The 228255-nt window shown below is 40.6% G+C and overlaps 3 protein-coding genes and 2 long non-coding RNA genes across 22 annotated transcripts; 2 read left to right on the forward strand and 3 right to left on the reverse strand.

Moving 5' to 3' along the window:
• Nucleotides 1-4120: 4120 nt before the first annotated feature.
• LOC119146406 lies at nucleotides 4121-17421 on the reverse strand. Its single transcript, XR_005103728.1, has 3 exons — nucleotides 17327-17421; nucleotides 11532-14141; nucleotides 4121-5934 (listed from the first exon to the last, which is right to left on the reverse strand). It is a non-coding gene; the product is annotated as an uncharacterized LOC119146406 (long non-coding RNA).
• Nucleotides 17422-19326: 1905 nt separating this feature from the next.
• Nucleotides 19327-27620, reverse strand: VIM (vimentin). Its single transcript, XM_037383983.1, has 9 exons — nucleotides 26994-27620; nucleotides 26784-26844; nucleotides 22737-22832; nucleotides 22441-22602; nucleotides 21786-21911; nucleotides 20837-21057; nucleotides 20699-20742; nucleotides 20197-20282; nucleotides 19327-19694 (listed from the first exon to the last, which is right to left on the reverse strand). Exons 1-9 carry the CDS (start codon nucleotides 27533-27535, stop codon nucleotides 19653-19655), a joined length of 1380 nt encoding a protein of 459 aa, XP_037239880.1. The 5' UTR covers nucleotides 27536-27620; the 3' UTR covers nucleotides 19327-19652.
• Nucleotides 27621-40612: 12992 nt separating this feature from the next.
• TRDMT1 (tRNA aspartic acid methyltransferase 1) lies at nucleotides 40613-70254 on the forward strand. Of its 8 annotated transcripts, none has more exons than XM_037387153.1 (11): nucleotides 40719-40847; nucleotides 49910-50019; nucleotides 51703-51779; nucleotides 52767-52838; nucleotides 56554-56619; nucleotides 58115-58184; nucleotides 59090-59173; nucleotides 59672-60042; nucleotides 63822-63879; nucleotides 64895-65024; nucleotides 69483-70254. In XM_037387153.1, exons 1-11 carry the CDS (start codon nucleotides 40784-40786, stop codon nucleotides 69581-69583), a joined length of 1203 nt encoding a protein of 400 aa, XP_037243050.1. In that variant the 5' UTR covers nucleotides 40719-40783; the 3' UTR covers nucleotides 69584-70254. The 8 variants fall into 8 exon arrangements, with proteins under 8 accessions (XP_037243055.1, XP_037243050.1, XP_037243052.1 ...); XM_037387157.1 differs by lacking the exon at nucleotides 51703-51779 and adding an exon at nucleotides 49182-49237 and having other exon boundaries at nucleotides 40777-40847; XM_037387154.1 differs by lacking the exon at nucleotides 40719-40847 and adding an exon at nucleotides 49494-49615.
• Nucleotides 70255-70311: 57 nt separating this feature from the next.
• Nucleotides 70312-225574, forward strand: CUBN (cubilin). 11 transcript variants are annotated; one of them, XM_037387144.1, is made up of 72 exons: nucleotides 70312-70715; nucleotides 71070-71245; nucleotides 73349-73516; nucleotides 74067-74203; nucleotides 75212-75460; nucleotides 75778-79127; nucleotides 79282-79411; nucleotides 79763-79855; nucleotides 80858-80896; nucleotides 81667-81768; nucleotides 82704-82807; nucleotides 86398-86524; nucleotides 87979-88147; nucleotides 88917-89048; nucleotides 90175-90270; nucleotides 90821-90942; nucleotides 93111-93297; nucleotides 95005-95123; nucleotides 96503-96737; nucleotides 98084-98265; nucleotides 99060-99222; nucleotides 99419-99609; nucleotides 103453-103609; nucleotides 104226-104404; nucleotides 104902-105064; nucleotides 105306-105522; nucleotides 106540-106670; nucleotides 115250-115436; nucleotides 116476-116636; nucleotides 117151-117332; nucleotides 117997-118153; nucleotides 120616-120803; nucleotides 133959-134118; nucleotides 143632-143813; nucleotides 150303-150477; nucleotides 152096-152277; nucleotides 158418-158574; nucleotides 160253-160369; nucleotides 162627-162740; nucleotides 164014-164142; nucleotides 164479-164611; nucleotides 166817-167022; nucleotides 168303-168484; nucleotides 170008-170197; nucleotides 171288-171485; nucleotides 171799-171945; nucleotides 172801-172991; nucleotides 174205-174388; nucleotides 175700-175874; nucleotides 176922-177100; nucleotides 178815-179024; nucleotides 179310-179450; nucleotides 181227-181408; nucleotides 182965-183136; nucleotides 184153-184359; nucleotides 187387-187536; nucleotides 188409-188530; nucleotides 190345-190570; nucleotides 192637-192824; nucleotides 195138-195294; nucleotides 196816-196965; nucleotides 204652-204852; nucleotides 207062-207191; nucleotides 208102-208319; nucleotides 218517-218722; nucleotides 219581-219743; nucleotides 220210-220418; nucleotides 221064-221211; nucleotides 221328-221509; nucleotides 222628-222793; nucleotides 224614-224849; nucleotides 225251-225574. In XM_037387144.1, the coding sequence occupies exons 6-72, from the start codon at nucleotides 79003-79005 to the stop codon at nucleotides 225356-225358; spliced, it is 10911 nt and encodes a 3636-aa protein (XP_037243041.1). In that variant the 5' UTR covers nucleotides 70312-70715; nucleotides 71070-71245; nucleotides 73349-73516; nucleotides 74067-74203; nucleotides 75212-75460; nucleotides 75778-79002; the 3' UTR covers nucleotides 225359-225574. The 11 variants fall into 11 exon arrangements, with proteins under 11 accessions (XP_037243041.1, XP_037243039.1, XP_037243042.1 ...); XM_037387142.1 differs by having other exon boundaries at nucleotides 70350-71245; nucleotides 75778-75943; nucleotides 78852-79127; XM_037387145.1 differs by having other exon boundaries at nucleotides 70350-71245; nucleotides 99422-99609.
• On the reverse strand, nucleotides 200532-211350 carry LOC119147763. Its single transcript, XR_005104142.1, has 3 exons — nucleotides 211337-211350; nucleotides 207547-207549; nucleotides 200532-200632 (listed from the first exon to the last, which is right to left on the reverse strand). It is a non-coding gene; the product is annotated as an uncharacterized LOC119147763 (long non-coding RNA).
• Nucleotides 225575-228255: the final 2681 nt, after the last annotated feature.

Genomic DNA, 228255 nt, shown 5'->3' on the forward strand with positions numbered 1-228255 from the left:
ACACAACGAGTAGGCAGATTCATATTTATTAAGCTTTTTTCCAGATTTTCATAAAGTATTTCGTAATTGGCTCTAAATTATCATGTTTGAGCAGAGCATGAAACAATCTGCAGCATGCCACTAAGCAAAGGAACTATTGCTGTTATTTTGTGGTCTTTTTTCATAAAGTCACATTACAGAATACCTTCCTATTCTGGGAATGCTGGCTCACCAGGGGAATGACCCTGGGTTACTGGGCTACTGTGCACTGGTCCAGCCATGGTAGCAGCCTGTCAGTACGCTTTCAATGTCAAGCAAATTTGTACAATACAACAAGAGCTTAACATGATGGGAGTGCATCAGCTTGGGTTTGCCGTAGACCAAGGAGTAAACTTGGTACTGCAATGTGTGATAATTGACTGACCTCACGTCCCTCTGTGAGCAGAAACTGCCCTTTGGTGGCAGGTGTTGGCAAATACTGGTTTAAGGATGAAAACTTAAGTACAAGAAGGAGTGGCATATTCATGTTGCCATCAAGTAAACAGTCAAATCTGTCTTTTTCTAAATCCTGACACTTCAGCAACACGTCAGTAGTACTGCTGTGTCTTGCCTTTTTTTCATCCCTCTCTTCTCCAGCGAGGGAGAAAACTCAGACAATTGTGTGATGGAGGTATTTAATGATCCCACCATGAATTCATGGTATCATGGCGAGAGGGCATCAAAATGGATCATGCTAATGGTTGTGACAGGATAGTCTAGTCTAAGACAATATTGCTGGTTTAAAATGCCTCATTATTCACTTCAGTCCTCGACAAGAGGAGATTCTTCACAGCAAGTCTGTAGTTCAACAACCTGTTTGGCTCCTCAGCTCCTGGCTTAGCTGTGAGGTGTGAGGTGATGCTCTAAAAACACCTCCTTCTTGGTGTATTTGTTGTTAGTGCTTGTGGTACAAGCCCGTTCTTAAATTCTTGTGGAACTGAAGTGTAACAACTGACATTTCCGCATGGTTTAGATGCACATTTTATATAGTAGCTTCATATGTATTCTCTATGTTAATATGCTTAATATTCTTTTTTTTAAGCATCTGATTAAAATGATTTTAAATATTCACTAGATTTTATGCTACCAGCATAAACTGCGGGGCAAGTTACATAATGTCACCTAAAAAAAAAAAAAAATAGTGCTACAACCAAAAATCATTTTAAGGGTATCTGGCTGATTTCTGGAAGGGTATTTTTGTTAGTCATTTGGACACTTCCTTCTTAGGTTTACCTTTCTAAGATGGGTCTAAGAGGCAACCTCTGCTTCTGATTTAGTTCAACATCTGCAAGGGAGAAGATAGGTGAACGGAGAGGTTCTGCACGGGGCTGCTCCTAAGGGAAGACAAATGCATGTTTTTTCTTTTGAGAGACTGTTCCATGTGTCAAAATGTAATTCCATAAAGTTTCCATGATAGCTTTTGCCCAGAGATTTCATTGTCTATTAAAATATGTATGGTTTGCATTCATTTCGGTTCCATTCTTTTCAATGCAATTGTTGAAGCAGAGCTTATCCCCTCTTGGAGCTGGTATAACTGTGCTCCTCCACATGCGCCAAGCTCTGTGTGAAGCTGCTAGTGTAGGCTCTGCTACTGCTGTTTCCAAAAAAAATGTCTCAAATTCTCTCAATGCTGAATTTATAATGTTTTCAAATGTGAACTTGATATTGTCTGAGTAGACTGTGTGCAGCGTAACATAGAAGTGTCTCTGCGCAGGATTTAGGAGGAGGCATGGAAAGCTCCTCAACCATGTGTGTGCTTTTATTACAGAAAACCAAGATAAATTTGTATTGTTGAGTCATCTGTTACGGCTGATTTAATTTGTACTTTGCTTTCATGTTTTAAGTGCCTAATGATTTTTTGTCAAGGAGGCAATGGTTTCACTGTTATAATGCATACTTAGAATTCTGCACTAGTTACCTGTTCTGTAATAGAATATTTTTGCAGTTTCTGTTTGGAAATAAAGACTGACTAGACATAATCATGTGGGTTTTTTCTTTGTTGAATTCCTGAGACTTCACAATCAAAAATAACGTCTTCTGAGGCACAGCAGGATAGAGAATGCATTAGTCTGATTCCTCTACAGCAGCGTTAGCAACTGACAGTAGAAACATGGACGATTCCTTAAAATTGTGCAAGGAAAAAAGCAAGTTGTGCTTAAAAACAGGTTTGGGGTGGTGGGGCACTGGGACATGTATGAATATATATTGTTTAAATAATACCGTCATGTAATTTCAGTCTTTTCTGTTTGCATATAGCAACACAATTAACCATCTTCTTTTGTTACTTCTAATTACTCGGGATATTTTTTTTAATTAAAGAAAAATCAAACAAGGAAAGGAACCAATCAAGAAACAAAAATTGTTACCCTTTTCGTCTAAAAATAGCTATTAAATTTGAAAACTATCTCTAAAAAAATAACTGAACACTTTGAAAACAGTGATTAACTGAAAATGTTAAAACAATTGATGCAAAAGTTTTTCATACAAAATACTGACCATGAGTACATGTCTAGTACATGCGTATCTAGTAGACCTCTACACATGTTTTAGTGGCTTTTGTGGGGGTTTTTTCTTAACGGAGGTTTTGGTCACATACACAGATACATGCAGTGAATGAATTTCAAACGTGAATTTCAGAGAAAGCATTTTCCTTCAGAGCATTTCCTTTCTACTTTTGGCCAGAAGAAGGCCATATAGCTTCTGTGCTGCTTACTGTGACTTCTCCCAAATAGAAGCTGACTGTCTCATCAAGTCAGGTCAAATACGTGCGTGCAGCCGCTCCGTGGCGCGGACTGTTATCCTTTAGGGCCCTCTAGGGACGGAACTGCCATTGCCAAATTTTACTGCAGCCAGAAGAGAGGATTAGAGCCGAAAGGTTTTATTTGGCCTCATGGACAACCAAGTGGCTTCTGCCCAAAGATTGACACCTGGATCTTTCTGGCCTCCCTCCTTCTTCACACTCAGCATGTGAGTCTTTCATAGCTAATCAAAACCAAAAGGTTTATTTTGTTTGCTGTGCTGACAGCTGAAATTGCATATGAGTGATGCAGGTGCAAACGTGTCCTCATAATCTGAGCTAGTTCTAAAGCAGAACTGTGATTTCTGCTGTGGAAAGTAAGTGTCTTAGGATGAATTTAGCCATCTCAAATATCTTGCTGTTGAACAGCTAAATGTTGAAAGAGCAGCGCTGCCTGGTGATTAAGACTATTTGGTCCAAGTACAGAATAAGTGAGAGCTGCCCCAGATAAAGCTTTGCCTCTTCCTCATCCCCTGCTTAGAAGGGAAGCAGTCTGGGAAAAGCTGGCTGGGCAAGAGGAGAGCAGGTGGGAAGCAATCGCGCACTGAGATTATGCCTGTCAAATAGCTGTAGTACCTCTGAATCACATCAAGCACAAACAGTTCTCCTTGGGGCCGAGCATCTCCCATGAAGGTGACCCTCCTCCTATGGGAAACACATGGACACTGGTGTTGGGAGGACTTAAGAAGGAATTTTCCCAGGAGCAACAAGATTGTGCAAGACCAGGTTAGGTTTTCCTCCTGCCTTAAAATACTATTGGCAAAAAGTGTCATGTGAAGGTGATACAACGTAAGGGCACTTGGTTAGTCCAGGAGAAGAGAATGGCAAAGTCTAGTCCACAAGCTGAAAGCCATGGTAGTGGGCTAGAGGAGCTGGGGTCATGGCTACCTCATGGCCAGCAGCTGGAAAAATACAGATACGGGCTGAGAAAAATCTATCAGCATTTTGAAAAGAGGTGGGAGATTGCCTTCTCCTTAAGGATCCCACTACGCCCATGTTCTGGTATCTGAATGTACCTACATCTTGAGATAGGTGCCTAAGTTTTAGCTTGCCTCTTCCATCCTGTACCAAGTGTCTGTGTCATTCTCAGTCTGGCCAGAGACAATTAATCGTGAACAGGAGTATTAGGATCTCACAGCCTGTGCAGACTGGTAGGTGGAACCATCTGGTTAATGGAGATACCATAATGAAAGCATTAGCTCTTAAGTATATAAATGCAGATGAAACTCTTTTATCGTGTAAGTGAAAAGAGAGAGCGCCCAGTGAGGACTGAATCTGAGCTGCTGTCTTTTTTTCTGCAGCACCAGGGAGCAAAGCTGGATTGGCCCAGGAGCTCACATTCTGCCACTTTTACTGGAAGAAGAAATGCTGGATGTGCTGGGGAAAATTATTAGAAATGGAATAACTTTCATCTTCAAAATTACTTTATTAGGTATTTTGAGAGACTTTTTGGGCAAAAATAATCTGACTGAATTCTAAGCGTAGTGCTGCTTCTGTAACTCCAAACCCGCAGGGGCACTGGTTCTTTTTGTTTAGCTTTTAATCTCCTTTGTAAGGATGAAAATTACTCTTGCATTATGTATGATGTGTGGAGTTCTAACACAGTAAAACCACTCAGCAATGCTCCCTCGGTTCAGACTGCCCCTCTAAAACAGATTCTTTTCCTCGGACAATATGAATTGTGCAAAACCTGCTGTGAGCCCAGGCAGGACCCCCAGGCAGGAGGGGGCTGCAGCCCTGTGCTTTCTCTGCCGTAGCAGAGCACAGGCACAGCTCCCGCCTGCGGGCTGGCTACCGACCCCCCCAGACCTGTCAGCAGCTGGGTGCCCAGGAGTCCTGCCAGGGACGTAGGAATGATGGGGGTGAATCACCTGTAGGAGAGGAAGGAGTTGAGCTGGGTGGCATGCTGCCGTGGTACATGTCCGAAAGCTGTATTATGATATAGAAGAGGAGCAAAAAGACTCTTACCCTAGATGGATTTGAAATTAATTTTTCCTACTTTTCCAAATACAGAGTTGTTACACTGTCACAAAAGGTTTCAAAGCTGGATCCAAAAAAGACAGCGCTGTTCTCTCAGGCATTGGAATGTGAGAGCAAGACACAAGACTTAAGATACTCTGGATATGCTCATGCATGATACATCATGGAGAAATGTTATGAAGGGGATGTGATCATTAAGTGGCAGGAGCAGTGGCCTAAATTGGGAGATTACTGTCCTCTGACATTGAATACAGTTCTCCATCAAATGCTGGTGTAAAATAACCTCCTTTTAAAAAGCCAGACATGTTGAAGCACTGGATGGGCCAGTGGGAGGCAGATCTAGCAGCTGTGACACAGGTCTGCCAGTGTCCTTGGGCACCTCACCTTGCTGCAAAACTGAGCGAGGTGGCAGAAGGAAATACCCTGAGATTCATCTCACCAACCACAGTCTCCGGTTCAAGGTAGGGTGACTTCTGTGCTAAGCTCCATGGTCCATAAACACAGGAGTCAGGGTGGCGATTTCATATCTAAATTTCTGTATCGTAAACACCTACACTTACTAGATCAGTCCTGTCATTCCTGTCCTACCCTTTCCCTATCTACATTGAATGTTTTTTTAACAGTGGCTTAATCATAGAGCTCTGAACTCTGTCGGCCCTATTCGCTCTGCTATAATAAAGAGAATCATTTCTAGGATGAAATCTCTTTTTCTGAATATATTTAACATTTTTCAGAAGAGTCTAAAATAGAAACTCTAAGAACATTAACTTAGAGCACTTTTCAAGTTCATCTTACTTGCAGTCCATTAAAGTGAAGTGACAACTGAGGTGTGACATGAAGTAATTATACTGATTGTGTTGTATGTGCTCCACAGGAGCTGAATAATTTGCTGAGGATATTAATTTCAAAAGTCAGACAGCAAGAGATCAGCTGAGATGGAAGATCACTGCAAAGTGACCTCAGGCCAGGGGAAAAGAGAAAGAAGAGGGGAGAATGTGGCCAGCGCAGGAGTTCAGTGCTGTATAGTCTAGCAGTGAACTGAACCAGGTGTGTTTTGACATCAAAGGTGTTCTCCATGTGACTGAAGGCAAGTGTCATCACTGTAGTTCAAAAACATAATTGTAGGTTCCCGTTATCGTCTGTGGAGAGAAGAGGAGAATAATTCGTTTGTGTTATTCTAGTTACCTACATTAGGATGTGATAAATCATGCCCTGGATTCCCTGGTTTGTAAAGAGTGTAGGGTGATTAGCTGGGCCATAACGTCTGTAGTTCGATGCTCCACCCTAAGGGACTACAGTGGTGGTGAAATGCAGGTACAACCCCAGACCGAGCTACCGGCTAGTCATACCTATGTATTATTCGTACCTGCTCGTGGACTTGTCTGTGGCCTGATCATTACACCTTGGCATTACACTTTGTGGCCAGGGAAAGAGTAGCCAAGTAGCAGACTGTAAACATCACTTAGAACATATAACGAGATCAGGTTGATAAGGATTCTCTGAAAGAATCTGTACCTTGGTGAATAACAAACATACTGAAATTGATTTCTGTGATATCTAAAACAATTTTCACAGTTACAAGAAGTTAATCCGAATGCAGAAGTTCTTTTTCTCTATCAAATGTTCACTGTTGAAATCAGTATTGGATTTCTGTACTTGAACTGTTGTGCAGCCCTGAATAGATACATTAGAGGTAGTTTAATCCGATCGTACTTTGGCTTTGGCTCAGCAGCCTAGCAGTGCAAGTAAAACTGCTTTCACTTAGGGATTGTCATTCTTGGATCAATTCAGTAGCAAGACATAAAGTAACTGTGAGTCTGAGGGACTTTGGGAGCCATGGGCTTGATCTTCCTGAGAGAACCAAAAGCCGGAGGTAAATAATAGCCAGTTCTAAGTGTAATACAGCATTAACGAAGGGATGTCATGGAGCTTGACTGGGCAGCATGTTCCTTGAATGTGGATAGCCACGCTCAGAGAAAGAGGTAAGCAGTAGCAAAAGCATGATTCTGTGCTAACAGGGACCTCCACACTCAACCCATTCCACACAGCTTCACCTGCCATTTGCCAGGAAAAGTGAGAAACTGGTTTCACAAAGTTTTGACTTGGCCAAGAAACAATGTTTTGGCACAACCAGACCAAAACACAATCTGTCTGTAGTCATCATGGTCATCGCTGCCACTGACTCATAGATTTCATGGAAGAACACAAGCAGTCCCTGAGCTGAAGGCGCTTGGCCCAAGGGCTCTGAGCACATGTTCCCGGATCCCTGGTCCTGGTGGTTTTGGCTGCTAAGGCTCAGCCTGTACTGAGGCGGGGACGGCCTGTACAGCCTGCCCCGAGCTCACCATCTGGGCTGGCAAAGCTGCCTTCTGTAGTCACGGACTAGTGGAAACGGGCCCTTTATCCCATCTACCACAGTGCTGTTACTCCTCCACTGACAACAGAGGGCCGACCTGAACAAGAGGTTTAGGTTTTTGACAGGCAAAGTAAGCAAAAAGGTCACCTTGCTCCATGATTTTTGTGTCCTTGCAAGGCACCATTAACTGCATCAGTACAGCAGCCTCTGCAGCGCAGGCACCATCCACAGGTCTTGTGTGATAGTGGGAAGGGATGCTAACCAATCTGTGGCCATCAGGAATCTTTTCTCTCTTTCCTTTTCAAGCACCTGGAAATGAGGCAAGACTTTGCAGGCCAGAGGGAAGGATGCCTTTGTAGGGATCTTTTCCTCTTTAATCTTCATGTAGTGAGAGTAGAGAGCAGTCCCTTGATTCCTCTATGGCCAAGCACTTCATCCCCTATTGTATCCTCTGCAAAACGGGGACAGCAACGCTTGGTCCTCTCCCAGTAGTGTTATGGGGGAAAATACATCCTGAGATCCATTTGTGTTCTCTGTGATGGGGACCATGCACGAACTGCAGACAGACAACTTCCCCTCTCTCTAGAAACCGCGGTTTATCTCTCACTGCTGTTTCACAGCTTGATCTATGCTTGGTTGGCCATGACATAAAGCAGAAATGGACAGTTTTGATGTATAGTACCATTATTATGAAATATTTATGAATAGATATTATGAAATTCAAATTAAAAAGATGAAAAACAAATCAAAGTAACAAGGAGAGAATTTAACATTTTTGATCAGCTTTTCTCCTGCACTTCCTTACTATTTAATTTAAACCAGAACTGTTTCTTTCCTCCTGTAGTAATCACCCATCTCCAAGAAGTGAAAATACACTTGCAAAACTAATAAATGAGAATCTATTTGCAAAGATATTTATTTATGCGCCTGGCACTTCAGGGTGTTTAGAGGGTAATCTCAAAGTGTGAGCTCTGCACTGTGCAAATTTAGAAGCGATTTTTCTAAATGTCAAGTATTTATTACATGAAAAAAACATTTGGAGTGTGGAGCAGGTCCCCAGTGATGTAGGGTGCATTTGGGGAAGGGCTTCTTGGATGAACAGAAATAATATTTGCAAGATGAAAGCAAATCGTCCATTTGAAATTGCTTTGTGTCTGTGGAAAGGAGATTGAACAAAGGTAGAAGGCCAGCCCAGTATTTTGCTTTGTCTCATGCACAAAATAGTGGTTTTCAAAATCTTTTATAACCAAGCTTATGCCAATCTGTCTTTCCTGGGTCCTGCAGTGCTTGTGCCACCTTTGCTTAGATTGCTGCTGTCCCCTTCTCACCCCCTTAGCAGCACCAGCAGGATCCATTCAGACTGCAGGCAAATAAATAAACCCTGCAGAATGTATTCATGTAGGATTTTAGACATATAATACCTTATCTTAATGTCAACATAGCTCAAAGTGCAAAGTTGTACAGTGCAACTCTCCAACTGGAGGCTGATGATGTGGAATATAAGGGACTCTGACCTGCTGTGAGAAGTCTGTGATGTCTGTTTTGTTTGGAAATACCAGTCAGCCTGGAAACCGCAGAACCATCACAAGCAAGAGAAGGACACAAAAAGTCTAGTGTGTGTTAAACCAGGAAACTTCTTCAGGCTAGTGGGTGCACAGAAGCTGAAGAACTTGCCACATTCAGACCCTGCTCTTGGTTTTGGTGGTCTGTAGTCCATGGTGCTATGCAAGACAAATCCCCAGCGCTTGGGGGACTATTTGTTCTGCTTTTGGGTGTCGCGACGGAGGGAAGACACAGTCGCTCAATATGAGTGATCAGCAGACTTCGTTTATTGTCTCTTACAGTCACCTTTTATGCCTTCTTATAATTAGCTCATACATATTACAAAAGTTAAGCTCATTATTGGTTAGTTGCCTAAATACCAAGCCCGCCCCTAGTTTCTCTTCTGTAGTTATCGGTTCCCACCTGCAACATTCTTTTCCCACCAAAATCTTCCTGTTATTGTGTAACAAGAACAGCCAAAGACAGTTATTTTTGCTTTACTTCAGATAAGCTGAGAGCAATGTGCATTTTTGTCCAGCCAGCTGGACTATGTCTATGTGACCCTTTTCAGCTAGTCAGTTATCCACATTTGGGGACCTTCTCAGACTTAGTATCACAGTCATGTACTTTCTTCACCACTTTCCTCAGATGTCATTAGTGAGAGTCTCCCAGGTCTTCCTTTTGGTATGCTGCTTTATGCTGGCTTCTCAGATGGTACTTGTGTTACCTCCCTTTGAAGACTGACTTCATACCTCAGCTGCTAATATTACGCAAGATCAAAATATCTAACCAAAAAGTTGGTTCTTTGTGTTCAGTCTAGGATTTAAAGTTAAGATGCTTTCTACTAGCAGTAGCTCTGTGGATGGCTGAGTCATGGCTGGCATCAGGATGCCCAGCTGCATTATAGCCAGTGCTGCTCCCCTGGCGTTGGAGGTACCAGCCACTGAAGGTGTACATGAGGGTGTCGGGCTTTGCTCACATGAAACCAGGGTTCCCACATGCCCCTGATGAGCTGAGTGCCAGGCAGCCGAGGGACAGCAGGAGGGAGGCTCTGCCCCAGCCATCCTTCCCCACCAGCCTGCCCTGCGCCCTGGCTGGGGGAGGTGGGATGGGCGCTGGACACCGAGGTCCTGCCCTGCCAGCCTGGCTGGCCAGCACCTCCAGTGCCTGTTCATCTGCTGACAGTCTAAATCCAGGTTTGTGGATAGGTGCCCTGTGTTTTATTAGTCCATCTAATAAAGCTGGGGGGAAATTGACAAGCTATCATCTGAAAGCTCTTCCTCATGTCTGAAATAAATGCCATGAAGTTCAAAGCAATTGCTCCAAGTTCAATTAGATACATAGGAGCTCCGCTACCTAAAGGAAAAGGCAGCTAGATAATTATGGGTTAAAGGAGAGAAATGCTAAGAACATATCTTGCAAAGGACAGATAGAGACAAGTAATTTACAGACTGTGTGGAAAGTGGAGAGGTTAGAAGCAAAGAGGAATCAAGCCAGGAAGGAAAAATGACCTGGAAGTCCGTTTCAATCAAGCTGAACTTCAAAAGGGAGCTTTCTTCTAAATGTGGGCAGCAATGTAAAAAAAAAAAAAAAGTTAGAAGCTAAAAGATTGAAAATGCTGACAAGCCATGAAGAGACTTTTGGAGATACTATATTAAACTGATAACTGCTTACTATCTTGCTGAGAAGCCTCTGAAAAAGAAAAAGAAACAGAAAAAGAAGAAATAAAGAAAAAAAAAGAAAAATGAAAATGAAAATGGAAAATAGAAAATAGAATATAGAACATAGAACATAAAAGAAAAAGAAAAAGAAAGAGAAAAAGAGAAAAAGAAAAAGAACCCTTACAAAAAGCTCATCTCAGTTAAAAAGGACAGTGAAGGGAACTACTAGAACTTGACAGAAGTCATGTCCAAATGGGAAAACCAGGGAAATCTGGCAAATGGACAATAGATCTCCAGTGAGATGGATCAAATACCAGTTCAAGAAGAAAGTTGCTAATAAAAAACACTTTCAAACACATCCAAACCATTATGTCTGCCAGAAATTCAGTGCAGGTTCAAGAGAGGCAGCCAAGAGTTAGAAGGGTTACTCAGCAATGATAAGACCACAGGAAAAAAGCTTCCATGGATTCAACTCATTAAGAACAAGGTGAAGGAGCCCCCTGTGACAGATGAAGAACAATCTCAAACCGAAAAGGTTTTGAAATAAATCAATACATCGACAGGTAAGAAGAAAGCAGAATAGCAACCATCAAATAGGTCTGGAGTAACTCAGTGTGAAACCACTGATTTGCTAATTGCAATGCATCCCGTGTCCGAGGAATAGTCAGTGGCCAGTAAGGGTGATGCAGACTGAAGATTTTGTCAAAAGCTTTTGCAAAATGATCACTGCAGATTCCTAAGAAGTATAAAAGGCAGATTCTCCCTATTTTAAGCTAGAAAGTAGGAAATAATGGAGAGCCTTCACCACGGAAGGAAGCTGTCATTGGGATCCCACAAGTATTTGCACACTGGACTTCACTGTTCAGTATATTCCTCAGTGACCTAGCAAAGGATGGACTAGTAGGTTGACAAAAGTGTTCAGTTAGTACAAAATTATGAAGGGCAATCAATATTAATGCAAAGCTCCAAGTTGCAGAAGATCTCACAGTCCTGGATGACTGGACAATCAAACAGTGGATGAAATTTTAATGTCAATGACGGCAAAGTAGGGGGAAAAATAACTCATAGCTATTAGTCCTTAGAAAATAGATCTTTGAGTGACTGTGAATAACTCTCTGAAAACATCAGCCCAGTACTGAGCAGTGATCAAAAAAGTAGATGGGCTATTTTTACTTACTTTGAAGGTAACTGATCACAAAACAGCAGTTCCCGTTATGTCACCCTGTGTTGCTCCAATGCACGTGTCTTGAAGACTGCTTGTTGTCCTAGTCACCTTGTTTTAAATACATTATAACAGAACTAAAATGGAAAAGAGTGATGAGAATTATTAGGGTTACAGGGTGGCTTCTGGATGAGAAGACAGTATAAATGTAAGAAACATGTTGAGGTGCTGGAGGGGAGCTACTAGAGAAGTCTGTCAAATGAGGGGCAGCACGGAGGGGTTGAACACAGAATTATTATTTACTGTGTTTTCTAACACAAGAACTACTGGAAAGTCAGCAAAATTATCAGACAGTGAGGATAAAATAATCAAAAGAAAATGTTTTTCCCTGGTACATTATAAAATTACAAAATACAGGCTGTTAGAAGCTAAAAACATTAAAGGATTCAAATCAGGTCAGACGAGTTCATCAATGATCTGAATAAAGCCACTGGCTCAAAAAGCCCCTGAATTTCTGCTTGTCTGGAAATGAAGGCTGTTCCGGGGATTGGAGCCCTGTTTCCCCAGCAAGCACTGTAGGAGTTCGGGTGGATCACTGATCTGACCCAGTATGTTCATGTGTTGCTGTAGAGCTCTGGCCTTTACTTACCCTCCCATCTGCCAGGTCACCACTTTCTATGTACCCTTTTGTTGACCGGTCAGTATAACTTGGTATAACGAAGCTAAGCTTTCTGGGGGAGGTGATCCTTCCCCTCTGCTCAGACCTGGTGAGACCCCCCTGCAGTACTGCATCCAGTTCTGGGGTCCCCAGTACAAGAGAGAGATGGACATACTGGAAAAACCCAGCCAAGGGCCATGAGGACAACGAAGGGCTTAGGGCATCTGACCTATGACTAGAGGCTGAGAGAGCTGGGACTCTTCAGCCTGGAGAAGAGAAGGCTCAGGGGGATCACATCAATGTGTAAAAACACCTGATGGAGGGAGTACGAATGATAGAGCCAGCTTCCCCTTGGTTACCCAGTAGCAAGACTAGAGGCAATAGGCATGGACTGCGATACAAGAAATTCTGTTTAAATATAAGAAACAACTTTTTCACTTGGAGAGTAACTGAACAGCAGAACAGGATTTGGCCAGGATAGAGGCATATCCCACCAGTGTGAGGATGCACCACTCCAGACCCCTCCTGGATCACAGTCCAACCTTTTTAGCTTAAAGCAGCAGGGCAAGTGCTTTGCGCTGCGTTGGGCAGGAGCGGTGCAGGCACGCACAGCTGCACGCACTGCTGCAGCCCGGCCGCGGGGCGCTGGGGTCTGATGGGGAGAGCTGGGGGCAACAAACCTCTCATGCACTCCAGCACGCTCCATCAAGGCCTGTCAGAGCAGAAAGCATGTTTGCAATTACCATCCCCAGTTTGCAAAATAAGTTTTAAAAATATGATTGTAGTAGTTTACAGTAGGTGGGAGCCAGATTTTGTTTCCAGTATTTAAGCGTTAGCTAGGGATGGGGATGGAAACCCGGTCTGCATGTGGAGAGCTTCAGCCAGTAAACCCACCCTGAATTACTCACTTTGCCAGGTATAATAAAGTTGGTTGCGTAAAAGAGCAGAGCTTTTCCAACGTACACATTTCTTAGATATCCATAAAATCTATAGAGTGTCTTATGCTGGGACATGTGGGCTGAAAACCCTGCTCCTAATTTGGTGGACTTTAAACCTGGATCCTTCTCAGCTCTCGTACACAGCCGTCACCCAGCTGCAGGTACAGACCATGCACCCCTCTGACCTTCTGCTAAGTTCTTGTGCTGGGTCTGGCCGGGCTGGAGTTAACGAACTGCGTAGCGGCCCCCGTGGTGCTGTGTTTTGGATTTGTGACTGAAACAGTACCGGTGACACAAGGCTGTTCCGGCTGTTGCTGCACAGCACTCACACAGCATCAAGGCTTTCTCTTGGTCTCCCACTCTGCCCCCTCAGTGAGTCAGCTGGGGGTGGGAAAGACATCAGGAGGGGACACAGCCAGGACAGCTGACCTGAAATGGTCAAGGGGACGTTCCATACCACACAATGTCATGCTCAATCGGTTCAATCATCAGCAATAAAGACTGAAGTAAAGGATGAGAAGGATGGGTCTTGGCTTCCAAGGTGACCATTGCTCAGAGACCAGCTGTGCATTCATCTCCCTGTGGGGGTGGTGCGTGCTTAGCTTTGTTGCTCTCAGGGTTCCCCTCACCTCCTTTTCTTCACTGTCTTTATCTCCACCCACAAATTTTCTCCCTTTTACCCCCTGTTTTCTCCCCTGTCCCACTGGGGGTGATGGGGATGAGCAGGCGGCTGTGTGCGTGCTTGGCAGCTGGCCGGGTTCAACCCACCACCTTTCTCCATCCTGAAGATGTTTTTATTTGCTGTCTGCTGAGCCGGAGACATCTTCCTGAACTTCAGAATCACAGCCAGTAGCAAAGAATAACTGCAGAGCAATTCCTGGAGAAAGCTGCATCTCTTCCCTTTGCAGCCATCCCATCCTGCAGGGTACACTGCAGCCAAGGACCACCAGAGAGGAGAAACGCTCCAAGCAGCTGCCTTCCCCTTGCAGTTCGTGTAACCCACCACGGGGAGACAGCTGCAATACGTCTCTGGAAAAGAAAAGGTCTGAAAATGTCAGGCTGAGGAGTTGGTACGGAAACTATTACTGCTGTGTAGAGATTTGGCTGCTGTAGACTTCCCCTTTTCTGAAGCAATGAGTTTGGTTGCTGCAGGCTGAAGCCCATAAGCAGCTTTTACCTCTGGCCAGTGAGGAATGACCTTGGACGGGGCTGTGAGGCGCCTGTTAGCAAGAGCTTTGCTGCCGTTAATTGCAGAAGGAGGGAACTGTGGAATGAAGGATGCAATATGTTGTAGAGAGAGAAGGGTCCTACAGTTAAGGTAGCTCTACATCATGTTGAAGAACCGGATTATTTTCCTGCTTGTGGTGTAGCCTCCTTGGCTGAGGCTGGGAATTTCACCTGAACCTTGTTTTGAATTAGTACCCCTGAAATGCTGAGCTTCATCTTGAGGGAACTTTATCTGAGACCTAGACTGGGAAAGTACCTGGACCTAATATCAGTAAGTGCCTCAAAAGTGCTAAATGACCTCACCGGACCGCTGAGGTTAGCTTCCACTTCTGAGTTTGATGGCTGTGCTCCATGGCCCCACCATGACACAGGGCTGGTAATACCCCACGTCTCGCAGGGGGGCTGTGAAGAACAGCAGAGGGTACCCTAGAGGAAATTAAAACTTCAAGACTCTTTAAAGCAGATAAATAAACTGAAGGAACACACATCCAGGCAGTCTGAAAATGCTCTAGCAGGTAAGTGGTGGTGATTCCTGAAGTGCTGTCGGGTATGTGCACTGAATGAGACAAGGTCCATGCACTTGCAGCTAAAACCTGTAGCAGTATGCATGAACATAAAGGGACCAAATGAAGACTGAGGATGTAATTTTATTTTTGGCACTTCCTGATGCTGCATGCATGACTTCACTCAAGCAAATGTCTCTTAAAGCAGTTTATTGTATGTAAATTACTTTAAATTTTCAGTAATATCCAGGCTTCCCTTCCACTGTGGATGGATTTGCAATTAAAATCTCACTATCTACCTGCCATTAGGGCACCAGTGAGTTTCTCTATCCAGCCACTCAGCTGTTCATCCTCTCCAAATGTGGGAATTTATTTCCTCCAAGCACCTCCCCTTCCACCAGTGGGCATAAGCAAGCCCTGGCCAGGAGCAGGAGCCTCCCAGCACCAGGTGTGTCCCAGCAGAACATGACCTCTGCACAGCAAGGGTCCTTGGTGACTGCCACCAACAGCCCCGTGACAGGGATGGCAGCCACAAGTTCCTCCAAGCTCTGTGGGTGCCTAAAGGTGATCGAAAGTCTACAGGATATGTTTTAATTGACTAATGGGAGAACAGACCAGTCCCAAAGTCCCCAGTAATCCACTTATATGTGGAATTTTGCAGCTGCAAAGAGGACTCCGAGCATGAGCCCTGCTCTAATCACAGGCAGCACTGGGCACCCTGCCTGGCATGGTGAGATTTGTCTCAGACCCCATTTGCGAGGTTCTACACCAGGCTGGGATGAGTGGTTTCCCGCAACCACTTTTCTGAAGGTCTCGGTTCCTTGGGTGCTTTTCTGGCTTTGCATGAGGCACCCAGGTGCCTGATAGTCTGTGGGGCAGCTTGGTGCCATGGGGCAGCACCCTGCAGCCTGAGGCACAGCGATGCCACCACCCTACCACCACCGCTGATGAACAGTTTTCCACCATACTGCTGTCAGGCCTCATCCAAAGTGCCCTGAGTTCTTTAAACCTCATGTAAACCAAGCTTTCAGGATCTCAGAGCAGCCTTGCAGCTATTTCCTCTGTGCATTTAAAAAAATACAGTTGTTCCCACCAAGCACAGTATGTCAGCAGTGAAAGCACCAGAATCATTTACAGATATAACAGCCGAAAAGAGCTGCCACAGGGAGGGGAAGAGAGAAGGCAAGAGCCTTTGGTTGGGCCAGAAGTGTGAGCAGTCTTTGTGAGCCAAAAAGGTACGCTCAACACTGAAATATTAGAAAGACAGATGAAGAAAGGAAGAAGAAGAAGAAGAGGAGGAAGAGAAGAGAAAAGAAAAGAATAAAGAAAGAAAGAAAAAAGAAAGAAAAGAAAGAAAAAAGAAAAAGAAAGGAAGAAGGAAGAAGAAAGAAAAAAGAAAGAAAAAGAAAGCAAGCGAGCAAGAAAGAAAGAAAGAAAAAGAGGACGGAGGGAAGAAAGAGAGCAGAGGGCAGAGGGAGGGAAAGGTATATTTGCTGTATACTAAAGCAGACAAACTGGATGGCAGAAGAAATGCATTAGCTACATGTTCCTAGGGGCTTGGAATATGGATTCTCTGTTAACAGTTTCTGTATTTTGCAGGATTATTAAAAAAAAAAAAAAAAAGGAAAGGAAAGCAAGATTCTGGCTACATGAGGTAAATATGAGGACTCAGTTATCTGGAGGATTAGTATTATTTACTGTGAGTACAGCTCACACATTTGGAGGTAGTCACTGTGTAAGCTCACAGGAGCAGCTTCACAGTGTTCATTGCAGGGTGGGAGAAGTGCCCAGCCGCTGCTGGGGGCTGCCCCTCTCGGTACAGCTGCTGCCTGTAGTTATTGGGATGTAAAATACAGTTCTGAGGTCAGCTGCTGGCTCAGCACTAAGCAGCTTCCAGTGATTATGTACAAGCACAAGGCTGGCGCACCTGCATCAAACACTGAGAAGTTTACACAGTCACCATCCATTCTCCTTTCCACCGTGAGGGCACTCTTGCAGTTGCACAGAGCACAGGCTTTAGAGGTTTCCTGCAATCTTCCTATCCCCTTGGCAACTAGTTTATTTTTATTTGTTTCTATTTATTTTTCTATTTATTCCCAGGATTGAAAGCTCTACCACATGCTTCTCTGTGCTCTGAGTAACCCCAAACACAGAAGAGCCAGAAATAACTCTTCTGCTGCGCTGTCAGTGTTTGATACAGTCAATTCTTTCATCTACTGGGTAAAGCAACCAAAGGCGACAGAAAGCAGCAAGCAAAGCAGCTGGCAGCAGAGGGAGAAGCAACATCTGAAAGAGTGTTATAGCTCAGGTAACCTCCAGCTGTCAGCCCGCATTTCAGAAGGCACGCTGGGCTTCGGGTCTCTGCCCACAGCCACTGATGGTCCCCACCGTCCCCTGGAGGAGGCGGCTCTCCTGCTGGATGCCACCACCCGGAGCCCCCACAGTGCTTCAGCTGCAAGAAATGACATTAAGCATTGGCCTAACCTTTTCAGTGCCCAGATCCAGAAAAAGACTTCAGCAGTCTGCAAGAGGCAGGATGACATCAGCACCTTAAGCCACTCTTAATCCTGAAAGGCTGCAGCCACCCCTGCCGATTGAGTGTTGAAAATTAGCTATTGCACATGCCCAGAGCTGTCATTATCACAGAAAGCATCTCCCACGCAAGCTTGTTTGTGCTTTTTTTTATCATTCTGGATGTTGATAGGTAGTAGAAAACCTGGTGCCCATAACCTCTGCAGCATGAAGGAGGCTGGGCTCGTTCTTGTGCTTTTTAACGAGCCTATCCTACTCACCATGCCACAGACCAGGCTGAACCTGTCCTGCTTTGCAGTGAGCAGTGGCCGTGGCCTGGGTCCAGGCACTCTGCTCAGAGTCACTTCTGGCCCTTTTGCAAGGAAAAGTCACCAGAACAAGCACAGGACCAGCTACAGGACATTTCCCTCAGGTGAGTGCCTAAAGCACCAGGCTGGACAGGCACGTGCCCCAGCCTCACGGATCTGCCTGCTTTGCTGAACAGCAGCCCAAGCGCAGTGTGATGGGGGAAACTCCCCTCTGGCCTGGCGGGAGGGGGGAGCGAGAGGCTGAAGCCCTCTGTGAATGCTTAAGAGAGAAAAGCAGGGTAGGAACAGCATCAGCACACCTTGTTTAAAACATCAGGTGTTTTCCTGCTGTGAAGAACAGCTTCAGCACTTCTCCCTGGGACCTTCAAAGATGAAACTGTGATGATGCTGAGGCCCCTACCCCCAGGCTGCAGGATACCTGTGTCTGAGCTGCGGGGGCTCCAGCACAGCCCAGACATCACCCTCCGCCTGCTGCAGATCTAACTGGGTGCTGTGGGCAGCTGGAGTGAGACATGGCAGCCTACTGCCCGCTTGCCCCAGCACCTGCACCGCATCACGCTCGCCATGCACCACAGGAAAGGAATTGACTGATAAGGATGAAAAAGTAATTTTTTTTTCATCCCTGTCAGATAGGGATAATGTTATTTGTGAGAAAAAGTTTTCCTTACAGATAAGTTAGTTCCAAAGTGCTTGTGAGAACGTCTATACAACATGGAACTACTCCCATTACCTTGAACAAGCACCGAATGGGATTCACACTCACCAAACAGCTCCACTTGCTTTTTACTCATTCCACAAAACTTCTACCTTAGTGAAGGCTTACAGGAAGCAGGCTTTACAGGAGTGATACAGAGTAGATACTCCTGCAGAGTAAAAGCTGTTCAGAGGTTTTGACTGTGTTTTGATTTGAGAAGTAGCTTCCTCTGCAGAAAAGGTTTTTCTCTTTTAAGCATTCACAGAGGACTCCAACCTTTCACTTCCATCTCCCAGAAGACCATGACAGGCCAGATGGGAGTCTTCTCTCCCCCATTCTGCATGCAGCAAGCATGGTGGCTCTCCTTTTTTCAAGGGGTTTAAATGCTGGAATCAATTCACCAGTAAGCCAAGTTATTCCTTCTATGCAGTCCCTTTAAATATCTCCTAAGCCTCAGTCCATCTGAAGCCTTCATTTAGCTTCTGTAATACAGACAAGCCTTTGGAAACTAGTCTTTCCTGGAAAATGAAGTCAATGCGTCAAGTCAGCTGTTAACTTTGCAAAGGTGCTGTCACAGATAAGGGCGTACATGAGCTATTTCACAGCTACTTAACTTACAGAGCTGAGTATTAAGGTATTTTGGGCATTCTTAGCTCTTCATAACCAGGTTAACTAGTATATGGAAGCAAGATTGATTTTTATTAGCTTGAAGTATCATATTTTATTCAAGAGATAAGAAATATCATAATACATTATGCATCTGCCAGTTATAGTCCATTTTAGTTTGTTCCAAAACCTAAGCAGTAAATGAGTAAGTTTATCTAGTTAAACTGAAAAAACAGCATTCCACACAACCAGTACTAGAGATGTCAACCGTATAGTAATTCCAGCATTACAGTGTTATGGCTTTCCAGAAAGTCATGAAGTTAACAAATTAGAACACATCAAGAGCCATTTTCCAAAGGTTTATTGAAGTAGCGACAGGTTGCTCATACTGTGCTGGAAAAAGCAGTTTTATTGGATTCGGATACTTAAAAACAGTATTGCAGCACAAGATATTGCTATTTGTAAACTAGACTCCATTGTAAACTCTAATCCTTCAGGGAGAGTCAGTTTGCAAGATCTAAGACCTATTTCCTAGCATAATAATCTTGCGCTCATGGAAAAACTGCAGAAAGGCACTTGAAAGCTGTTTCTTCCTTTAAGACATGGACTTTTTAACTCTTGCTGGTAAGAATTTCTCCTGCATTAGTAAGTATGCATCTCCACTTCAGCTTTACTCCAAGTCATCATGATGCTGGGAAGTTTCATTAATAACCTGTTGAAAAACAGAGACCCTTGCATTAAATTTTCATAGGAAGATTGTTTGGAACATCCAGTACCACAGAACTGAGAACAAAGGGGTACCAAACTCTCACTTATGTGAGGCTCTAGTTGGTAAATAGCACGCAGAAAGCATTTAAGCCTTTATTGACTTAGTCCAAAAACAGTACCTTGTCCCAAACAAGTACCTCTGCTTACTGCCACATTTTCCTCAGGTGGTGTGAGAAATCTTTTGAGAACTTGCTAACTCAGCTGAACTTAAATACTCACAGGTAACTGTCAGCCACTTCAGGATTTACTATCAGACGAATTTTGTGATCATTTCTACAGAAGCCCATTTGCTACATCTGTATGCTCAGCCACACTGCTTGGACTGCCAGGTACTGTTCTACTCAATCCTTACTACCACATACAGGCTGCACTAACCAGCAGACAAACGTAGGAGTATTTTAAGGTAACCAGCTGTGATAGAAATAAAATCAAAAGTTACCACCAACCTGTCCATCTCTAGTTTCGACAGTCTTAATTAGAAGTGTTCTCTTTGAGTGGGTGTCAACCATTGGCTGAGACTCAATGTTGGTTTCTGCAGAAGAAAATGTATTATTACCAACAGTCTAGATGAAGTGTTTCCTCAAAGCAATGAAGTGTAACAGACTTTAGATCTACTTTCAGAATCCCAATTTAGTATATGAAGAAGTCTTCTGCTCTGAATCCTAAGTGAATCTTTTTTCTTCCTGTCCCCCTTAAAGCACCTTCAGCAGGCATCTAAACTAATCACTCACCATGTACCGATTTTAAAAACATCCACACCCAGGAACAAAGTAGCTCTCTCCCCATCCAAGGTTAAGTAATTGTAAATATTGTAGTTATATTTAAGAAAAACATTCACACACGACTGCATTTATAGTTCAACCACTAAAGTAAAAGGAACTATCTATCAAGGACCTTTTTGCTAGTGACAGAATGGCCGTCTAAACGGAAGAAGCAGAAATAGCTTACCTCTCAGGTTCAAAGAAGCAAAGGTTGGAATAGGCATGTTAATCCTGAAGGAAAAAAAGAAATGGATAAAGTCAGACATGGGTATACAGTGTCTTTGAGTGACTGCTGTTTAGAAAAGTGTCCGCATGAGATTTTTACCTGCTCTCTTCACCCTCCAGCAGTTTTCTGTAGGTGGCAATCTCAATATCAAGAGCCATCTTGACATTCAGCAGGTCCTGGTACTCGCGGAGGTGGCGAGCCATTTCTTCCTTCATGTTCTGAATCTCATCCTGCAGACGGCCAATAGTGTCTTGGTAGTTAGCAGCTTCAACAGCAAAATTCTCCTCCATTTCACGCATTTGGCGCTCCAGGGATTCATTCTGGAAGAGAATAATGAAGTCAGGCACTGCTGCAGTTCAGCCACTCTTCCCCACCCCTCAAGACCCTTAAAGATTTTTAGAAGGGGAGTTATGGCTAGCATCCTTTGAAAACACCCAGACACATCCCAAAATAGTCATCGCTATCTTCCCTTGCAAAGTCAAGGTGAGTTATTCTGCTACTTGATTGGAGGTGTGCCATGTATTTGCTACCAGGGGGCAAAGCAATCCGTTATAGTAAGCCCCAAGCCGTGCACTACCAGTCAGCATGCAGGCACTCCTCAGTGAGGGGATCTGCAGGTATGCTACACACTAAAATCCATTTCAAGCCAGCCTTTAAGGCAGTGAGATTCTAGCAACAGCAAGATTTGCTGTTTGCACCTTATTTCCACTGTTGCTCCAGCTTTTTTTTTTTTTTATAACTTCAGCTGCACCTGACAGGCAAGCCGTAAACACTTTCAGAAAATGTTATATAAAACAGTATCACAGCAAGAGAATGAACTCATTGTTTATACCTTAAGCAAGACTAGTTCAGCATGTCAATCTAAGCAGTCCACTGTAGTGCATGCAGACAAATCGTGCCTATAGCATCCTTTTCAAGGAGTACTAATACGCTGCTGTATTGTGCGGCAGATCAGCTGCGCTCACATCTGTATCAGCCATTAAACTGCAGTGCAGCGTTTAGAGCTGCACAGGGAAGAATGTCCCAACACCTGCTGTCTTCTACTTACGCTTCCCTTAAGGGCATCAACTTCGCAGGTGAGAGACTGAATCTGTCTGCGGTATTCATTAGCTTCTTGTTTGGCCTGGCGCAGGGCATCGTTGTTCCTATTAGCAGCTTCAGAGAGATCTGCGAACTGTAGAAACCCCCAGTTTGGTTAGTGTAATGATTTAACAGAAACAGTGTAACAAGTATTTTTTTTTTTGACACAGCATTTGAGGGCAATTGAAGCCATTACATTAACACCTGGAACATTTAAATAGTAGCATGACTCTTCAAATGCCTTTCTAATTGTTAAAGTGGAATTCATAGTTAAATCTTTCATATTCGCCTCCCCACCCATTCCTACCCTCCACATTTCTCATCTTTTCATCGTTTTTTTGCCCATTCATTCACTCCTTTCTCCAGTATTCCATATAACATCTCCTTCCAAGATGTTAGCACAGGAAAGACTCCAACTATGAACCCACTACTTTGCTGCTGTACTTGTGGCACAAAATAATGTTTTCAGCTGTACTTTTCCCAGACTAGGAGTTTAAAGACAACCCTGTGCCATGGCTGTGGTCATGCCCCATACAGACACAAAGGGAACACAGGGTGCTACAGCAAACCCTTTATGTACAGTTAGCTCCAGTGCCTGACGCACCTGGAGAGATTTTACTTACTTTGGACTTGTACCACTCTTCAGCTTCCTGAAGATTCTTAGCAGCAACGCTTTCATACTGTTGACGAACGTCACGCAGCGCAGCAGTAAGATCAGGCTTAGAAACATCCATATCAATTTGGATGTGCTGTTCCTGGAGCTGGGCCTGCAGTTCTCGGATTTCCTGAGAAGCAGATGCTCAATGTTATTACATGACAACATACAGGACACATGCAGGTGGGGACTCAGCCAGAACCGGTGAAGAGCTTGCTTACTAGACTGTCCGTATCTAATCACGGACCCCATTGTTCATCTTACCTCATCATGAAGCTTCTTCAAGAAGACAATCTCTTCTTGCAGGGACTCGACTTTGCGCTCAAGATCGAGACGTGCCAGGGAGGCATTGTCAACATCCTGACCAGAGAGAAGAATGATGAACAATCTTCCAAAACTGAGGGAGGGAAGTCTTCTACAGCAAGTTCAGTACCCTACAGACTGATGCTATGTCTGAGCTTTTTGGCAAAACAATACAAAAGCAAGAGCTGCAAAACCCCTCTCTTTGCCACCTCCTACCCTAGCCTCAGAGACCACCTTTACTGTCATTTTGGGAACTATACAGCATATGTAGATTACTTCATCTTTGCCAGCATATTGCTGAGCATGATCAAGAGCATACCAATCATGGTGGGTGTAAATCCTGCTTGAAGATGAAGCAGGTACATTGGTCAGAAGCCAGCGATAAGCTCTTCTAGCTTGACAGCACTGAAAAAGTGTTAGTCTTGGAATTTGCAAACTTCCATTTTTTCCAGTGGCGCTTAGAAATGCAACCCATGTGCCTACGTGCCTATCAGTGGGCTTCATTTCTTGTTTATTTCTTACAGTCTCCTTGGTGATCAACCACAGAGCCCTTTGGGTCCACAGACCACAGCTTGAAAGCATACTTGCACAGCTAGTGAGGTACGTATAGTAACTGCAAGCATTTACTACTCCAAATGGTTCAACAGACCTCCCTTGAGAAAAAGAAAGTATGAGCATAAACACAGAGTTAGTCGTCATTGCCTACACCCTCACAGTAGCTGGCAAAGACTCCACCTTTTGCTGGACAGAGATAGTCTTAATCAACAGCAAAAATTCATTTAAGGCATAACAGAAGATATGCCATGAATGTTACATGAAAGCAGCTTGAATTAGCTCGAAAACCTGACTTAAGACTCAACATTGATTGGTAACTTCTTATATTATAAATGTGCAAGAGTTTGAAAAGGGGGTGATTGTTCTTTTCATACTAGTTACATGCGCAGCTGCGTGCTCATGTTCACACAGTATTAATGTATCAGGTTTTCACAGCTTACTCTAAAGCTATTTTGGATTGCCCAAAGTATAAGCATTCCTAATCAGCAGTTCTCGCTATTATGGCACCTTTGAAGTAAGAAGTGTTTTCTTTAGACTCCTAGAAAACCATTCCTTTGATCACTCCTACTCTGGGGTAAGGTTCTTGCTCCAGCAGAATTCTTTTGTTGTCTTTATCCAGCAGAACACCCCATAACTTCCCTGTCAATTCCACTTTTACACCCACACAGTTCACATGGGCTCTGTTTTTCAATTCAGGGGAAAAATTCCTTAATTCATTTACTTTCCTCCCCCAAAAAACAAACCTGAAGATCATTCTGGTAGGAAATTACATGGCTATGACCCAATGTGTTTACACAATTAGACATCCAGAGAGTTTCCAATGGATTTTACAAAAAACCGCACCCTGAGGACATATTTTCAGACAAATTAACAACTACAGGATTTTTAGGAGCATCTTAAATTGAAGGCACATTAGTATATACATTATGTATTTTACTACACATGTTATCATTAAATATAGGGAGTGAAGAATCAGTGTATCTGTATTTCCTAGATGGATGGAGAACTACATAAATGCATAAGCTACCTGTAACCTGAGCAAACAAAGCATTCAGCATACATACAAGCAACTGGACTACGCATTGATTTTATCCCAGGGGATGCTTCAATGCCAGTCACGTAGTTTGCAGGGTCGGGCATCCATGTTTACTTCAGACAAACCTCATGCTAGCCAGGAGCAGACCTGTTAAGTCTTGGCATGGGTTCAGGACCTACTCCTTGCTGCCAGAGTAGCTGGCAAAGCTGCAATAATAACTTTCTCACTAATTGTGGTGCTTGTTTTGTCCCACAGAAAAGAACTCACTGAACCTTCAGGTTTATTTTATGTAGTACGCCCCCCAGCATATGAGTAAAACCACATCTTTGTTCAGGAAAAGAATTAAAATTTAGTACATATGAGTTGGAAATAAGTTTAAGTTCAGTATTTTAAAAGTGAACAAATATTTGAAGTATACAACCACTCCAAGTAAAAAGTAAATTTGATACTACATCGCAACAGTGAAGTATCTGCTGAAGCATTTCAAACCCACGCATGCAACTTCCCAGTGCAAGAATGTAACAGTTTAATAAAAAGCTGTGCTTTTTTTTTTTTTTGTTACAACGGAAAGCTCAACAGGATGTTTCAACTTCAGTGTTCTATGAACCTAATTTCACTTACAGAAGAACACCACTCACACTGAAACAGATTTAGTTTTGGAAACCTGCACATTAAGCCTACTCTTTCACCAGAGAGGAAAAATTAGATATTACTGTTGTTCAAATCAGACATGCTAGCATGTACCAGTTCTGGCATGAGTGGATTTAGTGTAGCATTTCCACTGACAATGATTTGCAATTCTTATGCATAAGCTACACCTTAGGAGGTTACATGCATCCAGTTCTGACTGTAATGCACACATAGAATCTGCTAGAGGCAGAGATCCTGAACGACCCCTTTCCATAGGGCTGGGAAGAGCTGGATAATGAACGTGGGATATGCAGAATGCCAAGTTCACTTAAAAGCCTAGAGTCTTCACAAAGTTTATTTGGTTTGAAATAGAGGTATACCTGCCTTGAAGTATACCAACTAAGTACAAAAGCCAGCCTTAGTCAAAGGATACTTCAGCTGAATTCAGCAGTGATTCAGACTAGATTAGGTTCTCTAAAACTTAAGTTAACCGCTTCTGCATGGAACTTAACACAATGTTAAATTGGCTTAGCACTCAAAAAGTAGAAGCTGAAGTTAAGGCAGCATATCTCAGACTGTTCCGTTTCAAACTTCTGTCCCCAGAATGCTAGGGGAGACTGAATTCCCAGACTCCAAATGGGAGTGAGTGTATCTGTCTCCACACATTATCTCGTGAAGACACCTGCACTCCTTCAAACTATAAATATATTGTAGTCAAAAGCCTTACCCAGGGAAACACTGACAATCAAGTGACAATTTCCTGAATGGTGACATCTACTAACATCTGTGAAGAGCCCTGGGATGAAGTCAGCCTGTGCCCCATTGTCTGGAGATACGGGAGTCACATCTAGCCAGGAGGAATGCTAGCAATGCCTTTCCACACCAGCAGTTTAGGGAAGAGACCTTGTTTTGAGAAGGCACATTCCTAAATTATCTCCTAATGCAAACAAGGCTTAATCCAAGTGGAAAGCTGATTTTGCGCAAGTGAAAACCTGAGCTTAACACTTTCTGAACACTGTCTGCCATGTAGCTTTTGGTTTATTGGAGTAACATAGTAACATCCTACAGAGACTAAACTCTACGGCAACTTGCTTCCTACCTTACCATCTTCGTTTACAGTTCATTAAGTTCAGTGTTGGTAACAGACCCCCTGAGACAGGCCTGACAGATGTGACCTCGCTCCAAGGAGCAAACTGCCTTGTCAGCAGACACCACCCATATAAAAAGTTCTAAATTTCAAGGTTGTGTCCAATAATGCGCTGACCGAAGCAATTCATTAAAAAGGAGCTCTGTTTTGTATAAAAAACCTGGACCATACACACGGTAGACACTTTTTGCTGGAAGTATGCTCGCACCATTACACATTTGGTAAGAATGCAGCCCACTGCGCCCTCCCTTCCGACACAAAGGGATCTATTATTTCAATCTGCTGCCACCACACTTGCCATAATGCCTGTATCTGCATTCCACGGTGAATCCCATAGAAACCATTAATACCCTTCAGCCAAGCGAGCAGATGGCCCCCCTTTCGCTTTTATTGGATCGGGAAGCGATTCCACGTCGGGGCGCTTTTTGTAAAACAGGCGAGACTCGGATAAAGCAAGACAATAGTTTCCCTCCCCGCCCCTCAGACCGCAGCATCCCCCCCTCAAGAAAATAAGGGAGGGTCGCGGGAGAGCCGATGGAATTCCTTTGTGAGAGAAAGGCAAACTCCCGCAGTCCCGCCCCCCGTCCCGGGCACCACCACCCTCAGCCCCCCCAGCTCGCTCCCTCCAGCCCCCGCAAACCTGTCTGAAGGACTGCAGGGTGTTCTCGGCCTCCTCCCTCTGAAGCATCTCCTCCTGCAACCTGGAAGGGGCGAGACCGCGGTGAGGCGGCAGCGGGGGGTCCCCCGAGCCTCCCGCCGCCCCCAGCCCGGCCCGGGGCGCTTGGGTGGGCGTGTGTGTGTGTGGGGGGGTCGCCGGCAGCCCGCCCCCGCCCTCCCCTCGCACACTCACTTCTCCCTCAGCCGCATGATGTCGTCGGCGAGGTTGTCCCGCTCCACTTCCACGCGTGCCTTGTCGTTGGTGAGCTGGTCCACCTGCCGGCGCAGCTCCCGCATCTCCTCCTCGTAGAGGTCGCCCAGGCGGGACGTGCCCTTGCCCTTGAGCTGCTCCAGCTCGGCCAGCAGGATCTTGTTCTGCTGCTCCAGGAAGCGCACCTTGTCGATGTAGTTGGCGAAGCGGTCGTTGAGCTCTTGCAGCTCCACCTTCTCGTTGGTGCGGTTCGCCTTGAACTCCGTGTTGATGGCGTCGGCCAGGGAGAAGTCCACGGAGTCGTGCAGCCGCATGGGCGGCATGCTGCTCCGCAGCCGCACCGACGTCGCCTTGGTGGCATACATGCCGCCGGGCGAGGCGGACACGTAGCGGGCGGTGCTGGGCCGCAGGGCGCTGCCCAGCGAGTAGCGGGTGCTGGAGGTGATGTAGCGGGTGCCGGTGCTGGGGCGGCTGCCCCCGCCGAACATGCGGCGGTACGAGGAGTTCTTGGTGCTGATGCTCATGGCGGCGGCGCGGGCTTTGTAATCCGGGAGCGGAGCGGGGCGGCTCGGAGCAGCGGGCGAAGAAGGGCGGCGGCCCCGGCCCGGGCCCCTTCTTATGGGGCGCCGCCGCCCGCCGCCGGGCCGGGCCCGCCCCGCCGCCTGCCGCGCCCCGCCCCGCCGCGCCCCACCCGCCGCCAATCGCCGCGCCGCCCCGCCCCGCCCCGCCCGCCGCCGCGCCTCGCCCCGCGGGGAGGGGGCGCCGGGGGGGGCGCGGGGGCCGGCGGACACAAAGGCGGCGGGGAGAGGAGAGGAGAGGGAAGGGAAGGGAAGAGGGGAGAGGGGAGAGGGGAGGGCGGCCCGGGGGCGGTGCGGCTGAGCCCCGCGGGCCGCAGCTCTCCCCCCGGGATGTGGCGGGCAGCCGCCGAGGCGGGGAAGGGGCAGGGCGCGGCGGGGCGGCGGCCCGCAGGAGGCGGCGCGGCGGGGGTGACGGCAGCGGCTAGCGGGGCCGAGCGCTCCGTGCCTCGGCTGCCCCGTCCGGGAACGCGGCGGCGGCGGCGGCGGCGGAGTCCGTGTTGCGCCGCGGGACGAAAGAGAGCGAGGCCGGGAAGGGTGACCCTCGCTGTGCGCACGGGGCTGCCAAACGCCCGGAATAGCTGGGCAGGAGAGTAAGACATCCGTGTCTTCTCCGGCCGCCTCCCCTGAGAGCCATCTCGGCTCCTGCGTCGGTGCTGAAGACGCAGCATCGACCGGTTACATGCGTTTTCCCTGTAGCTGAGCGAGCAGTTACGCTAGTAAGGCTTAATTCTGCCATTATCATAATGATCCCAGCGGTAACTATTTTAGCGCGGATGGTATATTACTGAAAAAGCTGCGATCGGGTTCTTGCTCTTGGATGTGATCCTTCCGGTAACTGGGATAGTGGCAGGCTTGATTTTAAAATAGGTTTGTTTCTGAGCTGTTGTACCCAGCAGACTTTTGCTATCAATTTCAGTAGGCATGTGAGCAGAGTCTCAAGAAAGCATCTAAATAGCAACATGATAATTATTCATTAGACATGACCCACAAATATCCTATGTGTGTAGCACCGAAGGCCAGACAAGAATCCCAGTGTTTCAAGAGCAATTTTATTATGAAAATGAGGCTACCAGCAGTAGAGAAGAATAATGTAGATGGTACAAGGCAACAGCAGTGGTGTAAAATGTAACACAGAAAGACTCTGACCAAGTAGCAGCAGATTGTTTTCAGTATGAATGCAGAAGGTGTTAACGGGAGATGACAGAATCCCTGTTGTTTAGATAATTTTAAATTTGAGTGGCCAAAGCACAACTCATATTCTCTAACCCTCCACTGACACATCAGGTAGGGGACACCTTTTTCTTCTTTGCTATGGGAAGTGGCAGATGCAACATAGAGGTAGTATCTAATGTATTATTTCAGCACTTATGGGATGCAAAACCACCATTGGTTTTTAATTTGTAACTTGCAGTCCTGCAGAAGTAAATACCTTCAGTGGAATTCCTGATAAATGTGAACACAAACAGTGGGCAGAGGGAAAGGTACTCTTCACCCCCCAATTCCCAGTAAAATCAGCTATTGTACTTCAGGTATTGTACCTTACAAGGCAGAATTGAAGCCCATATAATTCATTAAGGATTTTTTTTTTTTTTTTAAGGAAAATGTGCTTCAGTTCCATTCTGATTACAACCAGAACTACAGGAGTGCAGTTTGTGGATGTAAATGTATGTTCTTGAGGTTTTAATTACCTCTATTCACTGAAGCTTAGGCAACCACATGAAGCTGACAAGGTTGAGCCACTGAAGTGCTTGCAGCGTAAGTCCTGGGCTACAGCTCATTTCATTCACCTACTGAATAACAGGCAGAGGTCACATGGCATTCCTGAGGCCAAGGGTACCGCAGCCCAGCCTGGATGCTGTTGTGCTGTCCAGCCCTCTGAGGGCTCTTTATTTAAGCCATCAAGTTTGAGCTGTAAGCCTTTGTGAGCCCTGGCACAAAAGTACACACTACTTCTATGAGCAGGCAAAAAAGTAAACCAGCCCATAACCAACAGCCTCACAGATTAAAGATGCTTTAGCAGATTGCTGGTTTCTTGAAGCTGCATTGTGCCCAATCTGTTTTTCCTAACAGAGCACAGCTTACTTACAGTGCACAAAACCTTTACAGGCACACACATGCAACAGTCATCCTTTGTTCAGACACTGCTTTGCCCCTAAAATCCAAGGAAGTGTTTGTTTTAGTAAATAAATATGACCACCCCCCATGTTTCAAGTGTTATTTCCATATGTTTATGTCACCGCTGCCATATGTATTCTTGGCCACCTGCCTCATTGCCGTTTCTCACTGTGAAATTTTCCTAGAAATGTTCAGATGCTGTCGGGACTACAATAAACCTTTAAGTGCCTTTTGCTGGTTGACACATATGCGAATTCATAGAGGAAGCTCTTAAGTTTTTTATAAGGCTGTAATAAATTTAAAGCACATTTGCATCCCAAACCCCAAAGGTCTGACCAAACTGGTCTCTTGAAATGCAAAAAGATTTCCACAGTGCTTCTCAGGAAAGAGTCCACCTTAGTGTAGCCATAAAAGTCACGGAGAGTGTACTTCTCTGAATGGAAATGAAACCACAGTAATCAGTCTAATTTTAAGGAAAGTGCTAAGGGACTCTCAGAGACTATGGTTGGTCAGGATCTTGACCACTTCTTACAAGAAGAACAGACAGCTAATAGCATCACTAAACACCACGTTTTCATAAACTGTTAGTTGTTGCCTGTGTTGTTTGTTGTCACGCCTTCATTTGCAATTCCAGCATGCAGTCAGGTAGCTGCCCGGTCAGTTTGTAATGTCACTTGTCTCTACAGAGGTAGATCAGACGTAAGCCAATGGCACTCGTAAAGAACAAAGTAGGTATTTTTATCAATAGCCTTTCAGTCCACACTGTAAAATCTATTTTGGCATTTTTTTGGCTTTTTTCCAGATAATTGATGTATTGATTCACTGCCAAGAATGAAATACAGAATTAAGCCCTAGAAGTGTAGCAAAAAATATTGGATTGTTGTGTAACTTTCATTAAAGGGAAAATCTGTGTCCTTTGGGAGAGGGGTACAGATGCCTGAATAGCTTTATACTAGAAATTTGTTGCACTAAAAAAAGTCTTCATAATAGTAAGAATTTCTCTGATCTTTTTGCAAAAATATCTGTTGGTCTGAAAACATCACTGAGAAGACTGGCATTCCCCTTTTCCTTTTTTTTTTTTTTTTATTTGCCATTTCATTTAAGCAGTAAGAAATGAGGGAAATTTAGTCCAAATATTGAATGTGCTTTCCAGTTATTATAGACCTTGACTAAACAGATGTGAATGCTTTCTTTAATCAGATTTATGCAGTTTTAGTAAAGTTTCTGTTTCCAGGAGGTCTAAAATGACCCATAAATATTAAATACCCAGGAAAAACATCCTGCTATGCAAATGCCATCACTTTTGTTGTCTGTCACTACCATACAGCAACCTTAAGCCCTGGCACGCATGGGACCATAAAGACATTCCTTCACACTTCCCCTGCTCCATGAATATTGAACAAACTCCAGGCAAAAGGGACCCGCTTTAACATGAAGATATTAAAGACTCTTAACGTCCTACAGACAACTGAATAGGGACTCTCCATAATGCTCAGCCACAGCAAGAGCTGTGGTCCATCGCTTGAGTGAGTGCTGTTAGTCTGAAAGAACACTTCCTCCTTTCAGCCGTGGTCTGAAAAGGCTAAGATTACTATGGTTTTGAAAACAGGTTTGTTTCCAAAAAGCAGATTCTGGCTGTAAATCTTCAGCTGGGGCCAGTCCCTCCCTTTAGCTGGGAGCTAAGTGTAGTGAGGCTAAAGTGTCCCCCAGTTTCCAAGAAAGGCCAGCGCATCCAGGGAAGAACTGATTTTCCTGAACCCAGAGAATATGTCTCCCTGCACGCTGCCTGGGAGAAGCTGATTTGGGTTTTTGAATACCACGGGGCTGCACAACATCAATGTCCATGCACTGAAGTCTCCCCTTGTGAGTAACTTCCATGACTAATTATGCTCTTAAAGAAATTGGCAAATTCTTCTATGAAATTTATTTTTAAAATGATGTTGCCTACTGTCATTGCTAGTGTTGCAATGCCTATCAAACTGCTGTGACTAGCTGCTGATTTTTTCAAGGAAATGACTAGGCTCTATACTCAAAAGTAACCAAGTCTCTCGTCAATATTAAATTTTAATGTAAAATGAACTATATAAACTGGCAGGGGTTTCATCACTAGGGAAGTGTTTTGAGCGTGACTCATGCCGCCCAGTTGCATGACTTACATTTCCAAAAATTATTACTGTCGTGCATAAAGTTCCCCTCTACTATGGTTTCTAATTTCCAGAATAGGACATTTTCTGTATCAAATTAGGATGTTTCTGTACCAAAGCAGGTACTCATTTCCAAAGCCAGTACAGCCCTCTGCCCCAAGTCCCATGGGTGTCTCAATCACGATGCACAGTTCTTGCAACACAGGAAAAAGAAAGAAGTTTTTCAGCTCTATTATAGGTATAGCAATTTATTTAATCCATCCCTTAAACAGAAACAAAAAAAAAAAGGATGACAAACTGTACACTTCATCTCTCCCACTTCGCTTAATACCAATAGCACTGACTGCTGAATGTCAGCATATGTTTAGCAATGACTGGGACATAAGGACAAGGTTTTACAAACTGACATGAGGTTTGGCATGGTTTGAGGCCCAATGCTCAGTCTGAAAATCTTTAAGCAGAACTAATTTCCAGAATACACAAAGTCACTTAGTCTTGATTTGGGTGCCCAAAAATAGATATTCTGAAATTTTAGCTCTCCACTGTCCTTGTTTCATAAAATTTGTATTTTGCCAAAGACCAATGTTCAAGCATCATGATAGGCACTTTATAAAGACCGTTTAACTTAAATATCAGATAAAGGATTTTGATTTATAGTCGGCTTAAGCTTTCAGTAGGATCTATGTAAAATGTTGTGTAATGTGTGGGGCTTCTTTCTGTCCTTTGCCACATTGCTGACTTCGCTATTTCGACCTTGCTCAGTGCTCAGTTGCTATTCCTGCAGTAAGCTGTTGGCACAGGCAGAAGCCAACAGCATGGATGAACATTCATTTGTCACATTACAATGGGAAGCCATAATATTAATTTGTCTGGGATTGCTGTTTTAAATTTTGAGATTGCAAACCTTTTCAAAGATGATTCATCCATCCATCCATTCTCTCTTTTGGAAAAAGCTAAAAGAAGCGATTCTAGTACGTCATTAATGAACCCTGTGAGTTAGACATTTACTACTTCTTTTTGGCCAAGCTTTTTTCAAAGCAAACTGCTTAAAGAGCTCCTCTAGCCAAAAAACAATTAAAACTGAGGAGTGATTTCATTCTTCTCTCTTCCCCAGTTCCATTACTTACACAAAGCATAAATAGCATAATGTTTCCTTGCCATGATATACCAGGAAATGATGATGTTCGTTCTGAGGAAGAGGCAGGACACAGCAATGGAATCGTTAATTGCGTGCAGCAATTGTTCCCTTCTTCCTTTGAGATGCTCAGGCCAAGCAGAACTACCAGCTCCTTGAGGGCCAAGTTTTTTAGTGGATTCCTCAGTCCAAGTTCTTGTGCCAAATCCTGGGTTCCAATGAGACTCATAAACTGAGCGTACATTGTGTTAGCCATTCTGGGGTTAGTTGGCTCCTTGCAAAGGAAGGGGCAGCGGCGCACACACCCCAAAGGTGAGAACACTGAGTTTCTAAGATGAGCTATTTTTACATGCCAGCTCTATGCCTATTTTTCAAGCATAAATGTACTTTGTCCAGTTGGGATTAAGGAGGGAAGATGATCCAAATTTGAGCTAATAGTACGCATAAAATATTGTGGGCTACAAGGAACGGAGTGGAAAGTGTATTAAATATGTGTACAGCAGATGGTGCATATGGCTGGAGAAGGAAGAGAGCAAATACCTGGAAGAGTGGAGGCATCCATACTTTTTTTCAGGTGGAAAGGTGCCATGCTTCCCATTACAAAGACAAATTCACTGTCTACCTGAAATTTTCCCTAAGAATTTGGTCTTACATATGGCCATTGGATGTGAAAGCTTTTGCAGGATGACAGGAGGAAGGACCTAGCAGCTATTTAGGAGCTTTGTAGATGCTTTTGTTTTGCTGACTCTTAGACTTTTGCCAATGTTTGTGGCTGTTTATTTGATAGGGATTGGGCATTTCCCATAAACTCCATGACATGGAAGTTACCAAGCCTACTGTGTAAGTCTGAAACACACCAGGATGAAAAAACATGCAGGTCAGATGTTGATTCTTTCACAGACAGAAGCGTGGTTTACCCTGAATACGGCAATGCCACCGTCCTACAATTGTATTCTGAAAATAATCAGCTTCTGTGGTATCAAGTTGAGCTACATCCTGCAGATGAAGGACATAATACTATTGTACTACAATATACATGATGTCTGGACTAGTAATGAGAATTATGCACAGTATAGGTTAATTAATTACTTGAGTTCAATTATTTTAGTTTTGGAACAACTGTGCCCTATACCATAGGAGATGAGTGCTACATCTGACTTGGCACTGTAACTGGAATGAAATCATCCTCAGGGACTTAATCTGACATTGCAGGGTTCCTGACAGACAATTCCAACAATTTCCCATTGTGTTTCTCTTAAGAATTATGTAAAACATGTTTGCTGGAGTCTTAAATCAGCCCAACTCCCTACAGCTGAATATTGACACTGCCAGTCCATACTGGCATATGTCTTGTGCAAGATTTCTCTTCTTCAGAAACAACTATTTTAGGCTTTCTTGACCCATTTAGGTTTGGCTTATTGGGGCTTCTTTCTCCAGACTGTCTCAGCAAAAATAACATTTTAAATTCATAGCCATTTTTCTAAAAAAAGTTTTGTTTCAACTTTAGGAAAACCCAAAGCTTTTTGTTCTTAGTTGAGGCAATACTTAATTGAAGGAACAGACCCCAAAAGACCTAGCAGCCAAAAGAGACACTTCCCTATTTAAGATGGGATTTTTTGCAGAATAACTTTTCAATTTATTCTGCATTTCAGTTTATCCTTACAAGACCTCATGACTTCTTCAATACTGTGCTTTTCTATAGACTATTTTCCAAGAGACTTTCTGGTAGAAAAGAGCTATGTCCCAGCTGCTAAGCTTTAGTGTTTTGGTATGCTTGACAGACATTTGTAGACACATCCAAAGTGAGAAAGAAAATATCTACAGTGCAATCACTTCTGTAATTACAGTTCCTAACGTGTATCAAATAGCTTTAAATTACCTTTAAACTCATTTGCAAACTGCCAGCAATATAGCCAGAGTGGACCTCTGTGCTGCCCAGGCACCAAGTAGTCAGCTTCTTTAGCAGATTTTATGGTACTTACTGTGTGCAATTGTGGTTTACCTCACTTCAAGACAGCTCAGCAAGTCCACAGTTACAGCTCTGCTGAGGCTGCGTTAAAGATTTTCTTTCTCTGGAGGAAACACCCTACTACTGAAATCCTACCACCATGGTGACCAGCATAAGAGATCTCATTTCCTGTGCCAACTACAGTCTTAGTCAAAGATTAAACTCATCACATGGGACTGAATGAAAAAACAAGGTTTCAGCAGAGACTGTACTCTTTAAAAAGACAAGTCTGCGGTGTACAAAATCTTTAGGTGATACTAGACAACCTAGTGAGCAAAAGTCATAACCAACACCAACATTCAGCTACAAGTCTTTCTCAGTCTGCACACCATAGACTGTGTAAATCACATAGGGATGTCGGGGGTGAAAATTCCTGCCTTAAGCAAAAAGGTAAGAGACACATCCAGGCTCACCATCTGCACTCTCATTCTTTTTCTTTCCTTTTCCTCATTTCTCTCTCTCTCTCTCTCTCTCTCCCTCCCTCCCTCCCTCCCCCCTCTCTCCCTCTCTCTCCCTCCCCCCCCCCCCAAGAGAGCAGCAGGCACCACACTGTTTTACCCTGCCCCTGTGAGCTGGGATCTCCCACACCATTACCTCATCCTGCTGAAGCAGCTTGAACTGATCCCCCCTTTAACAAGGCCTGGCTCCGTGCCTGCTGTCACCCGTTTCCTGTGACCCTTCAAGGGTCTGATTGAAAACACATTTGTTGCAGCAGCAATCTTTTGGCTGACTGCAGCTGGCCTTACAGAGCTCAGAGTCTGTTTTGTTCAGTCCAGTGGAGGTTTCATAAGTATTTTTTGGTTTGTTTGGTTTTTGGTGGGGTTTTTTTGGTTGCTTTGCTTTGGTGTTTTTGTTGGGGTTTTTTGTTACTAGCCTTTTTTATCCTTTATTTTTTTGGTCAAGCACTGGAATGTGTAAGTACAACAAGAAAGTCAGTAACATTATGTAAATATATGTGTCTCATCCAGCCAGCACGACTGCTGCAAGCCAAACAAAACAAACAGGCCAGATTTATTTAGATTTAAATTTATTTAAACCAGAAAAGTAAAGATTAGAGAAGCAGTGTCTTTTTATTCCTTATTCCCTGTCCCTACAGAGTCTATGCATAGACTTTGCATAGAAAATAAAATCCTGAAATGGAGAGATTAATAAATTTGAAAAGAGAAAGGTTAAAAATGTTTGTGTCTGATGACTGTTTCAAATAATTTCAGCTACATAAATTTCCCCTGTACAGAGTTCTTAGAAACACATTGGGAGAGGCTAACAAACCTGGTCTGATGAGGGTTTCATTTCTAGTCTTGCAGATGCGTGGCATTATAAATGAAAATTGTAGGCTTCATCAGCCACACTGGCATGGCCCAGCAGGCTTCCCAGAAATACCACATCTGTGGCTGACAGCTACCTTTATCGAGCATCACTTCAGCAGAAATCAAGTCTGATAAATTCCCTCCTGAAACATTCCAGATCGATTTTGATAAACTGCAAAAGGTTTTCAGTTTCATTAGTAACCTACTGGGCCAGTGGTTATGGAAACAGTAATTTATGCTAGACACTCTCAGTGAATTTTTTCAGTTTGGTGATTGCATTGCAAGGGTATGAAGTGCCTCACATTCTTTCCTAGCCACAGTGATTTCTGACCCAGAACGAGAGCTTCCATTCTAGACAGCTGAGATGTCTGTATACTCTTCCTGAACCTCACTTAGGTATTTAGTAGGTTATACCAGACATTTGGGCACAAGAAGCATTGTTGTTCAGCTGTCAACATTAGCATTTGCCTGTATTGAAATTTTGGCTGATAACTGTGAATGTACTTTTAAACGTCTGGTGTATCAGAGGTGTTTCTTGCTCTTTCTCCATTTTTTTTTTTAATAAAGAGGACATAATCACTTCACAGCTACAGATCTACTAGCTTCCATTACCTAGCCTTATGTTGAGGGGGTTACATTCAAAGGAAACTTCAAGCAATTTATACGGCTGTGGTATTGTGGCATCAGTAAACCCCTGTGACATGCACTGCAGACTGGCAACCTCCTGCGCACAGCCAGGTGCAGGCAGAGGCTGTGCTGGTATGTTCGTCTGCTCTGCTGCAGATGGGAGGGCAGCGAGAAGAGTTACATGTGACTGCAGAAGCCTTGAGATGCCTTTAAAATATTTTGTGTGCATTTGTTGCTGGTGTGAATTACAGAAACACAACAGTGAAAATATTTCCTTCTTACTTTGAGGACAAGAGTATATGGTCCAGTCATAGTTTGTAATTTTACCTTTCAGTTGCGAAGTACACTGCAGAATCTTAAGGCAGTGGTTTTCGCATGCTTCTGTGATGTTGTTTGGGAGAATTGATAATTGTAACATTTTTAACAATTCTAAAGCATTTTAAGAGAGAATATAGAGAGAACAAGAGAAAATACTGCAGGAGTTTTGTTTGCGTGTTCCTCTTACCACATGTAGCTGTTTCACTGGATATGTGTATCGGTTACCAAGGCAACAGTTTCAGATCTAGCATGATTACCTGTATCATACCACTCATCAGAGATGTGGGCAAACTTTAGAAACTTCTACATTGAGGAAATGCTGCTAGTTGCTAGGAGGTAGGAGTTTTCAGCAACTGTCTCAATGAAAACGCTATCACGTACTTATGTCAACAGCTTTAAAGATGTCATTAAATGATCAGTTTGCTTAAAATATGTTTTACTGTAAATAGAGTGAAGAAAATAGCTACTTCATCAATGTGTTTTCATAGTTATATAGTTGTACTTATTTAGAATAAACAATATCTTTTTAGAAAAGCCTATCAATTGTTATTTAAAGCAAGCTATGTTGTTAAGCCATAACTGAAACAGCTCATATGTCCTAAAAAATGTTAAGAGTCCAGAGGTGGACACTGGACTTCAACTCTGTTACTAGTCTCCTTTGTTAATCAAATCAACTGTTCATTGACATTTGCAGGAATCCAATCCATCCTATATGCATGGTGCAGAGAAAGAAGGAGCTGTCACAACACCCAAATTTCAGTAAGTCAGAGAGATCCAGTTGGGAAATTTTGCAGTCATGTGGCTGCTTTGGAGTCACAAGACAAAGAGTGAGCAACTGTTTAGCTTGCCCCATGGCAGTGGCAGCATGTCTTAGCAAGATTTTCTGAGTTAGGTATGGACAATCGCTTTCACAGGGCTAATCCTCTCTCAGCAATCATTCAGCTTTTCTGTAAGCATAAAGATATGAGTGGCCATGGACCCTGGCACTTCTCGGCCATTGCCCGTCTCTGAAATAAGCAGCATACCTTAAATACTACTGTGTAAGGCCTGATCCAAAAAGTATGTTTATTGTTATGCTGACTTCACATTTATAAAGGGAATAGCACTAAAAGTAACTGTTTCCAGATTCCCTGTTTTCATTTTGGTCCTTTTCACAGCTGTCAATTAATAATGAGAAGCAGGTTAGGGTAGACAGTTACACAAAATTATAAAACTGATACTCTGGCAGTTGTTTAAAAATGAGCACTAGGGAAATTTTGGTGTTTCCCATTCTTTGCAAAAAAGAAGCCAATAAAATCCTAACCTAGTTTATTGATTTCTTTGTTGCCAGAGCGGAGGCGTGTTGATCAGATTCTCTTTACTGCACTGGTGGAGGAGGTGAATGGAGGATTTCCCCTGAGCAGCCAGTGTTCTACTGCCACTAGTATAGAGACTACGCTGCTGCTTTCTCCATGGGACTCCACCTTTCCCATGTATGAATGGCAAGAATACCTTGGAGTCACGGAAAGGAGAGGGGAAATCAGGGCTCAGCTATGCCTCCCTGTCTGATACATGGAAATATTGCTCCTCTGTAGCTTTAATTGCTCCAGGTACTGGGCAGCTCCAAATAAATGAACTGCTCCTGGCTCCCTACAGCTCCCACATATCACAGTATCTAGCATTGCTGTGACGTATAGGTTGCTGAAATAGTAATACAAGGAGCTCAAACATTCATCAGCTTTACTAATTTCAGCTGCCTTTTTCTTTACCCTCACTTTGCATCTGTATTTTGAAGGGGTCCTACTGAGATGTATCTTCTTAGCTGAGAACAACCCTACTTTTTGTAGCCACCTTCATCATCCTGAACCCTCTTCTTGAGAGGCTTCGCCATCTTTGTCCCATGACTGTTTTCTTCAGATGGTATATTCCCCTTATTGCTATGCCATGTGATTCACTCACCTTTCTGAGTTCTCTGTCAGCCATCTGTGCAAGCAACCTGCCTTACCACTCGTTGCAATGTGTGCTGCTCTCCTCTGGTACCTTGGCTGTTGCACTTCCTTTCAGAAATTCTAGAAGCAGACCTTGGACTTCTTGTTTTAGTCATCTGCTTACTCCCATGGCTGACAAATAAAGCACCAGCCCCTGATTCTGATGATGAAGATCCACAGGTGAATGACAGAACTGCTTCAAAAAAGCTGGCAAGGACCAATATTCTTACTTTGAAATTTCGTTTCTAGTTCCACTGTTTTCCACATCCCATATTCTGGAGAAGTATGTTGAAAGGCAGCAGATTTCTCTCTTTTTTGCCCTCCAGTTTCAGCTAAAAATTCTTCCTCCACTGAAAGGCAAGAGGTAGGAGCTACGATGACAGGCTATATGAGGCAGCTTCTAAGGAAAATTAAATATTCCTGAAATCCACTCTTTTTGACAGGTTTCTAAGAGGCTCTGCAAAAATATGATTAACTCAAATTGTAAGAGAAACATGTTCCAGGGTGGTTTTTTTTTGAGGGGTGGTGGTGTGGTTTGTTGTTAGTTTGTGGTTTGGGTTTTTTTAATGTTTCATCTTCACTTTACAATCTAAATCTGCAAACTGAGGCATAGGTGAGTATCTACTTCTATGTGGTGGGTAACACATAATAGTGTGCAAGGTATTTACTCTGGTTGTTACATGTATGTTTGTATGTGTACAAATGCATCTGTCTAACACTTGTTTTAAAAACAAATTACCTTTCACAGACAACAGTGTCTTTAAGTTGCCTCTTCCTTTTCAATTTAGCAATGACAATTTCATAGTGTTGGAGCAAATTAGCACAGTTTCATCAGTTATTTCCTTCCTTCCTGTTCCACCAGCAGTGCAGGCTTTGAAATGACTTCTCAAAAGCATCACTGCACGCTGAAATCACAGAACAGTTGCGCCTGTCAAACTGCCGAGGGCCATTCACATCAGCTGCCCATCTGGACAGCAGGCCAGCACGCAAACCCCCTCAGCAATAAGACCCTTTTGCTGCCCTGCACCCCCTTTCTCTCCTTCTGTCCTGGCTAGGTATAAGCCACCTGAAATTATTTTGGCCTCCAGCCTGCCCTGCTGCCAACTGCCAGGCACGGCCTCCACCTCCCCGCGGGCACTGGCCGCCCGTGGTGGTGCAGGGCCTGAGGCAGGGCAATGGGGCTGGGGGTTTCATCGCTGCCCCCGTGAGAAGCCCTCAGTCACCAGAAGACGTTGACCCCAAGGGACTTCATGGCAGGGAGCGGGCCCTTCTCATCCCTCGCTCCCAAGAGAGCGCAGATTGTAGAGCTGCCGGCCAGCATCTGCCCCACGGCCACCTCAGGGGGCGGCTTCATCTTCCGGGCCCAAGCCCACTTTGGGGTTTAACAAGCAATTAGCAACGCCAGATTAAGCCGCTGCTCCGGGGCCGCGCAGCGGGTGTGGCTGGCAGGGAGCCGGCAGCCCCGAGCAGGACGGAGGAGGGCGGGCAGGTGGGAACGAAAGAGCGGCGGAACGGGCGGGCGGTGTTCGGGGAGGCTGCCGGGAGGGCCGGCCCGGGCGCCGGCTGGCGGAGAATGGCGCCGCTGCGGGTGCTGGAGCTCTACAGCGGCATCGGGGGGATGCACCAGGCCCTGAAAGGTACCGGCGGGCGGCCGCCGCTAGCGCGTCCCGCGGTGTTCGCTGCCGCCGCAGCCCCGCCGTGCGCTCCCCCGGCCGCCGCCTCACTCACCCCCGAGGGCGCCATCTTCTCGGTGGGACCCCGACCCCCGAGGGGAGGCTGTGGAGGGCGCCATCTTCTCGACGGGGCGGGCTAAAATGGCCCCAGGCCTTCCGCAGCCCCTTCCCTGGCCTGGTGCGTCGCCTCCCGCCGCCGTCTTGCACAAGCACCGTGTGGAAGGACGCTGTGGGGTGGCAGGCCTCGTCCCAAGTCCCGGAGGCACAGCCTTCCCCCTCTCCCCCTCTACAGGGGCAGGAAAGCGACCTCATGGCGGTGGGGTTGGTGCTGTGTCGTGGGCCTGCTGGCAGGGGCTGTGTGAGGGCGAGTTGTAAGGATGGTTGGTAACTGGGTTTTGGTTAGAGATGTGTTTGCATTAGGGGTCTGTGGCTGTAAAGTGTGCCGTGCCCAAGTGTTTGTGGCCTGCTGGGTGGCACCAGGTACCCAGGAGCATGTTGGCATGGAAATTAGGGATCTATGTGCATTTTTTTGGCCCATGCAGCTGCTCCTGGGAAGGCTGTGATTTTGTGTTCATAAATACATGCTCTGTTTTCTGTTGACACACCCCTGCTGCAAATGGGATTGGGATCATGCAGACAACACAGGCTGTTAATCAAATTAGCCAGGGTATTCCATAGGTATGCACATAGACTTGGTTATCATGGCACGGAGTTAGGTGAAGAGCTGATACATGATCCAATATGAGCCTGACTGTATGTGGTTGGTATAACATTTTATAAATATGAAAACTGAATATGGAATTTGATCTGGCATAGAGAGTTTGTGCTAGACCATGTGCCCAGGTGAGTGATCTGGTACAAGGAACCTGGAGCGCAGTTTACTTTATTGTTAAAGCATGACTTGGGTGGCCTAAAGCAAGTCCTATAGATTTTGTGTGACGACTTCCCCAAATAAAAAATTGAGCCAGGGCCTTTGATTTCTTTTGTAAAGTACCCTGGGCCTTGTTACTTTCAAGTCCAGGTTTCAACACAAATTTGTATAAGAGTCACCATAATAATATTAATTGTAACTACAGTCCTTCAATACTTCAGCTTTCATAAGCATTAGCCTCCATTATATCCTATAATAGGGAGTGTTGTCACAAAAACATCAGGTAAAAACTCCCCTTATCTTGTTATTTTTCCAGGAACTGTGTAATATTAAAAGTTGTGCTTACAGAGTAGAGTCTGTTTAGCATAGTTATTTAAAACATAATCATAACTGGGAGTGTGGCATTTTTTCTATTAATTTTTACTTGAATGTGTATATATTTTATATATTTGTAATATACAAAAATACACAACATACTGAAATAGCGAACTGCATTGTTACTGTAAATAAACCTAAGCATCTGTTATAAGGATGCATTTTCCTTATTCCCAGAGACATTCTTAAAATATTAAGAGTTAAATACTTCTTTGTATGGAACTGCAGATTCAGGATTTCTTGTGGAATGAGAAGAGGGTATTATACACTGTGTATAGTGTATATAGCTGTAATGGTAACACTGCTTTGCTAGTAGTCTTGTTTCTGAAGTGTTGGGGAACTGTCTGCATGTTATAGACAATTTCTGTATTTCTATAGAAAGTGGACTGGTTCCTGAAACAGCCTACACCATGGTCCTTCACTCAGCTATTTGTCATGTGTTGGTGTGTATATGTATGTAACACATTTTTACTGAATATGATCTAGCTGTGTTCTTAGCATGCTCATAATAGATGTCTTGTGGATGATCAGCAGCATGCTGCAAGAGTTAAACTGATACACTCACTGAGTGATGCCCCAGTGGCAAGTCACTGTTCACATGAAGGCTTGAGATCATATAGCATCTTTATATATCCTGTAGTTGGGGTGATGAAGGAATGGCTTGTATGGGTGTACTCTTCACAGGGTAAAAAGCTGGCTGGATGGCCAAGCCGAAAGAATGGCAGTAAATGGAGTTATATCCAGCTGGCACTTGGTCACAAGTGGTGTTCCCCAGGGCTCAGTATTAGGGCCAGTCCTGTTTAATATCTGTGTCAGTGATCTGGACAAGGGGATCGAGTGCCCCCTCAGCCAGTTTGCAGAGGACATGAAGCGGGGGGAGTGTTGATCTGCTGGGGGGCAGGAGGCTCTGCAGGGGGGTCTGGGCAGGCCGGGCCCATGGCCGAGGCCAGTTGTAGGAGGTTCAACAGGGAGAAGTGCCGGGTCCTGCACTGGGGGCACAACAGCCCCACGCAGCGCTACGGGCTGGGGAAGGGTGGCTGGGAAGTGCCTGGTGGGAAATGACTTGGGGGGGGGCTGGTTGACAACCGGTGGAACATGAGCCAGCAGTGTGGCCAAGAAGGCCAGTAGCGTTCTGGCTTGTATGAGGAACAGTGTGGCCAGCAGGGCTGGGGAAGTGACCGTCCCCCTGTACTCAGCACTGTTGAGGCTGCACCTCAAACACTGTGTTCAGTTTTGGGCACCTCACTGCAAGAGGGACCTTGAGGTGCTGGAGCGTGTCCAGAGAAGGGCAACGAAGCTGGTGAAGGGTCTGGAGCACAGGTCTTATGAGGAGCGGCTGAGGGAACTGGGGGTGTTTAGTCTGGGGAACAAGGAGGCTCAGGAAGCATCTTACTACTTTCTACAGCTGCCTGAAAGGAGGCTGTAGGCAGGTGGGTGTTGGTCTCTTCTCCCAGATAACAAGCAACAGGACAAGACAACCTCAAGTTGTGCCAGGGGAGGTTTAGATTGGGTATTTGGAAAAACTTTTTCACTGGAAGGGTGGTCAAGCGTTGGAACAGGCTGCCCAGGGTGGTGTTGGAGGTGTTTGAAAAATGTGTAGATATGGCACTTAGGGAGATGGTTTAGTGATGGACTTGGCAGTCCTGGATTAACAGTTGAACTTAATGATCTCAAAGGTCTTTTCCAACCTAAATGATTCCATGAATTAACATAACCCCATATATTATTTCCTGAAAGGGTAAATTTATTGAAGTTTCTGAACTTGCTAAACAGAACTGCATCAGTTTCAGTGCATGTTGTAATGTCTGCTCTTTTCAGGCAAGCAGTCAATTTGAATAAAGAGGGTTCTATACCATTTGCAATGACTTAGGTATTTAATGACAGGTCATTATATAAAACTGGTTTTAATGAATTTTATTACATTCAGGAATACTGATATAGTCAGGCATTTTGATCCTTTCTGCTGATTTCTCTTTTAAAGTCTCTTAGACATCTGTGTTCAGTTTTCTTGCAGTTTATAAAGGAACAAGGTAAAGTCAGGGGGAACTTAAGTGTTTGGTTTTATGTGGAAATCAAAGAGAAAAAAGTGAACATTTCTCTGTAATTAATTTAGTAATAGGGTTTCTTATGTGTTTTAGGCCTATATGTGTATGTGAAACTATACAACTTGAAAGTATCTCTGATACAATTTTTTTGATATCATTTAGCAAATGACAGATTGTTTGGCATCTTCTGTTTAGATCGAGTATGCAAATACTAGAAGACGGGTTTTTCCCATATAAATATGAAGCTTGAAAGCAAGCCCTCCGTAAATGAGATACATGAGAGACGAATAATTTGAATAATACTTTTTATTTTCTTGGTGTGGTTCCTAGTGATTCTATATGGCCAAGAAAAATAATAGGAACATGTAGGAAAGAGAGGGAGCATGGAGTAGTACTTCAGTGGCAGCACCCCAGGAAAGCTACTTGTTCTGCAGCTCTGGGCAGTTCTGGCTCAGTGTTGTTTCCTGGGCATGTTATGTAGCCAGTTTTGTGGCCAGTTATATCTAGCAGAGCTGGTCCAACTTTCTACTTTTCTGTGAAATGGTCAGTGTTTTCAGTTGGCAAATAGGCATTTTCCAGGACATCTGATCCTGCGTTTTCTAATTTGAAGTCCTTTTTGGCTGTGATCTTTCATAAACTTAGGATAGCATATACTTGAGCTTGTAGGATGAGGATGTTCATTGTTTTGGCAGCTGCCATTAAAGTAGAATGCATTTGGTGCCAAATAGCATGCAATTGGTTTTGAAATTGTCCTTGCCTACAGTAAGAAATAATTGAATTATAATAAGATCATGGAAGTTTATACTCTCTTACAGTATATCTCTGTTAACAGTACATAGTTACATAGTTGAATCAAATTCTTTTTTATAGTGAAAAGAAGGCTGTTCCTGAATTTCAATTTCAGTCCAAAACTGAAAAAGAAAAATCTTGGGAGTTGTCTAGCTTTGTGTCAGTACTTCAGCTGTAGATAATTCAGTATATGTAGAATTTATAGTTTTAAATTCTGAATGCTTTGTAATAGTATTTTAAGTTTAACAGCAAAGACATGCAAAAGGATATAATTTAGAAAGTTGAGCTTGATTAAGGTTAGAAGTCAGTGAGTCTTCATATATTCTTGAAAGACTGAGGCACCTAAGAGATGGGAGTGCATTTCTTCCTTCTTCCCACCCTGTACTCCAAACTGCGAGATTTATAAAGGTCAATGTTTAGATCATATGTGTCTAAACCTATGATACTTTATATATATGTGTGTGTGAACGTATTCTTTATATATGTGCAGAGTTTCTGCAGTGAAAAAGTGTCCTATTTTTAGAAAATCTGTGGCTACAAATTCATTTCCTCAGCAACTTCTGATCAACAAACAGCCTGCGCTTCATTCCCAACCAAAACAAACTTAACTGGTTTATTAATTTAGGCAGTTTTCCCATGAAAAATGGGTTCCAGGTCTCTGCCACAAGTGCTTGTAATTGCCAGGTCACTGAAGAAAGTCCTTGTGCATGGAACATGAAAGGACATCTTTTAAAATACCATAATTTTGTAATGATAAAATTGGTGATATTTTTCCTCTGCAATTGTTATATTTCAGTTTTACAGAGTAAGAATTTGAGTCTCTAATACTCTGTTATCTCTATTTATTTTATTTTATTATCTCTCTGAATTACACAGCACAATAAACTGCTGTGCATAATGACACTGAGCATAGCTATCTTATGAGGAGAGACAAAGGAGACAAAACTGGCAAGCAGCTTTAAGATTCAGCACAATGCAAACCAAAAATACTGCTGGTTAGAGCAAGTTTTTACACCTTAACTCATTTAGATGTAATGATTTTCTAAAATATAGCCCTGTGTAGCACAGGATAGTGCCAGTTGTGCTGTAATGTGAATTTACATATGGCTGAACAATTTATATGGCTGAACATGAACAAATTCTGTTCGGTGAAAAAAGTTGCCAAGTATCCATGGCAGGAAGCAAGTATCAACTTTACTGATAGTCATGTTGACTGTAGCCATGGGCAGTTCAGCATAATCATTTCAGCCAAGAGCTGACAATGTAGAAATGAAATCTTTGCTCTCTGTTTTAAAAGGAAACAGGACTGACAAAACATGTGACTAATCTTCCCTTTTCCGTCTGTTTCCATATACCTGTTAGAATAGACAACTATTCTGGCTCTGGTTTTCCAATATGCTCAGTTCTGCCAGGCTCTGCCCTTGGTGTAACACCATGTATTTCATGTGCTTTGCTGACATTGATGATTCTATTACCAAAGTACAGTGGTGAATATAAACAGATCTATGTTAATTTTAAGGTCTGCTAGAAACACATGACAAAGGAATCGATTCTGAAGAGGAAAAGGACGGATATTGTAATGTCAGAAATATTATTTGTGTGTTAGAAGATGACACCCTTTGGGTTTGTTTTTTTCAAAAGAGAAGCTAATGCAGGCATCCTGTCTTCCTTTGTTTCAAGTGCCACACCTTCCAGTCATTACAGCAGTGTCCCTTTCACTCAGGTGACTACTACATAGCTGAAATGGCTCATAAGTATTGTCTGTACAACAAAATAGAGAATTGGGACCCAAAGTTTGATTGCTCCTTAGGCAATTTAAATAAGTCAGTTTCTGTTATTTGGATCTAGAGGTTTTGAGCCTGAAGTGCAAAATCAGTACTTTCCTCATAGGGTGTTACAAATTTGAGTTCTGCCAAGAGAATTACCATCTAGTCTGCCTAAAAATAAGCCATAGCACCTCCCTCATAACTTCCCCATCGTGTCTGTGGCTTCCTTTTGAGCTACAACATCTTGTTCAGAAATGCAAAGTCTCTGTTCAAAAACCATGGTGTTGAGGAATATTGCAAATCAAGTATTCTAGCAGCTACTTATTTTCACTTTAAAAATGTGTATTTTTTTTTCTTTAGTCTGCATGAAATTAAGTTTTCTGCATAGTTGTTCTCTCAAATGGCTGTGTTTTGAAGATTGGATGTGCTTGTTTGGGGAAGAAAAAGTTTCCAGAGCTGTGTCTGTTTCTGTATTGAAGTTCAGCTATATATTTTGGGGAGTTGATTCAACATCTCACTAAGTCAGCAATTCAGGGGCATTTTCATATTCCTGAGTTGCTTTTGTGCCTTTTGTCAGTGGGGATAGTTAAACACGGTCTTGATTCTGTTTTTTTAGATTCTGCTTTCAGTCTTTTTTATGTTACATTCCTACAGTCATATTCAAGTCATAAATTTATATTTATGTAGCAAAATGGAATATCACTGTTTGACATCAAAGTTATTTTAATTTCAGGAGAATTTATTTTTAAATGTTTCATTTTCTCATTGTTTGAAATTTACACAAGCTTTTCTTTGTTAGGTTGGATGTGTGAGATCTGCTTGTCTGCTCAAGCTCCTTCATGCGTTTCCAGGGTATTTCCACACAAATATGCTTAATCAGCTTTTAGAGGGAGTCTGTTCTGTAACAGGAACTCCCAAGTGAGCCACAGCTTTTGAGTGAAAAGGAGGAGAAGCTTTGAAAAAATTATCGGGCCTTTGAAATGAGAAGAGAGGATGTCAGGTGGAATAGTTCAGGAAAAGTTCCTGCCCCTTTTCCATGCAGGTTAACATCTCTGGTTTAGACAGAGCATTGTATTGCAAGGGGATTCAATAAATTACTATTAGCTGTGTACTCTCTTTCACTATTTCCAGGCATTTGGGCCTGTGAAGTCCCTTGATACAAATCCTCAGTATTTCTTTTTTCTTGTGTGTGTGCAGGGAGAGATTGGATTGATGGTAGCAAAAAGGATGAACATCTGAATCATGAGTTGTGAGAGAAAGCATGTTCCCTGTCAGTTGTCATTTTTAAACTATATGTTCAGTTAGATAATGATTTGAGGTTCCTGATTTTTTTTTTAAGCCCCCCCCCCCACCCCCACCCCCCCCCCTTTTCTGGAGTGCCTGGAACATGCAGTAAGGATCAGCTTGTCAGGTCAACATGGTTTAAAAACTGAAAGAGTAAGTGAGAAAAGCAGTCTCTTAAACAGTACTTGAAATTTGTTCCCATTACTTAGGTGTTGCCGCTTTGTTTTAAGAAGATGAAAGTGTTGGTTCTTGAATATACTTGCAAATTGAGACAGTCAACCTGCTACCACAATGTTCTTTTCACGCTAGATGTCAGTGTTAACATACCTGTTTTGTAATCCCAGGTGTAGTCGTTCTGTTGTCCCCGTGGGTGCACCTGTATTTAATACTTAGTTACAATTTATGGTCAAAATGTCAAGACAGTAACTGCAAATAATTTGTATGTTGACCCTTAATGGGCAACTGTCTGTGTTTTTCTTGTGAAACTCCTTATTGTTCTCTATTGCACCAAGTAAATGCAGGAGAACCAGGTTGATCTTTGTTAAAATGACTGCTACAATCTGTCTAATACCCAGATTTCTCATTCATCTTAGTTTTGAATAAGGTGGCCTTGAAAACCTGAAAAAGAGTAGATGGATGATAACTGTATCACTCAAAATAAAATCCACTGGGGACTTCATAGTTGAGTTTTCATTCTCTCAAACTGTAAATAATTAGGCCACTAGAAGTAGTTCATAAGGTGTCTTGTAAGGTCATTTGTTAGTGTTACTTGAGCATGTTGTCAGACTAGTCAAAGGCATGTAGCTATTTGCCTTATTTATTTTGGTTTGCAAAAATAAAATGAAACGTGGGCAATTAATTTTTTATCTGAGTCTTTGTAATGGTGACTATGATGTAAATTTCCTGGTGGTTGAAACTGGTTTTGTGTATCAGGAAGTATGGTCACTGTTTTCTGCCTGCAACTATAACGGTGACCACAGCTTATCTTCCTGGATAAAAAGCCTGAGGGAAGGTGTTGTGGTTAGTAATAATAAATAGTGTGACATGACGAGCAGTGGATTAAACACTGGATTTTTTATGGTTTTAGCTTCTGTAGAGCTTACTATTCTGTTACTCTATAAATTAACAATTGGTTATTTACATTCTTTTTCGTGTATTTTTCTTTCAGGATTTTAGCTGTCAGTAGATTTGTTAAACTGTGCTCTCTCCTTTTCAATGACATATGTAAGTGTCCAGAAGTACTTCCTTTGATATTGAGAGAAGAGGAGCTGCCAAATTTTGTCCTTCAAACCCTTTGATATTTTGGGGACCTTGAACTCAAAGGGGGCAGCAGCTGGATTCAAGGCCCAAGGTTTTACTGGAATATAAGCACCAGTGTTTTGCAGGCAACTTCTTAAAGTTTTCTTGTGAGAGTAGATATACCTCAAACATATTGGTGCTGTTTTTTCACAATGAGAAGTAGTATATTCCAAAATAACATGTTCAGTTCCTGTAAGTTGTCAGTGGCTGGAGAGGTGCAGGCAGTGGCAGGGGGGCTTGGCAGATTGATTCAGGCTGCGTTCCTGTGGTAGAGACCAACTCGGAGAGACCAGATGAGTGCAGGTGGGAACGTTGTAAAGATGCACCCTCTTTGGAGTTTGTGTGACTGTACCTACAAATTAAGAAGTGCATGGTTAGCTTTTGGTTTTGGATTTATATGAGGAAGGGAAGTACTTGCCATATGATTAGAAAAACGGTGTATTTTTCTTATAAAGTTTTAAAGGTAGCACAGCAGAGTTCAGTCATATAATTTCCCTTTTATTTTTGAGCATAGCTGTAACGCAGCTGAGCAAACGTATTTTTTCCAAGAGCAGTAAAAGAGAAGCTACAGTTTTCAAATTATTTTTTTAACTTTAGAAAGCTGCACATCTGCAGAAGTTGTTGCTGCTGTTGATGTGAACACTCTTGCCAATGAAGTTTATAAGCACAACTTTCCGGGCACGCCATTATGGGCAAAGACAATTGAGGTGAGTAATGAATGTCTTTTTTTACACTAGTCTGGCTTTTCTAGAAATATGTTGTCTTCACTATCCTTGTCAGTAACAAGAGAAACAAAAAAATCTAATTATGTTGTTACGAATATAGCAATTTTATGATAACTTTGATTTCTTGTGTTGTGGTTGCTTGTTGAAGTTAGAGAGATACACTGCAGTCTTTTCCTGAAAGTCTTGACTGCTACATGAAGAAAAGTTATGTGATGTCAACAGGAATGCTTACCAACAGTAAAGGAATGACATATTTAGATTAAAAAAGTATTTTTATGTATTTTGAAAGAATTTAATCAAATTACTTGGAGGCATGTCTTTGTTTTGTAGTTATGGTTGAGCTCAGAAAAACACAGGAAGACATATTACTTGGGACAGTCTTGTGGGTTTTTTGTGGGTTCAATAGATCAAATATTTTAGAAATTCGGTCCCTTTTCTGAATTATTTGAAGAACTAGCTAAAATCAGATTCTGTTTTAGTAATGGAGGGGCAGACTAGGCATGGTTTTTTGCCTGGATTTAGTTAGAAAATACTGTATACCTCTTAATCTTCTTTTACAGCTTTACAACAGGACAGTAAAAAATAATGAATTAGTTTTGAGACACCAGCTTAAATAAGACTTAAATAGGTGGCTAAAGGTTAAATGGCTATTCACCACTCAATAATAACAGACTGAATGATAATCTACAGTTTTATATGGGAAAAGGAGAATGCTTGCATATGTCTCCTTATAGTAGATAAGAGCAGATTACAGTCAGTAAGACCTTCTTTAAATTTATTGGGAAAAAATAGCAGCTTTTGTCTAGTTTCTGTGGGCAGTAATGTTACATTTGCTATATATCCCTCAAAATATGTAAGGCAATGATTTCTTTGGCTTACAGTTACTTGATCATTGTCCTTCTCTCCTCTTGGCCCCTCAATATGCTGTCCTTTTGGTTAAAATTTAGTCTAGGGGAACTTCCACCTGTGTAATTAATTAGTGCAGCAGATCTAATTTTTTCTTCTCTGAACAGAATATGTTTTTGCAGAGTAGAGCTTTCAGCCATATAATATCTGTGAGGGATTTTTACTAGGCAAAAACTAGAATGAAATAAACAGTACAGGATGTGTTGGTAGTGAGCTCCGAAGAATTATACCCCACAGTCTGGACCTATAGAAATTACCATGTTAACACCTGAGCTACTCTTCTGTTTAGATATTTTGTTTTTTGAGAAGATGTAATATTTTTTTCACCTGTTTCGAACATGTTGATTTTGATGATGATGATGATGAACATGTTGTTTTTGATGTACAGAGGCTCTCTAGTTGAATAACATATTTGAGGAGGGATGGGGAGAAATAAGTAGTTAAGCGTTTTGATGTATCTATTGAAGGAACCACTATACACCTATTCTGAAAGAATGAGTACATAAACCCCTCAAGATTATGTATAGATGCTAACATCGTTACCGGTTTTGGTTTATATTCAAAGCAATTAATGCATATTTGCATTGTACAGTTTGCCAAGGTAGAAAAAATTGAATTTATTACGTCAAATGGGAGATTAGGTAGTGTTTTGCTAGATGAAGCATGTAGCGGAAGTAAGAGAGGTAGTTTGATCTGAAAGATGACTTGAGAGTTTCATACAGTTTATGACACTCAACATTCTTCTCTTTCCTTATTCAGGGCATAACACTGAAAGAATTTGACAGATTATCTTTTGATATGATTTTGATGAGTCCTCCCTGTCAGCCATTTACCAGGTAGATACAGCATGCTTTGGAGAAAAGTGCAGTTACTACAGTATGTACTGTTAAAGGAGAAATGTTTTTCAAGAGTAACCCTATGTGTGGTTCATCTGTCTATCTTTCTAAGCAAAAATGTAGCTTTGTTCATCCTGATGTTTGCTGAAGTGGAAGGAATGCAGCGGTCTGAATCTTAAATATTGACTAGCTTCATGAAAAAGTCTGTTGATGGTGATGGAACTGCTTGTGTAAGACAGTATATCTCATTGAATGCTCTAAGATTAAAAAGATCCTTCTAAAGTGGTGTTGACCTATAAAGATGTATTTGTGCAAACCTATGATGTATATAGGAATTATTATTTCAATTTTTTTAAAATTTTTGTAAAACGATGAAAAGAAAAATCTGTGTATGACTAATTTAGAGACATGCTGAAGCTCTTCTACCAAGGCTTCATTCTTTTTTTAAGAGCTAATACAAATACAGATTAGAGGAACATGGGTCTGGAATAGTTATATTATCTTTATTACCTACATGAGCTGTCTGGTTTAATGTTACAAAGTTATTCACATGGGGCTCCATCCTGCAAAATGGTGCGCACTTAGGCTTTAATTCATATAAATGTATTATATTCAATGTAAAATAGTGGGGTATTCCCAGGAACCCAGTGGGGATTTTTTGTCCTTTCAGAGCCAAGTACATTCAAGGGGTTTGGTGGACAAGACCAGAATGCTAAACACTTTGCAGACTGGGGAGTGGATTTTATTACTAAATGCTTCGATTTTAACCTCACTATTAGCTGATGGATTCCAGGGTAGGCTTTCATTCCTTAAAGCATTTCTTAGGACACTCATTCTGTGAGCAGGTCCTCGTATCTGTACACATTGCTTTTGTAGAATCCCTTTTTGAAACTCAACGCAAAAACTGTCAGCATTCTGTAGAAAAATGTAAGTCAAATGTCAGTCTGCTCCAAGTAATACACAGGTGTTTCTTTATTCTTTTTTTAGAATTGGCCTGCAAGGTGATGTATCTGATCCACGGGCAAAAAGCTTTCTCTATATCCTTGATACTCTCCCAAGGTATAAATGAACTTCTGCCTCAGTTCTTAAGCCTCTGTGTAGGTCCTTTATATTTCGGCAAGAGAAGTCATCTCTAGTATTTTACAGGGAGACTTACAAGTATTGTGTTATATTACTTGTTTTCACGTGATCCTGTGTAACTTATGAACACTTGTATTTTACTAATGCCATTATCATCTCATAGTTACTGTATATGCTTTCATTGTTTGGGGGTTTCTTATTATTGGGTGTCTATTTAAACTGTGGCTATATTAGAAATGGAACATTGAGTTAGTTAGTTTCAGTTCAGCATCAAACTTGCACTGACTTTATAGAGAAACAGGAGTAGATAATATAATAGTTTTCTAATGGGCATCATGGAAACATGAAAATTGTTTGAAATACCAGATTAAAAAAACCTTTGATTCAACATTTTGTCAACTTTTGAATAGGCAACGTTGGAAAGTTTAAATATGTTATTGAATGGGCAATATGATACTTCTTCCATCCCCCCTTCTGTTCTTTCTTGAAGTGTCTATTCTGTCTTTTTCATGCTGCTTCTAGATATCTCAGGGCAAATTGTGTGATTTTGGTTAGTAATACTTAAGAATTCAAATAGCACTACATTGTCTGAACAGTGCCCTTGTCTTAATATTGATCTGTCATTTTTGCCTGGTCAAACTTCAGTCCCTAATAAAATAGCCATAATTATTTGTATTGTTTATGCCTTAAATTTTGAAACAGTGGATTTTGCTGACCTAAATTGTTCTTATTGAGATCGTTAAAAATCAGCTCCAAGTAAAGCTTGTAGTCTTTTTTTCGGGAAGAGGTGTGTAGCACTGTAGGAACCCTTCTGGAGGAAGTGGGGCAAGTTGCCCAGGAAGATTATCCAGCAGAAGTTTCTGGTTCTGGATTGAGATGTCCATTGGGCACAGTTGGCATGAGCCTGAGAATTTGCATCAGTTACAATGTACCAGACACTTAACCATTCCTGGCAGTCCTGCTTCTGCTGGAGACTGGGACAGCCGTTCTTTATATATTTCTTGATTTGTTAATCTTGTTCTCAGAATTTCAGGAGGATGGGGGGGGGGGGCGAGGGGGGTTGGTGTTGGTGCTTGCTTGCTTGCTTTCTTGTGCTCTCTCTCACAAATGCTTTTCTACACAGAAGGAAACATACCAACAACAACCTTTCTTTTGAACTGCTGTTGATGCTGGGAGAAAAGGGTCTTCATCCTTCTTCCAGAAAGAACTTTTCAGCAGCCAGCAATATTAAATAGGACTAGCTTTTTGCCCTTGTCATCAGCAGTTAGAGAACACAGACACAGAAGGGCTGAGTGTCTTCACTGGGATCACCCAAGAAATCTGTGGCAGAGAGCACAGAACGCAATACAGATTCTGTAGCCTAGTTAAGTTAGACAATGAAAAGAGAGATGATTATTACTTTCCCGTTTCTAGCAGAGACACAAAAATAGATAACATGGATTTCTGGAAATTGCAAAGGATGTCTTTTCCAGAATGAGGAATGTAACTCAGTCCTCCGGACTGACCTTTCAAAATGATAAATTAAAACCAGCAGATGGTGTGTAAGTCAGTAATTTGTCAGAATAATAGTACCTTCCTTATCCTTAAAGGAATCCTGACTTAAGTATTCCTTTCTGTTAAACTGAGACACAGTTAAGAGGCTGGCTGGTTTTGTGACACTTTTGTGCATTAATATGGAAATGTTGCTTCCTGGTTGCTATGGATTTAGCTGGATAAAGGGCAGAAGCTTTTCCTTCTCAAAACCAAAGCTTTAGACATTACAGGGCATATGTTTTTCGTCATGACTATGCAAAGGAGCTGGGTTTGGCTGTGGTACTTTTATCTCAACACCCCATGAGACCCTCGTGATGTCCCTTATCTCCCTTGGGCAGGTGGTTTCTTGAGGCAGTAATTGCTGTAAGTAGTCTGTAAAATGTTCAAGATGGTGGCTTCTGTAGAGTTTCTCGGTTCCAATAGATTTATGTTTTACCGAGATAGTGCTTGTGTATTTTTTGGATATGACATATTTGCCAGACATTGAGTGTGGAGTATTTCAGCCCAAAAAAGGGAAATTCTTAATATAGGAATTTGCATTCTAATTTGGTACAGCATGCATTCAGTTTATGAGAACGATAAATTTCTCATCCCTTGGCTATTTCTACCTTATGTTCAGCCTTTTATAATGAAATGTTGCTGAAATGAGGCTCGAAGATATTCTGAGAAGAAAGGTATTAGATGGAAAGGACAATTCCAAGATCTGGAAAGACCAGGGAAAACATTGGAGAACACAGCCAGCAAACAAAGTTTGACCCAAGTGGTCTGTTTATCATGTCTAAGCAATAACCCAGGGAAATCTAATGCTAAGAGGTCAGAGTGCTACTTTTACAGGCACATTTGTAATGTTAATACCTGCCAAGTATTTAACATACTCTTTGTGTGGTGATTACTTATCTTGTGATCTGTTGATCCTGCCTGTGCTCTTGCATTTCAGGCTATGCTTTGGATTCATAACTTTAAAAATCTTTTTAAAAAAAGTTTCATAGTAGATGATGATGTTGAGTGTGGGTAGGCACACCAACAGATACATTCTCCATTCCTCTGCAGGGAATTTGGCTGCTGCTGCTTTTTTTGTTAGTGTAGTACTATTTTTTCACTATTAGCTTTAGTATCTTTAAATTTGATGTAGTACCTTGTACATTTTCCAGTTTGTTGTGAAAGCCTTTAGTTCTTTAATACTTCACATGAATGTCTTTAGTTGATGATAGTTAAGAACAGGCTAAAACAAATGCTACTGTGATTTGTACCAGTGGAAGTCCAAAGTCACTTACTGACTTAAATAAGTGCAGAACTGTTGTCTGGTGGCATTAATACCCTGTTTCTGTATTCTGTTCCAAGATCTCAATGTATAACAGACATACTATGTCTACATTAACTTTACTAGAGAATTAATCAGTGCCAGGGGTGTTCGCAGAGACTTGAATCTGAATCTATTCTTCTAAATTTTTAGACTGGTCCCTGGTACAGTTTGGACATGTTCCTTTCTCCAGAGATTTAACATGCTAGTTTTGGAATGAGCCTATTTCCAGACCTCTGCACTGATCTTGCTAAACCTCAGCTCCCTCCCCCCCCTCCATCAAAATGAAAAAGTTAAGTAAAAGTTGAGAATATCTGCAATTTGAGCTCTAAACATGTCATATTTCTTAAAGTAATTAGATGAATGCTGGTTCTATGCTGGTTCTGATGTGTTACCACTAAAGTTGAAGTAACATTTTGACATTGAATTTTGTTTTAGGCACTTTAAAACAAAAGTTTTCTATTCCATGGCTAAATAGTGATGTTTTTTCCCTTGACAATTATCTTTGCTATTACAAACTCAATCTGTTGAATAATAATGTTATGCTTTAGGAAATGAATGTGATAAGCATTTTCAGAAGTATGTGCATGGGGTACGGGAGGGTGCAGCAGTCCATCTGAACTTAAGTGGGTTTTGTTGGTTTTTATGATTACCAGCAAGCTACATTTTTAATTCAGCTGGGAATGATTTGATCTAGGCTACCTTGAAAGTTGAGGTACATTGTTTTTAAGGATGCTAAACTTTAACAGCTGGCATGATTTGGAAATACTTTGATCTTTCTTGTAGCTAAACAAATCTGTGGATGAATATAATGTAGTTTACATCTTGTTACTCTGTTTTGTTTAATTTTTTTCCTTGTAGACTGCAGAAGCTTCCAAAATATCTACTTTTAGAAAATGTTAAAGGATTTGAATCCTCTTCTGCGAGGTAAAGTCTAATTTATGCAAGTTTATTTTTTTAATAAAGGACATTTTCTTTGGAAGGGGAAGGCAAGAGTTTTATTTCCTAGAATTCAAGTTAACAAAATAGGATCAGATAAGATAGCTAGCAGCTGTGCGTTAAAAATACTGTTTTAATTTAGGATTGAAAGTCTTAGGTTGTGAAAGGAACTTGCTAAATAACTATTTATTTCTCTAAGCAGATAACAGGTTGACTCCATTTATTTTATTTGATGATCTTGTGTCTTTTACAAAACATCAATATTAATTTTCAAGGGAAAATAACAGTAGGTATAGCACTTGGAGGTTTTGGGGTTTTATCCATGACAGGAGCTCATGTTATCTTGTGTTAAGTTCATGATACAGTATAGGGGCTTTCTTCAGTACCTTTGTTGAAAACAGATTATCAGTGATTCAGAGTTGCCATCAGATGGTCCAGAGATACAGTATGAAGACTGTATAAAATCTTTGAAATGTAGAAGAGGAAAGTTGTCAGTAAGGTTACCTAATGATAGCAGGAGCATTCTCCTCTCTTGTGGGCAAAGCAGGAGATGAGGTTGCAGTCTTCCTTCTCATTTCTTGCTGGCATAGGGTAGGATCTTTCCATAGCATTCCTTAAAGTACTGAGAGAGTAGCCATGCTGTACATCGTGCTTCTTAATGAATATGGGAGGCAGCTGGCAGTTAGCTCTCACTAGTTAAGCATGCAGCAGTCACTTGAACACTTTGTTGTTGGTGCAGGCTGCAGCTGTAGACCTTGCGATTCCCTAGGCTATGCCTTGCTGGCCAGTGTTCGAAACAAGCTGTAGTTCAGGAACACCCCAGTCAGAACGCTTGATTTCTCTTACGACACTTGGGATGCAGTGTCACATACCAGGTACAGGTCACAGCTCCTGCTTTTTGCATAGTTCGAGCATGGAATAGGAAAGAAAAGACAAGTCTTTTTAAGATTGCCATTTCAATGATTTTTCAGTTCTTTATGAAGTACAGTCCTACCACACTGTTATATCAAAGCCACCAATTTTTGTCATCTGTTGTTAGCCCTTTTGTTAGACTTAGCTGATGCCATGTATGTGAACAGAGTAAAGTAGTGAGCTATTTGTAGTGGGTTTAATCTCCTGTTTTATAATTCACAATTAAGAGAATGTCTTGCCCTCTGATTATTTTCCTTGTTGACACACTATAAATACTCTCCTAAGAGATGGGATATTCTTTGAAGGGGTGTTTTGAAGTAGGTATGAGATACCTGTGAATGTGTAATAGTAGTTTTTGGTTATAGTAACACTGAACTTTGTTTATTGTCTCCTCAAGTTCAGAAATCGATGACTTCATATTTGTAATTCCCTGTCCAATTCTTTCTCATAGAATGTGCTGAGTGTCTTGATACCTGAGGTATTGCAGTTAATGTGTTTTTATTTAGGATAAAAAAAGGGCCTAAAGGTTGTATGAAGGGAGTAATTGCATTTTGATTCTTTTCACTGCCAGAAATGAACTTCTGCGAACACTAGCAACATGTGGTTTTAAATGTCAAGAATTTCTCTTGTCTCCGACTTGTGTGAGTACTGAAATTGCTCTAATATTATTTAACTGTTCAAACTGCACTGAGCCCAAGAACATTTGAAAATGATCAATTTTATTAAAGAGAGTCACCCCCAGGACTGAAGATACTCTTGAATGAGAAAGCCATGTGGCATGACTTCTGATTTTTCATCAGTATACTGACGTAATCATACTGCTGTTCAGACCTTAGTCCCCTGTTGCTTTGCTACTACTTGATATTTTTTAAGGCAGCATGAATTTACACCGTGAGGAGGAAGGTGGTTTTCCCTGCAGGAGCCTCAGAAGTGCTGATGCCTGTGAATTTCCCAGCACAGAAAATGTCTGTGTTATTTGTGGGAGGAGGGGCTTTGTTTGCATGTTTCCCTGGCAACTGAAAAAAAAAAAAGGGTTGTGAGAGATTTCAGGTTGTGCAAGACTAAATAGAATCAATGAAATACTTGATGTACTTCCGAGAGAAGCTGATAGAGAGAACCTTAAAAACCAGTTGTGGTGCATTTGTTTTGGTTAGATGTCTTGTAATGCCTTGTTCAAAAAGTCAAGGAGACACCGTTTTGCATTTCTGTAGAAAACAGGTGGTACCTGTCCCAAGAAATTGTGATGCATGTAACTTTTCTTCTTACCTCATACAAGAGTTCTTTTACATTCCTGTTTGTTTACAGAGAAAGTCAAATCCATGAGGTGCAAAGAATAATTGCCACTTGTTTCCTTGAAAGTATGGAAGTTAGAAGTATTTAGGTATTACCAATTAATACTGCTATCTCCAAAGTCACAAAATATATTAGTGTCTTAGTTCTGTTATTTTATGTAATGGCAGATTACTGTATGATGCTAATAGACTACATTTTCTCTCTTTATGACGTGGGCACCTAAAGGCTAAAGGCTTGTGTGTTTTGCTTACAGCTTGGCATTCCCAATTCTAGGCTGCGATATTTTCTAATTGCAAGGCTTCACCAAGAACCATTTTCCTTTCAAGCTCCTGGTCAGGTGAGTCTGTTAGTATTACTTGAATTTGCTTTGTTTCATGAAGGTTTAGGTTTAAATTTTCAGTTTAGTGGTGTGTATTGATGGATGGAGAGAGGGATAAGTGATACCAACAGAAAGGTTAAGTTCTGTCTCTTTTTTCAGCCTGGATGCTGAGTTTTCTAAGGGTTGAGATGCATGTCAGTAGTTTAGATGGCTTTATACAGTTGGGGAACAGTAGCTGATAGTGGGCTAGAAAACAACTCATTCTGCTCCTTTTTCATGCCCTTGGGAAGGCATTTTTGCAAAGGCAATTATTTGTGGTTGTTCCTGATGTCGCTGCTGGTAGGTCAGCAAATCTTAATGCCAATATTTTTTGAAACCTTCATGAAAATAACATCAGATGGTTACTTGCTTTATTCTGAGCATCTCTTGAAGGAATTTTACTCACTGCAGTGTCAGCTGTCAGGTTGCTTATCCAGTGCAGTTCTTTATTTTTTTTTCCTTACAATTTCTTCTTAGATATTGACAAGATTCCCACATCACGATCTAGAAGACTTATGCAAGGACAAAGTCACTGACAAAGTAGATGAAGTTAGTCCTTCCTTGTCTTCTGAAGAGAAGAATCTGGATCCAAATATTGGTCCTGATTGCAGCAGCAAGAAGAGTTTACCAAAAGGGACCTTTCTTTTTAAACTTGAAACAGCAGAAGAAATGGAAAGGAAACGTGATCAAGACAATGATTCTTCTATTCAAATGCTAAAAGATTTCTTGGAGGAGGGAAATGAAGAAATGAGCCAATATTTCTTACCACCGAAGTCCTTATTGCGCTATGCCTTCTTGTTAGACATTGTTAAACCCACCTCCCGGAGATCCACGTGCTTCACAAAAGGGTAAGATGCAAAGACAATGTCTTGCTGAATCACGTCTGGAAATTTTAAGTGTATTTTTGCTTATGTCCTATAAAAACGAAGAGGGAAGATTCATAAAAACAACCCAGGCCTCTGAAAAAAACCTCCTTATATAGTGTGCTTCGTGGTCCAGTGGCATGCCAGCATGAGAGACTGTTCTGCCAGACATCATGTGCCCACTCCAAAAAGGCATTCACAAAAGACAGTGCCATTTGTTGTTGACCTTCACAGAAGCTTAATTACCCCTGCGGAAATACGGTTCCAGTAGACCTCTGTAGTACTGATTCATTAATGAATTTCTTTATATTGCTCAATGAAGTTACAAAGTGTCATGCATGACAGATCCATTCCTCATTAAAACTGTCTTCATTGTACATTTTATTGATTTCTTGGATTTTTCAGCTGTGTAGGTCAGAATAGCTGTGGATCAGCCATATGCCATAAAACCAGTTAGGTTGCTGCATTGCAAGTCATGTATGTGATGGAGTAGAACATCAGTCCTTTTCTGTCTAGTAGTTTTCTGATGTGTGCCTTGCAATTTTACATTTGACTGCCGGAGGTTGGCGAGTGTTCTGAAATGCCACAGACAATTGGTCAGGAGCTTTTCCACTGAATGCATTTGTATTGGAAAATGCCAGTTGGAGCCTGAAAGTTTGTGGGAAATGTTAATATTGGTGAATTTTTCAAATTAGATTATTTTTTTTTTAGAATTCTCAGAATGTTTCAGTAAAATGGCTTTATTGATGAGTTAAAGCTAATCATAACTTTTTTAATTAGTAGAAATTAGACTGCCAGATAGAGTTCCTTCAGAATTTGTGATTTTTTAACTATTTGACAATAAAAAAGCTGAGAAGAGAAAGAATTTCAGAAGTTCAAAATTTGTGCAAAAGGAAAGCTCTTTCCCCAGTTTCTTGCTGACATAAGCCTTTTCTGCCCTCACTTTTTTGAATTGTGGGAGTCAGCATCTTGTGGGATCTGTTTCTTAATGAGAACAGTCAAATAAAAGCCTTGGGCCAGAATGATCTCTTATGTAGCTCATGTATGGCTTAAGTGTCATCAAAAATAAATTGGCCCCTTGTGGTTTCACTAGAATACGTCATGGTAGTTTGTGGTTATTTTTATCAAAATCACACTGAAGGAGGCTCCTGAGTAGCTGATATGAAGTCTTTATATTTAGTGGTGGGAAATCTGACACGGAGTGTGACTGTTGCTGTTCTGCTGATGTGGAAGAAGCCAGGCCAGATGGTTATGGTAGTTCTTCTTGGCTCAAAATGTAGGAATCTGATTTGCTGTCTTTGTTCCCTTTTTAAAGAGCCTTTGGGCAGGAAGGCTTCTAACATTGTTCTCAATGTGGTCATATAAGTTATAGCTCTCCATTAAGACAAGGGTTATAATTATATCGCAGGCTTCATCCAAGTCACTTTCAGAGGTAAAGAATAAGTTACTGCTGTTCTGGGAGTTATGTTTTTAGGTTTCTCTGAAGCGTGAGATCTAGTAAAGAGGACCCTGGATAGAGCAGAACAGCACTCTGATACAGACAGTCCCTCTTCTGAGGTTCCTGTCTGGTGTCTTTCTTTTAAGTCATACTGACTATCAGCTTTGAGACTGGGAGAAAAATTTTTCCTCAGGTCTGATTGGTTTTCAGGTATTTCCAGCAAGGTTTGTGTGATGAGGATAATCTGCGTATGCCTTCTCCAGTCCTTGCTAATTTAGGGACCTCAAACACTTGATATTTCATCAGTGTTTTTTGCCTTTCTGCCTTTGTCATATCAGTATGTCTTCTGAAAGGCTTTGGTGGAGTATAGGGCAAAATGTAATGGCCTGTGATGTGTGAGATATCAAGCAGATGATCCTGTGTTCCCTTCTGACCTTGGACTCCTTGGCAATTGGAAAATGATTGTGGAATTCCTTGGGACTACAAACACTGTGGTTTCTCTTAGGAATATGTTTGTGGTGATTGAAGTTGCCCATTTTAAAGGACAGAGAAAATGAAAACTACTTCTTCAGATGTAATAATTTTGGACTGACTTGTAAATTGTTGATATGCGATTGACAAGAGAAGCAATACCTTCTAAAATACTTTAATATTAGTTATATTAGTTACAGGAACACTCTGTAGCATTGCGGAAATTAACTGTTTGTTAGTCGTGATATAGGACACAATATACCCAGAAATAATGTTATGTGTGTGAAATATAAAAGTTTTTTTGAAAGCCGACAGAAATAAGGATGGGGGGGAAGTCTTGAGTCAGATGAAAATTGAACACTGTAATTTAGTAAGCCAACTTATTTCATTAAAACTGGTAATGAAATGTCAGAAAATCAATGCATCATTTTTTACTGTGGCAAAAATTCCTGGTTTTAATTATGTTCTGAGTCTAAGGTATGAATTTTAATTTTTCTGTAGTCAGCAGCTGCAATAAGAATTAATAACAATTCAGTTAATGTTGGCCATCTACCCACATTTGTGTTAAAAACCCAACACCACCCCCACTGGCTCCCAAACCACTTTTACACTAACTAGATTTTTTTTTTTTGGGGGGGGGGGGGGGGGGGCGGGGAGTTCTGTACTTTAGTGCCAAGATTCTTTACTTTAAAATACCACTTTGAAATTTGTCTTTATTTTGGCTCGGATATATTAATCTGAAATATGATCAGATGCTATATAAGATCAGGATTCCTCAATGCTATGTGTGTTACATTGTTAAACTTGTTAGGAATTTTCTGAATGCAACTAACCAATTAAGGGTGGTATATTTACAACACAGTTCAATTCCATGTGTTTTTAATCTGCATCAGTGTTTAGGGCCTTTTGTTCTGATCCTAAGGAAGATTTGCAAGCACTTTATTTTAAAACAAGTGTTGCTGTCACTGACATTGGCAGAACTACTCATAAGCTTTTCCAAATGAAGAAGAAATGCTCGAGATTGAAACATGCTGGGTCATTGTGTCTGTCCTGAAGGGGGGGTATTCTGTTATTTATTGTGGAATTAGAAAGGCTTGAAACAAAAATTGTTCCAGTGTCTTGCTCTAAAATGGGCCGAAGTAGAGCAAAAGACTTCTGTAATTGTCTTTACAGATGTGCAGATAAAACTAGAGAATAGCACCTGTTAATGATTGCAGACCATATCTGTCTAATGTGGGGGATCTTCTGAAGTTCTTCCACAGTGCAAAAGCCTTCTGTTTGCTTGACTCAGTCTCTTTGTGTTCAGGATGTTCAAACACTAGCACAGTTAGACCATCGGAGCATGTTTCTGAAAGCCTGTAATTACATTTAAATGGTAACCTGGAAGAGACTACAGAGTAAATATGTTGCTAAGCAGCCAACCACAAAGCATCCAGGAAAGCTATCATATGGTTTTAGAATGTAAGTTTGCTTACTGTTTAGTTGGATTTAATTTTTTTCTTTCTGTTGGACTGCTCTGCATAGATGCCTGGTCATCCCCCATCCGTTCCCTCTGGAAAATCCACAAGCAACCGAAAGTTAAATCTGACTGAACAACTTTGTTCCTAATGGAGAGACAATTTGAACTCTTAGGACCATTTGGCCTTTGACACATTTTGCCTTAATTGGTTTGTGCAGTGTAGGTGGCCCTTTCTGATGATGCTATGCTTGAATTCCTCGGGCTTGTGTAGTAGCCTAGTTGCCTTATATAAGGCTGTTGGTGTGGATAGTAACCTCCCTGCGTCTTTGCAGTTGTCAGTACTATGAGGTTTGATGAAAAAATTAATTTAAGATTGTTTCTGTTGTTGTTGTTAAGGTATGGACACTATGTGGAAGGGACAGGCTCAGTTCTGCAGACAGCAGTAGATGTACAGGTAAGAATGTGTAGACTAACATATGAGAATGACTTGTTTTAAAACTGATATGAGACTTGTTTTAAAACTTGTTTTTTCCTGTCTTCTGCTTTTTTGCTCTGAATATTGTAACAAGCTTTTAAAGCTACATTTTATGGCAACCAAGTTTCCAATTGATTTACTTTGTGTTCCTAAACAACAGTTTATTTAGATCAAAATTGTATGTATGGCTCTGTGTGTAGAATATGAGTTGCTATTACTGTTATCTGTCATGTGATACAGAGGTTTCACAGGGTTATGTGAAAACATTAAAAATTATTAATTCTATGGATAGACTATATAGAATACAGTGTCATGAATCTAGGGCCATTTTTTATACACAGATGGTCCACTAAATACTGTCATATGTATAGCATGTTTTAATTTCAATAGTATTATTTATCTGGGAAGACACAGTATTTTGTGAAGTTCTACTGTTGATACTGAGTTCACCACAAAGTGGTATTTAGGCATTGGGAAAGGTAATAATGTGTCAGTGAATCAGATATTTTTTCACGAGGCCTGTTTTGTACGCAGGCATTTCCTCCAGCACTTCGGTGCTGTTCACTAAAATTATATAGCATTTCTGAGCATAAGAAGAATGCAGCCTTGGAATTCAGGATAATCTCAAAGTAACTATTAAAACAGCTGTATCCATACAGTTTAATTTGTGTGGAGGGTCTGCTATTGACTTATATTGTCACTATCCTGTCATAAACAGATGTTTATAGTCCTTCGATTGCCTCATTACCTAGTGGTATAGCTTGTAACTGGAGGAAGAAGTGATGAATGCCCTCATGGCAACGCTGATTTCTTTCTTGCAAGTCCATGTATTGAGTTGTTGGCTGCAAAAAACCACCACTGATTATACTTTCAAGGAAAACGTGCTATTGTCTTTGTCACTGTGATAATTGAAAGAAATAGTCTGTTAAGATGTGACTTAAATTTTACATATTTGGCCTGCGTTGGTGACACCTGTTCTGGATATTCTTCATAGCTCGAATCAGTGTTTAAGCATATTGAGGAGTTACCAGAAGAAGAGAAGCTTATGAAATTGTCAACACTAAAACTGAGGTACTTTACCCCAAGAGAAATAGCAAATCTTCACGGATTCCCTCTGGAATTTGGTATGTGCTGGAAAGTACCCATTTTTACATAATTCTTCAGAAATGCCTGTGTATTTGGGGTTGGTTTTTTTTGTTTTGTTTTGTTTTTTTACTGGGGACTAATTCATGCTTTTTATGTTGCAGTGTGTGTTTTTGTTTTGTTTTTTTCCTGGACCAAAACTGAACCAATTCTTACCGATTCTGGTTATTTGGCTAACTCTGAACTTCTCTGAATTTCGGCTAGTTTTTTATATTTTGTAAGAGCCATCTTCTGTGGTTAGGTTTGTCTTCATAAACTAAAAAAAAAAAAAAGTTTTGGCATGAGAATGTTCTATTACTGAATGGCAATGAAGGAGTACATTTGTTTAAACTATTCACGCAGCAGCCAACATTACTCACAACTGTGGTAAGTCAATATATCCTGCCAGTTCAGGAGGTCTGTTAGTGGTTCTCAGTGTTTGAGCTGCTTGCTTTCTCCCTTCCACACATTTGCAGCTGCTGACAGAAAGGGAATTTCAGAAGTTACAGATACTTCTTTGTTCAGGATTAATCAAACTCTTCAGTTAATGACCTTTAATCATCTCTGTTTTCTAGAAGAGGCAGTCCTAGCTCTTGGTCAGTTACTTAATTTTCTAACTTTTTGTGAAGAAAAAGGAGTCAAGGAGCAAGACTCGGTGCATTGGACACAAGTCAACCAGAATTAAGCCTAAAATAAATTCACTAGACTTCCCTTGTAAAGAAAGGCAGCCAAGAAAGTGTAACTGTTAGTACCTGCTAAGGAGCTTGGCCTGCTGCTGTCACAACAGATCATTTTATTGTCTCGGCAACACAGGTATCCACAGATTAAGACACCATGGACTTTGAGTAATTTGTTATATTTTTGTTTGACTTCCTCAGTGACTTAGAGTTCTGAGTACTAATAGTTGAGATATATATATATATATAATAGTATCTGTATTTTTAATAGTTCGTATATATTTATTTGTTTTGAAGTTTTAGTTTTTCTCATTTATTACTTAATGTTATATTCAAAATTACTACATTTAAAGAACATTATAAAGTTTACAAAGTCAAGCATTGGTGTTGCCAGCACTAAGCTTACTTGATCAAGAGTATTTGCAGGAATGTGCTGTGTTAAGCCACGTGCCAACATGCAGGATTTTTTCATAGCTTTTAATGAATTTGTTCTTTTTGCAGACAGCCTTTTTCTTAGCACAATTCTGTTCTGTATTGATGTAGGCTAATGTAAAGAAACTTGAGCTGAACAGGGGTAGATTTGGCTTGTATAGGTTTATCATGCTGTTTAAGATTTCTTTTGAGCACAGAATTGCCCATTCTCTCCCCGCCACGCCCCCGCCCCCCCCCCAGTGTGAAATCAGTCATGACAACATCACTGAGAGGTGTCGTAGGGCTAATATTGCTTATATTTTACAGAGGGAGAATCAAGACAATGGAGAAAGTTGTTTGGAAGTCTCTATTAGGGGTGATCAGTTTGTGAAACCTGACCTTTACTATTTCAGAGTGCTTGGAATGATGCCATGTTTTCTCTGTTAGGAGCTCATCTTCAGGGACAGCTATAAGGTTCAACAGTGCTGCAAGCCTGAACTGAACTCTCAAGACAAGTCAGGCTTCTGAATTTGAGGAGCATCCAGATCATCACCATCTACAAAATGCTCATTTAGTGAACTTGTCTTTTGTCACCAGGGAACTGTGAGGGAAGGACAGGGACAGATTCCACCTCTGAGGGTAGTACTCTTCTGCCTTTATCATGGGACCTTCTTTACAGTTCTTGCAGTTCCCTGCCTTGCTATACTACTTTTCCAACTTTCACAACACAAAACAAGTCTCTCATCCAGTGACTTCCGTTCACATACTCCTGATTCACAGGCAGAACAAGCTTTTCCCAGTGCACTGAGTCATGTCTAACTTTTTTTTTTTTTCTCCTTGTACTAAGGCATTTCCCCCTTTGTACTTAAAAAAGCGTTACTCAGCTCTAGGCTGATTGAAATCTTTGGTGAGTTTAGTTACTATAATCTCTGTTTCTTCTGAGGATTTTGATCTATGGGGTTTTTTTGAAGGTTGCTATATTTATGGCTACAGCAAAGGGTGTCTCCCTGATAGCATTCTCCACAGTAACGACTTGAAATTTAACATGGAAATGTGATATTTTCAGAGAGAAATATGCTGTAATTTCTGTAGCAACAGTAACATTTGGGCTGAAATTTTCAACAACAGAAAGATTGGAGATGTACCCCCAGCAAATATTTTGTTTGCCCAAGAAGCTAAATAATGAGAAAACTGTAAGCTGAAAACGAAGTGAAAAGAATGTCAGGAAGCTTTGTAACGGATGCTGTTACTAGCTGCAGCTACAGTATTATCAGAGGAAACATGATTGTGTCTAAAAGGGTCTGTATTTTAACAGATTGGCGGTCTTTCCAGTGCCTGAGATCCAGAGTGAAAATCATTGTTCTTAACAGATTTATTTGTGCTTTTAACATCTAAATGTATGAATAGTAATTGCACTACAGGTCAATGAAATACTGCAGTCATTTGTCTTAGTTACTACTGTGGGTCCCACAGCAATATCATTAAAAGTGATCAGAGGGCTCTTGCACCTGCGACCTGCTTTCATGAGGGTGATGTCAGGATGACTTCTCCATTTTGCCTGTTAGTGATGTATGTAAGCTATTAGGAAACAAATGGCAGCCTAGTGGAACGCCAGCACAATGTGGTAGTGTGTGTTGCCAAGACCGCAACATCATCAGGTAGCATGTGTGACCTAAACGGTAACAGTGAGAGCTGTGCAGCAAGTGCCAGTGTACTATGAGTTTTTAAAGCTGTCCTTCTGATGTAGGCTACTCTTGAGCCAAGAAGTTAGAAGATGCAAGATACCAGGCAGATGGATGGCACTTGGGATAAAGGAAACAGTAAGCCCTGAAAATTAATTCAGGCCTTCAGTTGCCAAGAGGCAGAAGGAAAAACTGAATTCCTCAGGGTTCAGATAAGCTTCTTGGATTCTTAGTGCATGTGTGTATGTGCATAAATACATATTTATTTTTATATACTCTTTTAAAATTTATAGATTGTGTACCTTATTCGGTGATGTAATATGAAAACTCCATCTGAAGAAGTGTTTGTGGAGTGCAAGTGATTGTTCCAACGAGAGAAGAATAGTTGCCCAAATCTGAGTGCCAGAAAGCTGGGCAGAGTGGATGAAGCTGGGAGAAGATGTGTTTACCAAAGCAGTCCACATTTGAGGCATTAGTAATTGGCAGAGAAGGATGGAACAACTCCTCCCAGACACCACCTCCTCAGCTTTCCACCCTTGGCTCAGCAACTGTCCAGCCGTGTTCTCTCCTGAGCTCTCCCTGGAAGAGGGTTTTTTCTGAAGTGCTGTGAAAATTTCAGAGCATATATATCACTACTTGCACGCACAGTGTTTATGTATCAAAGCTAATCTGGGTGGTGATGACCTCAGAGTCAAAGTTAGGCATTTCTTCTTAGGGAATGATCAAATAATCAAATGTGATCAAGTTTCAACAGCTTAGCAAGTGACCCTAACAGTTGAATCACCACCACTGTTCATCTTGCATTTGCTTCAACCCAAGTGCACTTTAGCTTACAGCTGCAGTAAGTGAAGAGTGCAAGCAAGGACAGTTATAGAGCAGACCAGCTGGCTGCTGACCACTTCTTCATTCTCAGAAGCTTGGTCACCTTTGACTGTGTGCTCGGTCACCTTTGTGAGCTCAATACACAAGACAGCCCTTTCACAGGCCCAGTTTAATTTTTTCTGGGCCTCCTTTCTTTCTGCCAGTCCATGCACTTGCCATGTGAAGGACGTTTCTGGTGCTCTCTGTATTTCTGAGTGCATTTGACAGGGTCAGCATTGAATTACATGGAAAATCGTTCAGCTGCTTGCTCACTCACTGAGTAAGCCTTGCTCATAGCTTAATCTGTACTGGTGGTATATTGCACTGTGAGACCGATGTGATTTTCTTCAACTGGTTAGAGGGGCTCAGTTTGGAGGTACAATATAAAGCTTATTGAGAAACACAGTTAGTCCATCTGCAGAATCATCATATTTTCTTTCTGCTGTGGCTGTGTTCTTTTGTAGATGTTCTCTAGAGTAGCAGTTGTGCCATGCTACATGTTTCAGGTGCTGCTGCCCCTCGCTGAGACTGGTGGATGTTTTGAGCTATCTGAAGAGGAAGTAAGTTAGCATTAGTTACACAACAGAGCCATGTTTTGAGACTTCTTGTTAAACCTTAGAGAAGGCAATACTGCTAATGGAAGAACAGATCCAAATCCAATGAACTGGTTGGGAACTGGTTTTGTAACTTCGTGAATTTTAGTGGGGTGGTGAACCCTGCTGCAATCTGTGATAACTGCATTAAGAACTATTCACTGAAAAAAGGAGTAAACCCGAAAGCTAGGAACAAACCCAGAATAATGACATTGTACTGTATGTTTTTGTTGTAGGCTTTCCTGACAAAGTAACAATAAAGCAATGCTACCGTCTTCTGGGAAACAGCCTCAATGTACATGTAGTGGCAAAATTGATCACCGTTCTACTTGGATAATTCAGAACCTGAATCTGATGAGTACAGACTGGTGACAGAAAATACTTCCAAGAGAAAGCTGATGGCAACTGAACAAAAGGCGTAGCTTACAGAAATACCTTTCCAGACATAGTACGGAACAGTTCTGATATATTTTAATACCTTGCTTTTGTGGTGGATTTGCACTGTATAGAGGTGTGTTATTTAAATGGAAGCTTCCAGCACTTAATTGCTTTACTTAAATATCCTTTTTGCAAAATGGGAAAGAGCAGCATTTACATACACCTCAATGAAAATGGGTAAGACTATTTTATTTTATCTTAAAACCATTTCCTTGGTACAGTATAAAAAAAGCTATAAATATCAAAACTTTTTAAATTAAGTGCAGAGACCAAGTTCTGCATGTAAATGTATTAATTTGTAAATATCAGTGATCCGTTCTTAGTGATGGATTTTTTATATATATTTTTTTCTTTATTGTGTATATGATCTGAAATTCTGTTGGTTTTTTTATAGCTAATGAAACTACAGAATTCAGTATTTTGTATACAGTTTTTCAGAAGACAGTGTCATCCTTATATTTTATGGTTGTCATCTCTCTAAATACTTGTAGGATTCTGGAAACCAACTGTAACTGTCTGGAATGATTTGTTTAGGTGCAGCTGAATAAAAATGCTTCAAGATTATCACAACCCTGACACTAACTTGCGTGTTTCTGTTCTCACTTGATATTATTTAGGATAAGATTATTATTCCTTACCGAAGACCTACACATAAAAGACAAAAAAATGGAAAGGCTCCATGTTTAGGTTCCTGTGGCATAAGAACTGGAGGAAAAACTAAATGGGCCTCTTCTGAAAATTTCTTCACAAAACTTGGTAGTAGTACTGGAAGCGTATGTTGGGATGAAACCACTGCGTATGGCCATCTAGAGCACCACAGCTGTACACAGTCTCATAGAGCTGGACCAAATGTCTTTTTTTTTTTAATTATAAAGTCAGAGTTTAATATCTGAAACAATAGAGAAGTTCATGGCAAAACAGAAAGCCTTCTAAAGAAGCACATGTTCCGTTGGTTATTTTTCCTTACAGAAATTATTATATAGGTATCTAGAGAAAAAAGTCTGAGGGGGGACAAAGCAAGATGATACTTGGTAAGCATCCATTATGGAGCTGGTGTGTCATGAAACTGAAGGATTTTGTAGATTGATCATAGTTCCTGTGCACCAAAGCCACCAATTCTGAAAGAGACTGGGGGTTTGGGGTCCTTTTTTTGGTTTTGTTTTTTTTTTTTCCCCTATAAGATGACATAGGAGCAGTCATGTCGTATTGCATCTAGGCTTGGTAAGACAAGAGAAACTAAAGACCGTAGGGAACGGAGCTGCTGTAGAGAGATACTGCAGCTATTCTCATCTGCCATAGTCGTCCTGAAAAAGAAAAAGAACTTGGTATTGTTATTTTGTGCCATACTTTATCTTACACTGACTCCTTGTGTATTTCTTCTTCAGTCTTGATTTGCATGCTGCTTCTGGACTGTTAAACCAGGAAAAGCTTGGGTTGACCTACTTCAGCCTGTCTTGCTTTCCAAGAACATTTGGATTGTTTGGGCTGTTCCAGCCATAAAAGAGAAACAGAAATGGATTCTCCTAAAAGAGGTCTGAACTAGGTTCTAGAGAAGGATGAGGTTGGCCTCTATCTTTATCTGGTCTCTTGTAGTATTATAATGGCAAAAAGTACTAGACTAATGTTAGGCTGTGCCTACTACTGCAGTGCAAAGAGCAGATACGGTTTTGACAGTGTTAGGAAACATAGTTATGTATTTACACGGTGGTTATTGTGTAGATTTATCAGCCAGGTCAAGAACTAGTAGCTATACAGTCTTGTTCTTGGGAGAAATGTGGTAATAGGAAGATGTGTTGCTATCTAACATGATTGAAACTTGAAACAAAGGAGATCAATTGTATGTATAAATTGGAATTTCTTTCTGCTAACTATGTGAATAGTCTGTTTGTTTTGCCTCACATAATAATTGGCAAAATATTAAGAATTGGTTTTCAATTCCGTAATGTGTAAAACTAACTTTGAAAGTTACCTAGCTGTATCTAAAACTGATACAGCAATACAGCCTGCTGCATGTTAACAGTGAACTTTAATTCAATGTGATTGTGAAGACTGAAATTTGTTTGCTAATCAGAGCTGTTTCTGAAGGAGATACTTTGAAAGAACAGATTTCAGAGTTGTAAATACATATTTGTGTATTTTGCCCCTGCTAACCCTGTAATACCAGTGCAGCTAAATTGAGTGACTGCTGCTTATCCCGTCAGTTTGTCATTAATAGATGGATTTACTGAGCTCTGTTGGGTTGTACCTGCTTGACCTCACTTGATGATCAATCACATTGCTTCCTTTTCCAAGCAGTCTCCTAATCATAAGTGCTTTGCAGCCTACATCAGTACTGCACTTTGCAACTTCAGTTTTCATGGCAATGAAATGGATTACAAAAGGAGCTGAAAGGTAAATGAGTGCAATATGGAAGACAGCTCTGGAAATGGAAGGAAATTTCCAGAATCTATTTTTTGGTTTTGTTGCTCACTTGTTCTACACACCTGAAATACATTTCATTATCTGAGTGAGATGATGTGGTTGCGCTCCCTCAATTTTAAGAAGCTCCACTGAGGAAAAGGATGTCATATTTGGTGGTGTCATTTATGCAGTCAGTTTGGAAGCTTGCCTGTTGCCTTACAGAATGTCTTACCGACGCAAACTTGTTTTCACCTGAGTTGATCTAGGGATTCCCTATACTGTTTCTTCTAGAACATGTGAAGTTACTAAAATACCATTTAATGCAGTGGGTTTGAATATGTTTTGATACATGAATTCAAAATTTTTCAGTGGAGGTGCCTTCTTCCATGCAGTGAATATAAGGCTCCTACCCACAGCCTTTATCATCTCATCTTTTGCTGACCCTTGTAGGAGTAAGAATCGTCAGGAATCTGAGAGTTACAGGCTGGAAAAACATTGATCTGTGGTAACACTATCGTATGTCATAAACTTAATCATAGATAAGCCCATTTTATTTTCTAAAGAGACATCTCAACAGAAATCTGAACAGATCCAGTGCTTCAGTGACTGTACAGTTCTGCTTTAGCAGTTGTTACACATTTCTAAAATAAATAGAAAATGTAGCAAATACTTCTTACATACCAAGAATGAACTTACTCGTTCTTAGCTCACCATTTGATTTCTCTGTTCTATTTGCTTGCTGTTCATACTGAGGTTTAACACTGCTGCCTTTTTGTATAGATAGTGAATTATATTTCTTGTCCTTAGCAATTTAGTATATTTTGCCTCTTTAGATACTTGGAAAGACTTAGGTGCTGTCCGTACATTTTTTCTGCACGGTGTTTAAAGAATATGAGTAAAGATTTGGAGGCGACAAAATAATAATTTGTTAAGAATACTAAGCATTTCTGGGCAGTCTTAAGTAGTGTATAAAGTAGAAGTGGTCAAAGAAATATCTGAGAAAAAATAATGTGAAAGTGTAATAAACTAGGCATAGAGCCCCAAATGAATTCCAGTAACCATTTTCCTTTTGCCTGTGGAAACATGAATATTCTAGTGTTATAGCCTCATTAGGGGAAGTTTATGCTTGTTTAGTAACAACTTGTTTAAATAGATCACTGATATTTAAGACACCAGGGAAAATGAAATACTAAGTAATGATAGTATGTCAATTTAAATGTTATTATGAAGAGCATGAAGAGATATGTGTTATTTTTATCTTTAGCTGATTACAAGGTTTGGGGAATTTATATAGCTGTTGAAGAAAAGAAGTATGTGGCCTGAGATGACTAGGCAGCCACTTGTGAAGGCAAGACAACTGGGTGGTTTTCTTTTACTTTCTTCCACCTGGTCCTTTTGACAGTTGGAGGAAGCGTGGACAAGGGATGTCTTGGTAAGAGCTCTGATGAAGCAAGAAGCAAGAGTTGGAAGGGCTAAAATTGAGTGGAATACACCACTTTTAGTGAGAGAGGGTCGTTGGAGGGAGTTTCAGGTGGCCACTCTAGTTAGGTACCCTTCACTGGGATTCAGAAAACTGCAGCAAAAAAGTCCCTAAAATCTTCTCCAGTGGGAGGCATCTCTGATTTTAAATACAGGAGTACCTCCTGAAATCCCAGCTTCATTGAGAGCATGCTGGTCTTGTCCTTTTGTCCATGCACTGAGCATTGTAACTCAAGCATTTTTAAATTACAGCCCAGCATTTGGAAGCAAGCACATTGCTGCTGCTGTATTGTCTCACACCTAGACAGTAACAAGTAGTTCTGATTAGCTCAAATATTTGCCCAATATATATTTAAAAAAAAAAAATAATCCCATTCTGTTTATAAATTTTACACTTAAAAATGGGATTCTACTGAGAATTAATATTTCTGAGTGGCATTTTGACTGTGTATTGATCTTGCTTACAATGTGGCATTACTTATTCATTGTGCATGTGTTGTAAGGTGAAGCATGGAGAGAGGGAGAAGACAGGACAAGTTCATGGAAGAAAAATCCTTTGAGACTACTGAGTAATAGCCTTCTGGCAGAAGAAGTTCCCAAGCTACGAATAAAATGGAGGCCGAGAAAGTACCTAGGAGAGGTACTGCATGTGTTTGCCCCTTCATGTATCCTTCGTTTCCTAACTACCTGCTCTTGGTCACTGTTGGAGACAGGGTAGTCAATCTTTTTCTAACCCAGTTTGACCACTCGTACTTCCTTATATTTGTATGGTGACAGAATGCCGATATTTGTGATCACAGCATCAATACACAGCAGATGATTTGTGGACTTGGCTCAGATCTAAGCCTCTATATGAAGCCAACAGTACAGAATAGAATGAATTTGAGGGAGGTTGTGCAGCCAAGTCCATTCATGGCTTTAGGGTTAGTAGTGGAGAACGGTGGCTATGCAAATGGAGTCCCTAAAAATAACTCCAGTGTACATTGCTTTAACAACAATCATTAATTTAGCAATTAGAATGTGCTAAAAGGACTGGAATAATAGAAAAGAACAAAGCCAATGTAACTGACTGAAAATTTTAGAAAAAATGAAACAGAAAATAGGAAGCATCAAAGTGGTTGGTAGTTAGTAGAAATAATGCGTAGGAAGAAAAATCAGAAAAAGAGGAACTGAAATACGAGTCTCATAATGCAATTAAAAAACTTTATCACAATGAAGGCAGTTACATATTAAGTAACCTAGGTAGACTTGAGACAGTAGATCAGTTCCAGTTGAAGTAGCTAAATACATCAAAGCTCATATCTTTGCTGTTTGCTATTAAAAATGGAAAACCTGGATTTCCTGGACAGTTAGTTTAACTTCATCAGCAGGTAACTTATTAACTTCAACTCTGTTGAGGGAGCAAAATCTTAAGCAGGTGTCAGAGGGCAGTATGCTGAAAGTAAAAGAAATCCCTAAGAAGTGGTGTGGGAAATGGAGGCTTGCAGCTGCCCTGGGGAAGGTGCTGCAGCCATAAAACTCTCCAGCCATGTGAAGAAAAGGAGGGAAGTGATGATGGATGGTTATAGGTAAGGGACAGAAGGAGGAATGTTATTTTTCAGTCACCCCTGCTTCTTGTAAACTTTGTGGTTGTTGATTCTCTGTGTAGGGCCTGATACCAGCTTAGTGCTTGATTGTCTCAGAGCTGCAGGGACACACAGAAAGAGCTGAATTTGATACAGAACATTGTTTACACCAGCAATTTGCACATACGTACCGTGGAGGTGACAGTACTGCTTCATATGTTATGTGTCACTTTTGAACACTGGAATATTAGAAAGAGGAGAGATGAAAGAGGATCCAGGAAAGTGAAGATGGAAGTACTGAGAGACATGACCGCAGCTGAGGGAAAACGCAGGTAAATGTGCACTACTCAGGATTAAACCAGTGATGGGGCTGGATTTATGATTATTTCAAATATTTAATTCATAACATTGAATAGCGGGGATCTCTTTTGCATCTGTAGAACAAAAGAATTATCTATTAGTCTTCCATTAAATTATTAGCCAGGTTGGGATTCACACCAATAGTTGCCCTTTCCCCCATACATTGTCACAGATCTGTGTCATGTCTCTGCATCTGAGTTGACTTTCTAGGCGCAATTAATGCGTATTGAATTTTTGGCGATAATCTGAGTCGACTCCTGTCTTCTACAGCAGCATCTTTCCATTGCAGGCACATACTGCTAGAGAAGTAGAGGGATATCACCATTTCATTTCACACAGCTACACAAGATGGTGGTAAATTGTAGTCCCTGCTAGTAAGGATGAACTTCAATCAGAATTAGAGACAAATGCTCCATTACTTCCTGCCAAATCTGTGCACAACCTATACTCTAGAGGTATTTCCTCAGCCATTATGTCGGTAAGGTAATGAATGATCTCTCCCAGGAGGAGTAGTTCATGCCAGTTCTTGTCAGAAAGAACAGCCCCTATTCTTATGCCAGATATTTGCAGGTTTTCCGCTCTGTTCTTCCAAAAATGATGTCTCAGTCCAGTATGTTTCAGTAAAATTAAAAGGTGTGAACCTGTTTTTTTTCTCCTTAAGATGGTTTATAGATTTCCCAGCTTGGCCAGCCTAAGGTTTACACTCATTAGGAATAGAGTGTAATTAACTAAAATCTGGAAGGTCTAATTAAGTGGAAAATAGTGTCATGCAAAGTTTAGATGTCCAGAGCTCTCTTTCCATCCTATAATCAGTGCATAGTCAAAGTTACCTGGTTTTCAGGTCAACTTTTTTTCTAAGCTATAAAGCTTGCAGGCAGACAAGGTGCATTTCTTTTTCCTCCTTGCATTAACAGCTTTCTCCCCATCCTCTATGGTTTATTCTCATTGGTCATTTGGTATATCAGAGTTAATTAGTTGGAAAGGAAAGCTTGAAATAAGGATTAACAGGCACCAGAGAGGGGCAATACATACTGAGTATGCGAAAGAAGTGAATAGAGAAAAGGAAGGATTTTGTGGGTCACAGCTGAAGTCCAGGCTGAAAACTGTCAGCATACAATGGACTTTGTGAGAGAAAGTCTTTGAAGTAGCAGGCTGGCTGAATGCATGCATAAGTAGTACAGGTTTGGTTGACCCGTAGTTTCTTCACCTTGACGCTGAACTGACAAGTTGTAAAAACTCAGTACAAAACCCAAACCAAAACAGCAAAAAAACCCCAAACAGACATCAGAACTGACATGAAGAATGTTAGAGAGCACTAGTTTAATGGACAGTACTAGGATACCTAGAGGCAGAAGGTGTCTGGTTGACTAGACAGAAACATCAGTAATTTGTCTATGCTCTGCTATTCCTGAATAGTTCAGAGCAAAGAGCATAATGGTGAATTAAAAAAACCAACATGGAGACAGATTCTCAGCTCGTGTGACATCCATAGCTCATTTGGATTGACTGGAGCAGTGACAGTTTTCAACGACTGAGGATACAATTCTGTATTTTCATGTAAACATTATCCCCTATGATGGTAAAGGACAAAACATGGAAACTCCTCTTCATGTTCCTCTGTTCCGGCAGCAACAGCTGGAGGCCACAGGCTGCTGTGGAGCAGGTGAACATCCACAGAGCTGAGCTGCTGCTACCGCACTAGTAGCCATGTGGGATGGGCTGTCTGGTGTGAGTTCAGGAGGTTCACCTCTGCCCTTCCAGATCTGTAGGCAGCAGCAGTAACTGCTGGGTTACCTGGATCACAGTCTGAGCCCAGGAAAGATGGCCAGCAGGCTCATGCTGTTCTGAATTCTCAGAGAAGTTTCTAAAACCACAGATAATGTAATAAAAATCTAGGTGGAGGTGGTGGGATGCAGCTGATACAGTCTCAAACATTATAGGTATTCACAGTAAAGATCAAGTTAGCAGCAGCAGCACCAACCTTAGGTGTCCTGGCTTCATATTAATTTTTACAGTCCACATCTGTCTCTCTTTGAGGTGACACGAGTCTTTTTTGTCACCACATCCAGTCTCTTTACAGGGTGCTTTGACCTCAAAACATTTCTGTCTGTAAAAGCTGTAGGGTTCATTCAACCCCCCAGCCCCAGGGCATGTCCTGCATTGTCTGTGGGACATGTGTGGGTGACAAGTGCAAGCTGGAGCAGAAAAGAAGGCTGGACAGGGTTAGGAAGTGCAGGAGCTCTCTGGCCTCCAGGATGGTCTGGGGCTTAAAGGATCAGTGAGGTGGTGACTACTGTTATCTTCAAGCAAGAGCAGTTACAACTGTTGCTACTCTCTTTCTCAGTAGAGTTTTGGAATGCGAGTAATCTGGATGAGTTGTCTACCAAGCAAAATGGAAAATCAAAAAGAACGGTGGTGGGCCTGCAGGTTCAGGTAGCTCCTAGCATGAGGAAGGAAAACATACACAAAGCTCCCCTGAGCAGGGAGAGTAAAGCACAGCAAAGCCTTGTGCAAGGGCAATAGGGAGACTGACAAAAGCAAAGGGGAGGTGGGATGTGGACTCTCATGGTTTCCAGCAGCAACAGCTTGGGCCTCAGAGACAAGTACTGACAAGCATCTGGGTGGGACACTTCTGTTGAGAAGGCTATGAGGTACTGCTGAAGGGTAGAGGAAAATGGGGTCAAGATTAAAATTTTGGCTCTCAAAACATATTAATTTTTTGCAATTACTTTTGAGCCTCCTTTGAATTCTTCCTTGGTCTTTTGCATTGTCTATGGCTGGCCCTGAATTTGGGAGCCCTAGTGTGTGCAGTGAAGACAGCCTACACATGCCAAACAAAATACAGTCCCCTTTGTGTGTGATCATCTCCCCAGCATCTGGGGACTGAGTCATCCTCGAGTCAGAGCAACCATATTTGGTTAAAATTGAATTTTGCTGCTGTTGTAATCCATGGGATGCTCTTTGGTACTGCTAACTTGTTTGTCATCTGCCCAACAAATTACTGCCTGGAAGCTTCTCTTTCAATAAAAATATTCCTTGCCAGCCACTTTGGGTTTTATTTGTGGAGTTGGGGTTGGGTTTTTTTGGTAACAATTTAGGTCCTTTAGTGCTGCCAGATAGTTTTTCCTTTGCCCATGTTGTGCATCGTGTGGGGAGAGCAAGCTGTTCCTGCAGTAGCCAGCTGCAGATTACTAGGTGCTCTGAGACACAGGGGTGCTCAGCTGTACAAAGGTCAAACATAATGATAAAATAGAGGCAGATTTCAATTAATGATATTTCAAAGCTACTGACACCAAAAGGCAAAAAGAGAAAAATGCATTTAATGTCTATAGAGGATTTGCATGCTGTCAATCTTTAATTAAGATACCTGACAGAAAGTTCACCGTTGCAAGACAAGACAGCAGAATGGGCACCTTGTGAATCAAGAGCTGAGAGCAAAGGGCACCTGGGCTTGCAAAAGTACAATTCAGCACTGGAGGTTTCACTTCAAACACAGGAGAGCTGGAAGAGAGCAATGCTTTGGGCTGCTGCTGCTCCTGCTCCTGGGCTTTTACTTGTGTTATTATTACTTACTGGATTAAGCTGTGAACCAAACCACCATGAAAAAAAGAGACAGAAAAGAACCATTTATGACAAGCAGTAAGTACCATTGCTTGCAAGTGCATTTGTTCATATGGCGGCTTCTAAGTGCCAGTAACGGGAACAGAATGGCTTTACTGCAGCTCTATTTTCCATACCCTTTGGCAGATATCTGTAACTAAATGATCTCTTTGTTTTTTCTCTAACACAACAGGCCTCGTTTGTCCTCAGAGCAGGGTAATTTAGTGTTCTATGCTGGCTCCAGCAAAAATATTGAATTTAGAACTGGACTACTGGGGAAAATAAAAATCAATGAAGAAGACCTCGCAGAACTTTTTAGCCAGGTGATATAGTTACTTTTCTTTAATATGTTTTCATTTTCAGTTTTGCACATTAATTGTTTGTCTCCAGGATTTGTCTTAGGAAATTTTTGATGTGTTTTGTATGGTGGCTATTTTATATTCTCTGTGCAAGTACTCTAATATGAAAGTAAGCTGTTGCAGAGTTGTAATCATGCCATTTCAGCAAATAATTAAAACTGTATATGTAACAGAGCTCTATTTAAGTGGACTTTATAACACTAAAGTTAAGCAAGTCTGAAACTTTCCTAAGCTTCTGAAAAAGCAAAGCTTGTTTACATTTGTAAGCTCTTGAAAAAGTCAAGCTTGTTTCACTTCATCTCTGTTTAAATTTAGGTGAGAGAAAATAATGCGGAGATTCGAGAACTTAAAAGAGCTAATGGTGCCTCTCAGAACGTGTCCCAGCAGGTTGCTCTGCTGACCTCCCAGGTAAGCCATACCCTCATGTTACCCTCCTCCAGCATTCACAGTTTTCCATTCCTCAGATTAACATTGTTACCTGATTCATTTCAATATTTTGGGACTCCAGAGACCTGGGGCAGAGTCCATATTTGATATCAGCTCGGTCTGTGTTTAACGTTGAGATACTTATTCAGTAACTCTGGAGACAATAAAAATAATTCCTGTAAATCCTATAATTTCCAGTTACCAGGATGCTGCTTTTGTTCACTGTCAACATCTGTATGGTCTATATACTCTAATATTTATGGAAGTGAAATCCCACTAAATTCAGGAAATGGGCCATATATGTTCTTAAAGTTGTTACACAGACATTCCATTCCATAGGTGAAATGGGCTGTAGGGGTTGGCAGTGGAAAGAAAAGACCTATGCAGTAGTTTTGTCTCTTCCCCGCTAGTGAAGATTTTTGTCCAACAAAAGGTTTTGAAATCTTTGTCTGACTTAGTTTAAGTGTCTTTTGTTATAGTGTTGCTCCAGGTTCCTTACAGGAAAATATTTTATAGCCTAAGAGACCTCCCTTTAGGGAAAGTGTGCTACTACGTATCCTCATATTCCCTGGTTCAGTTTCAGCTTGCTGTTAGTGGTTGTAACCCACTGAGACATGGTGAGCCTATTCTTGGCTTTTGGCGTGCTGCCTCAGACCTCCATCCTTTGCATGCTTGCAAGCACCCAAACAGTCCTGCTGGAATATTTACATTCTGAATGTTGAGCACCTGAATGCATCTTCACAAGACTGAGTCTTGTTCTTTGGAACCAAACTGGGACATATTTAAGCTGTCATTTTCTGAACAGCCTAAACCACCAAAATCCCAGTGAATGGGCCTGATTTGAACCTGATTGTCACCTGGTTTCACATACCAGATATAATTTTTTTCTCTTAAGAAAGTATTTTGTTCATCTACCAGCATCCAGTACATGCTTCTGTGATCACTGCCATACCAAGCACAATGCAATTTGCATTTCTCTTGCAGACCGTGAGTCTTGATAACAGACTTCAAAGATTAGAGCAGGTGAGTAAATGGGAAGCAAACTAGACATCAAAAAAGAAAAACACTGCCCCAAGTAAATAAAGTGAGGTTACAGTGATTAAATAGCTGAATTATTTCTTTCCTCTCCTGTATTATTCAGGAAAACTTTATTTTGGTAACAGGAGGTAAAAAAACTCCCAAGATTTGTGGAGGAGGTGAAATGCGCCTTACAAAATATAAACAGTGCAGGAGCTTGCATCCTTAAAGGAAAAACAGTTGTACACTTAAGAACAACAACTAGATACCAAGGAGAAGTAAACTCTTCCTTCACTAATCTGTCAAGGTGAAGACTGGAGGATTCAAACTGGATTTTATATTGCACTGGAAGTAGCTGATTTTCAACAGTCACCTGCTTCTACACTGAGCTTGTCACAAGCCACAGCTACAGCTGCCAGTAAAAGCAGTTGTCAGATGAGTCACCCGTGGAATCGAGAAGACAGATAATCCTCCATCTAGACTCATAGCCTGTGGCTTATGTCTCTGTTAATATTTACTTCTTGCATGGCTTTTGCCATTCTAGTTCTTGTAGCTGGCCATTCTGTGTAAGACCAATTGTATTAGTCATTATTTTGTACAGGGATAAGCAGAATAGCTCAAAACCTATACAAATCAACCTTGCTGGGGAAAAAAAAGGGGGTGGGGGCAGGAAGGGAATCCAAGAAAGAATGGCGGGGGGAGGGGAAAAAGTTTTACTTGAGAATAAACACCAAATAAGCAGGAACCTCATCTTCTGCTCTTTTCCTGGGTTGCAGGCTCTCCAGGGGAAAGCCTGCAGTAGTAACCCCTGTGAAAACTCAGGGACCTGTGTAAACTCACTGGATGGTTTCTTTTGCCTCTGCCCCAGCAACTGGCAGGTGAGTCTTTAGCCTCCTTGAACGTGGACCATGTATTTTAACTGTGAGGATACACCTGACGCTGTAATTGTGATGAAACATAGCATTTTAAGGTTGCTCAGGGCAGAATGGGATATACTGAACAGCAAAACAGCAGTATCACAGTTACTGTTTGGTTGAAGGACAACACATTTGCTTCTCAACAATATCAATATATACCAAAAAAATGAACCCCAAACCATTGGGCCACACCCTGCACTGTTACACAGGGGTGATGGCCCACAAAGCCAGCAATGCTTGGCAGTTCCCACAGCGGAGAATTAGTCGTTGGTTTTTGCTGAGCAGTGAACTGAACTGCATGCCTTCCTGTTGATCTTATGCAAGGATAGACAGAGAATGGGGAAAGGGAAGGATATTTATTCACACTCAAACAAATAAGACACAGGGGGATGTAAGTAATCAGTCCTGTTCTGAGTTTTTTAAAACCAAAGACTTTACTGGCAAAGGCTTCAGTGGTGCTGTTACATGCACTAGAGATAGAGAAGTTGTATCTTCTTCTCAAAGGCTCTCAACTTTAAAGTTATCCGAGCAAGATTTGGATCACAATTGCTCTACTTTCAGTCTTAATAAAACAGCATCTCCTGACAGAAACTGTTTGAAAGTAAGTCTTCTGAGCCTTTTGCCAGCAAGTTGGAAAGTAGGGGGGAGGACAGTACTATGCTGTCCATATGCTTTGTACAAACATCTGAAATATTTTATCCCCCATCTGACTGATAACCAGGGTCACAAAAACACAGCTGAAAAATAGAGTTTTGTTATAATGTTTCATAAGGGAAGCTGTGTTGATAGCAGCCCATGGTTTATATATCTTTGGAAACTATATTAAACATTGGCTGCATGGTTTGCTTAATTTCTCAGTTATTTGGAAAATAAACTGGTTTTCCATTTCATCTTAGGGCCTCCTGTGTTCAGTGGATGTTAATGAATGCCAGATTTATGCTGGAACAGCGTTAGGCTGCCAGAATGGAGCCACTTGTGTGAACACACCAGGCAGCTACAGGTAACTTTTCAAAACTAGACACAAAAACCTTATGTAAAATACTCAGCAATTTTTGTACCCCATATCACACCTGCAGCACAAGTGCTAGGAGTAAGTCTGTTTAGTATCGATGCACTATCATCCCTTTCAGTCTGAGAGAATATAAAATCCTTAATACACCATACACCGAGCCCACCACAGACACAGAAGGCCCTCCGAAGCCATTGCCTGCTTTGGCATAAGAAGAGCAGCAAGAACCAGGTTTGTCATATGACCATTCTGGGGAAAAGGGCTGCCAACTGGAGACTGGTTCCAGTGACCCTACAACCCTCTGTTGTAGGTGCAGATGCTTTAATGGAAATTTGCTGCACCGTAGGATGTAGATGGCGTGTTGACATGCAGCATGCTGGTCTGTAACCAGCACTCACCAATGTGCCCATCTAGCACAGCCATGTTATCTTCCTTCCGTTATCACCCACTCCTTGAGACCAAAGGGAACAAGGAGATGAAGGAGTGAACAGCTTTGGCCCAGCAAAGGTTTTGAGTTGCTGGAAACCTCTTGAATATATGGGCACCCTTGATCATTGGCATTCCCAGCACACTGCATAACTGAGAAATGCCTTCAGCTCCTCCAGAAATAGAGGCACTGCTGATACTGTAGCAGAGCAAGCAATGCACAGTGCTGCCAGGCACGAAGGGAGGAGAAATGCTGTCTGCAGCGGGTGGCCAGGAGGCTCTCTGTGTTGTGGGCTTCCATAGACATGAGGTCCCTGGAGCATATTCTTCTCTGGCTGTGCCCAGCTCCTTAGGAAACATGCTCTTGTTTACAGGGCAAGCCATCCTGAATGTTCTGTGTCTGATTTTCCAAAATGTCAAACAATCTGGTATATAAATAACTTTCAGATATAATACAAAGCTACCCCTGTGCAATGGGAACGAGCAGGCTGGAGAGTGTGCCACAGCTTTCTGCAAAGCATTTTGTCTCCTGCTTCAGTGTGAAAACCTTGGCCCCCACAAATATTTGCTTGGTGTAACACTGGTTTATAGTGCTTTGTCAGTTCTTGGAAGAATGTCACACAAGGGAAGTTCTGCAGTGCTCCTCACGCTTCAGCATTAACACTGAGCCTGCTGAGGTGTCACTGGTACATGATGCTTCCTGCCAGCTTTCCTTTGATTTTTAAAGGATGTTTCTAGCTTGCCTGCAGCTACCCCAATACAGACTTTTGTTGAGGAAACAACACGCAAAGCAGCCTGCCTTTACTTGTTGTTTCTTAACGAGCTCAGAGATGTGATGTATAGGTGTGTGACTAAATTAAGGTTTGAGAGGACAAACCCTCTGCCATTCTCACAAGTGTTGTTATTGTGTTAGTACAGTCATGATTCCTGTAAGTTTCTTCCCCAATGTAATTCTTGCCCTGCTTGGTACTTGCTGAATCAATGCTTCCTGAAAGGAACTAAGACCTCTCTATAAGTCACCCAAATCTTAATATTACTGCTTTTGCATTACACCCTCGGTATTATTGTTTAATCCTTTCCCCTACTCCATTGTATTGTCTTCACAGTCTCCCTTCACATACCGGCTTACTTATTTCTGAGTGCTCCCCTGATGTTAAATCCATCCCCAGGTAGTGTGACCTGGCTCTTTTCAACAACTCTTAAGAACATTGCTGCTAAATTTTCTGGGACCCAGCAACCCAGGTCACCCCACTCCTGCTCTGGTGTAGTTATATACAGCAGCATGGACTGCAGATAAAGAAAAGGGTGATGTTTAACTTTCCATAGCCCTAAGAGATAACACCAGGTGAAGGGCAGTACTGGATTAGGTACTGTGAAGTGGAGCATAACGCAGTCTTCGCTCCCGATTCAGATTCTTTACCTGCATGCATCAAGCCGCAATTTGGGAAAGCACTGAAGTGTGAGGGAAAAGATGGGTATTCAGGAAATACCTTCCTGAATCAGGACTGTAAGGGGACATTGCGTCATTTGGATGAAAGGCTGTCAGAGTCCCCAAGTCTATCAGACTTTTGTGTGAGAACCAGAATAATGGGGGCCTCATCACAACGTGCTATCAGCAATGGGAGAGAAGCAGGACAGTGCCGAGCAGCAGTGCGTTGCAATTTGGCTGAAGCTCCTTGTGGTGTGACCTACTTCTTGAAACTGTTCTCTGAGCAACTTCAGATGGGAGCAGATTAATCTTTGCCAGACTAGGCAGGAGACAGTGCCATTGTCCTGCTTCGGAGCCAGTCAGATTGCCTTGCTGTGTCCTTTGGAGTTGAACATGAGGCTCTGAATGTACTTTGAACATACAAAGGCGATCTGGTTCCCTGACCTGTTGCCTCTGTGCTTGCCCAGGTTGAGCTAATGCACTGGCAGGATGGTGTTGGTCTGTGTGCTGTCTCTTACAATAATGAACTTGCTGTCTTACAGTACTGCAGACTGCAGTTAAGCATTAAGCTACTGTGATTCTTTAAGCCTGAGTTCATGTGGGTTGCTTGTCCTGGGTGCAGCATTTAGTTGCCTGCAATTGGCTTATCACACTGCTATTTCAATTGAGCATGTGATACTGACAGGGACAGTAGCGGCTTATTAATAAATTGCTCCAAGGTCCAGATCAGCTGCACTGGAATACCCTGATTCAAATTCTGCAGATAAATGCTTTTACAGAGATTTCCATTAGCCAGCTTAAAAGCAATGCAAGAAGGGTGTGTACCTGCCATATGTCTCCGTGAGGAGCAGACATGGCAGCATGTAACTTGCATCCGAAGAAGTATCTGACTGTCATTTTAATAAAAAGCTAGTGAACTTACAGGAGGCTTTCTGCAAGGTTTAGGTCCCTTTTAGTTGTATTTTACATCCTCAGATTTGGTCTATGTGGAAATAAAGGTCAGAGAAAAGGGAAATGTTACCTGATGGTTTAGAAGTTCCCTATTTCAGTTCCACCACATATGTACAGTGCTGTGACTAAGGTGTGCCCTGTAAATAGCAACATGATGCAGCTGGCAGCCTGCAATCCAGATCCCCCCAGCAGAATGCCTCACTTCAGCCCACTGCTTTGTTCTTCCCACCCCATCAGCACCAAATGCCTCCTCCTGACCACCACACTTACCTGAAAGCTGGGCTGCCGCTGAGACAGCTGCTGAGGTGTTAAGGTGTGGGGGTGAAGGTACCCCTCTCCCTGAGACAGGCCAGACATGGCATTTCTGCATATTGCTCGAGTTAGGGTTTTAGACACTTGGCATCATATGAGGGTCGTAAACTGAAACACAAAATTTAGGTGCTCTTCGACTGAAATGGAGATTTCTAGGCTCATATTCTGCTGAAGTCTCATAGTAGACATTTCTTTTTTTCTGGATTTGCACTTATGAATCTAACAAAAGGCTGTGGATTCTCCCATAGGCTCAGTCATGGATATGCGCAAGTCCCACGTGACCGTCGAGTCTCTGCTGAACAAGAGCCTTGCCTCTGTGCATGATTATTAATAGGATTGTCAGTATAGCTGAATAGGAACACCACATAAATAAGAGTGGGGAATAACCTCTTACTATGGCAATATGGGATCTGTGACAGTTACATAAAGACATTTTGATTTTTCTGTCTGCTTTCACCATTAGCTGCTCCTGTACTCCAGAAACCTATGGGTCTCACTGTGCCTTGAAGTTTGATGACTGCCAGGGAGGATCTCAGATGCTCTGTGGGCATGGCATCTGCATAGATGCAGACAGGGATCAGCCCAACAAGGTAAGGAACAACATACAAGTCTCATTATACAGCATAGCATAAAAAAGCGACAACTAATACTGAGTACCACAGAACTGTGTAGTGCACACTGCTGCTGAAAAACAGCAATAAATGCCATTGTGTAACATAATCTAACCTCTCTGTTGTCCCAAGGACAGCAGAAAGAATTGAAAATGCCTTGTGTCTTGTTAGAATTACTTGTCACAGTATCACTACTACTACATCCACGGGGAGCTTAGGAATTTTCTTTGAATAAGTCAAAGTCTTACTTGAAGCATAATATTCTTACTGTTCATTATTTGTGAAGTTCTGAGTTGCTGGAATATTTCATTACCTAAATGGTTAAGGACAGACAAACATGGTGAATCTTGTTTTCCCTGGGAAAAGGCATACATGTGGAACATTACTGTCAGTGGCCTGGGAGCTGCCAGGGCTGCATAGCAGCTGGGTGGCTGCTGCTCATCTTTGGTGCCCCTCATTGTCACTTGAACTTGGTCTCTGATTCCAGGCCCAAGCTCTCCAAGTGTCTGCACTGGCTGGATGCTGGCATACACTTGAACGGTCTTCTGGAGCAAGCCAGCTCATTCTTTTTGGGAGAGAATCTGGGTACAGGTTGTTCACTCCAAAGGGACATATGGAAAATGCCAGCTGTGGCTCTTTCCACCTAGAACAGCCTTCCAAAACTACCCTGCCAAGCCTGCGCTGCTTATAACACTCCTATACACCTATGCAACGATCCAGACACACCACATATTCTTTGTGCTATACTATAAAATAATTTCTTTGCTCAATTTGTACAAGTTTTCACAACTCATCACTTGTTTTCTGCCCATTTTTTGTGGAGAAAGCTTTTCAAAAGGGTTCAGTCTTGTATTAACAGTGTGTGCTCCTGTGACAGTCAACAATAAAGCTCCCACTAGCTTTAATTGGACCAAAGCTAAATAAATGCTGAAATCTGGCCATTAGTAAAGTTTACTAGAGAGAAAATAGTTTTCCTCAAAGAAAATGTATATTTGCAATTTAATGTCACTGCTGCATGTTCCACAGATTACTGAACAGTTTGCTTAGAAGTGTACAGCCAGGCTGATTTCAGGTTGCTTACATTGATCTGTTTACCCTGGTTACGAAGCAAGTTGATGACTTTTAATTATGTTTATGTACAGATCATAATTGCTGCTCATTTTCTCTGGGAACTTTGGGCTAAAGTACAGGTTTCTTTTATGAACATAATGAATGAGCCTATTGTTGCTGCCATGATCTAAATAGGTAAATTCAGAGGAAGAAATAGACTGAGAAAACTACTGAAGCAACTTAAAAACAGTGTGCAAACCATGTAATGCTCTGAGAGCTTTCTTGCTGTAGTTTAAAAGACGTTTTATAAAATGAACTCCTCCTGCCCTTTTCTTGACTGTTCTAACTGCCTTAAATATGTAATGCGATGTTTGCTGTGGCAGCCCAAGTACCGCTGTATCTGTGACACTGGCTGGATGTCCCCTCCTGGCAGCTCTGCCTGCAGTGCTGATATAGACGAATGCAGCCTCCCTAATCGTCCATGTTCACAGAACCCGCTTGTGCAATGCTACAACACACCAGGCTCCTACTCATGTGGTCCCTGCCCCACAGGTATCACATCCTTCCGTGCCCTCAGATGGGAGGGGGTGGCAGTAGGTAGTACTGCCTGCCTGTATGTCATGAGTGCAGGCATAGAATCTAGATGAGAGCGACTCCATGAAATGCTTTGGTCTGTGTTCTAGAGAACAAATGCCTGCAGGTTATGTATTATCTAGGTAACACAGGCAGTAATCTAATGCATGATTTACCACATCCTAAACTGAGCATCTAATTAGGTCTGATGTACCCTCATGTCCTTCGGTACATTTATGTCCATCATGTCTATAACCTTCATGTAATAGGTGTGCAATAATTTCCTATCCTTATGCTCACTGTCCTAAGGCAATATAAAAGTCTAATTGTCCCCTCAAGCCATATAACCTGTGATTCCTCTTCCTGAGTTGGGTGGGTGATGTGTATAGGGGGAGTACTTGAAGTATTTAACCAGACTTACAATAAAGCTTTGCTGCAAATTGTACATGTATGCACTAGACAAGAACTGCCTCCTCTTTAGGTTAAAGTGTGTTTGGTTCTGGAATATCCAGAATACAGTTAAAATAAAACATTCTTGCACACGCATCTCCACCCTGTTGTGTTTGTAACCTATTTAGCAGACCAGTATTAATTCTCATCAGTTATGAGAGGGACAGGTCTTCTCTTGTGTTAATGAAGTGAAATTCAGAAGTCATATTTTTCTGCTTTGTGAAAAGATCTGGTCTAAGAAGAAAATGAAAAGGCCAGGGATTTTCTATTTTAAAGTCTTCCCTCTGCTTCTTTTTAGGCTGGCAAGGAAATGGCTACAGTTGCCAAGACATTGATGAATGTGAAAGTAATAATGGAGGCTGCTCAACAGCACCAATGGTTCAATGTATTAACACAATGGGATCCTTCCACTGTGGGCTCTGTCCACCAGGTAGAATGGATTTTTTTTTGTTGCTAAAACTATGGAAAGGCTTAAAAAAACAAGATTCAACACATCTGGTCCTGTTCTGTGGTAGACTTAAGAAGCTGAAGATCGGGTTTGTGTAAAGTATTACATACACAAAACAAGACTAATACAGAACGCAGAGTCCAAGTTTATTCAAACTGCTTCAGCTATTAATGAACGTTTTGCAGAGTATGTGTCTAATGATGATTCTCTGAAATGAGTTTCTCCTGTACTAGGTAGCCCTTTTCAGTGTTAGAGCCTTGATTTGATGAGGTACTTCCTTTATACCATCATTAATGGAAACAAGGATTGAGTAATTACTGTCTGTATTAATTGAAAGGATATCCTGTGTGCCATAAATCAGCTGTATTGTCTGTCTTAAAAAAGGCCTTGATAATTGCCATGCTCTGAATGCTGTCTAAGAAGGCAGTGTTTCTACTGCAGTACAGGTCAAGCAGCAGAAGTTGTGACTTACATCTTTATAATTTGTGGTTTATGATTTAAAATACTTTATGAAATGCATGCTATCAATACTAGAAGTACTAGCAGGGCAAAGTGTTTCAAATTGACCTTTAGATTTCTACTTAAATGGCAATAGAATGCAGGTAGTGAACGGTCTCAGTTACTGAGCGCTGAAAGGCCATCACCCTGCAGGATGAGGCTACCACCTGTGGCCTCAGGCAAGTTCTGATGCAGTGCAGTGGACCTCAGCTCTGGCTGTGCAGTCATGCTGTAGTGCTTTGGTCCTGCTGAGCCTCCTGAGGGCAGCTGGATGTTGTGTTTGAGACCCAAGGGCAGCTCTGGCATGCAGCAGGAAGCCTGGAGGCGGTTGGGGCTGGCTGGGTGCAGATATATAGGGAGGGTGGGACATGGTGGCTGAGAGAACCGACCTCATATGTATTTGGCTAGCACTAATATACCTTTTTCCTGAAATCGTGGGAGGATTTAGTTGCAATCAGAATCCATCCCTGTGCCTATCTCAACTTTTTAACTGCAGAAGACTATGATTTTACACCATAAATGATTATTTTGCTCACCAGATGATTGTTTTGCTGTCGATTCTCAGAGAACATCGTTTGTTACAGGCTAACTGAGATTTACCTCTGAACAGGTTATGAGGGAGATGGACAAACGTGTACCCAGGTTGATATCTGCTCAATAAATAATGGAGGGTGCCATCCTTTGGCTACTTGTACCTCAGCTTCAGGTACGATGTGTCCTTTCTTAAGGACTGTGAGTAATACCAGTGTGAATCTCAAGGAGGGTTTGGTTAGGCTAAACCTACTTTATAGCAACATATTTAGATTGCAGCTCCTTCTCCACAGTTTTGCCTCACCCAAAGGAGTTTAGAGGCAGGTTAGCTGAAGCCAGCAGGCCTTTCCACAAATACCGACAGAAATAGATTTAGGCTCCACTAAAGAGCACATTTCATCATAAAAATGTGGAGATCTTCACCATTTCTCTTTGATGTGGTTTTCCAATTTCAGCTGCTTGTACTATTCTCCTTTCCATAAATTCACTTTGACTACTCCCACCACTTCCCTGGAGGGTGACCTTGGACTCTCAGGTACCCATAGCAAAGCAACACTAGGGATCTTTCCATTGCCAAAGTGGACACTGAGCAGTGGAGGTATCAATAGATGAAGTTAGAATTCTATAAAGGCTGTGCTTCAGAATGTCAGGGACCTTTACTGTCATTGTTATTGCCATTGTAACAAGGACCATATTACTTTCTGTATCTTGTCTCATCTCGCAAGGGCCAATACCGTTTTGTTCCTGCACATCTGGGTACACTGGAAGTGGATATGGGCCGCACGGGTGTTCTGCTCTCAGTGATACCTGTCAGCTGCAAAACCCTTGTGCCAATGGGCAGTGCCTGGTAAGTGCTGGGCTCCTTGCAGTTAATGACACTGTTAGATAGTTATAACCAGTAACAACAGGGAGACTGGTGAGACGGAGAGCTGAATGCAGACATACTAAAGGTATTGAGGCAAGGCCAGCGGGGAGTGGGAGATGACTGGATATACCTGGGGAAAACAAAGTGAGTTTCAGGGCATGTAAGCCATTTCTTTGTGTTGAAAGTAGAGGCAGCAATCTTGGCACTGAGAACCTGAAAGGTTGTAGCTGGTACCCCAGGCTAGTGATGGGATGCTGGTGCTGGTGGTGAAGAACTGGTGAACGGCTGTCCCTGGTGGGACACAGAAGTAATTTGCCACCTTGGATCATGGAGGAATTACCCAAGATAACAAAAGCAGTACCTCTGCTGGCCTTCATACTGTAAATATCCAGTACAGTTAGTGTTCTTAGGCTGATCTTGTGAGAGCCCCCCTGGTGTCTCAGGCTGTTTATATGAGTATGGAAAGGGTGCTTCATGGGAATTGGTTGTACTCCTGCTGGGCTGAGAGCTTTGGACCTTTACTGATTGGTGGTGTGAATTTATTCTTATGCACAGTGACCATTTAGTTTTTCTACGTGGACCCTGTGAAGGCCTTTTGGCTTCCTCAGTGAGGTGTGCTGTGCTTAAGAAAGTCCACACTGCAGAACTGTGGTTTTTGATAAATCTGTTGTGGAGGATATTTACACTGATGATTTTTGAGAGATTTTCACAAATGGTACGTTTGTTGTTCCAGTAGAGTCTGATCCCATTTGTCCACATTGGTCTGGGTATATCCTTCTTTTGATGATCTTGGGCAGCATGGGGGAAATGGGACATACGATATGGACTTGGTAGTGTTAGGTTAATAGTTCTTAATCGTCTTTTCCAACCTGAATGTTTCTATGATTCTATACATTACCTTTCCCTTTTCCCATTTTCTGTGTGAAAGGACATGATCCCCTCTCCTGCACTCCACCCTATCCTTTTTCAGCATTCCTCACTCTCTCTTCTGTGGATACCTATTGTCTTTTCACTCAGATATTTAAAGGGCCCTTTGTGCCCAGGTGTAATCTATTTTTTCTGACTATTTAGAAACTATTTATCTTAGTCAGCCTATTAAAAGATATGACATCTTCCCCTAAATATATAACATAAACCCATAGGCAATCATGGCTACGAACTACTGCATAAAGATAATAACACAGTCAGATACTTCCATATTGGAACTACAGAAGCATCTAATAAAACAGAAGAACAGCAAAGCTATATTTGGCTGGCATAGTGACATGGAATGCAATGTTAGTTAAATGAATGCAGATGAGAAAACAGCTTTTCACTTCTAAAGCAGCATTCAGAGCCCTAAATACACATCGAAATTGTCTTCCCTCATACTGAAAATCTCTGTTCAGGACACCCAGGACACGAACAGAGAATGCAAAAAGAAATAGAGAATGTAGCACATGAATTGTATGTCACCAAAGATGGGATTGTTAGCATGTACCTTGGAATACCATGTTCTGCTTAACCTGTAAAAACCGTGACTATAAAATGAGTATAAAGGAAGAGGATGTGAAATTAAAACAGTTAGAGATATGGAAAGACTTGATTATGAGGAGAAGTATTAAAGGTTGAGACAAAAGAAATGGAAAAGAAATACAGAATAAGGAATAATGCAGTGAAGGCAATGAAATTGTTCCCATTTAACATCCTTCAGGGTGAAAATGGAAGTTAACAGCCCACATAACTGCAGTGCATGCAGACTTCCTAGATAACAGGCTTGAGAGAAATGATTTATAAACCACTGTTATCTTGACTTGCTATTTATAAGGTTTAGATAATATGGTTGACTTGTTTCTAGGGTGATAATTTCAAAGCCAAGCAAACAGTTTTCTGAATGACTAAATGAATACTGATTTGACTTTTAGAAAGTAATTTGAACAAGCCCTGCAAAGAAATAACTTAATAGAAAAAACAAAGAGCTAGATAATCTGATTAGCTTTATTTTGGTGTTCACCAGTGACCATCAAGGCCATTATATTTCAAAGGTTTTATTTCTTTGCTCTGATATCTCCACATAAAATAAGTGTAAATACCAGTCTTTCTGCGGACTACATTGATGCCTTTATGTGATTCATGCTTATTAAGTTTATTGCATTTGCTTATACCTGTAGGCAACGATCTCTGGATATTTTTGCCTGTGTAATGTGGGCTGGACAGGCCCTAATTGTACGGAGAACATTGATGAATGCATTAGCAACCCATGCCAGAATGGGGGCAGCTGCACAGATGGGGTCAATGGCTACTCCTGTGAGTGCACCAGCGCCTGGACAGGACCACAGTGCCAGACTGCCCAGCAAGGTACGGCCAGGACCTTCTGCCCAGGAGAAATGAGCCACCAGGCCTCAGCGAGTAGATGCTTGGTGTATATGATTAGTATGTAAATAAGAACCAAGTCATGGTGGAGAAAACCCAGCCCTCTTCTCAGTGGATTACAGGTCCCAATCCAAAGTCCCTTAAAGTCAGTTATCCATGAGTTTTGTTTATAGCTGCTTTGTTTATCAGTGGGAGTGTAACAATGAAGTTGATCTGCAAGCCCACTGGCCAGACATCCTAAAATCAGATCTCTGTTCCTGAGAAAGTGGTCTGGTAAGCTGATTGGGAAAGAAGATCCAAAATAAGGAGAACAAATTTACAAGATAATATATTGATGTTTCTCTTTTCTGCATACTATTTCATTTGTTGCAAGCTGAGACATCCTGACATTTTTAGTCAAGAGGAAAAGCGAGAAAAGGTTCTCAAACAGAAACTTTTAATGAAGGTAGCATCATCCATTAAAATGGGATACTCTGACTTTTATGGAGTGACTGTGAGGTCCTACCTTTAACATTTCTTCTTATTATCACTTTTTCTGGTTTTTGGGGATTTTTTGCTATTAATTTTCATTAAACAAGTTCAGGATAGCATTCCAGTGAGTGTCCCTGTGGCAACTATCTGTCAGATGGCTCATATTTATTGCAGGTTGCTGTGAAGAAAGCAGATTAATTTTCCACAGAATACAGAATGTAAAACTTTCATTGACCTCCTGTGAAATCTGCTCTATTTTCAGACTCTTTCCTATTTTCATTAAATATCTAACCAGTAATGTTTTATTATTAAGCATGTGGGGGGAAAAGTTATTTTTAACCATTCATAGTAGAAGGGATAGAAAATCAGTTTTTATCCAGTGAGATATTATAATGTATCAGCTTTTGTTTTAGTTCCTAATGAGGGGAAAAGTAATACATTTTATGACATGATAATTGTGAATCTGGTTGAAAAATGGTGAGATGTTTTAGATGGACACTTCAAAATCATGTTCTTTTTACCACTCCTTGAAACTAAATATTTCATTTCAGTTTGCTGGGAACTGAATATTTCTTTAGCATCCATTCAATGTTAAACTACAGCTGCTTGTTGTACACTGTAGCTATATGTGCATTATATTTTGGGTGCTTTATGTACATATTTTTCTGTAGCTGTTTGGGATTCCCCATTCACAGCTACCAGTCATTGAATGGCTCAGTGAGAGAAGAGACCACAGTATATCATGAGAGGTATTATCAGGCCCAGAAATCCGACCAAAAAGAATAAATAGGACAATAAAATATCTGACAGATAGCTTCTGTGATGCAGTACTGCTGACAATTCTGTATCATGTTAGCTTTAAAATTTTATTTCATTGTAGGTGAAAAATTTAAAGACTCAATCTAGAGGTAGCCTTCTGGACGTGTTTATGGACATTTTACTGAGATAGAATAAACATCTTTTGGTAATATCCACATATTCCAGCTGAAAAATCTTTGTTCTTTTCCCAGGAACTACTTTCCCTGCAGAGAGTAATTTTGCTCATTTTTTGTGATGTCATTCTACTTTAGAGGAAATCCCGAAGAGTCTTATAGAAGTATCTTCCACCCTTGTTTTAGATGTTTAGGGAAAAAAAAAGCTATGCAAGGAGGTTAGGTGTTGGTTAAGTCTATATAGTCATAGTGCAAATCAATCTGTTTAATTTTTTATCTCTTTCTGCAGCGTGTGGAGGATATCTCTCAGGCTCCAAGGGGACTTTCAGTTACCCTAACAACCCAAACAGCCAACAGTACAACAGTGGGGTCAGCTGTGCTTGGGTTATTCAAGCTAATCCCAGCAAGGTAAAATAGAGTTCAGGTTAAAGAAACCTTTACTGGGCAGGATTCCCTCATCTCATCAGAGTCAACATGACCATTTTCATGCCACATATTTCAATATTGTGATCCCATCCTCTCATATAGTTTTCCAAAAATATTAAGTTTCAAATCTTTACAGGCCTTCAGACTCTTTAGCCTAAGAATTTGCATGGATTACATTTTCAAGGTTTTTCCTGTGCAGCTGGGAATTAAAATTTATTCAGGTACCACCAACTGGAGAAGGTGGCTGTTTTACTGTGCTTTACAATGTGATCTCTGAATAGCTGCATGAGAAAAGCTCTGCTCTGATGGGCTCCATAGTTGGTTTGTGAGCTAAGTGACCCCATAACAATTTCATTTCAGATTTCTGAGTGCCAGGAATATGGAATGCTTAATTCATATTGTCAATGGCTGTGTGTAATAACAGCATTTGAATTTTTTTAAGGATTTTTAGATATTGCACTCAAATGTATATTCTGATTCTGTCTGATTTTGATCTGCTACTAACAATTCCATTTGTGTTACAAATAACAACTAGAACATGTACTTCACACTTTAGCATGGGACTTCTTACTTGGGATCTAAATATTTGATCTATTTTTGACATTTCATGGAATGAATTCAGTAGTTTTATAAACCAGTGCTTTCCACAGCATTGTATATGTGTATGTAACACATCCTCAGCTTTAAGCCTGAGAGCCACTGCTGTCTTCAGCAGAGCTACACTAAAGCACGAGTGAGGAACCTGAACATACGTAAAGATGTGCATGTCACTAAATGTCCAGACTGGGCTTATGAGACACATTTTATGTATCTCATAATATATGAGACATATATTATCGTAATGTAAATAATATATGTAATATATGTAAATAATATCATAATATAAAGAATATATATCGTAATAGAAGATCATGTAATTTTTTAACTTCCATGACAATACTTTCAACCATAGCAAGGGTGAGCATTGTTAATTATCTGATGAGAAAACTGCCATGGGAAACCTAAAGTATTTTATGCTGTGAAATATGCATGGCTTGAAATGTATACATAGATATTTTACATGTATAACAGACACAGTCAAATGGTCTCAGTTATTAATTTATAGAAATAATGCTCTTTCCAGAAAACTTCCCTGGCCAAATTCTTTCCTATCTATTTTCTCTTTTTCCTTTTGACCCTTAAGGTTTCTGTAGTATCTTCTTCTGTCCTGGAACTTTTCAGAAAATGGCATAATGGTTCTAAAGTTCGTAGATTGTTATACTTGCATGAACACATATATCTGCTTTATGCAGAGTTATTGCATAAACTGTATCTTAGCAGATGGAATAAAAGAGATTTCTTGTTTTGTTACTTTCTGTTAGATTCTGCATATTATTTTCCCATTCTTCCAACTGGAGGCAAGTAATGAGTGTAACTCTAACTTCCTTCAAATCCACGATGGGCCTTCAGCATCAATGCACATGCTGGGAAAATATTGTGGCTCCTCACCTCCTGCAGAGCTTTTCAGTTCCCACAGTTCCCTGTACTTTTGGTTCTACTCGAACCACACTGTTACGGCTGGAGGTTTTACTGTTCAGTGGGAATCTCAGGATCCTGGTAAGTTTGATGAAATGTCAAGTAATTTAGCATCTTTGTGGCTTTGGAGCAAAATATATGGCTTATTTCGTTTGATTAGGAAACATTAGGAGCAGTAGGAAAATATTTTACTAGGGAGTGAGGCTGAAATGTAGACATATATGTCACATTAACATATTTAAACTCCAGATCTAGGCCTCTGCATGAATAAATTTTTGCTGCTGTTTTGTACCTCCTGTGAGGAATCCCCCAAAGAGCACATGTTCCTGGAGATGCTGTTCTGATCAGTTCTCTTATCTCACAGAAGGATCTAGTACTTTGAACAAGCAAGTTACCTTTTTTTGCCGCTGACAATTTACAACAGGCTAAAGAGCTCAAACCGTGCTTTCCAAACATGATAGATTGTTGGGAATTTGATTTTAAATTATCTGTGAGATTTTTGGCATGGTTTGCTGTACATTTCTGCCTGAATTCTTAGTAATGCCACTTGCATGATTCCTCCAGGAGGCCTAGCAGTGCATTTCTAGATATAAACCCCAAATCATCTTGTGCAATATTAAGCTCACTTCAATGTTCCGTGTATTGTCTGTAAACAAAATTGTGCATTGGGTTGTGTCTTGAAAGAACCACAGAGTTAAAAAAGTGTAGAAAAGTCATGATGGAAACAGTTTCTGTATTTCCAGAAATGTTTATTGGAATGCTTTTAATGTGATTTTTGGTAGTTTTTTTCTTTCAGTTGGTATTATTGGATCGATAATTACTAATTGAAAAATATGGATACTGAAAAGTGAAGAGATCTTTTTGGGGAAAAAAACAAAAGCAAAAACAAAAAAGCAAGGAGGGGGAGAGGTATAGATGTCACTGAACTAGCTATTTCTTAGGTATAACAGGCAAATTACCTGTACCATTCCCAACCATTAATGCTGACAGGTATTTTTTTTAATTATAGATATATAAAATAGCCTTCCCTGTAATTAACATTTTAAATTAAAACAGTCTTCTGCTAGGCTAAAATATGGAGAGTATTTACAAAGTACAGAAATTCAGATTAATTTTGTAAATCCAATCCAATTCAGTGCTTTTGATCATTCTCCTGAAGATACTTTATCATCATAACTGGGAAAGAATCTTTCTTTTACTGTGGAAATCAGGAAATATTTGGAGTTCTGCTTTTATAATTGAGTTGCAGAGTTAATTGTACAATTTACAGAAAGAAGTAACTTGGTGGTTTGTTTGGCTTCATCTTTGGTTTTGAATTCATTGTGGTTTCCAAAGTGTTACCTGGTTTTGATGCTACAGGAGAATTCATCTTCTGACCTGACCTGTGGTGTTGAAGACTGTGTTCTTCCATGTTTCTTTTCTGTTAGAATGTGGTGGTGAGCTGACGGGTACTTATGGCTCGATAAGCTCTCCAGGATACCCTGGTAACTATCCTGTAAACAGAGACTGTTTCTGGACCATCTCAACCAGTCCTGGCCTCCTCATCACATTTGCTTTTGGCACACTAAGCCTAGAACATCATGAAAACTGCAGTTATGACCATTTAGAGGTAAAGCGTAATTGTGGATTATGAAAGCATTTTATGGCTATGTTATTGCAAAACAAGATATTTCAAAATTTTTTGTATGTACAGAAGAGGACCGTTGAAAATTAAATCCTGGGTTGAAATGTTCATTTGTACTTACTTATTCCAGTCATCAATGCACAGTCAGGTACAGGCAGTATAACAGAAAGGGGATGAGATCCCGCTCCACTGAAGTCGGTGGGAGTCGAGCAACTAAAGAGGATGGGATTCAGGCAAAATACCTGGTGGGAAGCTTTCACTTTCTTACAAAGAAACCCCTTGTCAAATGTCAACCTCCAGAGAATTAACCAGCCTAAGGTAAACTATTACAGAAAGAGATGTAAAATTAATAGATTGTTATTATAGTACAGTCCATGACTTGACGTGTGAGCTTAGGGCTTTTTGTGAAGTGCAAGGGAATGGTTATAGGATTCACCAATATCCAGTTATAGAAATGAGAGGCTGCTTTGGCATAGCATGTTCTGCAAAATTGTGCAATACAGAGCGTGATTTCAGGAAAATAGTTCAACCAACAGTAGATCTTCTGAAACTTTCCCTTTCACAAAACCCTTGATGACTTTCCCAGGAGCACCATCACAGTGATGCTGGTGGGTATGTTTCTTGGTTCCTCTGTGTTTGGAGGAAACTTCCTATGAGCTTTCCCTCCATCCACCATATACAGTATCTCCTGGGGCCCCCAAGATAACTAAGAGTGTTGGTACTGTTCACAGTTGGCACGTATCTAATAATCCTAAACACTGATCTGACTTTCTGTTTAGATTCGAGATGGTCTTCTTCCACAAGACCCTGTCCTTGGAAGATACTGTAGCACCCGATCTCCACCCCCACTCCAAACTACTGGTCCGTATGCATGGATTCACTTTCACTCTGATGACTTAGTTACTGATAAAGGCTTCCACATTGTTTATACAACGTCTCCTGGTAAGTAGACTTCAGCATTGGTGAATTGGAAGGTCTGCAATGTTCCCAAGGTATAGCCAACAACACAAGAATGGATGTAACTGACATGTGTTAATAATACAGAAATCCTCTTTGATTTGCAGCCATTGTGCAGAGGTGGTCTAAGCGGAAACAGTTAACTTGCAAATTTATTTTTTTTATTTATTTATTTATATAGCAGATCTAAGTTGTGGAGGAAATTACATGGATAGTGAAGGGGTTATCACATCCCCTTTCTGGCCTAACCCTTATATCAGCAACCGACAATGTATCTACATTATCCGACAGCCAGAAGATGAAAGAATATACCTCAACTTCACCCATATGGAGCTGGAGAGTCACACTGGTTGTTCATCAAATTATATTGAGGTGACTTCTCTTAATCAGTTGATATGAGAGGTTGATTACATGTGTGTACAAAACCATGCTGCATAACTTCTGTCCCAAGGCCCACTGCAGAAATAGGTGTTAATCAAAGGACTAGGTGTGCCTTATTAGAGTCCAAAAGGCACAGGGGCTAAAAGAGCAGGACCATATTTGGATCGAAGCAAAGATAAGAGAACAAGAAAATCCATCTAGCTTAACACTAATTCTTAATTCACTGTACACGATTAAGGTGGATTTTGGGCCATCGGTAAGTGCATGCCAAAAGCAAGAAAAACAGAAATAATGCCATAGCCACTATGCAGCGTTTCCTGGAGTCATGGTGTTATACGGAGAATCTTGTTCTGGCACAAAAAGGAAGTACACCATATATATATAGTTATATATACATACATATGTACATATATACGTAAGTAAAGCCAGGAGTTTATTGTTAGCATAACTGAAATCTCACAAGTCGAATTCAATAATTGTTATTCAATAATAATTCTTACAGAAAAAATAATAGTACAGTTAGAATGTTTCTATATGGAAAATGTAATAATAATGCAATAGTAAGGTTGATACTAGCTTGAGGTGATTTTTGTGTTTGCTTTTACACCTAGCTCTGTCTTCATTGGTCTGCAGCTTCGTGTTACACTGCTACAGGGTGCCTTTTAAGTACACTAGATGCCATTTGTTCATTTTCTTTGTTATTCCTAAACTCGGTTTTGTCCGGGTCCAGGTCTGCATTTCTTTACCTGACCACGGGTGAGTTTTGGCATGGTGCTGCCTGGGCCGGGGGCTCCCGGGGGCCTGGGGGCTCCCTGGAGGGCAGCGCAGAGGGGGCATCTCCCTGGGGCTGGGGATGGAAGGCAGGCCTGGACGTGGGCGTGTGGGTGAGCCTGGCTCAGCAGAGCCCATGGCCGGGCCGGGCTGTGGAGAGCTGGAGGCTGGCCCTGCTGCTGTGTCTCTGGGGCAGGGACTCGCAGCCCTGGGAGGCTGACATGGGGGTCTGGGCCTGGGCAGGCTGGGGGGGGCTGGGGGAGGCAAGGCTGGGCCAGTGAGTCCTGGTGGCACCCTCAGGGCCTGGTAAGGTCTTTGTGGCTTGTGCTCCTGCTTCTGTCACCCCATCCCTGTTCTCTGTCCCGTGCCCTGACTTGCCACATCTCAAGGCGTCTGCTGTTGTACCTGGCCTGCATTTCTCCATACAGTCATAAATACCTCATCCTATATGGCATGACTGCTGGGTACTGCTGTCTGTATAAAGCTGTGGCTGTACTGCACAGAGGTAAACAGAAGCAAAACAAACTGGGCACAGACACTCAGTTGATGAGCAAAGGTGCTGCCACAGCTGAAGCAGGTAGGAGCAAACCCTGCAGCCCCAGCGCAGAGCCCTGCCGGCCACACAGTTAAGTGGCAGCGTGGGCTTGGTTTTATGTTTAATCTCTTCTTGACCAAGTGAGGAATAGGCCCCTGTAAGCTCCGCGCAGTTAATCTGTTTTTAAAAGATGTTATTGTGCTGACATCATTCCCTTCCCTCCTCTAATTCAGAGACTTTGGTTGGAATGAAGTGTAATTAATTTCTGAAATGAGAGGGGAAGTGTGTTTAATGAAAACAGACAGCTTTTGTTTGTTTGGCCTGGTACTCCTCTTGCCTAATTGCTGGCAGAACAGCAGCTAAATTCACAGCAGCCAGAAAAACAAAACCATTTCTGTTGAACGCAGTTGGGTTTGCATTAGTTCAGCAAGGCATTTACCTCGTTGTTTGCTGAGCAGTCACAAGCCATTCAGTTTCCCTCTGCTTCTGTCCTCCTCCTCTTCCTGCCCTCTCACTCGGTGGCTCAGGCCAGAGCAGAGAAACGAGACTGACATTTTCTAACTGCGACAGTTGGTATGACTAAAGCATTGCTCTTTTATCAAGGCCTGATTTTGCACATATGCTTTCCTAAAATACTGTCGTGCTCAGTTTTGTAATGAACTTCAGCTAGGGAGATAGCTTTCGGGTGGTTAAGTTACTTTAAAAGTCACTCCGCAACAATGATTTTGTCACTTAGAAAAGGTGCAGTTTATTCCCATCCCTGGTGATACCAGGAAACCTGCAGAATTTCCACAGGGACCAGACACAGCTCACAGGCACTTGCTCAGAGAGGGTTGTTTAGTCCCTTACTAAGGAAGGAATGACCTGAGAACAGGGATCTGCAATAAAAAACTAGAGACAATAAAACTTGTTTAAGAAAGACTGTGACATGGTGCTGCACAGATAAGGTGTTAGCCAAGACAGATCCTTTTCCATGCCATCTTTCTAACCGGCAATAGGAAACATCACTCACATCGTTCAGAGAACCCATTGTTTTTATCACTACTCTTTGGGCTTTATAAACCAAAAACGTAACGAGAATCAGATCAAGAAAAATATGTAAACTTCTGGGAACTATAGTTCTGGAAACTTTCACTGCTGTCCAAAGTTTTTCTAAATATTCCGGTACAACTTCAGGTCTCAGTTGCTCCACTATAAACTCTGTCACCTTAAACTCAGGTTCCAGGGAAATTAAAAATATCTGTTACTCAGAAAGCCATCTCACCAGCTTGAGATTATGAAAGCTGCGCAAGCAGGCCAAGCTGCTGCCTAGGGCACCGATCAGGGTTCCCTGCCTTCTCTCCCAGCTGATGGAGGAGTACAGCTGAGGAGGAAAGAAGAGGTGATGAGAGGGGACCTGAAAGCTGGATGTCCCTGGCTTTGCCAATGATTTCACTGGCATGAATTTTTGGGGTCAACAGCATATAGATGCATTTTAAAAAGCAGCTCCAGCTACATGAGCTACCACCACTTTTACAGCAGAAAAGAGCTGGTTTCTTAAGGAGGATCTTTGGGAGAATAATTGCATCTTTTGCCCACGCAAACAGCGGAGGACTTGTTTTTTGGACCTCAGCTTGTTGGCTGCTCTCTTGGAATGAGATGAGCACCTCAGAGGGTATTCAGAGCTCCTTGGTTATATCAGTGCTCTGCCTCATCCCCAGACGCACCTGTTCTTACTATTTCTTACTCAGGTTGAGGGCCTGAAGTTTGGGGGTGCAAATAGGTTTCTCCCTTCTAGTCTCCTTGACAATCAGGATTCATAATCTGGGAAAACAAAAAAGATACATTTCTCCTTTGATTAGCAGATTGATTGAGGTCAGTAGAGTAGCATTGGGAAGGTAAAAGTTGGAGATGATTCCTTGATACAGCTTCGTTGTCATTATCATGCATTGGACCTTTCAGATAAAGTAATGGAGAAATACCAGTATAACTCTTTACTGCTTTGAGGACTCAGAGTTGCATCTCCTTTAGTAAGCTGTCTCTCTGCATTGATGTATGGTTATGATGGGACATGTGCTTGTTCTGAAGAAGTGCCATTAAAATATCACTAGAAGCTTCATGGCCAGAGCAAGAAAATCACAAATACCCCCTTTTTTCCCAAGCAGATTTTAGTGCTGGAAAAAAATTCATAGCTATTGCTGGTGAGCACCTTACCTGTCTCTTTCATACTAAAGGTGTCACTTTTGGAAGCATAGGCCCAAATTGTACTAAAGCTGTGGTTCATAGGGGAGATCTGTTTCATCCTAATGTCCGATGACAGTAATGTGTGTGTGTGTGTCCTCTGTGCTGATCATCTTATTTTCCTTAGAGCTCTTGTAAATCGTGTGCTCATGCCAATTACTGTGATGGCTCTTTGCCCCTTTTATAAAGAAGTAAAATAGTCCTTTTGTTGTTTAGCAGCTTTTCTGAGATTATAATTTTATCTGGATATGAGATCCCAAAACTTTTATGATCTGACATTTTTTTGTTTTTTTCTTTTTGGTGACTAGGTTCGAGATGGTGACAGTGAGATGTCTTCTCTTATTAGAAAATTCTGTCATAGTACACTCGTGCCTCCAATCACTTCTACCAGCAACAGTCTATGGATCAAGTTCAAGTCTGATGCTTCAGTGCAGAGGGCTAGCTTCAGGGCCATTTATCAAGTTGGTAAGTGGAACTGGTGACTGGCACAGTGAACTGTTTGTAATTCGAACACTTTCAGTCATTGCTGTGCTATATTATCCGTATAATGGGTTTAAGACAAACTTCAAAAGAAAGAAGACCATGACACTCTATTTATTATTACTTTTATAAACACTAAGATGATGTCTGCAGTAAGTTTGTAGTCGGCTCTCCTAGCGTGCTTGGAAATGCACCCTTCGTTGCTTCTATTAATGATAAATCACTTACTGCTAACATACTAAAGATGATATAGCTGTAATCTGCCTAAATCTGCCTAAAAAAAGGACATTTTTTCTGTCTTTTAATTCTTAGTCATCAACAAATCTATGTGTCTCTGTGAAACAAGTGAGTCAAATCCATTAGTTTTCATGGCACAGTTAGATTGGTCTTCTATACATGCACGTTTATGCTATACTTATTGCAATATGTTCTTTTAAATATGTTCGTAATACTACTTGTATGATCTGTGGTAGATGCTGTAAGAAGACAGGGTTTTAGGGGTGGTTTTCTTCTGATTTCATAACGATATTTGATAGGCATCACATTATACATTCCTTGAAACCATTCATCACAAAATCTGATTCTTGGTGTGTCTTGGCAGCCTGTGGAGGCTTCTTGTCTGGAACAGGCACTATCCGTTCACCTTACTACCCCAGGACATCCCCTCACCCAAAGACCTGTGAGTGGATCATCTCCCAGCCAGCTAGCAAAGTGGTGATTCTTAACTTTACCGAATTCGGCATTCGAAATGCAACCACTTGTGACTCAGACTACATTGAGGTAAAAAATGATACACATATGCTACGAATAGCAGACAGATTCTTACCTGTATGTTCCTTCTCATACTTATCTCCACCAAAGCAGAACTGCTTGACAGGCAAGAACTTGCTACAGCAGTTATAAAAGCTTTTCCAGGTTCATAATTAGATCCTAAACTTTTTCTTGGTTCTCCAAAGATGAAAATGTCATTTTGATAATCAGATGAGTATCAGGTGTCTTTAAATAGACAGACCTGGTTGTGGAGGTTTATGTGCCACTTATTGTTGAGGGTGTAAAATCCCAGCTCGTCTCTACCTGACATGCTTTTGGTGGAAGAGAGCTTCTCTGGAAGTCATAAGGTTGCATTGTATGTGCCTGTAGTAGAAACCATGCTGAAGAAAGGGTAAGGTTTGACTTACTAAGGATTTCTTTTATACGGTTCTTACGAATTCATTTATGCTTAAAACTTTAATGTAATAGAAATTTGTATGGAATATTTTGAATGCACTGTTCTTCAGGTCAGAGACGGCAACAACACAGACTCTCCTCTTTTGGAGAAATACTGTGGTACAGCTGTACCATCTACCGTGCAATCTACATGGAACAATCTCTATATCAAATTCAGAGCTTCCTCTCTTACCAACCTTGGCTTCAGAGCTGAGTACCGGCCATCAGATACAGGTAAGGATTTTTTGGTTCTGTGTAGAATGTTGGGACTTTCCAAATTTTGCTATACACTGAAAACAGCTGGCCATCAAGTTTTATGATGGTGTAATGGGAGATAAATTCCGAATCAGTTATTGTATGGTATACATTGAGGAAAAGACGACTGTGAAATTTCAGAAAGAGAAGTAACCAATTTTGTAAGTGCCTAACTTTCTTATAAATATATGACTTTACCTGATGTTTTAAATCTCTACAGTATGTGGAAAGACTCTCACTGGACTGGAAGGAAACATTACAAGTCCTGGTCGTCTGCATGTCTACCCACATGGTATTAACTGTACCTGGATTATCAACATTCAGCCCGGCTACCTTATCCGCCTGATGTTCACTTCATTTAACTTGGCATTTGATTATAATTGCAGAAGAGATTATCTTGAAATATATGACAACAGCACTGTGCAAAAATTGGGAAGGTGAATATGTCCATTAGCTTACAGCGGTTAATTACTGTAGAGTGAGCACTGTTCTGTAGATCTTGACATCTAGTTTGCTTCATTAAATTTTGTGTATAGGTTAGTTTCTCTGCATTACAGAAACAACAGCAGCAATTTCTTTGCCTAGGACAGTAAAGGCAATTTGCTTTCTTTGACTAAGGAATGAGAAACACATTTAATGAATAGTATACTGGGATAAACTAACTTGTGTCAGAAGGACAGCTTTTTTAAGGACAGGTTTCAATATTGAGCATTGTCCAGCTGCATTAATATTTTGATTTATGGGAAATAAGTTCAAAAGTATTAATATATCTGTGCCCAGGAAAAGACATGATTTGAAATACTTGCAGAAGTGAAAGAAAGGTTACTTAAAAGATTGTGTGTTTGGATCTCAGCAAAAACTGACATAAAATCTGCATTTTATAGGATTTTGTTTTCACTTTTCCCTGATACGTGATTTTATCTTAGGGAAGAAGATTTTTTTTGGTTTTCCCCTTCTCCAGTTGGGGGTATACACAGGATTTTCTTGCCACCCTAGAATTCAGGAACATCTGAACTACTTGGGAACAGTACCCAGCTGCAGCCACAGACTGTAAAGTACTTGGCTGACATGGCAGTATTTTGGAAAATAAGAAGCAAATTATTCTCCTAATGGAGAGTGTTTTGCAACCTTAGTATTTGGCCAGCCACTCTGACTCCTACAAAAGAACAGAATATGTTGTAGGTACAGCATGGAATAACTTCAGTAAGGATTTGAAAACTTAATGAACAGTTTTTTCTCTGACTTTGCCACATAAGTTAGATTTGCACCCTTGTACATGTATGTGCTGTTTAGTCCCACGATACAGGTTATATGGCTGGGATCTGTATTATCCAAAGGAGAGATTTGTGTATGCATACCTGTTAAAACGTCTCAGGAAAGCTGAATCCTCTTCCAGTAATACAGATGCTTCATAAGGTACTGCCATTCAGTTTAGGGCGTCTCTTTTGCTGCAGGTACTGTGGAAGATCAGTTCCACCGTCTCTCACTAGTGGTGGCCATGTGATGATGGTGTACTTTGTGACCAGTCAGAGCACGGCATCAGAGGGCTTCTCAGCTAAATATATTTCCCTGGATGCATCAAAAGGTAGTATGTCAGTCTGTTCATTACGCAGATTAAAAGTTTTAAGCTGTCACTGTAAATAACCACTATAAGAAGCAGGAACATTAGTTTCTGTGTTAACAGAAGACTGCCTGGTGCCTCTCCTATCCCTTCTTATGTATCGTGCTTTTTTCACAAACTTCTTCCTCCCTAGGAAGCAGAAAGCAATTTTCTGTGAGCAACACTGCTGTTTTCTTTAAAAACCCGGTTAAGAGCTGACATGGCAGAACTGCATGAATTATTTAGGAAAAGTATTTTCTGAATTTGCTTTCTCTGCTCTGAGCTGAGTATGTGATCTAGGAAGCTTAGCAATCATGGACAACTCACTTGAATGGGAGACTGTCAGGGGCCATAAAAATTAATTTAGCCCATATTAAGGTTCAATATTAATGATGGGCAGAGAAATGTGATATAGGATGAAATCTGATAAAGCAGCAAAATAACCTGAAAGCACAAGCTGTTTTTTTCATTACAACAGAGTGCAAGGTTTCTGTTTCCACAAGAGTTCAAGGCTCCTTTTATGCTTTAAGTCTGTTCTTTAACTATCTCCTTTTAAGGGTCCAAGACATATATCAGTGGGGAAAGACTACTGAAGAGAAGACTCATTCCCTTAGTTCTCTAAAACAGAGAAAACCTGAGAAATTACTCCAAATTCTAATTGATTTGAAGGTTTTCCAGCATGGGAGCACATCTGTGTTTTCAAACTATGCTGAACCCACCATACCTGTTCCAGCATTTGTGCATCTCTCCTGCACTGAGAATGTTTTAGCGGTGACTGAGCTGCGCTTGAAAAAGCAGCCTCTTGATGAAAGACTTTAACTACCAGTTTCATAGATGCAATATACATGGGTTGGCTATTGCTCCCCTCACTGCTAAACACAGATCTGTAGCAGAAGAGGATTTATATGAGTAGAGGGATAGGTTGTGCCTAGCTGAATTAAACCAGAAAAGAGGCAGAGTTAGACAATGAAAAAAAGTAAAAGTGATAATACACTTGTAGCTGGGTTATTTGTGTATCTGTTAGCCAGTTTCTAGGTGGTTTGTGTGTGTGAGTGCAGATTACAAGGAATTTATTAGATGACTATAAGAAATCCATGGTACTCATCTATGCAGCCATAAACTACCAATGGCTGTTCGTTGTTTGCTCTTAGTTTCTTTAATAATTTTATTTTTCCCGCTTTCTGAGTTTCTCCAACCTGTTTGCAACCAGCAAAATTTCCAATTTCTACCTTGCGAAAAAACTTTCTTTCTTGGAAAATGTGGCTATTATTTCATCTCTCAAACATATGTGTAGGTGAGATTGGTACAGATTTTGCCACTGTGTCTTTATTCACTACCAGACAATTTAAAAATTCACATAATCCATTTTCTCAGCTGCCCTCATTCGTACTTGATTTATCTGGCATGGAAACCAAAAAGCCAATAAAAACAATTAAGATTTAATGAGAACTATTCCAAGGAGGAAATTTCTATCTGTTAGAAAATCATAGGCCAAAACCCAGGTTCTACTTTAAAAAATTTTTCTGGTAAAGACTCTGTAGTTAGAAAACTGAGTTCTTACTAGTGAGAAATTGTAAAATTATAACCTGTATAAAGTCAGTCTTTTATGAGCCTGCTTTTGCAGCTGCAGACTGCGATTTCTGTAAATATGATTGTTGCTTGTTAATGTGATATTTTTTCTTTTGCTTTACATCAGATTAGTATTTCATGGGTGGATTTGATTCTTTCCTAACTGTTCTTGTAGCAGCTTTTCTCACATTTCATCAAGATCAAAATATTCTTTACTCAACATGAATCTATATTTCTCTGTGTAACGCTATCTGTTTCTCTGGTGGTGTTACCTTTGTGCTGTCCAGCTTCACTGCTCTGCCTCCTCTCTTCCATATTCCCCTCCTTTACCACTGCCATGGTGGTTGGATTTTCTCATCTTTCATCCAAAGCACTGCTATATGCATCATGTAGGTTTCAAACTCCATCATCATTGTCCAGGGAATGGGTTCAAACTATGCCTTAAAAATGCAATTCTTTTTTCTCTTCAATGCTATTAACAACTAGAAACTGTATAAAATGTTTATATGAAATTAGAAGTCTATAATATCTTCGTTCAAACTCTAAACAGTAGATATGATTTTCTTTTCTCATAATTAACACATATATCTTTACTACTCTTCAGCCTAACTGGGCTGACTCTCCATTTATTCTCACTCAGACCTGGAACTATGATCTCTAGAATAAATGCTTTTTTGTTTCAACCACTATAGTTTGTATAAGTATGACAAAGAAGCAAGTAACTGCTGAAACAGAGAGTAATAAACTTACAGAGCGGTTGACACTATGATCTGTTTTCTTTACAGAGATCTATTTCTTTTGGTCCCAGAACAAACATAGCAGTACTATACAGTTGTCATAAATACTGGACTGCTAACATTCCTTTTTCATTAAGAATAAAGTGTTTTGAAGCTTCTCTGGCCTGAGAGAAGGCAAACACATGTGTGTATGTAGACTTTCCTGTGAGAAGCAACTCCCCACTTCCCTGAAATTATATAAAGTTTAGTTTTCTGACTGTGAGGTGTTTAGGCCTGATATTCATCTTAATTTATATCCAGTTACACTAAGGTAACAAATCGCTGAACGTAATCATATCGGAGAGATTTACCATGTAAATGGACTTTTTTTTCTTTACATCTGTTGCCTATTTTCATTTTTCTGCTAAGGAAAATATGTTTCCAATAACGTTTCTTGTGCAGTGAGAATACTTCATATTTTTGAGCTATGTTTACTTAGCCAACTAGAGTGTAACCAATATCAGAACTGGTCAAAGCTGTTCTGGTTCATATTAGACATTTCAATAGACTTTTGCCTGGAGTTATTTTACAGAGAATGAGCTATTGAAAAGATGGACAAGATTATCCCCCCCCAAAAAAGAATAAATAGGAGTTTAAAAAAAAGGGTAATAGAAAAAAAAATTATGTAGAACAGCACTAATTTTCTTCATCATGCATCTTAGCAAAGAATGTTTTTGTTAGCATGGTTTATCTGTGTTACATTAATTAGTTGAAAAGTAGCCTGAAAATAATGGCAAAGCTATATTGCCTGTCAAAAAAATTGATTGCTATGATACACAACCATGGCCATGGTCCATAAAGTGCAAACAATTGTTGTAACAGTCTGCCAGCTTGTGAATAGCTTGTAATGCAGCAATACAAATGGAAATCCTTCAGTCAAACGTGCTCACATGATAACCAGTTGTTTAAAATGTATATTGACCACTTAAACTATCTGTTACCTGGGTTACTTAGTTCTTGACCAACTTTCTGTCTTTTAAAAGGGAAAGTCACATGGAAAGCAAAGTAGTATTTGGATTTATTTCCTAGAGTCCAGGACTCAAATACTGTAGAGGAATGAAGGTAGTGGGTTGGAATATAGAAAGGTTGGTTTAACTAACAGTAATAATTTCTGTTAACCCATTACCTTTGGACCAGCCTAAAAACAAAATGGGGGAACTGTAGAGGAATGAAGGCAGTGGGTTGATCAGCATTGATAACATGCAGCTGTGGCCTTGCCTCGAAGGCAGTGGGTTGGTTGACACGGACAATGTGCAGCTGTAGCTCGTTCCTGCTAAGTGGTTAAATAGCCCTGAGGAGTGTGGGAGAGGGGGTTGGGTTGAGGAGGGGCAGTGTGGCCCTGCCCAGGCCTCTGGAGGAAGACAATACAGCACAGACAGTAGAATCTGACCAAGGTAAATCCTTGTTGCAGTCTACTAGTTTGATTGTGCTGCAACAAAGTACCAGATAGATGAATGTCACAATAGCCATGGAAGTATTATGATAGATTTTAGAGGTTTATTTTGCCCATTGTGGCTGACCACACCACAGTGAACCAATGTAAGATTGTTGAAAAAATCTTTGAAAGGGCTCAGGCATTCCTGAGAGTGTTGTTCAGGGTCTTGAAAGATCCAGGCCACAGTTTTCCAATAGGACTAGCACTAGAGTTACTGTATGTATTTTATTGTCCTTGACTTCTTCACAAGTAAGCAGGAATTTATTTGTTTTCCTTTGAATTGAGGGGGGGAGGATTTTTTTTCCTTCTTCTTTTTTAAAAATTTTTTTCTCATTTGTTTGTTTCATTAAAGAGGCTTAATTTCATCCTTTCTGCTGAGAAAAGTCAGCCTTCAAAGTTTTTAGCGGATTGCATTTGTGATAGAATTTTTATTCCTGGGCATTCTCTAGCTTTGGTGAAAGATAAGATTTTTCCTCTTTATCATCCTGAATTGTGAATGATACTGTTTATCAAGAGGTGTAACTCAGTTTTAAATAGTTTCATTGTGTGGTATATGTTAGCTGGCAATGACTTGACTGGAGAAGTCAGGTTTTGAGAAGGATGAGGAAAGAAAGAAAAACATTTCTGAACCCATGGACTTAAAAGTGCCCCTGAAAGTGATGTATGGATTTGTGTTTCTTCTTTACTGATAGCTGAGTAGAAGTTGACATCTCACTTCTTATCTTACTGACTAAACCCAGTAGTTATGGGGAGGACGTTGCCTGTCTTTTATTTTCAGCTGAACAAGCAAAGACAAGAATGGAAAGTAATGTCTAACAAATATGTGTGTGCAGAGATACAGGGCACAGTTGAACAAGGCTGAACTAAGACAGAAAGAAAAAAGCTGAAGTCTTGCATGATCTTGGTCAGCTGCTCAGCTTGTCCTGAGCCTCAGGAAAAATGCTCAATCAGCTGGCAACTAGCAACCTGTTAGGCCACTATAACTTGGTTACGTTTGATCAGGTATTAGTCTGCTTAGACTATATATGCGTATATGACTCTAGTGTATGTGTGTTTATGTGTGAATCAGCAGAAGAGAGTTGGAGATTCTTTTTGAACAGCTGTACCCAGTGTTTCTAAGGAGTTAGGGTCTGAAATGCTACAAAGGACCTTTGTGTGCCTTGGTAAAAATGAAGCGGGTTAGCATCTGCCAGCAGCAGTAACAGAAGGCCCTGAAATGCAGATGTGCTTTTCCATTGCCTGTGGAGAGGCATATGCTTCATGTGATAGTTCCTTCCTTTTTTTCCAAACATGAGTAGTGTTACATAAAGATCTAATTGTTAGGGATCCCAGTTTTGCTTTGGCAGAGTGAGACCAAAAGAAAACTCCCCATACAACACTATAGTTTTATTTTTGATTAATTAGAATTGTGGCAACTGATGAGTATCTCTTTATGGGGAAAAACATGGATATAATTTTCTGCAGTATGCATGATTGCATGAGTGAGCGATACAAAAGCTGGCATTTTTCTTCACTGTTGTCTGTTACAGTGGGTTACTGCCATTTATGGCATTTTTTTCAGAAGAGCAAACACATTCAGTACCGAAATCAGAAAGCAGATTGAATAGCTTTCAGAACCTCACACACTAGCAAAGCAAGATGTGCGATTAACCTTGACAATTGCCGCCTCCTCCAGTTTTTCATGAGCTGCGATAAATGTCTTCAAACTAAACTGAATTCCTGTTTTTTCCAGGCATATAATAATCACCTTATGGCATTAGTCTGCATTCTGAACTTTGGCAAAGGAGTCAAAGCACTTTTTCACTGCTAACTTTGCCAGAGTTTTCACTGAAGGAACTTTTACTGCCCAAGCACACCCCAAATGCAGTGTTAGTGAGGTGAGTGCAAAGGGAGTGCCAGCTCTCCTGCTGAAAGTAGAAGACAACAAATGAATCCAGTTACCAGAAGAGAGTTGGCGGTGAAAAAACATGGTTTCGTTTATGCTCTTCCTAATCCTCACAGCAGCTTATGCTCAGTCTACACTTGGATTTATTTCCCTGCAGCTAGTAGTCTGACATTTCTAAGGCAGTCACTGGTCCACCTTCTGTACTTATCCCCCTTAGCTCGTTAAGAAGACTGTGAAGTGTAGAGCAGTATACAGCATTCAGTTTAAAACAGTGCACTTGGGGTATGAGTTTCTGTATGGATTACTCTCAAGAAAGCAAACTTTGGTGAGGGAAGGAACCTGGGCAATTCTGTGGAAATTGTTCTTTAAAGGGCTGATAATAATATTTTGGCTTCCATGTTGCTAATTTTACCCTAAGGGCCCTCTCTAGTGCATCAATTTTAATATTCTCCAGGCTGAAAGCCAGTATTCATGGTCTCAGCTTCTGAGTGAATAAGGAATGGCAGTATTGCAACAGCTCTAACCATTAAGTGTGCATGAGTCAGGCACATATGCTTCCAAAATCAGGAGGAAATAATTAGTTTAAAATAAGTAACCTAATAAATATACACACATTTGCATTTTACTTTTTTATTGCTTTTTGTGTAATGAGCTGTTAAGAAAAACTTGGGTCACATTTCTGTCAGGTTTTTAATCCTGCAGGCAAGGTTCTCAAGAAATTGTATAACTTAAGGATCTGTGGATTGATGATAAGGCCTACATATCATGAAACCCCACAGGACCTGGTAGCACAGCAAGGATATTACAAGGGTTTATAAAGCAGCACAGGGTTTTTTAAGGTGACTAGGACTAACCTGATTGTTATATGCGTACATTAGAGCATATATTGTGATGGAACACAAATGACTAAAATTCTAGAGAAAGGCTTCTGTAGATCATGATTTTAGGTAAACCAGTGCATGAAAGCTTTTTGACTTGTCAATACCAAAATACAGCCCAATGGCAGAAAATTATTGGCCAGTTTGTGTGTCATGTTTCTTTGTTCTCCTTGTGATGAATTAGGAACATGAGCCTGGTAGCTAGCTTTGGGTGTATTTATCCTACAGAAAACATTTTCAACAGAAGACTTCCAGGTGACCTAGAATGAAAAAAAAAAAAAAATGCTATTAAAAAAGACACCATTAAAAGCAAAGGCATTTTAGTAGTTACAATGGATAGAGAACAGACACAGAAATGACCAGCCTTAGACATGGAGGGCCTGAACTGTAACGTCATCCTAAATTACTATACGTATTGAAGTGTTAAGCACAAGTATTACTACACTGCAGCTGTGAAAACCAGTGTAAATGAATATAAAGTTAATTGTAATATTTTGCTTGCTGTTTGAGTTGTACTTTATAATTACTCTAACACTGCCTATTTGATATAAGTAGATTTCTTAAATGCTTTCTCCTTACAGCATGTAGGACCTGAAACAGGGAAAGGGAGGACTGAATGAGTCTTCAGAGTCATCAAATACAGGCCAAAATTTCATGCCCCCCTCCCCTTTTTTTTTCTTTCCTTTTTTTTTTTTTTTTTTTCTTCAAGAACTACATAGTGTGATCTCCTTCTCAATTAAGTTAATCAAACTGTATCTTAAAAACCAGTGGACTTTTTCCCTCTTTCTGCATTAGTTATGTTGGTTGGATGATTGCCCTGGAAACTCAGCAGTTCCTGGCAGAAACTTTCTCGTGATTTCTGTGTATCTATTCACGGACAGTTTTTAACTTAAAAGCTTGTACTGACATTGAGAGGATATTCTAATTTTCTTTTCTTCAAGCTTCTTGATTTTTATCTTTTTTTTTTGTTCTCCTGCACTTGCTAAACTAAACAAGTTAAGTTCTTCTAGTGTCTCTTGCCTGCTGCCTCCACAACCTCTGTCTTATTCTCATTTGATTTCCAAAACATCAGTGACCATGGTTATCCACATCTTTCCAGGTGACATGTCACTATTACCTTGTGCAGCGGCATCAATATTCCCTGTTTCAACTGAAAACACCTGACATGGATCGCATTTGTTCTTGCCCCTTTTGCAGCCAGATCACAAACCTTACTCAGACTCTGACCAACTAGTACACAATTGTTCTCTCTAAAATGTCTCATGTACCACTGTAGAGCAGATATTTTTATTCCTAGTCCTTGTGTCTGTGCTTTCAAAAGAGCTGCTTTTTAATTACTGCTCAGGTTCTGCCTCGGTGTTAGTCCACACTATTTTCCTCTTTCCAGCTCATAATACCAAGATGTTTCTACAGTGTTTACAGTAGAATTAATGTAGCTGATTTTAGTATAAGACCTTAAGTAGAACTGTTTTGTCCTCACAATTTAAGGATTATACTGTTTTCCAACTGATTGTCACTTATGCCCCAGAAAATGGGAAAAGAGATCGAGATGTAAAAGCCCCATCTCCCCGGATTGATTGTGGGGAGTGCCTGAGAACAATATAATATCTCCTCATAGCTAGAGACTGCATTCAGTTTCCACCACCGCTGCTTTTGAGAAATTCAGGAATCATACCTTTTGTGTTGATAAAGCCATCCCTTTCAGTTTCCTCTCTCTTCTTACCCAGATTTTGGGTCAAAGCCAACTTAGGCAGCTGAAACTACTCTTACGTTGCCTATTTATTACAGACACAGTGTTCTGGTAAAAGCTGAACAAATCAACTCAAATGTAAGAAATCCCATGGAAAAGCTGGATTCTGGTTTTAGTTTATAGTGATGACATTCAGCAGTAAGATGTGACCAGAAAGAATTATAATGCACAGGAGCACAGGGGGTTTGTTCCTCTGTCTGTTGGGAATAGAAATTTCCTGTTAATTTAGCATACATATTAAATTAATTCATACTTGTTTCTTTTCTTTAAGTGTGCTCATACAACTACAGTACTGAAACTGGTGTGCTAACATCTCCGAACTATCCTAATAACTACCCTGTCCAAATAGAGTGCATATACACCATCACAGTGGGAATAAACAGACAAATTGTGCTGCGCTTCACCAACTTCAGCTTGGAACGGAGTAACATCTGTAGAAACGATCATGTAGAAATCAGGCAAGCCTAATTATTTCTCTTGTCCTTATTACTGATCACCATGGAAGTTGTCCAAATCCACTTAGGCATGTTCAGAACCTGTAGTTTTAACTATACACCTGTTCTGTCAATGTGGGAAAAGGACTTACCAGAGAACTTCAAAGACTACCTTTTCCTCCTCCCATCCTACTCCATTGTCAGCTTTCCCACTTGGTAAATTCCAGTTCTCAGAGCAAGTGGAGTATGTGGACTGTGTTCCCATGCACTGCATTCTGATTGTTTTCCTTAGTGCAGAAACAAAGGGTTTTGTTGCCTGTTTTGTGACATATTCTCCATGACATTTGAAAATTCATGGCAGTCAAGCGAAGTCCCTGGTGACTAGAAAAAGGGAAATATTGCACCCATTTTTAAAAAGGGTAGAAGGGAAGACCCTGGGAATTACCAACCTGTCTGCCTTACCTTTGTGCCTAGGAAGATCATGGAACAGATCTTCCTAGAAGCTATACTAAGGCATACAGAGAACAGGGAGGTTATTTGAGAGCTATCTGAAGGCTAAGAAAATATTTCAAAACTTGCATCATATCAGTTCTGAAAAATGGGTTCCCATTTGTGTGGTGGCAAATAAACGTGAGGGTTTTTATAGGTCAGCTCATCTGGTTTTGTGCCAGGCTAAACAATGAGAAGTGAGCAAACTGTTATTTCTTCAAATTAGGTTACCTTTGGTTACACCAATGATTACCACCTTGTAGAATACAGAGAAAGTCCTGCCTCTGCAGCATCAATTCTACTTGAGATAATTCTTGAGTATGTTGTTGTATTGGCAGACTCTGGACAGGCTGATTGAGATGAGAGAGTGGACATACTCATCAAGCAGGTGCTTGTGGTAGGACTTACTGCAAGTATCAGGACTCCTCCAGTCTTTGGTAGCTGTATTGCTGTGGAAGATGAAGAGCCAGGACTGGTCTTTTCCAGGCCTGAAAGAATCTAAAGATTTGTAATTTTTTTAACAGTTCTCATGGTTTCTCTCTTTGCCCAAGGTTTTTCTTCTCTATCATTCCAGAGATGGAGGCTATGAAACTTCTCCTCCTCTTGGAAAATACTGTGGTACAGACCTGCCTCCTGTTATAATCTCTCATGGTAACAAGCTGTGGATAAAGTTTGTAAGTGACGTATTTTTCACAGGAAGGGGATTTTCAGCAGACTGGGATGGTACATCAGCAGGTAAAATGACCATATCAAGTATAAAACCATTTTACACATCTCATTTTTGATCTTTCATTTGTATTTGATTTCTCACTCTTTCCCCCACATCTTCTAAAATATGTCTGCTAATTATATAGCAACATATATTTGTGGTGTTAAGATCAAGTATACAACTTTCTTGATTCTTGGGCTTTCTTTTTCTCCACAAGGAGGATATATTATTCCCTAGATATAATGTAGCATCAACTTTCTCATATGCTTAGGAAAGCAGTAACCAAGAATTTAATGGGAGGTTTCTATTTTAAGATTAATGATCTGTCAGGAGCAGTCTTCAAATTAGATAGTTAATATTTCTAGCTGCCATGGGCTCTCTTTTGCTTACAACACTGTTGGCTAAATGCAGATTTTTAGGGCATCAATGAAGATGTTCAGGGCTTGTGAATGAGGTCAGTAGTGGGAATCTCACACATCATGTCTAATTTTCTATTCTTCTAGGTGTTAAATGTTGGTTTGGTTTCTTTGCTGTTTTCAGGTTGTGGTGGGACTTTGGTGACAGCTTCTGGTATTTTCATGTCTCCTAACTACCCTATGCCGTATTACCACAATTCAGAGTGCTATTGGTTGCTCAGAGGAAGCCGAGGAACCCCATTTGAAATCCAGTTTGAACAGTTCCATCTAGAGTATCACTCAGAGTGCAACTTTGATTACCTTGCAGTAAGTACCCTGTGACACTTTGCTCCACAAGAGGCAGCTGGGTATGATGAGTATACAGGCAAGGGAAAGCATATGGCTGCCCTGGTCTGCAAATATTTGTAAGTGAACAGACCCAGAACAGGACAGTTCCATACTCATATGCTACCTTGGATCACATAGCAGTGAGAGGTAAGGCAGCAGTGTTTGTGTAGCTGCTGGTAAGAAAAGCATTTATGTCTAGATAGAAAGGCCACTGAAACAAGAATCTGTCTATATCTTTTAAATTTGCTGTGTTTTGGACCAAGGCTTTAATATGCTCTTTTCGTAAATTACAAGGAAAAAAGCACAGCAGTGTTAATAACTCTATTGTTAATCCCAATTTTTTTAATTTGTATTGTTGTTTAAATTATTTGCATATTTCTAACATTTTAAATGAAGTGCAGTTTTCCCCTCCTGGTGAGTAAGCCCCTTGAAACCCACCAGTATTCGGTTACTGACTTCCTGTTTTTCCACTGATTTGCTTGTTTCTGAAATGCCTGTCAGGCTTCCTCTGAGCAGAAATAGAATTTAACCTCTTGTATGCCCAGTAACAATTCCCTAAGCAGACGTTTGTTCTGGGGAAATTACTTGGATTTGTAATGCCATCAGCTTTTTTTTTTTTTGCTTTTTTTTTTTTTCTTTTAAGGTATATGATGGCAACAGCAGTAACGCTAAACAGCTAGGTAAATTTTGTGGGAATCAGATACCACAACTCATCCGTTCCAGTGGAGACAGCATGTATGTGAAACTAAGGACAGATAGAAATCAGCAAGGTGGAGGTTTTTTAGCCAAATACAAACAGGGTAAGTAAGTAAAGAACATGTTTCTACAGTTTGGCCTGTTCCTGAAACTACTTCTTGCAGCCCATGATATTACTTATTCATGAACAGAGAACAATGTATAGAGCATATTATTGACCCAGATTCTCTAGTGTGCTACAGTCACAAAACAGAGCGCTAAAAATTATCTGCCCATCTACCTGTGATGGAGATTATCTACTCCCTAGAAGAAAGCTGGTGAGGTGGCTCTACTTCTGTTAACTACATCAGTGGCATTTGCCACTCCAGATTTACTCAGAATAACAAGTGCTGAACATCTGTAACAGGGTAGATTGAGCTGCTCTTTCTCTTCCACTCGCTCAGTCTCCTGACTTTTCAAGAAGGCAGGTAGAACAAGGTTCTCTGCTCTTCTAGCTGCTTCTGAGGCAGCCATCCTGGATCATTGTGGGTGCTTAGGATCATTTAGCCTACCTGGAACACTTCAAAAAGTTTATTTTTTTTGTATCTTTTAGTAAGACTCACATTTTTCTTGCAAACCTTTTTTTTTTTTTTTGATAAAATAATTCTACCCCAGAAATATCAGAATATTAACATTTGGAGAAAATGAAGATACATGACAAATTATTTTGTTCCCGGTCATAACCTTGAATATAATCCTGGTGTTTTACTTTTCTCCTTATACACTGTAGCATGTATGGTTAAATGCACATTGGAAAATATGGACTTTCACCACATACAAAATGGTTTGCAAGCATCTTTGCGTACACTAAATATGCCATGCTGAAGTGATAGGGATTGTTGTAGGTTTATAGAAAGTAAGTTGTCCTGGGTTTGGAGAATAGTAAATGGATTACAAGAAAACCAAAGCTGTTCATCCACACATGGCCCATACAACAATTAGAACAGTGAGGGAGCTTTGGCTCCTTCATTCCTTAAAGATGTCACAGATTCATCTACCATGTCTTTTTTGGGCAGCAAACTAGAAAAGGGTTCCTGCTCTTTCATTAATTAAACAGAAAGAGCACTTTCAAAGCACTCAGATGCAGAACCTGAGCTATCAGGTAATCTACATTTCACATTCATTTTTAATTCCTGAAGGTGTATCAGAGAAAGCTTTCAATGGCTTGCCCAGAAGCTAAAATTATGTAGGAAGTAGTGTTCTAAAATGGGACACCTAGATGCCAGATGCATTTACATGTACATGGAAGAAATGTGGTGATGAATTGGAAAATGTTGGAATGGAAAACATGGTATCAAGTGAACATTCAAAGGCACCTTTGTGTCTGATTTGTTTCTAATAAAATCCTGATGGCAGGGGGTAGCAGCTTTTATCCATCTTGCATTTTTCAAGATCCATTTTGTGCTCTTCATCCTGTCCTTTCAGATAGTTGTATGCTTCAGTGTAGCTTTGCAGACAAGCTCCATACCACATGACCCTAACCTTCAGGGGTATCCTGAGCATTTTGAAGTCCTAAAACCACAGCCTTTGCTGCTCTGTAAATAATACGGAAAGAATAAAAAAAGATTTACAGGAGGTAGGTGTATCATCCCTAGTGATGGTGACAGACAATAAAAGAGTTTTGCAAGTGAATCTCAGCTATATCTGCTGTTCAAAACCTGTGGATTTGCTGTACAAAGCAAACAGCCTATCCTGTTCCCTGCTCCCCCCGCCCCCTTATTCTCTGTGCATTACATTGGTCGGCTCCCAATACACGTTGTATGCTGTGCCAGACGAGGGATTGCTCACATTGATATTTTCTGACTTTAGTGAATTTGGATACAGGAAAATGAGACTTGCTGAGCTAATACCATGATTGTAATTTCACCTAGTTTGGTTTATTTTTCATTTCCTCTGCCCTTGAAGGAAAGCTCTCATTATTCCAGGTGAGTGTCCTGTTCTTATGCTAGGAAGCTATTGGATGACTCATGAGAAAAATCATGGCTTCTTTTTAAAGAATGTCATGATCAATTCCAGTTCCTGCAGCCAAAAAACCCAAATACAAGTAGTGTACATTCCATTTGTTGTTTTAGCCAGGTTTTCCCGCTTGCTGAAATAAACTGCTTTAATCCATTAGTCTTTGTTGAGCATCCTCCCCAAATTGTTTCAAGTGATAGGGCAAATTACTATTATTAGTTAATTAAAAAGAAAAGAGAAGACATGTTTCAGGAACAGCCATGTATTTAGAATTAAAGAAAACTGCCAAAAAATATACATACTACATATACTGATGAGTCTGTAAGTATTAGAAGAGAAGGACAAAATAGAGCTGAAGGGTTCAAGTTTGGAAAGCCTGGATTTTGTTTTCAATAGATGCAATATGTTTTTCAATAGGTCACAATCTTCTTTCTGCATGAGTTATTTTCTCTAATCTGTGTATAAAAATATTTCTCACCTTGTAATGCTATCAGTAACTTCAGTTAGTAATTTTTTTTAGATACTGGGTTAGTAAGCACTGCACAAATATAATTTATCACTTCTTTTTCAGTTTGCCAGGAAGTACTGACTGTTAATCGCAGCCACGGCATATTGGAAAGCTTAAATTATCCAAATAATTACCCATTAAATGAGCACTGCAAATGGACTATCCAAACTACAAAAGGAAACACACTCAACTATAGCTTCACAGCCTTCCATTTAGAAGATGGATCTGATTGTGACCGGGACTTCTTGAAGGTATGTACCCAAATTCTAGGAACAAGAAAAATCAGGTCAACACCAATCAAGAAATACAGTAAGGATGTGGAAGACAAAGCAGAAATTTATCTTATCTAAATTTAGCCATTAAAACTCAGGTGTTAAGTCCGAATGATTTTTCCCTATTTCCTCTGCGATTAGTAAAGTGAAACATTGCCGGAGAGCACGTGTCTGCAGTAGGGAGGATGAATCACTTTGCAGGTGCCTAGATTTGCTACAGAGTCTAGCTATCACCTTAGATTAGATGTACTCACTGGCTTTTATGGGTGAAGTGAGAGGTCATGATTCCAGATTTATGTAAAGAAGAAGAAATCTTGAGATTAGTAAATTGATCACAAAAAGACCATAAGCCCAGTTATTTTCCTCTGGTTTTTATCCAAGAAGGAGTGGGGAATATTAAAAAACTTTAAAATGTGTTATTTCTACATTTTTAAAGGGAGGGTTGCTGTGTCTCCTGTTTATACTTTCCTTTTCATAATTAATCTGCTTCTTTAAAAGGACTGAAGGAAATTGAATTTACCCACAAACAAAATGAAATTTTTTTTAGCCCAATAAATCTGTCCAGTTAATGTAAAGTCAAATACCCTTTATTTTCATTTCCTCAAAAATTCTGTTTCTAGGACAACTGAAAAGATACTTTCTCTGTGTTGTACATCATACTGTGGGGAGTAGAGTGTAGTCATATCACTGCAATACTAAGGATTATAATCCTACAATTTCATCCTTCAGATCTCACCCTTGTACAGCGTGCCAGTATATAGTCCCTGTGCTCTACTTGGATTTTGAAAAAGAGGAATTAAAATTTAGAGAAGTGTTAGAGAAGACTACTTGCAGCCAAGGAGAGGGCTAAGGAATAATGCCCACATTTCTGGGGATACTTACTTATGCTGGGGTCTTGCAGAAGATCCAGCAACAGGCCTGGTGATGGGCTACTCTGTTCCCTTTAGATGTCCTCCCTTGCTCCCTCTACCTCCTTACTATGGCAGCTTTCACAGCTCAAAGTTGATAATAAACTGGCAAAAGTGGTGTTCCACCAGCTTTCTTCTCTTTGTGGCCAGACATGGAAAGAAAGAATATATATGTGAAGAAAATAAACAAAGGAGCACCGTATTGAGAACTAAATGTTAAACCCTGGTTCATTTTTGTGAGGAGGCTGGAAAGGAGAAATTGGAGCCAAGTGGAGAGGCTAGTGCTAGTCTCAAGATGCCTAAGTCCTTGATCCATGAAAAACAGGAGCTCTGCACACAGGAGCCAGGCAGTGAGGAGCAAGAGACGTGCCAGAAGACTCTATTCTAGACATAAGTCAAGGCTGGAGGAATAGTGCCAGAGGCAAGGACCTGATCCAAAGCACTTAAAAAAACAGAAATAAAATGTATCAAAGGGACTGAGGAGAAAGGGTGCAGAAAAATACTTGCACTCTTTGTTTTAACAATTTTTACAATTTTTCAGTGCTTCCAATCAAATAAAATGCAGACTGAAAAAGGTATAACGAGGAAAACGCAAAGGAAAAAGTGTGTCATGGAAGTGTGGAAAGGAGGCTTTAATTTGCAATTCATGAGACATTACTTACAAATCTTCCTCCAGATGCCATTAAGAAATACCACTTGGAAAAGATGTTCTCATTTGGTTGTTGCATGATGCACAAATATGTGCCATAGTGTAAAAAAGAGAATAAAGTTGAACCAGCCAGGGAACTGAATAGTGCTTGCTCCCAGCCTACAACTTGCAAAAGGGGAGCATGTTGGCAAAGCCGTGAGTGCTCTGTGGTGTAGGGGAAAGGGGGAATCGTCTGTAACAAGTGTGCAGTTCACTTTCTAAGCAGACTGGAGATATTTGCGATTTTTCTGTCTGAAATCCATGTGGAGTTTGACACCACTGCAAATTGGAAAAACAGGTTAATAAAAAAAAATCCTGACTCACAGTTGTTCAGCTAAGATAAATTACTTTTCTGCCACATGTAGTTTTGAGATTCTTTTATTGCAAAGAGGCCTAAAAGGGGAAAGTTGTGGTGCCCAGTGGAATATAACACTGCAAAAATAGAGATATAATCCTGTTCACTGTAGTCCAAGTGGGTGGTGGACCATTTTTTTGCCCTTCACCATTTTTTTTGGAGGAAATGGGAAGCTGCTGCACAGACGGTTTCCATGTAGTTGCACTCCCAAACTGTAGTGGCCACTGGTGCTGATCAGGTGCTCTTTTACCCCAGGAGCTTCTAGGTGCCCTTCTTCCCCATCTCCTTTTGGGTTTGGAGGCAGCTCTCCCACCTCAACCCCTTGTAGCAGTCAGCAACAGTCTATTTGTTGTCTTAGCTCTGTGTCAGCCCCGACAGTAGCAACCTCCTGCTCTGTGGCAGCTAGCAGATGGCAGGCTTGGTGACAATATTTACTGCTACTTGCTGGGAGGCTGGGGATGGGAAGAAAAAGAGTTGGTGGTTAGGTTGGACTAGGTGATGATCACAGTTGTGGTGGTACAGGGAATATGGGAAAGTGATAAGCCATGGAGAAGGACAAGATTAAATGTTGCAGAGGTGTTATGGTGGAGACCTGACCTGCCTGAGCAGAGTACGATCCAGAAATGGCAGCTACAGAAAAGAAAAAAATAAAAGAATAAAAAAAGCAAAGCTACTTTTAAAAGTCAGTGGGAGAAAGAGATTTAATGCATGTGGACATATTTGTATGACATTGCAAATGTCTCAAACTAGAGATGTGATTTTTTTAAAAAATCTTTCTGAATTCTGAAGGACAAAATCATGGTGCTTGGTAGGGTGAGAACAGCTAGACTGGGCAAGCTGCTTTCCTGAGTACTTCTGGACCTGGCCTGCTGGACGCTGTGGTTTTGGTCCCAGTCTCCATACTGGAAAAGGGCCTGTTCTTCAGATTCGTGCTTAAATATGATTTACACTTCTGACCCAAACCCACATGTGGTATGTAAGAGCATTTTGCCTCATGACTAATTCAGTCTGATAGAATATATTAATTTATGTGCTCCCTGGCTTAGTCCACATATGAGTCAGAAATGAAGTATGTAGAGTAATGACAAAACCAAAAGTTTCTACACACAGGTATTCCTAGTGGTTGTCAGTTACCAAAGATAATATCATCACTAAGAGCAAGTAACTGTTTCAAGTACAGGACAAGGAAAAAGAGAGATGTCCAAAGAGTACAAGTAAGTGTAAGTGCAGCTCATGCCTGTCCCTGACTGAAACGCAGTCACAGCTGTACAATGAGAAGTCAGCCATGTATTATATTACCTATTTCCTTTTCTCCTTTGATCGCGGAAGCTTTTTGTGAGCCAGACTACCGTTTGCGGCAGCTGGCTGGTGTTACTCATGGTAAGCAGCATTCACTCTCCACAGGGAGCTTTGAGTGACTCTGACTCAGTCTGGCCTAGGCAGGACCTGCATTTCCACCGCTTCAGCATGTGTGACTATTTATGCCTCTGTCAAGTAGGAGGGAAAAAGCCCCATTCCTCTGACTTAGTGGCAGTTTTCTGCCCCTGTGCATAGGAGCCAGAAACTGAGAAGAGGCAGTGTGGGAGGGAGGCAAAACTGCAGTTTTTTATAATGTCAGTCTCTGTCATGAATCTCGTATGAGCACTTTCTCAACAAATGAGCAGTGTGTGGTGTTTCGTGGCCTGTCAGAGGATGTTGGCTCATTGCTAGTAATGCTCCCAGGATGTGTGACATTTTGGAAGGAGTTTATAGCGAAGATTTAAGAATATGAGATGAATGGCTTCTGATAAAGACGTACAGAAGTAGCAACAATATGATACAAAGCACACCACATAGTGGACTGTCTCCTAGTGATGCTTCACTAACTAATTAGATTGGATGGTCTTTAAATTATATTGCATGCTGTGGCTTGGCTTAATAACCTAACATTAGTCTTTCTAGAGGAGTTATCAGGCTGTAGCCAATGAGATATTGCAGACAATGACATAGAAATGTCATTCCTTCCTCTACGTTCACCAGGTTATTAGCTGAACAAGCATTTATTTGACTCCCCGTTTTTAATGATGAATTACCTTCTTATTTAGTATGACAGAACATAACCTCCACAGAGGCAAAGCAATTTTATAAGTAAGGAAAATGTCATGTTATTGCCCTAAAGATGAGAGTCTTGCAGTAGGACTGAAATGTACTCCTTTCTTATCCAAGAAAAATACCATTTGAAAAACACTAATCTTTCTGTTCTTCAGTAATGATCTCCCTCTATATTCTTCTGGTCAGAACTTACAACCACCCCTTGAAGTCCAGTCTGTTTAGCATCTGCTTTTAGTAAGTACAGGGAGGACCTCGCCAAGCCTTTTGCAAGATACCACCAGCCTGATAAGCAGATAGTAAAATTGTGTCATGCAGCAAGAGAAGTTTCAGAGCTCTCTGTCTGGGTCTCACCCCTTTGGTCTGTGCAGACTGTTGATCTAGTGGCAAGACTGGGATTACTGGGTTAATGCAAAAGAACATCTTATGGGGGCAAACAACTGCCTGATAACAGCAGAAGCCTTCCTTCTGCTGCAAGGCAGGATAGAGTTCTTTGGAATAGAGCACTTCCTTGCTTGCTTACTGCTGGTGAACTTAGGAAGTCCAGACTCTTACAGCAATTAGGCTCAGAGTCGTCAAAATACCATTTTTCCCTTATATGTGGAATATTATCAAATAATTACAGTAATTAATATGGCATCTGCTCCTGAGAACTGTTTCATTTTCTTCTGGTGGTAACAGGATATGTCTTTGTCTTTTTTTTATCTTTTTTTTAAACCACAGTAGCATTCCAGAGATGTGCCATAATATCCTTTTTCTCCATCTGGAAATACTGCATTAGATAATTGTCACTTGCGCTCAGCTGGTCATTGTCTCCTTTTTATTAGCTTATCATAGAAGAAGGCAAACCACTTACCCTGTTTCTAGTTTTACTCCCTTTTGTACTTGTGAGTAATAAATATGCTTAAGCCATATTAAGAGATTAACATTATTACAGTTTATTTATGAGTATGTCTTTTTTAAGTGCTGCAGGAATTCTTTAACCGCAGAGAATGGCTTTGCTTATGGCCATGCATTGATTTACAAAATGTCACCCATCGTACATCACCCTGGGGAAGCAGATGATATATTGAATATTCCCATCCAGGTTCTGCACACAGACATCAAATGACAGCCTACTGGCCAGACTGCAGTGGTATCCATTAACATACTACCATGCAAACTGGCAGCATGCCAGCCCATCCCTGAATTCCTTCAGGGGTTTATGGGCCTCCACAAGAACTCCAGTGTAAGACTGTAAGGATAAAAGCAACAATTCTCCTTGGTTTTTTGTGGCAGGCCTCACCATTGGTACACAGGGAAATCTTAGCCCTTGCACTGATTTTCAGTGAGAGATCTTGATACTCAGGAGAGCATCAGGCCAAAGAGCTGCCCACCCTAGACAAGACTGGCTCAGGGCTTGGATTTTTGTTTTCCCAGTTGCCTGCACTGCCAGAATCAAAGTACACTTTGGCTTTGCTGTTTGAAAGGTTACTTAGAAGCAGACTTAGAAATGCATGCAAAACCCCATACCCCTCAAGACAGCTAAATTTGTCAGTGATGAAAGGGTTGCATGGTGCCTACAGAAACCTCAGATGACAAGAAGCACGAGTGAAGCCAGCACAGACTCTTCTGCTCTTGGACTCACGAAATGAGTCAGACCTTCATGGACACAGCATTTTCCACACCCTGACAGCTCAGAGCAATGTGACTTTGTCTGTACCTTCAGGAAAAAGCACTGTACAATGAAGTGACTGTGAAACACTACCATATGATGGTAGTGTGCATGCCTCTTGTTGGGGAAAGGGCATTTGGGACTCATCTAGTTGCAGCTGGATTCGTCTCTCCTCTGTTCTTCTGTATTCTAAATTTTGCTGGATAGCCTGGCCAGTGACTGTCTGTGCAGTGAAGTGGCTTATCCCACTCAGCACAGGCATCACAGTGTGAAATTACATGGTGGCTGGGGAAACCCCATCTGAATTGCTCAAAGCTTCCCCTCATCAAAGGGAAGCCCCAAGACAGTTCAGGGAAAACCACACAGGACTCTGAGGAAGCTCTTATCCCTCCTCTTCCCGTTGTTCACATGAGCAGGCAGGTTTGCTTTCCTGAAAGCCCAAGGGGCAAGAGTATTTCCTTTTCTCCCCTCTTCATTTGCTGCGATCAAGCTGCAGCTCTCCTCAGTTGCCATAGGTTGCATGATCTAAATTTTCTCAAATGGGGAGGATTCCCAGAGAGGATCCTTCTGTCTCTGGCCTCTGATGGTGTTGGTGTGATGTTGCTTGCACCGGCAGTTCGGTTCATCTGGGCTGACAAAGCACATGAGGAACAGCACTCAGCTCTGGACAGGAGTCAGCACTGCTGCAAACTGCTCAGAACCCCCTGAGGTTTTCAGAGCAGGTGCAGCTTCTTCATCCCCCCAGTTGCTGTAGTCCCTAGGCACAGCCCCATCTCTTTGTAAAGGGCTTTTTCCCACAGTGAGCAGCTTTCTACTGAAGAATAACTTTGGAAATATTATTGTTCCAAGCTCAAAAGCAGTCCTTCTCCCTCCACTTTGAGTGGATTCTCACTGCAGAGGAACCGCCTCAATTTTTGAGGTGCTGGGGAAAGCAGGCAGTCTACCAAAATAGCCGCAGCCTAGTGACCAGGCACGTGTGACCCCACTGCCAGGAGGACGTGGCTCCCCAAGCAGCCCCTTGGTCAGCAAAGGCAGGAGAGACGCTTCAGGCACCCATCTGGATGCTGGCCATGACAGCAAACCTCTGCTTTTACCTCAGGGGGAGGCACAGGGTCAGGAGCAGGACACTGGGGCAGCCTGGGTTTGCCTCAGGCAGTGGAGCCATGATTTGAGGTCAAAGCACCCACAGCGCTTAGCAGAGGTGCAGGGCTTTCCGGCTGCATTGCTGCGCTGGGCTGCCTTGCTTTCAGCTCAGCCTGCTCTGGCCAGCGTGCATGGGTGAGACTCCAGGACTGCCCCGCCGCAGGTGGCTGAGAGCTTCCCCATTCAGACAGCTGTGCCGATTAGGTGGAAGTGCTCTTCTAATATAGGCTTGGGAATTTAAAATATGCTGAAGAAATAAGGTTTTGAGTGCAGGCGTTGGGGCTGACCAACTAGGTGGGTGTCTCCTAGGCATTCCTTTCTTAAACAGCAGTTGTTTCCTATTTCTATATCTAAAACAAATTTAAAATTTCATCCAAAGATACACCCAGCATTTCTTACGTTCTTACAATAAAAAGAGACTTGCTAAAGACAATTACTTGTTTTATATCATTTGCAGAAAGAAACCTTTCCTAGAAAGGCAGGAATGAGCAGATTTGCCCGTAGTTAGAAATTCTTGTTTTCTTTGAGAAGATAGTAAGTGGCAATGTAAGAGATGAAAAATCCTTTTAAAAAATACCACTGCAGTCCAACGTGGAATTGAACTTTGCTTGAAACTTTCAAAGGGCTCTGAGTATTTCAGGCTCAGGTTACATGACAAAACACAGACTCGGGTACAACTCCTACTATTAAAAAACCAGACATCTCTACATTTCCATGTGTTAGATAAATCCCAGCAAGACTACAGTGTGTATGTCTTGTGATGCACAATGTCAAACTCCATTGTACTATGGAATAAAATGTTTAATTAGTGAAAGTGCGTCATTGTGTGGAGACAAGATATTTGCCTTCAGTAGTCAGAGCAAGGAGTTTCATTAAAGGTCATCTAGGGCATAAACATATTTAAATAATGGTATTTAAACGTTATTTAGAATAAGTTCTTAAGGAGGGCTTTTTTCTAGTAGCAATCGCAAACACTTCTCGTCATGCAAGCACAAACGTGGCCTTCTTTTGCTCTCCTGTTTGTGTAGAAGTAACAAGGCTCCACAGTAAGATGCTCGAAGTCTTAAGTTGCCTGTGTTTCCATGAAAACTATGTTGGTGTGATGCTGAGCTAGCACAGTGTGCCACATCTTGGAGCTGTAGTTTGTTTGGTTTTTTTTCTCTGGCTGACAGACCTGCAGATTCTTAAGCTTGCACTCTGGTTCTTCTAGAAAGAAAAATACTGCTTGGAAATTGATTCTTTTTATTTTGGTGATTCTTGCTTTAACAAGTAATGGTGATTGCACTTTAAAGTGCCTCCTGTTACTTGAGTGGTGGTTATATTGTCTGTGTTTTGCTTCATTTTGTTTTCTGGTAACATATTTGTTGCTATGCCATCAAAATTTCTTTTCCAAAACCTGACCCATTCAGGAAGAGTTACTCAGATACCTGTAATCACTGCCTCTAGTGTTTAGATCAGTCAAAACAATCCCATTTTGTTTTGGATACTTGTGTGTATCAGAATAGCATACTTGTGTGTGTGAAAGGGATACTTGTGTGTGTCAGAATAGCAATTTGAGTATGTCCTAGAGGCTCCAGCAATAGGTGGGAGACTTGCAGCTATTCTGGTCTAATTCAAGGCACAACATCCTTTTCTCAGTTCTGCAAATACAGCCCAGGGCTGTTGCTGCTGGTCCCTGTGAAAAGGCTTTCAGACTGCAAACAATTTGGTTCAAGACTCAAATTGAGAGAATTATTGAATGATTATGTAAAGAATTATCGACACCTGATAATAGAATTATTTATAGTACAATAAAATGAGAACTGTCAGTATTCATAGGATTGATTTCCCCCTCATACGAAACAGAAAGTTTGTCTTTGAAGACTCTCCCATCACATCTGGATCAACACAATGTGTTATGCCTGACTAATGTATGTAAGCAGCTTTTTTCCAGAGCACATTAGGCTGGGGATTTTCCTTTATAATCATTTTCCTGATGGAAAAAAAATATGCCTTTTCACAGAAATAAAAGTTCTCCAAGAGAAAACCGAAATTTTACCCTAAAAAATAAAATACCAGTTTTCTGCCAGGGAAACTGAACAGATAGAGTCCCACTGCCTGTCTGGAAGGCTCCTGCCAGTCTCACGGTGCAAGAAGGAATAATATTGACAAGGCGGTCACCTAGAAAAATGTCCCTGCTTTGAGTATGCCCAAATGGAACACGTTCAGTGTTTCCTTCCTCCCATTTGTTTGAGATCTTTATTTCCTTCTGCACAGCAGAAACTCCATTTTCCAGTCAGTTCAGTCCTTGAGCCCTTGCTCCAGTTCTAGCAATGAGCTTCTCTGTGACACAGGTCATGCTGCTTTGCTTTGCTCCTCCAAAGAGAGTTGAACAGCTGTGGCCTCCAGATCATTGTTACTGGCGTCAGTGAGATACTGCTAGGCTGAAGAGTCAGAAAAGCCAAAATGTAATACTGGTGACCAGGGTGTCTCCTCTGGGAGAGCTACCCAAGCCAAACCCTTCCTGCAGCCTTGGCTGGCCCTGCTGTCCCAGCCCGACTCCAATGTACAGCAGATGATTCAGCTCCCACTTTGCTGCAGGGCAGTCCCACAGCTTGCTTCATCCCTTAGAGAGCTAGTACCTCCCCTTTTTACTTTTGTGTCAGCCTATACGCTTGCTCCTAGGCAGCCTGATAAGTAGTTTTTTGTAACTCATGCCTAATAATTTGTCTGAACATACCGTATCCCCCGCCTGGGCCCAGTGCCAGAGTGCAGGCTGATGAAATGGAGCGCCCTGGGTGCTGCTAGGTGATTGCTTTGGTTAAAGCAGGGGAGGCTAAGGATCTGGACGTGTGCTGCAGCTGTTTGCATATTTTGCCTGTTGGATCGTCTGCCAAAATCATTATGAAGCCCTTGGATTTTCTGATGGAGGCTAAAAGGTCTGAACAAATAAATATTTTACAAAACAAATATCTACACAGAAAAGGGAGCAATCGCTTTCTTCCCAATAAGGAGCTGGGAGGGAGACCAATCCCCAGTTCCTAAACACAGTATGGTACTGTAGTGGCTACTAAACTGCCCCAAAATTCAATTGTCTTGCACAGTTCAAGGGAATATCGTGCCCCATATAGCCTGGGGAAGAACCTTCTCTCAATTTGCAGCAGTTTAGGATAGCACAGCTGACAAAGCAGACCCTTAGACAAGAAACACTATCTCGGAGATCAGAAGAGAAATTGTGGTTCATGAGATCTGTGTGCAGCTTCAGTTTCACTTGCCCGTATTTTTGTGAGAGCAAAATGTGGTTTGAGAAGTTCAAAATGCCCTGTGAAAACTCCCAGCTGTTCCCTTCATTTAGAAATGAAAGCTCAAAAAAACCCCACTGTAATTCTAGCAGTCGCGGTTCTGCCTCTCTCAATGAATTACAGCTGGCCAGGCACTCGAATTTCCTGCGAAACTGCTCTGAACCCAGACCCACGGGGCAGCACGGCATGAAGGGGTTGCCATGGGAACTGCTCTTTGTGATTCGAAATACTGAAGGACTGTTTTCAGGGAAACTCCATAGAAATGTGACATTTGCTGTCTTAGATAAAAATAACACTCCCTTGATGAATCAAAGTTGCAGGAGACTCATGAAGGTTGGGGTTTTTTGTTTGGGATTTGAAAGTTTCTGGGTATGATGTGTCCAGTTCTTTAGAATGTTTTTTTCATTTGTAATCACTAAAGGTAACAGCTGATTGTTGAATGTATTTAATATAGTTGTTGCTTCTATTCAGAGCACAGATTCATGATCTCCACATTGATTCATTCTTTGCCATTCATACTTTTCTGGTGTAAGATTTCCATGGCTTGAAGCCACAGAAATATGAGTAGTATATACCACAAAGCTTTCAAAGGAAGTAGTACTGTTAAAAAATCTAATTGGATCTGACTTCATTTCATTTTGCTGAATTTAAGCCGTAAAAGAATGCGTAAAGCTTTTAGCCTGGCTTGGAGGAAGGTCATAACTGTAATGCTGGGCATGGGACAGCTCAGCTGTCTGTTAGGCGGTCCTTCAAGCTTTATGTTTGGAAAGAGTACAGATAGACGTTCAACTTCTTAACATTCGATCCTTATGACAGTTTCATATCTTATTATCAAACACATTTGATTAAGGCTTTGCAAGAACTACCAGCAGTGGGTCTGCAATCAGAAACTTTCTTGATTTCTCCTAGAGAAATCATACTAAATGAAGTGATAGTTCTCAAGTTCCAATACACTTCCCATGCTCTGAGCTTTCATTGTATTAGAGGATTGAAAACCAAAAAGATTCATGGTCAACACCTGCAAAATAGGCCATGGAATATTACCACAGAATTATTCATGCAATTTGCCCTTAACTTCTGGCTGAACTACATCCAATTTATTTTTTATTTAAAAATGGCACTCAAACTAGACTGTCTTCTTGAGGATTTGAAACCATTTGAGTAGATTTCTTGGCCCCAACTCCATCTTAAATCAACAACAAGATTTCCAAAGGTCCTGCAAGACCAGCGTCTTGAACAGAAAACCTGAGGGTTTAATTACTCATTCCCATATGTGAGTCTGCTAGAAAACGTGTGCAGAAATTAGTAGCTAGCATGGTTAATAAATATTTACTATAATATCATACTTCCATACTATGGGTGTTGAGTGTAGGAGAATTCCTAGTGGAATCAGAGGTATTTGGAAAAGAGATTTGAATGGAGAGGAAAGATAAATAAACCTTGGCTGTTTTTCTAGAGATCACAGATTTGATTCTTCGCACAGAAAGAACTTTACGGTGATGGCTTTAGAACAGAGAAAAGGTTTTGCTGAAATTCTAAAAGAAAGCATGCCAGAAATTCACAATGAGAATGGTCAGACATGGTTTCTGTGCCAGTAGTTTGCTGGGTTGTTAGGATGATGTGCTCCGTGTGAAGATGAGATGAACTGTGCCAAAGTGATAAAAAAGCACAAGGGTCGCTGTTTTTCTAAACTTTAAGAACCATAGTTACAAAAGTAGAAATAATAAAGCAACTCCTAACTTGATGACACTGTCAGTCTGATATTATAAGTCAAAGGTAGTTTAGCTGAAATGTCTCATTTTTACCAGCTTTGCAAAAATTGTATTCCTTACCCCTGAAAAAATGAGATTGTTGGGATATTTGGTGAGGAACATAGATGCATATTCAGTGTGTTTACTGGATATGAAAAAAGTCACAAAACTAGAATTTGGAAGAACAATTAAACCTGTTTGGAGAAAACTAATGTAGAGAGGCTTACAAACTCTAAGTATCCATTATTACTCCATCAAAACATTAGGTGTTAAGTGTTTTCATTTAAATGTGCGTATATGACAAACTGCAGCTGTCAGGATTTAAATACAGGAGTATTTCCTTAGCATTTATTTGTTCATTTTGGGTTGGGCTTTTTTAGAGTGGTGATGTTTTAAGAGTGAGATAGAGGATTTCTCACCTGTGTTGGGGAACAGAAAGATTTTTCAGGTTGGCTACGTCTCCCAACACATTGACTGTCAAGATACAATCATGTAGAGTATGACTAGGAGGTCAAACATAAAGTGTTTCTAAGTACAAAAGTTCAGAAAGCATAGCTCAGTCCACTTCTCCAAAGCAGAATGCTAGCATAAGATTATGAAACAATAAATAAACACATATGAAGTTTGCCTTGTGGTTTTTGAGGAATTAATTTGCTTTTGGTTTTCAGTTTTTCCGTACTGTTCTGGGAGGCCCTGGTGATGCTGACTCCTTGGTTTTCTCTGTCACAAGCTAGTCAGTCCTGAAATCACCAGAGTGTAGTCTTAAAGAAATGAAGATGTAAACAGAGTTGTCACTGAGGGGTTTAGAGGCACTGAGCATGTTAGATGAACAGCCACATCAGACCCATGACATCCCTTTTTTCTTTCTGCTTTAGTTCATTGCCATTTGCCCTTTGTCTTCTTCCCCAGCAACCCTCAATACACACCAAAACAGAAACAGCAAAACCTTCCTACTGTACACAGTGTGCAGCCAGGTTTAAGGAGATATTCTAGTCTAGTGGAAGGTGTCCCTGCCCATGGTGGAGCTGTTGGAACTAGTTTTAAGGTCCCTTTCAACCCAAACTGTTCTATGATTTTGTGATGATATTGCAGTTATATTTGAACATAATTTCATCCAAATCTTTCCATGCTCCCCAGAGCTCATATTGCTGTGCAAAGGTGGCCGGTGTGAGAAATCTCACTGTTTTTCCTTCGACATCCCATACGAAACATTAAGAATTGGGACACTGCCTTTTACTCACTGGGATATTTTTTGTTTCATTTCAGCTCTATGATGGGCCTGATGTGCAATCCAACCTGATAGGCACTTTCTGCGGACAGTCTCTTCCACTGGCAGGGAGTACTACAGGGACCAGCCTGCATGTGGAGTTTTATTCTGATGGATTGAACACTAGAAGCGGGTTCCAGATGCTGTGGCATGTTAATGGTAAGTTAGCCAGGTATCCTCTGGGTAGGTAGGTTTTGTTCTTCCCTGTATGTGTAATGGAGTCCCAGCTTATGCTGTCTGATGTCAGCTAAGTAGAAATAACCCATTACAGCTCTAAAAAGCATTGCATTTCCTCATAATTCCTCAAACACTTTCCCAGTGGATGTTTCTGCACGTGCATACCTTAGAAGATCATCTGATCAGAAACTTAGAGCTGTTAGTGAAATGTGCTTTAATTTGCAGGAGCAGGTACAGGGATGAGCGGCATCGGCAGAATAGCTGTACTGAGCAGGAGATACATTACAGGAAAATCATGGGTGACTTGGGGTTTCTAATGGGAAACACTCAGCCCTCAGGTTTGCCTCATTCCTATAGATTTGTGTTTTCAGTGCGGGCTTCTCTCCAGTTTTATTTAGTGGTGCTTGTTTTCTTGGGTAGCACGTTCACTTCCAGCTGCCTCCCACCCCCCTCCTCTGCATGAAATAACATTGGCCAGGATGTGCTTTGGGTGTTTTTTCTCTTGTTCTTGCGTGTCACGAAGAAAATAGGCAAGCATGCACACCAGTTATAAACCAATCCGTTAATGACTATACAGCTGTGAACTATGTTTGCAGTTTCTTCATAAGTGAGGCTAAAAATGCAACTTTTTCACTCCGCTTATTTAACAGCAATATTGGACTATAACAAGATTAAGTCGTGTGCCATTGTACATCCCATCAAAGAGGATCCAACCTTGAAAATAATTAAATCGCCACAGTTGCCCTGTCTGTCTAATCAGTTCACACCATTCAGCCTTCACAGCATTGTAAAGCAGCTGAAATCGGCTGCAGAGGCCTCACTGTGGGTTGCTGAGGTGTATGGCATGCTATACATTGTTTGAATAGGAGCTCCTCTGCGCTGCTGGCGTTTGCAGCCTCCCAAAGGGCTCTCGTCGACTAGACAGTGGTGTTTTGCATTCAGCAGAGGTCAAGGAGCATTTCTGGGCAAAGGAGGGACATATGCGGGAGGAGTGAGATGTGTGGCAGGAGCCAGCAGGGAAAGTGCGGCAGCACAAAGGTAGGTTCTTGTGCTTTGAGGTGATGTCATTCTGGAACTGCACAAAAGAAGAAAAAGTGGAGGCTTTTATGCACAGCCAGATGACATCAGCTCCATACAGTAGCCATGGTGCTGGGTTAACTTGCTTTTCTAAAGCTCTCAAAGCTTTCCAGAATTTGCCTGCGTGGTAAGCCCTCTTGTGCTTTCCCTCCACGTCCCCCTCCAAATGTTTTTGTGGACTCTCCAGCCCTTTTCCAACCCCCTGCACTCCTTTTCTACACTGACACATTTACTTCTCTGTCAGACAGCACTGCTCCTCTTTCATTCCTGGACACTAAACTGCAGCCTAACATTGCACAGGGCCTAGGCTGCTAATGTGGGCTGTATCTAAGCAGCAGAGCAAGATCTGTGGGTTCAGATAGGGCTGGCTCCTAGGGAATGTCTTTGCTGGCTCTGACATCCCAAATACGACTCCTGACAGCCTGTAATATGAGTGCAAGTTCCTCCAGAGCTGGCCACACTTGTCATCTTTTTGTTCATTGCAGGCACTTCCTTTTTTTCTTGACTGGTACCATGCACAGATATGGGTATTCCTCTTACCCTTGGTGGCTACATGGTCTGGGCATATACCGCTGCCCTCAACTGGATAAAATTAGACAAGTTCCTGTAGTCAGGGTGCTATATTTGCTTCTCCCTTTTGAAAATCTTTCAAATGCACAAAAAAAGCTCACTGGAGAAAGGCTCCTTATCTAGGAGAACTGATCAGAAGATGCAGCCTTTGAACTGGATATTTTGGAGTGAAGCATTCAGGTCCCCTCTTTCCTGCAGGCAAATCCCTAAGAGAGTCTAAACCTGGAGCTGGTAACATCTCACCTGACCAGAAAATAACAAGGCTACATGTGCCGGTGAGAGAAGAGTTTTGCTTGTACTCAAGTGACAAATGAGTACAATTTCTTTTATGTACGTACATTATGAGTACACAAAAAAAGTGCTCTAGAGTTGAGGCTGCTGTGAACTATTTCTCAGGCTGTCCACGTGCTCCTTAACTGGCAGTTGTGAAGCATCTATGTGATATGTATCAAGGGCATTCACGTGCTTTGATGATAAAAGAGATCAGTATTTACATCTGCCACCATATGCCTGATACAGTTCACTCTTTCTGGCAACTTTGCTCGGTTATGAGACGATCATGAAAAGCCAAAAGTTTACCTCATTGATATCTGATGTGAGGAACCCCTCCTGCCACATGACACAAATTTTGAGTATTTTGATTTGAAACATTTGCATCTGATCTTGCCAGTTGCTGAGCCACTACTTTGCAGTTGCTGAGTTCCTGAAGGAAACCCAGTCTTTAGGCTTTCCCAAAGACACAATTAGTAACTGATCTTAGGAGAATGCTGTTATTTATGCTTAAAAGTGTCCTATATAATTTTAACTTGGATGCAACACTGTAGTGCAAAGAGTTCAAATTAAAAGTGGTCGTGGTTCTGAAATAACACTGTTCATGTAAGGGGCTTTCATTGATGAACCTGGATTTAGAATTGATTGGGCTAAATCACTAATGTTTTCTTCTGCAGCCAAGGCCTCAAGAGGGTTTATTCACCAGAGGAAAGCTTGAATCTGCAAGATGCTCATTCTGCTTCTACTGTTTATTAGGAATCTTAATATAGGAAAATATATTTGGGGGCATATATTGGCCTTTTGAGAAAGAACAAATTCTTGGTAGCAGTCTGGATATTGCAAAGATGGCATGCCAATTGAATTGCTTTCCTTAAAAAAAAAAAGCAGGAGGCCAAAAGGGCAAAGGTCTCTCAGTGCAAAATTACACCAGTGACAACTGTCACTATCTGAGAAGACACATATTTCCTAGACCTGTCACTTACCTTATTAGGCTACATGCATGTGGGAGCTGACTGCTTTATATATACATCTGCATTTCATTAGAAGCTTACTCATTTGGCTGCTTGATTGTCAGGAAATTTAATTGGCTTTTCTCATAATAGGCAAAATTTATGCCCACTATTCTGTTTTCTATGACATATTAATTTCCCCTTTAAAGAGGAAGCACAGCACATTATTGAGAAAATAATTATGTAGTTCCAAAGTATTGTATCGCTCTTTTCCTTCACCACCATCTTCTTTCTGTTGGATTTCCCTAAGAAATGTTTGGTGGACAGGTGTGAAGAAGGCTGCTTGGCTCATAAGAAAAGTTTTCATTAGCCTGGGTCTGTATTTTCAGAAGATGAATATTATGAAAAGGCATACAATAACTAAAGACTGGTGTTTTCAGTATGTGTCACGTAAAATGCAAATATTTTGTTAGTTCTTCAGGGAAGCATAACAGAAACAGAGATTAGATTAGATTAGATGATTAAATTAGGATGCCGAAGCCATTCGCTGCAGACATTTGCCAGGCATCTGTTAGGATTGCTGGAAAGAATGCCGCATTGCAGGTCAATGAGGGAGCGGAGGCCCAGATTTCCTAAGCCTGAATCATAGCTCTGTTGTTGATTTCTTGTGCGGCCTTTGACAAATTGCCGTTTGTTTAGTTTTCAAAAATGACTATTCCTTTTCAGTGTCTTTCTGTCACATTAAGTCTAAGGACGCATGGGATCTGACCTTTTGAAGTCCTGAGCAGTTTTTTTGAGTTGTGGGTGATACCATGTTCAGAGCTGGCTTTTTGTATTGCAGTTCTCTGTGAGAGCTCAGGATGAATTAATTTCTGTTTCTTCAGCAAACTGGACCTCCTCCCACCCCCAGACTAATACATTAGAATAAGGGCCAAAATTTTCTTTAAAAGCTTATTGCTGAATGGTTTGATCAATGTCTGAGAGCTAGAAAATGTTGCTTTTTTTTTTTAACATTGAACACATATCAGCTGATATGGGAGCTGTGGCTGTTAAATATTTCAGAGGATTCAACTCCTGTTTAAACGGCTAAATTTGCCTTTATGTCTCTGCGTCCCAGAGTAGTCTCTTTGTTTATTATCCATCTTACTGATTTCACATTGGAACATGTTGAAGAAAATACCAGAATTCAGGGGACTGATGAAACAATAATAATCAAAACTATAGAGGTGATGAAGAAACCAGAGAGAAGAAAAAAAAGAACCCAAAAGCACAGCACAGTTTCTCACTTGAAATTTTACTCTCTTGTATAAACCCTCATCACCAAAATTCTCTCTCTTGCTCCATTGGATACTATTCTATAAACTAAACCTACTCAAGAGAGCAAAAGATTTCAGAATCAAATCCAAGTTTTACTTCATGCAAGTATTATTATAGTACAGGCAAATGTTCGTACTACCCGCTACTTGCAGCTATACTCAGTTAATGCTTACTGAAAAATTCCACGATGAGCACAACAAATGGAACAACGCTGAATCCTTTTATGTCACTAATTTTGATTTTACAGTGTCATTTCACTTTAAACTTTATGGAAGGGATTTTTCTAGCATGTGGCTAAAACATACCCATGAATAAATCTGAAAACCTTGCAAATAATAGAGGTTTCCACAGATTAATACTTCTCTATTCAGCTATAATTATTTATGAGAATAGGGATTCTTCTTTGGTTAATGAACACCATCTGCTAACCAAACAGGCAGTAATATGGAAAGATCTATAAATCATCCCTTGCACAATCTTCAGCAACTACTTAGATTTTAGCCAGAGGAAAGCAAAGACACTAAATGTATGTTTCCCGAACTTTCTATTTGTTGTCTGATTTCCTAGCAACTAACAGCAGCTTAGGTAGTTGTTTTAAGCATTTTTCAAGGGACTTCCAGAACCTTTATACTACTAGAAGAGTATCTCCCATCCCTTTTTTTTCTCAGTTTAACTGCAGGGCTGAATTTTCCAAAATAACTGCAAGAAGGTCTGCACAAACCGAGCATACGCTGTATACAGTTCAGCTACAAGAACTTTTCCACAGTGCAGCTGTCTGTAAATCTGTCCACAAACAGCAAGACCATGTATTTTTGTGCTGAGAAAAACTTTAAAAGATGTTTCAATATGAACTGAATGGGTCTCACATTATTCACCACTATTGCAGCGAGAGCTGAAGTCATGCAGCAATTTATAGGTTCTGCTTCCACAATATTATTTACCCCTAAAGACCAAATCTTTTTTCCTTTGTTGCCATAAACAGCATAAATTCCATTATTTTAATAGAAGCAAACTCTAATCTGATGTTTGCAGACAAATGTAAACAGTAGAAGGTTTGTATTCATTTAGTGGTGATGCCAGAGATGGAAGAAGTTTAATTAGCTGGGATGATTACATCATCATTTAAACTTTTCCTATTTCAATATCTTAATAAAGTAGGCAGGCTACTTTGGTATGGAAATTACATTCCAGGTTAAATCAAAATGTATTTCTTAGCTTGCTCAAAAAACAGGAAACAGATACAGTACATACAAGTGAATGTTTCAAAAGAACAGGACTGGCATTTCTCATGAAGTTTTCGTTTTAAATGCAAAATCAATACATATATCCACATACTCATATAGGTATAAAAATAAATATGCATCTACATCTGCATCTTCAGTGTGAACACCATACACATGAATGTAATTTGTTTGATATCTTCTCAGGTTATTTTAAGTCTGCCAAGGCTGATTGCAGTGCCTAGTATAAGCATCTTAAGGCAGGGGATCTGTTTTCATAGGTAACACACACATAATAGGTGAAATACTTGCAGTTTACTTTTCCTTGATGGCTTGTACCTGTGATACGATCAAAGAAAGGGATAATTCTGTAATAATTTTGTGACTAATGAAAATGGGGAAGACACTGAGTAAGAAGTCAGGGATCAAATTCTAAATTAATCTTCTTAGAACATTCAAGACAAAAGTTTTGTGAATCATAAGGACCCATAATATTCCAGGAACCAAAATATAAGCTGCAAAGTCACTGAAGTTTGCTTCTTGTTTTGAAACACTATTCGTGATCATTTTTATTATCATTTTTTTTTATTAATTCTAAGGCTTGGCAAATCTTTCACATACAAAATGTATAAGCATTTCAAAAAGTTTTTCTATCATAATTTGAGGTTTTCTCATTTTAGTGTTAGATAGATGTAGCAAGTGAGTTTAAAGGCAGGAATATCTGTTTTAATCTCTTAAGTATTTCTGTAAATATTTTGTTAAAACCATCTAGCATCTATATATTTTTTCAAAAAAGCACAACAGAACTGATTCTTACCTCATCCATATAAGAGCAGAAACATAATATATAGACTTTCTGCCAGCTGGTCAGAGAGTTCAGAGATTACGATTCTGCTCTGATACAGAGGCTTCTGCTTTGCATATGCAGGTCAGTCAAAATAGTTCAGGTGTGAAGTTCACATATTTGCAAAGATCAGGGAGTCTTTTTTCAGGTATTAGTGAATACTTAGGCATAAACTTAAGCAATTTCTGATCTGTTTGAAACAATAAATGATTTCAACATGAGTTCAGCACATTCATTATAAGAAATGAATCAGACATCTAAACTTTACCTCCATTTTACTGGAGCATGTAAGAAGAATTATTTCTCTTTAACAAAGAGCCTTTTCTGGGAACATTTGTAGTTGGAAGAAAAGAAATGGCACATGAAAACCAGTTTGACATTCTTATTCATGTGCTTCACACACGTCATCCAGAGAGTATCGATTCAGCTCAGAGAAAATATAAACCACTCTGGAGAGGGAGCATGAATAATCCGAATGCTACCTGCAAGGGTTGCATAGAAAGAAAGGTCAGGGCCTCAAAGCCCATCACACAAGCTTTCCACTCATCTGAGCCACTTCGGGTTTAAATAAAAAAACATGTCTTTGTGGCTATCAGGAAACTCTTAGTAGGAGAAGCTGAGTCATAACTGCCTGTTTAGTTTAAAATGTTCCCAGCTTTCCTCAGGCTGAGATAAATGGCAATTGGCTTTGTTCTCGCCTGCTGAAACTCCCCTGCCTCCCCGTTCCCACCCCTCAGGAGCCGAGCCATCAAGTCTGTCTGTTGAGAAATCGTTCTGTTTCCCAAGCTGGCGAGGCGGCTTTCCCCTCCTGAAGTCTGGCCTCAGCGGCTGTGTCATTCCTGCTGCTGAGGGAGAAGAGAGAGAGTAACTCACCCTGCAGATTCAGCTGTAGGGCTCCCCCCCTGCCGACAACTTTTTTTTTCTCCAGCTATAAAAACCCAACGATCTGGTTTCTTTTGAGGAAAATTAGGCCATCTTCTGATGGCACTGGGGAAAAAACCGGGGTGGTGGGTTCCACTGAAGCTTTCTTCCTCTCTGTCTCTCTGCTGAAATATTAATGGATCTGTTTCTCCGGAGGGACTGAAGGCAGGATTGGTTTCAAATACACTTAAAAGCTGCATTTATTCCTTGGCTGAGACATGGGGTAGCGTGACAATGTAGCTTTGTGGCTGCAGGGCAAACCACCTCAGGGTTATGGAGCATCCTGTGCAGCAAGTTGGGGAAAAAGGGAGAACTAAGCCTGTGACAATTCACCCGTGAGGTCAACCTCAGCTATGTAAAGTCTTTCCTGGGTTATAGCTAACTATTGCTCAGTTGTGGGAATGCTTGTGTTTGAACGGTGGTTTTCTGGCGAGTCCTGTGCGATGGACTGATGGAGATCCATGTTACATTGTTGGCATGGTTGGGGTCTTCCTCACATCTGTATTTAGATGGCTCTTCTTTAGTTTAAAATAGCTTCTTCTTGCTTTGCTTCATTTCAGACCTGCTGCTCTTTCCTCTCATAGATTTTGCAGTCCTTGAAGTCCTACAGCCGACTGTGGCAAAGCCAAACTCAAGTTTTCAGTGAGGAGCTGAAAGACCCCATGGGTAGAGATGATGGCAAATGCTTTTGGGGTTTAGCAGCCACCCTTCAATAACCACAAGTTTGTCGTAGAAGGTGTTGAGGGAAGTATTTGCATTTAATCTTGATCTATAGCTTCCTGAAGAAAAAACAAGTGTTAAGCAGTGCAATGGCCAAAGATACCTTCTTCAAGTTGCAAATTATGCATAGATTTAATAGAGGTTAGGGGAGTTTTACACATCTGTGTAGATTAGTTGGGCAGGTCAGAGGGGTAGTTTATTTGGTTTATGTTGTAAAATATCACCTATAACTAAAAGTTCTGATAACAGATGCTATTTATCACTTCTGACATACACAGTGTTTGCCCCTGGGAATATAGAGCTCATGGTTCATTAAATGGTTTTATGAAGTGTTTTGGGGGCTTTTTTGCTATGTGACAGAGCCTTTCCTCTGGAAATAAAGCCAAAGAGATTGATGGAGCATGGGCTTTACTTACAATGCTCGAGTGACCCCGTAAAAGCTGTGTAAGCAAAAGATTAGCTAGTGCCTAAATGAAGAAACTGGGGGCTTGTAGTGTAGAGAGGGAAAAAAAAGCTGCTGCAAGGCAGAGCAACACATGTAAAATCAGACCAAACACGCAACTCCATTGGGTTCTGTATGTGACAGATACACACCCACCCTACTGGCTTCTCTAAAGGTGAGGTTTCATCGTGAATGTAGCTGATCTAAATCTGTCCTGACACTGGGAAGGGCTCTTGTGCCTTCCCACCCCACTGACACCTGCACTGGGGGACTGGGTCAGGGAAAGCATCTTCCTGGGAACAACAAAAGTAGGTGAGCGTAGCAGTTGCCACAACTCTGTAAAGCAATGATAGAACTGCAGTCCTGGTTGTTCAGCTGCTTTGTGCTGTCAAATTAGGGCCTGCATTTGATCCATTGTTTTGCTTTTTTTTTTTTTTTTTTTCTTCCAATCTAGCTCATAATATGCAAGAACTTAAATCACCCAAGGAGCTGGGGAGTGAGGTTAGGACAACAATTTCTTATCAGAAAGGAAAATACATAACTTTTCAAACATGGCATATCTTACAATTACAGTTACAACTGAATAAAAAAGAACATTAAACCCACCAAATGTCAGAAACCCAGTTTATCCACTGTGACTTGGCAGCTTGTAATCATGCTCACTGGGCTGAGGGAAATTGCATTGTCTTTAGTTTTATGATTTCTAAAGCAGTGGGAAACAGCATTTTTACAACAATAGGAAGCCCTCCCCATGATAACTTGGGTTGTGTATTAGTTGAGGTCAGTTAACAACTGAGGATGGCTCTGATTCAGCTTTCTAGAACTGATCACAGTTAGAGGCCAATACAAAAGATGTCACTTCTTTTGCTGTATGTCTGTTTCTTCAGACATTCTGTTTCTGTCAAAGCAGATGTTGAGGCACAGTGAGAAACTTTCCAAACCAGGAGGTGAAGTGCTTACTGCATGGGCAGGGCCGGCAGGTCCAGCCTGCCGTTCTTGAGTTTCTCTTCCCTGCTGGACCTCAGTTCCCTGTGATAGAGCAGACCCTTAAGGCCAGTATTCACATTTGTTCATTAAATGGGTGCTAATGCCTGTCCTCATTGCAGAGCTGTCAGTGAGCTTTTCCAGAGCCCCTCACTGACGGCTTCTTTGCTGTGTTATCAGGTTGTGGAGGAGAACTCTCTGGCCCTTCTGGTTCATTTCACAGCCCTGGCTACCCCAGCAGATACCCAAGCAATAAGGAATGCATCTGGTATATTCACACAGCACCTGGTAGCAGCATTCAACTCACCATTCAGGAACTTGACATTGAATATCACTCAAACTGCAACAACGATGTTTTGGAGGTAAGAGCATTAGATTTACTACTCAAAAATACACAAGTTATGTGATTTTCTGTCTGGAGCAGATAATCCCAACATCTGCAGGAACAGAACAAACAATTTTACTGCAATTTTCCCATTTTTGGGAAAGTCTATACCTTAATAATGATGCTAGGCACTGTACACTTTCTAACAAGAGACAAAACTACTTTGAGAAACTCAGTCTTAAAAAGTCCACCTTTTACAGAGAACTAAGCATAGGGTGCTGCACTGTGAAGATAAAATTTCCTGATGTATAGGAAGATAATGGATCTCTTGGGGGATAACGAAGGTGAGACTTTGTGTAGGACCTTACAAGGAAGTGGGAAGTTTTATAACCCTGAGCACTGAAAACTATGAAGAGCCTTTGTACTCAGAAAAAAAGAATAAAAGAAGAGGAAGTGTCCTAGTCAGGTTAGGGCAGTGGAACAAGGAGAAAAGGTACTTCTCTAAGGGTTTACTGATCTTTAAGGGACTTGTAAGACTGGATGGTCCTGTTATATACTACATCTTTGTGCTTGTCTTGGGAAGCAGCCAGGTGAACAATCCCAGCTAACAGATTTGAATAGATTTCCAGTGCAGGAAGAAGGTATAGGAAATAATTTCAGAAAGAAACTCTTTAGAAGTGTAGACTTGCTGGATTGCTCTCATTAAAGATGTTTGAATCACTAATGGATTACTAATCACCCCTACAGTTGTTGGGTCTTTCTATTTAATACATAGGTGACATTTGAACGTTTTTGTAATGAACCTGATGATTAAGAGATCTTGTAGCACTCTGCTAGGGCCTTTCTTCTCCTCTTCTCCTGGGTGATGTGATGTGTGACTGATGTACAGCTAGACAGCTTTCTGTCCAATACCTACCCATACTCACTGCTGCCTATTCTCAACTTTGTAGCTTTGATTTCTCCAGCCTGTGGTCCTTAGTGCACACTCATCCACAGTATTCCTGGAAGACTTAACTCACATCCCAAAGCAGGTCCTGAATATACAGTTGCCAGATAGATGATTGCTAGGCATTTGTATGAGTTAGAAGAGATGTATAACTTAACTCCAACTTTCTGGCAATGAAACAGGCTTCCCTATCTTAGCAGTGAAGCAGAAGTCTTGACCAAATGGACACTGTATTTGAGTATTCTATTGACTTTGGGACTTCTGTAGGATCTGGGTGTAAGGAAGTTGTTCCATGAATTTTCCATCAGTAGCATTGGCAAGTATGACTGTTATGTTGCATTGCTGACACCAGTGCCTGTGAATAGGTGACCTGTGTTGGCTAGTTTGGGTATTCGTGAAGTCTGTGGTATTGCGGATTCATTGTTGTTTGTGCCTAAAGTGACTAGATTGAAGCTAATCTGCCTGAACACATCAGTTATGCCTTTGTTGCCCAGAGGAATCCATTAAACAGCTACAAAAATCTACATCTTCCATGGCTGACCATTTCTTGAATAGTGCAAGGACAATGCAGGTGGTCACACAGGAGCCATCATGATCCAGTACAGATGGCTGGCAACCATTTGCTTGACAGTTTTTTTTACTAGTAGGGGAGCTGCCCTACAACCATTGTTTATGAGTGTGTTGCTGCACACAAATAGCTGAAAGAAGTTGTTTAAGAGGATCCTACAGTTTGCTGCTCTGTCTCTCTGAGCAAGGCAATTACCTTAGGTTTTGGACTTGCTTTCTTTACCATTTCAAACTTAGTTGCTATGCTTTACTTCTTTCCAGCCTTACTCATTCATCAGCATAGAAGTCCACCTTGCTGTTTGAACTTCCCTGCCTTCCTGCCCTCAGAACTGGCATGCCTCTGAGTTACTTGTCTCCTGACCTTGGCTCATGCAGTTCCCAACAGCTGTCTCTGATCTTCTGACAGATAACCTAACGTAAATCAACTTATTGAGAAAAATGGGTTCGTGTCTTAGTGCAAGATCAAAGGTTCTGCATGGCAGTAAACAGCTTCCCCTACCAAACTGCAGGCATTTGGTGGAGCTTTATGTACCTTGTCACGTATATATTTTCTTGCTTTTGTTATAAAATTACACATTCGGAGCATGATTGATACAGTCTACACAGAACAAATGATGAGTCAGATTTAGTGCGGAAAAAAAGGAACATGGTTGACCATTTTCAGGAGCTACTCTATCTTGCCATCTTCTTTCCTGTAGTTGTGTGTGTATGTCCAGACTGAAAACTATAAACTCAAAAGTTTGGAAAGTGTTAGGAAAAAAAGAGGTTCCTGATATGCCTTTGACACAGTGTGTTTCAGCAATCACTAAGGTTCCGAACTTCTTTGACTCTAATATAATCTTTCCAAGAGTATTCCGTCTACAAATTCTTTGGGTTTGAAGTCTGCTTTTTCTCATAGTTATTCTCCTGATTTCACTTTTTCCTTATCTTTGAATAGTGAGTTTCTACCACTTCCTGTTTTCCTTCAAGCCAAATAACTTTCCAGTTCTAATAGGAAGTCAAAATCAGTACTAAAGTAGCTCTGCATGCTGCTGTCCCTCCCTGTCTTATTAACTCTCTCTGCTCTCTGAAATAAGTTGTTGTCTTGTAGTAAAAATTCCCCCGTAAACACAAAAGATGCTTACCTGGATGCATTTAGCTTTTGCTTAGAAACACTCTCACCCATTTGACCTGGCAGAGAAATGTAGGAAAATTCTAAGAGATCTTTCCCGTCGCAGCACCTTTGCTGCTAACTTTAGTTTTATACCATAATTTCTTGAATATTTCTCTTGCACATTTTTCTGAAGCATGTTTGTTCTTGTAAAATACAGCAACTATTTCCCTTCCCTTCCCTTTGACAGTGTCTCCTAAACAAGCTGTACCTTCCATGTCAGTATCCCAGTACTGCCATATGTTTCACCAAGACTGTGCAGTAATAGTTACATAAAAATACTGTGTGTGAAATCCTCAAGTTCTCCTCGTGGCTTCTGCATGCTCAAGTGTTTGACACATTCTCCTTGAATCTGTCTCATTGTTTCTTCTATGACACTGTTGCGCTTTGTCTTTCTCTCTTCCCCATCAGATTCCATTCCTTTTACAAACATCCAGAAGCAAATTTTAGCGTGTTCTTATAGATGTTTTCTAGAAATGTTTCATGGAAATAGAAGATATTATTTTGGACACAATGAAAGAGTTAAAGATATTTTTAAAACGGTTTCTATTGAAAATACATACATAGAGAAAAATGACCATGTCTGCTGTGTTAAATTATGGCTTCTTCTCTTGAACATGGACCAGATTTTTGTAACTATAAATATGTTCTGCCACAGCAAGATGTAGCTCTGAGCTGAAAAGGAAGGAAACCTGTCAATCTATTGCACTTTCAATTCTGTATTAGATGCTCAGGTCTTCTCATTTAAATATAAAGAAACATCAAGTGTTACCATAATTCTTAATTCTTGGTCAAAGTCAGTCTCTCTCTTTGCTGGCAATTATATCTGAACTGGGATCAGTTTTATTCCCAGAAAATCTGTGTCATGAGGGTGACCAAACACATAAAACCAGCTTTCTGTTGCTCATAACTCTGGAATGCTGACTGTTAACAATAAATGGAGCTAACGGGGCAGAAGCAAATGATAAGAACAGATTAAAACCATGGGCTTTATGGCTGTGTCCTGCATCCCCGCTATGCAGTCCAACATAATTTTATCTCTGGATCAGGTACTCTGGTCAGACTAAATATTTTTATTTTTATCTGTTTGCAACTCAGACATCCTGTGACTCTTTGTGAACCACACCCTGGAATTCATTCTTTCCATCCATTCTCTTTTCCCTCTTCTTTTTTCATGTGGTAACTATTGGTTTTCCTCTTTGTAGCCAAAAGTAACATTTTATTGTTTTTTGTCATGGAAACACTCTGACTTGTTTTCGTTCCAGTCCTCATGAAAGCATCTGATTAATTGAACTGGCATAAAAGAGAAAAGAAAATACACTCCTAACTGTAAAGAGCTTGGCTTTGACTGTGCTTTTTATTTTGAAACTGTGCAGAAGGCCATTGCTGAACAGTTAACAGTGTAAAGGAGGCTCACAAACCTCAGATTTCCATCAATATTTCTTCCCCATCCGTAATTCTCTTTCAACAGGTCAACTCTAAGTGTTCATCTTGGGCCAAGTTAATTTCTGAGGTAATACTACAGAAATCAGCAGGGCTTGTGTCAGAGCTGGGTTTGGTCCCTTTGCCCGTGGTGTGCAGATGGCCCCAGGGAGCACCAGGGATGATGTGGGAGAGGCTGATCCATGACGCTTATTAGATGCATATTAGAAACTCCTGCTGTTTCCTCTGCCACATAGCTTCTCTGGGCTGGTTTAGGTGATTAAGAGCATGTGTTTCTGCTAGATCTCATGCTGTGGCTGTGACTCAGGGAGTATACCACAAACACATTTTACAATTCACATTTTGAACAGACTTCTGATAAGTGCAGCTGTCATTGGGCCCCACAAGCAGTAAGATTTTTCTGGAGACATTGAGCTTCCAGTGAACAAACATGCTTCTTCCCCAGACTGTGCCTGCTTCATTACAGATTGTTATCTGAGCTGTGAATTCATCCATACTGACTTCTCTTGAATGCCTTGAGATGATCGATTGGACTGAGGAACCATTACCCATTCAAGTCATGCAGCCTCCCTGCAGAATACAAGAAAGTGCTGTCTCAGTGCAAATAAAAATCTTTAAGCTATTAAGCCTGTGTAATCAGCCACTATAACAAAATATATTCTGAACATCTAACAGACTATGACATTTATAAAAAAACTAATTCCTTGTTTCTTCTAGGGATGCAAGCTTCAGCTTCTGAGGTCTCACATTACCCTGGAATCACTGAATATTTTTTCCTGTTAAAAAAAAAAATAAAATTCTTTCCCTTATACCTCCAATGGCAGAGCAGTGTCAGGCACATGAGCAGTTAGTGAGCACACGATCAATAAAACTATGTAGCAATGTGCTACATTTAGCCCTAGAGGTGGTGCGATTAGCTCAGCTATTTGCAAGACTTGCTGAGATATTTAGCTTGGACAGAACCCCAACTTATTCTGGGCTTAAAAAGTATCAGGCAGAGCTTATGAAAATATTGAGTTGCCCCTTATCTAGAAGTCATCAGAGGCAAAAGGGCCAGATAGCAGGCTGGTTCTTACAGTACTACCACTGTCTGAAATCATGGATTGCTTTTTTTGACCTTTGTGGTGTTTACAAGACTAATAAAATATCGGAGCAGACTTGAGATGCTACTGGTGGGAAAATCCTGATGGGATTTGTTGCCTTATCTTCCTATTCCCTGGTTTTGTTAGAACTTGCCATTCTCTAGTTTAGCTTTAGGATTTATACATAATACATGCTGATACAATGAGAATGCATCTGTTGCTAGTTCAGACGCTGAAAGACAATAGCACAGTCTTTATTTGGTGTACCTCTTCAACAGTTTTCACATTTGAGGTTACTGTCAAGCTGGCTTTTGTAGCAACTGTCCTACCAGGGACATGCCAACGGAAGGTGGGAGACTCTTTAATATCAGGTGGCATTTCATTAGCATGCAAGAAGCCAAGAACATCCAATCACTGAAGGCACTAGGCACCAAAATCACATGTCTGGGTTTGAAAATTGCACTGAGCATGTGTGTTCAGCTTTAAGAGTGAAGACTAAGGAAAGGGAGCCAGTTCCACCAGTTATAAATGGGGCTCAAACTGAAATCCTACATCCCTTCTGGAAAACAAGAACAGGATTAACAGGGCTTCAGCACTGCCATCTAATTCAGTTCAATTGGTTTAAAAATGCATTCTAAAGTACACAATACTGCTGATAACGTTTAAGAGAATGGTGGGTTTCTGGTTTATAACTGCCTGAGGCACACTCTTCTGAGTAGGAAATAATCCCTCTTAAAAGTCAAACCCCGTCTTCTTGTGCAAGTATGTATGATATACTTCCTTGTTTCTGAAGAGTATTATTAAAACGTAGTTTACTTGACCAAAATCCCATCGTTTGGATGTTGATTCTGCCATTGAAGTAGATAAAATTGCAATGGTTTTATCAGAGAGAGTAATGAAGTCTAGCCACAATTTAAAAATCAGTCTTAGCTGTGCCTTTAAACATAAAGGGTGCAAAATATCAGCACAGATTCCTGCAAAGAAATACGGTTTGTTTGCACAAGCACACAAAAAAATCTGGTTTTATATCCCAACAGAAACAAGTTTCTAACCCTGGAGGGATGGGAAAAGAAGAATGTGGTGAAGTTCCCAAAGCAGAAAATTCTTATTTAATGCAGAGGTGTTTTGAAATCATCTAGAATTTCATACTTGCACCAGGTAGTTCAGATGCCAAGTAAACCTGCAGAGAAAATAACTGTATTAGCTACTTTACATTTCAAAATGTGATATGACTTTCAATACTTGCAGAGTTTTTTTTCTCTTAGATAAAAAGTTCTCATGTATTCTGTGTGGCAGACAATTTCTTTGAAAAACTTTGACAGTTTCTTCCATTTCTAGGTCTATGGTGGCCCTGACTTCCTCTCTCCTAGACTAGTCCAGCTGTGTGTTTCAAGATCAGCACAGAACCCACTGCGAGTCTCTACTACTGGCAATTCAGCCATCGTTCGTTTCAAGACAGATAGAGCAGTGACAGGGAAAGGGTTTAATGCCTCCTGGCAAGAAAATCCAGGTGGTGAGTATACTGATTAATACCGTGAGAAATTCAGCAAGTCTGAGAATCGAGGATCAGCCATGCAAACATTTAAAGTAGTCAAACAGCATAGGACTGAAAGCTGAAGGAGAATGTGGGTGTTACTGGATTCGGTAACACTAAGAGATGCTGAAAGACACACAGAGAATAAATGGGCTAACTAGCTGAAATCTGGGCCTATGTATGTATTTTGTAACAGTCTATCTTGCTGGGGTTTCTTCTTTATATAATTAATCAAGACATTCCTGTAATCAGAAAACTACTTTTGCATGCTAACAGTTCTTCCCACCCACTCACCCACATAGAGTTCTTAGCTGAATTGTGCTTTTGGTTTTAAACTGTAAATTGAAAAATATCTGAGAACATGGCTTAACTTGGAGAACTCGGCTGACTCCAAAAATATTTGGAGTGATTAGTAAATACTTGAACTCTGTAAGGTTCATCCATCCCCCGTGTGATTATTTGTTCAAAGCCTTACTGGTAATCAGTAAAAGAAGACATGCTTTAAAGACCCAGCCACATGTCTCTACATGGGAGTTCTTATGAAAAGGCCAATTATCGGAAAATAATTGCAATGAAAAGTGAGCAGAGGCAGGTTTTAATTCTTGCAGTTTTGCTTGATTAAGCACACTAATTCCTTAGTTTGTCAAGGTTTATACTTCTCCATTTTCATAAGTTTTATGAGAAAGGCGCAAGATTATTTTTTTAAAAAAAGAAGTCTACAATAGCCCTTTGAATTAATCCCCTTCTGAGATCTTATTTTTACTACTTAGGCCCCCTGAAGCTTTCTCATCCCTCTACAGCATCTTGCCTGTTGTGCTCCAAACCCCCTCTAGCCTCTAAAATACCCACTCACCAGAAAACAATAACAGTATAGTTTTTATCCTTCCAGCGGGCTGCCTCCATCTACAGCAGTCCCAATGTCTTTCTCTCACCCTCCTCCATCCCTTTCCAACATATAAAAGTTCATTTGTTTGTGTTAGTCCTGTAGAAAGTCCTAGCACTTCCCACACAAGATCCATCATTCCAAGCTGTTTAGATATTCATGAGTACTGGAGCTGTTCTGGTTGGAAATACCTGAAGGTGCCCTCAACTGCATGGGCAGAGAAGTAGAAACTTGGGGCTTGCAATTGTTGTACTGCTCGTGGGAAAAGGGGAGCTCCTAGCTGTCTTGGTATTTTCAGAAATGGTTTACTCACATATGATCAGCTAGGCATAGTCATTGCTTTCTCAGTATGCTACCTCTGAGGCATTCATGCGAACAGTATTTTTGATGGCTTTTACAATATCTAGGATAGAGGATTAGCAGCACTAATACTTCGGCCATTACAACATCTACTACCAGCCTGTGACTAGAAAGAAACATTACTCACAGGCATTGTTGTTGCATATTCACCAGTAATGATCATGTTATACTTTCCTGATAGTAATTTCCATTGATTTTTGTTATGGACAGGACACTTCAACGATTGGAGCACTCATCTTACCAAAGTTTAATGTAGAAAATATAAAGATGGAGATGTTCTTAGTTTCAAAATATAGGTGGAATCTCGCTAAGCATAGAAGAGCTTGTGATTAAAACTGATTATGTCTCTTTCAGGCTGCGGTGGTGTCTTCCAAGTTGCCAGTGGGGAAATCCATTCTCCAAACTATCCTCAACCTTATAGTAACAACGTAGATTGTTCTTGGGTTATCCAAGTTGACTACAACCACAGAGTCCTATTGAATTTCACGGATTTGGACATTGAAAATCACTATTCATGTGACTATGGCAATGTTGCGGTAAGTAACAATAGAAATTTCAAAAGTTCCCTTAATGAGTCTGGTGCAATGCTTGCAAAAGAGGAAGCCTACTATGCAACCTAAGCTGCAGTTGGTTTCAGACTCCTGGTTGCATAGTCATATTTATTCACTGATGAGCTAAAGCTTAAATTTACACCTAAATAGTTATGATCTAGTTCTCTTTGCTTCACCAATGAAATAGGCTTCACAAATGTATTTCTGCATTCTTCTTGGTTCCCACTTAATATCTGGAAGGATCTTTTCTTGAAAGCAGTGCATGCTGCATCCTGGCACCACGTTTTTCCTGCTGGTGGTGTGAACTGTGGTTAGTACCGCAGGAATAACCTCATACATAAATAGATGGCTGTTGTTATGACACCCTTTCCCAAATATAGTGCAGTTTACCACAGTTTGCTCCAAGCCATAGGATGGGCTGCCCACATATCTAATAGACTGCTACACTCTGTTACAAACTCAGGAGACAGGGAGGTCTGCATCCGGCGGGAATTGTGGCTGGCTGGTTTTCTTTATGGATGCGCTGTGTATTCAGGTGCTCCTCAGCTGTCTCTTTAATTGCTTCATTAGAGCTGCTGCTCTCTTAAAAGCTTCACATTGCTGTGGGTTTGTGAGCTTTTGTTGATGTCACAGAAATTAAAGTTGCTGCTCAATCAGGACATGACAATGAAGAGCTCTCCACGTCTCCACTTGGCCTTTTGGGAGCAGGGACATGAAATCCTGACCTTCGATGTCAGATTGCACTTTACTCAGTACAAAGGCATGTGTGATCAGTACCAGTCAGATAAAGCACAGTGGCTGTAGCCCAAAATCCAGCTTTCCTCTCCTTGATAAACTGTCATTCACAGAGAACTCAATTTGGCAGGAACTGAGACTCTTTTGAAAACAGCGTCAGTTTTAATAGCATTGCCTCGTAAAGCTTTTTTGTACTGAACCAGAAAAAAGCAAGTATGTCCCCATTTGCTGAGCTGAACTGAAGATTTCATTTGGCCACAAAGCATCTGTACAATGACTGTTCATTTTTTTCTGGTTCTGAAATAGGAAAATATAGTTTTGTCTTTTCATTCAAATGGTTTAAATTCACCAGCAGGATCATTGAAAGGAAAAATCTATAGGAAAACCTTCTAAGCCTTCTGTGATATCACACAGGAGTAGAAAATCAAATTGCTTGACAGAAACTCAGGCCATCTGGAATGGCAGTACTGGTATAAATTAAAAAAAAATATCTGCAAATTAAGGGCTAAATTCTGAAAAGACCTGATGTACAAGTTTCTCTTTTAAACGATGCCAATGTATGTATGTATCTATCTAAACCAGGGGTCCTCAAACTACAGCCTGCGGGCTGGATATGGCCCCCCAGGGTCCTCAATCCGGCCCCCGGTATTTACAGACCCCCCTGCCGGGGGTTGGGGGGGGAAACCAAGCAGCCGCAGATGGCTGCCTGCCACTGCATCCGCGCGCCGGCCCCCTGGTTAAAAAGTTTGAGGATGCCTGATCTAAACCCTTTGCAGAGTACACAACTCCATGAGCTCTGTGCAGCTACGGGCACAACTCCCGTTACCTTTATAGGCTGGATATGGGCACTGATTTTTTAGTCATTGAAAGGCACCAGTCCTTCAGCTAGCAGAGATGACTGTGGCAGAGCTCTTTGTATAAGTGGAGTTTGCAGTGACACCCCTTGTCCTCTATTGCTGTACGAGTATCTGTTGCTTGCTTCTGCTTTTTTGTTTTTTGGGGCTGTTGATGGAGGAAGTTCCCTGTGAGCCCCAGCTGTGCAAGCACAACTGAAGCAGCAATGTGAGCAAGGAGGGAGATTTAAATTTAATGCAGGCATCAATTGTTGCCCACCAAATGGAGGGTAGTTTGAAAATTGATGAGGGAGAATGCTCATCTGAAGCCAGGAGTTAATGAAGGGCTCTGAGAGTCTGTTGTATGAGGTAGAGAAGAGCTCTTCAGTGGTACTGTAGAGGGATCAGCAGGGCAAGAAAGAAGTGGATGGGGTTTCTTTCTCTACCTGGTACACCAGTAAGCAGAAACCCGCTTGTTACCAACATCTGGGTGGGATCTGCGTTCATCTCATTCCAAGGCTTGCTATATGCCTCACACAGGAGAACAGAGGGAGGGGACAGAGTGCCTCAAAATATGTAAGTAGATGTCTGACTGGGAATGGTTTAGGAATTACATTCCAAAAGCTGTGTAGATGGAAAATGTGGGTAGCTAAGGAAGCAGATGGGTTGTTTTTCTCTCTCTAATATAGGAACAACTACTATGTATGAGTAACACAGTGGTTCCACCCTTTTTTATTTCTTAAATTTTTACTTATCTTTATAGAATTTATTTGCTCTGTGAGTTCTCCTGGGGCTTCCCTCCACCCTTAAGTGTACCAATGGCCTTTTCCTTCATCTTTCCCCTTCTAGATCCACTCATTTTTCCCTGTGTTCTGGCTGAGATTTTTTTAAAAGAAATATTTCTACCGTAAAACCCTTTCTATGGGGAATACACAAAAATATACTTTTTTTCCTGTAGTGTTTTCCATTGCACATTCTTTACGTGAGCAAAATGGAGAGAGGGAAGATACTCGTGTCGGCTTCTTCTTGGTTATGCTGCAGCTCCAAAAAGCCCAGTGCATTTTTCAGTTCTGCTCAATGATTTCACACGTGAATCTGAGCACAGATTTAGGTTCAGCCGAACGAGCAGGCACGGTAGCAGTAACCCCCGGTGAAACTGCTCTGAGCTCCCTCTAGAGGCAGTAGGTGGAGTGCGCAGAGAGCAGTCCAGGGCACCAAAAAGCACATTCTTCATTTACTTAACTGCCTAAACTTAGCTGATTCTTCGGTTTCTATGCCTTCATTTCTGTACCTTATCTGTTCTCAGAACAGATTAGCATCTCTTCATCTGCTAAATGAGGATGTATAGCCTTTACTCTCTCTGATCTCAAACATAACTCAGTTACATTCTGTAGAAAGCATAAGATCTTTGAGACTTCGCTATCACTGTCACCATACATAAGGAATAGATTTTTGATTTTTCTTTGTGTACCAGCTCATTTCTATCTAGAGAATGTGTGTTACAACAAGCAAATTTGTTTCTCTGAAGGAACAGAGAAGGAAAGAAATAGTGAATGCACTGATTTTTAACCAGCACTGTATCTGATGCTGCACCAGCAGTGCCAGTCAGCAGGAGTTTCAACTATTCGGAGACTCAAGGATGCAGCTCAGAAGGCAGTGCTTGTAGTGCAAGGCACTGAGAAGTGGAGGGAGAAATTGTTTGTTCTTTTCAGTGGCTTTCATTAAGTAAATGTTATTTTTCTTTCTTGTTGCAGTATAACAAGTAGTACATAGGGATGTGGAAATGTAAGCCTCTGGGAGCTAGAGAGGAGGTGTGACTTTATTTATTCCAGGTGCTGGTGGAGAGGATCTTCCAAGAGAGGACAGCTGGGAATATGTTAAGTTTTTATGGCTCAGAAGACAAAAAATATCTTCTTTTTGTCATATACCTTTGCAAAATGCAGGACACATTTGAACAAGAAGGCAGTGAGTCAGTTATGTTAACTGTGGAAAGGGAAGAGAAGAGCAAATTGCTGCTCTGCACAGTGCAAATGAAAACTTGGCTTTTAAGTAAGTGGATGCATCATTTTCCTTTACTCATGCTGCCACAGAAATGCGTATCTCAGATGCTTTCAAAATAACTTCAAGAAGCTGCAGAGAGACGCAACTCTTTCCTGAACTGGTGTGAACAGTGTGGTTTCTGATCTAGATTCAAGGCTGAAATCCTCCCTATAAAATAGTTTAAGCTAATGAATAGCAGGTGAGCGAGAATGATGCAGCCATAAAATATCAATGTGTTACTGTTCCTCATTAACTTGTAGTTGCCATAACTCCTAAGAGTTGCTACTGTATCTCATTAATGCTTACGGTGAACTGTTGCTTGAATCAGATTTTTAGCAAGTGAAAAAGGCTAGGAATCATTTCTGGGTTTCTGAAAGAGGAGACAGTACTATCCTTCAAGCAAGCTGCCCAGAAACACAAATACGCTTGATTTAGAAAACATTCCTCTGACCTCATGTTCTTCTCATAGTATTACCACAGAAAGACTTCTTTATTCCAGGAAGCTTTTGGAATGAAATGCCTACTCTTATATTACTCATCCTTAATATCTTACTGAGTGAGAAAGCTGAACTACTAGAGTCTCACAACAGCCCATGTGTCAATGGTCATACACTCAGCTGTGCAATGGCACAGATACATCAAAACCAGCAGTTTATGTGAACTGTAGTCAGGCCCTCTCTCTACACTCTGTCAAGGGAATGCTTATTCTCAGTTCTAGCGTTCAGGTAAAATCCTCTCACTACTGTCTAGGGAAAGACAGTACCTTAATTCCTGAGGGGTTTTTTGTTATTACTTTTTTGCACATTCCATGGTTTGTGGGTTTTAGCTCGAGGCATTCTGTCTTATATACAGAATGTATGTGCAGAGGAAGAATAAACACTGCACACTACGTATTAAAGAGCTGACTGTGGCAGGATGCCAAGAGCGAAAAGAAGGTTGAATGGATGGATATTTTGGGTCTCTTTACCAGGTACTCATTTTTACAGACATCGCAGTACACTTAATGCTCTGTCACGAGGTCCCACACAGCTAGCTAGTGTTACAGGCCCAAGGGCAAATGTTTAATTCATGAATACAGCATTGGCTATGTAGGGTATGCCTGTGGATTAAGCAGTTTTGTCCTTTCTTTCTCAGCTCCAAAGTTTATTTGAGGCAGCTCACCTTTCTCTCAGCTACTGTTTTTTATATATTTTTTTTCACTAATGTGCTCAAAGGCTTTTGAATACTGGAGGCAGAAACATTGCATTGTGTTACACAGCCTAGTTAGAAGGTTTTAATTTGTCTGTGTTGCATTGCACAGATAGGCTGGAATGTGAGGCATTTTGAAGCAAAAGAAGACAATCTCAAGAAGTACATTTCTTCTAACCGAATGGCATTATTTTGCTCAAAGTGGACTTTTATACAGCCTTTAACATCCTAGCACCTGAGTACCTTCCAGCCCTTCTATTCACATTTTCCTCCATTTTGCTATAGGAAGCTGAGTCACAGGTTATAATTGATGAGGTGTCTATGGTAATGCAGGACGTTAACACTGAAACAGGAACTGAATTCAACTGCTGTTGCTGGCCACTAGCCCAAAGGCTTTTCCTCTGTGGGTCATGCAACTGTGCTGATGGCTCCAGTGCTTATCACTTCTGAAACCAGGCACAAGGGCTCTGAGACTGACCCATGGCTTCAAAAACAGTAGCAACAAATCATGTCAGCTGGAGTGCTAGGAAAGATTAGCGGGAGGCTCTGAGACTGTGGCCATTTTCCCCTCGAGCTAGAAGCTAATTAGTTTTAACTTCACTATCCTTCTCCTCCTGATTATGAAACAGAGAGGAAGGAAACAAAATTGTCAGCTGTAGGGAGAAAAAAAAGAGAAGGAAGGCATTTGTGGTAGAATTAAAAGTGAAGTTTTGTGACCCCAACTTTACTTTCTTTCTCCTTTTTTTTTTTCTACTTTTCTTCATCTTCTGCTTAAATTACACTTCAGGTATATATGTGCAATTCCACACCTTAAAGCTATTATAAAGCATAGATATATGGACTCTGATCCTTGATGTTGGGTTCATATATCTAAAAATCGTAATCCTGTATCTTTTTATACAGTCATAGTTCCCACTGCTGCACTATTTGCATGTTAGGGCCAATTTAGAAGTCTTTACTGAGGCAAGATGTAGGGCTTAACTGAATAAAAGCTAGGCAGGAGCTCATGTTAGCTATTAACAGAAAGCAGTAAATGTATGGGGGTATCTGGATTGTTAAAAGGAGAGTTGCTTCTATACCAGGTACATACAGAGGAAGATGGTTACTTGATGCATTTTTGTTATAAAGGCTACAGGATCTTCATCCTGAATACATGCATTTTTTGGAAATGGTCACAATCGTAAGATAGGCAGTGCACAGTTTATTTACACTGCTCATACCAGGGCTGTAACACAATCAAACTGTATGAAACGTAAGAGAGAGAATGAAATAGAAGTCTTCTCGTTACTCCTATTGAAGCCAAATACTTTAACTGATCTTTCATAACAGGTATTTGATGGTCCCAGCAATGAAGCACACCTTCTTAGAAAACTCTGCGGAACACAGCATCCTCCTCCTATCACATCCTCCAGGAATCTGATGTACATTCGACTGCAATCTAATGCAACCAACCAGCACAGGGGCTTCAGTGCTCGCTTTACTGAAGGTAATTTTGTCATTCACATTAATGTACATTTTTCTAATCACCAGTTTGTTTGTATTAGACACAATCTTTTAGCACAGCTGATAACAAAAGGTGTTGTTTCTATTCATGTAGCATACTGACGCGTATCTTTAACAGGACTGATTGTTTCCAAATTATAAAGAATTTTAAATCTAAGGGTTATCTTAGATTCTTTGATTGGGGGAAGAGAATGGTTTTTGTAGTAAGGCATCTAGCATACATCAGCAGCCTCCTATTCCTCCTCCCTAGAGGGGTAGCTACCCATAACTGTCCTGAGAGAAATGTGCAACTTGCAGTTTCCATAAACCTAGTGACAAAATAACACTTTATGTGTCTATCCATGTGCATGAATCTGAAAAGCCATAAAAGGCTTCTGTGTGGTGCTGGTGATGAAGCCTATGGATTCAAGCCTGCAATCCCTGCCAAACATCAACCATCCAATTTGTGTAGGACTAATTGGTATTTTACATCGTTTCCTTTTTAATGAAAAATGACATCAACTGGGCAGAATTTTTCGTGAAATTAGGTACTATTTGATGACTGGTGATTTTCTTTTTTTTTTCCGCAATAACTTTGGAAACATTTTTTCCTCCCAAGGTACAGCCGTGTAGTTTTTGTAGAGAAAATCCTTTTCTCTCATTTTCTTCCTAGGATTCTTTTCACTATAAATTAGTACTTTCTTCAGAAACGTTTTGTCTCTGAAAATATTGTGAAAAATTATAAAGGAGGAATTTGCATCACCAAAAATGTCAGGAACCCCAGTTGTTGAGGTACGAGTTAGATACATAGCTAGGCATTTCTGACTAACAGGTATGAAAGCCTAATCAGTTAAACATTCTCAGAGCATGTTTACTGGATTAGGTCCTGTACAAAACATGCCTGGTGAGCAGGTGCTCCCTGCCTAGGATGTAGGCAATCTAGCTTCCCTCTTCCTGAGAAAAACCTGTAAGTCCCATCTCCTGCTGGATGTTTTAGGTAGCATGGCATGATAAATTAATCTCTGCCTTTGGTACCTAACTCCTCACCCTGCTGTTTAAGGCACCTATGTGTTAAACTCAGATTTGGGGGGCTTCTGATGAGTCAGCATGCTTAGAAATGGGCCATGACAGCACTCAGCACTGTTAGCCAAAGCTGCACAGTCAGCCAAGCTCTTGCACATGTGCAACATTTCACACAGCTGCAGTTTTGTTGATGCAGCTCACAAGAGGATCCTGCCAATGCAATGTGATGCCACACATGGGCATTAGAAGTTTCTGGATATTTTATGGGGTTTTTCCCCTCCTAGTTGCCAGCACAGCCAAATGATCAGAGAAATGGGTGTATGATTGCACTACCCTGAAACCAAGTTATTTTCACCCCAAGATTGCTCTTATGAGGTGTGAGGTGCCTGTTAAAGATGAGATCTGTTCCCAAGTCACTCTGGCTTCCCACAGATGGTCAGCCAGGTGCAGCATGGCCTGTGGATCCAGGTCAAGAAAGCACACCTGGTTCTGGGAGCTAGCCCTTAAATCTCTTCTGATAAATTACTGTTGTGAATTTTATTCTCATTGCATGTTGATGTAGCGTAGTACATTTTATGCATTCATTTTCACTACAGAATCTAAGACATGTGTTTTGTATATATAAATATGTGTGTGTGTATGTGTGTTTCATTCTAAAGCATGCGGAAGTTTCATAGAGTCAGATTCGGTTGGGGCAGCAATTTCCTCCCCTCTGTATCCTGCCAAATACCCAGACAATCAGAACTGCAGCTGGATTATTCAGGCTCAGGAACCATGTAAGTAAAAACATCTTTTATTAGCTATGGTGACTAACATCCTCATCTTCTTTTCTGTAATAACAATGCAAAATTCCTCCTTTATTTCTCTAGGAAGTTCTGCATCCTGGTAGTTGGAGAGTGTGGCTCTTCTAATCTGTCCTGAATCAGATTTCACTGTAAAGGATTTAGTGCATAGTGAGGAAGACAGTTTACAATTTGTCATCTTAGCTGAATTACTGTGACCCAAGTTTGCAATTATAAATGAGGTGTTGAATACTATGTGAAGTTGGATTCATCCCTGAGAAAAATCTAAGGGTTTATATACAATTAAAGCACATGTATTTAGCTGACCTTATTTTGGTCTGCATTTTTCAAGCTAGAGTTGCGTTAAATCAAATCTATGCTGTTAACATTAAAAAAAAAATTAAATAATGAGGAAAAGTACAGAAGAATTTAAATTTAAAATACAAATAACAAAATACAAATAAATGGGCCTTATGTGAATAGATACACTCTCAAATGTCCCTGTCTAATTGTACACAGGTTTATGATTGATCATAAAACACCAAATATTTTCCATCAGATAGTGGTATTACCTTTAATACTCAGCATTACCTTTACATTGTATAGGATTCCTAAAAAATATTTAATAATTGTGTAATAGTATCGTGGTAACATCATTTAAATAAATGTTTGTTTTTAATAGCAACCACTGAACTTCAGTTATGCATCTGATATTTAGTCATTGTTGTTAAAATCATAGAATGTTCCAATCACATTTTTAAGTTCATTTTGCTAAGTTATAAATGAAAATCAATTTTCCAAAGAAAACACCAAAACAAAAATCAAGAGATAAGCAATACTTTTTTTGGCATAGATTCTTTTACAAGAAATCAATTCTCAAAGCTATTCCTTACCTACACAACACTTATTTTTAGAGACAGTCTTTTCCTGGATCCAGGTTGAAAATTCATACATAACTGTTGTCTCCTGAATTACGTCAGTATGAGAGACCAGAAAAATGTTGTATTAGAAGTAGCCTGTGTGTGTAGTGACTTCCTCCACTTACCACCGGGACCACCACATACCTCATGTTATAGGTACATGCGGCTTCATTATGCCAGTCACACAGCATTCCATACATACATAGTACACATACATTACATAACCATATACAGTAGATTTAGCCAATGGCAAATCACAGCAGAGTTCCTGCTCTGCTTTTACTGAGAAGGCCAACAAGTCTCCTGTTCTTGCCTCCCACTGTGTTTTTCCTTTTTGCTTTATATCCTGAGGACCCACATTGATAGCTGGAATTGATTGACCAGACAGGACACAAGCGTGCTGAACACGTAGGCTGTGCAGCTGGATGCCATTCAGCGGCACCCTGCTGAATGCAGCGCCTGGGTCCATGTCTGTCATTTCGGCTTGTTCTAGACAACTAATTGTAGCCCAGTGAGAAGCAAAATATTTGTGTCAAATTCAGGCTTGGTCAACTTAGTTATCATTAAAATCGTGAGACTCTTTCTGATCTGATCAAGCTATAGGAGCTCTAAGGCCATGAGTAACTACTGTCACAGGCAGGTGTTGAGAACAGCCTCTGTTCTTCCAGTTGTGGACTGTGACTTCACCTTTGTCCATATCAGACAAGCAAGAGCAATATGAGAGTCAAAAATACCCTGAGTCAGAAATCTTCTTTTTCAGGACATAGCCTGCAGTCCAAGGGTGTGGAAAATCCAATTCTGTACAAAAATAGCTGAGGGTAGTTAATGATTGTTTAACCAGTCCAATTGATGTATATGCAGTGTTACAAAACGATGAAAGAACCAGCTCTTTCTAAGCCTGGAGCAGGGCAGCATCAATTCACATTTTGTCCAGATCTATGGTATAGATCACAAAGGGACAGAAGGTCACGGATGTGTAGAAATAAGTTTGGTTCTGAATGCGTGTAGATGTTCCCTGTTGTGTTGGTTGACACTTTCAGTATATAATGAAGCTGTTCAGATACTAGGAAACAGATTTTTATGTGTATGTGTTAAATCTTATGCTTCTAATGTTGATTGTACTAGAAAGTACTGAAATATGAAGGGTTCTACCAGAACCTTTGCAATAAGGATTAATTCACTGCCATCAAACTCAATCCACATATCAGGGAACAAACTAGTGCAGATGATGTACTTCGACTTCGGGGAGAAAAGAAAAGATGGTACGTTTGTTTACATGTTATTATTTCTCTGTGAAATGCCAATAAGTTTTTACTCTTTGCTATTACCAGTCAACCACGTCATACTTTCATTTACTGACTTTGATATTGAAAACAGCAGTCAAAACTGTACAACGAATTTTGTGGAGATTTTGGATGGAAATAACTACGAAGCTCCTCTTCAAGGTATTGTACCTTTCCCTTGTTTATTTCATATATAGAACTACACCCAAGGTAAGCAGGAGAAGGTTTTCTGTGAGTGTCCTCCTGCTTCATGGGTTTTCTCTGATAAAGGAAGGTCCTTGGCCACTCTGGCCAGAGGAGACTGGGAATGGAGGATAAATCTTCGGTGTGAATGGCACAGTCCTCCTATGCTCTGACTGTATTCCTATTAACCTGCAGTTTGGGGTTGACTCCAGCTGCCTTTTCCTTCCTCCTCAGCTGAACAATATTGGGAACCAAGCAATTCAGTTTGAACTGAATTCCCAGTTAACTGTACAAAAATATAACATAACCCACACTCATAAGCACAGTCCACACTGAACACAGGTGAAGAAAGCTGCAGATTCCTGGATTTTCCTCAAGGGCTGGAAAGCCTAATTTTCTGCTTGCTCCTGATTTTTCTACAACATTCTCCTGACATGTCTGTTCAAAGCCATCATTTCCAAGTGGCAGGAGCCGCTTGGAGCAGCAAAATTCAATGCTTATATTGCCAGGAAGCCAGGAGTGCACCCCTGGCCACAGGGTGGTCCTGACTCATATCCTCAGGGTTGCCTCAAATTCCTTTCTGGGAAATTCGGAGTATCTGTGCCTGATTATGCTCTCCCTTACTCTACTTTTGTGTATGTTCCTTTGTCAGGAGTGGGGCTGCACTCAACTTAAATAGTTTGTAACTAAGAGCAGGTTTCATTTTTTGGTCTCCTACCCTTGGCTTTCACTTGGCAAGAGGACCAGGATACTAGCTGCTATCTTTCTTTCTGCTGTTAGCTGCCCTTCTGCTAGATCATGATTCATATTTCTCATCCCCATGTTACAGTCTGTTACAGGGTAACTGCTTTGTTATTTGTCACTTGTTTGTTTGTTTGTTTGTTTTTTTAATCAGAAACAAGTGAAATTGAAACTACTGTCAGATATATTTGATGGGATTTTTTTTTTTTTAATTAGGCTGTAATTTCTAGTTAGAGTGAACATGAAGGAGCTCAGTGAAGACTAGCCAGTGACTAGGGTATCTGGAGTGCAGGAGGGCCTTCCTCTGTTAAAAAAAAATGTGACCAGAGTTGGGTTCTGTACAAATGAAACGGAGTATTTAATTTTTATGTAGATTGAATTGACAACTGCAATTGTAAGCAACAAAAGTAACTCCTGGTTGCTGTCAGGCATTAACTCCAAATGTTAAATTAGCAATAATAATTCCATGCTGAACACACTTTTTTTTCCTCTCTGTCTTGTTCTCTTTCAGGCCGGTACTGTGGCACTACTATACCACATCCTATCACTTCTTTTAGTAATGCCTTGGTGGTGAACTTCATCTCAAACAACAACTTTGCTTCTAGGGGCTTCCATGCCACCTATACTGCATCATCATCATGTAAGTCCATATGCCAGGTGTTGCTACCTTATGCCTCTGACTTTTAAGAAAAAGAACAGATCCTGTACCTCTTTGTGTCCCTGATGTTCCCATTTTTTAAAATCTCCTATTACACTTCCTCTTTTTGGCCAAGGTCTCAGCAAGTATATCAACAATCTAAAGAACATCGAGACAAGGAGAAATGCTTTCTCGATTAGCAAATGCTCTGGCTCTGTCAAAGTGGGTTTGGTCTTTTTTTGGTTTGGTGGTTTTGTTCTTTTTTTTGTTGTTAGTTTTGGGGTTTTTTTTTAATGTCATCCTCCTTCTCAAGTCTCTGCTGTCTCCTTCTTGTTGCAGCCTGCGGTGGTACTTTCCACATGGACAGAGGAGCTTTCAACAGCCCTGGCTATCCTGAGCCATATCTGCTCAACACCGAGTGTGTCTGGACAATTCTCAGCTCCCCTGGCAACCGGCTCCAGCTGTCCTTTATGTAAATACGTTGCCAGGGGTTATTATTCAGCCTTTTAACAGACCTGAAGGAAAGATGTTCTGTGTTTATTAGGAAATGTAATTACCAGATGATAAAGCTGAAATGTGTTTTTAGAGTAATTTGGAAAGAGAACAGAGCAGTGGTTGGTGGCAGCTTGCAATCAGTGTTCTCCCGTCTTAGTCATTGCTTATATTAAGGCATATACAACTTTATATAAATAGGTGGTTTGTTGTTTGAACAGCATGGGAAGCTGGAGAAGCCAATTCTCACTCACTTATAAACAAGAAGAGGAAACTTAGCATTGGTCTGCCTTTTCTTTACAAGGGAAATTCCTACTATTTCCTTACTACCAGATTCATTGTAATTTTTATATAGCTGAATAATATAAAGGGCACAGATACTCCACAGATTGTCAGGCTAAAATTTATATTAAACTCTTCAGAATTTCTCCGACAATTACAGCAGTGGAGGTACAACAGGGGCTAGGAGAGTAGCTGAAGGAATCCTGTTTTCCTTTCAGCAAAGTAACTTTCTTTTGAAGACTTCTAACAGGAAAGTCATACCCGATCCACAGAACAATGTAGAGTCCTTTAACAGGGTTGTTAGGTTGTTCTTTACCCATGATGTAGATTACTGAGCCTCTGTGTTTCTGGGCATCAAACAGTGGCTACTGCCAAGGAAGAGAGCACTGACCCTTTGCAAAGCTATCAAGAATGAGCAGGAAAGGAAAAGTTATTATGAAACTTGCATTTACGGTTAATCAAGACAAAAGGAAAACTTGCCCAGTAACATGCTGACTGTATAAGGTGCAATTTGCTAGGCGTGTTCTGATTCACTAATGCAATAAAAAGGACATTCTATTCCTCCTTTACTCACTGAAGCAGAGAAGTGCTACAGCCTAAAAATATGTTCCAAAATATTTGCTACAAAATAGTGAATGACAGCTTTTCAGAACCAAAACAGAAATCCAGTGTGAAGCAGAAACTATCAGCAGAACATACATTCAGTTATATAAAGTGACACTGAGTAGATGCAAGCTCTTTTTCTTCAGTTATACATAGCTGAAAGGCAAGCTGAAAATACTGGAAAGCATGGAGTAATTGTGTTAGAAAGCAGTATTTATTTAATTTAATTTAATATTAGAGGTTTATGAAGTTTTTTTGGCATGAGGCATTCATTTTCTTCAGCTCAGTCTGAACAGAAATGCCTGTCTTGCAATTGGAGGGTTAGCTTTAAATTAGTCTGAAGTATATCCAGATGAGTGGTTGGAACCATTTCACAGCTTGTGTATGCTGAACACATGGCTATATTCAGGACTGAAGGGGAGGAGTTGTTACCAGAAAACCAGAAAGCATGAATATTTGGGGCATTGGTTGTAAGAGGAACTCTCTGGAATCTTTACTATATATTCATAGCCTGCTTCTGAAAAGTATATTGGATTGAATCAAAGCACTTTACCTAGAATAACAGCTAATGATTTTTAGAATATAATTAGGATTCAGCTTGGTACAATAATTAAGAATTTATAATCTGATTACTAAATCCCATTCCTTTTCTAAGATAAAAATTGGTTTAGGAGAGTTCATAGCAATCATTACTATTTTTCACACCCAGCTATGTGAAACTCAGAGACCCTGGAGAAACAGTAATATTTCATCATCCTGGAGAAACTGCAAAGGGATTTCTGAGCTCTGAGGTGTTAACTACAAATGAATCTAGGCCTCTGCCAATTGTTTTCTCACCAGAGGGTGTACTGGAATAATACACGTATGAAGGGGCTGCAAACTGATTTTTAAGGCTAAAAGTATCCTCTGCACACAATAGATGTGCACCTAGTAAGTACTCTGACCTGGGCTTATATTAAAAATATTAAAATATTAAAAATTGTTTTATATATCAGGGGCTTTCTGTGTTTCATGATTGTTTTTGGAGAACCAAACAAAGGTTTGAGAGCTCTTTAAAAATTGTAACTTTGCAAACTGAAGCTCTGTCATAAAATAAGGATCTAGAAAAGAGAGCACCCTGTTTCAGCAGCACTGCCAGGTGATGAGCACAGACTTCTGGGTTCTGGAGGGTTTTGTTGCTGCCCTTTTAACTGTTATAGTAAGATACCAGCTATAGGGGGATTAGTGGCCTGGCAGAGCAAACTCCAAAGTATGTGTCAGTCATATGCCTGCTAATGCTCTTCTACTGTTATCGAAACAGAGCGTTTCAGGTCGAAGATAGTAGCGGCTGCACCAAAGATTTCCTGGAGATTCGTGAAGGGAGTGCTACAGGCACGCTGGCAGGACGATTCTGTGGGAACTCTTTGCCTTCAAATTATACATCTACTGTTGGACATGTCCTGTGGGTCAGATTTGTCTCAGACAGCTCAGGCACTGGTGCTGGCTTCAGGGCCACATTCTCTCACTGTGAGTAGATGTTATTTAATTGAAAACTATTTTTCTTTGATAACACTTCGAAAACAATTTAAAAAAGTGATTGCTTGGCCTTGTATATTAGAAAATTTTTGTTGATGTAAGCAAGCCTTTAAATTCACTTTAAAATTATTTGTAATTTTTTTTTTATCCCAAATGTAAAGGGATACTCTAAAATGTATCAGAACAGGACTTGCGTGTGTAAGTATATTAAGTATAATGTAATCAGAAGAATTAGACATGACATTCTCTCTTTTAAAATTATGGTAACAGACAATATTTTTTTCAGATTGATCATATTATCCTTCTACAAGCAAAAATTTCCATGGATTACAGAGAATAAAATGTCCTGTATTTTACTGACTGTTTTCTAACAGTTTATCACATGGTTTTCAGATTCATCAGAAGTACTGGGCTGTGAAGATACGAATAAGAGCTATATACTAAAAACTTCTATGACAACCCAAGTTTACCAATAGCCTGTTAAAGTTAAAAATACCCAACCATATGTCTTTGCTACCTGAGAGTGAGCAATGGTATTTAATGTTTATGTTGCCATTTATTAGGCAATTGACAAACTAAGAAAAAATAATTTCTTTCCCAGCTTTCCATTTTGCTTTTTTGAGTATGGCTGTTCATCTTCTAGTCTGGATCTAGATGCCATTAACCAGGAAGTGGAATTAGAAGAAAAGGAAATGATGCCAGTTTATAGATCCAAAATTTCAAGGGATCATTGTAAACATCAGTCTGACTTGCTGCATGAGCAGATTGCTGAACCTGAAGATCCAGAGCCATTCTGATTATGCAAGCTAAACTTCCAACAATTTTCCTTATTTTGAGACTTTTACTACTAATTGTCAAAAGGAATTTTCAATAGGTTATGAGTCAATCAAATCAGAACCATTTTTCACCAGAACACACAAAGGCATTAAAAAAATTAATATTTAATGTTTCTTGGGAAGAAATTAACATGAAGTAGGCAGTCAGGGGAATTTTGATGTGCCATCTTCCCACCTCTCCTACATGTAGGGCCACATGGCCTGAATGGGTGTTTCCCTTCAGATAAGGGCACACTGCATCCCTCAAGAAGAAAACAATTAGATGTGCATCCTAGGATTGTCTGAGACACAAGTCTGTGCCTCACAGCACTGTCTAGTCCTAAGTAAATTAAATCAGATGGGCTGAAATGAAAGCTATATTGCAGGCTGGGCCCCAATACTCCTTCTAATCTATGTGAATAAGAGGCATTAGCTGTCTCCCTTCTTGTTTTTCAGTGTATGGAAATGACATTGTGGGAAACAGAGGACGAATAGCTTCACCGCAGTGGCCTAGAAGTTACCCTCACGATTCCAATTACCAGTGGCGAATAAACGTTAATGCTTCACAAGTTATCCATGGCCGTATCCTGGAGATGGACATTGAAGATCATCACAGATGCCGTTATGACAAGCTAAAGGTGATTTCATTGTGAAAAGTTACTTTATATCAATTAACTGTGATAAAAATTATTAATAGAGAAACCTACAAGAAGAACAGGAAGAATTTCCAAGGATCTGGTGTGGCTTACTGTTTTTGCTGTCACATCTTCAATAATTACTAGCTATAGGAAAGGTATACATACTCTTTGGCTCCCTAACAGATATTTCCAATAAGTAAATTTGAAACTTATTTAAAATAAGTCCACAATGGTACAGTGCTGAATTTTCAAATCCAAGAATTTCAGTTCAGATGCCAGATTGAACTTTGCTCTGTGCTGGTTCAGTTGAGGACAACGGTAATAATAACATCTCAGTGTCTCTAAAAATAAGGTGGGTTTTTTTTTTAAATCCTACAAGGAACAATCCTTTACTTGCACCTTCTTTGCTCTCTGCATCAGTAATTTGCTGTCAGCAGTAGGAAGGTACCAGTTCCTTTCTGTTTGATTGTTTCTCCGCACCCTGCTGTAATACAGTCTAGCCTTTTTGCCAGGCTAAAAAATATAGCATGCATGGTGCTAAGAAAAATGGAGCAATAGAGCCAGCAACTTCTTTCTGAACTTAGCTGAATGTAAGTACTTAGTTAAATAAGGTAAATCTCTTATTGTCTTTTTTTTAACTAGCTGGTTCACAAATTATCCTTTTCTTTCATCTTTGGGAAAGTTAATACTAGTTCCATATATTCAGTATATTCAATCCATTATTAATTCAGTGATATCCAAATTTAATATTAGTTCAAAAAGGAAATGCAGCTTATTCCTTATCACATGTCAGATTTTAACAGCATCTTCTTTCTTGTAACTCAGCCTGCCTTTCTTTGTCTGTCTGTTTGAAAGCAAAATGAGTTTCTTAAATTGACTACACATTCAGTGGGTGTGAATCAGCCTGATCTTTAACCTGACACAAGGATCAGACCTTCAGTGTAATGTTAATGTTTATTTCATATTTTCTAGCTTTCTCTACTGGACATTTTTTACTGGAGGGAAAAGGACAAGAACACAAATAGGTTTGAATGGTGGCAAAACAGAAGCATCTTTTAACAAGCAAAAGTTTTGGCTTATAAATATATAAAATGAAAAAAATGCATATTTATTTGATAGAATTTTAAATATGATTGTTCCTTAGGGGAGGGAAGAAAAAAATGGGGTTTTTTTCCTGCAGATCATGTTGATTTTTTCCTTCGCAAGGAACAAGATTGCACCAGTGGAATTTTTTAACGTGGGAGACCAGTCCATGTCCCCAAAGAGCAGCCCTGTGAGGGGAATGAGCTGAATTTGATGGCTTCCATTCATATCCTTCTTCTGTGAAAGCTTCACAATTAACAGTATATAATGGAAAGGGAGATTTTGTTCCATTTTTGTAAGAGAAGTTTCTCTCTAACAGGGATTTGCTGAAAGATCCCTTACTCATTTAAAGAGGGTAATTTTCTGCTTGGAAACTTGTTGAGAATGGGCTGGATGAAAATCTGTCTCTATGAGGAATGGCACTGTTCTTCTCTCTGCAGGTTTATGATGGGCCCACCATTCATTCTCGTACTGTTGCAACATACTGTGGCACAGACCCTGCTTCTTTTGAATCCTCTGGCAGTTCAATGACAATCCAGTTCCAGTCAGATCCATCTGTGACTGGAAAAGGCTTTCTTTTGGAGTGGTATGCAGTGGATGCTTCTGCTGTTACACGCACCATTGCTAGAGGTGGGTTTTCAGTGGGCTGCACAGTTAAAAGTGATACAGCCAGTGATATACTGAGTTTTACTTTAAAAAAAAAACTTCCCCACAAGAGAAAGACCTAGATATTAACAGAGGGAAAGCTTTCATTGACATTTTAATTAAGCATTTTAACAGCCTTGTAAAACAATTTTCTAGGGACTTTCAGATACACTGTTTTACAGTGTTTGAAAAATAAGCATGTTGCTAGAGGGCGTTTTTCTTTACACAGGTATTTCATGAAAGCTAAACATTTTGTATGCCTCTTGAATCAAGTACATTTCAAGTGTCCCTCTTGAAACCACATTCTTAAATCACTGGAAATTGTGATATGAAACCTTTCACTATAATGCATCTCATACCCATAAATAAAGAGAATATGCTCGGTATGATTGTATACCTCTGACAAAGAGTTTCTGGAAGGAGAGGGAATATGCTTCTTGTACCATTGTTTTTCTCTGAGGAAGATCAACAAGAGGAAGTTAAGACTAACTAGGACATAGTGCAATGCCTTCTTTCTAAATCTTAAGGCAGATTTCTGGGGACAGAGGGACTAGGGATCTCTGGAGTTCTGCAGGGTAGTAGCAGCTATGTAATATATATGTAACGGGTTTAAGTACTGGGAGAGCACTGAGCCACCAGATATCCCAACAAGGATTCCATCTTGATATGAACACAAAGCTGAGACATTAGAAGCGGAGAACAAAAAGTACTTTGATTTCAAGAGGGTCTAAATCGTATGTGTATTATTGGTTATGTATGCACCATTCCTTTCTGATATGCAACCAGTGTTAAACTGTGGTAGATGCTCTTAGGTCTTTTGCTAGATACTCTTCATGGTAAAATAAGTCACGTCATTGCTGCACCAGGTAGTACAGGAACATCCTTATAGGTCAGGATTTTATGATTTTGTACTCCTGGTCCAAACTGAAGTAGAAGAAACGCATTCCTGTGACTACAGGCATCATGAATGTGCTCCCATTGTGCTTAATTATAGATCTGTCATCTTACATTATATGGGGGGAGTGTTGAGTTTGAAAAGAGGGTGCTTTCATTTTTGACTTCTTGTATGTGACAGGTGCATGTGGAGGGACTGTAACAACTGAAGAAACACCTTCATTCCTCTTCTCACCGGGCTGGCCCATGAATTACAGAAATTCTGCTGACTGTTCATGGCTTATCAGAGCTCCTGGATCTACTGTGGAGTTCAATATCCTGGCCCTAGACATAGAATCTCACAGCTCATGCAACTATGACAAACTTATTATCCAAGATGGTGAGAAGCCAATCTTGCTTTACCCTGACAGCTTGCAATAGATACCCAAGGTCCCACAGAATTTTTATGTCCGTTGACCTTAAGCAATCTTGATAGTGATGGGAACATGCTCTAAATCAGTATTCTTACTCTATGTTGAGACATTCTGCTAGTTAAAATAAAATTACCAAAGTCTAGCAAAATATTTGGTGGTCTATAAAATATTCTTTAATCTGTTAGGGGTTAAAGATCTTGAAAAGCACCTGCCTGAAAGCATGAGCCACAGCAACCAATAGGCAAATGTGTTGGTTTTAACGCCGCGTTCTGATTTCAGGAGACACTAGTCTTTCCCCAGTGCTGGCTACTCTGTGTGGACGAGAACCTCCTGGGCCAATAAGATCAACTGGAGAGGCAATGTTCATCCACTTCATGTCAGATGCAAGTGTCACTGGAGCTGGGTTTAATGCCTCTTATCACAAAAGTAAGATGTCTTTCTCTTCTCCCACAGATAAATGCCTGCCTTGCAGCTAACAATGGGCTAAGGAAAGAAAAGACTGGGGCATTTTTAACAGCTGTCTGCAGTCTATCTAATTAATCACACAGATCAATTATTCACATCTCATGAATATGCATTAATAAATGTCTGACTCTGCAAAGGAAAAATTTGCTGTTTCCCCAGCAATATAATACAACAAAGCACGATTCAACCAGACCAGTCACTTTTCAGAAGTAAGAAAAGTGTATGCCTAAGTTTGTAACAGCTCAGCTGAAAGGTGAAAGAATGCCCAGCTAAGAGAGAGAAATAAATGACTCAGAGCAGAGACACAAAACAGAGAGAGACAGATTCAGAAAGCTGTGTAAGTTCCAGCAGGAATGTCACAGTTTCCAGTGGCACTCCTCCCACAAGCACCCAGGGATGATAACAGATTCCTGAATGGGCTGAGGCACCAAGGAAAGTGTTAGGATAACAATGGGCAGCAGGGGAAGTTTTTCTGACTGGCAGCTTGAGTAGGTGACAGCGATTTGGTCCTTGGCTACAAGCAATGTACTGATGCCATGGGAGGTCCTTGGCGTAGCTGCCTGCTTACTCATCTGTTAAGCCTGAGAACTGAGTGTCAGGATGCTTGGTGTGTGTCTTCTTGCAATCTACTAGTTTGTAGGAGGGAGATAATTCATTGTGTGCATTACTCTACGCCCCTCAGCTCTTCATACACTTGCTTCAACATTTGCTTTTACCTGTCACATCTTTCTTTTGAGAGACAGGGTTTTTCTCTAAATTAATATGTGAATATTTGATGCTAATATTTTTTTCTTTGGTTCTTCTTGTTTTTGTCAGGTTGTGGAGGCTATTTTTACACAGGCAGGGGTGTGATAGCATCCCCCAACTACCCTCAAGACTATGCTCCTAATCTGAATTGTTCCTGGCGTGTAGTAGTAACCTCTGGATTTATCATTGCTGTCCATTTTGAACAGCCTTTCCAAGTTAATAGTGAGGATACCTCCTGCAGCCTTGGAGATTATGTAGAGGTGAGATTATTGGCTAGGTCAGCAAATCCTCAAAGCTATTAAAACTACAGAATGTTACAGATTTCAGTGTCAGTAAGGCAGCCCAGGTTGTCAGGGGGTGGAAATACCAAAGAAAAATACCACAGATATTATTTCTCTCTTTTATTTATTGCTGTGCGTTAACTAATCACTAGGTTATTGTTTTCCCCCATGGCATGAAGCATTAAGATGATCTGTGTTCAAAGTTTACATTGCTGTTTAACATCTTTGTCAAAGACGTAGACAATGGGATTGAGTGCAAGTTTTCTGATGACACCAAGCCATGTGGTGTGGTCAGCACACTGGAGGGAAGGGATGCCACCCAGAGGGACCTTGCCAGGCTTGAGAGTTGGGCCATTGTAATCTTACAAAGTTCAACGAGGCCAAGTGCAAGGTCCTGCACCTGGGTCAGGGCAACCCCAAGTACAAATACAGGCTGGGCAGAGAATGGAGTGAGAGGAGCCCTGAGGAGAAAGGCTTTGGGGTGTTGGTTGATGAGAAGCCCACGTGACCTGTCAATGTGTGTTTGCAGCCCAGAAAGCTGATTTTATCCTGGGCTGCATCAAAAGAAGTGTGACCAGCAGGCCAAGGGAGGTGATTCTCCACCTCTGCTCCACTCTTCTGAGAGTGGAGTACTGCGTTCACCTCAGGGGCCTCCAGCATAAGAAGTGCATGGACCTGTTGGAGTGAGTCCTGAAGATGATCAGAGGGCTGGAGCACCTCTGCTATGAAAACAGGCTGGGAGAGTTGGGGTTGTTCAGCCTGAAGAGAAGGATCCAGGGAGATCTTACTGCAGCCTTCCAGTACCTAAAGAGGGCCTACAAGACAGCTGGAGAGGGACTTTTTACAACAGCATGTAGTGTTAGGACAAGAGGGAATGGCTTTAAACTGAAAGAAGGTAAATTTAGATTAGATATAAGGAAGAAACTCTTCAATGTGAGGGTGGTGAGGCACTGGCACAGGCTGCCCAAAGAAGCTGTGGATGCCCCATCCCTGGCAGTGTTCAAGGCCAGGCTGGATGGGGCTTTGAGCAACCTGGTCTAGTGGAAGGTGTCCCTGCCCATAGCGGGGGATTGGAACTAGGTGATCTTTAAGGTCCCTTCCAACCCAAACCATGCTATGATTCTGTGATTCTATAATTATAGAATTCCAAGGCTGTTTGCTTGAATGATGTTAGCAATTTCTCTTCTTCCAGCTGAAGAATGGATTAGATAATGCTGCCCCACCTTTGGAGTCCCAGAGAGGGAATGGACGGTTTTGTGGAAGCAGCCCGATCTCTACCCTGTACACCACAGATAATCAGCTGTTTGTCCACTTCATTTCTGACAGCAGGAATGAGGGTCAAGGATTCAAACTGAAATATGAAGCTAAGAGTCTAGGTAAGTCTAGGAAATAAACTTGAATTCTGTACCTCAATAGATATAACTTGGAGTTTGTCCTCTTAAAGGAGGTTCTTGTTTTAAGTCCCAACCCTGGTAAAATCAAGTGTCTGCAAAAATGCCCTGTTTCCTTCTTTAGTGCATCACTTCTGATCTGACACTCAAATGTCTCCTTTTTAATGAGAGCCAGCTCCAGGTCACAGAATCTAGAGATACGAAAGTTTAAAAAAAAACTTATGGGAAACCCTTTGGCGTGGAAGTAGCATCTATAGTTAGGAAGAGGTGTTCAAAATTCATACAGGATTGGAAAAACCCCATGGAAATAAGAACATTATTTTAAACGTATGATACCCAGTGCAAGTGCTAAACAAGGAATTATTTAGGCTAGCACATCTAGAAAGCTGGTAAGATTTCTCACAACTTTTACTCTCTCTCTGCTGAGAAAATAGCATTCCCTGCCAGAGCTAACATTTTTTGGAAGAATGAAAAAAATGGAGACACAGAGCTCAGGAGTAAATCAGGGACTTGGTATTTGCAGTTATTCCACTGTATCATGACATATGCCACTTGGAACAGCAGGAGACCTCCTGTTAAACAGTATAACTAAACACAACTAAAGCAACCTGTCACTCTACTCAAAAATTTAGGTACCTGCTTGTTTTCTGCCTGCTTTTCCCTGCTGCCACAAAGAATCATTCTTAGCATTACTGTAGGAGATTCATGAAGGGAATAGGTGAAGCTGTACAATAGTATTTCTAGCATTTCGATTTATGAAACTTGACTAAAACCCTCTGTTAAACCAGTATTGCTAGAACATAGTGTGTGTTTTTGACAGAAAGGTTCTGGTCAAAATAAAGATATTTTTGTAGGATAAAGGACCTGACCAAATCCTCATGTTTGCTCTGACTGGCATTCCTCACAGATTCGTTATTGTCTCAAACAGACATTTCAACTTTTGGAAAGCAGAAGTGGCGAATGATTCACAGAAGTATTGATAGGTCTGACGGTAGGAACAAGGCAAGAAATACGTTTTTTCTTTGGTTTAGAAGGAATCCGAGGTAGAACTAAGAGCAGTTTAATTCAGGGCCCTGAACATTTGGGAGTGAGGAGGACTACGTAAGCAGGAGCACAGGAACATAGGATTCTACTGCATGAAAATGTTTTCCCACAGTATGCAGTAAAATGCATTTGTTTTTGATGCCACTATATGACACCAAAAGGAAACTGTTGGAATATACTGATAGCTCATATTTTTGATGCCTCGCCCATTTCCTTAATGTTGTTTTTTACTGGTGATCTTTTCTTTCCCAGCTTGTGGAGGGAATATTTATATCAATGATTTCAACCCCAGTGGATATATATCTTCCCCTAACTATCCAAGCAATTATCCGCCACATGCTGACTGTGTCTGGACCATAACTGCACCTAATGGACATGCAGTAGAACTGCAATTTGAAGACCAGTTTTACATTGAACCTTCACCGAAGTATACCTCCACATTATTTTCCCTGTGTTTCTTCAGAGATTGCATTCTGATTCTTCTTTCCCTGTTACTTTCTCTGATTCCTCACAGCACACTTGCATGCAGTTTTATAATCAAAACTGCTTAGGAATTTTTTTAGAGAGATCACTGAAGTTATCAGGCTACTGATACACATTCCTAGGACTTTGCAGTGTATGACAGAAATTAATAGACAGAGAGGAAGCATCTGTGGTAGGAAGGTGCTTTCCGGAAAATCTGTGCCCTCTAGTCCTTTCATATTCAGATTTGCAGTAATTTTGACTCTCAGGTGCTTTTAAATCCAATGGATTGCCACCACAATCATTTGTCTCCCTCCTCCATTGCCTGTCTGCTGATTTGCAATGGGTCTGCATGTTTTGCACTCCCTGTCTAAAGCACAAAACAAGGCCTAGTTTCGAGCTGATGTATCTTTATTGATACAGAGCTGGCTCACTATATGGCAAAGGTGAGCACCACCTGTGAGATTGTGTCCAGAAAAAATGGTGCAGGACACAGAATCCCAAAGGTGTCCTTTCTGGCTTCCCAGGACACTGCACCATTCTGAAAGCAAAGCTGTTACTTAAGATATTTTGGCTCTTTCTATGCCCACCTAAGTAAGCCCCCAGGTTTGAATTTTTATTCCCTTCATCTTATATCTGTTCCTTAATTCAGCAGTCACCAATGAGACTTAATAGGGGATATCTGCTGAATCTGAATGCTGCCCAAAAAAATACCTATTAAAGATGGTCACAACTGCTTTATCAGGGCTTTTTCATACCCCTGCTCAGGACTTGCCTCTGTCTGATCTGCTCTGATCATAGACTGGCCTTGGGATAAATCTTTCTCAATGTTTCTAGCACCTCTTTTGATTCAAATGTTACGTAACTATCACGGATTATGGACTTGTTAATTCTGTTCTGATCACATTGCATGGAAACTGATCTAATTCACTACAGCTTCATGGCTTTGTGCACATACTGAAAAGATTTCAAACTGTTACTGCTATACATTAAACAGAAAATTCTCTTTTAGCTGTACTTCCAGTTACCTAGAGCTACGCAACGGCGCTGACTCCACTGCCCCCATCATTGCCAAGCTGTGTGGAGGCTTCATGCCAGGCTCACAGAGATCCTCAGGAGCTGTCATGTACCTGAGGTTCAGGTCTGACAGCAGTGCCACACATGTGGGATTCAATGCTAAATACACCATTGGTAATGCTTCCATTTGTCAGTTTCTCTGATTTTAGAGAATATTTGGTCTCAAGTGTCAGGCTTTTGTAATGGGGCTTAAGTCATGCCTATCAGGTGGACTGACAGAGATGCCTCTCAATTAGTGTTAGAGCTAAGGCATCAGAATCATCATATATAACATAAGCATATTCTGCACCTAGCAAGAAGTGAAAATTATGGAAGTAAGAATAGGAAAATGCTCATAGATCTGCAGTAGTAGAAAAAAATGACTGAATTGTGTTGACAGGAGGTTATCATCAAAGGGGCAGTAGAAAAAAGGTTGACATGGATAAAACCATGTAACATGATTTGATTTTCAGCATGCAAACTTAGTGTCACTTTCATGAACAGGATCCTGAAGGGGAATGCAAAGATCTGATAAGAGCTGGCCGGAGGAGAACAAATTAGGAGCTTCTTTATGTAAATGTAAATCAATGTATAGTAACAATGCTGCTAGACAGGGGCTACACAACAGTGGACTGAAAAAGGAATGAACAATGGGAATCATTATTAGTCAGCTGGGAAAAGAAATACTTTAAAATTATTTGCTCTTAAGCTACAAAAACAGGATTAGAAAGCACTAGCGAAGTTTTAAATACAAAATAGTCTTACATCAGATTCAGAAATATGCTACTTTTTTAGTTTTGATAATGTTAATAATCTTCACAAAGTACCAGCTATTACGTTAGTATCACCCATATAGGAAAGTCTAGGACTGATAATTTCTCAGAGGTGAAGCACTGGACTATATTGCTTTACACAGAATTTTGCTGATTGTGTTAGATCTCAAACACTTAAGCCAATATAGCGTGCTATTGTATTTCTGAATGTGAAAACTGAAGCAACTTGCAAGAACACATTGTTAGTATATGAAGCCATAATTTATATTTATGCATAACAGATTTACAGTATCTCAGCTGTATGCCAGTCATCCTGGAACAAAGCGCTAATCACTTAGAAGAGTGAATGGTATGAACACAACTGTTATTGCCATGAAAAGATTGTAACTGGCAAACACACAATACACTGTAAAATCCAATAAATTCCACCAAGGAATATTATTTGCTGTAAGCCTTAGTATGACAAACTTAAGTTTGCAGGTACCACAGAGAAATGAGTTTTCAGAGAAAGAAAACTCAAAATAACTGGTTGTTTCCCAAACTGTGCAGTGATTACGTACCAAGGCATCACAAGGAAGGGAGTGTGAACAGGAAGGGGCAGGAAAGAGGAGTCTGAACCATAGCTGTAGGCCCAAATCAGCAGTCAACTTTAGTCAGTCATAAAAAAATAAGATTCACATTCACCAAACTAAAGTTCTTTATAATAATCTGGTACATCTTTCCAAGATTTTCTGGTAAATATAGACGTGGGTAGATATTTGAACCTGTGAGTTAAGGTATTTGATAGCTTGGAACCTGTGAGTTTATTTAAATTAACAAGAGATATGACAGAGAGGAAGGGATGCTTATGATGGTGAGGGAGTGTGCAGAGAAAAAAAAACCACAACAAAACCCCAAACCAAACTAGGACTGATTGAGTTAGAAGGAGAATGTGGAAGATTTTTAACTGGAATGCAATTCCTGTTTTCATATCACAGTTAGAGAACAAGTCAGATGTGCCATAACTTTAAGTCTTGTTTAGGAGAAGGGTCATCTCTCTGACATCCTTGAGTCAACCAATGTTCTTTCTTTTGCAGCTCCCTGTGGCGGGACAGTGGTAGGACTAACTGGTGTCATTGAAAGCATGGGGTATCCTGAGCTTCATTATCGAGACAACCTGCTATGTGAATGGTTTCTGCAGGGCCCCAGGGGCCACTATCTTACCATCAGACTAGAAGGCCTGGATATTCAAAACTCCTCCATGTGCACAAATGACTTTGTGGAGATCCGAGAATACAACGCTTCTGGTCTGAGAATTATTTCAGTATTTGTCTTCCCTTCCCTAATATTACTACAAAACCTCACCAGAGATTTCCTTTTGGGTACAAAGCGAGCCTTTTCAAAGTACAGTGTTTGCTTCTGTCTGCCTTTCTTGCTGAAGCAAAGACAAAACCCCCCTTCTGTTTTGCAGCAGTAACTTCATTTTACTAGTATACCCCTGCCTGTCCAGTTAAATTGCAAAGTGATCCTTCAATATAAATATAAATAATGTATTGATAGAAAATTGTCTTTCTGTATGTGATTTTTTGCAGGAAATTTGTTGGGCAGGTACTGTGGTAATACTCTCCCTGATGCTGTGGACACCTCTGACAGTTTTGCTTATGTCAAGTTTGTCACTGATGGATCAGTCAATGCCCAAGGATTCAGACTGCGCTTTGATTCCAGTACCGAAGGTTGGATTTTTAAGGTTGCAAATTACTTGCAGGAATCAACATATACCACAGACCATAACTGCACTGCTACAGCATATATTGTAGATCACTTATTCTTGGAGTGGTGTGTATTTGCTCTTAAATTTAAACTCCAGAGGAAGTGTGACTAGAGCTTTCTGATCACTACTTAACCGAGCTGAAAGTTTTGAGAGGCAAGCAGTCTCCTGCTATAATGGATGTTGCCATCGGTGACAGATCTCATATGATGAAGCACATTCTTCCACACCTTTTTTTCTCCAGCAGTCAGTCCAGGGATGTCCTAACATTCCCTTCCCACAACCCTCTTGATGAGGGGAAAGGTAAAGAAATGCTGTGATTTTCCTTTATGTTATTCTGTCCTTCTGAGGTGAGTGGTATTCTTAAATCTCCCTAAACCAAATTGGTTTTAACCAGTGGTTTTAAAGCAGGATCACAGAACTGCAGAGCCATTGAGGTTGGAAAGGGCCTCTGGAGATGAGGTAGTCCAACCCCCCTGCTCCAGCAGGGTCAGGTAGGGGAAGTTGCTCAGGACTGTGGCCAGTTGGGTTTTGAGTATCTCCGGGGCTAGATACTCCCCAAACCCCTCTGCAAGCTATTCCAGTGTTCAGCAACCCTCACAGTGAAAAGTGTTTTCATATGTTCAGGTGGAATTTCCTGTGATTCAGTTTGTGACCATTGCCTCTTGTCCTGAGCACAATGATTTTGAAGAGCCGTTCTGATCAGGGCTAAGGACATAGACCTATTCCTGCTTCACACTTCTCTTTCACGTTCTTTAGTGCCCATGCAATGCCAAGCAATGTTTGTCCTACCAAAAACACGGCTACTTTTCAAGAAAGTCGTTACAGTAGTGGTCTAGAAAAATCTCCTGCCAACCCTTCTTAACTCCTTGTAGCTCATTTAAAAGCTCAGCTGAAAGCTTCCTTATTGTTTGCTTCTGCAATAATTAACAGACGGGGAAACAAACTACAAAAGAATGCTATTCCACTCCCAGGACCCTGTTAAGCAACCATGAAAGAGAAAATGTATTTAGGTAAAATTTAATGCAGATGGATACACATATTAGACTATTTTGCAGGAGTCCATAAGGGTGAGGAAAGGGACTAAATCTCTCACTGCAGCCCATTAAACTATATCTCTGTGTTTTAAAAGGAAACTTAAGTGTAGACTCATAAAATTATTCCATTAGTCTCAGAAGAAAAATGCACTCTATACCCAAGACCTTTAGTATTTTTCCTCAGAGCACAGTTTGATATTCCTAAGATAGGAAAACCAGAAAATAATGGTACTGAGAAGATGTTGATAAAAATCCCTGAAAGCTTTTTCTCTACCTCTGTTAACCAGCAAAGGAAAAATGCATCCTTCATTATAATCTGCTCCAAGACCCTGCTCATTCTTTGTAGCTCTGCTCAGGCACGTGAAAGACAAAAATGCCTCAGTCCTGCCACAGTGAAAGGCTTGTGTCACTTGACATTAAAGTCTGTGGGTCACTTAGGTTTCTGAAGCCTGACATGAGCCCTTCAGAGAAGGGATTATTAATAATTAGACTAAAAGGAGCTGCTATGGTCAATTAATATTTAACTACATTTATGGATGAGTGATAAAGACTGGCTGGGACTTTGCTGTTCAGACAAACATATGTACAGGATAGGCATATCAAATCAACCTTTCATCATTTCTTTTTCTTGCATTATTAATGATTTTTTGCTCTAACTCTGTAAGCAATACTTTAAGAAGTGTCCCAATATTTGGATATTTCAGAATGTGGTGGGGATTTTACTGCCCCTGTTGGAACATTTACTTCACCCAACTATCCCAACCTATACCCACATAACCGAGTGTGTGAATGGAGGATCACAGTGGAAGAAGGTCGGCGTGTGACTCTCACCTTTAATGATATGAAAACGGAAGAACACTGGAGGTGCTCATTAGATTATGTGGCTGTGAGTATTGGGTGTGAGGGCAGAAAATGCTCTTCCTAATCCCTTTATGGAGCATTAATGGGTGTAATAGATCTGAAATGTCAGTTATAGGTCTACATCTGATTTTAAGACAAATTATAATTTAATCTGAAGTAAACAGATAAATAAAAGTTCGCTCTGTATGTTGTCTAAACTCATCTGCTTGTTTTAGAGTATGGAAATTTTGTGGTCCAGACAGAGGGGAGGACTTCAAGAAATCATTGGAATTGGCTCTTTATTGATTATGGAAAAAAGCTCTGGGGTTTTTGAAAGCTTTCAATGTCTCTTTTCTGTGAACACAAAGTCCATCTGTTGGTTTCAGGTCTCTTGACTTTGGAGGTTGTTACTGCTGTTGTTACTGTTGCCAATTAAATAAAAAAATAAAAAAAGAGAGAGAGGGAGAGAAAGCCAGAGATTGCAACAAATAGCTACTACTGGGTTGGCATTTGCATATTCTGAAAGAGAAATCCGGAAAACCCAAGAAATTCTACCTGTTTATCACCCTCCATCTCCAAAAAGATAGATATTGGTCATCATGGTTATTTTAGATTTTTGCTTATTTAGAGGGAAAAAACCCCAAACCAACCAACCAACCAAACCTGGCACACAGAACTGGACATGTTCAGATGTACAAATGCCTCAGAAACATGATACCTCTATGAAATTGCAGCAATGGGAGATCGAGTTTAGTTTCCCGTTTGCTCAGATTAGCAGTGCAAACATGGGAATTGGCTTTAGTATCAGATGCTGGCCCATGCACAAGTGTAAGGGGGTGAAGTAGCTTTCCCTCGAGATTTGTAGATGATGTTTCCCTTGTTTTCCTTTGCAGATGCTTTAGACACCATGGGGAGCTAGCTTTTATTGATTAATGAAGTAATGATCTCTTAAAGGAAGATCTGTCTTGCCAGCTTTTGTGCCTTCGACACCCTAATATATTCCAAATCTCAGTGGGATATTTCTGCCTTGCTTGCACTGCTGAGGTAGAATTAGAAAGAAGGAATTTAAGTCCTAGGCTAAAGGCTGCATGAAGGAAATTGAGCAAAATACCTCTGGATCATCAAGTGAAATATTTGAATTAATAAAAAATGCCCACCAGCCCTCAGTATGTTGGAGAAGATTTTGATAAAGATGATGTTGGCTTTAACAAGAATACAAAGACAGTCATTTGAAATGGAATGAATATGATCAGTAGCTGGCATTATTAAGTGATTGAAGATATAAATATTGAGCTAAGTACAGTATTTTTTCCAATAAAACCATTTCAATTCCTGTTTTTAAAAAGAAAAAAAAAGAGGCAGAGAGGCAATATGTTTGTGTTTCACCAAAATAGGCAAGGTATTTTTGCTGTTTCACTTCAGAGCCTCATCCACTCTAGGCAGTGGAAGTTTGTTCCAAGGTTTTGAGTAGATTTGGGAACTAACCTCCTATGCGTGACACCACTGACCCTTGTATTAAAGATGCGAAGCACTGTTAAATGATACAGGAGATGCTCTTAAGACTGTATTTTGATCTCAGAAGAGTTTATTTTGACCCAACAGGTTTACAATGGCCTCAGACAAAACTCTCCCCAGCTGGCCAAACTGTGTGGAGAGGTAAATCCAGGCACTGAGGTAAAATCCTCTGGAAACACAATGAAAGTCATCTTGGTGACAGATATGTCCCATGCAACCAGAGGCTTCAGTGTCTCATATTCATCTAGTGAAGATGCAGGTAGTGTATGTTTCTGAATTAAGTGATTGATCTTTGGTGAGTCATTTCATAGCTAAAGTACTGGCACATGTCAAAAAAATGACCTAAACAGATAACAAATCTGTGATACCGTTTTCCTCTCTTGCGTCTCTGGATGGGAGTAGATGTGTATCTTCAATTATTTGAAAGGACTTGAAAAAATGGGGAGTCTCTGGGGGTTACAGACTTCATCTGCCTGTTATGTCAAACTTCAAATCGAAAGAATAACCTCTGTTATGGATCATAGTCCTTTACTATTACTACTGATTTATTGTTATGTACTTAGTCTGGAGTAAAAGATGGGCTGAAATGGCCTTATTCCATGAAAAGATCCAAAAGGCACAGTGCTGTAGACAAACTGAATAATTCAGGTGCTTCTTTATTACTCGGGGTGTGCGTGCGTGTGTGTATGTGTAATTATTTTATTGTAGCTTGTGAGAAAGTGCAGCTTAACCTACTTTTGCAAGCTCAGCCTCCAGAGCGGAGGCAGCTGGAGGAGCCTTACTACTACAGACTACAGCCTTGAGTCTTTCAAACTTGATTTTCCAACTCCCCCCCCAAGCATCCTACTATAGCAAAAGTGTACTGCTTTTGAGGGTGTGTTCCAGAAAAATCTTCTCCTGAGCCTAAAATTGGGTAATGGGTAGGGCTGAGCAATACTGAACTGGAGCTGCAGGGGAATTTTATCAAAATGTTAAATAATGCCTGTTTTGATGTATTGATGGCACTGCTGAAGTATTTTATTTGATACTGTGCATAATTCTTGTTCTTTGCTTTACTCATGTGTTTTTAAAGACTTGCCAATAAATTCCAGGACACTGGGCAAGAATTGCCTTGTATGCAGCAGTAAATTATAAAAAAAGGAGAAGACGGAAAATTTTTTGATCTAATCAGCACATATGCATGCTGACATGAGCATATCTGAAAAACAGGGGCAAGATTTCTCTTCATACAAGAATTATTACTATTTTAAGATAAATTATATTTTGTTTCTGCAGTTTGTGGGGGAACCCTGATGGGATATACAGGTGGGAATTTCTCTTCTCCTGGTTATGATGGCATCAAAAATTACACGAGTAACCTGAATTGTGAATGGACCATTGAAAGCCCCTCCCACTATAATTCATCCATATATGTGTCTTTCGAAGATTTCCACATGGAACATCACCAGGACTGCCAGTACGACTACCTAGAGCTACGAATAGGTTTGTATGTTCAGCAGGAAAAGGGATAAGGCCTGTCAAGATCCTGGTTGTGCAATTGTGTGCCAAATCTTGTTCATATATTTGAAGACAATGACTCTTGCAGGACCTGTATATTTGAGAGTGTTCACATGCATGCCTTCCATGCTGCCTCCTAGACCAGGAGTGGGATTTCACTACCACAGCAATTGATGCATGAATTTGGTCAGCCTTTCTTTCAGAGGAGAAAATGGAAAACTGGATAGGTATCTCAGGGGGATAAATTGTTTTGGTGGGTGCAGTACACACCTGACACTCTCTTTACAAGGCACAATGTGAATTTCACTTCACCTCCCTTTAAAGATGGAAGTAAGGAGAAGCTGGAGTCATCAACACAATATATTGGGTCCACAGCCCATTCTCTCCCTGTTCCTGAAATATCTCCAGGGACAGCAGGAGTGGAGTAAAGAATGTTTTAATTATTATTAGCCTCTGTGCTGCATACCCTCTTCATACCTCTCTTTTGCACTCCTTAAGACAGTTCTTCAAAAGCAAATCCCTATTTCCCATGAGACTGCATCACAAACTACTGACTAAAGCATTTAAAAGGAAAACAATCACAGGATTAATGCATCAGTAACATCTCTGCAAATTTGAGCATCTTTAGCTATCCACAAGAACAAGCAACTGGAAATGTCATATGAAAGTCACTCAGGTAATGCCAAGTGTAGTAGAAAAGCTCCAGCTGTCTTCTTCGCTGAGAGGCTGTAACTGTGAGTCCCAGAGAGACAGGTTCTAATTTACCAGGAAATCGTTTCTGAAAGGTGGGGGGTGAGAGCAGGAATCTGTTATATCCTTATTTGCATTCATTTGAAGAAGAGCCCTTGGTTGCATAGCATCGGTTTGTCCTGTGTAGAGCCAAAGCACACATAGCTGTGAGGCCTAACAATTCCCTCCCATGTATGCACTGGAGCTGGGAAATAATAGAAAGAGAACTCAGAGAAAGAAATAACAAAATATATCCAGTCCATTACTCATCAGTTCCCACTACTCTCACTGCTGTGAACCTCAGGCCTCTGGGAATTACAAAAGAAAGAGGAAAAAATGCAGTCTTGTTTTACTTTACACAATTTTGTCATCTGAATAGTAATGTTCATTTTGGCCATGCTGATGGATCTTCAGTTTCACAACCAGTCTCCTGTCAAAGGCAGAATGCCCTAATTCATCTGTGTATGCTGACAAGTAACATTAGTGAGCACTGAGATGCAAATAGTGCAGAAACCCTCAGGCAGGTGCTGTTTAAGACTCTCAACACAGCAGATATGAACTTGAGGAAAGGTCCAATTCAACAGTAAGTTACCCAAGAGCCCCAAATGAAGCTCAGATGCGTAAAATTCTTTTGAGTTACCCATACAACACACTTCATGGTACTGAATGGAGGAAAAAAAAAGAAAAAAAAAAAAAGCAGAATCGACTTCTTGTGTTCAATAAGAAATATTTGATCTAAATAGATAAATATTTCAAATTTCTTAGGGTAAGGTTTTATATGAAGTTATTAAATTATCCGGCATGTGTATGTATTCTGCACATGGTAATACAGCTGAACATATTGTACAGTGAAATATACTCCTAACTTTTGGCTTTTGTGGAAGACTTGATTTTGTCTTTCAGATCATTCCCTTCAGTTTGAACCAAATTTTACAGCACAGTCTTTGTGTTTACATTTTCTGTTTATCAACAGTCTATGTCTCTGGCCAGCTGGCCATTCATGAAAGCAGTGACTGGTGTGAGTTTTCACACTGCAGAGACCAAGTAACCTGGGTTGCATCGGTCACACAGTTAATCACCTTGTAGGAAGTGCAAAAAAGAAAAACTACACTTCACATATTAATGCTTAAAGTAGTTACTACTATTTTTCTCCAAACCATAATTTAGCACGGTCTTCTGCTTCTATAGCTCAGTATCATTTTTAGTGCATGTTAACAAGACAGGTTTTAGAATTTCTCTGTGTAATTTACATTCATAGATTTCTATTATATGTCCCCTTTTATCCCTACGCTTTAAGGCAGTTCAAATGGTGGCTGTGTCACTATATATGGCAGAAAGATGAAGTTAACTGAGCCACATTACTTGGAATAACTGTGAAAGTGCTTTGAAGAGTGTGTAAAGTTTCTCACTTTTGCGCTACTGCCTTCTTTGCAAGAACAGCCTGCCACTCTGCATGGAGTTAGGAGGTGCTTTTGAATGGAGACTTTTAAAGACCAGCAGTCTGGTGTTATTAAAGAAGCAAACTGGAATGGCATTGCCTGGATGTTGTGAGGAACACTATTACACTTGTTTTCCTTCTGCTGAGAATATATCAGTAATAAACAGAAACTGGCACTTCTACCAGTGTGATGCATAAGAACTTACACCAACGTGAGCAAACTCATTGTCACAGAAGTGCAGTGGCCTGTGTTGTGCTTTCCTTTTAGGTTTCAATGATTTGAGCAAATGCTGACGTTTTTTTGCCATACAGAGAACAGTTTGTTGAGCTCGCTAGGAAAGAGATGTCTGCTATTAATACAATAGTGACAGCTTGTTCATGGATGGAGTACATCCCTATATGGTAGAAAACTCAAAATCCCGTTAAATTGACGTTAATGAGGATGTCAAACAGGCTCAATAGTCTTCCATGTGATCAGGTCCTCAGGCCATCTCTTCCTGCTGTTCTGCCCCAAAATACTTGCAGTTTTGGGACAGTTTCTGTGGTTCTGGGTCTGAGGGGTCATTCAAAATGGAAGTATGCAGGATGGCAGGGACAGGAGAGAAGGAGACCAAGATATTAAAAGGATTATTAATACAGCTTTGGAAAGAACTTCCTTGTTAAGTTTTAGATCCCAGCAATGAACTGCAGCACTCTACCCCTAACAAATCATCAGTTATTGTGTGATATGTTCTTTTCTCTGTTTTCTAGTCAAAACAATTTGAAATGCATATTTGCCTAGCTATTCTTTATTGTAGCTCTTTTAGGATTCAAAAAATGTATTTTTTTTTTCTTTCTTTATTCAGGGGATGCTGATGGCGAGCTAATAGCCAGACTTTGCGGTCAGGCAGCACCATCTGTGCCACTAGTCATAGCTGCCCCCCAGATCTGGGTACACTTTGTAAGTGATGAAAACACAGAAGATAAAGGATTCTTGGCCCATTACACGTTTGAAGGTAAATGACTTGACAGACTGTTGCCCTTGCTGACTGAGGCACTTCTCAGGGTTGTTGCCATTCATTTGGTGATGCTGAGAATACACGCTATGGGATCAGCTCTCAAAGAGGTCCTCAGAAGTTACACAGTGCCTGCCACTGTTCATATCCATCTAAAGCAAACATATGCTAGCAATTGAACTTTCAGATTTATTTTCTGCCTTACTGTTCCCATTCCCTGAACCGCATTTGAGTTTTTGCAATGCAGTGCAACACTCAGAACAGCTGCTTGCTCTTGGGAATAGGGATGTAACAGGTAACACCAGCCAAGTTTGACTTACTTTGAATAGGCCTTCAGAGTGCTAGCATGGCTGAAATGCATTCTGCTGCTTGAACCTTTGCACTCATTTTGAAATCCACTTAAAGCTGTATCAGTGCAAATTACACAACTTTGCCATTTACATGCCAGCACAACTATTCTTCCTGTCACAGCTGAATTTAGCCTTGGTGCTTATCTAGACACACCAGCAAGTTTTTGATTCGATTGTGTTGGTCTAAGAATGGCACTGGTTTGCTTAGGAATCTGAGATAAATAAATGTAAGATAAGGTAGAAGAGGCAGCTGTAAGTGTCAGCTGGTGAAGGTTTCACAGACTTATTATATGAAGTAGCAGAATAAATGCAAAGTTTCAAGGTCATTGAATATGTTTACTCAGTATTCAATGACAAAGATTTTCAAACTTGGATTTTCCCAGATAAATTGTTCATCCTTACCTATATCAGTCCAACTTAAATATATTTTAGTGCTATTATTACAAGCTTAATAATCTTTCACTCATGTGATTATAGTGTTCAGTTCTGAAAATGTATTGCAATATTACTTTTTTTCTTCAGCCTGTGGGGGTGTACAGTCAGGTGGAAGGGGAGTTATCTCAAGTCCTAACTACCCAGAGCCTTACAGCGCTCTGAGTCGCTGCTCCTGGTTGCTGGAAGCCCCTGAAGGCGAAACCATCACTGTGAGTAACACAACTTTATGATTGTGTGCACAGCTGGCAGTGTGAGAAGCACCCTCTGAGTCTTGAGGAACAGGTTTGAGACAACTTGGGAAATCAGAAATGTGGGGGAATGGAATATCTCCCCATCAGCCTTACTTAAGTGGAGGAAACAAACATAACACAACCAAACCAGATTGTGCTTTTTGAAAGGTCTAACTTGACCTCAAAGCATCGCACTGACTTGTGCTTTAAATAGTGACTTTCTATGTTTAGGAAACTGAAATAACTCATGTTATTAGATGAGCGTGGATATCCTCACTGTCATGAGAATAGAATTTTTTTTATCGGCAGAAAAGTTAAAAGCCACTAGAAAGTTACTTTCATGTCTTAATGGTTAGTCTGGCAGATAATGTGATTGCTGGTACAAATTACATCAGTGAGGTGCTACTCTTTATTTCCCAATAACTGTTAATGGGCTGCCTGAGGTGCTACTTTCTTGAGCCAAACTGCTGAGACACCAATTTAAGCACCTTTATGACCAAGCAGTGCTAAACTTCACTTACTGAATTATTTGACTGATCCTTTGGAGACAGGTTCAATCAATGATATTTGTGGTCCAGATAAGAAAAATAATCTGAAAAGCAATTTCATAAAAAAAACATTGGAGATTTTCATATGTAATGTCTTTCACTAATTTCCCTATCATGTTTTCCTTATTTACAACTACAAAGGTGTTTTTTAGAAATACAGACCCATAGGTCGAATTATTCTACTGCATGATATTCTGACCACTGCCTAGATACTTCAGGGAATACAGGATTATTTTAGTGGAACACAAAATTTCTGTTTATTTCACAAATTTGTTTAAAGCAGAACTAATCTTAATCAGATGGAACTTTTAAAAGAACTGAGTAGCAGCCCCCTCTGTGAAGGCAGACAAACTTTTTCCAGTGTAAGCTGCAAGTTTTTTTTTACTGGTAGAGTTCTGAACTGAAACCATTTGAGCTAAATTTGTATTTGGTCTTTGCCTCAGGCAGAGTTCTTTTGGAAATGAATACACACACAAGTTACAGGAAGAAGTACTATGTATTTGCTAAACTTTTCCACAACGATGCCAATCCTAGAACTGGTAAAAAAAATCTTACGGAAAGAGGGCCAGGCAGTCATTAGTGTACATTAATATTTCAACATCAACAAATCCAGGAATCTACTGGATCATCAATCTAAGTCTTTTAAACTGGAAATCCCACCCATGTGCATATCACTCCAAGGACAAGCAGCATCAGTGTGGGAGGGAGACAGGGTCAGAAGCTGCCTGCCCAGCCCAGGCTATTTATGTGATGTATCTGGGGCCACAGGAACCAACCATGCAACTGTTTCTCTCAGATTTAATGGAAACTAGCATTATTTTTAGCAATTGTTAAGTATTCTGACTCAAAATAATAGGAAGAAAACAATCCAAGGCTTTCTGCTTACATAGCTACTTATATTTGACAGTGCAACTTCAGATTTCATGACCAGAAACCTGTGCATATTCAAGACCCTTTTGAAGCACATACTTAGCTTCAAACATATGGTTAAGTCCCAATAATGCCAGTTTTGAACCTGTGTGTTCCTCTTCCATTTCTGTCTCCATGCTAAGTAGTTGCTGTTACTTACAGTGGCAAGGCTCCAAACAATACTTGCAGGAAAGGATCGAGGTGAAGTGAGGGTCAGATTTCTGAGCATACCGAGAAATCATGCTAGAATGGCTATGGGATCTGGCTGGAACTGCTCTAACCTCTCCTCTGCTGTGGCTGGTGTTAGCTCCTGAATGCCACTTTTGTGTGTTGCAGCTTGCTTTTACAGCCTTCCACGTCGAAAATCATTCGCTTTGTAAGTGGGACTCTGTTACAATCCTGAATGGTGGCTCTCCTGGGTCTCCTGTCATAGGAAAGTATTGTGGAAACACATCCCCTGGGACTATTCAGTCTGGTTCCAACAAGCTAGTTGTCATCTTCAACTCTGATCACTCAATTCAAGGAGGTGGCTTTTATGCAACATGGACAGCAGAATCTCTAGGTAAGAGAAAAAAATACTGATTTTATCAGGTCTAACATAGCAGTACATCATGCCTACACAGCACTTTCAATCACAAAATGAAATAGGATTCCTCTTCTTTAATTAAGTTTGCATTAAAGAACGAAAGAAATACATGCCAACATCTTCAGCATTCTTGAGAGAAACCAGCACTAAAAAAGTCAAGTATTAAACCAGTGTTGTCTGATCTCACACAATTAAATCAAATTTGGACTGATTTTGTACTTCTTAAGCCTCCCACTGGCAGTTTCTTGATGTCTGCAAACTGATACTATGCCCATTATCTTCCCAGCAGTGGTATCTATTGTCGGTGACTATAAGACATTTCATTTCTTGAATAAGAATTGTTTCACAGTTTGACTTGGTTTAAACACTTTAAAACTGGAAAAGGGTCAGTTCTCAACAGAGTTCTCAACAGAGAGGCTTTGAGAACAAAGAGCACATGTGACAACAGCCTAAAACTCTTGCACTTTAGTGGAGATGTTGGTATGTCTTTGAAGTTGGTACACATCCAGGATTGAATTGGTACATTTAAAAAAGTTCATCTTCCCTGTGTTGAAATTATCATCTCTCTGGATTTAAAAAAAAAAAAAAAAAAAAAAAGGTAGCTCACCATTTCCACGCTGTCCTTCAGGAGGTGACTAAAGGCAAGTGTAGATGTGCTGGTTGGTGGCAGGGCAGAATTCATTGTGCCTTCCTACCTCAGTACAGAGCTGGCAGTATTTTCTCTAGTGTCACCTCCATCTGCAAACCTTCTGGCTGATGCTGATCAGCTTTCCATCAGTTAATAATCTAGCAGTAGTCACACAGTCAGTTGATGGGGTGTCGTCTTAAAAATATCACTAGTCTGTGCTTGTGTGAATATACACTGTCACCTAAGCAGGTTTTTTGACGCTTCCCTGTTGTCACTGAGATTTCATGTGCAAGGAGGGCCATCTTCAATGATGTAGTGTAGATTAGCATACATGTGCAATGTGTAGCCAGTATTTTCTCTGTGAAAAGAGATTTCTTTTTTGTGTACCTGGTTTCCTTTCAGCTTTCTTCTCATTTGTCCACTGAGAATCTCTGGGTTCACGTTTGTGCGACCAAAACTTGGCCCCGTATCCTTCTAAACACAATTACTTTTTCTAACACAGAAGAATGAAAAACAAAGTCTTCCTTTTAAAGCTAATACATATTTTTTAATTGAGAGGAAAAAAAAGTATAATGTTACAAACCTTTCTTTGCTCTTTATTCATCCTTTCACTAGATCGTCTCTGAAATAATAATGGGTTGCTAGTACTGTACACATAGCCCTAGTAAATTATTCTTGGCATGGTATTTGCGAGTATGTTTCAAATTAACTAGACTTATTATGTATGAGAACATGAGCTGCCACTGAGCCATGACCACCTATTCCCCCCTATAAATGAATCTGTTAACAATTTTTAAAGGCATGTTTTTCAGCCCTCTCCATAATCCCACTGAGATCCACAGGGCTCCCTGAGCTGGAGGAGAAGTCACCATTTAGCCCTGGGTGAACAGATGTGCCTTGGGTAGATTCACATGTGGAACTGCAATATTCGCATGTTGCAGAATGAGAAAAAAAGAGGATTCAGCAGTAGATTGAGCTTTTTTCCCTCGGGGGGGGTTCTGAATGGCTGTCAGTCATGATGTGCATCCTGTGGGATGTGGGAAGGAGCCTGCACAGTCTCAGAAGCAGCTTCTTGTTGATGTATCTCTGACCCTTACTCTCTCTTTGAGCAACACACACTTGTATTTGTCAGCAGTATATAGACGGACTACAGCAAAAGGGTATGAACTGGGAAGAAGGAGCTTGTGAAGAAGAAAAAGTGAAATACAAAGAAAGGCCTTCTCTAGAGTGTACCTACCTCCTTGCTGCAGGGGTGGGAGAAAGAAAATTAATTAAAAGAGGGGTAAATGAAGTTTGGATGGGTGTCAGGGTTTTCCTGTCTTGCTCTTGAAGCCACAGAAGCAAGCAGCCATTCAAAGCTGACACCAACGGGAAATATTTGAACATTTCTCCTGCCTATTACTATTTTTTCCAGGGTGTGGTGGAATCATTCATTCAGATAATGGTATGATCAAGTCTCCTCATTGGCCTCAAAACTTTCCCGTGAACACCAGATGCACATGGACCATCATTACACATGAAAGCAAACACTTGGAGATGAACTTCCACAGTAACTTCCAGATTCCAGATACCAATGGAAGTTGCCAGAGCAGTTATGTGAAGGTAAAATAATTGTTGGTGTTAGATGAGCAGAGCACTGCTTTAAGAAGACACAATTCCAGAATACTTTATTTTCAACCATCACGGTTAGGATTGTCAAGGCACAAAATTCAGGAAATACAAACAAGTCCTTGTACCAATACAGTCAATTTTCTGTGTGCCTTGAGAGCTGGCTTGTATATATCTTTAATTTTTATCAGTTCTTGAGGTTCCACTTCCAGCAGGGTCCTATCACCCTATATGCTCCCCCAAATATGAAAAATATAAAAAAAGTACATATGACTTCAAAACCAGGATATAATGAGAAAATACAGTGTAATGAAAAGTCCTTTTCAATTACTCCAGTGAGTAAAAAAACAGGAATGTAACACTATAATTTCACAAAAATTCTTTATATAACTATATAAACTGTCCAAGTTGCATTAATCCTTCCTTTTTTAATCTCAGAAAACAAAGATAGCATTATTATCTTTCATAGGTTGAAAAGAGCCGCTTGTTTTCAAAGCAATCAAATGGAGTGGACATGCTTTGAATTTTTCAGGGTCCTTTTTTTTTCTCAGGCATTTGGCATATGTTCAGTGGTTTTGTGCTCGTTTTCTCCACAGCAGTACAACTCCCACTTGAAAAAAAAGGGCAAATGTAATTAGACAACATGTAGGAAGACCTGAGCAGCTGTACACCTGATCTATACCTACTAATTCTGATCTATACCTACTAATGTACAAACCACAGTTACACTCATTTTTTAAGGCTGTGGAAAAAAAACACCTAATAGATTTATCTTTTCATAGCCTGCTCCACCGATTAATTGATGTAGTATGTAATGATAAATTTCACTAACATGGAAGTCTTAATGCCACTCAGTAAAGGTCCTTTAATTTCAGATTTCTAAACCGTTCTGAATGACATAGTCAAAACTATGTCAACTGGAGATTTTCTCCATAGAGAAAAATCTGAAATTTTTGGTGATGTCCATCCCCAGTTCTGAATGTCCAATTTGAGATGTATGAAGGTGTCTGGATATGAAAAAGTGTGGAACAGGTGCAAGTTTCTTCCATTTATTATGAGCAGCCAAAAAAAGGGAATCCAAAATCAACAGTGACTTCACAAAATCTTGGCCATGCCAGTTTATATTAATCCTTTGAGCATCCATTGCCTCAGATACCTGGCCAGATGAATGAGGTGATTAATATGTCCACATTTACACACTAACCCTTGGATAACCCTTTCTAGAATGGTTGCTTAGAGCAACCACAATTTCATGTGGTTGTTCTAGTACCACTAGACTTCTTTTGAACCCATTATTTTAAACATTATATATAATATATTTTTGGTATAAAGTACCAGTAAAAAACCTGTTCCAACACACTGATGAAAAATAAATTTATTATTAGAGTAAATATATTTTTCTTAAAGCAGACATTTTAATCCTTGGCAGTAAACATTCTGATTCAGGAAATTATTTAAGCACTCAGAAACATCAAACATTTATGCCTGTGTTTTATTTACATGTGTGTTGAAATTCAGTGCTTAAACTGTGAGCTTCAAGTACATGTTTAAGTGATTACCTGAAGAGGGTTTCACTTAAATACCTACCTAAACCTGCACGTGCTTCTTGCATGCATGGTTTGATTAAACTTAAATTGGCTATTGGTACAGCTGAAGTAGTATTTTTTAAGAATTGTCTGTTTCTTTATTATATTTTCTGTGAATTATATTATTTTGTTAACTCTGAGTGATTTGATACTTGTCATTGAACAAGTGAATACAACATAACGAAAATGGGAGTAATTTTTTATTAGCAAAACTAGATATTAGGGATCCAGATCTTCCAGTTTGATGCCTCTATATTACCCTAGCATGACAGCTTTGGGTTTTGTTGACTTATGAATAATGTAAGGATTGCATTTAATAATTCATTGCTACACAGACATTCATAGTCATAGGGTGTATGGAGATAAGTTCGCAGAGACAAAATGGAGGTAGTAATGATGTGCATAAAATGTTTTTCTCTGGTTTCCTGGACCTGATTTACATGTGCTTTATTATCAGCAGTGGTTTGAGCAAATGACATCCAGATGCCCTTCAGAGGGCTCTGGCAACCTAAGTTATTCACTGTGATTCACTCCTTGGAGAAGTTGTCTCCGCTGATTGTAGAGTGAATAGAGAGTGATTAGCTCCAGTTTAGATCTCTAAGATTCAGTGAGATGAATCCTACCCTAAGTCTATGGAAAGAACAATTGCATATGCAATTCCTGGTGGGTTCCCACAAACGGCTTTGAAAGCACTAAACCATTTCTGATCTGGGCTTGTCAGGTGTGGAGAGGAAATGAAGAAGCAGCAACAGCTTTGTTAACCATGGGATGTGGAAGTTCAGCTCCTGGTCCTGTTGTTGCTCCAAACAATGTGGTAACTACAGTATTTCAATCTCAGGATGCTCCCGGGCAAGGTTTCTCTGCATCTTTCATAAGCAGTAAGTAATATTAAAGCCAGATGGCTGCTCTGTTGGTCCATTTTGGAGTAGTTTGATAAGTGTGTAGCAATTCAGAACTCAGTCCAACAAGGCATTGAAGCCTCTGCCCAGGTTTTGAAACCAAGAGTTTCCTTACTGAATGCAATGGAGCTACTGTGTGCTCCAGTATTGGACTTGCCAAAGATCCTCAATGCATCTATAACTTCGTAGTTATTCTTAACCACTTTTGCCTTTCCGGTCTGCCAAAAAAAAAAAAAAAAAGAATAGCCTATAAAATTTAAGAATTTGTTTCTCCATAGTTAAAATACTTGGAAGCTAAAGCTATAATCTTTTTAAAAATTAAAAAGGATCAGTTCCTCCTTTAGAATTTTTATCCCTATTCTTTCCAAGGCACATGCTGAAACTGTGGTAATTTCTCTTGTGTATGGTATAGCCCATGCCCTTCACATAAACTGCTCTCAGGAGAAGAAATGACTACCTGCTCAGGCCTTTGCTTTGCTTTGTTGTATTTGCATTTCATATAGCTCAAGTGGCATTTCTTGGTTGGGCCTCTTCATTTCTTTAATCGTGGCATCTGCTTGGGAAAGTCAAACCCACCAGAAGTGTAGGAGGTGATGCTCAATTGTTGTCTGTTGTTCAGGATGTTTTTGTAGAATGCTGCCAAAGGAAACCACTTTCCCTTCACTGGATTCAGATTAAAACAGTGAGAAATTAAGTGCTTAGAGGAAGACACCACTGGAATTTACGGAATTCTGAATGGAAACTGCTTTTGTTTTTATAATGTCTGAACTAGTGTTGTCAGTACCAACTAACAACCTCTTAGTGGAGACAATCACAGGCTTCATATGCCTGCTGCTAATCTTATACCAGCGTTTCACTATGCACTGCACTCCTTTAAGCCTGTAGCTTAAAATAAAGAGAAACCCCAAGGCCATGCAAGTCATTAGGATCAGAAGGAGCTCCATTAAATGAGCAGTTCTGTGTGCTTGAGAAGCTCAGGATGGCAAACCTTTCCTGCCTCTGCTTATAGCAAAGCAACCCAGAAATGCCCTACAGCAGCCTGTATCCTCCTGGCTGTCAGGCATGAAGCAAGAATGGTACCACTTGGGCTAAAATGGGTGTTTTCAAATGAGGCTAAACTGCTGATGTGTACCATTAACACCCCATCCAACTCAGCTAAATTTATATGTACAAAGGGATTTTGAAACGTGCAGGCTCCAAACCCATAAGAATGCAGTGCTGTGTCCTCATCAGTGGGCTGAGGAGCTATGGCCTGGTTTGTCCAAGACACTCCAAGATACTGTGTGAGGTTGTAGGTGGGAAGGGTCTGTGTTTCCCAAAACCACTGCTGTGTTTGTGTGCAAGACCTACTTTTGCCATCATGATATATACTACTCTCCCTGATTTTTTGTCCAGCCTCTTAAGGTGAGGTAAGGTCCTTGTGCATATTACTGGTTTTGTCACTGCAAAACTGGAATGATGTTATCACCTGGATTATGTCTTCTTTATTTATGTTTGCAGGATGTGGAGTAAATTTCACCAGCCCAGCAGGTCGTATCGTCTCTCCTAACTACCCTAGTCAGTATGATAACAACCTGAACTGCAGTTATATCATAGACCAGGGACCACAGTCACTGGTGATCCTCGAGTTTGAGACTTTCCACTTGGAAGGTAACTAGTTCTTCACAATTTCACTACATACTGTGAAGTATAGCTTCTTTCTTGAAAACATACAAATCATCTATCATGGAAAAAGGTTGATGGTTTAATTTGCTGGTCTATTCTGAAAAACATTTACAGAAAACATTTTACAGGTATAGTTTCCAGGGTTCAGTTTTGCATCACTGAAGAGTGAAGCTAGATCTCACCTGCTGAATATCTTGCAGCAATGAAGTCGGGAATTTGCCAGGTGGTTGGAGTATAAGAGTGACTGTGGCCAATTTGGGTCTTTGCTTCTGTGGGGTTTTTTGCCATTGAGCCTTACAATCTTTTTGACCTTAGGCCAGCTGTTTTTCTTTTCAGTGCTTCTGTTTCCTTAACTGATAAAATAGATACACCTTTACTCAGGTGTTTTACAAGGATGTACAAACATATACATGTGAAACTACATGGAAGACTACAGTAACTGAAAACGTAGAAAAGTTGTTACATTGTATACAAAAGTCCCTCTTGAGATTGTCCAGTTCAGCAAAAATTAGCCAAGAAATAATATGTTTAATATCATGGTCTCATTGGTGTGAATGGTAAAACTTGCCCAACTTTGATAGGGTCAAATTTGTATGGGTGTAGATGTAATGTTAACACAAAGGAATCAGTATCTCCAGACTACTTGGGTGGTGGCATCCTGTATTTTGAGGCCATCTTAATTTGGTTCCTGTGAAGTCACCTAGACTAAGAGATTTTTAAGTAATTTGTTATTAAACTGGGGTGCATAATTTGAATTTTTCTTAAGACCAAAGAATAATGTCAAATAGGATTCTTTTATTGTCTTTTTAAGTTTTCAAACTGTTTAGAATTCAAAAGTATTCTGGTCCAAACTTAATTTAGGTCTGAGACAAAGATTTGATTTGATTATGATTTTATCTGAAGCATTTTTTTCTTCCCCTAAGACAAACTGCTACTATACGTTTTTGTTTTTTTTAAAAAAAAAAGAAATGTAAACCAGAGAAATTACGTTAAGTTCTTCATCTAGAGGACATTATTATTCAGGAGACACACAAAACATTAGGCTGAATCAGATGATGCCAATTTTGACACCTCTACGAGTACATTACTGATCTGTATTCTGTTTGTGCATTCAGTTAAATGGATTCAAGCTTTTATAATCAAGAAGGTCAAAGCAAAGAGGTAAGTGATACAGACATAATAATAAACACAGAGCTAAATAAATACTAAAGATATTCTCCTTCTTGTAGGGCAGTTTGCTGCTTTACTGTTATAGGCTTCTTTAGGCTACACAAACTAAAAGTCCTCAATCACATGAAAGAGCTGTGGATATAAGCTAAAGGACATTTGATTCTAAAAGAGGAAGTATGACACTCCTTCAGTAGTTGATTATTAGTGTTTTTTCAAAAAATCTTAAAATACAACCCTGTAGCAATGAGAAGTTGTCTGGGCTTAAATTGGAAAGAAGATTGAAAAGTTCAGAAATTACATGAAAACTTAAATGTGAGGTATGCAAATAAATACAAGAAAGACATAGAGGTGCTGGAGCATGTCCAGAGAAGGGCAACAAAGCTGGTGAAGGGTCTAGAGAACAGGTCTTAGGAGAAGTGGCTGAGGGAACTGGGGTTGCTTAGCCTGGAGAGGAGGAGGTTCAGGGGAGACCTTATTGCTCTCTGCAACTACCTGAGAGGAGGTTGTAGGCAGTGGGGATTGGTCTCTTCTCCCAGATACAAGTGGTAAGACGAGGAGGAATGACCTCAGTTTGCTCCGGGGGAAGTTTAGATGGATATTAGGAAAAATTTATTTGCTGAAAGGGTGGTCAAGGATTGGAACAAGCTGCCCAGGGAGGTGGCTGAGTCATCATCCCTGGAGGTGTTTAAAAGACGTGTAGATGTGGCACTTAGGGACACGATTTAGTGGTGGACTTGGCAGTGCTAGGTTAATGGTTGAACTCGATGATCTTAAGAGTCTTTTCTAACCTAAACTATTGTATGATTCTATGATCTTATAAACTATCGTGCAAAAGTGAAAACTTACTCTTCAGTCTCACTGAGTATGTTTAGCACATGTGCCTAAGGGTTTCAAGCGTGAACTCCCTTAGTTCTTTTGAAAAGGCACAACAACTTGTGGCAGCATCTGTTAAAAACATTTACAGCTATTCCATATGCAAGGAAGCATTGCACCTGATTAAGATTGTTGCTGAGTGTGGCCTTTAAAATTTTAACCATTTAGTACAGATATTCTGGACTGGCTTTTTAAAGTTTAGTTACATGTCCAATTAACATAACTTACTACCTATTTGACCTTTCAAAAGAAATCCAATTGTTGTTTTTTTCATGGTTGTTTAGTAATGAAATGAAGTATTTAAAATAATGCCTGTAAGGCATACATATCTCATTGACATTAACTGGTTGATATATCTTTTCCAGAAAATTAGAAGGCAGAAAGTAATTGCCTGTAGTGCAGAGACACAGTGGTACAAAATTGAATGACTTCATGGGTTTGTCACGGATCTCTGCTATAGAGTAGTTATGTTTTCAATTATGATGAGACGCCTGCTCTGATTATAAAGAACAACTCCAAATGAGGCCATTAACCCACAGCAGTGATATAATGTCAGTATCTGAAATGAAATGAATATGACATGCATGTACTTAATATTAAATCTCTATTAAGCCCTAAATATAGCAAGTAACAGAGCAAGAAAGAACTGCATTTGTTGATTTTGTGATCATAATTCAATCTAAATTGGCTGCTTCATGATAGGTAGAAAAATTGGTTTTATCAGACTTTGAACCTCTGAAAATAGACACCTAATTTAGGTTATCATCTAGATTTATCTCCTCCTATAGTGAAGAGAAAAAGTACTTTAAACTCAAAACCAGATGTGTTGTACAGGTGGAATGAAATGCCTTCTGAAGTCCCCCATCACCCTCTTTACCATTGACTATTACAAGAAGAAGTAGACAATAACTTACACAAGATACTTAAGATTTGGGCAGCAAAACATAGGCAAGATTAACCCTATGAATAGAATTTAGCTTAGTCTCTGATTTACTTGCAGCCTGAAGAATGTTGCATCCTGTGCAAAACTGAATATAGTTATAGAACCTCTCTTATGATTTGCCTGTTTCACTTGCTTCTTGCAGTACCACCTGCATTGTTGTGTTTGGTTATTTTATAATAATGAAATTATTATAACAAATGAGTGGTGGACTTGGTAGGGCTACATTAATGGTTGGACTCGATGGTCTTAAAGGTCTTTTCCAACCTAAACAATTCTATGATTCTAAATCTGTCCTCCCTCCTTGGATTAGCGGTCTACACAAATCTAACATACTAAAGTAATAAACAAAGCTGATTTATCTATCTTAGTAAACTTACTAGCTAGGAAATAATTAATCACATCCATCTTTTGGTCATAAGCTTTATTCAGATGAATGTCGCTACAAATACACCTCTAGGACAGCTATGACAGTGCATTATTAAATGGCTGTAATACTCTTCAAGTATGAATGTAACATCCAATAAAATCTGAGTTCCAAATCATGGAAAATTAGGGGAAATGGCTGTGGGGGAGGAAGCAGTCAGAAACTCATGTTGTTTATGCGGGGGAATGCTATGTCTGGGGCTCCAATCATAAGGGGGACTAGTCAGTTTCCAAATCCTCCGCCTCCTGCAATACCTGCTTTTAGAATTCTGTAGTATTTATACTCTGTCCATACAAAATAACCGTATTTGTGTTGATACCATGTCAGCCTGAAAAATGTTCTAATAATTTGTTTATTTCTCCTTTTTTTTTCTAAACATGCAACTGTAATTTTGCAATCTAGGATAGGGTCACTGCTTCATTTTGGAATTGTTTTTATCTGATTTCTCAGTTGTTTCTAGGCAATTCAGAAAGTAGCCAAGTTTTGCAATAGGTTATTTTGAAAGAGGAGATATATAGAGATATGTATATATGAAAGACTTGGAATTCCTTGCTTTCAAAATAGTATCTTGTGCTATGGAGCTGGTTAATGTATTGCATAGGATTATATATATGCATATTACTTTACATTAGTAAGTACTAATTGCATTACCATTTATAGCAGAAACTACAGTTGTGAACCAAAAGCTCATTATTTTAAGTTTTACAAACTTTAAATGAAAAGACAGGTTCTGCCTCAATACAAAATGAAATAGAATCTATGGCTATAGACAGAAAGATGGAAAGAGGACATTGTTATTAGTGATCAGATAGTTAGAGACCCAAGTTTGGTCAAAGTTTTTATGCAGGCATCATATCAAATAAATGATTTGATGGAGAGTAATGAGACTGAACAGAAATTTCTGCTAATTGGAAGGAAGACAGCACAAAGCATATTTCAAACTGTAACGTAAGGGCAACTGAAGCTCTTACTATGTGAACTTTGGAGACATGAGTCAATGTGTCAAAAGCTGACCGGTACCAAGAGATGATTATTTAAATAGAGTGCAGATAGATAACAAAAGGCCCTGAAAGCAAATACACACAGCAATTCAAAGAAAAAGGATTCATAACATCAGGCCAAATAATTGATCTCTTGAGCAGAATTTGGAAGAAATACCGTTAAGGCTAGAGGAACGAATGGTACAGTATCTATCTTGGAAAAATTACTGTTTCTTGGGTGAGAGTCATAGCTATGTGAAGGATGGGGAAGAGTTTATATTAAAGATAATAAATGGAAAAAATTGACAATATTTAGATCTAGCCTGGATGTGAAAACCTAGAGAGAACAAAATCATGGACATGGACCTAGTGAGAGCAGGCAAAATGGTGAGGCATAAATAAAGAGGATGGAATGGAAGACTTGGCGGGGGGGCAGCGGGGCTCTCCTGTTGAATGGTTTTGTTGAGAGACAGAAATAAGATTTTAGGCTGAACAGAAAGAGGCCTGGAGGTAGGAAGTACACTTACGGGGTCATCAGCACAGAGATAGTAGTTGCATCTGTCCTTGCAAATGAGATTATACAGAGCTAATATGGAGATAGAGAAAGACAGGAGAGAAGATGTTTCATTGAATCCTCATGGATGAATCGGAAGAGAGAATACAGTAATACCAGAAGGATGAGCAAAAGCTCTTAGTAGACAAGATTTTATGAAGAAAAACAGCGACAGCTATGTGGAAAGTGCCTGTCAGCTCAAAGAGGATGTGGGTCTGACATCTGGCTAAGAAAAGATCTCTGGAGACTCATGAAAAGCTGCTTCATTGTAGTGCAAGGGACAGAACTTGGTCTAGAAAAGATCTAAGATGATAGAATTAGAGGAAATAAACTACAGAGGAGAATCGCTGATGATGTGCTGAGTATGTGTAGAGGCTGGAAGTATGGCATGAGGAGACAGAACAGAAGAGGCTGAGGCTGGGCATTATTTACATAATAATGCATTTAGTATGATGAGGCATTAAGGAAAGTGTAAACAAGAGAATAAGTTATAGGATAGAGATCATTTAATCATCAGTCCTGCCAGAATTCATGGGTCATAAATGATATTTGCCTGAAAAATGAGGATCCAAAGACTTTTGCTCACAATTCTACATCAGCCATTTTATTCTTCCCAGTGCAGCAGTTCAAAACAACTTGTGGTGGGTATTGTGGACCTTTGCTTTGCTGAGAAATCTGTTTCACTTCATGCCTTTCTCCAAAGTCTTTTCAGGAAAGGACCTGAATTGCTTTCTCAATTTTTTTCCATTCTGAAATAGCACTTGTGTCTGTTTCTTACCCCCTGTTTTTCTGTATTTAAAAGTGTATTATGCTCTTTAATTGAATCACACTGTCAAGTATTCTCATAATAGGGTAAGACATGAAGAATATTTTTATTAATTATTTTATTAACAGTATAATCAGGTATCTGATGTGGCTGATTGTTTTTGGCTTAGTTACTCTTGTTAGAGTCAGACAAACACCATATTTCCCTATTGCCATAATTGTAAAACACGTTAGAATACTTTGTCTTCATTGAGAGAGAAGGACTTTTAAAATGAAAACTCCAGAGAGGATCTAAAATATACCTGACTGCTGGGATCACCCTGCTGTTCTTGTGAAACAGAGTTATCACTCCATTCCTATTTGTCATCCTGTTCAATATGAGTCATCCTGTTTCCTGCAACACTAGGAAGCAGCTTGTTTTGACTGGACAGTCTGCAGGAGTCACTCTGCTGCAACAGTAGGCTCAGCATCTCTCCTGTTAAATTTAGTTAATTCTTTATTAATCCTTTGCAGTTTCCTTAACTGCCCCATTGTTGCTAACAGATTGCTGAACATGATAACTTAACCTCAACAAACATGTGACACCCCAGCTTCCATTTTGCTTGTAAATGATGAAGACGAAGACAAAGAAGACATCAGGTTGTTCTACAAGCATAACAACTAACGAAGCTCATTTTTCAGTAGATGTGTACTATGTTTTTCACTGACAGCATTCATCCAGCTTTCTTGTATAACCCATGTGGCTCCCTTCTCACTTCCACACGATACCAACCTCTCTGGCTTCCACCATACATGCCTTGGTGGTGCCACTCTGGGTACCACCAACTTCTCCCCATGCTTGTGGCTCCCAGCTGGACAGGGAGGCGGTGACATGGCTCTGAGCTCCCAGGGTGCCGATGGCTGGTGCTTGGCAGGTCTCTGCCTAAACTCACAGCCTTACACTGAAAGCACAGCTTGTCCTTCTTTGGTGACATTTCCCTGGCATGCTAACTCAGCTGCTGACCTTCATTAAACTTACATGAGCTTAATGTATTATGAGACTTCTTGTCTCAGTCAAATATGTTTGCGAATGGTGAGGTGGCTAGGAAGTCAGGAAGGGCAGGGAATCGAGAGATGATGTCTCCTCCAGAAACCTAATTGCAAATGAGAAACTGGAAACCAATAGGAGAAAATAGTAGAACAGTACATTCCCCATTTCTATGGTTTTTGGTTCTTCTGAATGGGCCGCTTTTCACTCAACCTACTATCTGCACTGATTTGCCCCATAAAGCAGATTGCTCTTGAAAATCATTGGGTGTTTTCCTATGGCTCAGTCATCTCCAGATGTCCACTGACTGCCGCAGTTACAGCATTTCAGTGGCAAACTGCAAGATTGAATTTTTTTTTTTAGTCTTCTGAGTCAACCTGAAGAATCTGGTTTTAGGTACTCCAGAGTTTGAGGGAATTGAGAAAGAAGTCAGCTCTGAAACATGTTAGTGTATGAACTGTTTATTTGTTTTCCAAAATTCTCACTTTTAGTGATTTAAAATTCCCTGCACTGACTGCTGACTTCTGCATTAGGGGAAAGAAATACCAGGGAGTTGGTTGCCTGTAACAAAGGGTATGTTGCTTTGACCTGCAGAGGCAAGCCATGCTTTTGTTAGGTCCTCTCATCTCCTCATAGATGGTGTTTCCTCATCCCATGAACTCAAGGGGCCTGGAGCCTTTTCCAGATGATAGGATGTGTTGAATGAGACCAGTCTGATGTTTTATATACAAGGTGTCTGCCGTTTTCTGCCTCAGTTTTTCTGCATGTTATAAAATCGACAGTTGCTTCCTCAGCAAGCAAATGAGATCCTGATATCCTGGAATGGAAAGTAATATAAAATTTAATTCTTATCCTGCGTGAGGTCTATATACTTGCAGCTCAGTAGATCACAAGGAAAATACACTGCTAACACTTCTGCATTATATGTCCACACAGCCCCAGCACTCTTGAGCAGAATTTGTCTTTATGATGGATTAAGCATCTTCCGTGGGACGAGGGTTACCCCACATCCTCTCATCACGCTCTGTGGTAATCAGCTCCCTGCCCCGGTCAGTGTCTTTGGACCTACGCTGCTCAACTTCTACACTGACTCCCACATTGCAGGCTTTGGATTCCAGGCGAGATACACAACAGTTGGTGAGTAGCCACTGTCCTGTTCTTTAGGTTTTAGATGGTAGGAATGCTCCGGCTGGATAATGGTTTGGTGTAGGAAATGTACCTCATTTGGGGAATAACTTAGATGGGTGTAGATGGTTCATATTCCCTCTGCACTTGCCAAAGAGAGCTCTCAGAAACAGGACATGGGGCTGCTTGGTGTGTGTTGTCACTGGCCGATGTGTTATCTCACAACTTTCATTTCAAGACTCTACATTGGACCAAGTCAGGAACTGAAACACTTCTTTGCTGTATAAAACAAATGCAGCTCATTTGGGCGGCGTAGGGGTTTGGTTGGTTGGTTGGATGTTTTTTTTTACAATGTTTAAGGAGAAACCTGTTTATTTAACTGAGTTAATTTAAAAGATTTTATCATATACAGGAGAATGGTCTGATTCTCAGTTACACTAAAACTATGTTATTAAAAATGGGAACCAAAACAGGATCTTTAAATGGATCCAGCTATATGCCTCCATTTGATGACCCTCTTGCAGTGCCAGGTATTAGTAAAAATAAAAGTCGGGATCTAGATACATTTTTATTCTTTAATAAATATTTTCACCTAAACTTTTTGTCATTCACATGAAATCTGTTTTGTTTTAAAGAGGAAATACATATTAGAAAAAGAAGTTTCCAACTGAGTTTAGAATTTACATGAAATATAAATACCCTAAAGGATTAATCTTCTTTTCAGAACCTGTTTTAGTATTTTCTAGGTTTAACTTGTAGAGACAGTACTTTGATTTTTTAAGTCATCATTTTCTAACTGCAGAGAAAAATGCGAGTTCTTAACTTTGGTATTTCCCTTAGTGCATTCCTCATGTTTGAAGCCACAGCAAAAAGCATAAGGCTAAATTCTTTATATAAAATGAATGGCCTGATACAGATAAGACAGAGGGAATGGCACTGAGAAATGACAATGTGCAGTTACTCATGGAAAAGACCTTCATAACTCACTGAAGTCAGTTGCTGCTATCTGACTTGTGACTTCTGACATTTGAGAAAGATGACTGAAGCCTTATTAGCTTGTTGTTGTATACAAAGCAGATTCTAGCAATTAACATTCCTCTTCCCTCTAGTTGTACTGTTTGCTGAAAAAAAAATGAAAAATGCTTCCCCCTCCTAGTGCAGAATAATACTGTTTCTTTATCCTCCCAGCCCCTGTCCTTTATCTGCCAGTGCTCCCGGGGCCGCCAGCCTGAGCCGCTGGGCAGCCAGGGGCTCTGCATCCAGCAGCACCCTGTATGGGACTGCCTTTGTTAAGGTCGTGGCCTGGGCAATGGCATGTCCTTTAAAACATGAAAAGCTGTGTGTGGCTTTGAGCTGTTAATCAACAGGACGCAGGGAAATGTTTTTTGCTAAGTTAGGATTATAAAATAAAGGCTGAAGCTAACAATGGAGATTAAAGTTGGTTTTATAATAGTTCTTGTTCCCTCAAGCACTGAAGCTGGGAACAAACATTAGCCACATCCTGCCCTCATCAGCATCCGTGGTGTGAGAAGCCAAGCAGTTCACAGCTTGCTCAGCCAGAGAGCAAGTATGCAGTCCTCCAACTCAGCCACCCCCCACTGCTGGCAAGTCCCAGCACAGGGTGAAGTGCGGAACACTCCCCAGGGTCAGTGATACCTTGGGACTGCTCTCTGCCTTCCTGCACAGAACAAATGCTACAGCGATGCCCTAGCCCTGCCAGGAGGTGGAAGAATTATGAGGCTCTGTGAACAGTTATTTCAGAAAAGGCAGGGTCAGGGCTCAGTACAACTGTGGCTGCTTTTGTGTCACTGCCAAACTTTCAGAGGCTTCCATGGGGCCAGAGTTTGAGTGAAGGAATGTCTTTGCCCACACATCAGCCAGGTTTCTCTTGGCAAGCTAGAATGGGTGCAGAACTACTCCAGACACACCTTCATCACACTGCTGCATGGGGCACCTGCCCCATCCCACTGCTCCCTGGTCCTACTGCAGCAAAATTGAAATCAGGCTCAATTTTTTACTGCACAAAGATGGAGCCATTGACATTTGGTGTGGATGAGTAACAACCTGTTACTTCCACCTTTAAAAGTTTTAGGCATACAGCAAAGACTGCTTCTAATTTATCAAGGACTTTCCTTATGGCTAAACTCCTGCAAGAATATGAGAATTAGGACCAAGCTAGTATTCAGACACTAATCACTCTTTTTTTCTGTTTCCCCTACAGCTTGTGGTGGCATTTTCAATGGCTCTGTTGGTGTTATCAGCAGTCCGGCCCATTCAGTTCTTGATTACCACAACAACATGAACTGTTCGTACTACATCACAGTTGGAAATGGCAAAGTAGTGGCCCTCAAGTATGTAATCCAAGTTCAGCTTGTTATTAAGGGGGAAGGGAGGTCTCTGACTCCAATTAAAGGCAGAAATTATTGACAATTTTCTATCTTTCCTTTTCCAAGGGGAAGCTGAACTAAAATGAGAAATGGCTACTGAAGGCACATTTATCAACCTCAGGCTCCCTTACATCTTTCTCTGTAACTTGTTCTGTGCAGAACATCACCAGAATTTTAACTTCCCAGTTTGGTTACCAAGAGGACTAAGAGATTTTAAAAATGCAGCTCATGCTTTAGTCAAATTCTTTCAGCCTTTGAGGAGTTACGAGACATCTATGAGTTTATATAAGAAAAAAATATTCTTTTAGAAGGCTGGTACTCACTTTGCAGATCAAGTATTATTATACCCACCCAGAAAGAGTATACTTCCGAGTGTGCTGTCTTGCCTAAAAGAGGGATATTGCTACCACAAAAAAAAAAAAGGATACATTCTTCTGTAATATATATGCTGATCATGAATTAAGAATTGAGAGGACATTTCCCAACTAAGGTGAAGACCCAGATGGTCTGCACTCTGACCCTGAATTTTATATGCCACTTGTGCCCGAAGAAATTGCAGCCTGAACAATCTGCAGAAGTGAGACAGGGTGTGTTTGCAAAGCGGAGGTGTGCTGCTTCACAGAAAGCTGAAGTGTGCTGACAGCTTGCCTTGCAAGAGACCCAGTGGGTGAAAGTCACAATTTCTTTGAGGGTGGTTGGCTGGAGTGTTTTGTCATGCAGCTAATAGTTCTGCTTGCTTGTTCTTGTAGAGAAATGTTTGTGTATGGCTTTGGCTACTGCTATTACTTGGGCCTTTCCTCAGGCACTAAAAACACATGTAACACAGGAACAGAAATGAAAATGTGATACCTAAAGCTCCAAGTGTATTTTACAGATTCAACAGCTTCCAGCTCGAAATATCTCCCTCCTGCTACAAAGATTATGTGGCTGTATATGACGGCTCAGACACCCATGCTCCTCTCCTTGGGAAATTTTGTGGCTCAGAACTGCCTCCGAATATTAAGAGCTCCAGTAATAACTTGTTCCTGGTGTTTAACACTGACTTCTTTGGAGCAGACAGGGGATGGAAAGCATCTTTCAGAGAGACCTTAGGTAAGAGTGTTATCAGACTCATAACCCCAAGAATCTGCTGGTAAGTAATTTCCTTTGGTGAGAAGCAGTTATAGTCTCCCTCACTAGGGATGCTGGAAGCAGAAGAATGTTTCAGATTTGGCAGATACTGAGTGAGCTTATGGATCCCTGCATTCCAGCCCTGGTTCTGAACTGATTCCTTTTATTCTTTGCTAACCTCTTTCTGCCTCTCTGAAGCTACAGATATTTCTTGGGTGACTGAAGGCTTAGCAGCACCCAAAGGCCTCTCTTTTGGGGAAATCTGGCAATACCTGAAAATTCTCATTCTTCTGCAGTCAAAGTTTGGTGGTGCGCTAAAGATGCCTCCTTTCCATCTATCCTCAATTTCCATTTCCTTGCAGTTCACCTCGCACGTTTTTAAAACCTGAAGTGTTAAGGTCAGTTAAGACTGGGGTCCCCCCCAAGGCACCACTGTGCTGACCTTTACTGGTTTGGAGGATCAGTCTGGTTAGCTGGCGATAACATAAATGGAATCACAGGAAGAAGGCACTGGATGTTAAATGTTTTGATAGACACAGGAATCAGGGGCATTGGCATAAAAAAAGGTTTAAACCCAGTAGTATATTTTTAAGATCAAGGTGTAAAAGGAGCTTTTAGACTTCTTATGTCTGATTTTTTGAGGGATGATAAGCAACAAATGATTATTACATGTAAATTGATTTCATGTCATCACAACTAGTTTCCTGTGTAATTAACTCAATGTTTTTGAGATCTAGAAAGAAGTAATTGTCCCGTTTACAAAGCTGGCACTCAGACAGTTCAGAATGAAAGGCCTTTGTGGCAGAACAAACGTAGTCTTCTGCTGAGTCATTGAATCCCCTCCCAATCCCCAGCCAGCAACTTTCTCATTTGATACAGTCCAAGAAAGTATTTACAGATAAGGAAAATAACTGGTTCTACAGGCTTTGCCAAGAAAAATATTCCCACAGAACCTCATGGTCATTACTATTATTAACTCTTCCTTTGCTTCAGTCTAAGTAATTGCTACAAGAATTTTTAAGACCACTCTTGTGGACTGTTATTTCAAGTAGTAATGTTGCTTCACATGTTGCTGTCTTTAAACCCTTAGGTATCAGTTGTCAGAGATATCCCACAGCCTGGCTTTGTGTTTCCAGGGTGAGATCATCAGGAACTCCCCAAGCTCTTGCTCTTCCTGTTGGCATACAGTCAATTTCTTTAGCCACTGCCTTTAAATTTATTTGTGCAACTTGCCAGAGATTCTTCTTAAGCACCAATGTAAAAGGAGCCAAGCCCTTCAAGTCAGTACCATGCCTGATAATTTCCTAGAGTGAGGAGAAGCCTGTTATGAATAAACTTTGGTAACAATTAGGCTAAGTGTCAGAGGGACATTTCTGCAGGCTCCCAAGGAAAGGGAGGTTGTGATGTTATAGGAGTTACTCAGGAGAAATGGAGTTACAAGTTGGAAAAGAAGGCCATGCAGAGTTGTGGGTTGTGTGACAAAGAGGCCATGGTGGTGAGATGCTTAATGGTAGGTCTTCTTTCTTGATTGTGCGAAGCAAGCCACAGGGACTAAACCACACAGCCAATAGGAGGGATCCTGACAGTCCCATGCTAGTACATAATGGCAAAAAAAGTAGAAAAGTATGTCATAAAAGGAAAACATGAGTCACAGTCCTATGTTTCGTTTGACTTGTCCAGTGAGACATCTTTGTACTATGCGGTCTGAGATCCTGCTTCAAATGAAAGAGAATAAAACCATGAAGATCTAAAAGCCTGTTATTCTAAATGGTGCTTTAGAGAAGCTCCCTCATGTCTGTCAAAAGATAAAACCCATGTGGTTTTGTAAGAGTACGAGTGCAATCGGATGACAATTAATAATGATAAATCTCTTGGATAAGGAAGATGGTATCTATAGAGAAACAAGAAGCTGCATTCTCTGTTGGATGACAATGAGAACATTATTCTGTAGATACCCTAGGGAAGTACAACTGGATAACATAATTATTGCAGTCTGTTTAATGTTGTGAGTGACCCTGTTTGTGTATTGGAAAGGAGCAAGCAGAAACAGTACACTTGTTTGTAGCAAACTAAACTATTTCCTTTCCTCACAAGCTCTTCCAGTTTCTTTCCTGATCAGGCTTCTCTCAGAGGTACTGCCAAAATCCAGGGTTATCCATTCTTTCTCTCTTGTGAAATCTGTTAGCAAGGAGGTCATCAGATAACCATTGTGGTGTCAGGGAAGACAGAAGATGAAGTAGGAAACTCACAGAAACCTAGCAAGACTGACAGTAACCAGACATTCAAAGAGTTAAACCCTGAAATCTGTGTAGAAAAATATGCTCTGTTTTCATTAGAACAATTTCTTTCCATCACTGAATCCTGCACCCACTAGAATATTCAGAATCCCCCCAGTAGTCAGAAAAGGAGACTAACGAAGTATGAAATAGTATTAATTTAATGGTATGGCAACATCTCACCTGTTTTGGTCAAATATCTTTCCTTTCACCATGCTACTCTGTACGCTGTGCAGTATCGTGTTAAGTGCACATTCCACTAGCAATGTTCTCGTTCATAACTGACTCTGTGATGTGGTGCATTTGAGGCAGGAGAACATAATGGCCCTTAGCGCAGTTCAGAGCCTTTATAATTTCACTGTCTCTGCTGCTAAGTTTGGACACTTGCCAGCCTCATTTTTGGAGTCACTTGGACAACCACTGAGACACAGCTCTCAGGCTGAGCTAGTGAATGGGGCTGAGTGGGGGTTCCCAGCCTGCTCCAGGTGCTAGATTTGTAGGAAAAAAACTTACCTCAGTTACCACTGACCTTTTTTCTGCCTTTGTTTTCAGTCTGTAAAATGAGAATTATACCTCCTTTCCACAGCAAGCGTGTGCTTCTCTAGATGATCAATGAACGGATGAGGTAAATCAATATCAGCTTAAGGCATTTGATTACATGAAATATCTTTGTGAAAGAAGGAAAACTAAGATCTCTCCCCAAAGAATGAGGTCTGCGTGTACTAAGCTTGTGACTCAGCCAAAGACCTCCTAATTATCTCTCCAGCTCTAAGGGGAGACCTGAGCTTTTCAGCTGACCCTGGCTGGCAGGGGCAGAACCTGCACATACTTCTGCCATCCCTGCTGTGATAGCAGGGGCTTCGTACTTCAGTGATAAATGGAGCTTCTGAGTACTCCCATTTGGCAGTGGGGTGACCCTCTCACCCCAATTTGTGATCCCTTTGAGGCTTATGATAGAAAGGCTGAGAAGACGTGTAAGGGTTTGGGATTTTTTTCTCGTTTTTAAAGAGTCAGCAACAGCTGTGGGGAAATGTAGCTGTGACCTTATTAACAGCACATCATTCCTCCTTGGCAGCTCTCTGTGCTTGTGTACGTAGCTCCGTTGCCTCAGTAATGAAAAATATATCACATCCTAAACCATCACGGAAGGATCTAGGGGTTTTCTGAAGTGCAGCTCGTTGAAGCTGTCTGAGGAAGCTGCGTGAATTTACGAGAAGCGAAGTGTTACACATGGTTAGATAAGTGGGTTGAGTCAGAAAGCTCTTCCTGAGCTTTCCTGCGTTTTCTTCACAAAATGCAGGCAAAACTGAAACAGCTGGGACAGCGGGGAAGGTGGGATGGAGGAGGGCAGGAATACTGCCTGCTTTTTCTCTACAGCCCTAAATTCTGCTGGACTTCAAGCTGTACCAGCCCCTTCCCCTCCCCTTTTTTACACTATCTGTTGTGAACATGGAGGATAATGTCACATTTATGCTTAGTAAAAGAGCAGTATGGTGTACCTGTATTAATACCAATGTTGTCCCTTGTTTGCATTACCTCTGGGCTTATCAAGCTCATGGGCTGCGATTCCACTGAGCCAGGCACTGCACAGGTAGAATAAAGCAACAAGCTGCTGTCACAAAGAGATTATGATTCAAACACAAGATGAAGAAAACCAGACGGTTGTAGACAGGCAAGAAGAATAGGGTGACAACAATGAGAAAACTAATGGTGTAGGCTCTAAGGCAGACAAAATGCCTCCAAAACCTTTGGCAACCATTAAGCTTTTGGAATTTGAAATTCCTTAAACACCCTGTCCTCTGCATTGTCCTCAGTTTGCCCAGTTTTTTCCTCAAAAGATCCCTCTATCCTTTTTATTCAAATGAGCATTTCTGTTGAATGAATATTAATTGTTTTACATAAGAAAAAAAAACAATAAGCAAATAGAGTTCAGGAGAAAAATAGTTGGAAAAAGAAACCTGCTCTGATATACCAGAAAAATGCATTAATAGGTAATTTACATAAATAATCTAGTATGCATATTACAGAAATAGATGATAATCTATATGCTTTTCCTCCTGACAAAGTGATCTGTAACTTACCTGATAAATCACTCGCAGATATCTGCTTTCCCTTATTCTATTAGCTGTGTATTGAATTACTTATTTCCTGTTTGGAATTCAATACACTGGCTATCACTGATGGGTTTACTATTATGCTCTCCCCTAATGAAGTTAAAGTGTACTTTTATAAAAAAGGATCCAGTAAAATTTTCACAGCATTTTTATTCTATTTTATTTTATCAACAAAAAGTTTGCCCAATATATATATATTTTATATATATATATATATACAATATAGTTCTAAGTCCAATTCGGCCCTGCAGACTGAAAGCTTGGCTCACTCTGTCGTCAGTTTCTAGGTGGGGGTTTTCAGCAGTGCTCAGCATGCACAACTGCTGTGGGGTTTTTTTGGATTGTTCAGAATTGCTGAACACCCTCCCCAGTTCTGAGTGGACAATATAAGGTGTAAAATACTGTTTTGGTTATTCTATTACATAGGTCAGGGTTAGGAGTTCTTGTCTGAGTCGTTTCTAAATTCTTAAACCAGCAGCAGTAATTCATTGCATTGATTTATGTAAATAATGTTAGCACCTGCTGTAGGTGGCACCAGGCACCTCTACTGACAACAGCAGTTATGGCTTGTTAGGGGGGAAAGGACTCAGCACAGCTGAATCTCAGTTTTCCTGCAAACTTTTCTCCCTTCAACAAAAAAATCTTAGAGAAACATGTCCTTGACTTGGCATGTGAATGCTGTTGCATCTTCTCATTCCTTGGGAAAAGCAGTAGTGCCTGGCAGAGATTTCACAGCCCATTAGGACCAGTTTCCAGGAGTGCATCTCAAGATATCCAACCTGGACTTAGAACCTGATGCTGCAGGAGGTCTAGCTGAGAAGCAAATTGCCTGAAACTCACAAGTCTTCTCACAAAAATTTCTTTGGCCTTTTGGTTCACACAGTTTTTACCAAATATATTGCACATTTCAGATTCATTACATTGTCATGGCTTACCTATGATTAGCTAATCTATTAAAATAATGAATGAATTATGGCTAATAATATATTTTCTTGATCTTCTTATAGTCTATGAAAATAAGAACATCTGTAACAAGCTCAGAAGATGTGTTCATAAGTCATAATTTCTGGACTGTTTCTAAATGTATTTTGGGGCTTAGCTATAAAAATATGCATCAGCTTGAAATCTGACTAAATTTAGAAAGCACTTGCGGTGTTGAAATACATCTCTTCAATATCTCTGAAAAAAAATACAACCGTTGAGCTAAGGGATAGTCTACAAATGCCTCTCAGAAATGCCGGTTGTTTAATGTCTGTGACATTTCTTCTCCCAGAGCAAAATAAATAGAAGTGGTTTGCACACTGGACATACAAGAAGAGAGGCAGACATTTAAATAAGATATTTCTGACTGATCTGAAAAAACGAGGTGAAAGATTATTTTCAGACACAGTGACTACATACAGTTTTGTAGTGACTAAATGGTTAAAAACTGATGGGGTATTCAGATTAAAAGCACTTCACACACCTGTGGGTGAACTCCTGCTGGCATGAACTGTCTTAGCTTAACTGAAGTCAGTGACTTCTTCAGCTGAAAATCTGTACTCTGGTGCATATAAACGGAGGGTGAGGAGACATTTCTGACTCACATTGCAGGAGAGATCTGCAGAGGCCCGGGTGGCTGTGATGCCAAGTATGTTAATGGAGTATTAGAAAGTATTAGAATGAGGCCAGACTGCATGTCTGCCTCTGTTCTCCCAGAGAGGCGTTGAGGAGATGGATAGGATGGTACGTACCTTACAGTTTTGCAGAACTGGGGCAGGCTTGGCAGAGAGCATGTCTGGACTGTTATATTTGGGATCAGCCAATGGTGTAAGAACTTAAGAATATGAACTTTGTCTGACTGCATTTGTGAAATTCTGCTAAAGCAGGAGACTGGGGCTTTGCAGTCCTAAATGTCACTGCTGGTACCATTGCCAGGCCATCAAACCAGTCAGTGAACTTTTCTGCCTAATGGCTAGGCCAAGGACTAAAAAAATGAGTCCTGTGCTTTCAGAAGTCTTCTCCTGAAATGTTGCCGGCACCGTGGTCGTCAGGGCTGGCACTGGTGCCACGTGAAGTTGTGATGTCTGTACAGTGACTGCTAAACACAGGAACAGCTCAGCTCAGCGCAGCTTGCGAAGGTTACCCAACCTTCTGTATCAGCCATGAGATGAAGTACAACAGCACAGTTCCTCCCTCCAGCCCTATGTCCTTCTGAGCCCTGATGTTTGATGCCATGATCCAAACAATCTATGAGCTAATAATTACAGCCACAATTAGTCCAGCCACTCCTCTGCACTGGAAATAAGACCTATCAGGAAAGAAGCATTGGACTTGGCAGAGTAAATCTTTGCTGCTTCTGATTTTTAGTTCAGATGGAGAGAAGCCTAGAGTTCCCAGGGATGCTGGTAGGTGAGAATAAATGTGATTCAGAAGTCTGAGAGAGGAGTTTCATTACTAGAACAGTTCTTTCAGCTTTGCTGTCTTCTAATAGATGTTTGTGGGGCTCATTTAGTAAGAAGGGAAGGACATCAAAATTTGTTTGTTGTGTTTTGAAATACCACGGGTTTAGTTGTTTCTGGTAGATTTAAAACTACTCAGTAGGCTCCCTTTCATTGCATCCATACCTGTATAAATGAACCTTACCCTGGCTGTGCTTCAAAGGCAGACAGCTCCAAAGTTTCATCTTCATCTTCATTCCATGTCTAGAGGATGTAACTCTTAACAGAGAAACACGTGCTTGGTCTCTGCTGTAATTATTTTTATTTGCCACAGGGATCCTTCAATTCCTTCTTTTCTGAATGGTCTTTCAGTCTTTTAGTTTTGTTAATGCTTCCTACCAAAAGCAATTAGTGATGACAGTGTATGCCCTAGTTCTTCTGATAATTTGTGTTCTCTGGCAAGCTGTTTATGAGGAGGACAAGATTGCAATCTGATTTATGATGGCCTTACGATTTTTATTTTAAATAAGAAACCAGAAACCGAAAAAACACAGCCAGCCATGCGTCCCTCTGCCCACACACAAATTGTTCTATAAGGTACATTTATCAGTATTTTTATCAAGTTCAGCTTTTAATACCTAAGAGTCTGTTCTATAAATTAACAGACTTCTCAGCCCCAGGTTTTGCCTAAATTTTAGGTGCGATTTTTTTCTGGCTGTGTCAGCCAGTGATCAATATTATTCCATTAATGATCACCAGCAGGCTGGATGTCTACTATTTGGCCTTCTGTTCAGATGCGGTGCTGATTTTTAAAATTATAAACTGTGTCCTGGCTAAAATGCAGTGCAGTAGTGTTTCTCTTAGCATGAGTTCCCTCCTGTTAAGCAGTTGTTTTTTCATGTAGTTGTGGGTATTCCCTTTGATCTATACAGCTTCACTGTTCTGTAACTTTTAGTGACTGCAATGAGATGTAATGTTGATCAGTACTAAAAAGCAGCAAGATGGATAGATTTTTCAACAACGGCTGCTCTTTGCTTAGCTTGATGCAACACTACTTGATATCTGGTTGACTTCCAGTCTAGCTGTTATTTATAATGTACTGTCCTGTAAGCAGCTGACTCATCCCCAGCTGAGCAGGCTAGGCATTGTGAAAGCTAATGATGAAACCACATCTTTATTAACTCTAAGTCATACTTTTAGTTATTTTATCTCCCCTTAGATGCTATTACTGGCTAACTAGCTAAAATTAATTTTCTGATAATGAGGATTTGGCCTGTTTCTGTCTCTGGGAGGTCCATTTTATGTGCTGTATGCACAGTTTACCTACATTTGTGTTTTTGTCTTCTGAGCTCTCTTTACAGCAGCACCGCTAACAGGCCAAGACATTTGATATCCAAAAAAGGGACAATCCAACAGCACTGAGCGCCTTCCTGTTGCATGGCTCTGTGGCAATTCCCTGACTCCTGTTGCAATGGTCTGACTGGCACCCCTGCAACTCTAACCCTGAAAAGGGTGAAGAGGAGCTTTTGTAAGGTGTCTGACCCATATATCACTTCTGACTCAGCGTTGCAGGGGTGGATGGTCACACTGTAATTTATGCCTAATGATTATGTGCTTAATGTTATGTTTAGTAGAAGGCGTCCAAAATGCTGAGCAGGAAACGGCTCCAACAAAATTGTTTCAGGAGAACTAAATAAATCATGCAGAAGGGTGAACCCAGAGAAAAATACAGTGAAACTGCAGTCTTAGGGTCCAGGCAACCTCCTGTCTGACATCTGCCTCCTTCCTAGACTATTTGTAAGAACGTGATTTATTGTTCACATTTCTCCCACTGTTGTTCTCAGCTTCTGCAGTGGCATTAAAAGGAACACTAACACTTTCCCAAGTTTCTGAATTCATTACCAGCCCACAAAACTGGACTAGAATCTATTAATTCCTGACTTTTTCACTTTGTAATAAGTTTCTTCTATTCATTTTTAGCTATAGCAAAAGCTTAAATCTCATGTTGTTAAGATTTTGGTTTAAGCAAGCTGCTTTGTAGGGTGGAGTTTTTCCGGCTTTGGTTAGAGCAGGACAACAATTAGCCTTAGTCATTCTGGTTTAACCATTACAGTCTTGCAAGACAGGGTTCTCCAACCCTGGGTTACTGATGCAATCCTGAATGCTTGGATGCTGATTTTTCACCAGAGGGATCTTTTGTAATACTGTAACTTAAGTAGGGCGCAGTCTTGTATGACTGAAAGTATATCAGTGTGTTAGGGTTAAGTCACTGTACGTCAGCCAGACGAGCATATTTTACACACACAGATGAAATTCTGAAACTCCGCTCATGTTGCTGGGCCGCAGCTGTAGCTTCATTTATTACCAATTTCTCCTAAAGGGATTCGGTGTGGGAGATAACGGGCTGCTTGCAGTTACTGCTTTGCTCTGTGCTGTTTACAAGAACTCTTTCTCAGACTCAAATGCAAGAGTATGAACCATACTTTATTTGAATTCCTGAGTTAAAAGAGTGGCCAGGAGACCCCATGGAAACTGGGGAAGTAAGTAAATAAATTGATCAGATTTAATAGCCCAGTCCAACTTCTGGAAATCAAAGTACAAAAAACAAAGAAAGTAAAAAAGAAAAATCTCTTCAGAGAGACAGTATTTTTTGCTTGTTTGTAATTAGATGCGATAAAAGGGTTCTGATCTTCTAATAACGGCTTTTCTCCAAAAGTAATTTCTTTCAATGCGACTGAAAACGTGATAGGGTTCAGATTTTCACAGCGAGTAATTCCAGGACTTAGCTCAGTCTGTGGGATCCAAATAAAAAGCAGCTTGCTTTTCAGAGGGGTTGTAAGTTCCCACCAAGCAAAACACTTCCAGAAGTAAGTCCCTTTTAGCTAGATTCCTGAGTATGAGTCAGGGTCCCAGTGTCAGGCTGCCAAATTCAGTCCTCCCAGAACGGGTCGTATTGCCAAAATAAGCAACTCTACATTTTTTACCACATTTTCAAAGTCAACAACCCAGTGCCCCCTACTGTCCAAATATTCTTATTAGCAGGTAAGAACCACCGTTCTATTTAATTTCTGTCCTCTGTCTTCCTACAGTCTCTTTTAAAAAAACCCCGTTGCTACATTTTCAAAGTGGATACTGATTTTATATGCAAAGAGAAGACACGATCTTAATTCACTCTACCAAATCTTAATTGTGATTCTTATCTATCTAACACTGTTTTTGTTGAAAGCCTTTTAATCATTCAGATGGTCTTTGTGAGACAGGACAGTAAAATTCTGAAGCACAGAAAAACGATGCTGGCTTGACATGAAAGAGTTGAATATTAAATAAATGCCAGGAATTACTTTTTGAAAGCTTCTGCTTCTTCAACAGGACCTCGGAATGGCTGTGGTGGTTACTTGACAAATTCAGATTATCGCTTTGGCTCTCCAGTCTCCAATGTGACCAGAAGATATGAGAAAAATCTGGACTGTGTATGGACCATAACTGCACCTGTAAACAAACTGATCAACCTCACCTTCACTTCATTTGTGCTTGAAGCACAGTCTGCTAAGACTTGCCGATATGATTATGTCAAAGTAAGATAGCTGCGTATTTTAACAAGAAAATATTAGTGAGATACAATCCATTATCCTCTCCTTGTAAAACTTCATTAATAGAAAACGGTCTTAAGAAGAAATTAAATTGCTTAATATAATTACATTTTTTTGTTGGGTTAGATTACTACTCTAGATGACATCTTGCCTTTCTGGAAACTAATAATAGTTTTGTCATTGTTATGGTCTTATGTCAAGCTTCTGGTCTTAGGCTGCCTATATAAATGAGTATTATTTCACAGAATAGAAACAAAACAAAACTCAAGCGCTTTGAAAGTAAACTTGCAGCTTCATTATCATACACAATTGCTTGAAAAGTCTTTAATCTGTAAAATTTTGAATAAGTAAGTCTTGATGCTCAATGCTCACCTGTGAAAGCTGTTTTCTTGGGGATGAGTGTAAAATACATAGGACAGCAGAACACTGCTAAATGAGATCCACCAAGGAAAATTATAGATCCTGTTGAGCATTAGAAAAGCTCAATGAAACTAGGAATTAATTCTACATTTTCTTGAATAATATCAACCTTTCTATTGAAGAGCACTTTGGGATTACATATAAAAAAGAAAACAGAATGCCAATTTAAAAGAGAATAAATTTTCAATAGATTTTCTGAGGCAGGACCAGCATGTTCCATAATGGGATTTACACTGTCCAACAGAATTAGTTAGTATGGCAGTGAATAATTATAGTAATCAAGAACGTCCTATTAAAGCACAAGACCACCTACGGTGCTTTCAAGTGAAAGAAATGATAATGTCAGGAGGGGTCAGAGAACTTTATTTCTGTTTGTTTGTTGTGCCTAAACTGTTAGTGGCTTACATACTTTTCTTCTTTCAGCTTTATGATGGAGATAATGAAAATGCCAATTTAGCTGGCACATTCTGTGGATCTACAGTGCCAGCTCCTTTTATTTCTACCCGTAATTCCTTGACTGTGAAATTTGTCACGGACAATTCTGTGGAAAGGGAGGGTTTCAATGCCACCTACACTACAGTGGATCGTAAGTATACATATACATGTATGCATATATATTGTTGTGACTCTTTTGTGGAAATACGTATTCAAGTAATAAGTCATCAAAATTTGTTTTAGATATCGGTCTCAGGAAGGGGCAAAGACAGTCCTTAGCACAGCATCTAAAAGCAAGCTAAAATCACCACGGCTAGACCCCAAGACTCTTCGGTCTTGGCTGGTTGCAAGGGTGGCTGTCAGTCTGGAGTGCAAAACAGAACACTCACAGATTATTAACAAATACCCTGATATTGTAGGGAAAAAACATTTATTTGAGTTTTATGACATGCATTGACACAGCATTAGCATGTGTTTTACTTTTTTTTTTTTTGTTATTCTAGAGCCTCACAGGTAAATACAAAACTGCATTGTCCAGTGTAATTTTGTCCCATATATATTCTTCCCCAGTTGGAAAGGTTTTCACTCTACGATGCGTATATTACTGTTTTACACAGGACCATGTGGAGGAATATATAATGCAACTTCTACATCCCTGACCGCAACGTCTCCTAACTTCCCGAATGAATACCCACCATTTACTCTCTGTACTTGGGTCATCGATGCCCCTCCGCAACAGCAAGTCAGGGTAGTGGTAGAGGCCTTCCACCTCCATTCTGGCCAGGACTGTACTCAGAACTACCTGGAGCTCCAGGATTCACCAACAGTAAGAAATTTACTGGTGATACCATTCCCCATTCACATTCAGCTCCCTTCACTCTTTGTAAAGAGATGTGACACCCACCATTTGGTAGTAGATTAACTGGTGATTCTGTGCGAGGGCCACACCGTGCCCCACTTAAGGTGTATTAACCGGTACAAAGACTTCATGGAAGCACACTATATAGACATTGAGTTAGACCTGGTAAGTGTTACACAGTTTTTTACAGTTGCACCAAGTAACAGAGCTGCCAAACTTAACACCCAGGAAATACTGCTCAACAGCAAGTTTTCATAAACTAATTGCACTTCCTTCCATCCAAGAACCATAATAAAAATGAATATTCATGCAAAGAAGAGTGTTTGTAAAAAGCAGCAGAAAAACCCTACTGTTATGTCCTTTGTGTTATATTAGCTGAAACCTTCTTTCCTTGATTCTTATTTTGGAATGAAAATACCTGTTACATTTGATTTGTTTCTCATAATAATTGAACCTAAATGTTGAGACAGTATTAATTGATTTCCATGAGAACTTTAAAATGTGATTGCATAACTGATATAGAGAGTGTTGAGAGATATATTCACCCAAAGTTCAGTAAGTAGAAAACCAAATTATATTACTAAGTAACTTGTGACATGTATTGAATTCCAGCACAGCCAAGGATCAGTCCATAGATTCTGTGGCACTGAAACTTTTCCAGTCCCTGAATTTTATTCTTATGATCGCACTGCCATCGTGACTTTCAAATCAGATGAATACATGATTAATAATGGAGTCAGATTTACCTATCAAGCTACAGGTAAGCTTGAAGAAATGTCTAAAAAGTCTACCTACCATTCTCTTTGTTTATTTCATACAGTGAAAAGCAATACAGAGATCTGAAATCTTTACATGTTTCTGGTTTTCTGTCTCAAGGATGCAGCAGAGTGTATAACCAGCCGTTTGGTTACCTGAAGAGCCCTGGTTGGCCTGGTCGTCACCCCAGTAATATGGACTGTTCTATCATTCTACAAGCTCCCCTGAATCACACGATTTCTCTCTTTTTCCATGCTTTCAGCTTGGAAGACAGCGTACAGTGTTCACGTGATTTCCTAGAGGTATCAAACAAGTATACGTATTTTCTGGGCATGCGTCAAAATTTGCTGAATTCAAGGGAAATTAATAAGCTTGGATCAAATCTGAGCTGAATTGACATTAGGGACTAATTTATTGCTACAGATTTGTGGTGGAAGGGACTGAGATGTTACAGTAAGAGCTGAAACAATAGACACTATAGTAAGTGCAAAACCAATGAATAAACAGTTTCATCATCAGCTAACTCATCCTTACCTAGCTCTTGTTGATGTTACCCAGTTAACAGGGCAAGCTGGGGTAGTTTTCATCCAATATTAACATCTGTGCATAAACAGAAAGCCATAAATCTGAGTGCTTTCATTCCAGCAGTAGAATCCATCTGCTTGTTATTTTTCTTGAAAATAATTTTTTTTCCTAAAAAAGCATTTTTTCTTAAAAAAAAAAAAAAGAGCTCTAGTAACAAGTGTAGGATACTTGCAAAGGTATTTTGTGTCAATAAAAAGCATACCCTCCTACACAATCCTCACGCTGTCCTTTCAACCTTGTTGAAGCTTTCCCTGTTCACTGGTCAGATGACAAGAATCCGATGTCTGTGGCAGAATCATTATTTAGTTCTCCTTTCATAACCTCTTTACTTTCTCAAGAAATGGATCTGACCACCAGCATTATCGGAGCTCAGAAGAAAATCAGATTTAGTCTGAGCTATGTAATATGATCTGTGTTTAATGTGGCCAGGGAAAAGAGTGGTCTGTAGGGCAAATAATTAATCTTTTCATCTGGAATATTAAAATTTCTTATGAAAAGTAAAACATGGACTTGAATTGCAAAAGCACATCTTCGCTACTAGTCAAGTAATTTTTTTCGGTCAGGAGATGAACCACACCATAAAATTTAGCTACCTGTTTTTGATGAAACTTGTTCTGTGCAATTACTTACAAAACTCAGGCAGACTGGTTAATGGTCTCTTTTCCCTTCTATGCAAGAATATATAGTAGGAAAAATAACAGTATTAAAATTATAATTATGGTATGCATGCAAGTCGCTACATAGTTTGTGCTGTGCTTGTGTCCCTGCATAATTGTACTGGTATATAACAGGCATCGGGATTTAATGCTGACAGTGGGGTTTTTGTCCCTTGAAGGTCAGAAATGGGAGTGATGTGCAATCACCACTACTTGGCAGGTTCTGTGGAAACAGTGTGCCCAGTCCCATCTTCCCCCAAAATCACGTTGTCTACCTTCGTTTCAAGAGTGATATTTCAGGGGCTCGTGATGGATATGAAATTACTTGGACTTCATCATCAAATGGTAAGGCTGTAATTCCAAAGTAATATCACTTAGCAATTGTACACAGAAGGAAAATACAGAAATGCGGAATTCGGCCTGCTCGGTTTTCATCAACACTTAAGACCTTCCCAAGCACCCATCGCCCACCCCATTCAGTCACTGCAGAGAGGTAGATGTTCCTCAAGATGAGTGGGATGAGATCCATTTTATGTGACAGAAGCAATTCCCTTTCTCTAACGTTGACAACCTCAGATGATAAAGTCCACTTAGGATGAAGATCTGCCTCTTTCACTGAGAGGTCAGAAAGTATCAGTAACATCTGTCTGGGGATCCACAGAGTGGTCGTGGTGGTCAGCCTGCTCCATTAATAGTCCAGTTATGCCCTAGGATCTAGACACTGCTAAGCCTGAGGAGGACTGAAATTTGCCCCAGGAAAATAACCTACCTATAATGCTGTGTAGTGACGGTATCATAGGCACATTCATAAATGGCTTATGAAATGGCAATGAATAGCTGGGTAATAGTTTGTTCATGGCACTAAGTTGCTGGAAGTAGGGAAGCTCATGGTCAGTTGAAAAGTCCTACACAATAACCTTAACAGTATCGAGTGGCTTGGTGATGAAAAGAAAGATAAAGCTCAGTGTTGGAAAGTGTTGAAGAACGTGGGCAAAAAAAGACAATCCTAACTTTACTTACAAAAATGTGGGCTCTGAGTTGACTTCTAGTACTCAGCAGCAAGATCTTGAGGGTAAAATAGTTTCATGAAAACAAGAGCTCGCTGCTCACTAATAGTCAAGTAGGCTAACACAATACTAGGAATTGCTGGGAAGAGAGAGCACATAGACAGTCACTGTATAAATCCATAGTTCAGACGCAAACTGAATGATGTGCCCGGTTCTGGTCTCCTCTTATAAAGAAACCAGTATAACTAATGGCTCAACATGAAAAAAGGCTTCTGTATGACATATGCTGAGCCTTTTCAATCTGGATAAGAAACTACTGAGGTCTATAAAATTGAGCAGTATTGGATGATAAATAATGATCAACGTTCATTGACGTTTCCCATAGAAGAACTAAAGGCCATCAGGTAAAGTCAGGAGGTGGTAGATCCAAACCAAACCAAACCAACCAGTTCTTCACACAGTATGCAGTTAAGCTGTGGAGCTCCTTCCCATAGGATGCTACAATTCTACATGAATTTGAGGGGTACCTGAAGAAGTTAACGGAAGACATCTGTTAAACACTATTAAGTTCAAAGATGCCATCTCTGGGAGCTGGAAGCTGAAAATTCTTGGAGACTGAGAGTAATCTGGGGCATGATCTGCACATGCTCACTCTTACTCTATTAACTTGCATTTCTCCCAGGGTATCTGCTTCTGCCCACTGTTGGAGATTTAATTTTGGTATAAATGAACTTTAGTTTACTTAATAAGACTATTTTCTCTGAATTTGTCATCTGTATTTTTCTATCAGGTGAAGATGCACTACTTTTCATTGAAAGAACAGCCAAAAAGAATTTGTCTCTAGTTGAGTAGTTGGGAACTGAACTGACCAAGGAATAGACTTAAGGCTTTGATTCCTGTTTCAAAGACTTTTGGGGTTTTTGATTTTTAATATCCAGTGATCATCTAATGCCCACTGCGTACTCTTCTAAGGCTGCTGAAGCTAGAGCCTCAGTTTGTTTCTTATTGGAATAATGCTGTTATCCACACCCGTTGTTCCAGCTCCCGGTATCTCTCTCTGTTTTTCAGTGTTACTACTAATACTGTACTAATTCTACTACATCATGTAGTATCTTGTGAAACTAAGCCTTTTGGCTAATTAACAGTGTCTGTTTCCAGGATGCGGCGGAACATTATACGGCAGCACTGGCTCATTTGCTAGTCCCAACTACCCAGCAACGTACCAGAACAACACTGATTGTGAGTGGGCCATTACTGTGCCCAAGGGACAAATTGTCACAGTGAACTTTGATTTCATCAGCATCGATGACCCAGGGGATTGTGGTAGCAACTACCTGATCCTTTACGATGGGCCAGATGCCAGCTGTCCCCCAGTCGGGCCGTACTGTGGAATGGTATGTATCGCCTACTGTCTCTGACCCAGTAAATGGTTAAAACGAATATTTACTGTGCACATTGTCATGTGCAAGACTGTTTCGCCAATACTGGCATGAATTCCACATAGATGTGTGGAAGTGAAGGCTTAAGGGGTGTGCGGCACCTCAGAAGCTTTCCAGTGCACCTTACGGTGACATCTAGTGGGAGGCATCAAGATATTTTGCTCTGTATTTAGTATTTGTGATTTAAATATTTGTAATACCCTGAGGGAGAAATGCAACAGCAATCTCTAGCACTGACTTGAGGTCACTTCCCATCTATGATCCAATTTGTGCCTCATTTTTATCTCTCTGACTGGCTTTTCCATAGGATCTTGATGTTCTAAAAAGCTTTTAATTTTTCTTGTCTTTAATTTTAGGATACGAACATCGCTCCATTTACTGCTACGTCTCATCAAGTGTATATAAAATTTCATGCTGAATATGTGACTTTGCCATCAGGATTCCATTTAAGCTGGATGAGCTAAAACACTCTTTATGAGAAATATATTACCATTCCTTGCTATATGGAAGAGACTTTAGATCATAAAATAAGTTTGAAATCTGGTTATGACAATTGCAGCTGAAGTAAGACCTTTTAAAAATTACTGTATGTGTAGTTGTTATGAATTTAACAATGTCAAAAAAATATGTACTCCCGTTGTACTTAAAATAAACTGTTATCTACCCAACTGGGAAAATGAGCTTTTGCTAGTTTTTGGAACATGGTTTTTTACATTCTGCTACATAATTCCAAAGTTTTGCATTTAGTGCTATAAAAAATGAATGAGCCAGGATAAAACTGAAACACAAAATATTCAAAATGAAGTTGTCCTTAATCAGTTCTATAGACCTACGTGGTTTTGTCCAAGGCATCTTTGAAAATGTTGAAAACATTTGAATGAAATCAGAAATTGCTAAAAAGTGGCCCCTGTCCTGCAGTCACTTACACAGAGAACTTTGCTGAAGGTCTTTCAGTAAGGCCGTGCATCGGGTAAAAGAACCTGGCTGGATAAGTACTCGAGCATTCACTGAAGTTTAACACAGTAAGGACATGCGATGGCATTAAATCTTAACCACATTAAGAAGTAATGTCAGCATCAGAGCCTTATGTTCAATATACATAAATACCTGTGATTACATTTATTGAGTTATATCTTCAAGCTTCAAAATCTGTTTTGCAACTGAATATAAAAAACTTGTGAGACTTTAGTAACTATGTCATCTTCCTATCTAAAAGTAACTAGTTCACCTTGTAGGCAACTTCCTAGACACTTAAAAAATAGATATAACTTCAGAATAGGGCAGACATAAATATATCAATTGACCTTTGACAAGAATTAGTTTTTCCCTTACCCAGGCTAACGTACATCATACATTAAAAATGTTGTTGGCAGGGTATACAGAGGATGCAGATTCCCACCATGGAACACTTTCTCTGACAACCCAGAACGAATTATAAGTTCATTTCTTCAATGTCACCCATGGTGGACAGGCAAGAGGAATTCACACTGCAGCAATCAGAATTCACACTGGCCTCATCAGAACTCTCACTTCGTAACTATTACAAAGAGTCACTTACAGGGAAGTAATTCCTTAACGTGATTGCTGCAATAATTAGTTATGACATGATATTGAAGTGTCAATGATATTAAAGTGTCAATGAGGTTCTAAAAAAATCTTGGAACTCTTTGAAGATTTCTCAGTGAATACTGAAAAAGCCATAATTCCACAAACATACAAAACTTTATAGTGGCTGAGAAGCCATCTTGGTTAAAATAAAATATAGAAAACACAAAACAGAGAAAAAGGACAAAAAAGTAGATGGCAAGCTGTAAAATACAACTCAAAATCACCTGGTAATAGGTTAGAGAGAAACCTGTGAACTCTTGCTGGCCAAAAGAATTAGACGTAAACCAGCATTTTTTAATTGTCCAAGGACCAAGAAAAAACCAGCTGATGTACAGGTGATGCTTCTGCTAACACGCTGAAGTGTAACATGGGAAAAAGAGAAATATCTGTATTTGGATCAAACTAGGAGACATCTATATCCTACTGAGCGGGTGGCAAAACAGAAAGTTTCTCAAATAAGGGAAGACCATATAGTGAATATAAACATTTTTGGTTTAGTGGCCCAGAAAACTGTTGCTGGGAGTCCACACCAAACTGATTTCATATTTGGAATCAAGGGACGATACAATCCTTGTCCATGAAGTTTACTTAAAACCCCATAAAAGGGATAGCAAGCAGTAAAGAAAACAAACATCTGAACCGCCTGCAGGTAAAGCTACATAAGCTTTAAAGATAGCAGTGGGCAAGCCACTGCAAATCCCGTCAAGCATGGCTTCAGCTGTTTGTCTGCAGGGATCAGGAGGATTTGATTTCTTCCTTGTGGGTGGCTGCAGCATGGGGCTTTGTGAACGTCCGCTGCGGTTTTGACCTTCCTATGAATCCCTGTGGATTTGGCGCAGTTGGTGGAGGGTAGAGAATCCCCTCGAGATCTGGCTGCTGTCTCTTGATGCTAGGTGGCTGGCGATGGAAGCATCAGATTTTAGTCAACAACCAGTTAGGCACAAACATTGTCATTTTCTGTCTTTCACTGCCCTGGAGCAGAGCTCAGCTGGAAGCACAGGTGCAAGGGAAGGGCATGGCTCCCCAGACAGCTCGCGGCCACGGCGGGTACCACGCTGCCCTGCGTTCGCTTCTCTTGTTAAAAGTGGATGACGGCCTGAGAGATGGTGAGTTCTCAGGGTAAACCTTGGCCTTGCCGGGAGTATGACAGAGCACGAACTGACAAACAATAGAGACCTGTGCAAGGTTCTAATGAACAAAGTTCATTAGTGGCTTTTTGAGACTAGTGTCAGGCACATGGTATACAATTTAAGGACAGAAAGTTGAGTTCCCTGAGGACACCCCTGTTCCTGTGCTCCCCCGCTAAGGCTGGCTTACTGTCAACTTACTGAATAGTGTGTAGGTGTGATCTGGTGATGTGTGATGTGCTTGAGGCCATGCTGGTAACACAACCTTTGGCCTTAAGCTGTAGAGGGGAACTGGAGTTAAACTGATGAGTTTGCTGAAACCTGTACTTCAAAAAGATTGATTTCATTAAGAGCAAAACCATGCTCCACTTTAAAGCAGATTAAATGTTTCTGGACATTTATTGATACAATAAATACTTGCTCTTGGCATGACTTTCACAATGTCAAACAAATTTTAGGGAATCATTGAACTTCTGCAGAAGAAAAGACTAAAGAGCGCTATGGATGGAAGAGAAATTTGTAAGATTTTTTTAAAATGTAACAATAACTAATGCTTGGTGCATCTTGATATGTTCCAAATACTCCATACTGTCCATAATTTTATTTAAAAATTAGTAAAATGCATG

This window comes from Falco rusticolus, chromosome 4 (genome assembly GCF_015220075.1).
Source record: "Falco rusticolus isolate bFalRus1 chromosome 4, bFalRus1.pri, whole genome shotgun sequence".
NCBI classification, from domain to species: Eukaryota; Metazoa; Chordata; class Aves; order Falconiformes; family Falconidae; genus Falco; species Falco rusticolus.

Bases quoted from the DNA above. Each gene is read 5' to 3' on its own strand.
- TRDMT1 (XM_037387153.1), top strand. From the start codon at position 40,784: ATGGCGCCGCTGCGGGTGCTGGAGCTCTACAGCGGCATCGGGGGGATG. The intron at 52,839-56,553 runs GTATAAATGAAC...TTTTCCTTGTAG, and splicing joins ATCCTTGATACTCTCCCAAG to ACTGCAGAAGCTTCCAAAAT. The intron at 60,043-63,821 runs GTAAGATGCAAA...GTTGTTGTTAAG, and splicing joins TCCACGTGCTTCACAAAAGG to GTATGGACACTATGTGGAAG.
- CUBN (XM_037387144.1), top strand. From the start codon at position 79,003: ATGCTTTGGGCTGCTGCTGCTCCTGCTCCTGGGCTTTTACTTGTGTTA. The intron at 82,808-86,397 runs GTAACTTTTCAA...TTTCACCATTAG, and splicing joins AACACACCAGGCAGCTACAG to CTGCTCCTGTACTCCAGAAA. The intron at 195,295-196,815 runs GTAAGTAATATT...TTATGTTTGCAG, and splicing joins CTCTGCATCTTTCATAAGCA to GATGTGGAGTAAATTTCACC.
- VIM (XM_037383983.1), bottom strand. From the start codon at position 27,535: ATGAGCATCAGCACCAAGAACTCCTCGTACCGCCGCATGTTCGGCGGG. The intron at 22,603-22,736 runs GTAAGATGAACA...TCTGCTTCTCAG, and splicing joins TGAAGAAGCTTCATGATGAG to GAAATCCGAGAACTGCAGGC. The intron at 20,743-20,836 runs GTAAAAATCTCA...TTTTTCCTTCAG, and splicing joins CTGGAGGGTGAAGAGAGCAG to GATTAACATGCCTATTCCAA.